This window comes from Pantherophis guttatus, chromosome 18, assembly GCF_059756535.1.
Source record: "Pantherophis guttatus breed Tessera chromosome 18, ASM5975653v1, whole genome shotgun sequence".
Lineage (NCBI taxonomy): Eukaryota > Metazoa > Chordata > Lepidosauria > Squamata > Colubridae > Pantherophis > Pantherophis guttatus.
The window spans coordinates 13,918,360-14,185,669 of NC_142080.1; the positions used below are offsets into that span (position 1 = coordinate 13,918,360).

General features: G+C 47.5%; 9 protein-coding genes and 3 long non-coding RNA genes across 21 annotated transcripts; 5 read left to right on the top strand and 7 right to left on the bottom strand.

Moving 5' to 3' along the window:
• Nucleotides 1-9,395: 9,395 nt before the first annotated feature.
• Nucleotides 9,396-19,996, bottom strand: RHBG (Rh family B glycoprotein). Its single transcript, XM_034427010.3, has 10 exons — nt 19,717-19,996; nt 17,455-17,641; nt 16,088-16,238; nt 14,858-15,005; nt 14,288-14,454; nt 13,568-13,705; nt 13,232-13,365; nt 12,977-13,098; nt 12,286-12,359; nt 9,396-11,369 (listed from the first exon to the last, which is right to left on the bottom strand). Exons 1-10 carry the CDS (start codon nt 19,904-19,906, stop codon nt 11,289-11,291), a joined length of 1,392 nt encoding a protein of 463 aa, XP_034282901.1. The 5' UTR covers nt 19,907-19,996; the 3' UTR covers nt 9,396-11,288.
• On the top strand, nt 19,585-24,155 carry LOC148111622 (uncharacterized). Its single transcript, XR_015730390.1, has 2 exons — nt 19,585-19,885; nt 22,970-24,155. It is a non-coding gene; the product is annotated as an uncharacterized LOC148111622 (long non-coding RNA).
• A 1,728-nt stretch (nt 24,156-25,883) lies between these two features.
• HAPLN2 (hyaluronan and proteoglycan link protein 2) lies at nt 25,884-32,456 on the top strand. The gene is made up of 6 exons (XM_034427009.2): nt 25,884-26,150; nt 27,972-28,092; nt 28,430-28,783; nt 29,219-29,335; nt 30,674-30,859; nt 31,667-32,456. Exons 2-6 carry the CDS (start codon nt 28,002-28,004, stop codon nt 31,948-31,950), a joined length of 1,032 nt encoding a protein of 343 aa, XP_034282900.1. The 5' UTR covers nt 25,884-26,150; nt 27,972-28,001; the 3' UTR covers nt 31,951-32,456.
• BCAN (brevican) lies at nt 32,417-60,446 on the bottom strand. 3 transcript variants are annotated; one of them, XM_034427007.3, is made up of 13 exons: nt 60,310-60,446; nt 51,918-52,087; nt 51,034-51,426; nt 49,387-49,561; nt 48,181-48,308; nt 47,535-47,828; nt 46,766-47,080; nt 43,017-43,919; nt 35,892-35,999; nt 35,336-35,494; nt 34,913-34,995; nt 34,170-34,314; nt 32,417-33,604 (listed from the first exon to the last, which is right to left on the bottom strand). In XM_034427007.3, the coding sequence occupies exons 2-13, from the start codon at nt 52,006-52,008 to the stop codon at nt 33,411-33,413; spliced, it is 2,988 nt and encodes a 995-aa protein (XP_034282898.2). In that variant the 5' UTR covers nt 52,009-52,087; nt 60,310-60,446; the 3' UTR covers nt 32,417-33,410. The 3 variants fall into 3 exon arrangements, with proteins under 3 accessions (XP_034282898.2, XP_034282899.2, XP_087737245.1); XM_034427008.3 differs by lacking the exon at nt 60,310-60,446 and adding an exon at nt 55,416-55,757; XM_087881119.1 differs by lacking the exon at nt 35,892-35,999 and having other exon boundaries at nt 60,310-60,431.
• On the top strand, nt 60,090-67,904 carry LOC148111623 (uncharacterized). The gene is made up of 3 exons (XM_087881187.1): nt 60,090-60,561; nt 61,157-61,291; nt 63,676-67,904. The coding sequence occupies exons 1-3, from the start codon at nt 60,090-60,092 to the stop codon at nt 63,963-63,965; spliced, it is 897 nt and encodes a 298-aa protein (XP_087737313.1). The 3' UTR covers nt 63,966-67,904.
• Nucleotides 67,905-70,687: 2,783 nt separating this feature from the next.
• Nucleotides 70,688-73,116, bottom strand: LOC148111624 (uncharacterized). The gene is made up of 2 exons (XM_087881120.1): nt 72,387-73,116; nt 70,688-71,357 (listed from the first exon to the last, which is right to left on the bottom strand). The coding sequence occupies exons 1-2, from the start codon at nt 72,741-72,743 to the stop codon at nt 71,256-71,258; spliced, it is 459 nt and encodes a 152-aa protein (XP_087737246.1). The 5' UTR covers nt 72,744-73,116; the 3' UTR covers nt 70,688-71,255.
• A 2,244-nt stretch (nt 73,117-75,360) lies between these two features.
• PC (pyruvate carboxylase) lies at nt 75,361-225,731 on the top strand. Of its 6 annotated transcripts, none has more exons than XM_087881274.1 (23): nt 75,644-75,745; nt 77,528-77,659; nt 85,869-85,979; nt 130,225-130,360; nt 130,620-130,804; nt 137,264-137,429; nt 144,366-144,511; nt 144,813-144,930; nt 145,431-145,582; nt 146,106-146,224; nt 156,006-156,168; nt 166,618-166,800; nt 206,187-206,331; nt 206,815-206,904; nt 215,596-215,817; nt 219,117-219,273; nt 219,665-219,905; nt 220,244-220,493; nt 221,772-222,016; nt 222,520-222,699; nt 223,104-223,349; nt 224,247-224,387; nt 224,728-225,731. In XM_087881274.1, exons 4-23 carry the CDS (start codon nt 130,225-130,227, stop codon nt 224,974-224,976), a joined length of 3,534 nt encoding a protein of 1,177 aa, XP_087737400.1. In that variant the 5' UTR covers nt 75,644-75,745; nt 77,528-77,659; nt 85,869-85,979; the 3' UTR covers nt 224,977-225,731. The 6 variants fall into 6 exon arrangements, with proteins under 6 accessions (XP_034282893.1, XP_087737400.1, XP_034282894.1 ...); XM_034427001.3 differs by lacking the exon at nt 75,644-75,745 and adding an exon at nt 75,767-75,951; XM_034427002.3 differs by lacking the exon at nt 77,528-77,659 and having other exon boundaries at nt 75,361-75,745.
• Nucleotides 151,257-153,751, top strand: LOC148111625 (uncharacterized). Its single transcript, XM_087881278.1, has one exon. It carries the CDS (start codon nt 151,591-151,593, stop codon nt 152,827-152,829), a length of 1,239 nt encoding a protein of 412 aa, XP_087737404.1. The 5' UTR covers nt 151,257-151,590; the 3' UTR covers nt 152,830-153,751.
• LRFN4 (leucine rich repeat and fibronectin type III domain containing 4) lies at nt 183,665-196,204 on the bottom strand. 3 transcript variants are annotated; one of them, XM_087881277.1, is made up of 4 exons: nt 193,736-196,204; nt 188,783-188,858; nt 186,220-187,618; nt 183,665-184,932 (listed from the first exon to the last, which is right to left on the bottom strand). In XM_087881277.1, the coding sequence occupies exons 1-4, from the start codon at nt 193,934-193,936 to the stop codon at nt 184,257-184,259; spliced, it is 2,352 nt and encodes a 783-aa protein (XP_087737403.1). In that variant the 5' UTR covers nt 193,937-196,204; the 3' UTR covers nt 183,665-184,256. The 3 variants fall into 3 exon arrangements, with proteins under 3 accessions (XP_087737403.1, XP_034282896.2, XP_087737402.1); XM_034427005.3 differs by lacking the exon at nt 188,783-188,858 and having other exon boundaries at nt 193,736-195,259; XM_087881276.1 differs by lacking the exons at nt 188,783-188,858; nt 193,736-196,204 and adding an exon at nt 191,293-191,383.
• A 2,135-nt stretch (nt 225,732-227,866) lies between the features above and the next one.
• LOC148111626 (uncharacterized) lies at nt 227,867-230,076 on the bottom strand. Its single transcript, XM_087881279.1, has 3 exons — nt 229,744-230,076; nt 228,939-229,049; nt 227,867-228,161 (listed from the first exon to the last, which is right to left on the bottom strand). Exons 1-3 carry the CDS (start codon nt 229,996-229,998, stop codon nt 228,006-228,008), a joined length of 522 nt encoding a protein of 173 aa, XP_087737405.1. The 5' UTR covers nt 229,999-230,076; the 3' UTR covers nt 227,867-228,005.
• Nucleotides 230,077-241,780: 11,704 nt separating this feature from the next.
• Nucleotides 241,781-242,253, bottom strand: LOC148111627 (uncharacterized). Its single transcript, XR_015730458.1, has 2 exons — nt 242,188-242,253; nt 241,781-242,068 (listed from the first exon to the last, which is right to left on the bottom strand). It is a non-coding gene; the product is annotated as an uncharacterized LOC148111627 (long non-coding RNA).
• Nucleotides 242,254-248,117: 5,864 nt separating this feature from the next.
• On the bottom strand, nt 248,118-253,066 carry LOC132709297 (uncharacterized). Its single transcript, XR_015730459.1, has 3 exons — nt 252,781-253,066; nt 250,656-252,210; nt 248,118-249,472 (listed from the first exon to the last, which is right to left on the bottom strand). It is a non-coding gene; the product is annotated as an uncharacterized LOC132709297 (long non-coding RNA).
• Between the last annotated feature and the right edge of the window lie 14,244 nt (nt 253,067-267,310).

A 267,310-nucleotide genomic window follows, 5' to 3' on the forward strand; every position in this document is an offset into this window, starting at 1 on the left:
GGAAATAAATAGGAGGAAAATGATCCACAGCGAACTTGGCCTGCTGAGAGAAGCCCACCTGCACCCGAGAGGCCTTCCCAAGAGCACAGAGGCCCATTGAAGCACGGTGAGCGGAGAGGCAAAACACACCTGCGAAGAACAAGGAGGCGAGCCGGTGAGCGACTGGGGCCCAGCTGTGGAGCAGGGAGGAAAACTATCCGTGGGGCAGAGAGGCAAAACAACGACCGGCAGAGAAGGAAAAGCGAGCCAGTGAGAAAGAGAGGAGCAGGGAGGAGGAGGGGAAGAACTGGCTGTGGAGAGGAGAGGAGAGGCGAGCTTGCCATGGGCCATCCGCACTAGGCCGAAGACACCAGCCTGAAGATGACGAATGAGACTTCGTCGAAATGTCGCCAAGACACTTCCAATTTTATGTGGGAGAAAACCCGAATAACCAAAGACCTACATACAAACACCCGCGAAAACCTCAGAATATATATGTGTGTGTGTGTGTGTGTGTGTGTGTGTGTCTTTTTCTTTTTCGTAGGCTTTTATGTGCATATTCTTTCTAGCCAGGTTTTACCTATGTAAGCTAAGATGTTCCACAGCCCTAGTTCTGTGAATGAGATTTATAAACAGAACACAAGAACGCCAGCCTGAAGATGACGAGTGGGACCTCATTGAAACGTTGCCAAGATACTCTCAATCTTATACGGGAAAAGACCCGAATACACCAAAACTTGCATATATATATTCTTTCTAGCCAGGTTTTACCTACGTAAGCTTTGATGTTATGCAGCCCTGGTTCTGTGAAATCTCATTCACAAGTTTCTGGGCTTTTTGTTTCTTGCTAACAGACAGCAAACTCTGCTGCCCTTTGGGAGACTCAGATAGCTATTTCTGCCTTTTAAGGCGTCATCAGTGAGCCACACCCTCTTCTCAGGTATCCTAAAGGAACAATGTTTCTTTTTCTTTCTTTTTCGTAGGCTTTTATGTGCATATTCTTTCTAGCCAGGTTTTACCTACGTAAGCTTTGATGTTATGCAGCCCTGGTTCTGTGAAATCTCATTCACAAGTTTCACAGGTGGTTGGCTTACACATTGAGGAAGCAGCTGAGTACTCGGACTATTGGTAGTATTGAGTATGGAGGGAAGGAAGTATTTCAACAAAGATTAATCAAAGAAGCCTTTCTAGATTATTATACTAAACTATATGCTAAAGATGATATACAGAATGAACTTATAAATAAATATCTAGAAGAAAAGAGAGTTATAAACCAGACTCAAGAGACTTATGCATGGGAGTGGAAGAAATGGATAGATTATGTGCAGAATAAATATCAAACTAGGAAGTACCAGATAGCTTTTAGCTGAATGTTGTGTAGAAATGTATAGTATATAGGGGGTAAAATAGCTTATTGTTATGTAGAAATGTATAGTACACAGGGGGGAGAATAGAAGGGTGGTAAAGTATGATATAATATAATGTGGACGGATTTCACCTTGGGGAAGTCATGGGAGGAGGGGAGGGTTAGGGAGGGTTAGGGAGGGAAGGGGGGGAAATGGGAAAATTTGTATTTGTAAAACTGTTTCAATTAAAAAAAAAAAGCTTACGTAGGTAAAACCTGGCTAGAAAGAATATGCACATAAAAGCCTACGAAAAAGATATATATATATATGTAGGTCTTTGGTTATTCGGGTTTCCTCCCACATAAAATTGGAAGTGTCTTGGCGATGTTTCGACGAAGTCTCTTCACCCAAGTGCCAATCAAAGAAGCCTTGACAGCTATCCAAAACAAATATAACCCCCCCAAGCACATCCTAGATCTGACCAACCACTGCCTATCCAATGGATGTCTTAGTCTACAGGAAATCTAATGGCTCCCTAGGACACACATCTACCAGAAGAAAACACACACAAACTGCTATCTGCACACACTCTCACACACCACCCAGCACAGATCAACTCCATAGCCAAGAGTTTGGCTATGCGGGCTCCAATGAGCTTCACAAAAACCCGGACTGACGAACCATCGCCAAGGGGTCTTCAGACTGGAACCATCCTGTAGGGACGGGGGTGAATGAGAGGCACCTCGGAAGACCAAGAGGAACAGGCAAGTTCCTTGATAGTCAAAGGCAGCTCTCTATGACTTGGCGGCGGGGGCGGCAGCCATTGCAGTTGTCACGAAGCTGGGGCAACCCGACTAATCATGGAGCAGGAGCGGTGAATTGAACGGAGTTTTTGGAGCCGGGTGAGTGTTAGCCAACTCATAATAAGAATTTTTTTTAAAAAAAAAACCCTGAAGACCCCTAGTGAGAAAACGGCGGCTAATAAGCATGGGGGAAGAAAAGAGGACATTGGAGCATATCTTTAAAGAGGAAAAAAAAATCAAATAGAAAATTGATCTTTGAACAAAACGATCTGGAAAACAATGTGGAAAATCTTAAAAATGAAAGAAACTACCCAAAGACTGATTAAAGGATCGGAAAGGAATAATTAGATCCTTTTTCTCTCCTCTTTCTTGTGAACTTCAAGAAAAATAAAAAGAGAATGGATAATAAACCTTGTAACAGAAGTGCTGTACAAACAAAAAGAAAAAGGTTCGCCTGATACGCCAGTTGCGCCCCTTTCTGGATCGGGACTCCCTACGCACAGTCACTCAAGCACTCGTCACTTCTCGTCTGGACTATTGTAACGCTCTCTACATGGGGCTCCCCTTGGGGTGCACCCGGAGGCTGCAACTGGTGCAGAATGCGGCCGCGCGGGGGATTATGGGAGCGACTGGGCGCTCCCATGTGACTCCTCTCCTGCGCGAGCTGCATTGGCTTCCGGTGGACTTCCGGTGGACTTCCGGGTGCGCTTCAAGGTGTGTTCAAGGTGTTGGTGACCACCTTTAAAGCGCTCCATGGCTTAGGGCCGGGGTACTTACGGGACCGCCTTCTGCCACCAATTGCCTCCCACCGGCCAGTTCGCTCCCACAGAGAGGGCCTCCTCAGGGTGCCGTCGGCTAGACAATGCCGGCTGGCGACCCCCAGGAGGAGAGCCTTCTCTGTGGTGGCACCTACCCTTTGGAACAATCTACCCCCAGAGATACGAGTGATCTCCGACCTCCGGACCTTTCGTCGGGCCCTAAAAACTCATCTCTTTCAGTTAGCCGGTCTCTCTTGATTTTATGATTTTATGGTTGGTTTTAAATTTTGATATGGATTTTAAATTGATAAATTTTAAACTATGGGCCAAATTTAATTATTTTAAATCTATTTTTAATCGTATTTATGTATAAATGTTTTTATTTTGGCTGTTCACCGCCCTGAGTCCGAAAGGAGAAGGGCGGTATAGAAATTCGAATAATAAATAAATAAATAATAAATAATAAAAAAGGAAAAAAGAAATGAAAAGAGCTGTTTAAATTTGGACTGGACTTCAAAATTGACTTGGTATTCTTAAAATTAAAAAGAAAAAGAGAAATTGGTTAAGATTGTTAATATGGTGAAACAAAATGGATACTTGTTAGATAACCGGAAATTGTGGATTGCAAAGAGACACCATCAGGAGTAAAAAGGAACACTGGAACTTGGTTTGTGTTTTGGAAAATTGTGAACTTTACAGATAATAGCTGTGAGAACTTTTGGGGAGGACTCCTTTGTTTACAAGCGGCTTGACTTTGGGGGGGGGAAGTTTAAAATTGGAACAATATCAATTTAAAAAGAATAAAATGGCACAGTAAATTAGAGAAATGATTAAAGCAATGTATTTGTCATGGAAAATGGAAATAAGAGAAATAACTAATTCCCTTTGTAATGATACATGGGGAATCAAAATCTGAGGACATAAAAAATGAGAAAGAACATATGCAAGCTGACAAGGAAACAAAGAGGGAGAAGCGAGACACAGGCTGAAGAAAAAGAAGATAAAGAAAATGAGACCAAATGTGAAAATGTATCTGAATATGTGGATAGTGATAATATGTTGTATGTTATGTGTATGTCATCATGTGCAGTAATAAAACAATAAAGCTTTTTTTAAAAAAAGAAACCAAAGACGAAAACCTCCTAGAATGCATGTGGGTCAACATAAAAGACAAAAAGAATGACATGGCCATAGATGTATACTATAGGCCACCGAATCAAGCAGAAAAAATATATATCCTTTTTGCCAACCAACTCACAAACATATGTAGGAAACACACTACAATAGTAATGGGGGACTTCAATTACCCTGATATCAATTGGAAAACTAATTCTCCACCAAGTGAAAAATCAAATAGGTTCCTAACCAACCTAGCTGACAACTTTGTTGTCCAAAAGGTAGAGGAGAGAACTAGACGGACAGCCATACTGGACTTAATACTTACAAACAGAGAAGAAGTATTAGAGGGAGTTGAAACTGCAGAAACCTTGGGTGAGAGTGATCATGTCATACTAAAATTCAACATAACACAAACACAAGTAGTAGAACAAAATGATACCAGTGTCTTAAATAAAATAAATAAATAAATAATTTTATTTCTATACCGCCCTTCTCCCGAAGGACTCAGGGCGGTGTACAGCCAATTTAAAAACACAACACACAACAATAATTAAAAATTAAAATAATTACATAGATTTGGCCGATTTAAAACCCCAAACATTTAAAATACCCCAATTAAAATTATTAAGTTGATAGCCCTGCCTGGCGGAACAACAGGGTCTTCAGTGCGCAACGAAACACTCGGAGGTCGGAGATCTTGCGTATTTCCGGGGGCAGTTCATTCCACAGGGCTGGGGCTCCCACAGAAAAGGCCCTCGCCCTGGGTGTCGCCAGCCGACATAACTTGGCTGATGGCACCCTGAGGAGACCCTCTCTGTGGGAGCGGACTGGTCGGTGGGAGGCTATTGGTGGCAGAAGACGGTCTCGAAGGTACCCGGGTCCTATGCCATGGAGCGCTTTAAAGGTGGTAACCAACACCTTGAATCGCACCCGGAAGACCACTGGGAGCCAGTGCAGCTCGCGCAGGAGGGGTGTCACGCGGGCACAACGAGTTGCGCCCATAACCACCCGCGCGGCCGCATTCTGGACCAGTTGGAGCCTCCGAGTGCTCTTCAAGGGGAGCCCCATGTAGAGAGCATTACAATAGTCCAGCCGGGAGGTGACAAGGGCATGAGTGACCGTGCGCAAGGCGTCCCGGTCCAGAAAGGGCTGCAACTGGCGGATCAGGCGAACCTGATAAAAGGCCCCCCTGGCCACGGCCGTCATATGCTCTTCTAAAGACAGCCGTGCATCCAGGAGGACACCCAGATTGCGAGCCCTCTCTGTGGGGGGCAAAGATTCACCCCCAATAGTCAGCGATGGCACCTGCTGACTATATCGGGACGCCGGCAGCCACAGCCACTCGGTCTTGGACGGGTTGAGTCTGAGCCTGTTCCTCCCCATCCAGACCCGCACGGCCTCCAGGCAGTGAGACATCACATCAAGGGCATCGTTGGGGTGGTCTGGGGTGGAGATGTACAGCTGAGTATCATCAGCGTACAGATGACACTTCACCCCAAAACCACGGATGATCTCACCCAGTGGCTTCACATAAATGTTGAACAGAAGGGGCGAGAGGACCGACCCTTGTGGCACTCCCCATGCGAGATGCCTCGAGGTCGACCTCTGCCCCCCTGCCAACACGAACTGCGAGCGGTCGGAGAGGAAGGAGGAGAACCACCGCAGAACGGTGCCCCCTATTCCTAACCCTCTTAACCGCCGCAGCATGATACCATGGTCGATGGTATCAAAAGCCGCTGAGAGATCTAATAGGACTAGGACAGAGGAGCAACCCCTGTCCCGAGCCCTCCAGAGATCATCCACCAACGCGACCAATGCCGTTTCTGTGCTGTGCCCCTGCCTGAAGCCCGACTGGCACGGGTCTAGATAGATAGCTTCATCCAGGTGCCCGGGCAGTTGTCGTGCCACCACACTCTCAACAACCTTCGCCACAAAACGAAGGTTGGAGACCGGACGGTAGTTAGCTAATTCAGCCGGGTCCAGGGAAGGCTTCTTGAGGAGGGGCCTCACCACCGCCTCTTTCAAGGCGGCGGGAAAGGCACCCTCACTCAGAGAAGTCTTAGATTTTAAAAGAGCTGATTTTAATGAACTCAGAGAGAACTTGGGAAAGATTCTTTGGATAAAAATCCTAAAGGGGAAAACAACTCAAAAATCTTGGGAAACCCTGAAAAATACGATCATAAAAGCCCAGACCAGCACAATACCACTGAGAAAGAAAAACAAGAAATCCAAGAAGAAACCAGCATGGCTACACAAAGATCTCTCTGACAAATTAAAAGACAAAAAGGACAAGTACAAAAAATGGAAAGAGGTACACATAACTAAGGCAGGATATCAGCAGATAGCCAGAATCTGCAAAGACGAAGTCAGAAAAGTAAAGGCTCAGAATGAACAAAGACTTGCAACAAAAGTCAAAGATAACAAAAACAGTTTTTTCCAACACATAAATAACAAGAAAAGGTCCACTAAAGAGAGAAGACGGCAAGGAAGTAACAAGCAATAGAGAGAAAGCAGAGCTGCTTAACTTTGCACCGGTCCTCACACAAAAAGAAACTGTAGTCCAACCTACCAGAAACATAAGTGTAAAAAACAGACTGGAAATAAAAGTTAAAATAAGCAAAAAAATAGTAAGAGAACATCTGTCTGATCTTGATGAATACAAATCACCAGGACCTGATGGATTACATCCCAGAGTTCTAAAGGAGCTGGCAGATGTCATCTCAGAACCATTGCACCACATATTTCAAAAATCCTGGTACACCAGGGAACTACCAGAGGACTGGAAAAGAGCTGATGTGGTTCCCATCTTCAAAAAAGGAAAAAACAAAAAACAAACCAGATGCAGGAAACTATAGACCAATCAGCCTAACATCAACACCCAGGAAGATACTGGAAAAGATAATAAAAAAACAGATCTGCCAACACCTACACCTAGTAAAGTAATAACTAGCAGTCAGCATGGGTTTGTTAAAAACAGATCATGCCAAACCAATCTTATTTCATTCTTCAACATAGTGAAGTGAAATACTGTTGACAGTATTTCACTTAGACAGTATATACTTAGACTTCAGCAAGGCATTTGACAAAGTAGACCACAACCTACTTCTTCGTAAGCTAGAAAAAAAGTGGGATAGATAGCTTCACCACCAGATGGATTTGTAACTGGCTGACAAACCATACTCAACGAGTAGTCCTTAATGGGTGGGGTGCCACAAGGTTCTGTCTTAGGCCCAATACTCTTCAATATTTTCATAAACGACTTAGATGAGGGAATAGAAGGGGAACTCACCAAATTTGCAGATGATACTAAGCTAGCAGGAATAGCTAACACTCTAGAAGATAGGCTCAAGCTCCAGATGGATCTTGACAGACTTGAAAACCGGGGCCTATCGAACAAAATGAAATTCAATGTAGAGAAGAGTAAGACCACACCTAGAGTCCTGCATCCAGTTTTGGTCACCACACTATAACAAAGATGTTGAGACTAGAAAAAGTGCAGAGGAGAGCAACCAGGATGATGAGGGACTGGAGAACGACTACATGAACTGGGCATGGCTAGTCTAGTGAAGAGAAGGACCAGGGGAGATGAGAGTATCTTCCAATATTTGAGGGGCTGCCACAGAGAGGAAGGGGTCAAGCTATTTGCCAAAGCACCTGAAGGCCAGGAAAGGAATAATGGATGGAAACTGAACAAGGAGACCTGGAACCTGGAACCTGAACCTGGAAATAAGGAGAAATTTCCTGACAGGGAGAACAATCAACCCATGGAACAGAAGTTGCCTTTGGAAGTTGTGGGAGCTTCATCCCTGGAGGCTTTCAAGAAAAAATTGGACTGCCATTTGTCAGAAATGGTATATAGGGAATCCTGCTTGAGAGGGGGGGTGTTGGACTAGATGACCTATAAGGTCCCTTCCAACTCTGTTCATATCTATTGGAATGGAATGATGGGCAACTGCTTGCTGGGACGTCAAGAAGCAAAAAAAAAAAAAAAGCAACAAAAAAAAAGAGTTAGGGGTGGGGGGCACCGTGTTGCGGTGGTTCTCCTCCTTTCTCTCTGATCGGTCGCAGTCTGTGTTGACAGGGGGGCAGAGGTCGACCCTGAGGCCCCTTGTATGTGGGGTGCCACAGGGGTCGGTTCTCTCACCCCTTCTGTTCAACATTTATGTGAAGCCGCTGGGTGAGATCATCCGTGGTTTTGGGGTGAAGTATCATCAGTATGCTGATGATACTCAGCTATACATCTCCACCCCGGACCACCCCAATGATGCCCTTGAAGTGATGTCTCAGTGCCTGGAGGCTGTACGGATCTGGATGGGGAGGAACAGACTCAGGCTCAACCCATCCAAGACCGAGTGGCTGTGGTTTCCGACGTCCCGATACAGTCAATTGGTGCCATCACTGACTATTGGGGGTGAGTCATTGCCCCCCATGGAGAGGGTTCGCAACTTAGGCGTCCTCTTGGACTCACGGCTGTCTTTAGAAGAACACATGACGGCTGTGGCCGGGAGGTCTTTTTATCAGGTTCGCCTGATTCGCCAGTTGCGTCCCTTTCTGGATCGGGACTCGTTAAAAACGGTCACTCATGCCCTCGTCACTTCTCGCCTGGACTACTGTAATGCTCTCTACATGGGGCTCCCCTTGAGGAGCACCCGGAGGCTCCAGCTGGTCCAGAATGCGGCCGCGTGGGTAGTTAGGGGAGCAGCATGGCGCTCCCATGTGGCTCCCCTCCTGCGCGAGCTGCACTGGCTCCCTGTGGTCTTCCGGGTGCGCTTCAAGGTCTTAGTTACCACCTTTAGAGCGCTCCATGGCTTAGGACCGGGGTACTTACGAGACCGCCTTCTGCCACCAATAGCCTCTCACCGCCCAGTACGCTCCCATAGAGAGGGGCTTCTCAGGGTGCCGTCAGCCAAACAATGTCGACTGGCAGCCCCCAGGGGGAGAGCCTTTTCTGTGAGGGCACCCACCATCTGGAACGAGCTCCCCCCAGAGATACAGAAGATTCCGGATCTGCGCACTTTCCGCCGTGCCCTCAAAACATTCCTGTTTCAGCAGGCCGCCTTGGTCTAACTTTCCCTTTATATTGCTTTTTGATTTTATTTTAAACTGGGATGTCTTGAATTATCTAGGACCAGAATGTTTAGTATATTTTAATTGGTTTTTTATTATTAACGTTTGTATTACATGTATTTTTATCGTTCGCTGTTCACCGCCCTGAGTCCCTTAGGAGTAGGGCGGTATATAAATTTAATAAATAAATAAATAATAAATAACATTCCTCAAGGTGCAATTTGTCTGAGTTTGAAAGTTTGAACTACTTCTCTGGAAGGAGAAGATGCAGCAATTGAAATACTAATATTATGGATTGAAACAATTAGAAGAGATTAAAAAACTATGTTATTATAAATGGTTTAATGAAAATTTGGGAAAATACAGGAACAGATTTAAGCCTGGATTGTCATAATTGGCTGCAACATTTTAAAGTTGTAGAGTAAGATTAATCGTTGGACGCTTCATAATTTGTATAGATTTCAAGATTTGGGCGTCAATAAAACCAGAATGAAATCTTATGAGAAGATGACTCAAGAATGGACTGAAACCCCTCACTGATTCCAGCATTCACACACCAGCATGGCAGCACTTAATGAAATGCTTATTCAGGGGTCTTATTTTCATTATTATTAATTTGAATGTATTAGCCAGTGAGCCCAAGATAATAGAATAATCTTAATAGAATTCAGAATGTTTTAATACAAGAGTCTAAATATTAGAATTTAATTATAAATTATGGATAAAATTTTATTCTGAAGCTGAACAAGTTAAAGTTTGCGTGATTAAACAAATGCATAAAATGATTTGATATACAACAATGAGAATCTCAATAGTAAAGTAATATTAACTTTACTTCAAATAGCATGCTTAAAATTTTGGTTTAAATATTTTTTCATTGAGATATTATTTGATTACAATAGTTAAAATGGCTCCCAATTTTTTAAAATGTATTGGAAACACGATAAAGAATTTTTCAGCTGAAAAAAGTCAACAGTTTTGGAAAGGAAGATATCTTAAGATGCAACACTTGTCTCGCACTCCATCTACTTTATTGCCAAATTCCGTAACATTTACTGAGTTAACTTTATTTACGTTGTCAATATGTGAAATACTGAAAACTTGCAAAAAACCAAACCAGCCCAATGTTTCCCCAAAGACTGGTGGGTGGCCTTGGGGAAGCCACGCGGGCGGGTGAAAGCGCTTTCATGGGGCCAGTAGAGTTGGACAACCACTTCTTGACTGTAACATTCAGAAAAAGTCAGGGTAGGGTCTGTCTTGATTGCCTTATTATTCCCATCTGTTATTAGGTTGCTGCTGGTTGTTGCACACTCTCAGTTACACCTTCATTTACAACAGTTCATTTAGTGACCATTCAAACTTACAATAGCACTGAAAAATGTGACTTATGACCTTTTTTCACACTTACGAGCATTGCAGCATCCCCAGGGTCAGAGGACCAAAATTCAGGTGCTAGGTTCCTATTTATGACGGTTGCAGTGTCTTGAAGTCACGTGATCCCCTTTTGCGACCTTCTGACAAGCAAAGTCAATGGGGAAGCCAGATTCACTTAACAACTGTGTTACTAACATAACAAATGCAATGATTCACTTAACAACCGTGCCAAGAAAAGTTGTAAAATGGGGCAAAACTCACTTAACAAATGTTTCACTTAGCAACATAAATGTTGGGCTCAATTGTGGTGGTAACTCTGATTTGCATTATGGAATTTATGTTGAAAAGAAAATAGGATTCTAAGGGGTGGTTGTGAAAGAAAACAGGCTTACTTTAAAAAGAACATTGGCTGCTGTTGGCCTTGGGATATTTTTTAGTGGATGATGGCACAACTCTAGGACCCATGTGGAAGACGGTGCTTCTGACCAGTGGTGGGTTTCGGCCGTTCGCCCTGGTTTGGGCGAACCAGTAGTGGTGGCAGTGGGAGGCTCCACCCACCCACCCGGACATCATCACGGATGCTCTGCGCAGGTGCCGAAGCGCTTACAGTTCCGAACCGGCTGCGAAGGTAAATGGAGCCCACTGCTGCTTCTGAGCTTGTGCACCTGAGTCATTGCAAACCATCTTCCAGGCAGACTCCAATCCTGGAAGGAGCTGCTCCTCCCGTAACAGACTCCTCCTTGCTTTCTTCCATGCAACACATGATTGTTTGGACTGATTGCTTTCTCGAAGGTTGGTGGTGAGGGTGATGAGGGTGGTGTGAGCATCCGCAGGCAGCCCTGTCAGGCATGGGTGGTTTTATCTGCCTCCTCCGTGCTCAGAGCTTCCACGACCTGGAAGCCATCATGATGTTCCTCAGGCACCTATGCGAGACCAAAAGGAGAGGGACTGAGAAAAGGGCCCCCCCATTTTTTTCTGACCTCCATGCTGATGCACGATGCTCTCAGGTAGCCTGCAAGCCTTCAAGTTCTTTGGATTCCAGTTTTTGGGGGAAAGGAAGGGCCCCAAAGGAAAGGTTGCCGGAACCAGAACCAGGATGTCTTTGGCCCTCCAGAGGTTGAGCCGACCCTTCCACCTAACGTCTCAACCTCAGCAGGACCTGAGGTCTCCCACCCAGCCATTCTGCATGTCTACCATTTTTCCTTTCTCTACTAACTTGAATTGTGGGTCTGTGTTTGCACACAAATTGAGATTAAGAAAAGAATAGGTATAAGCAAAGCTTATTCACATTCTGTTCCTGCAATGAGCTCAGACTATTTTTTTAAAAAAATTTGATTTATATGCCGCCCTTCTCCGGAGACTCAGGGCGGCTTACAGTGCATTAAGCAATAGCCTTCATCCTTTTGTATATTTATACAAAGTCAGCTTATTGCCCCCACAAATTTACCTACCTTAGAAAGGATGGAAAGCTGAGTCAACCTTGAGCCTGGCGAGATTCGATCTTACTTTAATTGCAGACAGCTGGTGTTAAATTACAGTGCTTCTGTCTGTTGAGCTAAACCAGGCTCCTATGAACAGAATCACAATTTTCCCAGTCTCATTCTAGTTTAGTCTAGCATGTTGTGTGAACTGAGCTCCTGTGTTTCATTCTAGGATAGCTGGTGCTGGCTAAGCTACTTGGACTGGGATTGGGAGGGGCGTTTGTCCCTTCCACTGAGGTCCCAGAGGAAAGGCAGGCTATAAAACTCAATCAATTGGCCCCCAGTCTCAGGGGAATCCGCGACATCTGATGCGGGTTAAACGGCAGCCGGCTTTTACCCCAAGGAAGCCTTCAAATACCTCCCAATAGATTTGATCCTCGAAGCAGAGAGCATCTGGGGGCATTGCAAGGCTTCGCATCTTCAGGATGGCCCCTGAAAAAAAGAAGGAGTAGGGGATCAGCACCGCAGTTGGAGGGGAGGGGGCTTTCCTGGAAGTCCCACTTCAAAATGGGATTGGCCCACCGATTTATGCCAGCAAGGGCCAAGTGCAGACCCTGTCAGTCCAAGAACTTGGCTGGGGGGTCCAGAAGAAGAGCCTTTTCTTTTGTGGCTTCTGTCTTTTGGAACATCAGCCCACTCAAGGTGAGATGCACCCCACCCTCTCAGCCTCCCAAAATTGCCTTAAAACCTGCCTCTGATTTTGGCCCTCCCGGGAGTGAACCCTGGCTAGTGGACTCCCACCTCCATCCCATCCAGGTATTGCTTCCTACTTTACCCAATTTTTGTTAATGTTACGGGGTTTATGGTTTTTATACTCTTGTTTTTATGTTTGAAAGCTGCCCAGATGATAGTGAGATGGGTGGCATATACATTTCATGAATAAATAGAAATGTCAGGGCTGCTTCTCAAGCCCCTTGCAGAGCTTCAGGTCTGGGGCCCGCATCTCACTCCCTTCCGAGGTTGCACGAGACTCCCAAGCAGAAAAACTTCCCTGTGTGTGAAAAGAGGGGAAAGAGCTGCAGGATTGCTTGCCTTCCCCCCACACTCACCCACCAGGCTGCCACCGACCATGGCCATGCCCAGGGAGACCAGCAGGCCCAGCAACTGGAAGAGGCTCTGTCTGATGGGAGTCCGCTGCCCAGAGGCCACAAGGGGGAAGACGTCAGCCATTCTGCAGGAGCAAGACGATCCCAGTGAGCCAGCACAGCCTGGCAGATCCCAACCACCTGGGCAAAGCTTCTTTTGAGAAGACTGTCCCTCTCAGTCCTAAACCTCTGCCTCCCCCCCCCACCAGTGGCACTCACCCCTCTCCATAGGCATCCGGGGTTGCCAGAGCAGCCACCAGAGCACCAAGGAGGGCACCGAGCAATCCGGGCAACCCATGCAGGTTGTGTATTCCGCAGGTATCCTGGATTTTAAGCCTGGCAGTCAGGATGGGCTGGGCAAGAGAGAGAAAGAAGTCCCTGCACTTTGGGCATGGCCTCTGGGCCATGCTGAGAACTGGCCCTCCTTCTCGCCTGGCTGGCACCCTGCCCACCCTTCTGGACTCTGCTGCTGAATCGGCTCCTTTAGGAAGACAAGGCTCCTGCAGGAGACCCCAAGGGGCTGTAGGCAAAGCTCGACTTGGGCATTTGGCCTACCGTGAGGAACTTGAAGCCGAGGGTGGCCACCAGGCCAGCCACACACCCAGCGATCAGGGCCCCAAATGGAGTCAGCGCCATCTCGGCCGAAGTGCCAACGATCACTCCGCCAGCTAGGGTGGCATTCTGGATGTGAACCTGGAGGTGGGGGGGGAGGGGGCAGAGAGAAGAAAGTGACCCAGGAATTGGGGGCAGGAATTCCAATTTCATTTTGCATACATTTAACTTAAAATTAAATTCCATTCAATTAATGATCAAATACAGTATTAAAAAAAATAAAGTGGGAAAATAGGAGGCAGGAGTACTACAAATTCCTGTCTGGAATTTTATACATATATATAAAGGTGGAATAAAATAATGATGATGCTCCCTGTAGTTAATGGCCCCTTGCCTCAACTGGGATTTGGAGGCAACATTTGGAGGGGCTCAGAAGCCCACCCTGGGCCTGCCACAAACCTGGCCTAGGATTTCTGCAATGGCTCCATTGAGTGACCCGCAGAAAACATCAGTGAGTGTAATGGAAGAGCTCCCCCCTCCCAGCTTTTAAACCAGAGAAGCTGCTGCAGAATCTGACAAAGCGAGGCACCAAATCCTGAAGCGAGGCTTCAGTGATTTTGTAGTCCTACCTCCCAGCTTCTGGGGGTGCAAACCAGACCCTTCCTCCGGGAGCAGCAGACCCTCTCCGGAGCTGCCTGGGGACGAGAGCAGGGGCTGCCTCACCATGTCCAGCCGGCCTCCGCGGTTCACCAGGGTGGAGATGGCAAAGGCGGTGAGGGTGCTGGATGCCAGGGAGAAGTAGGTGTTCATCACCGTCCGTTGCTGGTCGTCCCCGTGGGCGGTCACCGCCGAGTTGAAGCTGGGCCAGAAGACCCACAGGAAGAGCGTGCCTGCCAGGGACACAGGGAGGCATGATTTCTGTGCCCCCCCTTTCAAAAGGAACAAAGCAGCCCTTCCGCTTAAGTCTCCTCCGGTTTCCAAGAGAGGCTCACAGGGATGGGCAGGGATGGCCGTGGGCAACCATAAGGCCTCCCTCGGATTTTTGTTGGACAATTACTAAAAATCAGCAATATTTTTTAATGGAGTCTACATAGACACTGTAACCTGACCCCCAAGCGAGGTTGAAAGATAATTCTAAGCAAAGCTAGAAAACTCCAGCCGCTTCTACCAAACCCATAAAGAGCCCCGCTTAGCCCCGCCCCCTTGGCCCCCTTGCTCCACCCTCCGGAGCCTCTCCAGATTCAGCTTCTCTCCTAAAGGCGCAAAGCCCAGCTGCCCCTTTGGGAGCCTCACCAATCATAGCAAAGAGGTCCGAGTGGTAGGCAGAGCCTTCCCGCTGCCGGCTCTTGTCCAGGTGGGGTCGGAAAAGAACACGGGACACCATCAGCCCGAAGTAAGCCCCGAAAGTATGGATGGTCATAGAGCCCCCGGCGTCCTTCACCTGAGCCACATGGGGGAAACACTGCAGGAAGGCGGCTTCTACAGCGCTGGACCACCAGATAGGTGGCTAGCATAGTTTTCAGCACCAACAACTTTGTAAAGTCTTTTAAAATCCTCTACCTCTTTCAAAGCACCTCCCAGGATTGTAATCAATCTTTATTCCCACAATTCTCTATTCGGAGATATGTTAATTCATTTATTTATTTCAATTATTTATGGAGCTGTCCATATCACAGCAATGGCTCTCAGTGCAACCCATGATCCCCTGGTTAAAAAAAAGGCACCTCAGAAACCAAAAGCCACATCCCTACAGAGCCCACCAAACCTCTTGAGCCAAATGTCTGGGCAAATGAAAAGGTCCAGGCTAAATGGCACTATTGAGGGAGCATCAGGTATGAAGACTGGAGTCTGCCTGATGCTTGGAAGGAGGCCATCCTGGGCCTCAGGCACAGGGAAATAGGTCAGAAGACACAGGAGTACCAAGAGACCCCCTGCAGCTCCGGGCCACTCCCTTTCACTGGGTAACACGGGTGGGTGGGGGAGAGGGAGATGTTCTTTGGGGCTGAGGATCATTGTCACAAGTCAAGGACAGGAAGCCAAAGCTCTGCCAATTGTGAAGCTAGGAATGGGTTCATACAACACTCAAAAGGATGATATTGCAATCAGTGGAGGGAGGGGCGGATATGGGAATCTGGAGTGTTGCACTTTATGTAACTAACTGTGATGGGATCTGGTGCTGAGTTGCAAGATGGAGGAGTAAAGAGTAACATCAGCCTTGAATCGTTCCTGTGGCGCAGAGTGGCCCTACCTAATTCTTTGTAGCATGTATCAGAGAATTACACAGAAAGTGCTTTAGTCCAGCAAGATTCTGTCTATTTATGTCAAAAAGCAGTAAAGAAACTGCTTTCAAAATTTCCTGCGTCATTCTTGGTTTCCCATGCCTGACATATTACATAACCTGGGTTCAGGGTCTAAATGGTTGTGTGAACCCAGCTTCTGTGTGACTTTGGATTACAATCTCTTGCCCTGTGCTCATCCCATCCCAAGGGGTGAGGGATAAGCCCCCCACAGGGAGCAATTCACCTGAAGGAGGCTGAGCAAGACATACTCGTTGATACCAAAGAGGGTGACTTCCAGCCCGGCCATCAGCAGCAACTGAACGGGGCTCGTCTTGCCCAGCAGCGCCCCAAAGGAAATGAGGATGGACCCGGCGCAGAAGTCCGCGTTGATCATGCTGGCAAGAAGACAGAAGTGGGGGGAGAGAAAGGGCTAGCAGGAGATTTCCCTTCTCCTCCATTCATCTCGGCTGTGTTTAAATAAGGATTTCCAAAGAGCCTGTGCTTAAAATGCTTGAAACCACCACCACCACCTACGGGGAGGTTGCAGGGTGGAGAAAGAGTGGCTCCCCCAGCCTGTCAGCTCAAAGTCTCCCTCCCTGCAGGAGAAAATGCCACCTTCCTAGGCAAAAGGTGACTCAAGGCTGCCCAGGCTAAGCTGGAGACGAAGGCAACGATAGGACAGGCTGAAGCCAGAGGCTGCCAGGGTGGGCAGTGCCAGCTTTGGGTCCTGTGGGGAGGAGCAGGACGCGGCAGGAGAATCTGAGGCTGCAGGTTTGCCTTGCTCAGCACTGGGGAAGCACAGAGAGACTGACAGATGCACAGGATCCCTCCCCACAGCCCTACTCCTGGCTGAAGCCCCTCACGCTCTTAAAGTCCAGTCGGGGGCAGCTCTGAGATCAAGATGGCAGGCAATGGGCAGGGCAAAAGGGCTTTGAATCCAACCTCTGAGTTACCATCTACTATCAACTGGAGCAGTGATGGCAAACCTTTTCGGCACCTAGTGCCCAAACTGGAAAGTGTTTGTGTGCGAACGCTGGAAACCGATCAGCTGGGTTTGGGTTTCCGGCGCGTGCCAGCAGGTCTTGGGATTTCTGGCACTCCAGCGTGCACAAAAACCAGCTGGTCGGCACGCATGTGCATGCCGGAAACCAGAAGAGCAGCTGGCAGAGGTGCACGTGCCCACAGAGAGGGCTCTGCGTGCCATCTCTGGCACACATGCTATAGGTTCGCCATCACAAAACTAGAGGTTTCAGGGAGTCCCTTCATGAGCTGCTGACTGCCTCCACATCTCTTACTAAGCTTGCTTGATTTTGATGTTGGTTGCTAGTGCCACACCTTAATTGCATTGGTGTCTGCAAGGTGGTCAGAAAAAATCAGATGTGGAGCTTTGGTGGCACACTTGATTTTTTTTTTAACCACACCCTGCAGTTACTCTGACCGCCAGTTTGTGTCTGGAGAGGGAGAGTTCTTCAAGTCAACAAGACTCGAAGGCTGAGTTGAGTGACCCAACTGCTGAGGGATGTGCCAGCCCTCACTCAGCTCCATCTTCTGCTGCCTCTGCTTAAGCTAAAGCCACCTCTTTTGGGGGCTCAGGGATGCTCGCTTGCTCACCTTTCTATTCCCACATGGATTTTGCCATTGTGAAAGGCGTGGAAAAATCCCTGGATGAGGATAGACCACTGGAGGGCAAAGGCGGCGATCAGGAAATTGAAAGCCACCCCACCGAAGCTGTAGCGTTTCAGGAAGGTCATCAGGAAGCCAAAGCCAAGGAAAACCATGACGTGGACGTCTTGGAAGCCTGCAGGAGGGGAAGGGTCAGCAGGGGACGGAAAGAAAGGCTCCAGGGTCTCCATGCTGTGGGGCTGCCAGCACTGGCTGAGCCTGGTCCGACAAGTTAAACTGCTCCCTGACTTCCAGCTAATCACCTGCTCAACTTTACCTCTTCAGCTGGGCTCCAAGGTTGAAATGGACACGGTGGCAGCTGCATAATTGGGTTCAAAAAGTGACCTCATTAGATCGGGCTGATAAGAGTGAATGTGTGTATCAGCTGTACGGCAGAGCCTGTAAATGGCTCAGCAGGTGAGGTGGTGCTGCAGCTGCTCTTGGCCGGCTGAGCACAGCCCCATCTCAGGGGTGCTGTTGCTGGAGTGGGGGGTAGTAGTTTTGGCCTATGAGATGGGACGGCTCCTCCTAGGTTGAACCCTAAACCCGGCTTACAAGCAATCAGATTTTAGAATTCCTAATACATTCAGGAATTAGCAATGGCTGAGGCCAAACTATCGATGGTCTGAAGGAAATGAGGTTTTGTTTAGGTAGAGCAGCGTTTCTCAACCTTGGGAACTTGAAGATGTGTGGACTTCAGCTCCCAGAATGCCGCAGGCAACATGGCTGGCTGGGGAATTCTGGAGCCGAAGTCCACAGATCTTGGTTGCCAAGATTAAGAAACCAGGGTGCCTCCTCACCACTTGCGTCTCTGCTGCTCAGGGCCGGACTGCCTTCCAGGGGAAGAGCTGGGTGTCCTGGAGGACAATTAGGGGAGATGGCGGTGCAGAGGGCAGCAGCTGCGGATTGAAAAGAAAAGTGCTGATGGTTGCAAAAGGGACAAATGGCCAAGAGGCTCAAGTGTGTCCTCAACAAGAAATGGACTGGGGCTCTTAAGGAATGGGAAGAAGGAAGTGGAGGAGGAGAATTCTTTTTCTGTCTCCCAAACTAGCTCTCAAACAAATGTTTGCTTAAACACCAGCTAATCAGCTCCTGGATCTTTTCCCCACAAGATCTGCTGTGGGGGCTGGTTAAATCTGTGGAAGATGTCTTGCAGGTGCAGTGTGGGGAAGGGGCAGCCTCTCTCTGGCTCTCGCTGCCCACCAGGAGAAGCAAAACCTCCCACCAGACGGACGGATGGACAGCGGAAGCTGGACCCAACAGGGCTATTTGGCATACCTGAGCACCCGGAGCCCCAGGGACAGACCCAGACCCAGAGGGGAAAAGAGTGTCGTGTCCTTCTGGGAGGGGCTGGGTAGGACCAGCTGGATTCCCAGCTAGGAAGAACGGATCCAGCTAGACCCAAGACTGGCCTAGGCATGCTGGGCTGGGACCACAAGCTCTGGGACCCCTATGGCTGTCTGCCCACTTCTGCCGAAAAAGGCAAAGGTGGGTGTGTTGGGGGGGGATCAGCTTCTCAGCCACCCATTTTGTGAGTGTGCTCGTGACCTGATCAAATCATGGCTCTGTTGGCCTCTGGGAATCTTGTTGCTCGCTAATGCTGGAGATCCTAAGGCAGCTTCTCTGTCTCAGTCTTTCCTTCCTGCAGGGCCTTTACAAAAATGGTGCAAATGAATCAAGATTTAGCTGTTTTTAAAAAAGTGCATAAACACATCCATAAACTGTGGTTTGCTAGATAGTCAGTCTTGGGAACCTCCCCCAAAGTTAAGCCAGCATATGGGTGGAGACCACCAGGTGGGACTGGGAAGTTGTGATATTCGTCTGGAGGAAATCAAAGGCAAACAAGAAGCAAACAAGGACTTAATTAGGTTCTGCACTCAAAAATACCATTCAAAAAGCATCTTGAGGAAATGGTAACTTCCACAATTGCCTGGGGCAGGAGGATAATTGATCACAGATGCTGCTTTGGACTTACAGAGAATAAGAAGGGATCTTATCCAGAAACCAAACTGAAGCAAGAAGTCTGGAAAGTATTTGGGGGAGCATTTGGGGGAGGGTCCTGGCTCATCGTAGGCAGGAGGGGCGCCATGCCACAGATTTCGGAAAGAGGGGCGTTTTCCTGGTCCCTCGTTCCTCCCGTGCTCCCAGGGGCCTCTCTGGTTGGACCTGGCACCCTGGCAGGAGGGCATCTCTTGCGCGGGAGATACTCACTTGGGTAGCGTGGGTAGAATTCGTTGTCCAGAAGGCCTTTGTTGTGCAACTGCATCTCCTCGTGCCACAGCCGGGGGCTGGTGTGGCTGTCATACTGGATGAAAAAGGCGAACAGGAGGACCGTGGCCAGCTGCAGGAGGGCACAGAGCAGGGGCAGCTTCAATCTCAGGTTGGTGGAGTGGCCTGACATGGTGGGAGAGCCGTGCAGAGGAGAACCAGCTGGGAGTGCACCAGGAAGAGCAGCCACCGAGCGAGCGAATGCCCTGCTTTCCTGGGCACTCTTTGGAGGAGGAGTGGGGGGAGGCACCCTCCACGGCTGTTTGCTCACTGCTCACCCTGGCCGGGAGCCACCTGCTGTGAGGCGGGGCTGGTTGGGGAAGTGGCAGGAGCGTCCCGCCAGGTGAGGGAAAGCTGGCTTTGGCACCGTCTGTCTGCAAAAAGGCGAAGGAAGCAGGTTGGGCTTGGCATCCCAGTCGTGCGATTGGGGGACTCCCTCTTTGAACCCAAGTGGTCAGGACTTCATCTGCAGGAAGGTTGTCCCTGCACAAAGACACCTCCCCAATCTGGATTGTGCCAATTGCTCCCCATGGCTTCCCTCTCCTGGTGGCCCTGGGTGTTTTGTCAGGGAGGAGCAGGGCAGGAGGCTGCCAAGAGAAAAGGCCTAGAGCCCTTTCCAAAAAACAGCCCCAGTTGTTCATGGGGAGAAAACAACCACAAAGGCTTCCCTTTGAGAGAAGAGGAGGGGGCTGGCCAAGGAGCCCTTCCTTCGCTGCCCCCCCCCCACCGAACAGCCACCATGCATCAGTTTCTGACATTAGTGTGGTCCCTGGTCCCCACAATGGCCTCGGTTTCACCCATGTTGCCAGGTGGGAAGGCTCCAATGAGGCTCTGCCAACCTCCCGCAGTGCCAGCCATGTCAGCCAGGGAGTCCCCCCATCCTCAGAGGGGGCAGCCAAGATTTGGGCTTTGACTGCAACAGGTGGGGCTCCTTCACGCCCCCAGCAGCCTCTCCTGCTTTGCCGAGCAGGTCAGATCCTGTGGGTCTACACATGGCAGAGGGCCCTGGGGACATTGGTCCCTTTGGCTCCCTCACCACTGATCCCCAGACCTTTTCCTTGCTCCCATAGTGGGCAGATGCCGACTTTTGCCCTAGATTGGAAAGCAAAGGGCATCCAAGTAAAAGAAACGTGTTACTCAGTTAATCATTAAGTGTGCCTCTGGGGTCTGTTTATCTTTATTCCTCATCTGTGACAGGTTGTTTCAAGGTTCTGCAATCTCTCCTTGTGGTGGGCTCTGCTCCTGGGACGCCTGAGGGCCTTAGCACCCGTCCTGAGTTCCAGCCACCAGGCCCTGGGCAGAGCCTGGCGGGGCTAAGCGGTTCCCAATGGATTCACTGCATGGGAGAAGCCAAGGGAGGGGGCAGGAAGCCCCTCTTCACAGGTATCCTACTCATGTGACATGCCAGATAGTGAAGTGGGGGTGGGGGAGGAATCTGGCAGAGGAGGCCGAGGGATCTCTCTGCATTCCTAGAGTCCACGCCAGGGTCCACTTTGCAGGGGATTCCAAGGGCCCATTATTGATCCTACATCCATGTTGGCTTAAACCTACTGCCCTTCCTGCAAATTGAGGGAAGCTTTGCTCATCCTTTAAGCCTTGAAGTGGTTGTTGAATGTTTGCATAACCCCATCTTTGCCCCCCCCAAGTCAGCGGGTCTCCAGTGGCCCGTCTCAGAGTTTTGAGCCAGAGTTTCTCAGGTCAAGAAGGTCCAATTTCATTGTGTTAGCTCTTCAGTCAAAGCAATTAATAAGCACAAAATACCAAGGTGGCACAGTGGCTAAAGTGCTGTTAAAGTGCTGCCAGCTGCCTGCAATTACTGCAAGTTCAAATCTCAGCAGGCTCAAGGTTGACTCAGCCTTCCATCCTTCCGAGGTAAGTAAAATGGGGACCCGGATTGTGGGGGCAATAAGCTGACTTTGTATAAAAAAAGAACACCGCTTAGGGGGGGCCAAAAGCCCTACTAAGCAGGTCTATACAAAAGTATGAAGGCTATTGTTTAACGCTTCTCCGAAGAAGGGCGGCATCTAAATCAAACCAATAAAGGTATCTTTTAAGAAACTGGTCCTATTTCAACAGGGATAAAAAACAGAATGAATCCCAACAACAGCAAAAAGACGAAGGTTCTCCAACTTGTTGATGCAGTCACCCCCTTCAATTTTCAGTAGGAATGATCTGTCTCCTCACCAGAGGGGGAAAAACTGAGGAGAAGTCACCTCCAAAGCTCCCGGTGAAATGCTCCCGGTTCGGACCAGATCGCCCGATCCGGTAGTGATGGCAGCGGGTGGTTCAGAGAACCAGTAGCAAAAATCCCTGCACCCGCCCCCCACCATGCCCAGCTGAGCTGCACAGAGGCTTTTTTTTTTTACTTTTAAAAGCATTTTTTCTACAACCTCTTCCAATGAAAAAAATGCTTTTAAAAGTTAAAAAAAAGGCTCTGATGATCACGTGGCTCAGCTGGGATCATCAGAGGCTTTTCAAAGCATTTTTTTCTGCAATCTCTTGGCCAAAGAGGTGGTAAAAAAAATGCTTTGAAAAGTCTCTGAGGATCCCAGCTGAGTTCCCTGATTGGCATAGAGGCATTTTTTAAAAAGCCTCTCTGACCATCCCAGCTGAGTTCCTGATCGGCAGAGAGGCTTTTCAAAGCATTAGAAAAAATGCTTTGAAAAGTTAAAAAAAAAAAAAGTTGGCCACACCCACCCAGTTACATTACCCCCCCCCCCCACCAAGCCACGCCCACAGAACCGGTAGTAACAGATTTTACATTTCACCCCTGTTCCAAAGTCCAGGAATCTTCTTTTCTCAATGGAGGAAAGGCTGACAAAACCGCTTCCAAATAAAGTATTTGCAGAGTCCCAAAGGCATGAAAAGAAAAAGTTTGTTTTGCTTCTCAAATGTGGCACACAGGTTTCTTTCCTTCCCATTTAACTTCCCAACTCTTTTTAAATATCGCTGAGATTGAAACCATTAAAAACTCCTTAATTGGAATAGTCTAAAGCTCCCTGGCCCCATTTCTGCTTGGGGGTGGCTGACGCCACATATTTGAGGCCAGAGAGTTGTATGGAACTAAGAAAGGTGACAGACACATGTAGAAATGTGGGAGAAAATTCCATCTGTGTTTACTATGATTACAATTATGCACATCAAATTCTATTTAGAAAGAGTCTGCAAAGTTTAAATTCTTCCCTACTTTCCTCAGATTCAACATTTTCAATACACCTGAGCTGAGAAAGAAGCTTAGCCTGGACCCCAGATGGGCTTCCTTTCTACATCTGGACAAGCCAGTTTCTCCAGGCAGAAGAGGAAAAATGGGAGGCTTTAACTTAGTGGAAACACCTGTAGCAGTTTAACAACTGCTTCTCATTAAGTGGACCACCTTTGCCAAACGCTGTTTAAGAATTTAGGCAGAGGACATCCAAGCAAGATATTGTGAAAAGAAACCTCCGCTCTCTGGACCGGCCTTATTAAGCTCCTCTTGAAAAAAGACGAGATTCAAAGGAAGTCCTTCCAGGGCCTTTGCAGGAAGTGGGCATAAAGACAGGGTCTTCTTTCTGCCATCGGAATGCCAGCCCTGCCTTTGCTGGCTGTGACATCTTTCCAAGAGTGTGACTGTCCCACAATCCCCACGATGGGGAAGGCCTGGCCCTCGTGCTTCTTTCAATGCTCCTGATCTCCGAGGCTCTCACCAAGGCTTCCAACCTGGGCAAGATCCAGCGGGAAGGGAGCGAGCAAAGAGCTGGCGAATAGGTTGACACAAGTGTCCTCGGAAAGTCCAGGGCAACAAGCCACCTTTTAGCCAGGTATTCCCCTGGGCAAACATGGGCCGAAGTGAGCAGGAAAGAGAGGCAGTTTCTGATCTATCGTGTGGCAGTCACTATGGAGACCATGAGGCTGCCTTTTGCAGAGCAGGAACCCATCAGATGCACAGCAGCAGATGATGGACTCTCACACAAGCAACGGTTTGTTCACACTGGAGAGAACAAAACGTCCCAGGCCTTGGTGCATCGTCACATGCAGCCAGGACTATGCAACAATGGCCCGATTCTCCTAGCTCCACATAGAGGGGGTGGCATGGAGAGTGGCATCCTTCCTGCCTTGTCCCCTTTTCAAGGGACCCTAACCCAGTATACACACTTGCTATTCCTCATGGCTTTTTCTTATCTGGAACAGTGAAGGTAGCCATGGTCTTTAGGTCCAGGAATTTTGCTACATTTCCTGCTGGAGTCCGGCCACAGAGGATGCAGCCTGGTCTGAAGGGGCATTCAGAGCCTTGAGCTGGAGCCTTGAGTCTTTCTTCTGCTGGCCACTGTCACCCCTTCAACAGACAAGGAACCAAAGAATGAATTCTATCACTACCTATATTGGATGATTAAAATACAGTAACTGAATCTTGCAAGCCTGAAAGCTTCTCTCCCTCATTTGCTTTTACCTCCCAGGAACTCTGTGTGTGTGTGTGTGTGTGTGTGTGTGTGTGTGTGTGTGTGTGTGTGTATCCCCTACCTCTCCAAGGATATTCCCCCATCTGCAAACTGCCTCTGTATTTCGGCTAGGACTGCCTGGTTGTGTGCATCAGCCAGATGTTACCCAGCAGCATCTTCTCGGCCACCACTAGAAACCAAATTCTGGATTAAGATAGGCTTTGGCTAGAGTCAGATTAGATGGTCTCCTACTGTTATCTGGCCAAAGAGGATCAGGAGGAGGGAGGGAGGAAGTTCCCTCCACTGAAAAGCAACCTATTGCTGAGTTCCAGATGCTGAGCCTCTGAGCCTCTCTCGCCTCTCAGCTCCTCTTGACAATCACACAGAAGTATTTTCCATTCAGTGAATGTTAAATGGGGATTTGTCTGTATTTATGTTTGTGGAAGAACAGCATTTTAAAAAATTGTATAGAAAAAAAATGAAAAGATTGCTATGGAACAAAGCTTAAAATATACGCAAAGTTGCAGGTGTGTCTAGTTTAATGAAAAGAAGGACTAGGGGAGACATGATAGCAGTGTTCCAATATCTCAGGGGTTGCCACAAAGAAGAGGGAGTCAAACTAATCTCCAAAGCACCTGAGGGCAGGACAAGAAGCAACAGGTGGAAACTAATCAAGGAGAGAAGCAACTTAGAACTAAGGAGAAATTTCCTGACAGTGAGAACAATTCATCCGTGGAACAACAACTTGCCTCCAGAAGTTGTGGATGCTCCAACGCTGGAAGTTTTTAAGAAGATGTTGGATAAACATTTATCTGAAGTGGTGTAGGGTTTCTTGCCTAAGCATGGGGTTGGACTAGAAGACCTCCAAGGTCCCTTCCAACTCTGTTATTCTATTCTATTCTAGGTATATTATAGAAGCTTTCTTGAGATCTGAGAAACAAATGTTCTTGACTTTGCTTTCTCACTCACAGATTGCAACTCCTGGCAATTGGCTACCTAAACAGGAAGATTTTTAAAAGGGCAGAAGTCCTGGCTGCACCAAGAGATGAGTTGGATCCACATTAGAGGAACCTTCCACTGAATTCCAGGGGTTCAAATCACCCTTGGAGTCATGCATCATTTTGAGCACCACACTTTAAAAAGGAGCAGGGATAAGCTGGCATGAGGAGACCCCCCCCAGGAGCACAAAAATAATGGAAAGCAAGCCTTGGAAGGGGGCTTCAAGGGGGTGATGGTGTGCTTGGTTTGCAAAAGGGAAGACAGAGAGGAGAGAAACCTCTAAAGGGATTTTGAATGGGCGAGCAGGAGAAGGACCAAAAGGCAGGTTTTAAACTCCCATCCAAATGATGGACACGAGCCGGCCTGGGCAATGGAGGGGTGCCAGATTCTGCGACATCAGGTGCCTGAATGTTGAGGCTCAAGGAAAATAACTTATGTAGTTGGGAGCAGAAAGTGGCTGAAGCTGGTGCATTATGGGAAACTCTCTGGTGCTTTCAGCATCCCTGCACTGGTCCTTGGTCTTGTAGACCCCCAACCCAGCACCAGAAGGGTGTTGATCGTTTGTCTGAATTATTCTTCCATAAAGGCAGGCTTGTTTGCTGGGTGTTGCCCTGTTTGCCAGGCCAAACAATGGGGAGCTGTTTCCTCTCCTTTGTTTTCGTGTCTTCTTGGAGCACAGCCGTGGTGCTGGGGGTGCAAGTGACAACACAGAGAGAGATGCAGAGGGTGGCAAGGAGAGCAAGAGCAGAAGGATGCGATTTCCCAGAAGGAAGAGAGGACCCTGCTCTTCTCGGGGTCTGAGCTCCAGTTGGTCCTGATGTGGCCCGTAGTCCTTCCTCAGAGGCACCAGCAGATCTCTCTTCCTGCGTGAAGATTTGGGCAGATTCAGAAGAATGATGGGTGGGCCACTTTAAAGTGACCGGTTCCTGTTTTGGCTGGGGATTTGTAGATGAACTGCACCAGGTACAGTTCTTATTGATTTGTTTATTAAATTTTTATGCTACCCACCTCACTATCCAAAAAGGTTCTGGTTGGCTGACAAAGGCATAAAAGCATAAATATAAAACATTAAAATTAACAGCCTTAAATAAAGACTAGAAACCAAGCGCTCGTCCTCTCAGGTCTTATCGAAGACCTGACCTGTTGCTCAGAAAATCATTTGTAAAAATCATTTGAGTTAGTACAGTGAAGCAAAAGTGTCCAGAATTTATTTGGCATATTTTTGTTTTCAAAGGAAGATGACGGAAGTGGAGATGAGGACAAACAGGATCAACCTGAGAAGGGTTCAGCAAATATTTGGGAGTGGGGAGAGGTGAATTCTGCCTTGAGGCCTCAGCTTCCATTTCACCCTCATCTTCAGTCTCCTCCCATGAGCATCCCAAAAGCTCTGCTGGTCCTCTGCGGGGGAAGAAGGACGCTGACCAAACTAGAATGGGGTGGCAGCGTGAAATGAAAACTGTCTGGCAGAGATTCAAACACAGGGCTGTCCATCGTCTCCACCTTTTGCTGGCATTCTGGCAAGAAACAGGTGGCTGGGCAATGACTGACCAAGCATAGTTCTTCTTGATTTTCATTCTTCAAAGGCCCAGAACCTACTCAGAAGCTCCACTTTTAGGGCAGATGAAGATCGTTCTCAGTCAATGAGGAAATAATCTTCTCTGTTGGTTGACAGAGTCCTCTTTGACCAAAGAGGTTATTTTAGGTACATTTCTTTCATAGGGCAGAGAGTATGAGTGACGGTGGACTTCAGACAAATGGCTGCCCAGTCTCTTCTTAAAAACCTCCAGTATTGGAGCGTCCACGATTTCTGAGGGCAACTTCTGTTCCACTGGTTAATTGTCCTCACTGTTAGGAAGTTTTTCCTTAGTTCCAGGTTGATTCTCTCTCTGATTAGTTTCCATCCATTTCTGGTGCTTTGGAGGATAGGTTGACACCCACCCACCCACCCTGTCTTCTTTGTGGCAGCCCCTCAAGTACTGCTGAATACTGCTATCATGTCACCCCTAGTTCTCCTTCAAAGAAAAGGAGACGACTAGCCAGACCCAAATCCTGCAGCTGTTCTTCCTATGTTTTTGTCTCCAGGCCTTTAATCATTTTGGTTACTCTTCTCCGAACTTTTTCCAAAGTCTCAACCTCTTTTTTGTAGTCTGGTGACCAAAACTGGTTGCAGGACTCCAGGTGTGGCCTTATCAGGGTTTTATAAAGCGGTAGTAACACTTCCTGTGACCTTGATTCTTTGCCTCTGTTTATACAACACAGGATTGCATTCGCTTTTTTGGCAGCTGCTGCACACGACTGGATAAGGGAGCCCCACTAAGATTATTCTCTGTATGGAACAAAACAGGCGCTCCAGGCTCCATTTCCCCCGGAGTCGGCAGCAGCAACCCTGCCTGTTCAGGGCAAGGCCAAGGTGCAAGACCCGTCTGGTGGCAGCAAGAATTTGCTGGGTCTTGGAGTTGGGCTCTGCCGGCCCTAACAGAAGCATCCCTCAGGGGGTCTCCGGAAGGCATCCAGCAAAGGGAGCCCCATCTTTCCAGGGGGTTGTTCCTCGTGCTGGTTTTCTGTGCGTGGGAAATGGGGGAGGGCGAAGGGTGTCTGATTTGCAGACTCCCCCCCTTTGAGTCTCTGGCACTGGGAGGCCTCTCCTGCTTGGAGGGTTCAGGAAGGCCGTCCTTCTCCCAGTCAGTCTGGGGTGGCTGAGACAGTTCAGCCCTTTCCTGCTGGGTTTTGGTGAGGTGTTGCTTCAGTGGCCCCTGGGCTGACAGGGCACCTCTCCTTTTGCAGGCACATCAGGCACCAGCTGCTGCTCAAGGCATGCCTCTGTTGCTGCTCCTGGTTTCCCTGTGTCTGTCTTCTGCTCCCGGAGTCCCTGCCATCTACCAGAGGCCGAGTGGGACTCAGCCAGGTATGCCATGAATGCCTCCTTGACCAACGCCCTTGGCAGCACCCTGGCTGTTGTTGATGCCCTCCTGGCTGCATCAACAGGGCCCATCCCTGCTTGCAATGTTGCTGGGGCCCAACCTTTCCTGAAGCCTCTCATGCCCCTTCTTGTTCCCAGCTTGTCCTGGTGCAAAGACCGTCTCCTCAGGGTCGCCCAATGGTTTGTTGCCGATGCAAACATTGGTGCCCTCTTCGCTCTCAGGGCAACCTTAATTAGATGGGTGAATTTGCAAGCAAAGAGAGTTTGCTGTTGGCCTCTGCACCTTATGGCCGTAATGAGCAGCGGTTTTTTCCCCCCACAGCAACTCCTGCCCCCTTGCAGTACTTGCTGGAGCCCCCAAACAAGATAGTGCAGGCCCGGCGGGGGGCCTCGGTCACCCTGCCATGCATCCTGTGGGTCGTGCCCCAAAACTACAAGATCAGATGGAGCAAGGTGGAGCCAACGGAGTACCTGGAAGTTGCCATCTTGATCAGCAATGGGGTCCATCACAAAACCTATGGCCCACTGGGCAGCCGGGCTCACCTGAAACGCAGCCACCGGTATGATGCATCGCTGACCATCTCCAACCTGACCTTGGACGACGAGGGCCGCTATCGCTGCCAGCTTGTCAATGGCCTAGAGGACGAAAGCGTCTCTCTTGTCTTGCAGCTAGAAGGTAGGAGGGGCTCCCAGGCAAGGCAGAGAGTCCCCCACCCACCCCACCTCATCAGCCCAGGAAGGGAGATGGAAGGAGTCTCGCACCTTTCGGCAGAGGCCACAGTAGGAGGAGGGAGACTGTTGTGCCACGTCTCCCATCCCTTGAGCAGGGCGACCGTCTGTGACACAGCCTCCTCTGCCTCCTCTGAAAGATGAGACTGTTGAAAGGGGGATCGTCACCCTGCTTTGTGGGAGGGAAGAGGGTTTCTAGGCCCTATTGCTGTAGTGCTGCAGACAAGCCGCAGACCATTACCTGGGGCACCTGCAAGCAGCCCCTGCAGGTAACGATGGCCCTGGCCTTTTGCGGTGAGGATGGAGCGTGTCTTTGCGTGGCTGCCCATCCTCTGTCCACTGCCCCCTGCCGTCCCCTCAACTTCTTGCCCTTTTGCTCCAGGGGTCGTCTTCCCCTACCAAACCAGTCAGGGGCGCTATCAGTTCAACTACTTTGAGGCCAAGAAGGCTTGCCAAGAACAAGATGCCCGGCTGGCCACCTACCAGCAGCTTTACCAAGGTAACCAGTTTGGGATGTGGGCAGGAAATGGTGGGAGACTCAGAAGGTTCTTTTATTTTACTTTTATTCCCACTCACAGCGAAAATCTGTTTATGTGGAACACCAACTTGATGGCGCATAATCAGTCAATTGCTCCCCCTCCCCAAAAGCCCTTCCAAGGCAAAGCTCAAAGGTCATGCAACTTGAACATTTGTTTTCTCACTGAGTTGTCATCTGGAAGGTGATAAGGCAGTAAAAAATAATTGACCAAGTTTCCAAACCAAAGATAAGTGTGCTTGCAATCTTCCCATCATAATTCATAATTTCATAATTCAGTGAATTATTACCATAGCAAATAAGAGTTGTAAGGATCCTTGGAGATCATGTAGTCCAGCTTTCTGCCCACTACCGAAAAATACCACTACAGCTCCCCCAGTAGATGGGCATCCAGCCTCTCAAACATGGAAGCAACGGAGGAGTTCACCACTTCCTGAGGCCCTGGGTGAGCAGGTCTTCCTATGAGGAGATGCCTCCTGATGCCCAGTCTCTTTCCTGTCCATGGATCCTGCCCCGCGTTCTATCCTTGAGCTGTTGAAGGCTGTTGGTATGGAGAAGCTACGTGGACTCTCTGTGGGCTTCTCTTCTCCATACCAAACACCACCCAACTGGAGCCCAAGCTCTGGTCATCAAGATCACTCATGCAATTAACGTCCCCCCAGGCATTTCAGTTATTTTGGTTTCCATCCTCCTTTCTATGCTCTGCAATTCTCAGGAATGAAGGGCAGCTCTGGGGTTTTTGCCTTGGTTGAACTTCAAGGATTCAGTCCAGCCTCCTTTCAGCTCTCTCCTCTCCTCTCCTCTCCTCTCCCCTCCCCCTCCCCCTCCCCTCTCTTCAGTACATCAACACTGTGGCCTCGTGCTCATGGTCAACTACTGTCCTGGAAGGGGGGAGGGAAGGGAGGAGGAGGAAGGGATGGACCTGGATGGACAGGCTTGAGAAAAGGTCAAATCAGCAGAACAGATTTGGGCAGAACGGGCAGAAGAGAAAGAATGCTTATATATGCTTCTTAACAAATTAACAGTGTAGGAGATCTTTGCACCAACTCCTTGTTTATTTCTCCAGAGAGCAGGGTGGGAGGTTGTGCTTGTTTACCCCAGGACTGGCAAATAAAATTGGGAGAGTTTATATAATCTCTCCACACCCTTTCAATTTCTTGCTAAACTTACTGTCTCTCTGTGGCTCCTGTATCTCTAATGGCAAATTAAAAGCAAATCCACGGTGGCCATCGCCACCCAAATGTCTGTCCGAAGCATCCCAGGGCAGAAGCCAAGGTCTCCCCCTCTCTGCTCCTCTCCTAGCGTGGACAGAAGGACTGGACTGGTGCAGTGCCGGCTGGGTCATGGAGGGGAGTGTGCACTACCCCATCCGCAACTCCCGCAAGCCCTGCGGAGGCCTTCTTCTTCGGCCCGGAGTACGAACCTATGGCCCCAAGGACAAGCTGAGAGATCGCTTTGATGCCTTCTGCTTCACTTCAAGCGTGCAAGGTAGGTGGAGACCGGCCAAGGGACCCCACCAGTAAGGCCCGTTGCCGAGGCCCAGATTGGGTGCAGCTTCTTTTCCCACATTCTGGAAGCGACCCAGTAGAAACCAGTTTCTCGGACCTCTCCTTGGAAGGATAGCTGTGTTATGGATGGGTCAAACCTATTTGGCAACTTCTAGACTTGCAACTGATGCAGCTCATGAAGCAGAGATGCCAATGGGCAGAGTGAGGCAGGCCCACACCACTTCATCCTGAACGGGACGAAGTTTCCAGGTGGTCCTCAAGGGAAGCCCTATTGTAGAGCATGTTTCAGTAGTCAAACCACAAGATGACCAGGGTGTAATTGTCCAAAAGGCTGCCTGATATACCAGATGAAGCTGTGCAAAGGCTTCCTGTAGGGCTGCCACCTGCTCTTTGAGTGGCAGCGGTGACTCCAGGAAGACCTCCAGCTTCTGGCCCCTCATGAATGGGGAAGGGCTACCCTACCTGAGGGTAGAGATGGTGCATCGCCCCAGATCAGATTGCTAAAAATTATCCTACCCCGAATGAACCCAAGCCCTTCCTTCTTGCCTGTCCCCCGTCCTCTTGTCTTCCCTCGTCTTGCTATGTGGAAAGGTTTCATCAAATGTGCAAAGCTTCAGCTGACAGCAGCTGGGTTTTGGTATCTGGGCCTTGTAGCTTCATCACCCAACTTTTTTTGTGGGAACACACCCTATTACTGCTAATCTCACTCCATTCTGATTTGGAGTCTTCCCAACTCTGGCTCTCGTGTAGTCACCCTCTCTTTTGCCTCCCCCCACCTCTCGCCCAGGCCGTGTCTATTTCATCAGGGGCCACTTTAACTTCAAAGAGGGCACGCAGGCCTGCCGCAACGACGGAGCTACCGTGGCCAAGGTTGGGCAGCTCTATGCGGCCTGGAGATTCTCCCAGCTAGACCGTTGCAATGGAGGCTGGCTGGAAGACGGTAGCGTGCGCTTCCCCATCACTGCTCCCCGCCCGCATTGCGGGGGGCTTCCAGACCCGGGTGTCCGCAGCTTCGGCTTCCCCAGCAAGCTCCGGAAGAAGTATGGCATCTACTGTTTCTCTGTGAAGTAGCAGGGGCAAAAGCCCCAGGCAGAGGCGGCCATGGCTGAAGGCAACGACCCAACCCAAGGAGGCCAACAGATGCCATTCTTCTCTGCTCAAAATTCATCTGGACCCCTTGATGGGGACTTTCCTCCATCCCTTCCTGGAGTCAGAGTTGGTCTTGATGGTCCAGGCTATGGTGGCTTTGACCAAACACCTGTCAGGCTGAGTACATAGTACGGGAATGGCTTTGTAAAGACCTCTGTCCCCTCTGATACCCTGGGAAATTACTGCAGTAATTGAGGTCTTAGTAGTAAAATTCTTCCCCCCTTTGCTTTTGTTCCACACTGCAATCCTTTAATATAAGAAATGCTGCCTGGACATTGCCAAGAAAAAAAGGACAAGGCAAAGGTACAGAGCAACGTGTATACTTCAATGCCCTTAACAGACTAGGTTACCAGCTCCAGTTTCTCCATTGAAATAGGGAACTTCTTGGTTTCACTGACATAATTTAATTAAAAAAGTTATAATAGAAATATTTTAATGTGTTATTTTGTCCTCTGCATTACACTTTTTGTGGACATTCTGTTTGCAAATGTGATAAAGGATACAACATGGGGAAATAAATTGTCTATGATGCAACAAGATATAAACAATTATTAAAAATAATCCACAAGATATATAGCCCGAGGGCTATAGTTTGGTAACTGGCTAAAATATTCAGAAACCCAGCATTCAGTGGATTGCAGAGGGTGAAGAGGGAATCCCCCGAACTCAGTGGCCATGAATGAATCCGGTGGTCTTGAGCCAGTCCCCAGTCCCTGCTTGGTGGGTGGGAGGCATCCCAGGGACAGAGTCCCATCAGATGGGCAGCCGGAGAAGCAGGATGCTCCCCATCACTCACTCTCTTTGAGGGGTGAAGGGCTCTTGGGGAGAGTTGTGTGTTCAAATATTTAGCTATAAGATGAGAAGGGCAGCCCCCAAGTGGGGTGGGAGAAAGAAGGACACCCTTTAAAAAATATGTTTAAAGAACCATTTAGTTATTAGATTATCTTTATATGTACACATACAATATGTAAAAAAATGAATAAGAGCAAAAGGCACCAAATTCTCCTCCCTCTGTACTAGATCATGAATCTTAAAAGCCTCTTTTAGTTTGCCCTCTGGCTTTTTTTTGGAGGGGGGAGTGGGCTAATAGCAGGAGAATGAGGAAGAGGAGAGCAAAGCACCCCCTGACATACATGTCCCCCTTTCTCATGTTCTCAGTAGAAAGAGGCTTGCCCCTCCCTTCCTGCTGCCCAAGGAAGCCCTCCCCTATCTTGGACTTGGAGAACCTCTCAGTTCCCATGGCAATGAGTGTCTGCACTCGGGAGCCCCTTCCCCCAATGCCTCTGGCCCACCCTGCTCTGGCACCCAGGGCCCCATCCCCCCCAGAGATGTCCCCAGCGGCCCAAAGTTCCCCGGGGCACTTGGGCAGGGGCAGCCGGCCTCTAGGACTCTGGGGGGCTGCAGGCAAATTGTGGCTGCTGCCACTGGCCATTCTCCTGGCAGCGAATGAGGGGCCAGCGGTGCTGAACGAAGCCTTCTGGGCACCAGTACCGGAGGACGGAATTGACTTCGTAACGCTGCTTTGCTTTGCCAAATATCTGCGCATCGGCCACTTTGGGAGGGGAGCTGCATGAGACTGGGGAGAAAAGTCCAAGGTCAGTTGTGTCCCCTGCTCAACAGCTGGGAGGGGGGAATGCCCAGCACGGTGTATTTGGGGGCAGCTGAGGGGTGTGTGTGTGTGCTGGCATTGGACCACAAGACCCAAATTGCCCTGGTGTCCAAAGCAGCCTCAGCCAGAGGGGGAAGACGAGGCCCAGCATATCTGAAGGGCCCCCTCCAGCACAGCCCCAGGGCCTCTGGCCACGAGCAGGAGATCCTGGGTTTCTTCCAGACAGACACTGTCCAGCTTCCAGTGGCCAAAGGATCGGTCAGGGGCCCTTCTTGGCTGGTCCTAGGGTCTGGACCAGGGACACCCCCACCCCCCCGATCTTCCTTGCCAGGCAAGCAAAGGTAGGTCACACCCAAAGCCTCTTCAGGCCTGTGGAAAAGCATAAGCTTAGATGCCCAGCCTGAATTCTTGGGTGCCATTCTTTTGCTGACTCGTTGCTTTGCCTTTAGCTTAGTTTCTTAAAGGGTCCTGGAGAGGAAACCAGGAGCGGGTCTCACTTTGGGAAAGAGGGTTTCTCCCCTTGGATACTCACTCAGCCCCATTTTGCAGGTGAAGGGCAGATGGTAGCCACAGGGCACGTCACTCCACTTCCCATCCTTTCGCCAAGACAGGCCCACACAGTTCTCCCCGTAGAGGAAGTGGCTGTCAGGCTGCCCGTCATGCCAGTTCTCGTACAGCTTCCAGAGCAGGCAGAGAAAGAGAGAGGTCAACCACTCAGGCCTGGGCAAGGCTGGCAAAGGGGCGAGGGTTGCCCAGGATGCTCAGCTCAAGCAGGGAGGGAGGGAGGGCGGGAGGGACTTTTCTTATTTCCAGCCTCGAATAGCTGGGCTGCTATGCGACATCATGCCCTGTGGGGGAAGCCATTTTTCTTCAAATCGGCTCCTTTCTACCCTGACTCGCCTGATAACTACAGCCAGCTTCAGTGGACAAGGCAGCTGTAGGAGTCTGGCTTTTTGCTTGGTCTGCTAATAAACGTGAAGGATAAGCCCACTTAGGATGGGACACAACAGGCAGAAACCTCAGGGGGGCCAAGAACCCCCTCCAGCTCAGACCACACAAAGAGGCATCACAGGCACAGAGATGAAGACCCCCCCCCCACTTGGGAGACCCCACCTATGTGGGTTTTTTTCCATCCTAAAGGCCTCCTTTCCGAGGGCTCCCAAGGTCTCTCCAGAAGCTGGCAGGTGCTTCTTTGCCAGGACTGAGTTCTACGGAGTCGCCCCTTTTCCAGAGCTCAGGGTCTTCAGCTCAGGGAACTTTCTGAGCTCCACTTACCAGAGGACTCCCGTCAGACCACTGGAAGTCCCCTTCGATCGTGCGGTCATTCAGGCCAATCCACTGGTATTCTTTGTACTGATCTGGAATCGAGGAAGGGACCCTTCAGGAATGGGGAAAGTGCCCTTCAGCCACCCTGCTCTGGCCCAGACAAGGGAAGGGCACAATAAGAGCAACCAAAGCAACGAAAGCTTACTTCCCTCCTGGGGACCCCTGGATCTCCCACCCTTTCCCACTGGACAGGTGGAGAGACCAATAGGCCAGGAAGGTGAGGAAGAAGAATGGAGCCCTGGAACCCTCCGTGAAGGGGACACGCCCAATGCCTGCCAGGGCTGATGGCACAGGTTTGCTCAGGCAGCCACGAGAGCTGGACATTCCCAACAGCCCTGAAGCTCCAAACTGATCCAAGACCCAGACCCCTACTGTTGATGAAGCTCTGCTCCTCTGGAGACATGATGTTGGCCAAGTGCCCCCCGTGCTCCCTGCATCGGGTCTCGGCATCCTCCCAGCTCCTCCGGGCAGAAAAGTGCTTGTAGCAGAATCCTTCGAAGGCATCCCAGCTGGGCTGGCACTTCCTCAGGCCTGGAGAGAGAAACAGAAGCCAAGATGAATCCTGCGGCCTCCGATTTTGGTGGAAGGACGTTTGCTTGAAAGGAGGAGGAACAGCCAGGGTTGCCATGAACTGGGCACAGAATAGCATCCTCTGCCCCACAGGATTCAGCCCTCTTGCACAGCATCCCCAGGATATGGATGGGGATGGCAAGTGGAAAAAGAGAGGCTACTGCCGGTTGGAGATCTGACATGACCCCCAGGAGGTTTCCTTTCTGGACGTCTCCCCTCCCTGTTGGCTCAATTAGGGGCATCAGCTGCTGCTGCTCAACCATGAGAGAAGCCCTGTCTCTGGACTCCCTGGCAGACTTTTGGCCAGCTCCCCTGTGGTCCTGGCCCTGATAAGGCACCCTGTGCCCCATTTACTCACTGACGTCGCAGGTGTCCCCTCCGTATCCTGGCAGACAGAGGCAGCCTGGGCGGCCACTTTCTTCTGTGCAAGTCCCTCCGTTCCTACAGGGGTTTGACATGCAGTTGTCTGAAAGTAGATGGGTGAAGGAGTAGGGTCACCCTGGAACGTTTTGAGAGATGCCCCAATCCTCATCCTTTCCTTTGCCCAGCAGACGAAGCTCAATCTCATGCCCCAGTTGGACCGGCTGGATGCACTGGGACTTGGGGGTGGGGAAAGCAGCGGATCAGGAGGTGATCAGGAGGGGCAGAGAAACAGTCCAGATAGAATTACTACCATATAAGATGGTTGGGTTCACACAACCCCCACCCTTCTACATCAAGGAACAATGGGCTGTGAAATATCCAGGTATCAAATAAAGCAAGTCCCACTTTTGTGTGATGGCCGTGTTCAAACGACTGCTGGTTACTGAAGGGATCCGTTTTCTGAGCTTGAGCAATTGAACGGAACCATGAATTAAGGCTTCCTGCAATACTTTAAGCCACAACAAACCTAAGCCAAACTTAAAGCTGAACCAGCTTCACGCCTGACTGCTAAAACAAAGACTGGGGGATGGCATTTGATCCTGGGCAAATGCATGGTGTAAATGCAGCCATGTTGCCTTGCATGTTTTTGTGCTAGATGAAATGGAAACCCAGTTTGCCAAACAATTGCAATTGATTAGCCAAGAAGAAGGTGGAAGGCCACCCCCGGGAGGTCCCAGGGGGAGGGAGAGCAGTGGCCCGGCTGCCTCAGGGGACTCACCTTGATCAGCTACAGCTCAGGTGTCTCCAGCGTGGCTGAGCTGAGCCAGAGTCTTTGGGCCTCTCCAGTCTTTGGGGCTCTTTGCTTCCCTTTGCAGACTTTTCCCACCCTCCTCCTTGCCTTGGCCCCCCCCAGTCAGCAAGGGTGGGCAGGAAACTCAGCAAGAGGCTGACAGGGACAGGCAGGGGGGTGGGGGATGCTGCAAAGATGCTTCCATCAGCCTGGGATCCGGGGGCGGAGGGCTGTTGGGCAGTGTTGAGCTGGTCCAAGTGTCGGAAATGCCTGCAAAGCCCTCCCTCCCTTTCATCTCTCAGAGGATTTTGTTCCCTTTCCCCCTCTCCCTCCCCCCCTCCCTCCCTCTCTCCCAGATGACTCCATCTCCCTAGAACGAGCACCATGCAGAGAGGCTAAAGTTAAAAAGGGAGGAACAGCCTCACAGCAACTTCTGGAGCTGGAGCTGGTCACAGTCCAAGAAATGCAAAAGCCCCAGGGGCTCCGTCTCTCCCCTTGGCTGCCCTGACACTCCATATCTGGTTCTGCCCTGCACAGGCAGGCTGCCTTGGACCGTCAAGGGGACCCGGCCCGGCAGACCAGATTAAGAGACCTAAAAGGTCTTGCAACACCTCAGCCGAGCCTGCCTCCTAAGGCATCCCAAGGGCATCCCTTTGGCTCGCTGGAAGGAAAGCATACACAAAATGAAACAGGGGTGGGGTTAGTTCAACAAAACGAGACCTCCAGAAAGACTAAAGCGCTGAGGAAGATTGCCCTACATGCAAAATCTCCCTGGCATTATAATTGCGGCTAATAGGCGTGGGAAAGGACGGAAGAAGAAGAGTAAGGCGGAGGTTACAAAGTAACAGAACCCGACTAGAAATTTGTTTGTTAACAAATGTAAATAAAATACTTGGAGAACCTTAAAAAAAACAACAACCAAGAACCCGAAAAGATTCTTTTTCAATTTGGAAACTTTAAAGGGAGTTTAAAAAAAAGAAGAAGAAGAAAAGGATTGGTTAATGACTCTAAATTGGAACCTAATTGGATTGTAACGTGGAATTTGGACTATATAAATCTGGACTGAATTTTAAATTGACTTGGTGTAAGTAAAAACTGTTAAAACAGACTGGAACCAAAATGGATGCCTTTTAAGCTTGCCAATTGTAAACATGGATTGTAGAGAGACATCTTCAGGAGGGAAAAAAAAATCATTATAGCACTGAACTTTTTAAAAAGAACAAAATGGTTTTCCTTTAAAAAGGAAATGGTGATAACGATGTACCTATCACTGAAAATGGAAATAAGGGAAGACAAAGACAAAGAGATTGATTATGGAAAATTAAATGATTGTTACGTTGGGTTTAACAATGGAAAAAATGGAAAAAGGGGAAAGAAAAGAAAAGAAGAGAGGATGGAATAGAAAGGATATAAAAAACTTAAATAATTACACTGGGGGTTATCAGTGAGAAAATAAGAAAAAGGGAAAAGGGATGGAAAATAATGGGAAAGACATAGCAAAATAGAAGAGTTTATTATCTTAAAAAACAAAATGACTATATTGGGATTAGGGAAAAGAGAGATCAGGACTTTAAAATACAAAAAAGAAGAAGGGATAAGAAAAAGAAAGTAAAATATAAAGATAGAAAAGGAGAAAGAAATGGAAGGAGAATATGGGGTAAAGAAAATGAATAAAAGATGAAATTGTATTCCTAAAGAAGTGATTTTAAAACTATATGGGTGTATGAATATTTGGAATATTTTTAATTAATGAAGGGGATTGTAATAAACGAAATACCCTTAATTGGATTATGAATTAATTAGATATTCTTAACTGGTCTTTATAAAAATGATATAAAAATGTTATAAAAATGTTGAAGCTTATTAGTTGGAACAGTTGACAAAGAAAAAATTATTTGAGATTGGAACTAAAGAATTTAAGAAAATGATTGGGAATTGTATTATGCTTTATGAATCTAAATGTAGAGGTATTGGAGTAAGATTGATATTTAATTGATTTTTTATTGAATGTGTTTAATTGTTGCAATGTATTATTTGGAATAGTTGATAAAAGAATCACTGGTGATTGGAATAGGAGAATTTAAGGTAATAATGGGGGATGGTATTATGTTATATGAATTTAAATTTAGGAGTTCAAATTTTAAGGAGGGAAAAGAAAAAATGAACTATATTAGGATGGGAAGTTAAGATGAAGGGTAATATTGTTTTTTTAGAATTAGAGAGAATAATGATATGAGAAAATTTATATATAAAATTGTGTTAAAATTGTGTTAAAGATGAACAAAAATCTGTATAAATCTAAAACCGGGCCAATATTCTGTTCAGAAAAGATGGACTGTATGTTTGTTTTGTGTGTTTTAAAAAATAAAAAAACTTTATTAAAAAAAAAATAGAAAGTCATCACAGCAACCAGAGTGGAGCAGACCTTCCCAAGCCTGATGTCGAGTGTCAAACAACCCCTCGACACAATATCCTGGGGAATATGAAACACCTGAACATGAGCATCTGTGCAGATCCAGAATGAGATGGAACAGACCCGGAAGAACACACACGGTGTGTGGGGGGGTGTTATAGCGTGTAGGATGGCACGGTGATATTAGGTGATGGACGGTATAAGGGAAAAGGGGGGGGGAATAAATCCATCAACGTCAAACAGATCCCAGTGACAGGAGAAGATAGTAAAAACCCGGAAGTAAGGGCAACCTGTACGTAGCCAGAATGGGATAAGCAGCGCGGTTACTTTAAATTTGTAGTAGAGCAAAGGAGGAGCGCTTGAAGGGCGTTCTATAAAGCCGGAGGCACGGGAGAAACAGCCGTCTCCGACTTTGCTTCTCACCAAAGAACTTCAGCGCTTACTGTTTGACCATCGTGTAAGCTATGATTAAACCGGATAGATTCCTCTTCTGAGCGTGAGCCTGTGTCTTTATCCGGTGCAGCACAGGTGGTTCCAAGTGGGTCTGACACCTGACTGATTGGTCTTACCACCAAGCCAAGCCTAACAGACTTGAAAGAGAGGACCCTGAGATGGAGACTAAAGACTCATTTCAATCCCCAGAAGACAGCTGGAAAGACAACGGGGGAGGGTGGAAATTACCTGTAAGATTTTCTTTCTTGTCTCATTTACGTTGTAATCGGTTAAGTGGATTCATGTAGGGATGGCATTTGAGAGTGGTTGAAACAGCAAATTCTGAACACCTTAGATTTCTATCTGGTGGAAGGGAAATTTGTCCAGAATTTCTGTGTTGCCTGTATTTTAGAAGTAGCTGCATACACAAGCACACACACACAGACACCCCATTCAGAATTAGACTGAGGTTATCCCTTTCACCTACCTGGACACAAAGCTGCTCCTAGCTTCCTTTTGTTGTTGTTGTTGTTTTTTGCTCTGTGGCACTAAGGCCCAAGCAGTCATATCTCCCTGCTAATTCCATGAGAGAGGGGGCATCCCCCTCAGGCAATTCCCTCACTGAAGCAGAAAAGAGTGATAGCACTGATAGCAGAAAAGAGATCTCCAAAACCCAAGTCCTGATTGTGACTCACAAATGATGCTGCCCAGTTGCCCAGTAAAGCAGGATATGTTGAACTGATGGTTTCATGAGTAGGAGTTCCAGGGCTCATTGTGTGTAATTTTAAAAATACTAAATAGCCTGGATTGCACAATAGCTAACCTCAATTTGGCCTCACAAAACTAAGAGCTAGTGCACATTTAGTAAACAACTCTTAAAATGGGCAGCCTGTAGTTATTTAAAGGCAAAACCATGCCTGTGAAGAATTTTGGGGCTTGTGCTTGCTTGAAACCTGACAGGAAGCTCACAGAACCTGATATCTAACCTCTGAAAATAATTGGCATGGAAAACTGGATACTTTAAATTACTTTCCAGAACTTTTCTCTGGATGCTAGACCTTCATGGTTGAAAGCTCTCCCTTTGGGAGTCACTGAATGAATCCTTTTCTGCTGTCTCTATCAATGCCTTCCCCTCTGCATCAGAAAAATTAAACGCACTCATTAAACTCCCTGATCTGATCAATTTTTAATCTTTTGCCAATAACGTGTGTTCCACCCACATATTTTGGCAAAAAGGGGGGATTGTAGGAAGTTGGCACCCACCCCTCTTCTAGAAGAATGAAATATTCTAGGAAATATTAAAAAGGCAGAATATTATAACTTCCTGGATGAGAAAAGGAGAAACATACTCTTGGACCTTTGTTAATAACCCCAGAAAGGCTGGTGCCAACCTAGCTACAAGACAAAAGGCTGGGCCATCTTATCTACAGAACAAAAGACCTTCACCCTCAGGACATGATAGGATTAGCCCTCACTCAAGATCCAAACCAGGACAAAGCCATTAAGCCATAATAGGAATTGCCCAAAGCCCCTTCATTACATCACCCAGCAAGATTCAACCAAGCCTGGGACTCAAGACAACCTACAAAGTTACTTCTGCATGGCCCCATGGGAGTCTGACAACCAATCAGAATACATTTCTTTCATAGAAACAGGAACCAAGTTCAAAGCCCAAGAGAGGTTATAAATCTCTCTCACCCATGTGCTCATTTGCCCAGGACCCAAAAAAAACCCCCATGTGGTTCTGTCCACCATTAAAGCATCTTTCCAAACAGCCTCCATGTTTCCGTATCTTTCTTCCCACTTGGAATTGAATCCAGATGGACATTTCTTCCAACACTACTTTTCTATTGCCAGGGGGATTCGCCATGGAGCTGCTTTAATCTGTGTCACTGCTGCCCTTCTGTGGGGTGGCCTCCTGGGCTGGCTGCCAGCCCTGCTGCTGGTCCCACCACTGCAGCAGCTGCAGCACCCAAATTTCTCATATTTCTCCTGTGGAAACTGCACTGTGTTGTTTTCCAGACTCCTATAGCTGGGAACTGGATAGCCCAATGCAATCTTTCTCTCATCAGCCAATTTCTTTTGCGTTTAATTGCCAAGCATTTCGAAATTTCTTTGAGTGGGAAGGAAGAAAGGAAGGAAGGAAGGAAGGAAGGAAGGAAGGAAGGAAGGAAGGAAGGAAGGAAGGAAGGAATCGGGCATCCCTGACTATTGCCATGGACTTTGGCATGGCAGAGGCTGATGGAGAATACAGTATGTTTTTGGCGAGGAGCTCATCCTTCTAATGTTGGGCTGGGGGCAGTTGTGAAAAGTGATGGAGGGAGGGCACCAAGGCTGTCCTGAGAGGCTCCTGGCTTCCATCTCTGCTCTGCCATCAAGCCGAATGGCTTCTTTGGCTACGGATACGCCTGGTTTCCTAGTTGCCTTGGAAGAGAGGCAAGATAAAAAGGTAGCTAAATAAAAAAATGGGCAGCCCATTTCCCGTGGCTGGTGCTGCAACCATTTTGCCAAAGGGAGCGAGAGAAAGCGATGCCAGGCGACAGGACAGGAGTGGATGGCAGTGACCCGGGAGGGCTCCTTCAGATACAGCCCTGGGATCTGAAAACATCTTCAGCCTCTGAAACTTCCCAAATTTCTCTCCACACTTCGTATCTTTTGGTCACAAAACAAAACAAAGTATTTAAAGACCCAATTTTGAAGGAGCTCAGTTGAAAACCCCAGCTTTTCTGGTCTCCTAGTGCTACATTCCAAGGCACGGGGCCTATTTCAACATCTCGTGGAAGTGAAAAATGTCTGGCCAAATAGTTTCGATCAGTGCAATGATTTCCCCAGCCACACAAAGGGGAAGTCAGAGGCTCTTTTCCCAGATCCCAGGGGACGCTGCAGGCCTCCCCTCCCCAACTGGATTCTGAACCCTGGCCATATTTCTTCCTTCATTTGATAGAGAAGAGAAGCTACTTGGATCCAGGTGCTGAGCAGAGGGTGGACCTGATGACCTCAGTGCCCCTTTTAGCTCTAACGGGGCTCCAGCGATTCCCTGAACTCAAAAAGGGAAAGTTCATTAATGCAGGAAAGATAAGAAGGAACAGGAGGGAAAGTAAAGAAAGAGACAGGTACAGACATCCAGACAGTTTTCTTCTCGAAAGCTTTTAATTTCTTATTTCTCTTTCAAATTAGTCTCCTTCCTGGTCCGTTTTTTTATGGAAACCATGGTTAAAACACTTCATAGAAGTAGCAGAGACTTAAAGAGCACGCACTCTCTAGGGTGGTTTGTGTCTGTGGGTAACACGTGTGCTTCTCTGGTTCCTTTGCCTTCCCCAGTCCTAGAAATGAGCAGGAAGGAAGAGGAGGAGGAGGAGGAGGAGAAGGAGAGACATAGGAAAGCACAGCCTGAAAGGAGACGCTGAGCCAGGGATGGGTTTAGTGTGGCAGGACAGCCAAAATAGTGGCCAAGGATGCCAAAGCCATAGAGCCAAAAGGATTACCTGACACGCTGCCAGATGCTCCAAGGCTGGCACTTTCAGTGGGCAGAATTGGCCGAGAGTGGGTAGTAGTCAAGGAGCCCTCCAGGAATGGGGTGCTGAAGAAGTCCAAGCCCAAAGGGCCTCCAGAGGGGACAGCCTCTGGGTGCCCTTCTTTATCTGCAGCTGGCACCGTTGTCCTCAGAGCCGGTCCCTGCTCCTCCTCCGATGCTTCAGCCCAGGGCTCCTCCTTGGTCGCATCAAGCTCCTCTCCGAGGCCAGAAAAAACCTTCAGGACAGCCGCGGCCTCGTCTGGAGGACTGGAGATGGCGACTGGGGAGACCCAGGTTGGTGGTGGCCAGGAGGAACCCGAGTGGTCCCCACTTTCTTCAGGCGAGCCGGCTGGTGTCATGCTTAGGGACGGGAGCAGCACAGGAACCCAGGGGGTCACTGGGAAAGCGGCTGTCCCTGAAGGCTCAGCTCCTGCCTTTCGGGGAGGATCGGGGCGGCGAGTGCCTGCCGGCCCAGAAATGAGGCTGCTTTCGACTCGCCTGGCAGAAGAAGTTCCTGCACCAGCTTCTTCGGGTGGACTGGAAGCATGGCTGGCATCGTGGGTCCTTTCGGTGACTGTCTCTGAGGGAGACACGGAAGGATCTTCGTGGACTTTGCCCACTGTCTGCCACTCTGGGCTGTCGGAGAAGCTGGCTGCAGTCTCTGGGGAGGGCTCCACAGGGCTGTGGACACTGTGGGGCTCCTTCTCATCCCTGGGCTGGCTCCCCACTACCTCTCCATCCTCAGCCTCCTCTTCCTGGGGAGCTGCCTCCAAAATCTCTGGCTCGCCTTCCTCCCTCTGTTGCCTTTGGTCCAGGACGTGGGCCTCCTGAGTGCTGGGTACCTCCTCCAGGCTGGGCTCCACCAGCTCTCGCTCTGAAAAGCCAAAGGAAATGGGTGAGGGAGAGAAGACGTCCAGGGAGGAGCCCCAGCCACTCCCTTGGCATCCACAAAGCACATGGACACTCCAGCAACAGAGCTTCGTCTCACGCAACACGCTGCTTCTGCCCTCTGTTTTTGTACAGGTGGGCATGATCAAACATTCATGACTCTTGTCACTTTGTGTCAAATTCTAATCAATTTGCAATTAATTGATCCAACATCAACCATCAGATATTAATCAGCAGCTCCTATCAAATCTGCTCTCAAATATCCAGGCAAAACTATTAGGGGAATCTGGTGGCCATGCAGTTTCTTGATCAAGGACCATAAAGTCTATTTTCACACTCCCCCCCCCCAAATACATCCCATGCCCCATCAGGCACTGGGAAGTCCATCTCTTGCAAGGCCTCAGCAGCTGCTGGCCCCCAACTGCCCCCACTGCCTGCGCCCCTCCCTCCCATCGGCTGACAGGGTTGCCTATCCAGACCATCAGGAGATGGCCACAGAAACAGAGCCCATGGCCACGCAAGGCCCTTCTCCCACTGCACTGTCACTGTTGAGTAGAGCCAGACCATTAGGGACTAGGACGATTGGCTGCAACTACCTCACCCCACCCTCCCTGCCCCAGCCAACCCACCATGGCTGCCCCTCCCCAGCCTCCTCGCCCTGAGCAATTCACCACAAGACAATTTGCCCGGCCAATTCATCATGTGGGACAACTAGCCTTGTCAAATGCCAGAGATGAGGGAAAACGTCACATCCATGCTCCTCTCCGCCCATCTGTCCCACCCTCCCTCCATGATCTGGCTTACTTCTCCCACCAATATCCCTCGAACTCCGTGCTCCCTTCCTCATTGCACAAGCAGCACAACCTGGGTGTTTGAATTAAAGGCTCCGCCCCACCCATTCATTGACGGCTGTGAAGAATTGACTGTAAAATGAATGATGCCACATTGCCCTGTGCCAAAAACTTTCTCTCTGGCCCTTTCTTGTTAGCAACAGGGTGTTGGTACTGGAAGAGGCTGTGTGTGGCAAAGAACTCCAGGAACAGGCCTGGGATGCAGGTGGAGAAGAAGACCCAGCCATGCTCCTCTGCACTGTTGCCAGCCCTCAGCCTGTGCACAGGGTGGCTTCACTACTGCCTGGGCAGGTGCCTGATTAGGCTTCCTCGCTCTGTTCTCCAAAATACATGAGTGCACAGTAAACATGTGCAACATGAGGTGGCTGGGGAGGGAGGGTCAGCTGGGGTCAGAGGCCAGGGGAGGCAACTGGGGGGAAGCAGCTGGGGCTAATTGTCCCATTCCAAACAGTTATGCCTCTCCACATGTCTCTTTTCTGACTAAAGAGGGCATCCCTCTGATCATTGTCTCAAATGCAGACTATGGGATATTCCCACATGCAGACGTGAACCTCCAGGGCTTCTTGGGGGTATCTCACTGCTGTGGATTGTTCTGATTTTGGGAAGAACTGAACATGGTACATCCAAGATGGTTTGAAAGAAAACAGACAAAGAAGATGAACCTAAAACCTACAAAAATTGCTTGCACCCCCTCAACCCCCACAGGACAGAGGGATTGGAGAAAAATAGATCTCAATGCTCTAAGCTGTTTGTGCGGTGTGTTCATGGCTCTTAGCTCGGGGCTGCTGGTACAGTCCCATTGCTTTCAATGTGTAGAAGAGCACACAGCTTACTCTCTTGCACTCCCTTTCTCCAATCTCTCTTCTCTGAAAGGGAAGAAAGAAACAAAGAAAAATACACAGGTTAGGCACAGTTCAATGTACTGACTGTAATGGAGATCACGTGGCTGAGGAATGTGACAAAGGTAATAAATGGTTGTAAATTGGTATAAAGTTATTTTTTCAGCACCATTGCAACTTTGAGTGGTTGCTGAATAAATGGTTGGTAAGTGAGGACTACCTGCCTAGAAATCGGCCACTGGAGGGAGCCAAAGTTCCAGGCAGCAAAAAGGAAGTGAAATCTACAAAATGGCAAACAAGAGTATGGCACTTGAGGCATTTCAAAGAATTTTTGAAGAACTGGGAGAGAAACGTATAACAAATTTGGCAGCAATAACTTCTGCATCTGTAAATGTCTTTTTTGAAAAAGAGAAGAAATAAAAAATATGATAGACAACAATACGGAAGAGTTTATGGATAGACAGGATGAAGAGAGGATACAAATTGTAGCTGATGGGGAAATATGGGAAAATAAAGAAATTGCGGATTACAAAATAGCGAAGACAATCAGAGTAGAAATACAAATGACAAATCAAGAGATGAAAAAAGACCTGGGCTGGGACTTCTTTTTGGACTTATTTATTTATTTATTTATTTATTTATTTTGTCGCATTTCTATGCTGCCCAAATCCCAAGGGACTCTTACAAAGGAGGGTTTTTAAAATCCTAAGAAATCTTTGAGATGGGAGAAAGTAAATGTGAATGGAAATTCAGTCCTACTATAGCAATCTCATGAATCAAAGATGAACATTGTTAGAAGCAAAAGAAAGGAATATAAAGTTGACTTGTTTAACCAAAGCTAAAGTAAGAAACCCTTTATAGACTTTTTCCTGACATTTGAACAGAAATGAGGATTTTTGGATTTGTGAATGGCCAAGGGGGAGGATTATGGGAAGAAATGAATCATGTATGTAATCCATTGGGGGCGGGGATTTATTAATTTGCCAGTATTTGTTGCAAAGAGTATTGGGAATTGCTTCTTTAAATATTCTTTTCCCCCCTGAAATTAGGAAATTTGTTTCCTAATTTCAGTTTGTGTTATCTTTTAACTCGTCTTTTAGTATTTTTTTTAAAAAAGATGCCCCTTCTCTCCCACCACCTACCAGGCTCATGTCGCCTGGCACAGCTGCCACCACTTTCCTCCCCTTCTTCTCCTCCGCTCTGCCTGTCACAACCGCCTGGGCCAGCCTCCTCGGGCTCTGTGGTGGCTGCTTCCTCAAAGGCTTTGCTTGGCTCCTCTGGCACCCCAAGGGGGTCCTGGAAGAGGGGCACAGAGTAAATGGCCCCCCTGGACTCCTTGGCCCCCTCGGGCTCTCTCTCGGACAGCTGCAGCTCCTCCATCTTCTGAGTCACCGTTGTTATCTCCTTGCTGCTCTCGGCCTCAGGGACGGGAGATTCCAGGGAGGGGCTGGTCTCCTCTGCAGCAGAAAGAGAAGCGGGGTTACTGCCCAAGCCTTCTTCTGGGACCCTAAAAGCCATCTGGGCTGGGTAGGGGCCTGGCTGCTTGCTTGGGAATTGAAAGCTACTCCTTGAGATGCAGAAGCTGGCCAAGGTAGTACCCCTGTACTACCTCAAGAGCCTTGGTAGTACAGAGGTTTAAGGCACCCTGTTATTAAGCTGGTTATTAAGACCAGCTGCCTGCAATTACTGCAGGGTTCAAATCTCGCCAAGGCTCAAGGTTGACTCAGCCTTCCATCCTTTCTAAGGTAGGTGAAATGAGGACCCAGTTTGTGGGGGCAATAAGCTGACTTTGTATAAATATACAAAAGGATGAAGGCTATTGCTGAGCACATTGTAAGCCGCCCTGAGTCTCCGGAGAAGGGCGGCATATAAATCAAATTTTTTTTAAAAAAAAGGAAGATCCCTGCTTACCTTTGAAGCAGAAAACATCGAACTTGTTCTGAGGATCTGGGAATCCCGTCTGATTGCGGAAGAGGAAGAGGGTTTTGACTCCAGGCATGTTCCCTCCGCACTTCTCACGGGGCGTCACAATCGGGTAGCGCACGCTGCCGTCTGCCAGCCAGCCGGGGTTGCAGTGGTCCAGTCCTTGGTTCCAGGCCGCATAGAGCTGGCCAGTCGTGGCCATCTCCACCCCCCGAGCTTCACACTCGGCTTTGGCCTCCTCCCAGGTGAATTTCCTCAGGGAACTCACCACAAACAGGTCCCCTGAAGGCAGAAATGCAGCAGCTCATAAGGCTTTAAAAAGAAAAGCACCAGCATGTTTTATTTATTGAAATACTGACAGAAGTTCTTTGGAATCAGTTTGACTTTAAAAAAAATCAGAAAATGAGTGTTTTCCTCCTTAGGCTTAACCTACTTCCATGAAGCTAAAAACAATAAAACAAGATATTGAGTTGGCTATCTGGTTATCGAGTGCCCCATTTGAATGTTGGAGTGGATCTCATGCTAGGCTCTTCCCACCCCCTGCCAGAAGACAACCCACCAGCCCTGGTCCCAGAAGAAGACTGAATGGGATGGAAGCCACGTGGGGCAAAAGGCTTCTGGCAACTAAACTGACCGTAAAGTTCTTCAGCATAGCAGTAGACATCGTACGTGTCATCTGGATCGACCACGCCATAATTGCGGATTCCCGGAAAGCCGTTCATGTCTCCATAGCAGGCTTCGCGAGGGGTATGGATAGGGTACCTAGAGGTGATCATAGTGTGGTTACGTGATAAGACAAGTCAGGACTGGCTGCCTGATGTGAGGGTCGAAAAGAACCCAAGTAATAGAAATAAACAGGAGCTGAACCAACCAGCTTGTGAGAGAAAATGAAAAATGAAAGGGAAAAGATTCAGCCTGGAGCTCAGCTCTGGTGGCTCCCCTGGCTTCTCTTCCTGGCTCCCCTGAGCCACTTCCTGCCTTGAAGAAGAGAAGCCAAGTGGCCAGAGGCTTCCTAGTGGACCAGGCAGGATGTCAGCAGGGGCACTGGTGGGCCTGCGTCCCCTATCTTCAATGCGCCCAGTTATGGATGAACTGTGCAACTTTCCCCCCTAAGCTCTGAGAGATACAGTGTCTGCTTGAAGAAAAATTTGGATTGAGGAAAAATCCATAAAGGACATTTATGACCATGCAAATCATTCAATTCAGCAAACTAGAAATTTGTTTATTTTGCTGGTCTATGTTAAGAAGCAAATGTATCTTTGTAACAGTAAAATCTAAAATATTTTTTTTTTTGAAAAGTACCATAGTTCCAGGTCAGAATGCATTAATATTTGGGTTCTGCTTGTTTTTCTCCATGCATACATAAAAATGGGTTTCTAGGTAAAGAATATAGAGGTATTTCCTAGGCATGGATGCTGAACAGAATTATAACTAAGAAGCCAACTAGACTTTGTTAATGTCTGCAGACCAGCAAGTTAAGAACTGAAAACAAAACTTTAAGACAACTAAGAAAAAATGAAATAAAAGCACATACAAACACATACATTTCAAAAGTACAAATGTTTTAAGCATCCATGTTGAATATTTCTGTCCAGACAAGGGAAAGCGTTGCAGCCTATTCCAGGAAATGTGTTTTTGCTGCAGGATTTTCAAAACGTTTTTGCGTTAAAATAAAATTCACACCAATACAGACGGTTCATTTAAAGGTGCCTTTTACTTTCCCAACAAACCTGGTACCTAACTCATTCCGCATCAGTCCCCTGGCTTCCGGACCGAGGCCTGATTCACTGGGAAGGATGGCCAGCCGACCACCCCCCACTCCCCGCCGCGGCCCCTTTACCTGACGGTCTGGTCCGCCAGCCAGCCGGCGTCGCATTGCTCGTAGCCGCTGCGATAGGCGGCGTGGAGCTGCTCCGGGGTGGCGATGGCCGCTCCGATCCGGGCGCAGGCCGCCTGGGCCTGGGGAAAAGTGTAGGCGTAGCGGGAAGACCCTCCTCGGTAATGGAAGACCACCCCTGCAAGAGGAGAGGAGAGGCTGCAGCCCTCGGGGGTCCCTCCAACGCTCTGGCCACCCCGCCCTCCTTCTGCCTGACCTCTCCCGGGGCTTCTCTCCCAGGGGTTCGGCTCTCCCGCTCTCTCGGAGCCCGGCCGGGCGGGGAAGGCGAAGTGAGCGCCTTTCCCTCGGAGGGGGCCGCAAGCGTCGCTAGTAACTCCCAGGACCATTGCAATTGCCAGGCTACCCCCCGCCCTCAGCTGTCCAGGTAGCGTCCCCGCAGGGCTTCCCCCACCTAAAAAGAGGCTCCCTGGGAGGCTGGCTCTGAGCTCTCTGTCTCCTGGGGTGGGACTTTTTCACAGGATCTGCCTCACAGCTCCGAAGAGGGCGGGCACGCTGGAAGGCTCAAGAAGGCTGCCTTCTCTTGAGGTGGCCTTTGTAGGATCTTAACTTTATTAAGGCTTCTGCTACCCTCTAAGTTTGCTTTGCTTTATCAACTAATATTGAAGGTTTCCTTGGCAGTGTTGGCTTGTATGGGGAAAGCTGTTAGGATCTTCATTGAGAGAAATAGAGGTTTCTATCCTAAAATACATCATTTTTAATACTCTTCATGAAAATTTTGCTTCATGGAAGGAAAGAAAGGAACATAGAACATACAATAATAGAGTTGGAAGGGACCTTGGAGGTCTTCTAGTCCAACCCTCTGCTCAAGCAGGAGAACCTCTACCATTCTGAACAAATGGCTGTCCAATCTCTTCTTGAAAATCTCCAGTGTTGGAACACTCACAACTTTTGGAGGAAAGCTATTCATTCCACTGGTTGTTTGCTCTCAGCATTAGGAAATTCCTCCTTAGTTCTAGGTTGCTTCTCTCCTTGGTTAGTTTCCAACCATTGTTTTTTGTCCTGCCTTTTGGTGCTTTGGAAAATAGTTTGACCCCCCTCGTCTTTGTAGGAGCCCCTCAAATATTGGAAGACTGCTACCAGGTCACCCCTAGTCAATTCTTTTCTTTTCTAGACTAGACATACCCAATATCTCTAGCCACATTTCATGTTTTAGCCTCCAGACCCCTAATCGTCTTTGTTGCTCTTTTCTTCAAGGAAATGGTTGCTAATGCTTACTAGTCCACCACTCAGAATATGGGGGTCATAAATTGAATAAAACAGAAATAAATAATGTAAATACATAGTAGATACATACTGGTAGTAGTTTGAGAAAAACTGCTTTGGAAGCGGCCAAATGAGAGATTTTAAGAACTTCAAGGAGAGCCGCATGAAAGAATTTAAGCCACAAATGTGAAGCTACTGCTGAGAAATCCATTAAATGATTTCAATATTGCAGATTATGGATTACATTACACATAAAAGAAGCCAATTCCTAACTGAATTGGCAGTGAAAATTCGCCTAGCATTTTGAACCCTCATCAGGAATGAAGCCAGGCATGGAATTCAGCCTCGGGGAGAGACCTGGGTGAGCTTGGGCTGGGAACCTCTTACCCTTCACCTTCACCTCCAGGAAATCCTGCCCATCCTCAATCCCGTGTTGAGCATCACAGCGATACAGTCCAGAGTCGTTGGAGCGCAGCTCACTCAGGACCAGGGTGGCATCCGTGGGTGAGTCAGGATAGAAGGGCAGAAAGACTCGGTCACGGTAGATTTCGCTGACTTTGACCTTCAGGCCCCGGGCCACCAGAATCTCGGTTTCTTTGCCGTCGGCAAGGAAGGTCCATTTTACTCGGAGGGTGCCCCGAACCCCATGGCGACTGGCCGTTTCAGCAGTGGGCAGTGGCCGCAGGTAGGTGATGTGGCAGGGAATGGTGAGGCTGCCAGACAGGACAGCGCGCACGGGCGGATACTTGGCAATTGAGACGCGAAGAGCTTTGAGGTCATCTGGGGGGAGAAAAGGGGGGGGCAAGCCTTGAGAAGCCTGGTGGGGGGGGCACCTGCAGAACTGTCAGAATGGATCTTTTGGGAGGGCAGTCCTTTCCCCTTGTGGCTGCTCTTCCACCCCTTTCTTCAACTTGAAAACTGAGGCAATGACTGACAGTGGCATCTCGGGAGGGTCAAGGGCTGCATCCTGGCCCTGGATGGCCTCCCCCCTCCACCAGTTTTGGGAGACAGACAATGTTGTATTTTGCCCGTTCCATCCATTATCACCAGCATAATCTGGAGGAGCTCCAGAGAGGCCCAAGGGGCACAGGGAAGTCATGGCGATCATTACCCACTTCCCCCTTTTACCAGAAGGGCAAAAGGCTGAAGCCTCTGGGCCTGACTGCTATGCTTGCCTTCTGCAAACCCCTCCTCCATCTCTAGGGACAAAGAGGAGCGCTTGGCCCATCCTGCCCAGCCACTGCTTCTGCCCTGCCACGTGGCTGCATTACCTGTGCTTTCCCTGACAAAGTGGAAGGATGCCCCCAGAGACACCAGCTGGACCAAGGCAGTGCAGAGCAAGAGATCTCGGCAGTAGGCCATCCTGGTCCTGCTTGGGGGGAGACTGGAAGCTGGGTTTAGAGGGAAGGAAAGCTTAAGCAATGGTCTTTTCCCAAGTTCACTAGAAGGAAAAAAAAGAAAAAGAGGGAACATTTACATAACTGAACTATAACCGAATGCCCAAGAGGCCAAAATGTTGTAATGGCTTTGTTTGTTTGGCAGTCAGACAAGTTACCGGGTCTTTTCTCCACCTGATTGTTATGCATAAAGACCTGGATGATACCCCACCACCACCCATATAGCAGCCAGCTGGAGACTGACCTAGAACTTGAGGTACACCCCACACACGCCGCACCCCAGGGAAAGGAAGTTTTCAAAGTGGACCCATTCCGTCCGCTTTGCAGTCTCGGCCCAAAACGCCTCCAGCTTCTCTGGCTCCATGGCACAAAGAAAAACGTTTCTAAAGGCAGGAGGAGAAGCGCCTTGGGGAGCCCACAGAAAGAAGGTGCTTTTCCTTGGGGGCCGCTGGATGGCCAGACTAGGAAAAAGAAGCTCCCGGAGAGCACAATGTGGAAAGTGCGAGAGCGCCACCTGCTGGCCTTTAATGGAAATGAAAAAGTAGAAAAAAAATCCCAGCGGGAGGAATTCAGACCCAACTGGCTTTGAGGAAGAAAACCTTGCTAGCTATACAATAGCATGTAGTAGGTATTGGTCACCGCGAAAGTATACTACTATAAGTGTACTGTAGACAGGAAGCTTGTCGGACTCTGCCAGGGAGGAAGAAGAGTCGCGTAATGCTAGCAACCTTCACCCAGGGAACCACAGTCCGACCTCTGCCTTGTATCGCCAAATAAAACATCTCCCAGCCCTCGTAGGGAGGTATAAAGAAACCAGCTACCGGAGACCAGTGCTTCTGTCTCTGCCCCTCTCCCCCCCACTTTCCCTCTCTTCTACCCTTCTCTCCCCCTCGTCCCCTCCCTCCGCTCTTTCTCCCCCTCCCCCCTCTCCATCTTTCCTTCTCCCCTCCCCCTCCTCCCCCCTCTCTCCTTCTCTCCCTCCCTCCCCATCCCTCGCTCTCCACCCCCTCTCCCTCTCTCCTGCCCCTCCCTCTCTCCTTCTCTCCCTCCCCCTTCCTTTCTCCCCCTCCCCCTCCCTCCCTCTCTCCTGGGTCCATCTACCTGGGTTTGGTTTGGAAAGAATGGGTGAGATAGGCTGCAAGAGACTTTCGCAACTCTCCTGTATTACCAAGGTCCAACCGGTCCAGAACGATAGAGACGCATCTCTTTATTGAAGAATTGGTTATAAACTTTTGACAGCTACTTTGGCAAGAGAAAAAAAATCAACTCCGGGCAGATATAAAATGCTGATCAGGTGAGCTTTGTTCCAAAGAGATCGAGGAAAGATAATCTGACATAACTGTGGATGAAGAAGGGCAGCAATGCCCTTTCTCGGTGTAGAAGAAGCTTTTCGTCCTTTGGAAGAGTCCTTTCTGTTTTGGATAAGAGAGGGGACTCTCAGCCCTTTTATTGTGGATTCAAAGAATTGAATTTGAGCGGAAATGAAATCATACTGAATTCCTTCACAATGAAAATGGTAGTTAACTTCGGGAATACACATCAATGTCTAAAAGAACTCCACACTTGGTCAACAGAATGTGGGTTCGGGATTTCTCGCTTGCTCCAGAGGGGGAAAGACTGGACAAGGGGATGAAACTTGAAGGAGGAGGAGAGAGGAGAGCATAGAATCCTAGGGCTGGGAGGGACCTGCTCAGGGCAGGAAAATCTGGTGAAAGAAAGGAATCAAAAATAGGAAGAACAGCGTGACAGCTGTCAGTCAGGAGACTGGAAGGATCTGGGTTTGAAGGATCAAACAGAGGCTGAAACTGGGGCGGATCCTGCAGTCCGGGCGGCCTTAGACCCGATGACCTGTTAGGCCACTTCCAGCTCTGCCGTCCTATCCGAGGGACTTCTTGGACGTGAGTTCTGCCGAAGGCCTCCTGCCAAAGCGGGCCTTGGGAAGCCGCCAGTAGGTGCCTCCTCAGCCTTCCCCTTGGCTGTGGGTGGCACCGGGCCCGGGCTCTGTGGCGGCGCCAGGCGGCAGCTGTCAAGATGCAAGACGAGGAAGACATTTGCCCGCCCTTCTTTCCAAGGGGCTGCTGCCCTTTCTTGGCGACTCCTCGCCTCATTTAACCGTCTCCTCCAGAATTTATCGAGGCGGCTTTGGTCTGGCTCCTCGCAGGGCTGCCTTTGCCATCTGCCGAGCGCCAGCGGGGCGGGGGAGGCTTTGACCCTCAGAAGCCACCCAGCCAGGCCCTCGCGTGCAGCCATCCCAGGGATTCGAGCGACCGCCCGGCCTTTGCTTCTCAGCTCTCCCTCCACCATCTCGGGGTGGCCGCAGCAGCCGCGGACGGATCTTCAGCTCTCCTGGGCAGGCGCGCAGTGTCGATCCTCGTGGGCGAGGATCGGGGCACCGCGCGCGGCGTCCCAGTCCAGTCCCCAAGGCGCGCGAGAAGCGGAGAGCCCAGACGCCCTAAGAGGACGCGCTCGCTTCGGGAAGGGCTCCGCTGCCGGCAGCCCGCAGCCCTCAAGCGGGCTTGGGCAGAGCTCGACGTCTCCCTCCCTCCCTCCCTCCGGCTTTGTGGAGGTGCACGGAGCCCGTCCAGCCAGGCGCAGCTCAGCCCGCGAGTGGCGCTTGCAAGCCCCGCCGGGACGCCTCTCAGCCCAGGGGCCGGCGACCCTTTTCGCCCCCAAAGGTTTTGCCTGCCTGCCACGGAGTTTGGCGAACCGAGCGATGACGGCCGCAGGGAGAAAAACCTTTCGGGAGGTGGAATTGGGAGCCTTCGCTCTAGTGGCAAAAAGGGGGAAGGAGCTGCGTCCCTCCCGGCTTCTTCTAGGCAACGGCTGGGCGCCTTGAGAGGGAGAAGCGAGGCTCTGCGCCCAGCCGCCCTGAGCCCCCCCCCGCCAGCCCTCCGGCTCGGCCTCTGAGAGGGAGGCTGGTAGCTCCGGCCTCGCGTCTCCTCGCCCCGCGCCCCGGGCATCGCTGCCCGCTTTGCAAGAGACTGGAAGAGAGCGGAAAGAGCGAGTAGAAAGCGCATCTCCGCATTGGGCGGGAACCAAACTTTTTGCACCTGCAGCGTCTGCCGAAGGTTTTGACCTTTTTCTGGGGACGTTGCCGGAGTCCTGCTTGTTCGCTCACTCTGGCGCTCGCTCTCTCACACACACAATACTACAGTTGTGTGCAGTGGTGAGGAAATGTGGGAAAAGACCCGGATCGGCTGGGGAAGTAACCAGTTTCTAAAGACGAAGAATAAGTGGTAAAACGAGTAAGGCTGCCCGCCTCGCCAATCAACCCCCCCCCCAGCCCAACCGAACACATTCCTTGAAAGGAACCCCCAATCTTGGAGCGGGTGGCTCCGTGCCCAGCTGCACTTTAAGAAGTCTTTTTCTAACCTTCAGTTGAAATTCTTCCAGGTTCTGGAACACCACTGAATAATTATGATTAGTTTTTTTCTTCCTGAAGTTCAGCTTCCCTTTATATACCATTTCCAGCTTCTCTGGGGCAATTTAAGTTGGCCTAAGGTGCCGCCGCGGATATTCCCCAGCCTGGCACCGGGATCCGGTGATATACAGCATTCCTAAGCTTCTCCCAGAGGGATCGTTTCTCTCTGCAAGCGTTGTCTGCTCAGCTGACAAAGGTGAGCTGTCAAAGGGGAGGAAGGAGCACCCCTCACTCTCCCCCCTCCCTTGCAGTTTCCTAGGCTTTGGCAGCTGCAGCGCTAGTAACTGGCCAGGGCAGAGGAAGAGGGGGGACTAAAGGCAGAGACAAGGCAGGAAAAACAAGCCGTCCCACCCAGTGATGCAGGAGTGGCATCAGGATCTGTTTCCAGCATCCCCCAGTTTTAGACAAGCTCATACTGAGTGGGATCTTTTCTGTTTTTCTTTGGCATCTTTTCCTGCTTCAGCTTTTGGGGCGGAGGGGGGGGGCGCCATCAGTTCTATGTCCAAATACATCTGGGGGTCCTCAAGGACTTTTGAGCCAGGCAGCTATTTGTCCAGTCCCCTTCCTCAAGGCCTGCTCTGGCCTTGGCCTTTGCAAAGCAGCTGGGTGACGCCCTCAACCCCTCCTCTACTCTTAGGTGCTGTGTGACTTGATGGGCTTGACTAGTTAACCCCTTTGGCTTATCTACAAGGTAAAGATGGTTGCCCTGCTGGGAACTTTCCAGTGCAGCAATAGCCTGCCTGTTTCACCAGAGACCCCCAAACCGAGCTCAGGGCTGCTGCTGTGGCAAATGCCAGCCTTGAGCAGAAGATTGGAGTAGATGATCTCCAAAGCACCTTTGGCTCTTATAGTCTTCCTATGTGAAAACTACCCAGCAAATGCAAAGTCATTTAAAGAAAAGATGCTACCTTCAACCTCTGGGGCCCTAAAAGGCTTGTGACTGTGGTATTTGTGGACAATGTTTGTAGACTGCCCCAATTACATGGGAAAAACCACTGAACTAACATAACCCAACCCAACCCAAACCAAACCAAACCAAGACAATGATTTACCTCATTATGAATCAACCAAGGCCAAAGGCTGGCAGGAAATGGTCTCAATGAACTTGTGAAATGCAAAGAGTGACAGGCCAAACCAGGGAAATGGTCCTCTAAGAATGGCAGGTCTTGTATGGTCCCCCATGTCTTTGAAGGACCTCCTCGTCTTTGGAGGATTTTCTCCAGGGGCCTCCCTTGCTTTGCTGAGTGGCTACCACTTGCATTTAATGATAAATGCAATGTTTCCTTGGCAGGAACACAGGTGAAATCAGGGAAGCAAGTGTTTCTCTCTACTCTGCCCTCTAGGTAGAGACTCATCAGCCAGAAGAGCCCTGCTTAGGAGAAACTTGGTCTTTTCATCACCTGAACTACTTCTTGTGAAAATGCTGCTCCTTTGTAATCTAGACTGGCCGACAAGTTTGTTAGGATGCTTGGGCCCATGGACTATGGTCTGAATGAACGGGCACAGAAAATAACAAGAAGTGCATCAAATGGGCTCCCATTTGAGGAACAGTGGAAGCTCGGAAGATTCATGGCTGATGGAAACATTCACCTAGATGCCACATGTACTGCCCACGGTACAGAACTCCCATGCTTTCTGAAGAGCACTTCTGCTGGTAGCAAAACCATCCACCATGGAGCTGCAGAGACCAACATGGAGATTAAATACCCCAGTGGGGATGTATAAATCTTCGGATCTAACCTTAGAAAGGGGGTGGGTGGAGGGGGGGTTGGCTGCTTTTCAGGAACAGACACAGATGGACCCAGCCTCAGAAAAAGTGGAGGTGGGTGAGCTCTTGAATGGGGGTGGTGGTATATAAGGGGCATCCTGTTTTCTGGTGGGAAAAGCTGAACATGCCTGGAGGGTCATGTGTGTGTGTGTGTGTGTGTGTGTGTGTGTGTGTGTGTGAACACACATATCTGTCCCTCACACACACATATCCCTTGTTGGTATGCATTCCCTGTATTTCTTCTTGCTTCCACAAATGGAGAAGCATTTGAAGAGAATCCATTCACAGCGCCCAATGGGCCACTCCAGGCCAGCAGCCAGGAAAGCTGGATCTTTGCCCAGGGTCTTTTCAAGCCTCTGGGAAGCCCCTGGGCTGGATTCACACCCCTCCCTCTTTTTCTGCCACCTGCCACCCTGCTGCTGCTGCTGCTGCTGCTGCTCTCACAGGAGTGTTGAGGGAGCTCCGGGCAGCAGCCTGTGGGCATAGTTTGGGCTCACTTTCCTGGGCATCCTGGGCCTTAATGGGCAAGTTTACCCATGGACTCCAAGGGGGAGTGTGCACTCCCCAAACACGCCAAGGTTGTTTGGGATTAGCCTGGAATGTCTTCTCATCCTTGGAAGTTGCTGAAACCGATTTGAAAGTTGCTTGGTGCAAAATGGAGCAGTTTGGGGGTTTCACCCACAGTTTACAGTTCCTTAAACCTGGCAGATATTGAAGAGTTTGCAGGGATCAGAAACAAAATCATGCATTAGCAGCTGCCACCAAGTTGGGGCAGGAGATCAGGAAGCCCTTTCCAGACAAGTCTTGCCATGTGCCCCAGTGGCTCTCAGGGCAGGTGGTTCCTTGGAGGGGGGCCATCTCCTTGGGATTCAGCAAGAACCCCAAGAAGGTCATCCCCAGATGATCTGGCCACAATTTTAGCCTAAAAGTGGAGTAGAATATGGAGGTATGAAAAGCCAGCAGCACTACTCAATCCAACACCCCAGGGAAGAGTCCTACAGAATTCTCCTCCTAATGTTTCCACTTGCCCCCAATCAGCAAGGGTCCCAGCTGGCCTTTGCTGACTCTCCCTCGTTTTCCACTTGGTGACTCCGACTTTAGGTAGCCTCCTTCAGATCTTGTAGGTTCTAATCTGCTCCAGTGGGCAATGCCCACCATCAAAAGAAAACGTCTTCCCAGCATCCTTGGTGCCATTGAACTGGGGGGACCATAATGAGTTATTTCCAGGCAACAGCAGCAGAGAGGCTGCTTGGCCTGCTTGAAAGAATTTGGGGACTGAAAGGCTCCTGGGAAGGGGGATGAGAAGCAGTCTTTTGTGAAGAGGGCTCCTTCCTGCGAAGGACTTTGTCCTGCCAGCAGTGACATCCAGCACCCCCTGCAGAAAGTCCTTGGCTGGCCTGCAAGACCAATATCACTACACTCTCTCTAGAGAGCTGGCAGAGCTCTTTTGGGGCAGTGGGGGGGGGGGCTCCTCCTGGCTGCAGGATTCTTTCTGCTACAAATGGCCCTGTCTGCTCTCTACCTCTCCAAGGAGCTCAGCAGTGGAGAGTCTGCAGATTGGCCCTGGCAGAGGCTTCTCCTCTCTATCACTGCTGGAGGCAGGCAGCAACAGCAGTCTTCTTCTGAAAGAAGCTCAGGCTTTGAGAGATCAGGCCCATGATCAGGCTCCATCACATGAAGACAAGATTCATGTGATGGAGGTGTGGGAAGGTCTATAATAGTTCTAGACTTTGGCAGTGACAAAGGCTGCTCTTAGGAAGAAGGGCAGATAGCCTTTCCCTGGGACACAGTGACCAGTTTCTGGGGGGCCTTCTCCAAAACCCTTCAGCCACAGGAGAAGCACACTGCTGCTGGTCAAAGAGTCTTGTCTGCTGAGAAGTTACCGAAGGGAGGAAGCCACCAAGTTTTCATGAGGAAAGGAAGCTGGCTGAGTTGGTGCTTCAGGCTCATCTACAACAGTGCTAATCTTCATGTCAATTTCAGAGCCTCTGTTTCAGTCATCTACACAATAGTGAAAATTCCATTACTTAGAGAGGCAAAGCAGGTCCAATCCAGTCTGGAAGCCCACAGCAGCCAAGGTGTGATTTCCAGAGGAAACCTAGGTGGTTCTCTGGAGCTGCTTCCCACTCCTGGTCCTGACACTGAGCTGGAGAGCCTTATTCTGAGGCAGCCCTGGACTGGAACACTGCATGAAGTTGCCATGCTCCCAACGAAAGCGCAGGGAGACCCACTTGGAGAGATCTATGGGATCTTCTAGTCCAGAAACCCAACGGTGACCCTATTGTCCCCGGCTCATACTACTAGCAACCAGTAAGATATTTTCTTTACAAACAAGCCAATCAAAATAAAAATCAGAAAGGAGGCAGAGATAACATCTTCTGAAATGCATCTTGCTTGTAGAAAGAACCAAATCCCTTCCTAAAATGAAAAGCCCACCAATAAAATACTACAGAAACCGCCATGCTCAAACTTCCTCAAGAAAATGAAAAAAATATGTATGCCACGAAAGATGCTGGACAATTAGAAACCTTTGCCTGTTTAATGAAGGGGGAAGTACCTGATTCCCCCTCCTCCCCTTCTTGATAGATTAGCGGAGCCTGAGTTTTAAAGTATGAGCTCCTAATCCTCCTCCTTTATTGGAGAAGCTTTGAATGCCCGGCAGGTAGCAAATAAACAGCCATCTTCAGAGGGAGGCTGGCTCTGGATACCTTACTCCTGGCCCCGGAAAGTAGAAGCCGCCACCCCCGTTTCCCGAAGAAGTCGACGCTGGCCCGTTTCCTTCTCTCTCTCTTGGGCTGCCGAGGCCAGAAGAGAAGGGAGCGGAGAGGGTCCCCCGGACTCCAGCTGCTCCCCAAGAATGCCAACGCCCTCCCCCCGGGTCACGCCACGAAGTCCGGACCGCAGCCCGCAAATCCGCCGCGGCCAGTCTCGCCGCCTTGGGCCGGGCGGCGGTGCGGAAGATGCTCCGCACTTGGGCCGGCCCGACCTGCCGTTCCGCCCGAGCCCGACTGACCGCCACCGCCTCCGCGACGGGAGCCCCGCTGGGCGCGGAGAAGCGCGGCGCGTTCGGGACTCACCAGCTCCGGCGCGGAGAAGCAGCCCGCGCGCCCCCGGGAGAACGGCCCTGGCGCTGCGGTGGCCACTGCGGTGCAGAACTGCGGCGCTGGAAGGCCGGCCGGGCAGGAGGAGCGGCGGGACGGCCGGGAGGGCAGGGCGCCCCGCCTCCCCTCTCCTCGCCCCGCCCCCTCGAGCAGCGCCCTGGCCCTTGGGCTGCGCCGGAGCGCAGGTGCCGGAACCCCCCTCCCCCGGCTCGGCCCGCTGCGGACCAGGTTCAAGTTAGGGGTGCGGCGGAAGGGGGGGCAGGTCGAAAGCCGCCGCACAGAGGGGGCGGCGGTGGAAGGGCGCCCACCCGCGAGGAGCGCCTGCAAGCAACCCAAAGGGAGTGCGGGGGCCCGAGCCGAGGTCTCTCGGGATGGGCGGCGGTTCTGGAGGGTCCAGCAGCTGCTGCATAGGGGTGCTGGCCAAGCAGGGCTCAGGGTTTGACGGCTGCAGAAACGCCTCGGCGCGCGACCAAGCGTGGTGGGGCGGTGGGGCGGGGAGATCATCAACCTTTCTTAGGAAGCGTTGCCTCTTTGCTCCCCCCCTCCCCCCCCGCACTTTGGTTCAGTTCACGGCAGCTTAAAAGTCTAGGCCAAATTCTGCACTCCTGATATCCTGGAGCGCCACTAAATCAGCATTTTGGGGGGAATGCGAACGGGGCGGAGAGGGGCAGAGGAACCCGGGTAGCTCTTGCGGATCGCGGGCAATTGCGGTAGCCCGGAGTCTCTTCCCACTGCAGGCTTATTATCCCACCCCCCCCCCCCGCTCTCCCCGCGGTCTTTCCCTTGCCTGGCCCGCCTAGCGTTCCCCCTCTTCTCCCGACAGGTCTGGGACGCCTCGCGAAGGATGCGAGTGACGAGGCGGCCGACGCCGAGTGGACTCTTCAGCCGCGCCCTCCCCCTCCCGCCCCGGATGGTTCCGGAGCCTTTCCCTTCGGGCAGCGGGAAGCCCTTGCGAAAGGTGAGCTCTGAGGGGCCGGAGGCCAATGGTTGAAGACCCGAGGGGTAACTTCCTTCCCGCTTCTCTTGCTTGCTTGCCCGTCCCTGGCAGCTGATCCCAAGTGAGCAGGGAGCCACCCGTGGGCCACCAGGGTGGGGGGCAGGAGCAGCTCTCCCTTCCTGGAAGTGACCGCACGCCTCGTGGATCGGGGCCCAGCCATCTGTCAAAAATCACCACCTCCTGGGCTCCCACCACATGTTCCGAGTGGGAGCCATTGGTGCTGCCTCTCCTCCCAAAGCAGGAAATCCAAAACCTTCCCTTAATTCATCCCATACGGACCCGGGTGCTGGCTCTTTCTGCGGACTTGAAGATGGGACAAATGTCACCCCTTTCTTGGACCTTGAGGGGCCAACTCCAAGTTCTGGAGGACACGGGTAGAGAAAGGAAACAGCAGGACACACACGTGTGAATCTAGGCAGGGCGCACGCAGCTTTGACAATGAACATACCGACAGATCTGCCCTGTTTTCTCTTGTCCGGAGCCTTCCCTCAGGAAGATCCCGGGGCTTCTGCAGCAGCTGCCTGTGAGATGTAGGTTGCTAACAACTTTCAACCAGGGGTGAAATGCTCCCGATTCGGACCGGATCTCCCGATCCGGTAGCGATGGCGGTGGGTGGTTCGGAGAACCGGTAACAAAAATCCCTGTCCCGCTCCCCCCACCATGCCCAGCTGAGCCACACGATCATCAGAGGCTTTTTTTTTTACTTTTAAAAGCATTTTTTCTACAACCTCTTCCGATGAAAAAAATGCTTTTAAAAGTAAAAAGAAAAAAGCCTCTGATGATCGCGCGGCTCAGCTGGGATCCTCAGAGGCTTTTCAAAACATTTTTTTCTGCAACCTCTTGGCCGAAGAGGTGGTAAAAAAATGCTTTGAAAAGTCTCTGACGATCCCAGCTGAGTTCCTGATCGGCAGAGAGGCTTTTTTCAAAGCATTAGAAAAAATGCTTTGAAAAGTAAAAAAAAAAAAAAAGTTGGCCACGCCCACCCAGTTACATTACCCCCCACCAAGCCACGCCCACAGAACCGGTAGTAACTGATTTTACATTTCACCCCTGCTTTAAACCCATAAACCTTAGCATTCAAATAGTAGCTCAGAAAAGAAGCTTTTCTGCAGAAGCAGGGAGATAGACCCCCACTTTCTGACTTGGATTCTCTTTTGGATCGATTTAGTCAGCTTATACCATTTTATTAGAAAAGTAACCGATGGCTTCCAATGCAGCATCTTGAATTCTGCTGGATCTTCTGGGGATCTCCAGACAACAAAACCACCAGAAATAGAGCAGAAGTGAAGTTATACTCTGACTGGACACTCACCAGAGCACAGAATTGTACAAGAGAGACCAGCAAAGCTTTTCAGCCATTCTGAGATGCTCTTTTGGAGCCCTCAAGTTACTCTGCAGGGCACTTTGGAAGTAGACTTGGCCTCTTTCTTGCCAGCTTGCACTCTGCTTGTGTACATGCCGAAGTGTCCAATTCTTTGGCATGGCTTTTAGTATTCGTGGATGGGAACTTGACAGCTCTCTGACCTACAAAGCCAGGTATCTTGGCTTATTCAACTTAGCCAAAGGGGAATGTCTGTAGATGCACCTCTTTGTGGCAACCCCCCCCCCAGTCTTTAAAGAGGTAAAGACTAGAAATCATCCCAAGAGCTCAGAAATATCCTTTAGACCTGGTCTGGAAATTGAACCAACCTTGTTTGCTCCTTTTAAATGAGCTCCTGCTCGAAAGAGGCAGAGGGAAGTGACTGATTGATCCTGCTAGATCGCTCAGCAGCTTCCTATAGCATTGACTAACAGCCTTCTTGGTCTGGGGATGACGAGAAAGAGGCCCCTCTTTCTTCAAGAGATGAGTTTAGAGAAGAACATGTCCAAAAGCTCCCTCTCCCCACCCTCAGTGTCCATTTCCCAGGGAGAAATGGTCACCAGGAATGGTATCAGCTCTGCTTCTCCATACCATCTGTCTGGATGGAGGGATGCGTTGAAGCCTGAGGAGTCTTCCCTGAAGGCATTAGGGTTTATACACCCCCAAAGGAGTAGAGAGCTTGCTTGGGGTGTTCCCAGAAGGAGCCCCGGTCGAGGGGCCCAGCCATTCCTGGCCAAGGTGACCTGAACCACACCATGAACCACGATTGAGAGCTGGAACGGAAAGACTCTTTGTTCTGGGTGAGAACATTGAGCAATTGTGGGTGTGGGTGTGCGCGTGCGTGCGTGTGCAATAGAGGGTGGTTCACAATGATGCCATAGTGAATGGCAGGGGATCAGGACCCCAGCCTGGCTTGGGATACAAGCTTCTCTTAGGGATGTTTTACTGTTGTTCTTCCTGACCTCTGTCTTTGTCCTCACACAAGAAACTATCAGAGAGACCCTGGAACTGAAAGTTTTGAGAGAAAAGATCAAGAGAAGCCAGCCTCAGAAGACATTCTTCCCGACCACACTCAGAACTGCTAATGAAGCCAGAATTATGAGGTTAATTTTATGTCTTCCTAAGACTTCCTTTCCAATACATTGTGCAACTCTAGAGACTTGCCCAGAAGGTTCCTCCAGCAGCAGCAGCAGGACTGGGCTGGCCCTTTCAGTTCTTCTCCCGGTCCTTCGATGCTTTGGCTGGGAGTCAGAAGATCCAGATAACTTTGGTTAAGAATGAGTTTTTCTTAGAAGGCCGTGACTTCTTCAAAATGTCCACCTGGTTTCACCAATTAGCTCTGGGGGCTCAGGAATGTCAGCTTTCCTCTTAGCTTTTCAATATTGCTCTCTCTCATGTGAGAAATAACAAAACACAGAATCTTTTTTAATATCAACCCCACAAGAAAAGTTTATGTAATCATGAGACTGGGGTCTCTGAGAACTGCTTGAGCCTCTTGGTCCCAGAACGCCAGACCAAGGAGCATTTGGGGGAGAGGTCAAAAAAAGGCAAGATGGCGGGATCAAGGTCCCACTGGTCTTGCATGTGTGTTGACAAAGCACCCACATATGTTCTGCCCCACCTACGGACCCCTAAGAATGCAACACACACAAAGTCTGTACAAACCTTAGTTTACTAATTTAGGACTACTAATGAGCTTTCTTAGTAGTTGTTCGAACACAGTTTAAATCAGTCTTTTCTGAACAAAGGCTTTTAATTTAACTTCATTAACAGCTGACAAGAATCCAAAGAATAATAACTCAAATCTGAGGCACAATATTTCAGATAACCATAATCTTACTGTGGTTGGCAGAATGCCCAGAAGCAATTTGTAGAAAAACTGACAAGAGAAAAACAAGAGCTAACTCAAACGTTTCTGGAATCAAGACACGAAGGAATGTGAACAAAGTTGTTTCCTGCAAATTGCATCAGTCGGCATCCTTCCTTAAATAGGCTAGGGGAGTGGCGAATTAGCCCTAAGCCTGACTCTCAAGGAGACCTCCTCCTGAGGAGCCACTCCTGACTTTTAACAGCTCTACGTGCTCGTGCAGCGAGAAGAGGCTCCTCCTCTTCTTCCTCTTCACTTATGGGAGCTTCTGGAGGTTCTGAAGGCCCTGACTGAATCCCCGCCTCTGGCACCACATCTTCTCCAGCCTCCTCATTGTCTGACTCGAGTGCCAGCTGCACAGGCTGCTGGCGCAGCACCACACCAGCCTCCTCGTTGTCGGAATCAGCTACTAAACGGATCAGCACAGGCCGCTGACGGGCCACAACAACATACATCAGGGACAAGGATGGCTGTTTTCTTTCTCCACCTGGCTTTTTTTGACCCCTAACTCATGCCATCTGATCTCCAGGTGAGGCTGATCCAGGAATGTGTGTCTGCTCAGAAAAGAGAGTGGAGAGTTCAGAAGACCAACCTCTCCGTAGCTGGAAGGGGTCCTTTCCCGTTGCTGCTTCAGATCACCAGCAGCGCCCACATGGGTACAAGGACTCCCAGCCTGGGTGGCACAGGAATTGGTGGCAGATGAGCACTAATGGCAGTCTAATGCAGAATTGCCCACCCCCAAAGTGAGTGGGGGCATGGAGCACTGTCCCATTTTGAGCTGGCAGGGAGGAGATCCAGGAGTGCTATAGTACCTATAGGTGTGAACAGGGCATTTCAGCTGCAGCCCATTGAAATCACTGGGGGGAGGGGAGCAAGAATGTTTTGGTGTGCACAGCCATAAACCTCCCTCCTCCTCCTCCTCAAGTTGAAAGGGCTTCAGAAAGTATCCTCCGGTCTAAGGATATGGGTGCAAGGGCTGAACTTGGAAAGAAGTTCAGGAGTGAGGAGGGCTCAGAGCAGATGGGATCCCCATTCAAGCACTGGGTAGGCGCCTGTCATGGGTGAAATGGTTGAAGTCCAGGGGCCTTAACCTGGCTCCATTGCTAGAGCTTGCAGGAGCTTTCTAGGCAACTGCAACAAAAGCAGCTGATCCAAAGGAGCCATGACCACGTCTCCTCTGCTAGCTGCTGGAGTTCCCGAGGGTGGAGAGATCTCTTTCGGTTCCCTGGGCAAAATCCTGAGGTGGGCAGAGGACTCCTCCTCCCCTCAAGCAATGGATTTCTCCTTGGGGCAGACTGGCTGAGTCTCCAGACCCCTCAGAGGGAGGGGTCTGCTCAGAGTCGATGCGGAGGGGGCAAAAGAAAGGAGAGCAGAGGGGACGATGGCTGGCTTTGCTGTCCGAAGGAGGAAGGAGGCAGAAGCCACAGCCCAGAGCCAGGCATGGCCCCAAACCCACAGCAGGGCTTGGCTGTTTTCCCGCTGGTGCCCAGATCTTTCCATTTGGGAGGAGGGAGCCAGTCTCACTGGAGGAGCAGCTGCAGCTCATTACCCTACCCCCTCCCCCTCCCCCTCCTGTTTCCACTTACCAATGGAGTCCAAAGGCAGCTGATCTGGGGAAAAGTTTGCTGCCCTTCACAGCACAGTCCTAGATGGAAAATGTGCCATTTTCTCCTGAGAAATGGTGACAGCTTCCTGTCAGGATGCCATGGTTGTTGCTTCATCCCTGTGGCCTTCAGGTCTTCCAAAAGGAGGGAGGGGTTGGCCATTGTGGAGGATGCCCCCCCTCCCCAGAGCCATTGACTGCAAGGAGCTTTCGGCCTGTCTTGGGGATGGCTGGAGCTGACGGAGGCTAAGCAAAGGGAGCCACGGGAGATGCTGACCTGACCCTCTGCTTCTCCAGAGGAGCGCCTGAGAATTGCATGTGCAGCCATGGCTTGCTTGCCTGAGTCAGCACTTCTAAAGAGGAGAAGGAGGACAGGCAGTTGCACAGCCCAGCGCAGGAGCAGGCAGGAACCGGGGAGTTTGGGGACCAGAGCACTAAGCGGAATTCATTCCCCCCCCCCGGAGAGTGGGAGTTTACCAGAAGGGTCTGCTCATTGTACTGATGCTGCAGTCTCGTCTCTCCCACTTAAGTCTGTGTGGTTTGTGTGCATGTGTGTGTGTGTGTGTGTGCCTTCACGCACATCATGTTGACTCCTGGCCACCACCTGAACAGGTCCCTGAAGTTTCCTTGGTGGTTTGTCACTGCCTCCTTCCCAGAGCTGAGAGACAAGGATTGGCCCACCAGCTGGTTTTGGGCCTCAGGCAGGAATAGAATTCAGGCTCTCCAGGTTGGTAAAGAAAAAGAGGGATCTCCCCATTTCCTTGGGCTTCCTCCTGGACCCCTTGACTTCTGCTGGGGAGAGACTCCACAGCCCCCTCCTGCAGGCTGCCCAGAGGAGGGCCCATCACGGTTCCTTCTTGCTCTCTTCCTCCAGCCTCAGGTGAGCCTGAAAGTTCCCTGGGACTCTTTGCAATGTCCTTCCATCTCCTGTCCTGTCCCTTTGCCTGGTGCTGCTGCTGCTTTGTATGGCTTTGAAAGGGAGAAATTTCCTGGCTGTGGATGTTGAGCAGGAGGAAGAGGAGAGGGGGGGCAGCCTCCCTCCCAGATGGTGGCTCCATCCTAGGAGGCTGCGAGCAAAGGATGCACAGACCGGGGGTGAAATGTAAAATTTGTTACTACCGGTTCTGTGGGCGTGGCTTGGTGGGGGGGGGGCTAATGTGACTGGGTGGGCGTGGCCAACTTTTCTTTTTCTTTTTAACTTTTCAAAGCATTTTTTCTGCAAATGCAAAAAAATGCTTTGAAAAGCCTCTGCCGATCAGGAACACAGCTGGGATCATCAGAGCCTTTTCAAAGCATTTTTTTAACCACCTCTTCCCTGGAAGAGGTTGCAGAAAAAAATGTTTTGAAAAGCCTCTGACATCCCAGCTGAGCCGCGGGATCATCAGAGGCTTTTTTTTACTTTTAAAAGCATTTTTTTGGCGGAAGAAGTTGTAGAAAAAATCTTTAAAAGAAAAAAAAAACCCTCTGATGATCGTGCAGCTCAGCTGGGCATGGTGAGGGGGGGGGGCGCAGGGATTTTTGCTACCAGTTCTCTGAACCACCCGCTGCCATCACTACCGGATCGGGTGATCCAGTCCGAACCCGGAGCATTTCACCCCTGGCACAGGCACAGCCCTCGATCTGGGGTGATCTGAAGATCCCTGCTCAGAATATGGGGTTAAACTTTCAGCCTTATGATTCTAAACAACAAAAGCATCATATAAGTGTTATCATTGCTCTGTGACTAAAGAATATCATTTAAAGTTGGAAATTCTGACTTTGTGGTTTAGAGAGATGCAGAACTCGGTTGCAAAAGTGGTGGAAAAGACCAGGGCTGATGTGGATGTGGCATCCTCCTCCTCCTCCTCCTCCTCCCCAATGTCTATCCTGGCTCTCCATGGCAACCTGGAGGCATCCCAAGCCATCCCCAGGCTGGTTTAGGCGCTTCCGCACATGAGATCATTTGTACCGGAGAGTGAGACGCCTGGAGCTGCAGACTCAGCAAGGAACACCAAAACCACTGCAGCTGGCCGGCCAGCTGGCCTGGGGACTGGGGTGCTGAGTGAATGATGATGCCCCAGCCTCAAGCCAGCAGTGCAACCTCTGGGCTCGCCAGGCGTGTCCCATGCGCAAAACCGTGCACACCTCTGCCAGTGCACTTGGTTGGTCAGCTTGGGCTGAGCCAAGAGAGGTCAGGCTGGGGACTGAGCATGGCTCCTGCAGCCACTGTGGCTGGCTTGAGCAGGCAGCAAAATGTAGCAGAGTTAAGTGCAAAAGAAACCCCACCCACCCCCTTCTGCTCAAGACTTGCTTGGAAGTCTGGAAAGGATAGGCTAAATCCAGGAAGGGGGTCCTACTCTGGGTTCCAGGATTTTCATTGCAGCTGCAAAGACTCCTAGATCTGCCACTAGGGGTGGGTGGGATGGCTGTCCTGGTGGGGTCACACTAAGGATGCCTATGGGTCAGCTGAGCCCAGAAGTTATCTATCTCCTCTGAAAGGGGTGGGTGGGTCTGAGAGCAGCAGTCACAGGAAATCCCCCCCAGGCGTGATGCCTCTCTGTGCCTCTCAAGGACCTCTCTCTGGAATGAGAAGGGCCGGCTGGAAAGTTAGACTCTAAGGGTCCCTGTTTTGTCTTGGCCACCAAGCAGTCAGATTGGCTGCCCCGGACGGATTGAGAGACCAAAGGGGGAGAGGCCTCTTGTGTACCATAAGATATTCCCACCCTGCAAAAGATGCGGCCAGAGTAGCCTCTCTTCAGCCCCCTTTCCCCTGATCCTGCTTCTCTTGCTGGGGGGGGGGAGGGCAGCACTTCAGCCAGCAGCCCACCCCACCTCCAGAGCCCCCCTCCCCGTCACACCAGCAGCAGTGGGCACATTTCTCTCCCAATCCTGATCCTCCAAATGCCCCCCAAAACATGACAACCAGTGCCCTGCCCCCCCCTCCCCAAGCTGGGATGATGATTCTCCCTGAAATCGGAGACATCAGCCTGGATTCGATCCCGTCTGACAGAGCTTGGAACTGCCCTTCAATGTGGTTTTGGGGGGCAGGGGGACAATGAAGTGGAAGCAGGTTGGTGCTCAGAAACGGGCTGCTTTCCAGATGGGGCACTTTCCCAATTATAACCACTGCCGAGCAGGGAAGCCTCAGGGTTCAGAGTCTACCTGAAGTATCTGGCCATATGATGGGAACTGCTCAGCTCTGGATCTTGGCTTTTTTCATGGGAGGCCCTTGTAATGCTTTAAAATGTGGGAAGGAATTATCCTGCCGTGTCAGGACCTCAGTACTTGGACTCTGCCATGAGGTCTCTATCTGGCTGCCCCCCCAAAGGGTCTCTGTCCTGTGTCTCGGGGTGCCTCCCCGAAGGAGACCCTCTACCCCACCCAGCCATCAAGAGGCATCTGTGGCCACTGCTTTTTGCTCCGTTCTGCTTTCCTCCTTTCAGCCGGCTGGCCGCTGTGAAGAGACAAGCTTCTGTGCCTTGATTAACTTTTATGTTGCCATACACTTTAACTATGGGTGCCCTTTTGTCCTCAGTACATTTTAGCACATTTCTGTGTGAAGGTGAACTGCGCTAAATTCACAGCCAAGTCTGTGACTCCTAAGTCTGTCCTGCTCTGTCACTTGCTTCCAGGTGGGTCCAGCTCTTGGCCCAGCTTTGTCCTCCCGCCTTTGGCATCTTTCCTTGCAGCTCTCAACCTAGAGGAGCCTGGTGACATTTGAGTAGGGCTGAACATGCAGAACCCACAGCTGTCTGGCCAGAGTGGCCTTGGCTCCCTCTCTTGGGCTCTTTGGCAACTGGTCCTGGGGGGAGCAAGCTGGTTTGGCCCCCAAATGCTTTTTAAATTGGATTTCTTTGATTGGTTTATATAATGCCCAGCAAAACTCTTTTGTCCTTCCTCAGGCAGGGTAGATAAATCCTGAAGACAGTGAGGTGGCCTGTGGAGGGCAGCTGCATTTTCAGGTCACCTTGGCCACTAACTTTGGTTGCAAATCTTCAACCAAAGCCAAAGAAGGCGGGTTACAGTCCACCTTCACATAACACCCCATATCCCACATCAGTCAGTGTGAAAGAACCCTTCACCCAACTGGTTACACAGGCAATGGACTTCTACTCATACTGAAACGCAATGAACTAAGCCAGTTTGGACATCGTCTGGCCTTAAGTGAGAAATGCCAGGACCAAGATTCCTGCCACCCTTAAAGAGCCAGAGACAAGAAAGAGGGACTGGCATGGAGAACAGACTGGTGGTCAGCTCTGGGCTCACCGTACTTGGGGGATCTCTGGGGATAAAATAGGAACCCCCCCAAATCAGCCTTGCCAAAGCATTCTGGAGTCTTTTGCAGCTCCGAACACTGATAGATCAACAAATGGATACCAAGGAAACCATTGGAAATCCACTGGTCCCTTTCCTTGTGTAAATCTCATGTGTTATACAAATCATGGCCGCTGATTGCTGATCCTTGGTTGCCCTGTATGTGTGTGTGCGCATGGGGGTGGGGGGGAGGGCTTTCAATGGTCCCTGCAATTCTAGAATGTAGAGCAAATCTCTGGTTTCCTTCTTTTATTGACGGCACTTGAGGGGCAGAAGGCCCCCTCCCCCTTTCTCTTTTCCCCTCAACATCACACATCCCAACATCACAGTCCTGGGAGATCCCTGAGGATCTGGCCAAGATGCCTGCAGCTGGCCAAGTGCCAAAGATGTGGGCAGATGGGGGGAGGATTGATCAGTATGAGGAGGACTCTTTGCAGAAGAGAGAGGCCGTTGCTCTTCACAAGCCTGCTTGAGGTGAGTTGTCCATATGGCTGCCCAACCCTCTCTTATCAACAGGTGAGAACCAGGGTCCACGAATCAGAGTGCATGCAAGTGTCCTGAATCTCCTTGCCTTCTGGGTGCTCCTCCAGGCCACCCGGGGACAGGAGAAGGCCTGAGGCAGTTCCCACTGGAGGAGGAGGGCAGCAGCTGTTCTCCACTCTGACAGGGAAGCCCTCCCTGTGAGAAATTGTCCTCCATCCTTGCTGGGGCCGTTGGTGGGTGACCTGTCCAAGAGACTGTCCCGTGGCTCTCTGGGGTCTGCTCTGCTCCTTCCAGGGAGCTGCTTCCAGGAACAGGACCATCACCATCGGCGGGTGGGCAGGGAGGCCGAGTGCATCAGCGTCAGTCTGTGCACGTTGTCGAGGAAGCTCTGCCAGGCCCTCTGGAGGGTACGATTGACCTGCTGGGGGCAAGCAGAGTTAGGCACAACCCCTGAGGTTCATCCTGGGCTATTTTGTGTGTGTATGTGTTGTCTACATGGAGCAATTATTTGGACCCAAGTAAGAGGATAACAATGGGGACCTCTTCTCCCCAGCCCGAAGTGGGGGAAGTGGGATTGACCTAGGTCTGGCTCAGCTGCAGAAAACTATGTGGGTCCTTGTCCCCAGAGGTTGAAAAGGATGGGAAAGAAGCGCAGAGTCTGGGGTCCCTGGTGAACCTCACGGAGGCCTCTGGGGGCCTTTCAGAAACCGCCTTGGCTGAGCAGTGCTGGGACGTAAAATCTGCCAGTCAAGATAGTAAGGAGTGGAAGAAGAGAAGAGGCTCCCCTCCAGCTTGTTTTTGCCTTCCTCATGGGAAGGTAGAAAATACCACCAAGTCTCACATGCTCCGCGGCCCAGATGGACACCCAGAGAAAAAGTCACAGACCTTCGGAAAAGATGAAAGGGGGCGGAGGAGTTGTGTCCAAGCAGGTAGGTGATCAGGCCATCCTATGGGAGGAACACAGCAGGAAAAGGTGTGTGTGTGTCCCTTGCTTGCCAGAATGGCAGCCAGCTAAGCCTCAAATCAGCTTTAGCAGCTCCAGAGCAGCTTCCATACCTGTGCAAAGCGAGGCCACAAAACTAAGATGGAAGGACGGGGACCCTCTCTCAAAGTGATCAGTTCCAGGGATGATTGGAACTTGTGCAAAGTGGGGAGCCCTCCTGCTTCTGTGGGGAGGCAGAAGGGAGAGGGTCTTGTTCCTTGCCACTGCGTGGCAACTCTGAGGCGCAACAAGAGAGGCCTTTGGGCTGCAGCAGATTTTTCTGTCCTGCATTACCTGGTCCGCTCATCTGGCAAGCCAATGATGGACGGGGTTACCAGCTTTCTAGCAGGCATGGTGAGGCTCTCTTGGGAGCTCAGTCTTGTCCTGGCTGAAAAATCTCTGGGGAGGGCAGACTCCTTTTGGCAGCAACCTGCCTCCCCCCAAGTGGCTGAACTCTCCTCCCCTTACCTTTTGGCATCGCTTCACCCTGTTGCTGGCTTGGGCTTTGCCATGAGCCTGTCCAATGAGCAGCTGCCCGTCACTGGCTTCACCTGCCGGGGGGGCCTCTTCGTCCTTCATGTCCTGCCCCTTCAGGCTCAGGGCTTGGTGTCTGCAGCTGCCCTTCTTCCTGGCTCCTTCCTGGGAAGCCCCTTCCTGGCTGTGGCCCAGGCTGCCCTCCGCCCTCCAAGGAGCCTCCTCGGCTTCCCAGGGGAGAGGAGCCTCCTCCAAGGAGCCGTAGGAGCTTCCATGGACACGATCCAGCAGCCCTGCGGCCTTGGGCACCCTCAGCGAGCAGGCCCTCCGGAAGCCTGTGTGCTTGGTCATGGGGGTTTGGGGCCTGGCTGGCTGCAGGACGAAGAGTCAAGTCGCTCTGCTCAGCCAGAGCTTTTTCCTCCCCTTATGTTGCATGATTCGTTGAGGTGGGGAAGAGGAGTGACTTTTGCAGACTTGAACTCTTTGGACTTTCTCAACAGCCCTTTTATCAGCTGCCCCTCAGACGGGGTAGAAAGGTCAAGACAGGCCCTACAGACACGTCCCCAGGCAGGGAGCAAAGGGCTTGGGGGCCTCTCCCTGCTTCCCACGGCAGATACCGCACCCTTCTTCAGGAAGGGGATGATGGATCTTAGGAAGCCCGGTAGAATTTGGCCTCAGCGGGGTGGTGACTCTCTGGAGCAGAGCCTTAAGGCCAAAGCTGCTCCTGCAGGCTGGAGGCAAAGGAGGGGGTGGATGAGTCCAAAGGACACCTGTCCGCGCTCGGCACAGCCAGAGGGACGCTGGGTTAACCTCCCGGAGGCCGAGGCCCAACGGCTACTCGGAGAAGAGGGGGCCCGCTCACCCCTCACCCCAGTCAGAGGGGGAAAGCAGCGTGGGCGGCGGGACTAGGGCAGGCCAGGCGGCCGAGGAAGCGATGAGTCCCCGGTCTAAGTGAGCGGCACAGGGCGGCCTGAGTCCCTGCGGTGACTGGGAGGAGGAGCGGTGCGCTTGGGTTGCGGAGCCCTTTCCCCCCCCCGAGACTCCGCATCTCCGGCTCCTTCCTCCACTGGCCTCTGAAATGCTCCAGTGGCCGTTTCATTTGTCCCGCTCAGGCCTCCCTTAGTCTTTCCAGTCTGGCGGCTGCAGCGGCCGGGAGCGGCTATGCAGGCTTCAGCTGGGGATCGCTCCCCGCGGAGACTGGGGAGAGGGCGGGGGGGGCGGGCAGGCAGGCGGCACCCGCGCGACTCTGGCGTCCCCTGGTGGAAGCCCCGCGTTTGTCTGTGGGAAAGCCGCGGCCGGGCTCTGGGAGGGACCAGTTGGGGTCGTGGGCTAATGGTCCCGGCCGGCGGGGTTTTTTATGTTTAAGCTGCGAGCCATTATGAACAGAAAGGCATCAAAATAGTAGTTTGACGAGGCAATTTGGTGTATGGTCAAGGCAGGGGTGAAATGCTCCCGGTTCGCATGGGATCGCCCGATCCTGTAGCGATGGCGGTGGATGGTTCGGAGAATTGGTAGCAAAAATCCCTGCGTGCCCCACCCCCACCATGCCCAGCTGAGCCACCCGATCATCAGAGGCTTTTTTTTTTTTTACTTTTCAAAGCATTTTTTCTACAACCTCTTCCGATGAAAAAATGCTTTTAAAAGTAAAAAAAAAAAGCGTCTGATGATCGTGTGGCTCAGCTGGGATCTTCAGAGGCTTTTCAAAGCATTTTTTTCTGCAACTTCTTGGCCGAAGAGGTGATAAAAAAAATGCTTTGAAAAGTCTCTGACGATCCCAGCTGAGTTCCCTGATCGGCAGAGAGGCTTTTCAAAGCATTAGAAAAAATGTTTTGAAAAGTTAAAAAAAAAAAAGTTGGCCACGCCCACCCAGTTACATTACCCCCCCTACCAAGCCACGCCCACAGAACCGGTAGTAACAGATTTTACATTTCACCCCTGGGTCAAGGAGAAACCAGGAGATGGTGAGTTCTAGTTCCGCCTTAGGCATGGAAGCCACCTGGGAGATTTTGGGCCAGGGCCTCTTTCTCAGTCCCCAACCCACCTCGCCAGTTCTTGAGAAAATAGGAGGAGGAAGGAGCATTGTGTATGTTTGCCACTTGAGTTATTTATAACGTAGTAAAGATGGGATAAAAATGTAATGAACAATAAAATAGTAATAAAAGGAGAAAAGGCAACTTCAAACGTTATTCAGAAATCTTTAAAAAACATTTGTGTAAGCAGATTAGGCGTGTCGTAATTGACTCGAAAGGCTGGAGAATATCTTCCTAAAGGTTAAGGGATTTCGTTGCTTTTTTGGCAGCATTCCAAAAATGGCTCCCTTGGCCGCCGCCTGGCATGGGATTTTCTCATGGTCTCCCATCCAAGCATGAACTAAGTCAATCAGAGATAAGGAGAATCCAAGACCTCAGTGCCTTCCCCCGTGCCCTTAAAACCCACTTTTTCCAGCAAGACGGGCTGGCTTAAGAAGAAATTTTTAAATTTTTAAAATGTTTTAATTGGTTTGTGATTTTTAAATTTTTGGGCCAAATTTATATATATATTAATTGTTCTTAATATTTGTACTTCATGTTCTTAATTCTGGCTGTGCACCGCCCTGAGTCCTTAGGGAGAAGGGCGGTATATAAATTGAAAAATAAAATAAAATAAATGAAATAAAATCGAATTTATTCTTCTTCTTATTTCTCTGGCTGGCTCCTGAGCCGGTGGCCAAATACTTTCAGAATGAATAGAGAGATCAGCCAAGATGGGCTCAAGGCCGCCCCCTCCGTCCAGTGGCTCAGCGGCGCTTCTGAACCGGCCAGCAGGGCAGGACCGTCCGAGCCGCTCGGCGGCAGAAACAGCAACGGGAGGCGGGCGGGCGGCCAGCTGTGCGCCACGTGCAGGAGCCTCCTAGGGAACGCCCCCTCCCACCAGCAGCCAATCAGAGACCGGGAGATTTTTTCCGTCTCCCTTCTGCGCGGGGCGGAACAAACCAACCTTTGAGAAACGATTCAATAGAAGCGACGAGGTGGGACCGCCCGGCCAATGGCTGCGGCTAGAGAGCTGGGTGTGAGGACTGGCGTAAAGAGAAACCACTAGGAGCTTACACCCGGCGAGACAAGCAGCCAACGAGAAGACGTAATTCCGAAAGGTGGGCGGAGCGATCGGCTGGAAGGCGCCAGGCTTGAAAGTGTGGCTGAGTGACAGGGGAGAGGCGGAGGCGGGGAGGCGTGGCCACAGAGGAAAGAAAAGGGGCGTCTTCCGCGGAGGCCAGTGAGAAGCGGGAGGGTCGCGGGAGCGGCCAATCGGGAGCGAGCAGGGTCCGGCTGCGAGGAAGCGGAGCTGGCGGCGCGAGGGACCGGAGCCGAGCCGAGGTGAGCGGCGCGAGCGTCCCTGCTGACGTCACCGTGGCCGGCCGAAGCGTCACGCCCCGCCGTTCCTTCATGAGGTCTCTCGCCTTGCCCGGTTCGCGCGGCCCGAGAAGTCAGCTCCGTCCGCTCTGCCGCGGGCCGGCCGGCTTCCCTCTCGCCAGGGAGAGCCCGGGACGCGCGTCGGCGGAGCGGGGAAGGCCGCGGGCCCGGTGAGTGAGGAGGGAGCGGCCCCGCCTCGTCCTGGGCTCCGAATGTCCCGAGAGCGGAGCCGGGCGAGGCTGAGGGGCTCCCCGGGCCTGTCCCGGCCTCGACCCCCCCCAGCCCCCCACCGGCTGTGGCCCCGCCGCCCGGGAGCCCCCCAACCCCCCCCGGGAAGGCAGGAGGGCGGCGGCCGGAGAGGAGGCAGCCCGGGGGTCCAGCCGGTGCCGCTGGCCGAGAGACGCCGGGAGGGACGTGGAGCCCAGCGCGAGGAGCCCCGTCAGAAGCCCCCCGAGGGATGGGAGGGTCCGGGGGGGGCGTGGGGGGAGGGCTTCAGTGCAGAAGACCCAGGAGGACCGGCGGGGGGGGCGGGGGGGCTTCTCCCTCTCCGGGACCCCTGGAGGCCTCTGGGGCCCCCTCGCCCCCCGCCAGCACTTTCCCCCCGCCCCACTGGGGTCTCCTGGGGCTGCTGACGGTCCTCCCGGCGATTCTGCTGTTTCCAGACCGGCCTTTCCTCTGGGCCTCCTCTGCATGCTAAGTGGCTCCAGAGCTCTTGCCACCTTGGCCAATAAGTGGGCAGAGGGGTGGGGGGGGGACTCTTCCCAACGGATTGCGTGCAAAGGGTCCAAAATCCAAAATCTGAAGCCAAAGGGGGGGGAGGGGCACTGGGATTTCAGGAGCCTCTTCTGCATCCAGCCAGTACATCTGGCCCTTTTCATTCCGCCTCTCCTTTAAGTCTGAATGGCAAATGAACATTGTTTTGCTACCCTGTGCTATATAGAGTTGTTTAGTGGTTTGGGATATTTTTTTTAGCGCTGTACATTTTAGATGATGGATTTTAAATTCAGTGCTAACAAATCGTTTTAACTGCCTTATCATGAAGTGGTTCAGCTGGTATTTCTCAACTACAACTTTGTCATTAGCAGTATTTTCTAAGGCCCACTTCACTGTTTAACTGGATCTGTTTTGGTGATGCAACCTTTGTACCTATCATTGATTTTTTGCAGACTTCTTCTGTACGGTATATTTAGATTCTCTGTTGGGTTTTGCTTTCTGCCTCCCTTTTAGTGGACAGCTGTTTCACTTGGCTTTCTTTATTTCATCATATTTTTGTTTGCCTCATCTTAATAGCATCATGAATTTCATGCATGAGATCTTCAGGCACTCTATAACATCTATTAAACCTTTATCATTGCTGTGTAATTCTAATGGAATATTGTTTTGGGAGGCCGGGGATGCAGAACCAGCTCCTGTTTTTGTTAACGATTTCTCCATCTTAGTTGGTGGAGTATACTTGATGTTATCTATCTGTTGATGTCCATGTGCAGAATCTTCTTTTAGGTTGCTGCAAGAAAATTTTTGCAATAAATGTTGAATTTCCTTGATATTAGCCGACTTCCTGTGTTGTTTCAAACATCAAGATCTAATTTTCCTGCTATTTCAGATCCTTTTATTTCCAACTGCTATAATTAGGATGGTGGTTTTTTGGGGTGCTGTTGGGTTGACAAGGGGTTAGGTGTTACCGGTTCTTGGAGCAGAAAGAGGGGATCTTTTTTGTCAGTTTGCACCTGGTTTTCCCTGCTGCAGGGCATTGTGGTGCAGAACCTCCTCCCACCTCCACAGGAAATTCCTTCACAGACTCCCTCAAGTCTCTGCACGAAGCCTGTTAACCAGACTTCTGAGAGGATCCTTCTCTTCCTGGCTTCCAAGCCCAAACTGGTGAGAAAACGGCATTTCCAGGGGAAGGTGGGGAGCTGAGTTTGGGTCCTCCCCAAGGACCGTCCAGGAGAGGGTGTGCAGTGCGGGGCAACACAGCCTCCTCCTGGGTTACTCAACAGGCTGAAGAATAAAGGAGAAAAAACCTCCTGCACGATCTTGCCCGTGCAGGAGTGTGTGCAGGATGTGTCCGAAGGAGGGCAAAGCAAGTGTGGGCTTGCATCTCTTAGAGTGATAGGATGCTACAGTTCTGCTTCTTGAGGATTGTTACAAATAATGTTACAAGCTTGCATGCTTTTCTTTCTGCTGACCACTGAAAGACTCAAAGAAGAGGCAGGTAGGTACCTGTGTTTCTCATCAGCACGGTGAATGTTTCCAGTCTAATGTTATCCAATTGAAAATCTCCTGGAGAACTCTGGCTCCTCGGCTGCCTCATTCTTTCCCTCCATTGCTGTGAAGGGTTAATTGTCCCTCTTGGCCTCGATTTTTGACAATCAAAAGAATGGGGGACCTTTGCCAGAGTCTCAGCATAAGGAGGGTTTGCCATGGGAGAGTTTTCATTCTTTGCTAAGAATGCCCCATAGCCAACCAAGAGGTGTGGGTCCTCCCCCCTCCCATCGTAAAGGGCAACATTTCTGCCAACCTCTCATTGAGTCTCAATAGGAGTCCTCGGGTGGCACCCCTTCCCTCAGTCTCTGGCTGCCAGTTTGTTGATTGCTTGCCAGGGATTTAGCCCTGACTATTGAAACAAGAGGACTTTCAAAGGGAGCATGTGATGCTTGTTGGAACAAGATTTGGGTGTGCGTGTGTAGGGGATCTTGGGGAAAGTGGCACCACAATTCTTCATTGTTTTAGGTGGGGATCAAAGTTCAGCTCAGCTGGCTGATGGGTGTTTGAAGGAAGGGACCTGGAGGTATTTTAGGCCAAGTCATGAAATGAGATGAGGGTTAGGAAGGCAAAACAGAGCATGGCTGATCCAGTTGGATCTCATTGGGAACATATAGATTGGACTGGCCACAGCGCACTGCAGGAAAAGGCATATTCTGACTTCTTGCATTTGCTTGCAATGTAGCCTGTGGCTGGCTGAGTAGGAGATGCAGCTGCATTTTTTAAAAAATAGTTTTTATTGAACAGTTTTCTTCATTTTATATCACAATTTCAATCTTTACAGCTCTCTGGTATCAGTATATCTCCTAAGTATATGCAAATTATTTTCATTATTCTTCCTTTCCTTTTGTGTACATATCTATTCTATACAATGCATTAATATTGCAATTACATACCTATATATATATATAACCCTTTTATTGTCACATCTTAATTTACTTTTACATTTATTCTTTTTTGCTTCTATTCTCTAACCAATTATACCATGTGTCCCAAATCAAATAGTATTCTGTTTCATCTCTTTATTTCCATTGTTAGCCTGTCCATCTCTGCACATTCTAACACTTTTTTTATCACCATTTCATCAGAGGGAGTACTATCGTTTTTCCACTATTGTGCGTAGATGATTCTAGCTGCTGTTATGTGTAATATGATATACTGAGTTTTTAAATTATAATTTCCCCTTAATATGTCTAATAAGAATAGTTCTGGTATTAGATCTATTTGTTCGTTGATAATTTTTTTTTATTTTTTTAAAACAAAAAAAGTAAATAAAAATAGGACACATCTTTTCAAAACGAAGCTTTTGCTCCGGTCACAAATTGAAACAAATCATTAACAAATCTTATTTTCAATTAACACAACTCAATATTTTAAACAGATATTTCCCTCAAATCTATCTATATAACTATACCATTAACCCCCAAAACCCGTTACTTAAATCTTAAATTCTATCCAGTTAACAATTCATTTTTCTCTTTCATTTGCTTAGATGGATATTTTGACAATATAAATCATACAATTATATTGGAGAAATTGAACATTCATTAATTATTTAATTATTATTAAATCTAACTTATACATTTTATCTTAACTATCACTCTCAACATGCACCTCCTTGTTTTGATCTCCTACCTCTTTTTATTATCTTTGATGTTAAACCAATCATTTCTATTTCTTGACTGTTAATCACAGCATAAACCTTTGTTTTAGCTATTAAATATAGCATATTTTTATTTTTTGGCCATTACCCAGCATGCCCTCTGTTTGGCTGTTGGACACAGCATCTCTATTTTTGTTTTTTGTCCAAGAAAACAAAAACCGAAACCAGCCCAGCACCCCGCCCAAGGGCCCTCCAAGGTTTCATTCCAGGCGAGGGAGCTGATCTGGCTGCTGACTGAGCCGAGCCTTGCTTGCATCTGGGAGGCCACTGCTCCCTTCCTCTCCTAAATGTGCATTAGCCTCCTCACACATACTTGAGAGGATCAATTAGGTAAGAATAGGTAAAAATAGGTTTGCCTAGTATCTCAGCTCAATTTGTCTGACTAACCTGGATCCTCTTTCTTCCTCTGGGAGGACAGGGACATCACTTGCCTGTCAGCATTTCAACGCTGGCACAGAGAGAGCAGAGGAGAGCGAGAGATAAACTCTGAAACTTTTGCCTGCTAAATCCCTTTGAAGCCCGGTTGTGGTGGAAATGAGGGGAGGGGGCACATTCCTGGGAAATGACGAGGAAAAGAAGTCTGAAGAATGACTTGGAAGACAGCCAATGAGAAGCAGAGATTTGGCGATCGGAAAGGGAGGGATTGGGAGGCAAAAGGTCAGTCTTGTCCTGATCCGGTGGCTGAGCTCAATTAAAGAAAGATTTCCTTAAAGATTGGCAGTTTGGAAATTCATTTAATTTTGAGATAGCACCGCAGTCTGACATTGCCCTTCTCCCATCCTTTGCTGCTCTGGTCACAGTAAGGCAACCAACAAAGCAGGCAGGTGGGCAGGCCCTCCTGTTTAGCCAGGCCCCTAATGTCTGGGGCATTCCTCAATTGCTTCCAAACAATTAGCTTCTTACCTCCTTGGTGAGGTTATAAAAAAAGATGTTGAGACCTTTAGAAAGAGTGCGGAGAAGAGCAACAAAGACTAGGCTGTTAGGGGGCTGGAGGCTAAAACGTATAAAGAATGTTTGCTGGAACGTCTAGTGAAAAGGACAAGGGGTGACATGATAGCCGCCTTCCAATATTTGAGGGGCTGCCACAAAGAAGCGGGGGTCAACCCAGTAGTGGGTTCCACTTATCTTCGGTACTGCTTTGGAACTGTGAGCGCATGTGTGCTTGCTTCGCTCACGCGTGGCGCTTCTACGAATGCACAGAACCTTCTGTGCGTGCGCAGAATGTCCGTGTTGACCTCCGTGCGGGTGGGCGGAGCTGCCCACCACTGCCACTACTGGTTCACCCAAATCTGGGCGAACCGGTAGAAACCCACCACTGGGTCAACCTATTTTCCAAAGCCCCTGAAGGTAAGACAAGACGCAATGGATGGAAACTAATCAAGGAAAGAAGCAACCTGGAATTAAGGAAAAACTTCCTAACAGGGAGGACAATTAACCAGTGGAACTGATTGCCACCAGAAGTTGTGGATGCTTCATCACTGGAGGTTTTTAAGAAGAGATTGGATAGTCACTTGTCTGGAATAGGAAAGGGACTCCTGCTTGAGCAGGGGGCTGGACTAGAAGACCTCCAAGGTCCCTTCTTGCTTTGTTATTCTGTTCTGATCGCCCCTCTCTTCATTTCAGCCCCATTTGCCTCAGCTCAGTTGAAAGCTTCCAGGCCATCCACAATGGCTCCCTAGTTCCCCACCACCACCCTTTTCTCAATAGAATGGAGCGCAATGGTCCTTATTCAGTCATTCGTGGGCTAATGCGATTTATCCCCTGCGTTTCTTTCAGGAGCTTTTTTTAGAGACGCTCCTGATGGTTACGCAGAGACTGTCCAGCTTGAAAAATAGGTGTTCGGTTTATGCTGCCCTAGAATGTGGGGATTCTTGAGCTGGTGGTTGTGTGTGTGTGTGTGTGTGTGTGTGTGTGTGTGTGTGTGTGTGTGTGCGCGCGCGTGCCTTGCAGCTGGCGATTCCGAAGTCTCCGAGAGCAGCTGTCTCGAATAGGCACCGAAGGAGGAAGAGAGCTTGTTAGGGAGCTGCCTCTGGAGGCCACAAGTTGGGAGTCTGAAGCACCTTTGAGTCACAACTTTTATTAAAAAGCAGGATGTTTTGTGAGCTTGAGCGAAGGGCCTGAGAACGGATTTACTGTTTGTGCTGTTAACAACTGTTACTTGTGATTTAAAAGGGTGTTGTAGAAGAATCTTTAATTTGAAGGACAGCATTTAATACTGGTGTATTTTACTTATTGTGCACCCATCTCTTTCAATTTCAGGCTTATTTCTAGGTTGGAAGTAGTTTGGATCAATGGGAGATACAGTAAGTGGGGTGGGGTGGACGTCCTTCTTTGCATCACCGCTGAGGTGCTGGCAACAGACACCCACCCACCCCCCCCCGGCTCCTACTCGGGGATCAGTTATTTTGGGAGCCTTTGTTGGGGATTTGGGTGCCTCCTTCCTTCCAAGATCAGGAGGGAGACTGAGCTGAAGGGCAGAGACAGGCCCTGATTCTGAATGGGGTGTTGCAGTGGGGCAGCTTCCCCTCGAGGGGAGTGACTCCCTCACCCGCCATCCGGGAGGAGCTGGGGCTGCTTGGGAGCACTTACTCTTTTTCTTCACCTGCCTGGAGTCCCTGGGAGTTGGATGGCCTACAAAAGGGTGTCAGTAAATAACAGGCTGTCTCCCTTATGGGCCACTGCTGGCTCAGTTGATCTTCAGGGCAGCCTCCTGGCTCTTTTCCTTTCCCACTCGTGGAGCACAGCTGGCTGCTCCCTTCGGAAAGTTGAGTAAGATTGGCAGGACCTGGAGGCCAGAATTTCTGTTATTAATTGACAGCTGTTAAATGAGCCACACCCGATTTTCTGTTTTTTGCCACAGTTATTAAGCCAATCATTGCAGTCATTAAATGAATCCAGCTTCCCCCATTGACTTGGCTTGCTGGAAGCTGGCTGGGAAGGTTGCCAAGCACCCAAATTTTGATCTGGTGACCACAAAGATGCTGTGTTGGTTGTAAGCGCGAGGACCAGTCGTAAGTTACTTTAGTGCGTTTGTAACTTTGGTCACTAAATGAGTGGTTGTAAGTCAAGAACTACCTGTATTTCTGGGCATTTTATAGCATTTTGAGCCTCCTGTACCAGATGGACAAGCTTTCCATTTGGTAAGTAAATATGTGCCTAACTCGGGGCCCCTTTTTGTTTCTTTTGTGTCCCGTGAATTCCCTCCTCCCTGAGCCCAACCAAGGAGAAGACGGGCAGAGGGAGTTACAGCTTTGATTTGGCTGGGCAGCTGATAACCGAAACCTTGCAAGGGAGAAAGTCTGTTGGGAGGGAAGCTGAGCGCCCAGAGGAGCCTTTGTGTGCTCCTGCTGATAAGAGGGAACATGGCAGCCCCCTGTGTGTGTGTGTGTGTGTGTGCGTGTGCGTGTGCGTGCGTATGTGTAAGATTAGAGGGTGAGCCTGAACAGAAGGGAAAGGGAGGGGGCTCCCTCTGACTGAGCCAGAAAACTCCCAACGGGCACCTGCTTGCAGTATGAAGCAGAAAAAGTAGCACTGCCCTCTGCCCCCCAGTCAAGCTCCCCCGTCTTCTTCAGACCCAGCTTGAGTCCAGCTGTGCCCCCCCCTCCCGGTCAGAGCCATCCCTGTTTTTAACAGCCAGTGCTGGTCATCTCCTTTGTTGTCTTCTGGGGTGTCTTTTGATCAGTGCTTCAGGTTCTCCTCCAAAGACAGAAGAAAGTGCCCGATGCTCCTTGGTCTCCAGGCCCACCCAGGCCCCCCTGGTGATCCCTCTGGGTCCCCCTTGTTCTTGCCAGAACTGCTATGGGCCCCGATTGCTTCTTCCTGTGCCTAGTGGGGGCTCCCATTTGCAGATTGCTAGAGTGGAAAGAGGCCACCTGGGCCCTCAGGCCAGCCTGTTGGCAGGAATCCCAATGTAACCCCCCCAGGCAGATGGCCCTCTGCTTTTTACTTTGTGGCCACCTCCGGTCTCTGTGCATGCAAGAGCTGATCTGGGGAGTGGTGGTGGGGCTGTAACTTCTTTCCCCTTGAAGACTGAAGTCATTGACTCAACTCAACAAATGGTGAACCTGGAACATTTTAGCAAGGATGAAATGCAAAGTGACCGGTGTAGATTCATGGAGAGAAATTCTGAAGGAGGTGGCCATGCAGTGGCTTTGTTCATATGTGGGGCAAGCTTTGAAGAAGAGGGGAAGAGGTGTGGGGTTGGGAGGAAAGTAGTTTTGCAGTCTCCAGGGTCAGAGGCATTTTGTGTACCTGGCTTTGCTGGGTAGAAGCCCCCTCTGCCCTGGTCAGCTGGTCAGGCGGATGTAGGAGAGGACCACCCCGATATCCCCCTTCTGCTGCGGGGGCTTTGGCTCCGTTATAACCAGCCACGAAGTTGGGATTGGGGTCTTTGCCGGTGATGCGCTGCTGGTTGCCTGAAACGGGAACACGGCACCCTTGGCCCTTTTCAAGGAGGTTTGCCCTGGTTCCAGTTACCAACTTGCTTTTCAAGTTTCTTTGGCAAAGGAAGGGAACCGATTTAGCTCTCTTCTCCCCCCTCTCCCCCCTTTGTTTACTTAGCAGGTTTCTTCCTTTGTTTGCCTTCTGAAGGATATTTTTTGGTCCGCAGAATATTTACAGATCCTGGCTTGGCTTCCCTTCGGCACTCACCCGGTACTCAGAATGCCGGCTAAAGGGTTTCTCGGAGCATGGTTTGCTTTGGGGGAGATGATGCTCCAGGGAAACCACCTCCACCCCCTTCTTGGCCCTCTGCGTGGCCCCTAGGAAATGCTGTAAGGATGACCTGGGTCTCTCGAGCCCAAAGCCACCCCCTCGCTCCCACAAGTTGCTGGCCCTCGGAGGCAGCATAACCGTCTTGTGCCCAGGGGAGTCCCCACGGAGATCTCTGACCGCAGCTCCCCCCTTTCTCTTGGGTGGCAGGAGGTGGGGGAGCAGACGCTGACCTGCTGGTTGCTCAGCAGCACCCCACTCAGTTCAAGGTGTCCAGGCCTGGCCTGGTGTCCCAGTTCCTCAAGATCCTCCGGAATCTTGACTTGGTTGCCTGCAAATGTGATTGTCACGTTTTGTTTCTATTCTTACTGATACTCCCCCACCTACCCCCCCCCCGTCACCTTTTATTGTGGCCTCCTTTCCAAGCCCAAGTTCCTTTTGAGCTTTGAGTTTCTTTTTAACTTTCTGTAGCTTTTAGTACTTGCCAGTGCATCTCTTAGTAATTGAAGGTAGCTCCTGTTTTTGTACATCTCCCCATTTAACTTTTACCGATTCTTCCGCTATGTTACCACTGAGCACTTCCAACTGTCTTGTGATTAACATGGGGATTTCTGTCCTCCTCCCCCCCCCACCCAATGAGGCCAAAACTGGCTAAAGGCTCCCACTTTCTTTACCTGTCAACCAGCTTGTTCCAGTTACGCAGCATCAGCTCATCTGGAAAATGAAATGGAGAGCAAGACCGAGGAGGGCTTTGCAGTTTCGGCTGAATTGATTTTTGTGGCAGGCTCCAAAAACCAAGAGAAACACAGTTATTTCTGAAGCCCCCCTTCGTTTATTGTTCCTCACATTTCACAACCCTTGCCAAACTAAAGCAGCTACTTGCGTTGTTAAAGTTGCCCAACGTCTAGGGAGGAGCCATCTGGACCCTCTTTCAATGATTAGATCCAACGCTATAAACCTCTCTTGGTCCTCTGGAGTGCAGCCCCTCCTTCCTGGGACTCCAGTCCACATCCCACCCTGACCCTTTCTGTGTTTGCCAGTGACGCCTGTTCCCCAAAAGCTTGTAGTTCAGGAGAGTACAACTTCTTCCAATCTATTCTTGCTTTTGGGGTAAGGTGCTGGAGAATGTCACATGTAAATTCAATTGGAATTGGGTTTTCTTAGGAAATAGTCAACTGGTATTTTGAATCCTCAATTGTGCCCCTCTGCTCTGAGATGAGACGGTGCTGAAAAGGCAGTGGGCCTTCCAAGTCTTGGGATGAGTGTCAGTTCTCAAGCTGAAGAAAGACCTGTAAACTTCACCTTCAGGCTTGTCCCCAGCTGAATTGGGAGACAGGATTTGCCCCAGAGGATGTGTGGCTGCTGGGAACCGCCCCCTTTAGCAGCTCCTTTCAGAAGAGTTTGGAAGGAGGATGGATGACCAATTGTCCCTTTTCCCCTTTCCCTCTACAGGCCACATTCCTGCTTCTTTGAGACTGGATCATTTGGCTGCCTTGCAGAGAACCCTGGGGTTCGGGCCCCTTTGCTGAGTGTGCCAGAAGAGGAACGCTTCCTGGAAGAAAGGTGTGTCCTTGGGGGCATTGCAGGGAGAGGGGAGCGATGGGCAACATCACAGGCAGGATGGAGGCATTGGTGCCAAGGCATCCCGCCCCAAATGGCCCTCAGGCTTCATTGGGTGCTTGCAGCTGCTCTTCTGTTAGAGGGCCTGCAGAGTAGAAGAACAGTTAAAAGTCGGCTTTAGAACTGAAGGCTATTTTGTTCTCTTCCAAAATGTCCAATGTTGACTCTCGTGTTTTCAACACGGGCAAGTCCACATGACATCCTAAACCATGCTGTGGTTCCAGTTGCCTTGCCCAAACTGACAATGATAAGACAGAATCCATCTGAAAACATGGCTTGTTTTAATTTCATTTATTTAAAGCATAAGTCATTGGTTTGGCTGACTTTTGGGGTTACATGGGGCGACAAACCTGTGGTTAATTTTAGAATAGAATAGAATAGAATTCTTTATTGGCCAAGTGTGATTGGACACACACGGAATTTTTCTTTGATGCATATGCTCTCAGTGTACATAAAGAAAAATAAAATACATTCATCAAGAATCATAAGATACAACACTTAGTCATAGGTTACTAATAATCAAATCGTACTGGGAAACAAATAATATAAATTGTAAAGATACAAGCAACATGGTTATAGTCATAAGTGGGAAGAGATAGGTACTAGGAAGGATGAGAAGAATAATAGTATTACACAGTAAATAATTTGACAGTGTTGTGGGAATTAGTTGTTTAGCAGAGTGATGGCATTTGGGAAAAAACTGTCCTTGTGTCTAGCTGTTCTGGTGTGCAGTGCCCTATAGCATTGTTTTGAGGGTAGAAGTTGAAACAATTTATAAGACAAACCCGTGGTTAATTTTCTGGCCGGTGTCAGGAGTAGCGGCCAGAAAGAGCCACTTCTACCTCAACAACTCCATCTGCTGCTTTGCCTCCCCCCCCCATTTCCTATCCTGTCCTCCCTGCCCCCCAGGTCTGGAGGAAGAATCTCAGCTGGAAGAAAAAAGAACCGGAGGGGAGGGGGCCACAGAGGCATGGCTGAAGGGCTGGCGTACTCCAGGCCACCTGCAGTCCATCGGGCGACGGACTTCTCTCAGCCTGAGTTAATATTAAGTGCCCTGCTGGATCTTATCAGTGTTGCACAAGTGTTGGGCTGATCCATTTGTAGCTCCTTTACTCATTGTGTACTTTGGAAACACACGCAAAACAAATACCTTCCTTCTCCTCCTGCGTTCCTTAAGTCCTTGACCCACAGTGTCCCAGTAGTGACCGTTCTAAGTTACAGTGGGACTGAAAAAAGTGACATGGCCATTTCCATCACCTATGACTGTTGCAGCATCCCCAGGATCAATGATCAAAATTGGCACTGATAAGTATGACGGTCGCAGTGTCCTGGGATCATGGGATCCCCTTTTGTGATTTTCTGGCAAGCAGAGTCAATGGGGAAGCTAACAACCATGTTACTAACTTAACAACTACAGTAATTCACTTAACAACCGTGTTAGGAAAGGTTGTAAAATGGAGCAAAATTCACTTAACAAATGTCTCACTTAGCAACAGAAATTTTAGACTTTATTGTGGCCATAATTCAAGGACTATCTATAGTTAAGAATCGGCAGTAGCTCAATGTAGATTTGTGGTATTCTCAAATATGCTTTAAATGACCTTCTTGGTTGATCCAAGTGCTGTTGGATTTAGGGATCTCCTCTTAATGCATGGGGGATGGAGGAAGATCCATCAGGCTGTTTCTTGGAATCTGACTTTGACACAAGTATAACACACCTGTAAATCACAGGAGATGCACATGAATCCGAGCATGTTGGATTCATGGAGACTGTGACATACGTGATGGAGTTAAAATGTGTTAGTTGCTTTTCTCTCAGAAAGAAAGCCTCAGGAGAAGAGAGGCAGAGGCCGGATTACAGCTCTAGCTACCTATATCTGCTTCTACCTATATCTACTTCGGTCATAGTGGATTCTTACAATTGCCCATTTTTCTAAATTAAGATTTAGAATAAATGTAAGTAATAACCCTGAAGTAAATCAATAAAAAAAGAAACTAAAAAATAGGAACAGCACACTCAGTGTGCCAGACATTAAAACAGCTTTCTTCTTCAGAGGGAACAATTTCCAGTGCCTGTGGCCTGGTGGAAGGGCCACAATTTGATGGACTTCTGAAGTGAAGAAGGTGGAGCCATTCAGTTGTCTGGAGCAAGCTATTTGGGGTGAGGGGCATTCCTGAAAAGATTCCCTTTGAGAATCTCTGTGGATGGTAGCCCTTGACAGAAGTGGTGTGGAGGGAGCCCACCCTATTGGATCTTCTCAGGCCGGCCAATGTTGATGGGAGAAGGTTGTCCCGAGGGAAGTGAAGATGTCAGAAGGCAACACACTGATTTTGTTTTTAAGCCAGAGAGCTTTTAGCTGGTATAGTTTGGCAACTTTTCCCCCTTCCGGCTCAATATCTCCTTTTCCAATTTCCTGGTCTGCCGGGGTGGGATCTAAGCCTCTCGGCTCAACCCTGATGATGGTTGACAAATCACTTTAGTTGTTCTGCGTCTCTTCCAAGCAAATTGGTTCCAGTCCCTTGCAAAGCCAGTTCTTCAAGTCCCTGCAGGAATTATGCCCTCCTGGTTGTGTTTTTTCCCCGTTCTTACCACATTGATGGCTGATTTATGTATTCCTCCTTTGGGGCTGCCCCATTATTGTTACTCAGTTGAACAACAAGGCAACCCTTTTAATATTTTAAGGCTGCCTGAGTTGAGTTGGGCTCGGAAATTTAGCAGGTTCAGGTTGGTTAGTCCTTGGATGGGCAACTTCCACAGAGATCTGGTGAGATTCCAGAAGACAGGAAGAGACTAAATGTAGTCCTTGTCTTCCAAAGAGGGAAGGGAAGGCCTCACTCTGGCCCCTCTCCTGCTCCAAGCTCTTCCACACAGATTAACTGGACATTTGTGACTGTTTGGCTAGGAATGCGTCAATCAGTCCATGAGAGCCAGAATGAGTTTGTCATGAACAAGTCTTGAAATATTAACCGTGGGAATAACAGGCACCAGGAAAACATTCCACAAAGCTCTTCTATAATAAAATGTTAATATTCAGGTGATGCTACTGTTAGATGTGCTCACTGTCGGTTGAATGGTGGTCATTAAAGGCTCTGCTTCAGCTTTAAAAGTAGGATAGAAAAGTAGAAAAGTAGGATAGAGTGGAGGCCCAGAGGGCTTTTTCTGAGGCCCTGTAAAACATGTTCTTTCACACTAAAAAGGCAGGTTTGGTATGTCCTAACAAAGCAGAGTCTGGGTTGCAGTAAATATTTGTTCCTTTGCCTGGGACATTGAGCAGCCAGAGCAAGCTCATAGATGGGCTTCTAGAGCATGAAGAAGTCAGGTCCTCTGAGAAGCAGGAATGGAACTGCCTTCGGAAGAGAAGGCTTGAGGGGAGATACGATGGCAGCCATCAGGGGCCTGAAAGTGGGGTGGGGGGGTGGGAAACATATTCTCTGTTGATCCAGAGGGCAGGTCCAGAACTAAGAGGCTGAATCTGCAGTGCAGGAGATATTAGGAGAAATTTCCTGAGCTGCCTTGTGAGTAGAGTGTTGTCTTCACCGGAGGTCTTCTGAGACTTTCATAGATCCTGTGTTGAGCAAGAGGTTGGACTCTGTAACCTTTGAAGTCACTTCCAATTTTATGATCCTGTGATTCTTGTTTGTGTCCTTAGGATGAAAAGGAAATCAGATCTTTGTGTGACACACCTTAAAATGCTTGAAAGGGGCTCTCTTCATCTTATCTTAGTTATCTTTACTGAAGGCTAACTTCCCTTTATCTCTTCTGATCATCCTCATTTTTCTCCTCTGAAACCCTCTGAAGTTTCTCTGAACCTAAATAACAGTGTGATAACCTAAACTGGCCAGGTATGAATCTAATGAGATGATGATGAATGAAACGTTTATGTTTGGGGAATTACTTCACACTTCAGCTTGTTCTCATTTATCATCCTAATGGTCTTTTCATACACGCCAATTCCCTTTCCCCAGACCTGTGCATTCGACTTTTTTTCCTAAATGAAGAATTTTGTATTATTTCCATTTATCCTATTTCAATTTGATGTGGAGCCATTCTGTAGTTTTAAAGCCAGCCATGGATCTCAATCTGTTTATGACCTGTGGTAGATCTGCAGTTTCCCGGTTTTCTTTCTCACCCACTTTTGAAGAGGAGAACAAAACTTGTTCCCCTTTGATCCATTCTTTGTGATTTCTCAAAAGTGGTTGACAAATTCCTTTACTGTTTTGGAATGCAATGCATTTATCTCTGCCTTTTTAAACTCAAAGGAGAGTTATGTTCCGTGACCAGGCTTAAATCCTGCCCCTTCCTCCTGCTCTATGCGGAAGAGATTGGTGGAACAGGGTTCCTCTTTTCTGGAGGAAACGGAGCTAAATCCAGCATGGAGGGGTCTGCCTTGTCTTTTAGCAGCAGATGCCATTGCTTTGATTTTGGCTGCATCTGAGGAAGCTCTTTGGTCTGTAGCTGGGATCCTTTCCCCAACTCGGCTCATTCCAAGCTCTGCTTTCCCTCATGAGATGGGCGCTCTTGGTTGGGCAGCCACAGACCTGCAGTTGACTTTCATTTTCCCCTCGTTGGAACAGTTGTGCCAATTGTACCATTGCGCCCACACCCACACCCGGTTTTGAGTTGCTTTTCCCAGTAGATCTCCTGCCTTGGAAACCCCCCACCCCCCCAACTTGGATTTTTAAAAATTCTACTTTCTTGAGGTCTGGGGACTGTTCCTGCCATGTACGTGTAATCGGCCACGTTCCCCATTGCAGGGATTCTGAGCGATTTGGGCAGGTGAACCAGAGCTCTTACTGCGGAGTCCTTGGCACACTCTGAGGAGTCTCTGGTTCCTCTCTAACTGTGGAAACATTACCGTCTTCCCTCTGACAGTTTTGCTTAGGTAGAATTCCTAAGTAGAGACACACACCCCGTCCCCACCTGCTGGTCACCCCAAGGCCAGTTGAGTCTCTGATGGCTTTTCTTGCAATGGAAAGAAGAGATGAGTCCAGACGGGCACTTTCAGGGGAGCTTGGGTAGTTTGGCAGATGCGTCCTGGTGGCTTGGAGTGATACTGCACTCCATGGCACTTTCAGGGCAGAAAAGAGCAGCGGAAGCCAACTGCCTGGGAAAGCCTTAGGAGGAGGGGCATTTACTCCTCAGGAAGGCTGGGCAGATGAACAGATGGCAGGGACCTACACCTGCGTGTTGCTGTGTGCAGAATTTCTTTGATGTGTTCCTAACTCTCCACAAGGAGGCTACGCAACTAGCATTGGCTCTGTTTGGAAAGGCGGAGCTGAGACTGAATGGGATTTTCACAGCTACTCTTCTGGGTAAGCCTCTCTGCAGAGGAGAAGGGCCCAGGCTGGGCCCTCGAGGGACAGGCAATTGCTGCTTGGAGGACTTTCTCTGGGGCGCCTCTTTTCTAGGATCAGGGCCCCTTTTCCAGTTGGCACAGGTCCAGGAGCCCATCTTTGTTTTGGTTGTATGGCTGGTGTTGGAGATGATGGCCATGGCCTTCAGCCTCCTTCCTTATCAGAAAATCCACTTTTTAGTTTATGCAAATAATTGCAAAATATCCCCTGGGATCACTGGGTGAGAAGTCAGTTCGTTCTTCTCGTTTGCTTGTATGCCAAAAGCCTGGATTTAATGACAGTCAATAATGTCCCCCTGGGCCTGAGAGCATCTTTAGGAAGGCTGGTGGCAGCTCAGGGGGCCGGGTGATGGGGCAAACCCCCCCCCCCTTTGAACTGCAGAGCTCCGGCAGTAAATGGATGTTTGCAATCTGCCCAGCAGCCAAAGAAAGGTTGGAGGCCATGATTGTCTGCCACAGTACAGTTTCTACTCTTCAATAAGCTGTGGTTTGGGTACTCTGCTGAGGTGGGTTGCCTGAACTGGCCTCTGTTTTGACTCTGCTCTTGAGATGGAGGAACAGCAGCCCAAAAGGACGGCATGCTGTCTTTAAAATGCTGCCTTTGCTGTGGAAATTTCCTTTGGGACGCTCCCATCTCTAGATACGGTGGCTTCCAGAGGTGGTGAGGTAGGTTTCTTACTTCCTGCACAGGAAGGGGATGGTCTGAAAAGACGCTAGAGTGGTATTAGAAATATTTGCAGAATTTAGTTTTTCTGCTGTGCATGGCTTGACTCCCCCAGATGGAGACCCTCAGATTTATCTGCGTATTTTCTGCAGAAAAGGGCTTGGAGGCTGCTGGCACGAGAGCAGCTGCCTGGGTTCTTGGCAGCAACTGGCAGTTCTGCTTTGGAGACTTTGGCCCCTGGCACACTGGACTCCACAGGCTGGACAGAGACGGGAGAGAGGTACCCTCTGTTGGTTTACTGCTTTCATTTTTGTAGCCTGCTGTCTGCCAGTGTAACTCTGGGTAGTAAACAAAAGATAAGGCATAATACATGATATATTAAAAGCACCCAACTGAGACTGCTGTAGAAACACTGTCTGGTGCCAACCTGTTGCATGGCCTTCACTCCCCGGGCCTCATCGCTTGGGTGTCCCCATTAGCTGCCTGTGAAAAAACCTTCTGGCCAGTGACTCCAGCCGGCTGAGCTAGTCGGGTTCCCCTCTGCTGCTTGCGCATTTCTCCCTTCGATGGGTGAATTTCCTGGAGGCTGAAGTGGGCATTCCCTCCAGCCACCTGCTTTGGGAGGAGCAGAAGCAGCCCAGCCAAAGGGTGGTGGGTGCCAAGAGCAGGGCAATATCCCTCCCCCCCAACAGAAGTAGCCTCCTTCTGCTCCTCTCCCATCACGACAAGCTCAGGTTTGGCCTCCTGAAACAGCTGGTGAGCCAACCTCCCTGGCATCTCCCTCCATTCCAGAGGGCAGAGAAGAGGGAAGCCTTGAACTGGGTGGCTGGGGGATGTATTACCGAGCATGGTGTTCAGTGTCGCTGTGGGAGGGGGGAACAGCAGGTGGTGATATCTGGGACTGTGCAGAAGGGCAGGCGGAGCAAGGAGGCCTCCAGTTGCTGAGGCTGCTGGGCTGGCCTTTGGGGATTCCCTTTGCTACTGAGGTGGCTCCAGGCCCAGATTTGGGGGGTGGGGGGAAACCACCTCCCCCTTTCCTGAGGAGCAGACATGCAGCTCTAGTGGCCCCTGCCCGTCTCCAGAGGCTGCTCTGCCTGTGGGCGTCTGTCCGCTGATTTGGGCTTTTGTTTGGAAAGGAAGAGGCGCTGCTGGTGACCTGATGGGGCAGCTCTGCCCCCCCGCCCCCCCTTGTGGTTATGGAAAAGGGACCCAAAGCCAAGTGCCATAGCCTACAAAGTATTGGGCCAGGTGGGGAATGGGTGCGTGTGTGAAAGCCTTTCCTGCAAGCAAGCTTTTAGCCAAGCCCAAAAAATGCTCTAAGGGCTGAAAGCTCTTTACCCATCTGACTCTCCTCTCTGTCCCTGCCTGTCTCTGGCAGCAATGGCCTCCCCACCTTGGTGATAAGGCTGTAATATATGTATATAAATTGTGATATATATATACAATTTAAAAAGCAACAGTCTTTAAATATTAAACACGGACCTAATTTGGTCTAGTGGGCGGAGGTACCAGGCTCGAAGCCAGGAGGCTGTGAGTTCTAGTTCTGCCTTAGGCCTGAAAGGCAGCTGGGTGACTTTCGGCCGATCACTTCCTCTCAGCACAACCCTCCTCGCAGGGCTGTTGTGATGTGGAAAATGGGAGGAAGGAGTGTTGGATATGTTGGCTGCCTAGAGTTGTTTGTAGAAATAATGAAGGCAGGATACAAACAAACAAGCAGGAACAGAGGGAGACCCTCAGCTGAGCCAATTCCTGGAGCGATTGTGAGCTGTTCGGCTTGACAAAGGTCTCCTAAGAGCTCCCTGCCCCTCTCTGGGAGAGATGTGGGCTGTGGCTTTGGTCAAAAAATAAACGGATGACAAAATGAATGAGCAATACGGGCTGCATGTATATTTGTGATATTTAAAAGTGTGTAGACTGTGTGTGTGTGTGTGTAGTTCAGGCTGTTCAGGCCATAAAACCATCTCCTCAAATAGTAAGCTAGAAACCCAGAAGAAGGAAATGCCGGAGCACCTCTGCCCCCCCCTTTTCCTTCCAATTTTCCTCCCAGATGTAGCAAGGGACCCCGGTGGTCCTCAAACAGCCCCACGCTGACAGTGTTGGGGTTGATCCCCCTCCTCTCCCTTTCTGGCCAATGTTGGTGGGCAGATCCTGCTGCTCAGCTAATAGCCAGGGGCCTCGGTCCCTTGGGGATCCGGAGCAGGTAATAGGAAAGGGGCAGGGCCAGCTGAGAAGAGTGCCTGCTGCTGGGGCAGAGAATTTGGCAAGGCCATCCCGGCCTCCTCTGCTCCCCGAAGTGGCTGAGGCCCCAGAACGGCTTCTTTTTCCTCCAGCTTTCACCAAAGTGTTTCCTCTATTTATAAGCTCTGAACCCTTAAGGCAAACCAAATACAAGTGGTCCTCGCTTAATGACCAGTTGCTTAGCAAGTGTTCAAATTTACGACTGACCTACCCAGAGCTACTTGACCTGTTTTTGAAGTTTTGACAGCTGTGCACACACACACATACACATTTATGACCAGTTACAACATCCCACACAGTCATGTGACTGAGGTTTTCTATGTTTTTTGCCAGTTTCCAACAATTCCTTCTGGTTTCCGTTTAAAAATGCCCATTGGGGAAAATTGACTTGTTTAACAACCACGGTGTTCGCTTAATGACCACAAAGTTCACTTAACGATCATGGTGTTTGCCTAACTCAGGGGTCTGCAACCTTAAACACTCAAAGAGCCATTTTTCTATTTTCTTTTAAACAGGTATCTCTCTCTCTGTCTTTCTCTTTTCTCCCTCTCTCCCGCTCCTCTCTCTTTCTCCCTCCCTCTCTCATCTCTTTCTCCCTCTCTCTCTCTGTCATCTCCTCTCTCTTTTTCTCTCTCATCTTTCTCATCTCTTTCTCTTTCTCCCTCCCTCTCTCTGTTTCTCATCTCTCCCTCTCTCTCCCTCTCTCTCATCTCCTCTCCCTCATCTCTCTCTCTTGTCTCTTGCTCTCTCTGTATGTGTGTCTTGTCTCTCTCTTTCCCCCCCTCTCTTGTCTCTCTTTCCCTCCTTCCCTCCCTCTCTCTCTGTCCATGGGGGGGGAGGGGAAAGGAACCTCTGAACTGGTTCTGGGTGGTGGGAATCTGACATCCGAGTCAGGTACTAAAGACCAGATGGGGGCAATCCCGCAGTCTCCCCAAAATAACAGACGTCTTGTCGTTTGCGAGCGCTTCTGGTGAGGTGGAAGAGAAGCACGGTGGGAGGAGGCTTGGCAGGTGTCAGAGGGGCACCTCTGGAGCTTCGCGGCTCCTAAGGGAGGTCGAGCCTCCCTGCTCACAACATCTTCACCTGAGGGCATTGCTGGCAGACACTTCCTGGGTCAGGAGGTCCGTGCTCTTCTTGCTGCTGCTCGGCCTCCTTGATGCGTGGAGGCAGGAGGCGGCAGTTTCTTTCGTTTACTTGTGAGCATGGTGCTCACGAGTAAACTGCAGATTAGAGGCAGCCAGCAAATCGCTGTCTTACTCGCTCTGCTGCCTGCAGCTTGCAGGCGGTGAAAGAAACCACCACCTCCTGCCTCCGCGCATCGAGGAGGCCGAGCAGCAGTGAGAAGAGTATGGACCTCCTGACACAGGAAGCTGCTGCCAGTTTTGCCCTCAGGTGAAGATGTTGTGAGCGGGGAGGCTCAAACCCCCTTAGGAGCTTCAGTTTACTCGTGAGCACCATTGGCCTTTCTCCCTGCCTCTCCTGGCCAATGGTGCTCACGAGTAAACTGCAGCTAGGATCTCCTCGCAGGCCAGGCTGGCTTGGGGAAACACACGGGAGGAGCTCCAGTACCACGATCTCCCGCACACTCCCCTTTCTTCCCACGCACATAGGTCCACCAGCTGCTGCTATCACCCCTCTGCCATCTTTCCCTCCCTCCTCCGCCCACCCACCGGCCATGCCCTCCACCCTTACCTTTGCCAGCAGCAGTGAGCAGAAGTACGCAGCTAGATTCTGCAAGTAGTGGCTGGGTGGGGCGGGGCAGGGTGGGCAGGCAGGGCGAGTGTCGAGTGGGCGGGCGGGCAGGGTGAGTGAGTGGGGACTGGGCGACCGGTTCAGGGGCGTGGCTAGCTAGAGGTTGCGACCGGTTCAGCGAACCACGCCAAATTTCCGCTAACGTTTCGTCCGAACTGGTGCGAACCGGCTGAATACCACCTCTGACCCTGGGTTACCTAGAGTGCCTCCACCCCCTCGGGAGCTGCAGGGCTTTCTTGGTGAAATTCTTTTTAGGGCTTGCGTTCCCCTAACGTTCTTCTGATGTCAGGTTAATCCATTCCCTTTTTGCACAGAGCTGGGCATTGCTGACAGGTCACAGGGTGAGTGAGTGCGCAGTTGGGCCCCTCTGGCTTTCTGCCTCCGCATCACATGGCTTGCCTTGAAAGACAGTCAGGGGCTAGGCCTGTGCCCAAGGATGCGTCCCTTCCCAACAGGAGGCTGCGAGAAAGCCTCTCCTGCCTTGCGTTTTGCTTTCTCTTGCTGTCCCTGCAGAGCGATGGGTTTGGGGAAGGGCCAGAACAGCTGGTGGGGGAGAATCTGGCTCTCAATCAGTGGTGCCCCACGTGCTGCCACAAGAGGGCAGGAGAGAGCCAGACTAGAGCCCTGATGTAGAAAAGGCTTCTGAAGTCGGTGCCTACCTGGGCAGGAATAAGGGGAGCGTGTTGAATTTACTGCAGTATTATTTCTTCCATGTTTGTAGGGAACACGATGGTTTTGATTTCTTCCTGGCCAGGGAATAATTTGAGATTTAAAAATCAGAAAACATGGAAGCGGTCTTTGATATCGCACCATTGTCTTTCTGGCTTCCTTCAAGACCCGTCACTTTATTTTCTTTTTTCAAAGGCATTGTTCATTTGGAGCAGTTTCAGAAAGGAAGTTCCAGCTTCCCTCAGGCAAAGTTTTTCTTGCACAGTGTTAATGGGGTTCTGGGTTGATGTGAAATTTGTCAAGTACAAGTCTTGGCAGATTAAGTTGAACTAAGAGAATGCTGCAGCCACAATATATTTTGTCTTCAGAAAAGTGTTTGACAAAGCACCCTGGGACAAAGATGATATCCTCCCAGTGTTAATTCCCATTTACCTTGGGGTGTTCAGCTTTTAATTAAAAAGTTTCAGTAAAGGTTTCAGACAGCATACCCTGTCTGATTTGTACCTACACATTGTTGGAAAAGTAAAAACTGACCTCAAAAATGAGGGTACGATTATGAAAAATGTATTTGAAATGCTCATGCAGGTCAAGACTACTTACTGGTGTGTATGTGTGTGTGTACTTTTTATATATATAAAATGTTATTTAGATATGATTGATTGCTTAATCTTATCAGCCACATGGATAGATTTTCCCCACTGTATCTGTGCCCAGCCTGGCCTTTTATTTATTTATTTATTTATTTATTTATTTATTTATTTATTTATTTATTTATTTATTTATTTATTTTTCATATTTGTATACCGCCCTACTCCCGAAGGACTCAGGGCGGTGAACAGCCATAATAAATACAAATACATATAGAAGTTAAAAACTATTAAGAAACAGATTAAGTAATTTAGGCTCAAAGATTAAAAAACATCCAAATTTATCTAAAGAGGTTTAAAACCCAATTTAAAAGCCAGTTTAAAAGCCAATTAAAAAGGGAGAGTTAGGCCAGACCAGCTTGTTGGAATAGAAATGTTTTCAGGGCACGGCGGAATATGCGTAAGTCTTGGATGTTTCGTAACTCCGGGGGAAGCCCATTCCAGATGGTAGGTGCCCCCACAGAAAAGGCTCTCCCCTTGGGGGCCGTCAGTCGACATTGTTTGGCCGACGGCACCCTGAGGAGTCCCTCTCTATGGGAGCGAACTGGTCGGTGAGAGGCTATTGGTGGCAGGAGGCGGTCTCGTAAGTACCCTGGTCCTGAGCCATGGAGCACTCTAAAGATAGTAACCAAAACCTTGAAGCGCACCCGGAAGACCACTGGGAGCCAGTGCAGCTCGCGCAGGAGGGGGGTTACATGAGAGCGCCACATTGCTCCCATTACCACCCGCGCGGCCGCATTCTGGACCAGTTGGAGCCTTCGGGTGCTTCTCAAGGGGAGCCCCATGTAGAGAGCATTACAATAATCCAGGCGTGAGGTGACAAGGGCGTGAGTGACCATGCGTAACGAGTCCCAATCCAGAAAGGGATGCAACTGGCGAATCAGGCGAACCTGATAAAAAGTCCTCCTGGCTACGGCCGTCATATGCTCTTCAAAAGACAGCCGTGAGTCCAGGAGGATGCCCAAGATGCGAACCCCATCTGTGGGGGCCAACGACTCGCCCCCAATAGTCAGAGATGGCGCCAACTGACTATATCGGGACGACGGAAACCACAGCCACTCAGTCTTGGATGGGTTGAGTCTGAGTTTGTTCCTCCCCATCCAGATCCGTACGGCCTCCAGGCATCGGGACATCACCTCAAGGGCATCATTGGGGTGGTCTGGGGTGGAGATGTACAGCTGGGTGTCATCAGTGTACTGATGGTACTTCACCCCAAAACCACGGATGATCTCACCCAGCGGCTTCACATAAATGTTGAATAGAAGGGGCGAGAGGACCGATCCTTGTGGCACCCCACATAGGTCTTTTAGGTCTTCCATGGTCCCCGTGCTGAATCTGTCCATCCTGCAGTTGCTCATTCTCTTCTTCCTCCCACCTTCTCAGCACTCGGCCTTCACAGAGGGCATCTAAAGTGGAGATCCCTTGAGCCTGGTCATTTATGCCCAGAGTGACAACTCTAGGATGATTTGTACACTTAGATATGACACAACAACTAAAACACTGTTTGATAGGATGGATGCAAAATTTTAAAGAAACAGTCACAATACAACAGTGAGAAAAACTATGGAATAAATCTATAAAATTTACTGCAAATTACAACTTGAGAGAAAACTGGTATAAAATGCTTACATTGATGGTACAACAATCTGTCAATAATCAAAAGATAAACAAACCATATAGTCATAAATATTGGAAATGCCTTAAGACTATTTTACCGTATCTATGAACATGTAAAAAGCCACAAAAGTACTGAAAAGAAATATATCACATTATTCAGAGAATGTTAGAAGCCAAATCTGAAATGAATCTGGTTTTTTAACCAGGCATAATTCCAAGACATATTAATAACACAAAAATGTCACAATGGATTTATTAAGATACAGTAGATGTTCATTGCTTCCAGGGCAAATCTAGTACAATGCTGAAAAAAAAAAGCATTATATCACTCTGGGAATTTGAACTTGGTGTGTGTAGTCATTGCAAAATTAACACATATATCCACAACTGGTTTAAGTATATTTAAGCAATATTACATATTATACAACAAGGCAAATTAATCACCTGGAGTAAGGAAGAAGGAAAAGTATTTGAACTTTCTAATGTCAATAGTTCTAGTTTTTAATTTTTGTAATTCTTAAACACAGATAGTCCTCAATTTAAGACCATAATGAAGACTCCCCATCATGGTTGTAAGGTATGAAGGTCATAAAATGCATCAGCCATGTGACCGATCCTATTTTATGACTATTTTTGTGGCAGTCGTTAAGTGAATCACCACAGTGATTAAGCAACCTCCATGCTCTTTAAGTGGCCTGGTTTTGCAGAAATAAGTGCCAGTTTTTGGCAAACGCATCATTAAAAAATGGCCCCATAACTATGGGATGCCGTGTGGCTCAGTGCCTGAAGCTCGGTTGTTGTGTGACCACGCTGGCACTTGGCATCTGGGTCACAGGTAGTGCCAAGGGAAGTCCATTGTGACTTCAAACAGTGGAGGACTGCCTGTGGCAAAATAGGGAAGACTTTGGCATGTAGCTTAAGAGATCCAAAACGATCCATAAAATCTTTCATATCATCAAAAGTAATTAAGTCTGGTTTTGTATGACTGATTTTCCATGAACAGTGTAATAAAACACTCAAGGTACAAGCTCCATAATTCCTTTATTCATGCACTTTTTTTTTCTTCTTTCATTATTTTTCTTTTTTTTCTTTAAAACAATGAAGTTCAGAAATAATGATATACGCCCTCTTTATTAAATGACCCTAAGATATGGCTGACCCCCTCCCCAGTCCCTGGGCTGTGCTGAGGCAGCGGGAGCTTCCTCCTGTCCTGAAACAGAGTAATTCAAGCTGGGGACCGGGGTCCCTGCTGCCAGCGTGGCCTGCCTTTTCCTGGTTGGAAGAGGATGGCCCAATGTAGGCACCCAGTCTTCCCGCCAGCTCCAGTCCCAGGTGAATGGAGGGCCTGAGGGGACTGGTAGGGGAGCTTCCATCCCTTCTGGCTTCTGGTGGGGGGCTCTGCATCAGCCAACGTCTGTCGGCAGAACTGCTTTCTCGAGAAGGAAGGGCGGCCTTTGCTTTGCTTTTCAAACAGGCCAAGATGGGCTTAGAAAGAGGTCCTTCCCTTGCAGATTGCCCTCTGCACACAGCCCCCAAGTTACAGCTGCGAAGGAAACGGCTTTGGTTGTGCAACCTGGGAGATGACGACGCAGAGCAACTGTTGCTGCAGCCTTTGGGCGAAAAGAAAAGACCCTGGGACTGACTGGGCAGGAAGAGAGTCTGGACACCCTTCAAGTCCTGAAGGTGTTTCCCTTTAGCACCTGGGGAGGGTTTGCTCTTTGAAAGAGGAAAGAGCAGCTCAGCAACCAGCAGAACTTGGCTCTGGTATGGGGTTGGCTTAGAAGAGGGGAGTCGAATAGAGGAGATCCCACGAGAGCCCTTCCTAGAGATCCTGCCAGGGACAGAAGCACTGCCGTCCGAACTCTCCTTCGATCTGGCTCAGCAGAGTCTCTCTGAGTCAGGATCTGTCCGACTTCCCTTGTTTTCCACCTGGGAAGCAGAGTCCCTGCTCCCCTGCAGTTACCCACTGTGCATATGGAGGCAGCCTCTCTGGTCCGGGTCAATGGGGCTCGGGGTGAGCCTGCTAAGTCTTTGATGGGGCCGGCCTTGAACCTCCTTGGTGAAAGGCTGGATTCCAGCTAGAGTCACCCTGCAAACACTGGTAGATCATTAAGCCAAAGTCGGTAGAAAGGAAAAGGGAAGCCCCCACCCACCCACCCAATTCCTGATTTGTGAAGGGCAGGGATCAACCTGGGCTGCGAGGCAATTTGTCTGCCCCGTGGATGGAAGCAAGGTTGGCTGGCTCTTGTCACTCCATCCTTTCAGCTGCTTTTCCTGCTGAGGCTGCACCCAGCAAACACAGCCGTGTCAGTAGTTTGCCACTTGTCTATTCTTAGAAAAATCCTGCAGCCAGCTTCCTAGGTAGATTGTGCAAAGCATTGGGTAAAATTCTTAGCAGCAAAGTCATCAAAAAAAAATTGCTGTGTTTTTTCAACTGAGCTATTTTTGTATTTTCCTTGCTCTCTCCTAGGCCAGCCAGGTTCTCTAGTTGCAGCTGGGAGGGAGGAGGATAGGATCTTCCCCAGTAGTAGTTTATTACACATACACACAGAGACATGCATGCACACACACCCTGTGGGGCACCGTCCTTCCCTCCACTATCCTCTGGACTGGGAGAGGCCCCCCAGGTGATGATGGTGGAGCAATTAAGGAAAATGCTATTTTCCTTGACTTGGGTGATGCCCCCCTCCAAAAAGGCCCCCTTCCTTGGGTGATTCTGAGGTGGGCAGCTTCTTTGTGATGCCTTCTTTGCCTTGTGATTTTGACTTGGTCTTGCTCTCCGAGGCAAGTGGAGGGGGAAGGCAATTGCCAGGCTCCCTTTGGGCCTGAGCCCACCAGTGGGAAGAGGCTTCTTGTAGGGACAGGGGTCATGGAAAGGGGTTAGGAGCCTGAGGGGCATTGGTCAGGCCTGGAGAAGGGCAAGGACAAAAAAAGGGGAAACAGAGAGGCAGGCAGAAGTTCTTCAGGCCCTCCTGGGCAAGGGGCACAGAGGGGCTCTGTTTGCAGATCTCTCTCCTTAGCTGGGTTTTGGAAATGGCTTCCTCTGAAGGTAGCTTCTCTAGTGCCGGTTGCGGGTGCTTCAGGAGCAAGGAGATGGCATTCACACAGCACGTCTAACCAGGCCAGAGCTGCATTTGCATCCCAAACTCAAGCGAAAGTGAGAAGCTGGAATCTGCCTGGTGCCACCCAGCTCTCTGACACCTCAGCCTGCTTTCCAGAATGACAGAGAATAGGTCTTGACCTGCTGCAGATTTCTGCACAAGCAACATCAGTAATGACCGCAAAGTCACTTGTTTTCTCCTTGCTGTCTCGGCCTCTGATAGCCAATCACACACTGTTGTGGCTGCTTTTTACTGCCCGGATCGCCATCTTGCTGTATCTGTGACTGTTGCTACTTTGGCCTAAGAAAAGAATTTTCGGTTGGTCTTATCAAATTCCACTCCGCCCTTTTCAGCTGCTTACATTGGAGTCAAATGATTTTGTTTCATTTACAGGTTGGACAAGTGTTTCCTCTGCAAGCAATAGGATGAAGCTTCACTGGTGTCTCCCTCTGGCTGAATGACGCTCAGGGAGAAAGTGTTCTGAAGCCTGAGAGAGAGGGAACCCGTGTGTGCGTCTCTCCTTTGGAGATGGTTGCATAGTTGTTGCATTTATACTTCTGCAAATGTTAACGTTAATGAAGGGGCACTCAAGCAACAAAGCACAGAAAACATGGTGGGATCAGCCAGTCAGCAGGCAGAGCACCATCTCCACCTAATGTGCAGTTGAGATTTGGCAGGTATGTGCATGGGCTGGTCTGCAGCCTTTGCAGTGTAGGGGTGCATCGACTCCTAAGTGCAGCTGCGGACAAGCCTAAACAAAGGTTTAAGGAGCAGCTTTTGAACCAACTGTGGAGCCACTAGGCCATACTGTCATAATTTGGCTGCTGAAGTTCTTTGTGGAAATTAAGGTACAGCATTCCCACAATCCTAGAAACTAGTTATTTGATGAAAAAGCCAAAAACCAGATGAAAATTTACTTTGGCTAGGATTGTTTTCAACAAATTAATAATTCTGTTATTTCCAAGGGGCTTTCAGATCTTTCTCTTGAATCAAAGTGCTCTAGAATAATTCCCCTTCTCAGATTGCCTCTCTGTTACTTGACAGATCCTTGTTTGCTCTCCTCCAATGCTCTGGCCTTTCTCCAGTTCTTCAGGCTGTCTCAGAGATCATACTAAAAGCTTTGGTCAGACCATCAAAGGGCTATTCTTGCTGCTCCTGTTTCGCTGATTCTTTTTCTAGGTCTCTAACCACCACTGAGGGAAATTGCAACCAATTTTTACAAGCCTTATTGCATGTTTGTCGGTAGCTCTGAATTGAGACCAGGCTCTGGTCTGGTCTGTTAGCAGGCTCTTTCAGAAGGAATTACTGAGGGTTTGGCACCCAAGGTGGATCTGGAATGGATCCACCAAAAAGAGAGTCACCCAGAGAAAGGAAGAGTTGGAAGAGTTAACAGAAGCACTTTTGTTAGGGAAAGAGGCTCCCAAAAATTCTAAATTGCCGGAGTAGCTTGAAAAGGAATCAGTTAACAGGAATTTGGAGCACAGGACATTTTCCCTATCAGAGGAAAATGATGGTCTGGAAGCTCCTTTGCCAGAAAAGCACAGGAATAAGAGCAAGAACCGTGAATTGGTCATCAGAAGGGTGGGCCACTAAGAAGAAACATCCATCCATTAACATTGAACCCCAAAGAGTTGAAAGGGAAGCTAAGCCGAGGACTTCCGGAGGTGACGTCATCGTGCCAGGAACGAGGGGAACAGAGCCCTGTCCCCGTAGTTCCAATATTCCCGATTGGAAGCCTTTTTAGGCACTATTGACCACGGAGAGGTCGATAGACAAAAGAGGGAATCTCAAGGACCTTGGAGGGACAGCAATCACCCCAAAGGTTCAGAGGAATCCTCCTAAATCCAACCGGGAAAAAACCAGCCATCTTGGCTGGCCTGAGCGTTGACAACTGATTAGTGTGGAAGCGAAGATCAAATAAAGAAGACATCGGTAAGAATTAAAATAAATAACAAGAATAAGAAAGGTATAACTACAAAGAAACAAAAAGAAGCAGGTGATAGTGAGACTCCAAAAACCGGCAGCTTTACTGCCAGACAAGCGGCGAGGGAAGAGAGATTGGAGCGGAAATTCAAAGCTGAAAGTGACAGTGCAATTTTGACAGGCGGCGGAGGCGAGTGAAAACGAAGAAACATTGCGAAAAGGTGGTGGATTACAAACTTACAAAATAAATTGGCTTCGAAGAGGAAAGTGTGTAAAATTAGAACTGTGATCGTGCCGAGAGACAACAGGGAAGCGAGACCCAGGGAAAAAACGTGGACTGAGAGATAAGTGTAGAGCGGAAACCTTAATGAATGGTGGATAAAAGATTTGAAGAAGAGAGACTTTCGCTTTACAATTAGAGACGGCGGCGAGGTGAACCACAGATACGAGACATTGTAACTAGATACCAGAAGGATACACTGAATCCCTCTGAAAAAAGACACAAACGAGAGACTCTTTTCTACTGAAGAATCGGAAGATACTGACTTATTTAAAGCAAATTTCTTTAAAACTTTTAAAACTGGAGTGATAGAAGACGGACTGAAGAAGGAAGATCATGGAAGTAAAATCCAACTGTGTAAATGTGATATAGTGGATAAACTATTATATATTTAATAATATATGTAATTAGTTACTCTCATTTACTTTATATATTCAAACTTAGAGTTTACCCAATTTTGATCAAGTAAGTAACATACATAAACAAGAATTATTATAAATTATATATATTCATAAATAATCTTAGATATTGAACGATTGATACAATACTAGTAATAAGTGCCATATCTTTTTAGATAGTTAATTAGAGACTTTAGGTATTGATGTTGTCTAACAATTAGAACTTATATTGCATATTAACTATATTGATTAGTATTATCTTTTCCTACTTTTTCCCCTTTTCTGTGAGTAACTTGATAGATTTCTATAGAGATATATCGATTAATTGAAACTGTTTTGATTATAACTATATACATTTATTATATAGATATTGCCTAGATATAGTAATTTCTATAGTAATTCTGTCTTAAATAAGCTGGTTGATGATCTTAGACTACACACAAAAATCATTGATAATTAATTAGAATAAAAAGTGTGATTTATTAATATTATTACTTGATATATAAATATTATAGTTAAGAGGAATAAGAATAATGAATTGCTGAACTACTGTACTTTCTCCCTACTCCTCAACTGACCTACCTAACCCTTATATAATGATATTATTAGAAATTATTAGAAATACATACACTAGTGATTATACAACAGAAAAGTTAGAAAACAGATAAGATATCTCACATACTGACTCCTTTCCTCAATCATACACATCGAACAAATCTAATACTAATATTAATACAGAAATAAAAATACATCAACTCTATAAGAACCATAGTGTATGAAAATTTGGGAAATAGTAAAACAAAAAATAAAGATGACAACAACAGGTCCATCAATAACAACCAAGACAGGTAAAAAATTAATATCAAACCAGACAGCTACAATATCCTCACCAGCATAACAAAAAACAATCAATACAATGCTATCCTGAGACAAAGAAAAAGCCTCCACTACATTCAACATACAAAACATCCAATCGGTCTTAGCCATGATCCAGGAGGGCATGAATAAGACGCAAGAATCGATAGCGAACAACCACGAGGAAATGAGACGGAACCATGAAGAATTGAAATTAGATGTAGGAGAAATAAATGACAATATTAAAAAAATAGATGACAAGATTGAGAAAATACAACAAAATATTGTAAAAAATGAACAACGGATCCAAAATATGGAAGTAAAAATGGACCAAGCAGACAAAAAAATTGACAATATGGAACAAAACCAAACAGCACTAAATAAAGAATTGGAAGACTCGATTACCTATTTAGAAATGGAGAAAGCATCCTTTTACCTACGGTTCCAAAACATCGCGGAAAATAGAGAAGAAGACTTAAGAGATTTGATGACAGGAATATTAGCGGAAGCCACCCAGAAGGAGAAAGAAGAAATCAGTAGGGAAATAGATGAAATTTACAGAGCGCATACAAACTACGCCCGCAGGAATAAATTACCCAAAGAGATCCATATTAGATTTGCACGCAAAACAGTGAAGGAAGAGATTTATAAATTAATGAGAGAAGAAACAATTAGTTATAAGGGGAAGGAAATAATAACCTTAAAACAGATTTTGAGATGAATAAGAGAACAAAGAAAGAATTATAGCTTTCTAACAACACAATTGAATAAACATAATGTTTCGCTGGTTGGTGCCAGAAGGAATCCTGGTATCCTGGGAAGATAAGAAACATAAAATTGACAAACTAGAGAGAGCACAAGAATTTTTCGATCATCATTTCATATTAGAAGAAGAGCAGGAAATCAGACAGGATCCAGAAAACAAAAACCAAGAACATTCTACAGAGGAAATGGAAACAGAACAAGAAGTAAAAAGATGAACTGAAAGGGAGAAGATGGAACGAGAAAGAGCAAGGGGGAAAACACAAATGATAACAAGGAATACAAGAAAACTTAGGCTAACAAACAGATAAGTAAGAAGAATGGGACAAGAAATAAGGCTAATCTCAATTAACATAAACGGACTAAATTTACCAACCAAAAGATCACACACATTTAAAAAAATTACAAAAATTAAACATGGATGTCATAAATCTACAAGAAGTGCATATCCAAAGGCAATACCAAAAGTTATTAGAAAATAGAAGATTAGGAACACTATTCACCTCATTAACAGAACAAAAAAAAAGAGGAATCGCAGTATATATCAAAAATCATATACAAGCAAAACAAATTTATGCAGATGGAGAAGGCAGGATCCTGATGACTGATATTAAGATTAAAAATATATTACTAATATCAATTTACGCACCGAACGGAAATCAAAAAGAATATTTTTAAAAAATACATAATATAATTAAAGACTTAGACTATGAACATATATGTATTATAGGGGACTAAAATGCAATTGTAGATATAGAAAAGGATTACCAAAGCAGCAAAAAGAATAAATTTAGGAAAAAGACACTTCCAGATACCTTCAAAGATATGGCCCAAGAACTACAATTACAGGACGCATGGAGAGAACTGAACAAAACCAAGAAACAATACACATTTTATTCGAATCCGCACCAATCATGGTCCAGGATAGATATGGCCTGGATGACCACGGAGTTAAGGAAGGACATAAAAGAAATTGAAATTGCACCGAATGTATGGGCAGATCATAATCCAATAATAGTAATTTGGAAAGGCCAAAAAAACAAAAAAGATGGATGATGGATAAAGAGATTATAAATGATAAGGAATACATAGAAGTGATTAAGAAAGAAATGAACATATTTTTTCAAATAAATACGAGAGAACAAACATCATTGCAAAATTTATGGGACACCACTAAAGCGTATATAAGAGGTTTAACAATTTCTTACAAAGCGAAGAAAAATAGAGACAAACAGCAAAGGAAAGATAATCAGAACTTGGAAAATACGAAGTGGAACTACAGAAAGAACCACACAGTAAAATGATTAAAGAAAAAATAAATCTAAATAAAATAAATATAATAAAATAAATTTAATAACAACAACAGAAATAGTGAGGAAAATTAAAATGGCAAAACAAAACCAATTTGAATATGCAAATAAAACAGGGCGTTGGCTGGCCTACAAATTAAAAAAAGAAAAGGAAAAAAGAACAATATACCAACTACAGGATGAACAAGGACAAATGTACCACAGGAATGAGGGGAAAAAAAGAATTGCAAAGAACTTTTTCCAGAACCTATATGCACAGGAAGAAATTCAAGAAGAGATTAAAGATTATTTAAGTAAAACCAATATTCAAGAAATAAATGAAATCCAAAGAGAACTATTGAATAGACCAATTTCGATGTTTGAATTAATGGAGGCAAGAAAAAAACAGAAAAACAATAAAACCCCAGGTCCGGACGGTATACCATCGGAATTCTATAAAATCGGACATCAGTCAATAGATAATATCTTATTGCAGGCCTTTAATGAAGCACTCTCAGAAGCCAAAATCCCTCAATCATGGACAGAGACAACCATTACACTGATACCAAAAGAAGATTCGGACCCTACTCAAATTAAAAACTATAGACCTATATCGCTCCTGAACTTGGACTATAAACTATTCACTCTAATTATTTTGCAGAGAATGAAAAATATTATCGCTGATTCCATTCACCCAGACCAAAACGGATTTATCCCAAAAAGACAAATTAAAAATAATACAAGAACGATAATTAATATTCTCGAATATTATGAACAGAAACCGGACGAACAAATGGCACTAATTTTCCTAGACACGCACAAAAGGCGTTTGACAATCTCAATTGGACATTTTTAATATCACAACTAGAAAAAATGAGAGCAGGCGATAAATTCCTAAACATGATCAAGATCCACTCATATCCACTCCAACCAAACGGCGAGAATATGGATAAATGGAGAGACAACGGATTAGTTTGAAATATCTAAAGGGGTGAGACAGGGCTGTCTCCTATCCTCCCTACTATTCATACTAGCATTAGAAATATTATTGAATGAAATTAGGAAAGACAAGGAGATAAAAGGATTGAAAATAAAGAATCAGGAATGTAAATTACAAGCGTTCGCTGACGATGTATTTATTTTAGAACGACCAAAACAATCGGGAATGAAATTATTAGAAAAAATAGAACAATACAGAAAAGTAGCAGGATCGAAAATTAATAAACAAAAAACAAAACTATTAACGAAAAATTTGACGAAAACTCAGGAGAAAGAATTGGAAGACATATTAGAAATACAGACAACAACAAAAATAAAAAACTTAGGAATCTGGCTTACCAAAAAAGTATCAACACTCAAAGAAGACAACAATAATAAATTGGCCAAACAAATTCAAAAGGACCTAGATATATGGAGTAAACTACGATTATCACTCTTAGGTAAAATTGCTTCCATAAAAATGAATATCTTGCCGAAAATATTGTACCTATTTCAAGTAATACCAATAAATCCAGGAAAAACATACTTCAAAGACCTCGATAAAATGATATCAAAATACATCTGGCAAGGAAAAAGGGCAAGAATCAAATTGAAACATCTTCAAAACACCAGAGAGAGTGGTGGTCTAGGATTACCGGACTGGCAAATTTATTATAAAGCAGCATCACTTACATGGATAAAAGATTGGATAACACTAAAAAACAAACGCATGTTGGCACTAGAGGGATTCAATCTGAAAGGATGGCATGCATTCTTATGGGAGGAGAAATTTAGACAACATGAACATTTTAGAAGACACCATCAGAGAGGCACTAGCAAAAACTTGGACAGAAATAAGAATCACTACAACAAAATTCCAAGGCTCTCAACCATGGAGGCCCAAATATATCAAAACGCAATGGACATAGATAAGATGAGAACATACAATGAACTGTTGAATAATGAAGGAGAAGTGAAGACAAGAGAAGAACTGAAAGAACAGGGTACAGATATTGATTGGTGGCCGTATTTACAAATAAAATCAAGACATAAGATGGACATGAAAAAATTTGGAATCCAAAAAGAACAGAACGAATTGGACAAAATTCTATTGGGATCAGATGATAAATTAATAACTAAAATTTATAACTATTTACTAAAATACAAATTGGAGGAAGAAGTGGAGAAAGAGAATATGATTACATGGGCGAAAAATTTCGGATACAATATTGAACTCGATAAATAGGAAAAAACATGGAAAGTAAATACCAAACTGACAATGTCTGTACCCTATAAGGAAAATACTTATAAAATGTTCTACAGGTGGCATCTCCCCCCCACACGTTTGGCAAAGATGTTCCCTAACACCACGCAGGACTGTTGGAAGTGCAGATCACACAAAGAGACGTACTACCACATGTGGTCATGCCAAAAGGCAAAAAAATTTTGGAAAATGATCCAAAAACAACTGGAAGAAATGACCACTCAGAGAGTGCCATTAAAACCAGAAACATACCTATTAGGAATACTAACAAATCACTATGAAAAAGAAATACAATATTTGATAATCCATATTCTGACAGCAGCAAGAATCACATTCGCACAAATGTGGAAATTAGAAGATACGCCATTGGAGGATAAAATAATACAAAAAGTAATGGAATGTGCAGAGATGGACAGGCTTACCAAAGAAATACAAGAAAAGGAAGACACAGAGTACTATCTGATTTGGCAACGATGGTACGATTGGTTAGAGGAAAGGAAACCGAAATAAAAAATAATCAGTAGGATAGAAAGGGAATACCAACTAAGGAAACAAAAATTAAGAAATAATCTCAAAATATCGTTATATAATGAATGTATAGTTTGTTTATGTTGTGTATTGTATGTATGTATGTTTTTGTTTGTTTATCTTTAATAAAATAAAATTTTAAAAAAAGAAAAAAAAGAAAGGGAAGCTAAGCCAAGTAACAATGTAAGAAGGAATAAAATCACTAAAGATGTAAAGAAAAACATCTACATCTTTTCCTCAGCTAGAGACCTTAATTAGTCTTTCATATTCCTTTAATTCAGGGTTGAAATGCTCCCAGTTCGGACCGGATCGCCTGATCCGGTAGCGATGGCGGGTGGTTTGGAGAACCGGTAGCAAAAATACCTGCTCCCCCCCCCATGACCCCCTATCGCCCGGTTGCCTGCTTGCCCCTTCTTTTCAAAAATGCTTTTAAAAGGTAAAAAAAAGGCTCTGTCGATCCTAGCTGAGCTGTGCGATCGTCAGAGCTTTTTTTGTTTTTAACTTTCAAAAGCATTTTTTTTACAACCTATTCGGCCGCATAGTAAAATAGTAAAAGTAAAAAAAAAAAGATTGAGTGCCACAACTGATCACCCCACCCCCCCGCACGCTGTTCTACTTACCCCATGCCTCCTTTTGGCGTGCACTGTGCGCACGCACACCTCACAATTGGTGCGCATGCGCAGCCAGCGAACCGGTAGTAAACTGGTTCAGATTTCACCACAGCTTTAATTCCTGTTTTGTTTTATAACCCATGAGTTTTTTTCTGCAGTTTCAGCTAATGTCAGCCCTCCCAGATAAACCGGATGGGGAAATCAGACCAGATGAGCTAATGTTGCTTTATTACCAGGCTACATTAACAGAATCTTCCAAATCTGAAAATATAACTCTCCCGCCATCACTTTTAACAGTCTGAAACATTAGGGCGGATCCTCTTTGGCCACTCCCCCTTGTATCTTTCCCTAGGCAGCCTCATTTCTCAAGCTCAAAGGACCCCTACTTCCCTGCTTGGACAGCCAATGGTGGAGAGGGAAGAAGCACCTGGGGAAGGACAGCCAGGAGAGAGTAGCCTTTTCCCAGGGCTCAAATCTCCAGGCCATGTTAACCAAGAAAATAATTTTGAGAGAGGGAGAACACTGGTGTTTTGAGAAGTGGGGAGGGCATGAAACTAGGACATTATTCAGGCAGATTAGGGGCTTCTGGTCTAATTTGACTGGAGGAGTGCAGTGAGTAGTAGTTAGGGGGCCCACCTAGACTAGGAATGGTCCTGGGGATGCCGATAGACTTTGGTCTATTGGCATCTTTCTGGAAGATCTGGTGGGAAGGCCTGATTTTATCCTGCTCAAGAAATCCTGCTCACTGGAAGGGATGCTGACATGTTGCTTGTGGAGTGCAGAATTAGGTCTGTGGGTGGTTAAAGAATTGCTGGGAGGGCCGAGTGAATGGGGCACCTTTCCTTGCGGTGAGTATTTGTGTAGATGTTTCTGTGTATTTGTATTTGGCTCCTTTTGATCTAGCTTTGATGTGCTCCGTGTGATTCACCTTTTCTTGTGCCCAGATACATTTGTAAATTCCACTGGTGATGTGATCTCAATGTTAGATGCTCAAGGCAAGCTGAGGAATTTCATTGGCAAATGTAGTATTTGTTGTAAAAAGGAGCATACTGTTACATAAGATGTGTGAACACAAAGTGGTCATTTGGGGTAAGAGAGGAGTCCTATATAAATCTTGCACAATAAGGATATGCAGTGGAGTGAGAAAATGCTTCCTGGGAGTGACCGGTCTTCCACGAGAAAGTGTCTTTGTCCTTTTCACCCAGAGGTGTCTGCAGTCCCCAAGCCCTTGAATTGATCCAGGCTTCTTTTAAAGCATCAATTCTGCAGTTCTGGGACTGCCTGTCTCTGCTCTGCCTGCCTGACCTGTGCACATTGGCTTCATCTGTCCTCTTTTTAAGATATCACTGGTATTCTTTATCATTGTCTTTTGGGGGAGCGTATAGAAGGGTGCTCGGATAATTCAACAATCAAGTTAAACAAGTTGGAGGATCACAGCAACATAATGCCAGGACTCTGCTCCCCTACTGTTTTTTTAGTTGATAGTATTTTTATGCCCCTGGCCTCGCCCTGAGGTTTTGGAAAACATTTTATTTATTGTGCACTTAAGATATTCTTAGCCTTGCACGGAGGATTGTAGTTCAAGCTCTGTGGCAAGGAAAGGCAGATTCTCTGTCATAAATAAATTATCCAAATAGTGCTAATTTGCATACTTTCTCTATTTCATAGTTTAGCAGTAACACTTAAGACTTATATACTGCTTCACATGCCCTCTCTAAGCATTTTTCAGAGTCAGCCTATTGCCCCCAGCAGTCTGGGTCTTCATTTTACCGACCTTGGAAGAATGGAAGTCTGAGTCAACCTCTAGCCAGTCAGGATTGAACTCCAGACTCTGGGCAGAGTCAGCCTGCAACACTGCATTCTAATCACTTCCACCATCAGGGCTCCTGAATTGAATAGTTTACACCAATCTTTTATTTTATTTTATTTTATTTTATTTTATTTATATGCCGCCCTTCTCCAGCGACTCAGGGCGGCTTACAATGCGTTAAGCAATAGCCTTCATCCTTTTGTATATTTATACAAAGTCATCTTATTGCCCCCATAATCTGGGTCCTCATTTTACCTCCTTAAAAAGGATGGAAGGCTGAGTCAACCTTGAGCCTGGTGAGATTTGAACTTGCAGTAATTGCAGGCAGCTGATGTTAATAACAGCACTGTGAATGTTTTATACAATTTTATTTTTTTAAAATCTAATAAACTTTGTTTTTTAAAACACACACACAAAAAAAACAGCACTGTTAATAACAGTGCTTTAGTCTGCCGCGCCACCAGGCTCTTTTTTGAATCTTGATAATTGGGAAAGAGGCAGAGACTTGCAAAGCAGCACCAATCAACTCCTCTCTGGTTTTGGAGGCCTCCCTTGTTGCACAGCATAGAGACTGGAGTTGCTGTCCAGCAGGGAGGCTGGGGAAGCCCTGCCTCACCTTCTGGTCTGAGACAGTTGGCTGAGTGGAACCTGGTCTTAAACAGCCTCTCCAGCTCTTTATCTGCTCCAGACTGGTCTGCTTTATCTGACATTTTCCTCAAAGGTTGCTGGACTCTCTACCGGACCACAGCCCCACACAACTATCCAGAAGTTAACTTGAAAATTTGATTTTTATTGTTTTTTTGCCATCAGAATGTCTCCAGGCAACTGATTTGCCTGGTGGCATTGCAGGAGTCCATCCAAGCCTAGGAAGCAGCGAGTGGTGCCCTTCAGTTGCGAGGGGCTGATTCCCAAAGCGGAGAGGCTGGCAGCCTCCCTTCCTGGGTTTGAATTCAGCAGGTTGCATTCAGATAACATTTCCCTGTTGTGGAGCCCTAGCAAAGGGGAATGTTATTTTTTAGAAAAGGGGGGTCCTCTTAAGTGGAACAGGAAGCAAAGAAGAGCTCTTGAGGTTAGAAGCCAGTCATTGGGCAAGGAATAGCCTCCAGTCATGGGGCAGTTTCTGCTTTTCCCAGGCAATTCAGCCAGATGCCCAAATCCAGCCTGAAGGTGTTGGCGGTGCTACTATGATGGTGCTGCATGAGAGTTGCAAGGAAGAGTCACACCGTACTTATTTGTGAAATGCATGTCTTCTTCAATTTATACCATTTTCCATGCCCCAGTGAAAGATTTCAAATCATCTCAGTATTGTGCAAAGAAAATGGAAGAATGTAGGGAAAGGTCCAGAGACTGAAGAAGTTCTAAAGAGATCATTTCTTTCTGTTGGCTCAGAAGATGTCACTGTGGAAGGAGATGAAAGGAGACGTCCTGCGTGGTCTTTCGGTTTCCTTCCCTTGATCTGCATCAACATTTTATAGGTCTGGACAACACCTTGGAAAAAGGCTGGACCTCTTGATCCTGATTAGCCAGTATTATTTGAGTCCTTGGTTATTCCTTGAGTTGGAGTGCAGATCCCAATGGAAGTTGACAAAGGATGGTTCTTCAGAGCCTTGTCACTTGACATGGTCCATCACTTCATAAATTTGGGCCTTAGAGCAGAGGTGGGCGTCACATAATTTAATAACCGGTTCGCCCAGAATTGAAAATGTGAGCCTGCGCCCATGCATGCTGCATCAAAAATACAAAAATAGGACAGGATAGCTTTGCTCACATGTGTGCTCTGCGCACATGCGCACTGCGTCAAAACCATGGTGATTGTATCAGATGGGATAACCCTGGGGCGGGGGGGTGGGGTGGGGACAGCAGCTGGCCGTAACTGCTGGTTAGCCTGAACCAGTCCGAACTGGCTGGATCCCACCCCTGCCTTAGAGTCTTAACCTTGATGTGATTGTTGTAGGTATAAAATGGTTAGTTCTATATCATTGGGAAAGCTACAAATTTACTTTGATCTAAGTGTATATATGCCCTTAGCAACATTATTGTTGTGTTTTATATAGTAACCTTGTTCTTTAAGAGTTGTGATTCTAATCCCCCCTTTGTCTTTGAATTATATGATATATATTCTACTCTAGCTTTCTTCAATTGACTGATTCTGTGGCATTGGATCCGTGTTGACTCTTAGGTCAATGTAGTTTTTCTCCAAGAGGGTTCTGACCCAACCTGACCCTTCAGCCACTGTAATTGAGTCCATCCAGCTTTCTGCTGATTGTCCTCTTCTCTCCTTGTACTTTTCCCAGGATTTATAGGTTTTCAAGAGTGCATCAGGCGCCGAAGGAGGGTAATTGGAGCCTGGCCAGTCTTACCTAAAGTGAGAACTCTGGGTTGATTTGTTCAATGATCCATTTGTACTCTTGGTATTCTCAGGAGTCTTCTTCAACACCAAAGTTGTAAAGCATCAGTCATCTTTACAGTAGGCATTCATGCTCCCACCTGTTAGTTTTATCAGTTAAGACAGGAGTTCTTGTGGGTATAGGGAGTGGGCCAGGAATCCTCTGTGGGGCTGCTCTGGAAGAGAGGGCTGGGTTGTGCTGTGAAGTGACGTGACCTGGCTGCAGAGCTCCTGGTTTTATCCCCTTAGGTCTTAGACTTAAGGGGTCTAAGGGATCCCTCCTCAGGGATCCTTAAGTCTGGGGTTTTTCGAGATTTTTTAAATCTGTACCTGCTGGCTGCTGTATCTTTCAGATCTGGAGGAGGCCTTCTGTGTGTCTTGCCTGAGGTGGCAAAGAGCCCCCCTAGATTATGGAGGCTTCACTCACTTTGCTGGTCCTGCCCCACCTGGCAGTCTTGGAGACCCTGCTCTTTCACTACCAATCTGGTGGTTATTTTTTTTTTTATATTTGATTTATATGCCACCCTTCTCCGGAGACTCAGGGCAGCTTACAATGCGTTAAGCAATAGCCTTCATACTTTTGTATATTTATACAAAGTCATCTTATTGCCCCCATAATCTGGGTCCTCATTTTACCTACCTTAGAAAGGATGGAAGGCTGAGTCAACCTTGAGCCTGGTGAGATTTGAACTTGCAGTAATTGCAGGCAGCAGATGTAAGTGGATGTTAATAACAGTGCTTTAGTCTGCTGAGCCACCAGAGCTCAGCAGAGGATTACATTATGAGGATTACAATATTATATTATTATACTGTAATTTTGTTATGAAATGATGACTTCTAACTTTGTAAGACGCCTTGGATAAATGTACACATTAAAGAAGAAGTACATTTAACTAAAATTAATGCAATGAATAAGAGTCGGAGAAGCTCTAAAAGCCTTTTGTAGCAGCACAATGGAAGGAAGGCCTGGCCAAACCCTCTGAGAGAGCTGCCAATCCTGGTTCTCAAGGCAGGGGCATGCCAGTCCTGTTGGCACCCATCCCAGGCAAAGATTAACCATCACGAGACTTGGAGGGGTTTTTCCATGGGACACCCCCCTCCACCCAGTTCTTTTTCAGCAAATGGGACCCAGACTCTTTCAGACGTTTAGGGAATTGCCAATGCTTTCCTTTAACACTTTGCAAGTGAGTCTGGAACCTTTATGCGCTATCACCCTGGCTCCCGAGCATGAAAGGCACTTTGGCTGAGAGCCTGAGAGACTTTCCATGGTTGGCTTAGGATGGGCAGGAAAGGGCAGCGCATTACAAGACCCTTACACATTTTCTGGGGCGGGCTCCATAAAGGGGACAAACATGTGATGCTTATCTTGAATCTCCCAAGGCTTGGAGGGTGGGAGATGTAGGTTGGATGAGTAGGAGTTGCTTACCCATCTCCCCTGACAGCCCGATTCCCCATTTCTTCTTGGGCTTTCCCTTTTGACTGGCTGAGGCTGACCCCCTCCTGCAGGAATCAGCATCTATTTCTCTATTGGGCAACAGCTTCCAAAGTTCAGGCACCTCCAGCCTTTCTGAAAGGGCTCTGAAAGGAGTGATAGGCTGAAGCGAAAGCCAGATTTCCCGGAGCTTTTGCCTTGAAAATGTTTCATTTGTCATCCAAGAAACTTCTTCAGTTCTCTAAAAAACCTGAATTGAAGAAGCTTCTTGGATGAGAAGCAAACATTAAAAAAACAACCCCAAGAAAGTCCAGTTGCCTTTTGGAAAAGCACCTTTGGGACAACCATGACCTGGACGATGGAGAATCTCCGTAGATAATTACCGTATTTTTCGGAGTATAAGATGCTTCAGACTTCCGGTTGGCGATCCGCGGCGATATGGCGTTGTGAGAGTGATTGCTACTCTCCAACACCGTTAACCGCCGTGCTTTGGGGATCCATTTCGGAGCGTGAAGCCCGGAGAGCTTTGCGGACAATAGAGAGAGTCTGGCGTGCGAGAAAGCGAGGAGCAAGTGCCCATCGCACGACCGGATGTCTCTGTCGAACCAGCACGCGTGTGTCTGTCATCTAATGGCGGACCCGAGGCCGTGGTAGCCAGCAAAGAGACGGGAAGTGAGAAAGATTGGAGAAAGCAGTGTTAGAAGAGGATTCTTTTTCTTTTTCCCTGAACACCTTGGAGAGCGGCATCAGAGGAACGAGGTTGGCGGAGTCGGATGTGAAAGATTCGGAGAAAGGAAATAAGCGGCGATTGAAAGAAAAGAGCAGACTGGAATATTATAGCACGCCGACAAGCCGGCAAGGAAGACTAAAGAGATTGCTGTGACAGATCGTAGGCACAAACGGAAGATCGGTGGGATACGGCAAGCAACAATAAAATAGGAGAACTCTTGTGTTGTTGTTTTTTAAATTTGATTTATATGCTGCCCTTCTCCGGAGACTCAGGGCCGCTACAATGTGTTAAGCAATAGCCTTCATACTTTTGTATATTTATACAAAGTCAGCTTATTGTCCCCATAATCTGGGTCCTTATTTTACCTACCTTAGAAAGGATGGAAGGTTGAGTCAATCTTGAGCCTGGTGAGATTTGAACTTGCAATAATTGCAGGCAGCAGATGTAAGTGGATGTTAATAACAGTGCTTTAGTCTGCTGAGCCACCAGATTGGATAATAAATTAGAAGGACGGTGACTTGGTGGTAACTGAGAGGGGGAAACAGGAAGTGCAGCCGTCATTAAGAGCTGATGGTGCGATAGCTGAAGAGTGGTTATAGAGACTAACTGAGGAAGGCGTACTGGAATTCATTTTTAGATCGGCCGGCATTGGAAAGAGGAGGACTCTGAAATCACTGGTGATTGGACAGTAACATCTCCCCCGAATTAACAACAGGAGAAGAACTTTTGACGGATATAGTAACCTAATTATTTCTTGATATCTTGATATTTTTATACTTTGACATCTTTATATATTTATATACTCTTATCTACTCGTTTACATATCTCTAGATCAATTTATATATATTTATACAACTCAGATAAACTTATATATATTTTAAAATTCATATAGTATATAGTGTATATAGTATATATAGCCTTAATCTAAATATGTGATATTCTTTGCATTAATTTTTTGCTTGGTAGCTGATTTAAGATAAGTAATATACTAGAACTGTGATATAATATGGGAAATAGAACTTGACAACTACTGCATTTAATTATCTGTGAATATATCCAAATTAACTATAAATTAACTTCAAATTAATTAGTATCATCATAAATTAAGCATGTTTAGACATAGATATTGATTGATTGATAGATTGAGTAGTTATCTAATATTTGAAGGGTATACATTTATATATATATATATATGTATGTATGTATGTATGTATGTATGTATGTATGTATATATATATCATGAGCACCTTTAGTAATATTAAGAAACAAAATTATATTGGATAAAGAGAAGAGGTAGTCAGTGAATGATAATTTGGAGGAATATTGAAAGAATAGTAAGAGACCAAAAAAACGGTCTTGAGAGACATGACAAGCCTTTCATCAACGGTATTAAAAACAGGAAAGAAGACTACCTCCAATCCTATGATAACTATGACTTCACCAGCAATGCAGAGATCGACAGAAGGGCTGTCTAAAACAGAAAAATCTATGGTGATACTGACTATGCAAGCCATGCAATCGACCCTGACAATAATCCAAGACACCATTCTGAAGATGCAAGAAAAGATGACCAACAACCACAAAGAGCTAAAGACGGATATCCAAGCCCTAGACCACAAGATGAATGAGATACAAGAATCAATACACAGCAATGAACAAAGGATAAAAAAGGTGGAAACCAGGGTGGAACAAAATGAGAAGAATTTGGATTCAGTAGACCAGAAATTGATGGCACAGAATAGAGAGCTAGAGGACTCGATAATCCAGTTAGAGATGGATAGAGCGTCCTTTTACCTACGTTTTCAAAATATAGTAGAAGATAAAGAGGAAGACCTGGGGCAAGTGATGGCCGAATTGATTGCAGAAATATTACAACAGGACAAGCAGGAGATAATCAAAGAATTGGATGAAGTTTATAGAGTACAGACCAATTATGCTAGAAGGAATAGGCTACCCAGGGAAGTCCATGTCAGATTCGCGAGGAAAAAAGTGAAGGATATATTGTACAACATGGCGATGTGTGAGTGATGTATAGAGGGAAAGAGGTGATAATTTTGAAACAGGTTCCCAGGAGGGTGAAGGAAGTGAGAAGGGATTATCGATTTTTAGCCATACAATTAAGTAAAAGGAGCATCCTGTTCAGATGGATACTGCAGAAAGGCATGTTAATTACCTGGCAGGGGAAGAAAATCAAAATAGACAGTCTGATAGTAGCACAAGACTTCCTTGACCAATTGAGAGGAACGGAGGAGGAACAAAGCAGGAAGGAAGAAATAGAAGCAATAGCACTAGAAGAGGAAACCCTCCACCAACGGAACTCTAAAGAATGTACCCTGGAGAAGAAGGAAATAGAAGAAAAGGAAAGTAAAGAAACAAAAGGGAAGAAACTAAGACCTCAAAGAACTACACGAGCAAACAGGAACTAAAGCCGGACAAGAAAATCAGAAATGAACGACTGGAAACTAATATCAATTAATGTTAATGGACTAAATGATAGTAGAAAGAGAAAACAAATACTTACAAAATTAGCTAAGCAGAATGCAGACATAATATGCCTTCAGGAAATCCATATAAGAAAAGATGATGAAAAGTGCTTAGAATACAAGAAATTTGGAAAAACTTTTACCTCATTGGCGGTAAAAAAAAAAGGAGGGGAGTAGTAATATATGTTAAAAAAGGGATTATAGCGGAGTTAAAATATAATGATACTAAGGGGAGAACACTAATGATTGAAATAATGAGAGGGAACTCTCCAATATTATTTGTAGTTATATATGCCCCAAACAAAAAGCAGGGGGAATATTTCAGAAAACTCCATGAGCAAATAAGTAAACTGGAGTACAGTAATATCTGTATAACAGGAGATTTTAATGGGATAGTAGACTCTGATAAGGACCATAAGAGTGGCAAAGACAAAAAAAAAGGGATAAATTACCAAGAACTTTTTTCGATTTAACGGACGAATTGAACTTAGTAGATATCTGGCGGACTTTACACCCCAATAATAGACAATATACCTTTTACTTGAATCCCCCAAAATTGTGGTCGAGAATTGATATGACATGGGTTAGTAGGAATATGGGAATGGAAATAGAATCTACAGAAATAACACCAAATATATGGGCAGACCATAATCCTTTAGAAATAAGGTGGAAAAATCTACAGAGGGAGAAATCGAAGAGATGGAGGTTAAATACGCAACTCTTGAGGGATAAAGAATATATAGAAAAAGTTAAGGGAGAATTAAGATTATTTTTTAAAGAGAATGAAAATCAAGAAACGTCGTGAGTAATTATATGGGACACAATGAAGGCATATTTAAAAGGGTTGGCCATATCATATAGTGCACATAAAAACAAAGAAAAAAGGAAGGCACAGAAGGAACCTCTAGAGAAATTGGGGGAGGCAGAAAGAAAATTGCAGCAAAATCCGGGGGACAAGGTGGCAAAAGAAAACTGGATGATGGCAAGACATAAATTGAATATTTTAGAGCAGGAAGAATTGGCATTCAAAATAAAATGATCAAAACAATACTATTTCAAAAACATTAACAAACCGGGCAGATGGCTGTCTTATAAACTAAAGAAGGAGAACGAAAAAGGGACCATTTATCAACTGGAGGACACGAAGGGAAACGTATTAAATAAAGAAGAGGATAAGCTTGACATTCCCCGGGAATAATATGCAGCACTATATAAAGAGGAAGAAGTACCAAGAGAGAAAATCAAACAATACCTGGCAAACGAAGAACTCCCATTGATAGGAAAGGAAGAGAGGGAAATGTTGAACAGAGAGGTTACAATAGAGGAACTGAAGACAGCAATTTCAAAACTTAAAAATAATAAGTCACCAGGTCCGGATGGTTTCCCAGGAGAATTGTATAAATGTCTGGAGGAAATACTGTTACCCAAATTATTAGAAATTTGCAATGAGGCGCTGATGGGCTCCAAAATTCCAGATTCGTGGAGGGAAGCACATATAACATTATTACCAAAAGAAGGTACCGATCCAAACAAATACAAAATTATAGGCCAATTTCCCTTTTAAATTCGGATTACAAAATTTTTATGAGCGTAATGGTAGAAAGAATAAAGAAAATATTAAATACCTTGATACATACGGATCAAAATGGATTCCTCCCTGGAAGGCAAATAAGAAATAATATAAGAATAGTGATTGACACCTTAGAATACCATGAAGCACACTCGGACAAGCAGATGGCACTAGTCTTCTTAGACACCCAGAAAGCGTTCAATAATTTAAATTGGGAATTTATGGTCAAACAAATCAAGAAAATGGAATTTGGAGAAAATTTTGGGAGAATGATAAGAACAATCTATGATAAACAAAGGGCGAGTATATTAGTGAATGGGGACAGGACCAACATATTTCAGATTAGGAAGGGGATAAGACAAGGATGCCCTTTGTTGCCATTACTGTTTATATTGGCTTTAGAAACCCTGCTAAAAAGAATTAGGAATAACGATGAAATAAAGGGACTGAAGATTAGGAGAGAGGTATAAAAAACACAGGCATTTGCTGACGATGTGGTTCTGATCATGGAGGAACCACTAGAAACAGGACAAAAAACTCTGGAGGAATTAGGTAGATATGGAGAAGTATCTGGATTTAAATTAAACAAAACTAAAACTAAAGTGCTGGTCAAAAATGTGACAGAAGAGCAAAAGAAAGAAATAGAAAAAACGCTGGGCTTGCAAATTGTCAAAAAAATAAAATACCTAGGAATCTGGATAACACCAAGATGCTCAGCCTTAAAAGAGGATAATTATGTGCCCTTGATTAAAAAAATTAAGCAAGATTTAGAGAGATGGGGGAAACTGCAATTGTTACTCTTAGGTAGAATAGCTTCAATAAAAATGAGTATCCTGCCCAAGATGTTATATTTGTTTCAAACTACACTGGTTAACTTGGATAAAAAATTTTTCTTGGAATTGAATAAATCTATTAGGAAATTTATCGGGGGGGGGGCAGAATTTCATTGAGAATATTACAGGATAAAAGGAGTAGGGTGGGGGGTTGGACTCCCAGCTTGGGAAATATATTATAAGGCAGCTAATTTAGTGTGGATAAGGGAATGGGTCACCCTAGAAAACAAAAGGATTTTAACGTTGGAAGGGCATGACCTGCAGAGAGGGTGGCACGTGTATTCATGGGATAAAGATAGGAAAAAGAAAACATATTTTCATAGACATAAAATAAGGGACACATTAATACAGACTTGGACGGAGAGCAGGCAAAAGCAATACATGAGAGTCCCGAAGTGGCTTTCTATAATGGAAGACATGATATATCCCAACATGTTAGAAATTGAAAAAATGTTTAGATATAAGGATATCCTGGATAGCGGCGGAAACCTTAAATCAAATGATACATGGAGAACAAGGTATTAATATCGACTGGTGGCCAAACCTACAAATCAAGTCTCGATACCAAAAAGACAAGGAAGAATTCGGTATAGTGATGGGACCAAATGGATTCGATAAGGTATTGATAGGATCGGAGAAAAAAATATTGGCTAAATTATACGATTATTTATTAGAATATGATAGGGCAGAGGAGATAGTTAAAGATCAGATGATTGCGTGGGCAAAGAACATTGGACATAGTATAAATTTGAATGATTGGGAAATAATTTGGAATAAGAACTATAAATTGACGACAGCAGTAGTGTACAAAGAAAATCAATACAAAATGTTATACAGGTGGCATCTAGCCCCCACAAGGTTAGCAAAAATCTACCCCAATACAAAACCAAATTGTTGGAAATGTGGCCATCATCAGGGTACCTTCTTCCATATGTGGTGGACATGCCCCGAAGTGACGAAATACTGGAAAAAAATTCGAACATGGATACAAGAAATAATTGAGGAAAATATGGATATGATACCTGAAACATTTCTCTTGGGAATACTAAAAAGGACATATGAGAGAAAAAAGAGATACCTAATCATACGTATTATCACGGCTGCCAGATTAATATATGCACAATATTGGAAACAAAAGGGATTACCACCAGAAGAGCGTATAATTAGAAAAATATTTGACCAGACCTATGGTCAGAGGGGATTTCAACCTGCCATCCGTGGGTGAGACGTCTGAGGTGGCTCGGGAGTTCATGGATTCCATGACGGCCATGGACCTGACCCAACTAATTCATGGCCCTACGCACACTGGGGGAAACACACTGGACTTGGTTTTTGTCTCTGGACAGTGGTTGAGTGATCTCGAGATAGGGGATATAGTCATCGAGCCCTTATCATGGTCAGATCACTCGCTCCTTCGCCTTGACCTTCGAACCGCGGCACCCCGCTGCAGGGAGGTGGAACCGATAAGATGGTACCGCCCCAGGCGCCTGATGGAACCTGATAGGTTCCAGATGGAGCTTGGGCCAATCCCGGAGGTTCTGGCTCACGCCTCGTCTGGTGACCTAGTGGCTGCCTGGGATAGGGCGGCTGCTGGAGCCCTGGACTGAGTCGTGCCTTTGCGGCCTCTGACCCGGCGCCGATCTCGCCTGGCTCCTTGGTTTACCGAGGAGCTGAGGGAGATGAAGCCCCGGAAAAGACGCCTAGAGAGCTGTTGGAGAGCTAGTCTTTCTGAATCCGACCGAACACTGGTAAGATCTCATATTAGGAGTTACCTAGTGGCGATAAAAGCAGCAAAATGCACTCATTTTGCTGCTCTTATTGCGTCATCAGATAATCGCCCGGCCGCCCTGTTTAGGGTGACCTGCTCCCTGCTCCCACCAGGAAGCGCGGGAGGACCCCTTGGAGGGAAGAGCCGAGGATTTTGTTCAGTATCTGCATGACAAAATCACTCAGATTCGGGCAGGTTTGGACTCTGACTGGATAGATCCAGCGAGGGTGACGGAGGCAGGTCTTGAGACTGTTATCTGGGATGAGTTTGATCCTGTGACCCCAGATGACGTGGACAGGATTCTGGGTAGATTGAACGTGACCACATGTTTGTTGGACCCGTGCCCCTCCTGGTTAGTGCTGGCTTCCCGGGAGGTGACGCGAGGCTGGCTCCAGGGGATTATAAATGCTTCGTTGGGTGAGGGTGTCTTCCCCGCTGCCCTGAAAGAGGCGGTGGTAAGGCCCCTCCTCAAGAAGCCTTCCCTGGACCCGGCAGTATTGGCTAATTATCGTCCAGTCTCCAACCTTTGCTTCGTTGCGAAGGTTGTTGAGAGTGTGGTTGCGCGACAGCTTCCCCAGTACCTGGATGAAGCGTCGTATCTGGATCCGTTCCAGTCGGGCTTCATGCCTGGGTACAGCACGGAAACGGCATTGGTCGCGTTGGTTGATGATCTCTGGAGGGCTCGGGACAGGGGTTGTTCCTCTGTCCTGGTCCTGTTAGATCTCTCAGCGGCTTTTGATACCGTCGACCATGGTATCATGCTGTACCGGCTGGAAGGGTTGGGGGTGGGAGGCACCGTTTTACGGTGGTTCTCCTCCTTTCTCTCTGACCGGTCGCAGTCTGTGTTGACAGGGGGACAGAGATCGACCCCGAGGCCCCTTATATGTGGGGTGCCGCAGGGATCGGTTCTCTCACCCCTTTTGTTCAACATTTATGTGAAGCCGCTGGGTGAGATCATCCGTGGTTTCGGGGTGAAGTACCATCAGTACGCTGACGACACCCAGCTGTACATCTCCACCCTGGACCACCCCAACGATGCCCTTGAAGTGATGTCCCAGTGCCTGGAGGCCGTACGGATCTGGATGGGGAGAAATGGGCTCAGGCTCAACCCATCCAAGACCGAGTGGCTGTGGTTTCCGACGTCCCGATATAGTCAGCTGGCTCCATCGCTGGCTATTGGGGGCGAATCATTGGCCCCCACGGAAAGGGCTCGTAACTTGGGCGTCCTCCTGGATTCATGGCTGTCTTTAGAAGAGCACTTGACGGCTGTGACCAGGAGGATTTTTCATCAGGTTCGCCTGATTCGCCAGCTGCGTCCCTTTCTAGATCGGGACTCGCTACGCACAGTCACTCATGCCCTCGTCACCTCTCGTCTGGACTATTGTAACACTCTCTACATGGGGCTCCCCTTGAGGTGCACCTGGAGGCTCCAACTGGCGCAGAGTGCGGCCGCGCAGGTGGTTATGGGAGCGGCGTGGAGCTCCCATGTAACACCTCTCCTGCGCGAGCTGCACTGGCTCCCGGTGGTCTTCCGGGTGTGCTTCAAGGTTCTGGTTATCATCTTTAAAGCGCTCCATAGCTTAGGACCTGGTTACTTACGGGACCGCCTACTACCATCAATAGCCTCCCACCGACCAGTACGCTCCCACAGAGAGGGCCTCCTCCAGGTGCCGTCGGCCAAACAATGTCGGCTGTCGGCCCCTAGGGGGAGAGCCTTCTCTGTGGGGGCGCCGACGATCTGGAACGAGCTCCCCCCAGAGATACGGAGGATTCCGGATCTGCACACCTTCCGCCGTGAGCTGAAGACTTTTATTTTATCAAGCTGGCCTCACCTAAATTTTTCTCCCTTTTAAGTGCAAATTTTAAATTTTAATGTGTTTTAAAATATGGGTATTTTAAATTATGGGTATTAATTCAGCCAAATTTATTTAATTCATTTTATTCGATTTTAAATTTTGTATATGTATGTGTTTTATTTCATGGCTGTTCACCGCCCTGAGTCCTTCGGGAGTAGGGTGGTATAGAAATTCAATAAAATAAATAAATAAATAAAATTTGAGTGTGCAAGATGAGTAAATTAACATATGAGATTAATGATGATGATAATTCGGAATATTATACGGTGTGGGAAAGGTGGTATAAATGGAGGGAAGATAAAATAAAAGAAGGAATAAATAGTGCAACTACTAAAAGGAATAAGTAACTTAAGAGACATCATATATGTAACCTGTATATATGTACGTTTGAACACTGCTTAACCGATATAAGTTGAGTTGTAAAACTATGTAACTCAATAAAAAATTGGAAAAAAAAAAGATGCTTTGGAGTATAAGACGCACCTTAGTTTTGGGGGAGGAAAATAAGAAAAAAACACTCTGCCTCTGCCTACCAGCATCCATCGGTATTCATCTGGCTAGCATCCTGTTAGTGTGTGTGAGAGTTGAGGGCTGTTTGGAAACTTCCTTGTTGCTGTGTGAGCAACAAGGAAGGAGACAGCAAGGAGCCTGGCCATGGCTTAGCTCTGCAGCTCTGAGTCTGTGCTGAGCTCTAAACTAGTCTGCTGCTCAAAATTGAAACTGAAATGCCTCTCCTCTGCTTGTATTTTGCTTGTATTTACTACCACGTTGGAAAACCTGCTTTTGGTATTGTATATTTACTTCATGTTTAGGGTTAGGGTTCTGTCCTCCCTTGTCCTCTTTGCCCATGTGGACATCAGTTGGCTGCTCAGGTAATGGCCATCCTTGTTGCTAGTCTGATTTTGGTGAGCCTAGGTGATTCCGGTCCAGGTGTGTTTGCACCTTGGCATCCCAGCAGAGCCAACAGCCCCCCTTGTCCTGCTCTTTGTGCTCCCAACTGACCTTTGGAGGAGTCATGGAGTGGAGGGAACTCGTTCCCTGCATTTCCGGCATTCAGAGCAGAGTTTTCCTCTTTAGGTAGCCAGGATGGCAGTTTCCAACCACACCAGGTAGTGCCCAGCCACTTTGGCAGAGCTCCAGGGCCTTGGAGGTAAAGAAGACAAGGCAGACTCAGCAGTGGGTTGGCTAGAAAGGGGCAGACTTGGGAACTGGGTGGTTTCTCCAAAGATGATTGGAGAACTCTGGCGCAAAGATAAATACACCTCTATCTTGGCGGTTAACCTTTCAGATGCTACTTTTTAATGCTCCGGCTTGATCAGGAGCCCTCATGTCCTGGTCACGTCATGGCTTTATTGCAAGATGCTCTACGTGGGTCTGCCCTTGAAGACTACCCAGAAATTCCCACCAGAACGCAGCGGTACAACATGGATTGCACTGTTGGCAGTTTGTTTCCGGGTGCAATTCAAGGTCGTTACCTGTGAAACCTTCCTGGCATAGGGCCTGCTGGTCCAATCTGGCCAGGTTGGCATGCTCCAGGTTCCTCCAATTAAACACAGCCGTGGAAGCTTGCCTTCTTTGCCACAGGGCCTGGCTTCTCCAACGAGGCTTCCCCTGAGATGGGGTGCGCCCTCCCCCCTGCTGTTGTGTTATAGGCATTCGAAGACCCTCCTAGGCCTTTAGCAAGAGTGAGCAAAGCCCCTTTGGATTGTGAGTTTCTGTCTCTCTTTCTCATTCCTGCCAAGTTTCTGTTAGAGCCACCCAGGTAGTTAAGAGTGGGGTGGCCTACACACTTTTAAAAAGATTTGCGATGGAGTCAGTATGCTTGTGCAGGATGATTCAACGCTGGAGGAGTAATTGTTAACAGCTCTACAGAAGTGGGGATTTCGGGAGGGGTGATCAAGCGAGATTTAGAGCAAGAAAAGACTCTTTGAAGAAGCCCCTGCGCCCATTGGCTGCAACGTCCTGCTGGGTGCAAGAACCTCTCCCCCACCTTTTTTTTCCTCTGATGGTAGGGGCTGCATTTCATCCAGGGGTGCTGCATTTGCCCAGCCAGGCATGGCCACGTCAGTCTCTTGTTTCAAAAAGCAGGGGCTGCCTCCATGGAGCATTCCATGAAGAGGACCCGCTGTGTCCGTCTGGCATCCCGTAGCCTCAGAGGGCAGGGAACCTGCCACAGGGCCTCTCTTGGCGACCAGGCTGGTGAAGCAGCTTTGCGATGCTTAGGGAGGCTTGATTGGCAGTTTGATTGCCTAGAGCAGCCAAAGATGATACAACACGGCCCCAAATTGTTTCTAAGGGTGACTGAGACAATCCTAAACCAAGTTCTACTCATTTAACGTACAATCAGTTGTGATTATCCTGACTCCCTTCCCTTCTGTGGCCTAGTTGAAATTTCACTCTATTATGTTCGGCCTATTTGTCTTTCAAGCTGTTAGAAGATCAACAGCATTTCTTTTCTTCCTCCAGTCACCCAGTATTTCTCCACTTTCTCAGACAATACTTAACGGTCTCAACCAGAGCATCAAGAGGCCGCCTTTGCTCAGTCTCATTCCTTCTTCTGCCTTTCTGCTCGGTCTTTTGGGAGAAAAAGGCTGAACTGAAATAGGAGTGGAGGAGTTGCTCTTTTTCCTCCCTGCTGGCCAGAATTTGGCCACATCCACCGAGCAACTGGTCCAGGGCTCTTGATCTTTCATCCTGGGCTTTCTAGACCCAGGAAACTATTTGTGTCCTTTGCATCCGTGGCTGCCTTCTGACCACTTTGCTTTTGCTTTCAGGTTGTTGGTAAACCCTTCGTGTCACTTCCTTAGATTCCTTCCTCCCAACTGTCTGCAAGCCTCCTTTGAGCCATCTCCTTTTTTAGCTGCTCAGACTATTTCCCAAAAGCTACTCCTGGTGGTGGTTGTTATTGTTTTTGTTGTTGTTACTGTTCTTACCATTGTAGCATTTTCTGTGAATTCCTATTGGATAGTTTATAGTTGAGTGTATAGAAAAATGTAAACAATTCAGCACTCAAATGAGTTGGAGGATTGCAGAATGCCAGGCATCTGCTCCCCCTCTTGTTTTTGAAGCTGATAGTATTTTTATGCCCCATCCACAAGTTCTAGAAAACATATTATTTATTTTGCACTTAAGATATTCTTAGCCTTGCCTCAATTCAAGCTCTGTGCCAAGGAAAGGCAGATTTTGTGTCATGAAATAAATTATCCAAATTGTGCTAATCTGCATACTTTCTTTCCTGCATAGTTTAATCTTGCTAATTGGGAAGAGGCAGAGGCTTGCAAAGCAGCACCAATCGACCCTTCCCTGGTTTTGGAGCCCCCCCCCCTCCACAGCCCCCCTTCATGCGGAATAGGGAAGGGAAGGCGTAGGGGCCTTGGCAAGTTCTTGGCTGGGTCAGTCACTTGGCCCAGAGCAGGAATTTGAGAGACTCCTCAACAAAAAAAGTTGAAAATCTGAACAGACTATAAACTGATATTGATTTATTTCCTCTGGTATGGAATTACTGAGCTAACCAAATCTGTATTTAAATACACTTACATACTGTACATACCGTCAAATAAAGCATAATGCGCTAATGCAACTCTAAGGAGTGTATTTGTTGAAACACATGGGTGTCCTAAAAAAATGAGTTTCTTTAGCCCCCTCCCCCATTTCATAGATTCTTGTAGCATTGCAACTTTTAATTGGAAGTTCAAGAGCACTTTTCACCCATTTGTACCCAACCCCTTGGTATCCCTAACTCTCCTGTCTCCAGAATGGGGTGATATGATTTTCTGCCATTTTGAGGGAGGAGACATGAAAACTGTAGCACAAACATTACAATGTTGGAGGCCAGCCTTGGGCTTCAAACAAAGGGTGTGTGTGGTCTGTTGAAAGGAACTGGGGGGTGGGGAACTATGAGATAAGCCCCTCCCACACTGGGCTGCCTAGTGGTGTCCAGAGGTCCAGAGAGGTCCCTGGAGACCAGGGCGCCTGGTCAGGACGCCCAACATCTGATGCTGGGAAAAGCCTGAAGTGGGATCCCCCCCTTCAACAGGCCAAGGGACCCCCCTCTTTGCTTGAAGCCCGAGTTGGTTATTACAGCCCTGGAAGCAGCAAAGAGAACCCAAAAAGAGTCAATCAAGGACCAGCAGCACCTGCTTCCTCTGCCTCACATTTTCTGCCTGGGAACCGGAGAGGCTTTGTTGCTCTTGAAGCTGTGACGGGGGACGAGCATTTAATGATTTACTTACCTGAAAAGAGGAGAGGACTTACTTTAAAGCTCCTCACCTAGTGCTCCCCTGCTCCTTGAGCCCCCCCCTCCCCCCTCCCCCGGCAGTTGCATCTTGGAATGGGCTGCAACGGAAGGCCTAGCAGCAGCACCGGCTGATCTCCCTCTCTTTGCCTACAGATGCTGCAGCTGCCTTGTGCCAAGGGCAGGATGCCCTTCTTGGCCCTCTGGCACCTCTTCCGCCACCCCGCTGCCTTCCTGAGCACCCCACGGGTAGAATACAAGCCAATCCAGAAGGTGATGGTAGCTAACCGAGGTGAGCAGGGCTTGGGAAGTGGGATAACTGGGAGCTGCTTCTGCCCCCCCACCCAACTGCTTGGCCGGGCTGTTTTTTCAGAGGCATTTTTAGAAGGAGCCATTTTATCGGCCTGGAACCAATGGTAGACAAACACTGTTAAATAATCTGAGTGGCCAATTTGGGTTTCTTTGACCCTGATCCCAAATGCTTTCCTAAAAACCGATAGCATGTCATCCTGACATTGTGCTCTTGTGATCTTAACGCTTATGAATTCCAGGGGAGATCGCAATCCGGGTCTTCCGAGCCTGCACGGAGCTGGGCATCCGGACAGTGGCGGTTTATTCTGAGCAGGACACGGGGCAGATGCATCGACAGAAGGCGGATGAGGCGTATCTGATTGGTCGCGGCCTCCCCCCAGTTCAGGCCTATCTGCACATTCCAGACATCATCAAAGTCGCCAAGGTGAGAAGGCAAAAAGGCCCCTTTGCTCTGACCTGGGTGGCCAAAGACAAGCAGGTATTCCCATAGCATACCCACAAAGACCAAAGCAGTCAGGGGAAGCCGTCCTTCGCTTTGGGGTCAGCGTGCTGAAATCATAGATTGGTATGATAGTTATTTGTATGTCTTGACCTCAGACTGGCAAAGCGATGCCTGGATCAATCCTTGCAAGACTTCCTGGATCTTCTTTCGGGGAGACTTCCGAGATTTGGTCCGAGATGGGGTTGCACTTCCTTATTTGGGGCTGCTGCGCATCCAGAGCTCTCCTGGACTCTCCGCTACTCCTTGAGGGGCAGGTGGCAGCTGCAGCCAGGAAGGCCTTTGCAGAGATCAATTCTGTGTGGTCAGTTCTGCCTGATACTGCACTGGATCTCTCACACCTCAGTCACCTTGCATTTAGACTATTGCAGTGATACGGGGCTACCCTTGAAGGCTACACCAAAGGTGTTGTTGGTCCAGAACATGGCAGGGTGATCAGTTCTGGGCAGGTCTCATCATGGCCTCTGCTTCCCAAGGTTGGCTCCCAAAAGCTTCTGGGTGCAGTTCCAAATATTGCTTATCAGCCACCAACACCTACCTGGCTCAGGGCCTCGTTATCTGAGGAAGCGCCAAATTCTTAATAAACAAAGGGCAAAGATCCAAACGCCACTAACATCTTGAAGTCTTGTTGACCTAGAGTCAAGTTGGAAGGGATCTTGGAGATCATATAGTCCAATCTCTTTCCCTCCATCTTCAAACTGCTTGGAAGCTTCTCGGTAGAGAACCTATCAGTGGTGGGTTGCCCCTGGTTCGCAACAGTTCTATAGAACCATTAGTAAAACCGGCAGGAGGCTCCGCCCACTGACCCCAACGTCATCAGAACGCTTCTGCGCATGCGAGAAGTGAGCGCGTGAGCGTGGCCCCATTGTGAACCGGTAGTAAAGGTAAGTAGAACCCACCCCTGGAACCTATGAATTGTTGGCCAAGGTGCCAACGAGGCCCAATGTTTCTGTGTCTACTGATTTTGATGGCAAAGGATTGTAGCCATTTATTCCTTGTAAAAAGGGAGTTATGTGGATGTAAAAGATTTATACGAGAAGCAGTCCTCTTGTCACTGCAGATTTCTGCTAACATGAAGGAATTTAACTCAAGTTAAAAAAAAAGATAAGAGACAGGCAAGCAGTATAGAAACATATATATATCAAAACAGATAGCAAATTATAGGCCGATTTCTTTGTTAAATTCAGATTACAAATTATTTACAAGTATAATTGCGGAAAGATTAAAAAAAATTCTAAATGGCTGGATTCACAATGATCAGAAAGGATTCCTCCCAGGGAGTCAAATGAGGGATAACGTGAGGACTGTAATAAATGTCATAGAATATTATGAACAGCACCTGGAAAAACAGCTGGCGTTAGTGTTCTTGGACGCCCAAAAGGCGTTCAACAACTTAAATTGGAAATTTATGATCAACCAAATTGATTTAATGGGATTTGGGACAAATTTTAGAAAGATGATTGAAAATATTTACCATAAACAGAGGGCAAGCATTTTAATAAATGGGGACAAGACGCGGATATTTTGGATACAAAAGGGAGTTAGACAGGGATGCCCCCTGTCCCCTCTACTCTTTATAATAGCGCTGGAAATCCTACTCAGAAAGATCAGAGATAACAAAGAAATCAAAGGACTACAAATTAAGAAAGAAATTTTAAAAACACAAGCCTTTGCAGATGACGTGGCCTTAATAATGGAAGATCCCTTGAAATCTGGCCCCAAATTACTCCAGGAAGTACAACAGTATGGAGAAGCCGCTGGCTTCAAGCTTAACAAAACTAAAACTAAAATTTTAGCAAGAAATATGACAGAGACAAACAAGAAAGAGCTAGAAAAATCCTTAGAACTTCAGATAGCAAAGAAAATAAAATATTTGGGAATATGGATTACTGCAAGATATTCCTCTTTAAAGGAGGATAACTACAGTCCACTACTACAAAAAATAAAGCAGGATATAGACAGATGGAAGAAGTTAAAACTGTCCTTTACAGGTAAGATCTCAGCAATTAAAATGAATATTCTCCCCAAGATTATATTTTTATTTCAAATTATTCCAGTGAACATTGATAAAAAATATTTCCTAGATCTGGAAAAGAAGGTGCGAGAATTTTTGTGGGAAGGGAAGAAGGCAAGGATTGCATATAAAACACTGCAAGGGAAAAGAAGCATGGGTGGCTTCGGATTACCCGATTGGGAAGCATATCAGAAGGCGGCCAAATTAGTATGGATCAAAGAATGGGTTACATTACAAAACAAGAGAATTTTGACGTTAGAAGGCCACGATCTACAGGCAGGCTGGCACGCTTATTTATGGGGCCTAAAGAATAAAAAGAACTCATATTTCCACAAACACAAATTAAGGGAGACCCTGATTCAAACATGGGAAGAAATTAGACAAAGATTTTACACGAAAGTACCGATCTGGCTCTCAATTATGGAGGCTTTGACTGCCTCTAATAAAAGGGATATCTTGAAATTCGGCATGTACAAAAGATATATTAGATGATAATGGTATTCTTAAATCACGAGAAATATTAAGTAATCAAGATTTCAACTTAGATTGGTGGAGCTACCTGCAGATAAGCTCTAGATATCAAAAAGATAGGGATCAATTTGGTATAGAGACGAAGTACAACAATTTGGATAAAATTATGTTGGGGATTGAAAAGAAAATGCTAGCGAGATTTTACAACCTCTTATTAGGCGAGGACAGAGCAGAAGGAATAGCTAGGAATCAACTAAGCATTTGGGAAAAAAATATTGGCTATAGACTAAATTTCAATGACTGGGAGGAGACTTGGAATAGGAATTATAATCTGACTAAATCAGCAATTTACAGGGAGAACCACTATAAAATATTTTATAGATGGTATCTAGCCTAAGGTGACCAGATTTTAACATTGGTAAAGAGGGACATTGTGGGCGTGGCTTATTTTGTGGGCGTGGCTAGCTGGTCATGTGACGGTGGGCGTGGCTAGCTGGTCATGTGACCGGGTGGCCATGGCTATGTCTATAGGGTAAGGTGAACAGATTTTAACATTGGTAAGAAGGACACCATTGTGGGCGTGGCTTATTGTGTGGGCGTGGCTTGGAGGCCATGTGACTGGGTGGGCGTGGCTACCTGGTCATGTGACCGGGTGGCCATGGCTATGTGTATAGGGACTACTCAGAGGGCTGAAAAGTCATTTCTGACAGGTCCTCACACTTTTGACTGGTCCTCACACTTATGACCATCCTCACATTTATGCCCGTGCAGCATTCTTAACAACCATGTCACTCATTTCACAACTGCTTCTCTTCAACAAGGTGACAAGATAGGGCAAAAATGTAAAATGTGAGGACAGTCGTAAGTTCGAGGACTGGTCAAAAGTGTGAGGACCAGTCAAAAATAACTTTTTCAGCCCTCTGAGTAGTCCATATGCACAAAAGGACTAACCAGAGGGCTGAAAAAAGTCATTTCTGACAGGTCCTCGCACTTTTGACTGGTCCTCACACTTATGACCATCCTCACATTTATGCCCGTGCAGCATTCTTAACAACCATGTCACTCATTTCACAACTGCTTCTCTTCAACATGGTGACAAGATAGCGCAAAAAACGTAAAATGTGAGGACAGTCGTAAGTTCGAGGACTGGTCAAAAGTGCGAGGACCAGTCAAAAATAACTTTTTCAGCCCTCTGAGTAGTCCATATGCATAAAAGGATACAGCAATAGAGAGGGATGAAGGAATGGAAATTAGAGTAGGAGTGAGGGTAAGAGAGGGAGGAAGAGAGGAGGAGAAGGAGAAAGAAAGAGGAAGTAGGGAGGAGAAAAAGAGGGTGGGGGGAAGAGAAAGTAAGAAGGAAAGAAAAGAGAGAGGTGGTAGGTTTGAGGAGAAAGATTGCTGTACAATAAAAAAGATGAAAGGGAAAAAAGCCAACCCCAAGCAAATATAAAGATATTAAGATAAAGAATGAATTGTTAAACTTTAAAGAATAAAAGAGAACAAATATGAATAAATAGCAATAATTAGAAACACACATACAAACATACAATGTATTTTCTTTGAACAGAATATTTGGCTGGTTCACAAATTTAAACAGCGTTTAGTCATTTCAATTAAATTTACAATTTCTATATTTCCTTTTTGCCATATTTATTCCTCATCTATTTTTTAAAAAAACCAATATTACCCTTCATCCTCATCTCTAATCTTAATCAAATTCAATTTTTCCCTTCTATTCTATATAATACCCCTTCCCATTGTCATCTATTTTTATATCCATCCTCACATTGTTTAATTATGTAATTATGTAATACAGTTGTTTAATACAAATTCAACATTTTAATATAAATCAATTAGTTATAAAACTATCTTTTTTGTATATTAATCAATATGAACATGAATATTCCAATTATTTCCATGCAATCCAATTTCTTACAAATCAATTAATTATATTTACCAATAATAATAAACCAAATAATTTCTCCCATATATTCCTCCGAACCACAACTTAACCATTTCTGCTTTCAACACAATATACAATTAATAGTATCTCAATTATTACAATTCCCTAGTTAAATACAGCTTTTTTTCCTTTGTGTTTTAAAATCTTGAACTCTCCTCCTAAATTTCCCATTGTTTGCAGTTTTTCACCTACCTTTTTTGGGGAGGAAAAATAAAAATAAAAATAAATCTCTCTCTGCCTCATTTTGTCACGCTGCACCAAAGACCCTGGTTTCGGTTTCGTTTCTGAAGCTTAGCTAGGGGGAAAAAAAACTGCTTTACACTGATTGCCTGTAGGGCGGCCCTTTGAAGCCCCGGGCAAGAGTTTAAACAGTTTTTTTTTCTTCTAGCCATCAGCTGGGGCTCAAGAAAAATCAGGACTTTTTTGAAACGCCGCGGGACGCGGGACAAATTGCTCAAAAGCGGGACTGTCCCGCCAAAAGCGGGACGTCTGGTCACCTTAATCTAGCCCCAGCTAGACTAGCAAAAATATTTCCCAGTGCCTCAGCGATATGTTGGAAGTGTGGAAAGGAGGTTGGCACCTTCTTTCATATGTGGTGGTCCTGCCCGGAGACAAAAAAGTTTTGGACAAAAATATGAATTTGGCTACGAGAAATAGTGGAAGAAGATATAAAAATTTCCCCCGAAATCTTCCTATTAGGAAGATTAGGAAGATTAGAAATCTTCCTATTAGGAAGATTTGCAAAATACTGGAAGGACAAACAAACCCCTCCAGAGATGACAATAATTAATAAAATCTTAGAATGTGCAGAAATGGCAAAATTAACAAGTGTTCTTAAAGACGATGAGAATTCAAAATTTAAGGCAGTATGGGAAAGGTGGTACAAATGGTGGAATAATAGAACGAGACTATAAGGATATGTCTATTTCTAATAATGGTAGATTTGAAGATACTTGATATGTACATAATGTAAATATGTAACCGCACGACACCTCAGATGTTAATGGAGATTTGATGTTTTCTTTTTCAAAAATTTTTTTTAAAATCAATAAAGTATTATTAAAAAAAAAAAAGAGAGACAGGCAAGCAGTAGGCCTATTTGGGATTAAAGGCTGAGCTAAAATTGACCAATCAAATTTATCCCACGTGTCCAAACGTGAGCGCCCACTGACTACACTTTCCCTGTACCTAACTGTTTCTGCAGGTCACAGTGGGTCACAGTGGGAATCGGATGCAAAGGATCTTGCTCGCCCTTAAAAAGACAAGCTGCTTTCCAGATTATTTTCTCTCGTTCTGTTACAGGCTGACTACTGGGAGAAACATTTCTAATCCAGTTGGCCTCGGTCTCCTCCCCAAACAGCTCATTTTGCATCTCGTGGGTGCAAACGGACCAGTTTCGTTGCCCAACAGCTGCACAGGCAGGAGGGAGCTCCGGCTCCTTGGGGGTTTCTCAAGGGACTGTCTGTCTCTTCTAGAAAAAGCCTGAGCAGACTTTGCTTTTCCACTCCACCGATGGCTTTTGGTGGAGCGTTTGGTCTGTATTTGGGACAGACCGATGTCCTCCTTCTAAATCCTCTCTGGAGAATTGGGGGCCATTCTGGGATGGGCTGGAGCGGGGGGGGGGTCTGCAAAGGGAAAGAGTGAGCCCTGTTGCGCAAGCAGACACAGTTGACACAAAAGATCTTGGATTTAAGATGTTGAAAATTTTAAATATGTGGCTCTGCACAAAGATTTTCAGCATAAAGTTAAGTTTTAATTCCGCAAATGTTTAAGCCAGTGTTGCAGGTGGTGTTTTTGTATATATTTTTGATCTGTTAGACACATTTGCAGGAGACAAATAGCATATGGGCTTTCTAAACAGCCTGTCCAGTTTAGAAACCTCAGGGATGCTTTGCCTGAGAGAGCAAAGATTTTCAATGTTTCCTGCTTTTTTCAGGAGAATGCAGTGGATGCGATCCATCCCGGCTACGGCTTCCTCTCTGAGCGAGCTGATTTCGCCAAGGCCTGCCTGGAAGCTGGGGTGTGCTTCATTGGGCCCTCTCCTGAAGTGGTGCGCAAGATGGGGGACAAGGTGGAGGCCCGCGCCATTGCTATTTCTGCTGGTAAGAACGTTTGCCTCACAAGCACACCGTTCTATGGTGATCGAACTCTGCTTGGCCAGCTCCCCAAGAGGCCCAGAGAGATGGCTTATTGCAGTCCATCGGATAAGACAGTAAAACGGTTGCTTGTTTCAGTTTCAGCCCTGGGAAACGGCTTCTCCTGTTCAGAAGTCCAGGAGCCCTTTCCAAATAATCAAGAATTCTACTTTGCCTGCTCAAGAGAGAAAAGCCTCTTTCCCTTTGGATTGAACCACTGCGGAAACAAAACAGAATTTTCCTGCCTTCTTACATGCAACTTAAGCTTCTTTCTTACTTGGTGTTCTGAGGGACCAGCTTTATAGTCCAGGTGGATACAAGAGAGCTTCAACAAGCAGGCAGATACTGATATTAGCTAATTCTTTATGTTCCATGAAACTTGCAGTCTTAAATCCTAGAAATTAATGATTGGAAGGGACCAAGAGATGTAGGAACCCACTCAGTCTCTGTTCAATGCCTCCAGTAAGGGCATTCCAGCAATTCCTCTGAGGCATCTGTTGCACTTTGCTTGTATATATTTTTGTTTCCTGGTCTGTTCTTCAGAGCAAGGATTCTGCCCTGTGTTGTACATGACAGACCTGTAGATCCTCAAAGGCAGCTGTCGCTTCTCCAGTCCCCTCCTCATCTTGGTTTCTTTCTTCCAGACCTGTCTTTCCTGAACAGCTGGATGCATTGTGGCCTGAGATACTCAGAACAGAGGGTGGGGGGATGATTGTGCTATCCACCCATTGTTGCTGCCTCATCAACAAATTTTCCTTTCCACCCCCTCATTCCAGTCATGTATAAATATCTTGAACTGCACAGGGCCAAGGAAGGACCCCTGCGGGATTCCCCTTGGGAATTTTGACACAGAGGCTGAAGGACAATCTATGTCTTGTCACCTTCTCTGAATCTTGCAGGGAACTTTGCAGTTGCTTTGGGAGAATCAGGTTAATGATGCACTTTTATTTCCATGGTCAGCGATACTAGTTGCCCTATTAAAACGGAACTCAGGTTGTTTTGACATGGTTTACTCTTGATGCACCCAAAATAAGGAACAAAGGGGGCCATAGGGGGCCAGAAATACGTTGAAATTTTATCCCCTTTCCAGAAGAACGCTGGGGTGGTGGTGGTGGTGGTGGTGGTGGGGAGAGTATTCCCTGAAGTGGGGGCTATTGATGAGCCGTGGTGGCGCAGTGGTTTGAATGCAGTACTGCAGGCTAATTTTGCTGACTGCCGACAGTTCAATTCTCCTCGCTTCTGAGGTTGACTCAGCCTTCAATCCTTCTGAGGCCAGTAAAATGAGGACCCACATTGTTGGGGGCAACAGTCTGACTCTGTAAACCTTTTAGAGAGGGCTGTAAAGCCTTGTGGAGTGGTATATAAGTCTGAGCACGATTGCTATTGCTATTGCAGTGCTCTGCAGCACTGGAACATACAGCCATGCCTCCTTTTTGAAATATCTGCAACCTGCCTGCTGCATTATCCGACTTTTGCCCAGTATCAACCTCAAGCTGATCGTCTTGCAGACAACTGTCTGTCTGTCTGCTTATATGGGAGGCTAAAGCCAATATTGCAGCAAGGTCACAGTCCTGACCGGCTTTCAGGTGTAATTGGTCTCAAACATGAAATAATCTCCCTTTAAAAACTGAAACAGGTGCTCTAGCTATTCAGGTCACCTACCATCTTCTAGCCATCTCTCTTCTTATCCACCTTTCCTGGTAGCCTCTTCTACCTGTCTACCTTACTTTTGTTGGCTATTAACTTTTTTTTTTGAAAAATATTTTTTTAATTTTTAAAAACATAAACATAAAATACATCTTTTAAGAACGAAGTCTTGACCCGGTCATGAATAGGTACATTTGCTTAAAACTCTTTAACAACTCTTTGCTGAATTTCCTCAATTACATCTTTTAACATAAAAATAAAAAACATAAAATTTTTAACAAATATTCTAACATCTTAATCTAAGTATTTACCTTATTATTTTATCACCACAAATCTTAATTTTCAAATAAACACAACTCTATTTTTATTTCCATTTATAAATCAAATTTCTATCTATCCTCTTTCATCCCTAGACCCATTAACTCTATTAACTTACACCTAATTTTCTTAAATTTATCATCTATTACACTTTTCATTTTACACAGAATCATTTCATACTCATCTCGCTTCATTATTAATTATCTTCCAGCATATTCCTCTTCACCCCATATCTATTATTTTAACTAATTTCCAGCATTTTCATATTTAAACTAATTTCCAGTATTTTCTCCTCCACACCTCCGTCTATTATTTTGGCTGATTTGCAGCATATTTCATTTCAGCATATTCTCCTCCATACCTCCAACTATTGTTTGGCTGATTCCCAGCATATTCTCCTCCATACTTCCAACTATTGTTTAGCTGATTCCCAGCATAGTACCTTGTTTTGGCTGTTTTCCAGCATATTCTTCTCCATATCTCCAACTATTGTTTGGCTAATTTTCAACATATTTCACTGTTTCCCAACATATTCTTCCTGGGTGATTCCCAGCATATTTCTAAATATTAACCATTTCCAATATACATTAAACTCAATCTTTACTACTTAAGTCTGTGTATCTTATTTTACCATCCAACAATACATTAAACATTCATATTTAATCATATTTACCATTCTCTGTTTTGTTTACAATTTAACATTGAGACATGTTGCATCTAACATACTTATGTATATTCTCCACATATTCTCCTATAAGCTAATAAATTCTCTTAGGTTTTTCTTGTATTTGTGTATGCTCTTATTCTTCTTTAAAAATATCATTTTTATCCACCTTTGCATTAATTTTCTATTTTAATTACCTTGTTTTATTCTCCATCTTTGTTATTCTATAAGTACCTCCTGTTTAAATTCAAAATTTATTTAAACATAACATTTTCATTTTCAATCAATCTGTTTTATATTCTAATTTCACAACCAAGTATATTTTATTTCTTCATTTCCTTATCTGTCCATAGATATTCCATTTCAAATTCAGTATTGCCTAATTTAAAACTCTAAATGTCATTTTAATTCGTTAGTTACTTCTATTCCATGCAAAATCTGCCAGTTTTCCTTCTTTTGTTCCTGCACCATTTGTCTTCTTTTGTTCCTACGCCAATGCTTCAATTTTTATAGTTCCTCTATATTTCTTCTTTCTTTCCACCAATAAAACCACCCGTAGACTGAATAGGAACCTCCAGAACCAAAAGCCCTTGGTTATTTTCAAAATAATCCAGGATACATGGTAAATCACATTGTTTCTTTTTCAAACAGAAGGTGACTCTCCAGTCAACACTTTCCCTTAGTCACGGCAATCTCCATTTTGTTACAGTTACATAGCCATCCATTTGTCTCTCCTCTTCTAAATTTTAAAGGTGTTGAATCCCTATTTGTCCCTTTTTTTCCCCTTTCTCAAAACATCAAGTCAGTTCCAATTTAGAAACATTTCCCCCAGTTTTTCTAGCAAGTCTCAATGTTCAATTATTCCAAATGGTCTGTATTAAAATAAATTCCTTAATGGGTCTTTGCCTCCTGTAATTGCTTTACTAATTCTTCTTGCCCCACAAATCCACAGCCGCTGTTTAAGGCTAGGGGTCTTACTTATAAAAGTCCATGCTTTATCGTTGTTTCTTGCTAGGGTTGGTGTCACTCACCTGGCTTCAAAGCACCTCGTTCTTTTCTTCTTTCCTCCTGCACATTTCTTTTTTCGGTTTGTCACGGCTTCGTGTCAGCTGCCATGGCTGCCGCCTCCCGCCACCGACTCACAGAGGGTTCCCTCCGACCTCCGAGGAACTTGCCTGTTCCTCTCGGTCATCCAAGGAGCCCCTCTTCTTCCCCCATCCCTGCAAGACGTGTTTGGTCCAAAGACCCATCAGCGGCGGTTCGGCAGCCGGGGTTTTCGTGGGACTCATCAGAGCCCGCTATTTCTCCGACTGTCTTGCTGTGATGCCAAACCGGAAGTTATTAACTTTGTTGTTAGTTGCGAAGTCATATCCGACTCATCACGACCCCATGGACAACTTTCCTCCAGGCCTTCCTGTCCTCTACCATCCCCGGAGACTATTTAAGCTCACGCCTACTACTTCAGTGACTCCATCCAGCCACCTCGTTCTCTGTCGTCCCCTTCTTCTTTTGCCCTCAATCGTTCCCAGCATTAGGCTCTTCTCTAGTGAGTCCTCCCTTCTCATTAGGTGGCCAAAGTATTTGAGTTTCATCTTTAGGATCTGGCCTTCTAAAGATCAGTCAGGATTGATCTCCTCTAGGAGATGGACTGGTTTGATCGCCTTGCAGTCTAAGGTACTTGCAGGAGTCTTCTCCAGCACCATAGTTCAAAGACCTCAATTCTTTGATGCTCAGCCTGCCTTATGGTCCAACTTTCACAACCATACATTGCAACTGAGAAAACCATAGCCTTGACTATACGCACTTTTTTTTGGCAGGGTGATATCTCTGCTTTTTAGCATGCTGTCTAACTTTGCCATAGCTTTCCTCCCCAGGAGCAAGCGTCTTTTAATTTTTTGGCTGCAGTCCCCATCTGCAGTGATCTTGGAGCCCAGGAAAATAAAATCTGTCACTGCCTCCATTTCTTCCCCATCTATTTGCCAGGAATTGAGAGGGCCGGATGCCATGATCTTAGTTTTCTTAATGTTGAGTTTCAAGCCAACTTTTGCACTCTCCTCCTTCACCCGCATGAAGAGGCTCTTTAGTTCCTCTTCACTTTCTGTCATTAGAGTGGTATCATCTGCATATCTGAGGTTGTTGATATTTCTCCCGGCAAACTTAATTCCAACTTTTGATTCATCTAGTCCCGCCTTTCTCATGATATGCTCTGCATATAAATTAAATAGGCAGGGCGACAGTATACAGCTGTGCCGGACTCCTTTCCCAATTTTGAACAAATCAGTGGTTCCAGGTCCAGTTCTCACTGTTGCTTCTTGACCTGCATATTGGTTTCTCAAGAGACAAATAAAATGGTTTGGTACTGTCATATCTTTGAGAACTTGCCACAATTTGTTGTGATCCACACAATCAAAGGCTTTAGCATAGTCAATGAAGCAGAAGTAGATGTTTTTCTGGGACTCCCTAGCTTTCTCCATGATCCAGCGTATGTTGGCAATTTGATCTCTAGTTCCTCTGCCTCTTTGAAATCCTGCCTGCGCTTCTGGTAGTTCTCAGTCCACATACTGCTGGAGCCTAGCTTGTAGGATTTTGAGCATAACTTTACTAGCATGTGAAATGAGTGCAATGGTGCTGTAGTTTGAGCATTCTTTGGCATTGCCTTTCTTTGGAATTGGAATGTAAACTGACCTTTTGCAATCCTGTGGCCACTGTTGAGTTTTCCAAATTTGCTGGCATATTGAATGTAGCGCTTTTACTGCATCGTCTTTTAAGATTTTGAATAGCTCAGCTGGAATACTGTCACCTCCACTAGCTTTGCTGTTGCTCAGACTTCCTAAGGCCCACTTGACTTCGCATTCCAGGATGTCTGGCTTGAGGTCACCCCATGGTTATCAGGGATGTTAAGCACTTTCTTGTATAGTTCTTCTGTGTAATTTTTCCCCCTCTTCTTAATCTCTTCTGCTTCTGTTAGGCCCCTGCCATTTTGGTCCTTTATCATGCCCATCTTTGCATGAAACGTTCCCTTCATATCTCCAGTTTTCTTGAAGAGATCTCTGGTCCTCCCTATTCTATTGTTTTCTTCTATTTCTCTTGTACAAAGGGTAGTGTGCTGCTGTTTGTAGAGTCTGGTTGCTTATTTCCCTCCCTGCCAATACTTCATTTTCCCTCACCGTATCCATTTAATGGCTTCTAACCTAACTCTCCTATGCAACCAAAATACAACTTTGATGACATCTGTTAATGTTTGCCGATTTGGCACCTTGCAAACTGTTTCTGTTTTAACCTACATTAGCTGAAGATCACAACATTTTCATCCATGATAGTTTCTTAAGCTCCCTTTCATTCATGTTGCTCTTGTTCAAATGGTGATGTGCAACTGTACTTCTAGTATCTTATGTTCATTTGGAGTCTGGAGCTTGGATTTAAACATCACTGTTCAAAAAGGACAGTGCTGTAACAAATTGGAGCAAGTTCAGAGGAGGTCTCCCGAGATGATGAAAGATCTGCATGAGGAATGGTTAAAGGTATTAGCCTACAGTAAAGATGACTCAGGGCAGGCAGCAGCCTTGAAACCGCTCCTTGTTGTCCCTTTTGTTCCAAGTTTGCTAATTTCTGGTAGGAGGTCATCATCTTGTTGGAGCTGAGTTTTTTTAGACCCAGGGCAATACAATTCAGAGAACGGGAACCATATGAGTCCCCATTTTGGTAGACCATGGCAGGACCTGGACAGGATCCTTTTCATTCTGAGATCTCAGAAGCTTTTTATAGAGGTGATTGCTTTTTTGGACTGCTGATGAGTTGGAATCTTTCAGTACTTCAGCCAATAGTTGTAGATCCTAACCTTGGAAAAGGTACATGAGAGCTGTTAAGGGAGCCTTGGATGACGGCAGTTTTGAGAAAGAAACTCATCATAATCTCACCTTAGTTTGGTTTAACATAAGAGAGGAAAGGGAGGAATTTGGAAAAGAGGCTTTCAGGGTTCTGCTAATTTTCCTTAGTAAGGATGCCAATCTTGTAGGTGATTTTGAGTTTTTCTTACACCTTCCTCAAGATCAGCTCCATGTTCCCTTACTACTCCTGCTCCTTCTAAGGGACAGTTCCAGGAGATGGGTGGACAAGACAGAGCAATAGAACTGGAGGCGGCCTGGGCAGAGGCCTTGAGGACAGGTGTTCCTTAATCCTCTCCCAACAGACACTCCTAATCAGGGCTCCCAGTCTGGCATTCTGACACAGTCCAGCCGCTGTCGGGCTCAGTGGGACTCCTCTTTGCTCCTCAGGAGTGCCTGTGGTCCCTGGGACAGATGCCCCCATCTCCTCTCTGAGTGAGGCACAGGAGTTCTCGCAGGCGTACGGCTTTCCCATCATCTTCAAGGCTGCTTATGGCGGAGGAGGACGGGGCATGAGAGTTGTGCGCAGCTATGAGGTAAGGCATGTGGCTCGGCATGCGGGGCCTTGAACTTGGGGAAGAAGCTGTGCCCGGGCAAGCTGTGACAGGGGAGCCCATCCAAAGCTAATTGAAGGGTGGTTCTCGGTTGAAAGGATTTGTCAGTGACAAAACCGTTGTCGGGGGACACCAGATTGCCCCCCAAAATGCAATCTTTGAGGAGGGTCCTTTCTTGTCCCCTGGTGGGGCAGAAATGTTGGGGGTCATCCCCAGCTGGGGACAGGAGGGCCTTGGTTGAGGACGGGGTGTCAAGCCGGGGTATCCCCTTTTCTCTGGGCAGGAGCTGGAAGAGAACTACACCCGGGCGTTCTCTGAGGCCCTTTCTGCTTTTGGCAATGGTGCTCTCTTTGTGGAGAAATTCGTGGAGAAGCCAAGACACATCGAAGTCCAGATTTTGGGTATGGAACAAAATAGTTGTGCGTCCTTTCTTTCTCTGGAGGGTAGCAGTGAAAGATGATTTCTTAATCTGAGAAAGATGGATTGAAAAATAAATATTTTATTAGAAGAAATAAAATAGAAAAGAAGATTAATTTTTCTGAAATCAAAAGAAACATAATATGTTTATTATGGTCATTGACTAGAAAAGTAAATAACTTAATTATACCAAGCAACTATTCTGACTACAGAAATACACTGGCGAGATAATCTATGAGTTTAATAATTTGAGTGATTAAGTCGCAGCTTTTGAGAAAAAGAACAGGATGTGGGGTTTGGCAGGGAATTCCTCCTTCGATACAAACCATTGCCGTGTGCAAGTCAGGAGGGCCCACCCTGCCAAGGAAGCATTTCCAGTGCAGAGAGGCTGCCTGCTTAGCAGAGCTGGCTTGTCCCACCCCAGAGAGGGAGGGAACCTCCCCCTTGGCCCAGCTTCATCTTTGGCCCGGTTTCTCCTTGGCAGGTGACCAGCATGGGAATGTATTGCATCTGTACGAGAGGGACTGTTCCATCCAGCGACGGCACCAGAAAGTGGTGGAAATCGCCCCGGCTGCGCACCTTGACTCTCAGCTGCGCTCTAAACTCACTACTGATGCCGTCCGCCTGGCCAAGCAGGTGAGGGACCACAAGCAGCCCAGCCATTTGGGAAGTGGGGGCCCCGGTGGGGTCAGCGAGTGAGGTCCCCAGCTAGAGGCCACAGTGCCTCTGAGCAAAGATGGGATTCCCCAGTCTTTGTATTGCTCAGCCTGGCCTTTTCGGACAGGGAGCAGGAGATCAGCGTTCCTGGGTCAGTTTGGCAAAAGCTGCCCAGAGGCTTGAGATGGTCATGGAAGAATCTCCAAGGCCTGCTCGGACCCAGCTCCTTTTTGTGCAAATTGCTCTCAGCAAGCTGCAGCCCTGCTTTTTTCCTCCTTTCCTCCCCATCTGCCAATATTATTCTGAGCTGCTGGAGGCCAGCTAGAAAAAGAGAAAAATTCCACTTCATAGAATTCAGCTCAGCCTGGATCACAGATTTCTCTTAGAACTTCTTCCTCTAGTGTAACATTCTCTTCAGCCTTGAACGTGGAGTGTTGTCCGTATTCATATATGAAGTTTCTGTATGTGCTACTGAGTTCCACTTACTGTATTCTTTTTGCAGGTTGGATATGAAAATGCTGGCACGGTGGAGTTCTTGTTGGACAAACATGGCAAGCATTACTTCATTGAGGTCAATTCCCGGCTTCAAGTTGAGCACACAGTGACAGAAGAGATCACAGAGTAAGCGGCTTCTCCCCCCCCCCCCCCCGAGGTTTTGTTGTTAACCAGTGTTTAAGATTCTGAGGTGCTTTCTGGAGATCTGGAGTGGCCTGGCTGCCCTTCATTTGGGGGACTCGGAGCAGTCAGGCCCAGTGTAGAAGGTGAAAAGGGAGCAGAAGAAAACATTCTTCTCCTGCTGGTATTTTAAGAAGGAAAAATGAAGATGACAATGGAGGAAGCATTTGCAGACATGCCCTGCAGTACTTATGGCATCTTTTCACCTGAGAACAAGAAGACCTGCCAGGGAGAAGGCCATGATGGTGCCTCCTGAGTGGCCACAGAGCGTTTTAAGAAGGCAGGGGGGAAGGAAATGAAAGGGAACACGGTTTGACTGGAGCTCCAGGCTTTGGGAAGCATGATGGCTTCTAAAAGAAAAGATTATGGAGGTGCCAAACAACTTTCAGTTCAGTGAGGCTAAACAGGTACATCAAATCACCACAGGTGGTATTGGAAGGAAACTCAACTTCTTGTAGTGGGAAACTCTTCCATTTGCACAGAAGGGAACTGGAGAGGCAAAGTAGAAGTCTGTGGATCAAGGCTGGCTTTGTAAGTGGCACCCAGAGCAGCAATTTGGGGTCAAACTTTGAGTAATATGGATGATGGCCTGCTAGCACGAGATGGGCTCCCCCTCACAGAGTTTGGAACAGGAGGACTGTGGTAATTGGTGCATTCAATCTTTATCTGGTGGCATAAGGTTTTGTAGTGGCTTTTAAAGTTAGCTACGTAGCCAATTTTGTTTTAACGCCAAAGAGATTTTTTTTGACAGGCAACAAAGAAGTTAACATGTTGGGGAGATGACTTATACAAGGTTTCTGTGTGTGGAAAATAAGATTTGTTTTAGGAAATTCCCTTGCCAAGAAAGAAACAAGTAGAAAGACGTTTCTGCAGAAGCTGGGGTTTGTGTTCCTGCACTGAGTAGGAGTTCTGAGTGGAATAAGATTTGGACTAAAATACAAAACACGATTCACTAAGCCCCATGTTGAAAATTTAGCTCTCAAATCAAAATTTAACCAAAACTAATGTATAAAATATATGCATAATTTTGAAGAAAAGTCTCCCAACATTTGGAATTTCCACAAGTAATCGCAGTCCGATACAAAGAGGTCTAATTCACAAAATTAGAACATAAAACCATAGAGCTGGAAGGGACCCAGGAGGTCTTCTAGTCCAAGGCAGGAGACCTTACACCATCGTGGACAAATTGATGTCCAGTCGTTTCCCCGTTGATGCAGCCTAGGACTGCATTAACTCTCTTGGCACCTGCTGGCTCCTACTTAAGAGGGGATCTTATAGGGCTCCCAGATCCCTTTCACAGTTAGTCCTGTTGAGCCAGGTGCTGCCTACACTACACCTGTGCTTTTGGTTTTTCCTGCCTAAGTGCTGAATGATCACGTTAGACAAGATTCTTCTAAATCGTGAGTCTCTCTTCCAAAGTGTGAACAGTTCTTCCCAGCTTGGTGTTAGTCTGCAATTGTGATGAGTTCCCCTTCTGCCCCTCATCTAGATCCCCGAAGATCCCCACTGACTTCAGAATAAAGATAATCTGAGACCTATTGCAGGCCTTAATTGATAGGTGGTTGGGTTTTTTTTCAACCTGGAATTTTGTACCAGTATTCAGGAATCACAAAAGCGCTAACAACTGAACTCAGAAATTGTTTTGAACATTCGGAGCGCAAAGACTAAATTTAGAAACAGAGATGGTCCAGGATTATCTCATTCTTGAAAACAAATGGGCCAAATATCCATCATGATTCATTGACATCACCTTGCCCAAAGGGTAAATTGGGATTCTTTTCTCTCAGCTTTTCTTCCTAGCAGCTCCGTGTTGGACTTACCTGGGTTTCTTTGGGTGGATTCTGGCCAGGGCTGTCTGGCCAAGGAGGGCAGTGCCAGCCCTGGTTTCTGGGGAATGGCCATTTGAGGAAGGGGTTTCTCTTGTGATGAGGGACCCAAGGCCAAAGAGGTAGCCATGGCTTTTACAGCCCCACACAAATATGAAGCCATTAAAAAAAATCCATCTGTAGTTAGATGCTTTTATATGTGAGAGCAGGAGTCAATTTTATATGTGATATCTGTTATATCAACCTCTGGTTAAAAATAGCTGTGCGCTCAGCAATCCAGCCCCTCTCTGTGAAGGCAGGCCCCCTTTGCCTGTGGGGCTGGTGGGGGTGGGGGGGAGCACGGCTGTTTCCAGGCTGAGGCCCCTTGGAGAAGGGGCATTGGGGGGCTGAGCAGAGAAGGGTGCCCAGGAGCCAGGACCTCTGTGGCCAGCTTCTCACTGACCCAGCTTGGGGGTGATTTGCAGCATGCTAACTCTGCCCCTCTGGGATCGGTTCTTCCAGAGCCAGGTCTCCTAACCTGCAGAAGAGGAGGAAGGGCAAAGGATTGTCCTGTGCATCAAAGGGACAGGCAGAGGATGGAGCAAGAACCCCTGGGTGGACAGGGGAGATCTTGGGTGAGGAATATCTTGGTGGTCATCTCCTAGAAGTAGTGGCAGGAGTGAATGGGGTTGATGGGCCACTGAATCCTTCAGCTCCCACCAGAAAGGAAAAGGAGTCTGTGCTCTGCATAAATGATCTCTTTCCAGTCCAAAACCAGAAGCGAGGATCCATCTGCACAAAAACCAGAGTTTGAATGGTGCCAGTCAGGAGACTCTACTTATTTTAAATGTAGGACAGCTCAAGCAGCCTCAGTCCCCAGCCTTCCACCAGAGTACTCCCAGCTCATGTGTGTGTGTCTGTTTATTTTTAATTTTTTTCTTCAGAAAAAGGTTCCCCCCCTTATGTTGATCCATCCCCCAATAAGCAGCAAGAATCTCCCTATTTATGTAAATTGAAAGAGGGACATATAACTAAAACAGATTACCAGCAAATAGCCTGAATCTACAAGGACAAAGTCAGGAAAGCTAAGCCTCATGATGAATTAAGACTTAAACAAATGCCAAAAATAATTTTAAAAGGTTTCTTTCAGAAACAAGGGGGGAAAAATCAAGGAAACAATTGATCCACAAGTGGGGGGGGGGGAAATTGCAAGGAGGAGATGGGTAGCAGATAGAAAATGGAACAGTTTACCATAATTTTCGGTGTATAAGACGCACCTTTTTACCCCCCAAAAGGGGGTGAAAATCTGGGTGCGTCCTATACGCTGAATGTAGCCCCGCCAACCCGCCAGCCCCCACCCTTCGGCCATTTTCGGCCAGTTCCAGGCGGCAGGGATCTGGGTCGGGGCACAGCCTGAGGAACAACCCTCCCTCTTCGGGACAGTGGGGGGGGGGGAAATCTGCCCAGCAGCTTTGGGGAACAAGGTGGGTGCCACGATTTGCGGCTGGTCACCCCTCTGGCTGCGCTGACTTCACTCCCCAGCAATGTGAGGAGCCACTGCCGCCGCTGCCTAACCCTCTCTGCGCCCAGGAGCCAAGCCGAGTTGAATGGGAGCCCCTAAAGGGAAACGTTCCTCCTTTCCAGCCATCGCTGCCCGGATTCCAAAATGCAAACCTCAAGAGTTGCACTTCAGGTGGCGGCCAGTTCAGCGCGGAACTGTGCAGCGGGGAACTGGGAACTGCTTTGTATTCGGGGAGGAGATTGTAGCGCTGACGCCTAAAAGTGTTTTTCTGCACATTGCAGAGCCGCGCGCCCCTGTCCTCCTTCTCAGCAGACTCTTCTCTTTCCTCCTGGCCAGATCTGCCACCTGAAACACGGTACACTTTTTTTTGTCTCTGCACACACCCCATGTTTGGAATCGGGAAGGGGATCGCGGGTCGAACATTGCAGGGGAACTGGCCGCCACCTGAAGCGCAACTCTTGAGGTTTGCATTGCCAGGACCAGAAGGATTACAGCCCAAGGTTGTGAAGGAGTTGGAAGATATGAAGTTGAAATCACTGAAGAAAATCTTTCAAAACTCCTGGAACGTACCAGAGGACTGGAAAAAAGTTGATGTGGCGCCAATCTACAAAAAGGGGAAAAAAATACAGATCAGTGAGCCTGACCTCAATACCTGGGAAAATCCTGGAAAAGATAATCAAGCAATGCATTTGTGAGCACATAGAAATGAATAAGACAATTATTAGAAGCCAGCATGGGTTTCTCAAAAACAGATCATGCCAGACAAACCTTATTGCTTTTTGTTTTTCGGACAAAGTGACTAAGTTAGTGGATAAGGGAAATGCTGTAGATATAGTTTACTTATGGTAGATTTCAGTAAGACACTAAGTAGACCACAGACTACTTAGATTACCAAGACGATTACTTGATAAGATAGAACTGTGTGGGGTAGACAGTATCACCGTCAGATAGATTCACAATTGACTGTCCAATCACACTCAGTGGGTTGTCCTCGAGGGAACTACATCAGTGGTGGGATTCAGCCAGTACACACCACGTCGGGAGAACCGGTTGTTAACTTTCTGAGCAGTTTGGCAAACTGGTTGTTGGAAGAAATCCTTAGGGCAGAGAACCTGTTGTTAAATTACTTGAATCCCACCACTGAACTACATCTACATGGAGGGAAACATGCAGTGGGGCACCCCAGATTTAGTCTTCAGCCTCTTTAATATCTTCCTAAATGATCTGGATGAGGGGAACAAAGGAGAACTCCTCATATTTGCAGACAACACCAAGCTGGTGGAGAAAGCTAACACTTTAGATGATGGACTCAAGATTCAGAAGGACCTTGACAGATTTGAACCCTCGACCTTATACAACAAAATGCAAGTCGATGGTGACAAAAGTAAGGTCCTACACCGGTAGCACTGCAGGCGCTGGCAGACGTTCCTTTTGGATCGTCAGCACCGCGATCTTGTTAAAACCGCTAAAACAGCACAAATCAGCTGTCTGGTGGTTTGGAAACCTTCCTCTCGGGAGAAGAGAGGAAGGCGAGCAGCCGGATGTAGGTAGAGCTCCCCAAAAGCCCTAGGAACAATTCTGGGGCTTGAAGGGTGAGAGCTCCCTGTTAGCCCGACTGAGAAAAGTCCAGGACTTTTCTTCTTTAAGCAGAACAAGACGCCGCGACCACCCCTACAATCAACATTTAGCTTCAAATTAATCTCAAAGCAGGCAGAACAAAAAGATCATCAAAAAGGAAAGGAAAAATGGCGCCTGAATTGTAACAGGGCGTGGAAAAAGTGAAAGTTATAGTGAAAGTGATTGTTAACATCGTTAGCGCTTTTAAGGCTGTTCAAGATTATTGGATTCTATATTAAAGAAAGAAAGATTTAAAGTGGAAAGATTACAGTTTGGACTTTAAATAAACTACAATACTTACAAAAGATTTAAAACCAATTGAACTTACTGATTTGGTTGCTGTAAGAAATATAAACTGAAAGTTAAAAATGGCTTCTAAGCAAATAAAATCTGGCTTTAAAAGTGCTGGAGGATCGCCAGCACAACCATCAAAACTACAATCTTTGTCTACTTCAAACCCACAAATATTGGCTTCGGAAGCTCTACAAGAGTCTTTACAGGAGGCTTTTAAGCAGCAAACCTCTGTTTTAGAGGGGAAAATTAAGGGAGTGTCTGATGAGATGGCTGAAATTAAGGAGGTTATCCAAACTCAGAATAAGGAAATAAGAGAAGATATAGTAATGGCATTTCAGGGTCTGGCAAAACACATTGAATTGTTGGATGAAAGAGTAGAAGAAATTAATCAGTCTAATGTGATTTTGGAAAATAAAATGGATGAAGTTCAGACCAAGATGGACAGGGCAGATGATGAAGTGGTGATGTTACAATATAGAGCGATGGAGTTTGCCCTGAGAGTAAGAGGTCTGAGAGAGCACAATCAAGAGAATTTGAGAGAGATCTTTGCAGAGGCCTTTGCAAAGATAACTGGAGAGCAACAAGCAGATCTCTCATTGCAAATTGACAAAATATATCATGTTAATTCCTGGTTTGCCAGACAGAACCAATTGCCAAGAGATATTGTGATTTATTTTACAACGAGGAGGATCCAAAATGAAATTTTACAAGCCTTCTATAAAAATAAACTTCAACTGGCAGGACAAGAGGTTTTAGTACTGAAAGAAATTCCCCCAAAAATGTTGAGAAGCAGAAAGGAGTTTGCTTTTTTGGTGGATGAACTTAGAAATCGACAGATTCAGTTTAGATGGGTTGTTCCAGCTGGACTGGTGGTGAATTACATGGGAGAAAGGCATCGCCTTAACACAATTTGGAAGGCAAAAGATTTTTATACTAATGTATTAAAGACTGGATGCCCATCATCTCCGGAAATGAGGAGAAGAAAAGAAGAGCTGGCAATACAGGGACAGAAGGAAAGTAAACAGCCACAAGCTGTAGGAGAGACTTCGCTTATTGAAGAAGATTTATTGCAGCTTTTTGGTACTGTTCAACCTTTGGAAGTAGCAGAAAAAAGAGAAGAACCAAAAGATCAAAGACAGACTCGAGCTGCAGCTAAACGAAGAGAACAAGACTTAAAGATACAGCAAACCCAAATGAAAGCTCAAGAAGCTACAAAAACAGAAGCAGTGGGAGGAGCAAGGCCGAAGAGAAAGGTGCAGGAGGATCTTCAGCTGGCGCTCCAGAAGCTTCAAGGCGCCAAGAATGGCAACTAAATTTTTGACCTGGAATGTCAATGGTTTAAATTCACCGCAAAAGAGAAAGAAAATATTTCACTATTTGAAACAGTTTAAAAACGATGTAATTTGTGTACAAGAAACACATATTAGAGTGACAGACCAAAAATATTTGATAAATTCAAGATTGGGAACACATTTTGTTGCATCTGCTCCAGAGAAGAAAAATGGTATAGTTATATACCTAAAGACAGATTTAACAGCTAAACTAATTGAGGCAGATGTCCAAGGAAGATACATTGCAGTTGAATTTTTAATAGAAGGGAAGAAAACACTCTTAATTGGAGTATATGCTCCCAACCAACAGCAAGAAAAAATTTGTAAGCTTTTGCACACCAAAATAATACAATGGGATTATAAATCGTGTATATTAATGGGTGATTGGAATGGAGTACTGGATACTCAAAAGGACAAAAAAGGATTATTTCAAAATACCCAAAATCGTGCAAGTTTGCCTAAATCTTTTTTTGACATGATGGATGATACGGAGCTGAGAGATATCTGGCAAGAACAAAATGTTGAAGAAAAGGATTTTACTTTTTTTTCTGATAGACACCAATTTTTTTCTAGGATTGATTTCATACTAATCACTAATGATTTTTTTTCTACGGTGAAGAAGACGAAGATATGTTCAAGAACTTCAACTGATCATAGCCCGGTGTGGATGGAATTAGAGCAGGAAAAGGGAGCTAGAAGGTCTTGGAGGATAAATGAAAATTTGTTTAGATATGAGGAAAATGTGAAAGAATGTAAAAAACAAATGAAAGAATTTTTTGTTATGAATATGCACAAGGGTACACCTATGGAAATGGTTTGGGATGCAAGTAAAGCATATATGAGAGGAATCTTAATACATTTGAATAATAAATATAGACATAGACAAGAAAAGAAATGGAGGGACTTAGAAGAGGAAATAAAAAAGAAAGAGCAGGCACTTATATTGAATCCAACAGATAAGAAAATAAAGGAAACAATAAATTTGTTGCGAGGGCAGTTCGACATGTTGATGGCAGACCAAGTGGCAACTAATTTACAATATGCTAAACATAATACTTTCTGTAATGCGAATAAACCAGGTAGATGGTTAGCTTATTTGTTAAGGAAAAAACAAAAGCCACGTACCATAGAAAAAAATAGAATACAAAGGTAAAGGGGTATATCAACAAAATATGATTAAAAAAGCTTTTTTAGAATTTTATACAAAGTTATATGCTAGTGATACAATTCAAGGTAAAGATATAGATAGATATTTACAGGAGGAGAATATTCCTGTAGTTACATCAGAGCAAAGGGAAGGACTGAACCAACCAATAACTTCGGAGGAAATGTTTTATAGATGGCATTTAGATCCTAAAAAGTTAGCTTGTATGTATCTGAATTTGCAATCTAAGTGTTGGAGATGTGATTGTGATGATGCCACTTATTATCATATATGGTGGACTTGTAAAAAAGTTAAAGCATTTTGGATTAAAATATGGTGGGTTATCCAAAATATTCTTAAAAAGAAGATAAAGTTTACTCCACAGTTGTTTTTGTTGGGTATAATCACAGATTGTACGGTTATAGAGACTAAATTGATCTTAAATTTAATAACTGCAGCTAGACTTTTGGTGGCGCAATATTGGAAGAAGGAAGATTTGCCTACTATTGAAGAATGGACATTAAAAGTAGCGAATTTAGCAGAAATGGCGAAAATTTCAGCTTATTTGAAAGATCACTCACAAGAAAGATATATATCGGAATGGAGAAGATGGATTAATTATATTCAAAACAAATATCGGACTAAAAAGTATCAAATAGCTTATGAATGAATAGAAAAATTAAGAGCATTCATATTTAGTTAAGTAAAAGGGGAGTTAAAGTGTGAAGGGGGGGATAGGAATCCATAGATAGTTAGCTTAGTTTACTATATGATTGTTAATTGTTATACCCTGTATTTTGTTCTGGGAAGTTCGAGGGCGGGGGATTGGGGGGGGTAAGGAAGGGAGGGGGGATGGGGAAATATTTGTAAAAAAAATTTTTTTTTGTAAAACTCTTTAATTAAAAAAAATTAAAAAAAAAAAGTAAGGTCCTACACATAGGCAAGAAAAATCAAATGCACAGATATAGCTATATAGGTACCTGGCTCAACAATAGCAACTAGGTGTCCTGGTAGATCACCACTTAAGTAGGAGCTAGAAATGTGCTGCAGCTGCCAATTAATGCAGTCCTAGATACAACATCAGCAGAGAAGTAGTTTCAATATCACATGAAGTGGTAGTACCACTGCACTAATGAGATCATACTTGGAACTCTGCATACAGCTTTGGTCACTACAATACAAGAAAGATGTTGAGACTCTAGAAATAGTGCAGAGTAGAGCAACAAAGATGATAAGTGGTCAAGAGGCTAAACCATATGATGAACGATTGATGGAACTGGGTATAACTAATCTTATGAAGAGAAGGACTAGCAGTGACGTAATAGCAGTCTTCCAGTACTTAAGGGGGTTAACAGATTAACTAATTCAACCCCTGCCAAAGCAGGAGACCCTACACCATTTTTGACAGACAGTCCAGTCTCTTCTTGAAAGCTTCCAGTGATGAAATTCCTACAACTTCCGAAGGCAACTTCTGTTCCATGGGTTGATTGCTCTCACAGTCAGAAAATTTCTCCTTATTTCCAGGTTGAATCTCTCCTTGATCAGTTTCCATCCATTATTCCTTGTCTGGCCTTCGGGTACTTTGAAAAATAGCTTGACACCCTCCTCTCTGTGGCAGCCCCTCAAATATTGGAAGACTGCTATCCTGTCTCCCCTGGTCCTTCTCTTCACTAGCCTAGCCATGCCCAGTTCCTGTAACCATTCTTCATATGTTTTAGTCTCCAGTCCCCTAATCATCTTGGTTGCTCTTCTCTGCACTTTTTTCTAGAGTCTCAACATCTTTTTTATAGTGTGGTCACCATAACTGGATGCAGACCTCCAGGATCCCTTCCAACCCTATTATTCTATGTTCGATGGTCATCTTCAGATGCATAGTTTTGCCTCACTGGAGCAGGCTACAGTCCTCCTAAAGCCAAGCTTGTTGAGCTCCCTGTGCCCACTTAAGATGGTGTCCTGTGTTCTCCAGCCATCCAGCCATAGGTTGGTCTCAACTACTCTCTCATATGCTTTGCAGTGTGGATCTTGTCCATGCCCAAATCCACATCGCTGAGGGGAAGAGCCTGCCAGAGCTGGGCCTGAAGCAGGAGAATGTGCGCATCAATGGCTGTGCCATCCAGTGCCGTGTGACAACCGAGGATCCTGCTCGTGGGTTCCAGCCAGACACGGGCCGGATTGAGGTAGGAGGAGGCTGCAGTATGAGTTTTCTGTCCCAAAAATCTGTGGCATGGAGAAGATAACAGGTGGACAGAAGGGCCCCAGGCATCGTAAAGAGGTTTCCATCACTCATTCAGATCGGTATTTCTGCCTTTCATTTGATTGAGCTACAATTTTAATAGTTAATAAAAATGCAGACTTGCAGGCATAAAATCTACCCTCATAATGAGGATGGGAAGAATAATATAAATGGGCTCGACATAGTACAAGCTGTAAACTTTCCAATATCATTGGCCAATCAAAGATGAGTTTGCAAAAATCCCAGTCCGGCTGTGCTCACCTGCCCTGCCCTAGAGAATGTCCACTCCTGCCCAGTTGCCGGGTGCTTCCTGGGTGACAGATTCTGCCAGTCTGGCTCAGCCCAGAGCGCCTGGCAGCACCATTCGTCCTGTCTGCCAGCTTTTAAACTGCACCGTCGGAAGAGAGTGTGACTGCTGTGCCAGGATTTTATTTTTGAGATGTTCCCAACTCCCTGCACTTCCTTTGACTGCAGACTATCAGAAAATTATAAATAAAATTAATTTCTTCCTGCACAGCTCGAAAGAAGGAATGGAAGACTGAGGGATTCACATTTGTACAGAGCGGTAAAACATTAGATTTATGGAACATAGAAAAATAAACCAAGCATCTACCTAAGTCTCTGAGCAAATTTGTATCTGCAGAATTTTCTGAAGCAAATGTTCATTCATGTGCTCTCTCCTTCAAATTTCTGGAACGCATAAATTTGAATCTGAGACTATTTGGGGGAATGGCAAATTCCTCCTTTCTCAGCCTCTGTTCACAGTTGTTTGTCCAGTCACCTTTTAAAAGATTGCTGGGGCAGTTCTGCATTTGAGGGAGACCCTCTAACTGGAGAGGGGCGCAATTAAACCAAGTCCTGGATGGCATCAATCAGCTCTTGGCTGCTCATGAACGGGGAGTTTCTGGCCTCCCAACAGTCGCCCTGGTTCTCCTCCCAATTGTATTCAGTCATTTCTGTGTTTCTAGCTTTTTTTGATCTCTTGGCCCAGCAAGATCACACGGGAGGGCTTGTGACAGCCACTTCGGGTGCTCCTCTTCCAGGAGTCGCCAGCGCCTCGTCTCTGCCCCCTGCAAGCGCAGCAGCCTGTTCTCTGAAGCCTGTGGTGCCCTGCAGAGAGAATGGTAGAGGGTCTGCAGGGCCTCCCGTAGATGGTGGGGCTGAGGGAGGGCTTCTTGTCCTCCTTCCCCTCCAGCTCAGCACCCCCTCTCGTTTTCCTGAAGGGCAGTGGGGGTTTGGGCACTGGGGGATGAATCCCGGCAGTGCTGTCTCCGGCAATGGAAATAGAAACCGTTTGCTTTGTGCCTGTGTGTCCGGTGCTGCCTGCCCCTCATCAACCACCAGCTGCTGCCTGCTCTTTTGTTGTTGTTGGGGAGTATTTATTCAAGCCACTCACTACCCCAAAGCTCAGCTCTGTCTGCCCTGGCTGCTTTGCCCAGCATGGCGTTTTGCAGAGTCTGGACAAAACCACTTACGGGGTTTCCTAGTGCTTTGCAGGTCATCTATCTCAGTTGCCCCTATCATGGTTGACTTCCAGCCTCTGGGACAGCTGACTCACTCTGCACCGCAGGGACTTTCTATGGGGCAGGCGGAGACAGAGTTGGGTCAGGCTCTTCTGCCAGACCTGAAGGCTTCCCTGTCTTTGCCCTTCCCCTTGAGAGGGGGGTGGCACCATCAGAACAGTTGGCTTCACTGGGCCAGTGGGGGCAGGGCAGGTGGGCATCAATGCCCAAGGTCTTTCCTGCTTCCTGGAGGCTCCGGGTCTGCCAGGCTGGGCCCTTGTCTTTCTGCCCCTCATCTTCAGCCTGCTCCTTCTCTATAGGTCTCAGGATGCCAGGCTTGGCCCGCCTCCCTCCTCTTTGTCCCACAAAGCTTTTCCTCCCTCCTTCCCTCCCATTTACTCTTCAAGTAGCTCTGCCTCCCTCCCCCCCCACCTTTGTCTCATTCTCAGGAAGAGAAGCTCGATTGCAAACAAGATCTTCTGAAGTTTATTATGCTGCCATCCCTGGAATAATTTGTTGCTCTTCTCTTCCTTTCTCCCTGCTTGCAAAACATCTTGGTCCCTCCGACAGCCATTTGGTGCATACAAAACCCAATGAAGTGGTTTATAATCCAGAAGAGCTCGTGGGATGATGTTTTTACGTAATTTTATCTTTGGGCAGAGCATACTTCCCCCTCCATTTCTTAGTATTGAAGGTAATGGAAAGGCAGCAAGGAGAGCCCTTGCCTGACTCCCTGGTGGCCAGGGGGACCCTGAGCTCTCTGGACCTTCCCAGACTCTGGAAACTCAGGGGTTTGCCTCTCCCCCCCCTCCCCAAATGGAAGTTGTCCCTGGAAGAGCCTGGGGGGCCAAGAGCCTCCTGCTCCCCACTAGTGCAGGGCCCCACTTGAGCCATAATTGTCTTATTGGGCAGATACAGTTCCAGGTTGCTTACTTCCTCCCTCCCTGCCAAGCCTCCCCTCCTTTGCCAGTCTCTCCAGCTCACTGATAACGGTCTGCAATTAAAGATAAATTTAGAATAAAGCCGTTTCTCTTTTCTGTCTTCTTGAGGTCCGAGCTCAAAGGGATGAGAGCTTGAGGAAGCGAAGAAAAGGAGCTTAGGATGCCTTTTTGCCTTTCATTATCACTGATCTTTGGGGAGGATATTGCCAGGCCTGCTCTGCTTGTTTCCTCCGGCAATGGCACCATCTGTCCGGGTGGTTCTTCCAGCAAAGAGGCTGCTGCTGTTTGAAATCCTCTCCTTCGCCTGAACCCCACTTTGGCTTTCTGCCCACCAGCCCCGGCCCTGCGCTCCAGTTCAGAGAGGACATCCGTGGCAGCCTTTGTACCCCATCTCATCTCTCCTCCCTGCCCCTCCCCCGTCTCCTGCCTTGCAAGCTAAGCAAGTTCTTCCTGGGGTTTGACACCAGCCCTCTCACCCCGCTGGCAGCCTCTCCCTTGGTCAGGACACAGGATGCGAAAGCGGCTTGCTTGCGCTCAGCTGGTGGCGTCCTAGGCCCCAGGTGCTTCTCACCCCAATGCCACTAGGCAGGTCTCTTAGCAGAGAGGTCAACATGCCTTTGGATTTCCCTGTTCTTACTCAGAAGCAGGACTTTGCTGAGGGTTTACTGGGGGTCTGGTAAATAGAGATTTTGCCGCAGGTGTTAGCCAATCCCTCAGCTTGATATCACCCACACATTTCCTAAGCCTCCCTTGCAATCCATTCTTTGCAGAAACAAGAGCTGAAGAGAGAGAGCACACTTGGTGCCTCTGTCCAAAATGAGACACCACCTGTAGCAACGCCTCCTCTGGGCCAGAAGGATATCAGGGGAAGCTTTGTCTCCTGAGATCCAGGTGCTCGGCATCTCCATCTCTGGTTGACCGAAACCCTGTTCTCTATCATTAAATGCCTCCTTCCACCTTCTCTTTGGCACCTTGGGCTTCCTTGGCACTACTGAGCGGATTGCTGCCTCTCTTGCTGCTTTTACAAGTTCTGCCAGGCAAAAGACTTTTGGAAGGACTACAGTGCATCCCCCAAACAAGCTGTGGGTTGCTTTTTGATTCCATGGGCAGCCAAGGCTTGGCTTGGTTTATGAGGAATTGGTGTGGGGTTAGCTGTCCTCCTGCCCCTAACTCTGTCCCATCTTTCAATTTAGGGCTTCAAAGAATTTAACGTTTCTTTCTCACCCTCTCCCTTCCCACTTGAACAGTTACACGTTGGTAGCTGAAACAGAATCTGACTTTGTTTTCAATAAATCCAGATATGAAGAAATTGCTCTTCAGAACCTAGTGGTCCAGTAGTCAAGTTTTTTCTGAATGCATAATCAATCAAACAGCAGCTAACTAACAGCTTGAAAAGGAGTTAGATTAGCTGCTCTTGGAAATAGTAAAGAAGCAACTGCAAATCAGATTTCATTAAATCAGCATGCCCTCTGCAAGTTCTTGAGAGGAGACAGTTCAGTCGCAGTTTTTATCTGGCCTCCTCCTTCTGGGAGTCATGGCCCCTTGAAGGAAGGACAGTTGCCTTGGGGCTAAGGCTCAGGGATGCACAGATGGCAGGGAGCCAGAAGCCGAGGTGGGCCCCGGTGGTCCTCAGCATGGATCTGAAAAGGTCTGGGTGACCAGGAGAGCCAAATAAAAATGGGGACTTGTCACTAGGCCAGGTCTAAGGCTCCAGGCATGCTGTCCTCCATTGCGCTTGCCTTTTTCCCCCCGGGCTGCATCTACTTCTCCAAGAGACAAATTAAGATGATGCCAGGAAACTAGGACTTTGTCCCAGTCCAAAGTTACTTTCATCCTTATATTGTTAGCCTTGTCTTGGATGAGTTGGTTGGATTCACACAACCCATCAGACAAACAAGATTAATGCTTAGATCAATGTCGAAACCCAGCCCTATTTTCTCTTTGCCACAGGCCATCCTCTCCCAGCCACAACCTCTTTCTGCCTGATGCTTTCTTCTGCTTCTCCTGGTGAATGTTATGAGAAAAGAATACCAGAAATGGTTGGAGAGAGGAAAAGAAGGAAACCAGAAATTGCTAGACTGGGGGAGGGAGTAGCTAGGCAAAAAAGCCCCCTCTCCCATCCCCAAGAGGGATTGGGAGGATAGTCTCAGCTCTTCTCTGCTCTGGAACAGGCATGTTGTGGTCCGCCGGTGGCTTGCGGAACTGGCAGCAGAGTCGGACAGTGAGGAAGTTGGGGAGGAACATGGGCCAGTCCTGGAGTCTGGGGAAGGCTTGGACGATGGCTCTGCATTGGAGGCCATCTGGGAGGTATGTGCTGCCTCTGAAGCCTCCAGAGTCGGACCTCAGCGAGGCAGAGGAACAGGGGGAGCCTGTTTCCAGTGCGCGCATGCGCAGAGCTGCCAGAAGGCAAGAACAGTTAAAACAAAAGGGACAACTCAGGAGTAGGGCTTGGAGATGATTGGCCCCTCCCATAAGTCTTAAAAGAGGAGCAAAGCACATGGGCCTTTGCAGGAAGCAACGTTGTTAATTCTGTTCAGTTTACAGTCTGAAGCTCTGTTTGATTCTGGACTCTGTGTGGCTTTGCCAATTAGGTCTTTGGCAGCATGTCAAGGGAGATAAAGGTGGGTGATTATCAGCCTTCTCCCAAAGGACTCTTTACAACTATTTGGGACATCTGTGAATGAACAGAATTCACAGCCTTGAGCTTTTCAGGGTTCCTGCCCTTCTTCTTCCACAAAAAAGAGGGAAGGTCTACTGTCCATATGGCCCCTCAGTGCCAAGTCCCGTCTGGTTGCATCCTGCATGAGCAGACCCAGATGCCAAGCATGGCAGAGGGAAGAAAGACTGTCTTATGTTATTGTTGAGGACTTCGTCATTTTCTCCCAGTTCTTCTGACTCTGGACGTTAAAGAGGCAGAACTGGACCCAGGCCTGGCCCCCAGCCCTTCAAGGTCAGGAAACTGATTTCACAAGAACTCCCGGAGTTCCATTTTATTACTGTCACATACAATATAATGACATCCTGAAAGTTTGAAAGAATCAAGGCAGGTTTTTCTTGAATTTCTTTCTCATTCTCTCTCCTTTCCGAGAGCTAAATTGAGTTAGGTTTACACAACTGTTCTTGCCTTCCTCCTTCAAGGTTACTGCCATGTTCCTCCCTAACTGCAGACCAGTTTGCTGCTTTTCTTTTGTCCTTTATGTTATGAGATTATTATGAGATTCTTTATGTTATTGTGTGCTTCTCCATTGCCAAAACTTTAATGAAAATTTCGGCAGAATTAGAACACTTTCCCAGTTTAGTGACACTTTGATTGATGTTATTAACACATTTCGGCTTGGGTTTCCTCTTCCTGGAATGGAGCAAAGGGCGGGACCAGATTGCAGCCAGTGGTTAAAGCTGTACCTCTTTGGTGCCTTGTCAGGAAGCAAATGAGGCAGGAGGGAGGAGAACAGGAAGAGGGAAGCCAGGTGCTTTAGGCCAAGAAACTGGGCCATGTCTTCTGCTGGTTGGGAAAGAACACAAGGGCCACCTCTCCGGGCCTTGGGAACCATGGCTTCCAGCTTGGCATTCTGGTCAGAGGTGCAGGAGAGCAGCCGACCCAAAATGCTTTGGATGCTGCGCTCAGGAAGATTCCTGAATTTTGCTTGCAGAGGGCAGAAGACCTGTTTCCTAGATTAAGCTCAGCAAGAGACTCTCTGCCCAGCTTGCTGAGCACTGTGGTGCCAGCCCTGGAATGCCAGCTGATGGGCGTGGTTTAAGATGTGTCTCTGCAGCTAGAGACCTCTTCTGGCGCAGGTCCATTGCAGATGCTGGTCCTGTCGGGGGAGAGGTTACCGCTCAGGACCCAGGCAGCTTCTGCCAAGGAGACCTGAGGGCTCTGCTCTGCAATAGGTGGTCATGCAGAGGCACAGCCTTGCTCCCACAATTTCACAAAGGATTTTCTTTCATGGGCAAGAAAAGAAGCGGGGAGGGTAAGAGACGTGCTGTTGTGCTTCAGGGACTTGTCATCCCTAATTTGGAGGGGAGGCTGTAACTGATCTCCTTCCTCCCCTCCTCTCTGCAGCCTGCAGGATTTGTGCTCGAGTGACCTTCCTACCTGTCCTCTGCACCCAGCACCACGTTCTCCTGGCCTCTTAGAAGCAGAAAATCTGAGCTATTTCATTCCTGTCCGTGGTGAGGTGGGAATTAAGGCTTTACAGCTGCAGTGCATCCATCAACCACCTTGATTTCGGAATTGTCTCATTTTTCAAGTTTGCACAACGTGTGCAATGATAAGCTAAGAAAATGGCTGGGTTCACAGAACATGCTAAGCCACGTGAGTGAAGATTAATGCTAACCAGGCTGAGCTTGGTGTGAGAATGTAGGTGCTAGGCTAGTTAAGCCTTCTGTCTGAACCCAGCCTGGAGCATCTGGCTGAATTGCCTTTATCTGTGCTGTGGGGAAAAGTGGGGCAGGGGGTTCCTCTGCCTGCATGCTTCAAACATGCCCCTTCTAATTCCCCAGGCTCAGCTTAGTCCCGAGGCTTGCAGAAAAAAGCCAAGCCACGAGCCAAGCAGAATTTTGAGAGCCTCTCTGGCTCTTCCTATCAGTTAGGAAGAGAGAGTGTTGAGTTCTCAGGGGACGGAGCTTGCTGGCAGAAAGCTAGCATCTCAAGGGAAGAATTCCACTCTTGACGCTCACATACACACCTATGACTCACCAATGAAGGCAAACCCACGTGTCCCAGGATAATGTTGAGGATCCCATCTGGGTCGGTCACCAGGACCAGAGGTTCAGTCTTCTGAGCTTTTGGACTCGTGCTGGAGCCCACCCTCAGGGAAATTCTCTCTGGCAGAGCTCAGAAGACTAAACCTCCACTCCCTGTGACCGACCCAGACTGGATCCTGCAACATGTATGACTGTTCATCTCAGCCCTTTCTGGTTGTGTGAAATGTGCAGTTCAGACATAGTTTACAAGCCCTGGAAGCCTGGATGTGGTCTCACCCTCCACAGGAGGAGAGAGTGAAAGAATACAAGGTCAATAGAATTAATCCACGAAGATGCTGGGGAGAATAATTGGCCTGTCGGGCAGGGGGCTCAGCTGAGCCTCTCTATGCAGAGATGATGTGGCTGGGAGCACGTGGAGCCCTTCAAACCCCAAAGCACTTTGTGTGTGTGTGTGTGTGTGTGTGTGTGTGCTTTTGCTTCTCATCGACAATGGATGTGTTAACTTGGAGGCTTTTGGAAGCACAGGTATTGCAGCCACTTTCCATCATCCAGTCAGCTCATTTTGGGGATGTAGCTCAGGAGCCATAGCCGTTTTCCACCACTGGGCAATTTTAGCTCGACTTTACCGTTATGTCATGGATGGACATTTTTCCTTCCAACCGCAGGTAGAAAAACAAAAGGCACAAATTTTGGCTGGAGCAAAGCTGGTTTGATAGTGGAGGTGCTTGTCAAAGGGATCTGGATGCCCTTGTTGCCCCTGAGTTAAATGTGAGCCAGCCGGGCGCTATAGCTTCCTTGGGGAGCAGGTCCCAGGAGGTGCTTGTTCCCCTCTTGTCCTGGTCAGGGGTCAGATGGAGCACCCTGCCCAGTTCCAGGGGGATGGAGACAAACGGGAGGAGATCTGAGGAAGCTCCCGGGATGGTGAAGTTTAGCTTCCAGAGTAGAGGAGCGGGAGGCGCTTCTGACCACAGGAGCTGTGAGCCATTGGCAAAGTCAGCTGTGCGATGGGTGGGATTCTCTTTGCTGGAGTCTTCAGAGACGCTGATGCTGCAGCAATAGCTGATCAGCTGCTCGAGCAAATCCTGCACAGAGCAGAAGGCTGGACTACATGGCCTCTAAATTACCTGCTAGGTCTTTGATCTCATGCCGCTTGGAAATCAGGACCTCCTTTGCTATCTCCAGCAAAGAGCATCTGTAGCGGATGCAGAGAAAGGACGTAACCTGTATTGCTCCTGATTTTTGATGTAATCCAATTAGAGTTGCCATTTAGGGCTGGAAATTTCTTTAGCAGAAGCCCTCTACTCTGCTTTCCCAAATTGGTTTGGGATACTTTTCATTTTATTTAAATTGTAAGTCCTGCCTAATTGATTAAAACCTAATTGTCTGCCTGGTTTACAACATCTAAATCAAAATGTTATTGTAGCAGTTAAAGCACGGAAGACTCAGAGCAGCTGTCACAAGTAGCCTGAACAGCGAAGGAGGAGCAGCAGCCAGGAAGGCAGCCCAGCTGCACTTGGCTCTGTACCCACTGAGCCCCTCCCTCCCTCCCCTGGGGACCCTGGGTGAGGCCCTGGCCTGAGGACCAGAGACCTGAACTCCCCACACATCCCGCCTCTTCCAAGCCAGCCGGGCCTTCCAGAAGAGTCCGAGCTTTGGACGTCTCTTCCACAAAGCCTTGACCAATTTCAGCCACTGACTGCTTCCTTGGATGGCATCGTCCCATCCAGGTCATGGCGGTAGGCAGGGGCCTCTTTTCCTCCCTCCTTTGGCCTTTCTCCCCAAGTGATCCAAGTCCAGGCAACTATTTCTGGCTGTCCGGAGTGGGTCTCATGGCTGCCATCCTTCCAAACACACCACGTCTGCGGCACTCTTAAGCAGCAAAGTGCAGATGCAGCTCAATGAAGTATAGAGGAACAGCTGGCGAAGTACCAAAAAGCAGAAGGCAGGAAGCTTTTGCGTGTGTGTGTGTGAAGCCCCAGGGCTTTCTTAAAACTTCACCCTGTGCCAAAGCTGGTTTCCATTTGTGGCATTGCAGGCAGGTGAGATAGCAATAGCAATAGCCCTTAGACTTATATGCCGCTTAACAATGCTTTTACAGTCCTCTCTAAGCGGTTTACACAGTCAGCCTATTTGCCCCCGACAATCTGGCTCCTCATTTTACCCACCTCGTAAGGGTGGAAGGCTGAGTCAATCTTGAGCCTGGTGAGATTTGATCTGCCAAATAGAGATGCCAGCCCTGGGCCAGGCAAAGCAGCTCCAGAGGTTGAGACTGACTGAGATGCCCTCAGACGTTGGTAGGAATAGGGTCCCTGCAGTGCCGGACATCAACCGCATCTGAGCCTGGCCATGGGTGTCATTGGTGGTGTATACACAAAGATATGCTCACACCCACAAGGTCAGATGTGTTTTCTTTTTCTCGGCCACTGCTGATCATCCTTCTCTGAGGCTTATTCCAGGAAAAAGCCAGCTGACCTCTGACCTTGCAGGTAGTGCCTTAGATGCTAGGGAGGGGGAGAGCTGGAGGATGCCAGAGCCCCCCCCCCCAGTCCCTTTAGAGGGTGAGCTGGCAACCTTGTGTCCAGCACTGCTGCAGAGCCCAACCTACAAGACTGGCACCAGCCTCTGCGCTCTGCCCTTTGGCTACCAAAGAAGAGCAGAAGGCCCTGATCCCCCAGGTAAAGCTATCGTGGATCTTGCTGGGGTGCTACAGTTGTTTGCAAAGCGATGTGCAGGAGGAGCTCTGCGGACTGTCCTCCTTTAGGGTTGGTCCACTCAGCGAAAGCTGCTCTGGCTTCATGGAAACCCTGCGTGTGCCAGGCTGCTCCCCTTCAGGTGTGAATTGGCTGTTCCCTGCCGCTGGCACCATTGGCAATCTAACCAGGGAAGAAGCTGTAGGGCTAGGTGGGGCTTCTTCCTTTGGGGCCTGGACACTTGGCCCCCTTTTCTGAAAAGCTGTTTTAAAAAAATGGTCGATACAGAAAAAGAAAGTAAAACAGAAACAGAACGCCAAAGAAAAAGAAAGAAAACATTAGTGAAAGTCGGGATGCACATCCGGAGGACAGAATCAAAGTTTAAGGCAAAGAGCGCAATTTTCCCTCTGCTGCAGCCCCACAGCCCAAATTCAGGGAGGGAGGGGAAAGAGGGGCTCCAGTCTCTGCTGTTGGATGGGTCTGCCTCTTCCCAGGTGCAGGAAGTCCATGGTGATTCCTGGACAGGTCTTGACCTCTGCCCCCTCTCTTCCAGGTCTTCCGGAGTGGCGAGGGGATGGGCATCCGCCTGGACAGCGCCTCTGCCTTCCAGGGAGCTATCATCTCCCCCCACTACGACTCGCTCCTGGTGAAAGTCATCGCCCATGGCAAAGACCACCCCACAGCAGCCTCCAAGATGAGCCGGGCTCTGGCCGAGTTCCGCATCCGGGGGGTCAAGGTAGGACGGGGGCTGTTTGGGGCTGCAGGCTGTCCTTTGCCTCATTGGGGTGGGTGGGTGGGTGGGGCTCGGAGGGCCTCTGCTGTTGAGGGCAGTGGGGCCCAAGTCCTGCCTTTGGCCTCAGTGTAACTATCAGAGCCGTTACCGGTCCCTTGAGTGGCCCCTGTGAGGCTAAAGTGGCACAAGGTGCAGGAGGGAATCCTGTCAAACTGTGAAGCCATATTTTGGGCACCTGGTGGGGCAGAGCCTGCTTGGGGAACGCTGCCGTTGCCTTTTATTAAGCCAGGTATGGATTTCCTTTTATTCTCTGCTCTTTATCTGCTGAAATTGCACCTCCCCCACTTTCAGCAAACAACAACTAGATGCTCCATGTAGAGAGAAGCAGCATTGAAAGGCCTCTGGGGACTTTGGCTGCAGTGGAACCAGCTTCAGTGGGGGGATCCAACTCTGGCTAGCAGGCTGGTCCTCCCTGGAGTGGGTTTCCCTCCCTGTGTCGGGAGCTGCTGCGGGGGGGGGGGGGGGGAGGAAACTTTGCCGGCTCCTCTGGGCAGAGTGAGGATCTGGCCTACGTCCCTCCCTGCCCTCCCTCCCTCCCTCCCTATCGAGGGGTGGGGTGAAGATGGATGGGGGGAGGTTATTGGCAAATCCAATGACTGAGCAGGGCATGCTGGGCAGGGAGTGAGGGAAGGCCAGGGGGAGCCTCGGAAGGGAATTCAGGGCTGGGAGGGGGCAGAGAGTGGCCTGCAGATGCCCCGCACTTTGAGTGGGGTGTGGAGGGGGCTCCCAAAGAGGGCACAGCTGGCTGAGTGAGTGTGTAGGGGGCCGCTTCTTAGAGGGAGAGGGAGATTGTGCTTTTCTTTCGTTATTGCCTTGATTTGTACAGCTCTTGCTCAGCTCACGTCTCAGGGCAGCATCAGCAATGAAATCCATATAAAAATCACATGGTAAACAAATAATGAAAACAAAGCAGACCAGCCTGAGGGGAGAGTACAGTGCTGGGGGAGCTGTTTCAAAGGGTGGGGGGGACACGGCCTGGATCTTGCTAGGCAACATAGTAACGGGACCCGAGTGTGCGGACCCTTTCGGACCTTATCAAAGGGGCGAAATAAAGGAGACAGGCCTGGCCCCGTTATATACAGGCAATCCTCGCTGACTGCCTTGTGTAGTGGCCATTTGAAGTTACGATGGTGCAAAAAACTAACTTTGCAATCTGTTCTTGCCTTTGCGACCAGCATCTCAGTCACGTGGGTCGCTGTTTGTGTACGTCGCAATTGGCTTGTGACAAATAGAATTAAAACTGTACAGTATGGAAAGCTGAAGCAAGATTGTAAATTGCAGTTGTGTGATTTTTCAGTTAGTGACTTCCTTACTTAAGAACCAGAGGAGTTGCAAAGTTGTAAGCCCAGTTGTATTCATAATTTTCTGCTTAACCAGTTGCTGGTCCAATTGTGGTCGCTAAGTGAGGACTACCTGTGTTTACTGATTAGAGTTCTGTTCACAATCATTGGGTGGATGGGGCTGTTGGATCAGTGCTGCGGCCCTTGGAGCAGCGTGGCAGGAAGAAAGAGAGGCGGGGGGCAGAAGGGGGACGGGTGCCCTGCCCATCCAGAGGTCTTTGCCAGGGCTGCCTCTCTCTCTGGAAGGGCATGGGTCAGGATCACGCCCTTGTCTGTGCCAAAAGGGCCTTGGGCAGCTGGCTGTGAGTTTGGGGCTCGCTCTTTTATCTTGCCCCCCCTCCCCCCGCAGATGCCCCATTTCAACAGCCCAGCCAGGCTCAGCTCAGGGCCACCTGCCATGTTGCCCCTGGCTGCCTCTGCAGGCTGACCCCCTCCCCCAAGCCGGAGGGGCCCTGAGCTGCCAAACGCATCCGGACTCTGGTCATCCTGCCAGGAAGAGAGGCAAGGCCCCGGGGTCAGCCAGGGAGGCTCCTGCCCCGCCTGTCTGGGGGTGTCCTGGATGCTTCAGCCTTCTGCAGTGGCAGGAATTGAGGAGGCCGTCAAAGGAATGGCTGACCTTTGCAGCTGCTCACCTGGTCTTGTTGCCTAGTGGAATAAATGTGGATGAGTCTCTCCAGCCTCCTCCTCCTCCTCCTCCTCAGCTCCCACCCTGCTCATCCAGCTCTCTGCCTTCAGATGTTCTCATCCCACGAGAACAGGGAGAAATCAGACCTAGCAGATCATAGCATTCATACAAGCAGCTCCCTCTGTGCCCACCTATTCTGCAGGTTCAAACAGCAGCAATTCTCCTGCTTTTCCCACCTCTGGCTTCGTTTGCTTCCAGGAACAAAGAAACCAGGATAGCGCAATGGCCTTTTTGCAGGCCTGGAGTGGAAACAGAGTTTATCCGGATGATCTGTAAAATGGCTCCTTTCTCCACTGTTTCCTCTGCCTCTCGTAAGCTAGTTAGGCTAGAATTGGATCTTTTTGGGTAAAGCTGTTGTGACGGAGGCAGAAAGAAGAGACTGAGCTGCGGTCTTGGTTTCTTCTCTAACGGAAGGAAACTCTGTACAAAATGTAATGAAGACACAAGCATGTCTTTTTCAAAAGGGCAGGCAAAGGATATGTAGGAGAAGGGTAACATTGCCACCGAGTGTTGCCATGCCCATTTTGTACCCCCAAAAAAGAGTCTTGCCTGGAAGAATGGCAGGTCAGTTGTCATTACTTGGAATCTCACATCAGCTCACATCCTTGGCTGACAAGGCAGGCTGTAACACCTGGTCTTTTAATACTGAAAAAATGTATCTCCTAGAAATGGGGAGGTTCTTCTTGGTTATTTAGCCCCCTTCCCTGTTTCTTGTAGAACAGTCCACAGGTATCATATCCCCAAGGAGTTTCTGTTCAGTCTCTGGCTAAACCTCAGCAGCAAAGGGCCTTAAGAAGTTTCTCCAAGCTGAAATCTATCCAACCAAGGAGCACATTTGGCTTTCTCTGAGGTCATGTCTCATGCATGTAAGAAAGCTGTAATATCTGTCCCGTCCTGCTATCCCCCATATTCTCCCAAATGCACTTACTGGTCTCAGAAACCCAGAGTCTGTATGTTGCTATGTATCTTATAAACTTGAAATTGTAGGAAGCATTCCCTGGACTGTGTCATGCTTGCACTGTTTCTGGTTAGCATGTAGAGTGAACACAGTTTATTTGGTTAGTTATGACTCCATAGAATTATAAAATCGGCCAGTGCTACTTAATTTTAGCATGTCCAAATCCTACTTATTGCAGGAATTGAGACAACTTTCCTTTGAAATGAACCTTGTGTCAACCCACTCAGCGTCTCACTCCAGTTTAATGAAAAATCATTGCTGAGCAGTCTTGAGTTCAGTCTTCAATCAACTAGGTATCTACTTAATTGTGTCAACAGTGCCCAATTATCAAACTGTTTGATTATCATGGGATACTTTGTCAAGTGCTTTAATAAACTCAAAATAAATTATGTCTATGACATTCCCCTCTCTACTAAGGAAGTAGACATAATTTATCTTGATTTCATTAAAGCACTTGACAAAGTATCTTCCTTAGTAGCATACTAAGTTATACAGTCAGTGTTAAGGATATTGGTGTTGTGTTACCAACCAGCAGAGTAAATGCACAAGGAAACGTTGCTGAGAGCAATGAGTAAGAGATATGCAAACTGGTTTATCAAAAGCTTACTTTATAGTAGAAAAACAGTCTCATAATCTTTAAACAAATTCCAAGTCTTTGCCAGTTAAATCAGTCCAGTAGTTACAGAATCTTCTTACCCAACAAACAGTAGTTGGTTAGAATAACAAACTCACTCTGGTTCACAAACCACGATGGTAGCAGATAGCAACTCCTCACTATGGCAGCAAAGCATACTCTGGTAGCATATCACATCAGCTTCATACACAATGGCAGCATATCATAGCAGCAACTGAACACGTTACAATACCTTGCTTAAATACTCTCACAACCAGTGATTACCTAATTACAGCATGACTCAGCATTACAATGAAAGCCTTCAAAGTAACATAATACATTTTCAGATTAAAGTCACAGAACACATATATTGCCTGGACAACTTGTTAGGCTCAAACCATATCCTAACAGTCAGGAAATGAAATAAGCCTGGTTTGATAAGCCACCTTCTTGACAAATCCATGCTGACTGCTAATAATTACTGCATTTCTTTCAAGATGCTTTCAGATAGTTGTCTTCATGATCTGTTAATATTCCCAAGAACTGATGTCCGACTAATTTTGTGTCTCCTTTCCCCCTGCTTGAAGATGGGTATTTTCTTTCGTTCACCTCTTAGTTGTTCTCTAGTATTCCTCAGAGACAACAGTTCTTCCAGGTTGGACTTCGGCACATAATTCATCCATGATTCAAGGTATTTTTTTAGTCTGGTTCCTCCTCCCAAAGTGTTTGTTAGCAGTTAGGACTTTGCTGTCTTCAGGAAAAGGGTTCCTCTTTCTCTTCCTTTTCTTTTAAATATATCTGAAGAAACTTTCTCCCATATTTGTTCTCAGGTCTTCACCAAGCTTTCCATGTTTCGCACTGGGTTCCTTTGCCATCTTCTTCTAGGAAAAGCTCAAGACCAAACTGGGGAAGAGAGCTCTTCCTGCTCCCTGAGCCCTTCCCCCACTGCCCTGACTAAGGTGCAACTAAGACCCACCTACACCTTCCATTTCCACCCAGAGCATTTTTTGCTTCAGTCATGAATTTATTTTATTCAGTGGCCAAAGTAAAAAACCAAACAGCAACCCGAAATGTAATAATTAACAATGAGGCAAGTAGCCTGGCAAATGAATGGGCATGTTTTATTCATTACTGCTTCATTATTCATTATTGAATAAAACATTTTGGTAATTCCTTTTCTAGTCATTCAAAACAAACAATAAAGGAAGAAATATGTGTAATAGTTCATAACCTCCTCCCGAGTTCAAGGCAAAATTTACTGCTGGCAGATTTAAATGAAAAATGTGTGTTGCTGTGCAGTTCCCAAGGCAAGTGGAGAAAGGGATCCAGTGCTCTTTGTGTTGTCAGAGGCTTCCTTGTGGAAGGGACAACCCCACACCCGGGAACCCAGCAGATGCTCCGTGGGGAGGGGCCCCGGTGGAGAGAGCATGAGCAGATGGCTTCCTCTGCCTGTGGCCCCAGAAGCCCTTGGACTGAGCTACGGGGCCTAGAGTTCTCCTTGTGTCTCCTGCCTGGGCTCCAAAGCTCTGCGCATGAGGTCTTCCCTGCCAGATGAGCTGGGCTGGCTGGCTGGCTGAACCGCAGAATTGATAGCCCAGAATTGGATTCGGAGCCCAGGTCTGGTGGAGTACAATTTTCTCAACTTGCTTTTCCCCCGGGATCATGACAAAAAACGGCCAACGCGACATGCAGCCATAGGAGAGGAATGCAAACCGTATGGGAAGACACATGGGTAGCACGAAAGTTTTGCAGAAACAGGAACAAGGTCACCTTAATGCACAGTCCAGGTAGACCGTAAGTGAAGTGGTGCAAGAGATATGCCCAGCAGAGCCAATTTGGCATCTTCCAAACAAGTCAGGATCACCTCCTGCCCAAACGCCAGTCAAATCTGCCTTTAAAAAGCCCTCCCCCTGTTAAGGATATCGTCGTTGTGTTACCAACCAGCAGAGTGTAGAGCATAGAGAAACGTTGCTGAGAGCAATGAATAAGAGATGTGCAAACTGGTTTATCAAAAGTTTACTTTATAGCGAAAAGACAATCTCATAGTCTTTAAATCAATCCAAGTCTTTGCCAGTTAAATCAGTCCAGTGATACAAAAACTCTTCTTACCACACAAACAGTAGTTGGTTAGAATAACAAACTCACTCTGGTAATAAACCACGATGGTAGCAGATCCATCCAACCGATGATAGCACAATGGTTTATTTATTTATTTATTATATTTCTATACCGCCTTTCTCCCGTAGGATTCAAGGCGGTGTACAGTCAAGAAAAATATAGATACACAAACATCATAAAATTGCTAATTAAAATTATTACTTAGTTTGGTCAATTAAATAAAACCCAGAATTAGATAACATTTAAAAAATCATTCTCATGTTTGTATGTTTAGCCCCGCCTATTGGAACATCAGGGTCTTGAGGGCACGGCGGAAAGCACGGAGATCAGGGATATTCCGTATCTCCGGGGGCAGTTCATTCCAAAGGGTTGGAGCCCCCACAGAGAAGGCCCTCCCCCTGGGAGTCGCCAGTCGGCATAATTTGACAGACGGTACCCTGAGTAGTCCCTCCCTGTGAGAACGAACTGGTCGGTGGGAGGCTATTGGTGGCAAAAGATGGTCTCGTAGGTACCCAGGTCCTAAGCCATGGAGCGCTTTAAAGGTGATAAGTAACACCTTGAATCGCACCCGGAAGACCACCGGGAGCCAGTGCAGCTCGCGTAGGAGAGGTGTTACATGGGCGCAACGAGCTGCACCCATAATCACCCGCGCGGCTACGTTCTGGACCAGTTGGAGCCTCCGGGTGCTTTTCAAGGGGAGCCCCATGTAGAGAGCATTACAGTAGTCCATACGGGAGGTAACTAGGGCATGAATGACTGTGCGCAAGGCGTCCCGATCCAGAAAGGGACGCAACTGGCGGATCAGGAGAACCTGATAAAAGGCACCCCTGGCCACGGCCGTCAAATGATCTTCTAAAGATAGCCGTGAATCCAGGATGACACCCAAGTTGCGGGCCCTCTCTGTGGGGAGCAAGATCTCATCCCCAATTGTCAGTGATAGTACCAGCTGACTATACCGGGACGCCGGAAGCCACAGCCACTCGGTCTTGGAGGGTTTGAGTCTGAGCTTGTTTCTCCCCATCCAGATCTGCACGGCCTCCAGGCAACGGGACATCACAGCAAGGGCATCATTGGGGTGGTCTGGGGTGGAGATGTATAGCTGTGTGTCATCAGCATACTGATGAACACTCACCCCGAAACCACGGATGATCTCGCCTAGCGGTTTTACATAAATGTTGAACAGAAGAGGTGAGAGGACTGACTCTTGCGGCATTTATTTTTATTTATTTTATTTTTGAATTTGTATACCGCCCTTCTCCCTGAGGACTCAGGGCGGTGAACAGCCAAATAAAAACATCAAATACAAATATTAAAATACAGTTAAAAAAAATATATAAATTTGGCCCCATTAATTAAAACAATAAACAAAACAATTAAAAACACTTAAAAAGAATTAGGCCAGCCCGGCTTGTTGGAAAAGGAAGGTTTTAAGGGCACGGCGGAAGGCACTGAGATCATGGATTCTCCTTATCTCTGGGGGCAACTGATTCCAGAGGGTGGGAGCCCCCACAGAGAAGGCCCTCCCCCTGGGGGTCACCAGCCTGCATTGTTTGGCTGATGGCACCCCGAGGAGGCCCTCTCTGTGGGAGCACACGGGTCGATGGGAGGTCGTCGGTGGCAGCAGGCGGTCTCGGAGATAGCTAGGCCCTATGCCATGGAGCGCTTTAAAGGTGATAACCAACACCTTGAAGCGCACCCGGAAGACCACTGGGAGCCAGTGCAGCTCACACAGGAGCGGTGTTACATGGGAGCGCCATGCTGCTCCTGTCACTACCCGTGCTGCTGCGTTCTGGACCAGTTGGAGCCTCCGGGTGCTCTTCAAGGGGAGCCCCATGTAGAGAGCGTTACAGTAATCAAGGCGAGAGGTCACAAGGGCATGAGTGACTGTGCACAGGGAATCCCGATCAAGAAAGGGCCGCAACTGGCGGATCAGGCAAACCTGATAAAAGGTCCCCCTGGTTACAGCCGTCAGATGTTCCTCCAAGGACAGCTGCGTATCCAGGAGGACTCCCAGATTGTGAGCCCTCTCTGTGGGGGCCAAAGACTCGCCCCCAATAGTCAGTGATGGAGTCAACTGACTATATCGGGATGCCGGGAACCACAGCCACTCAGTCTTGGAAGGGTTGAGCTTGAGCCTGTTCCTCCCCATCCAGATCCATACAGCCTCCAGGCACTGGGACATCACTTCAAGGGCATCATTGGGGTGGCCTGGGGTGGAGATGTACAGCTGAGTATCATCAGCGTACTGATGGTATCTCACCCCAAAGCCACGGATGATCTCGCCCAGCGGCTTCACATAAATGTTGAACAGGAGGGGCGAGAGGACCGACCCCTGAGGCACTCCACATATAAGAGGCCTCGAGGTCGACCTCTGCCCCCCTGCCAACACGAACTGCGACCGGTCAGAGAGAAAGGAGGAGAACCACCGTAACACGGTGCCCCCCATCCCCAACTCTTCCAACTGGTGCAGCATGATACCATGGTCGATGGTATCAAAAGCCGCTGAGAGGTCTAACAGGACCAGAACAGAGGAGCAACCCCTGTCCTGAGCCCTCCAGAGATCATCAACCAACGCGACCAATGCCGTTTCCGTGCTGTGCCCAGGCCTGAAACCAGACTGGAACGGATCCAGATAGGATGTTTCCTCCAGGAATTGCGGAAACTGTCGCGCGACCACACTCTCAACAACCTTCGCCAGAAAGCGAAGGTTGGAGACAGGACGATAGTTAGCCAATATTGCCGGATCCAGGGACGGCTTCTTGAGGAGAGGCCTCATCACCGCCTCTTTCAAGGCCGCGGGGAAGTGACCCTCACTCAATGAAGTGTTGATAACACCCTGGAGCCAGCCTCGTGTAACCTCCCGGGAGGCCAGTACCAACCAGGAGGGACACGGGTCCAGTAAACATGTGGCCGCACTAAGTCTCCCCATGCCACAAATAAGGTGCCTCGAGGTCGACCTCTGCCCCCCTGCCAACACAAACTGCGAACGGTCAGAGAGGAAGGAGGAGAACCACCGAAGCACGGTGCCCCCTATTCCTAACCCCTCCAGCCGGTGTAGTAAGATACCATGGTCGATGGGATCAAAAGCCGCTGAGAGATCTAATAGGACCAGGATAGAGAGCAACCTCTGTCCCGAGCCCTCCAGAGATCATCAACCAATGCGACCAATGCTGTTTCCGTGCTGTGCCCAGACCTGAAGCCCGACTGGAACGGATCCAGATAGACAACTTCATCCAGGTATCGGGGTAGTTGTCGTGCCACCACACTCTCAACAATCTTCGCAACAAAGCGAAGATTGGAGACTGGACGATAATTTGATAATATAGGTCCAGGGAAGGCTTCTTGAGGAGGGGCTTCACAACCGCCTCTTTCAAGGCGGTGGGAAAGACACCCTCACTCAGGTTGCAACTCCACACACAATGGTAGCTTATCATCAACTGAATACGTTACAGAACCTTTCTTAAATACGTTGACAACCAATTACAGCATGACTCAGCATTACAATGAATCAGCAGGAAAACTTTATAAGTCACACAATACATATTCATATTAAAGTTACAGAACACATATATTGCCTGGAGAACTTGTTAGGCTCAAACCACATCCTAACACCCCCCTTCCTGGCTCACTCTGGGGGAGCAGAAGCCAAATCCGGAACGAAGCCAGAAAGAAGTCTGTCCTCAGTGCTCAGTGAGCTCCGTTGTTCCTGCAGTTGCCCAGCTTAGATGACGAGGAACTCTGGTGGACAGGCATCCATTGCCCAGCCAGGTGGGAGGGAGGGGTCTGCTTGCCTGCTTATGTGCAGCCCCTTGCCCTGCCAGTTTCCTCCTCGATGGTTCCTTGTATTCTGCCTGATGTCTGGTGCCCATCTTTGTTTCTTTGCTTGTTGCCTACTGGATAGTTTTGTATTTCCTTCTTTGGAGTCAAAAAGACAGATATTGCCCAGTTGTTACCTGCGCTTCTCTTGCCAGAAGGTGAAAGTACTGTAGTGCAGATTTTTCCCACCCTGTTCCTGTGTCTCAGGTTAGAGCATTGGTTCTCAACCTGTGGGTCGGGACCCCTTTGGGGGTCAAACGACCCTTTCACAGGGGCCACCTAAGATCATCGGAAAACACATATTTTCAATGCTTTTTAGGAATAATTTTATGGTTGAGGGTCACCAGAACATGAGGAATTGTATTAAAGGCTCACGGCATTAGGAAGGTTGAGAAGCACTGGGTTAGAGGATCTGAAGGAGAAAAGGGTGGCAGAGCAGCATCCTTTGTGAACGCCGGTTCTTAAAAAACCTTTCAAATAAATAAGCCGCTAATGCAGCTGGGTCCCATGTCTAAGAGGCCTGCCTCCTTTGCCCTTTGCAAGTAGGACTCTTCGAAGAATTATTGCCATGATTGATGAGGTGGGTTTTATGATTTGTGGTTGCTTGGAAATGCCTGAACACCCCCCACTCCAGATTTTCTATCAATAAACAGGGAACCTCCCCCACCACCCCTGAGTTTGAGGAAGGAGGACGGCTGAAAAAGAGCTGGAAAGCTTTGAGTTATTTTATTTAGGGAGATTTTCAGGTAATAATGCTTTATCCATCGTAGAAATATAAAAGAAATGAACATCAACATTATTTAAAGCCTCACAAAATAAAAGTGTTTTCAACTATACTTTCTAATTACAACTAGGAAAGAGTCAAGAGACCAGAATTACATGAAAGGTAATTAATTATCAGGTCAAATAACATATAATCCCCAATGGCCTAATTACATGCAATCAGAGGGAATGGCCTTATTTCTGCTGCTGAGGGAAGGTGGAAATGGTGGGGGCCTCTCACAATCCAGGCACCACAGCAGCTCTCATTCAGGAAGCATCTCAAGATGGTGACCACCCTCTTGAAATCCCCTTCTCCCCCCCCTCTCCATGGGGCACCACAAAGCATGTCAGAATAGACCCTCCCTGTCTTCCCGGCAGCTCGTCCTCATGATGGATTCAGTTGCACCATTTCCATTTGCGCTTCCTTTTCAAGCTAGATGTTTGCATCCCAAAAGATCTGGAATCTCGTTTGGTCATTTCTAGCTTGAATTAGAAAACTGGTTTCCAGGGAGAGCACTCCAAAACTTTTAATAGGCCAGTAAAGTGAAAAAAATGAAATATAATAAGAATAATTTTAATGTAATTTAATATATTTAGGAGTGGTTTCCAACATTTTCTTCACCATAGGTTCTCTTTAAATACCTTTTGTGGCCACAGACCATGGCCAAGGAACCCCAAGACTTAACTCAAGATTTAAATCATAATATTTCTCCAAGCCTTCACGGACCTCCAGGGGTCCATGGAGAACCACTGTATTTAACATTAATTACATGCAAATGGGAACGGCATGAAACGAACATTGGTCTTTGCCTTGGCTTGGGAGTGCAGCCATTGTCCGGGTGGGGCTCCTGGCTTGGCCACCCTCCTCCCAGCAGGCAGGAAGGAGAGGATCTTAATGGGCTTCTTTTTAGGCTACTGAAGAGGAAGCCAACCCCAGCATCGTCTCCTCCTCTTCTGGAGAGGGTTAGGGTTAGGGCCTTGGCTACTGCAGTCTGACCCACCTTGAACCTGCCTCTTTTGTCCCCCCCCCCTCTCTCTCTCACACACACACTGTAATGTATCATCCTTCCTCTGTCCAAATGCATGGACTTCCAATACTTCAACATCCTCCCTAACAGAGTCCATTCTGGAATGTAAATCCTGTTCTCTGTTTCCTTATTGGCTGGCACACTGACCAGGGAGGCGTCCCTCCTCTTCAAACTCCTATTGCCCATTGATACCCCTCTGGTATCTAGATAGCCCTCTGGTATCTTAGCTGTCAGGCGGAGTTGAAGTCCTCCTTGAACTGGCTGACTTTCCCTTCAGTTGTCACTGGATCCTGGCTTTCCATCTCGGGTCTCCGATTCCCCTCGTTTTGACAAGGGCGATCTGACCTTTAGTGATGGGAAAACTTTCCCAGGTGCGCACTCCCCTTCGGACGTCCCCAGCTGCCAGTGGTGGAATGGATATAAATCCCGGATGAGCCCCCAAAGCTGTTATGTGCTCCTAGCTACTTTCCTTCACAACCAGAGGCAAAGTTGCCTGACCAATGACCAGGCAAGACACAGTGAAGATCTTTTGTTTCATTTATTGCAGTAAGCGGGGAGAAGCTATCAAAACCAGGTTCTCTCCAAACATCTTGATACGTTCCCTGCACTGGCTGCCCATCTCTCCTCGTTCCCCATTGGCTGACTACTATGAGGTTACATTCTCTTTGACCACCTTCTACACATTTCCCGCTACCCTCCGCAAACATACATTGCATGTGCATTTAAATGAGCGGACAATATATGCAAGGTGTGTCAGATAATATTCAATAGTCTTACTGAGCATGCTCTTTCAGATTGTTTTCGAGTTTCTGGGTATTTTAGGGATACTTAGAACAATAGGTTCTTTCCTATTACTCAGTTCTTTGAGTTTCATCTTCCCTGTTTTTTCAATTTGTTTTGTTTTATCTTTAAGCTATCTATTTCTTATTGCAGCTACTTCCTCTTACAATTTTAATTTAATTTAATTTAATTTAATTTAATTTAATTTAATTTAATTTAATTTAATTTAATTTAATTTAATTTAATTTAATTTAATTTAATTTAATTATTTAATTTCCAATTTATATACCGCCCTTCTCCCTGAGGACTCAGGGCGGTGTACAGCCAAGATAAAAAACATAGAATACAAATATTAAAACATTTAAAAATATATATAAATTTGGCCCGAAAGTTAAGAATCACAGACTAATTAAAAGAATTTCAAAATTTTAAATTTTGAAGACCTTTCACTTACTCCTATCACGACTGAACCCCAAGCCGACCCTAGCTCAGCCGAAGTGTCCTTGCAGAGGAAGGTCAGGCATGCAACCCAAGCTCCCTGCTGTGATGATGGACTTTATGAGCTGCTTTGACTAAAGAGCCTCTAAGCAGGGTCCCTGGAACTCGAAAGAGCCCCAGAGCCACGGGGGTGGTGGAGATTCTGGTGCTATGGCCATTGTGCCCTTCCATGCCTTTCTCTGCTGGGTGTAAGCAAACGTTTCTCGCCACCCTTGGTCCCAGATGGGGCTTGCTCTTATATTTAAGACACTTATGCAGATCTGTCTCCACTATCAAAATAATGTTTAAAAATTAAAAATAAGAGTTTAACTGAGTTCAGGCAATGGCACAACACATAATGTGTGTGCCAAATAAATCAAAAGGTGTCCCAGACGTCTCAAGCCAATAACTTCGGCCACTAGTGTGTGCACATTTTGGTCACAATCACATACCGTGACTGACACCACAGCAGACAAAACCTAGGCAGAAACAGATCTGAGGGCAATTAATTGTTAATCACGGTTGACCCATATGCCAGTTTCCCGCTAGCATCACAGAGTCTTTCTCTTGGCAATCAAGGCTCCCCGTAGGTAAAGCAGCCAGGCCGGCTGTTAGCAGACCCTCCCTCTGTCCCCAGAAGGGCCCACAGGAGCAAGAGCAAGAGACCTATGGGCACTGTCCTTTGGTCCATTTCTGGTGCCTACATGACAGCCGCCACTCACATGCAGCCACCTGGTCCGTGGAGCTTGTGGAAGCGATTCTCACTTTGGATGGGCTTTTTTAACTTAAAAAGTAGCATTTCATCTGTATTGAAAGAGGCCTTTGCAAGAGACTTTGAGGGCAGGTTTTGGTTTGAGGCCAGGGCTTTAGAAGACGAGAAAGAAAAGCTTCATGACCTCATGTGCCTGATCCGGCTCAAATTCGCGTTTGGCTTCTGCAGGAAAACCAGCTGTGTGGTGTGAACTAGGCCACGGCACTAAGCTGCCTTGGGGCTGATTGGTTTGGGCATTGCGTGTCATCCGATGCCAGCAATTGTCACAATTTAATTTGGATTAGAGAATTAAATACGCGGTATCTCTAAGGAAAAGGCCTTTGCTTCTACCAGCTGTATCATACACGGGAAGCTTTCTGGAAAAAAGCTAACAGCCTGCTTGATGAGAGGCCGCCCACGTTCCTTTGTCTGGCATCTGGTGACATGAATCAATAAAAGCAGGAAAGGGCCATAAAATGTTGGTGTTAAAGTCAAAAATTCATTGTGTGCTGTTCAGCTGGCCAGGGCCCCAGAAAGCTACGGTGGGCTGTAAAATGCTGCCTGGATATTTCTGGGGAATGGAGGCTTGAGAATTGCCCGATCTAAGGCTGTTTTACTATTGAGAAGCAAAAGTGGTATTATCAGGTAATAAATTTTGGTCAGGCTAGAGTCATATATTACTCAGGATACAATTAGACCCATCACTTCTCTGAGAAGGGAAAGGTTTCTTCTGAACCATTTATTGTGTGCCTTTACAAGTTATTAGTGTGGCTCTGTGAATGGTGTGCCATGTTAGATTAACTCTCTCATCTTTCCTTCTTCTCCTTGTTTGTTTTACTGTGTTAGCAATTTTTGTGTTAGTAAAAAAAGTGGGGATTTTTTTTTGCCCCTGAAGGTATTTAAGACCTCAACAGGCTAGTCTCACAGTGTGGTGTTTGCTCCAAAGATTCAAAGTGGCCCATCCTCTTTTGCCTCTCTCCAGTCCAAGGCTTCATGTGGAGCCCAGGAAGACAAAAAGGGAACCGCCAGGAGACCTCAAAAGCTGTCCCCTCCTGTCATGCCTTCCAGGTTACTCCTGAGACCCCTTTTGCTTCCCCCACCCCCCCAGCATGCTCTCCAAACCCTTTGGCATTTCTCCTCCAGCCAGTGGTTTCTGCTGCAGGCAATGGGCATGATGAGTGGCTTAAGGAGATTCGGGGCCTCTCGGGGACCCTGCCATCGCCCCCGCAGCTTCTCCCCAAGTGGCACACAGACGAGCTTTCTTCTCCTGCTTTGGAGTCCTCAGTGAGCCTCTGTGGGAGGGGGAAGTTGGGGAAATGACCTAGAGAGAGAGAGAGAGAGGTGTGTGTGTGGGGGGGGGCGGGGGGGAGAGCCCCAGTGGAGAAGTGACAACTCAGTCCACAGAAGGAATAAGGGGTGGGGCTGGGGGGTTGGCCAGGGAGGGAAAACGTCCTTTCAGACTTGCCAGTTTCTGTTAGTGAAGCCTTACAGCAGAGTTGGGTGGGCATCGGGCCTGGACTATCCCCCTAAGGCCTTCTGCCAGTCCATGTCGGTGAGGGCCAGCCTTCTCCAGAGGCGCCTCACTACCTAGAAGGAAGGTGGGATAAAGGAGCGGAAACTGCCTCATCAGGCCCACCCGCCAAGCCTTGTTCTCTCTTTTCTAGCCCTGGGACTGCAGCCTCTGCCTTGCCTCTCCAGGCTCTCAGTCAGTCTCACGGTGAGCCCTGGAGGCCTTGAGGACTAGCCTCGCCCGGAGCTGAGCTTGCTCGGCCTCATCTCTTGCTCTGGTCTCCAGGCTGTCCTCCTGCCAGAGGTGCTTCCTGCTGGGCCCAGAGGTTTTGAATGATGCAGCTTGGCTTGTGGCCAAGTCGATCCTGCCATGGCTCGAAAGTGAACTGTCTTTGCCCAGCTCAGCCACAGAGACGGCCCCTCCAGGGTGGGGCTGGGCTCTGTGCATGCCCACCTGCTACCCTCCCCCCTCTTCCAAAGGGGGCAGCTGGATGCCTGAAAGGCCAGGGTTCCCAGCCTTCTCCTGATGGACAGAGTCTTGTGGGATGTCCCTGTGCCAGAAGGAGCCCAGTCCACCTTCTGGAGAGCTGTGTCCCATGCCTACCACTGGGGCTCTTCTTCCCCACAGCTTGTGGCCGACTCAAGTAGATGTTTGGTGGGGGAGGGTCTCTGGCTCTGCTTGGGCTCCTGGACAGCCGCATTTCTCAAGGATCTCAAGTCTCCTCTGATTTGCTTAATTGTGCATTGGCTGACTGAGCTCTGGGGTGAAGATAAACAGGGAATGCAAGTCTTCCTTGTTCAAAGGATCAAGATGGAGGACCCTCCCCCATCTCCTATCACTTCTTTCATCTGCCCACCTTTCAGCCCCCCCCCCCCAAGCATTCCCTCTGGCCTGCTTGTCATCCGGACAGGATAGAGAGGGAGGTAGACTGTTTAACTGTTTAAGAGCCTCTTAAACAGTGGTTAGAGTGCAGTATGCAGGCTACTTCTGCTGATCACCGGCTGCCAGCAGTTTGGCAGATCAAATCTCACCAGGCTCAAGGTTGACTTAGCCTTCCATCCTTCCGAGGTCAGTAAAATGAGGACCCAGATTGTTGGGGGCAAGGGGCTGACTCTGCAAACTGCTTAAAGAGGGATGGAAAGCACTATGAAGCGGTATATAAGTCTAAGTGCTATTGCCCTTCTGAAGTAAAGTTCCTCTGGCTTGCCCATTTGGTCATCCCCACAGGACAGGGGCTTTGTTCTGGGGCTTGTTCTGGGGCTGCCACTAATCCCTGCCCTCCCTTAGTCCAGATTCCCTTGGTGGGGGCAGTCTGGAAGGACCAGAAGGGCATTTTATTGGCCTCATTCCTGAGCCTGTTGCTCTCGGAGAAGGCAGCGCCTTTGAAAGGGACAAGAAAGTTATCCAGTGTAGAGAGCTGACCTAGTTTGAAATCTTCCACTTCTCTAGGCAAACTTTGAGAGGCCAGGTCACCGAGAGAGTGAGAACCTCACCAGGCAGTAAAAATCTGCACCCAAGGTAGGATTTCACATTTCAGGAAAAATGCAAATTCCTTTTTAAAAGTTACTTGTAGGCTGAGCTGAAGGGAGGGCAGAGTCAAGCAAGTCATCAGTCTTGAGTCCCTTTGAGAACGAAGTCCTGCTCACTATGAGTTCACCAGTTTGCTTTGACCGTTAGCTGGCCAGATTCTTGTTGAGAGCTTGAGCTAGAAATCAATCTTTACAGCCATTTGAACTGCCTGGATCTTCTGATTTTTCTGGTGCTTGGCATTACTTCAATTAATGGGATTGCAAAGGTAGACTTAGCATTTTTTGCCTTCTTTGTGAACCAGAGTTGGGGTTTGTGGGCGGGGGGGGGGAGGGCGGGGGCTCAGCTGTCTGTCTTCCTTCTTTCCCTCCCTCCGTTTTCTACAGTGAGTTTAGTGGGGAGAACCCCCTCCCCATTGCACAGCAGGAGTTATGCCAAAAGAGACACACATATGGACATTTATAGAGGTCATTAAATGCCACGTACAGAATTTGCCTTTAACATGAATTTTGAATTCCCCGCCCTCAACCCCCAGCCTTCACATCTCTGTTTTAACACAGGTAACAGCCAATCTTGCCTGAAGGCTTCATTCCTGTATTAACTCTCTTGTCTTTGAATCCTTGATGACTTAGACTTATTGAATAGCATGTTCTTGCTCTCTTTTGGCAACGGTTTTCTTTTCCCTTTAAAAGCTGTCTTCTTTCCTCTTCAAAATAATGGATTATTCTTGAATCCAGGTCACTATTTGCACCTCAATTAGTCAGCTGCAAAATGCACAGGAAAAAGCTGTTTCCAAGCCTCTCCTCCCCTTTCTCTCTCTCTCTGTTCCTGCCCTCTCCCCCTCCCCAGCTTGCAGGTGGTCTCACCCTGAGCCTGGCTGGCTTGGGGGCTCTGCGCAAGGCTTGGCCTGGTCAGCAGGGCTGGTCTCTATGTGGGAGGCTTGGCTCAACCAGCTGAAGCAAGGCCAGCCTCCCCATTGGGAGTTGCTGTCCCAGATGCTTTAGGGGTAGGACACCGGTCCTCCCCCATGAGGGCTATACCACACTTTCCTCCAATTTATCCACGTTGAGGAAGGGCCCAGGCCCGGGGCTGCTGCTGTCTTCAAGGGGAGTGCCCTGTGCCAGCCTCCCGTGGACTGACTGGCTGCGCTTGGCCCACATGAAGCTCAGGCGCTTGGCGTAGCTGTAGCAGGTGCTGGAGGAGGCGTCTCCCATGTCCAGGGAGCTGCTGCGCCTGGCTTTGGCCGAGCCCAGGGTTCCCCAGCCAGCGCCTCCCATCCGGCGCTCTGCACCCTTGGCTGCCCCTGCCTTGGCCTGCCCCTGCTGGTGCTCTGCAGGGGGTGTCCGCTGGGGCAGCAGGCCGTTTGGGTGCCCACCATTGGTCTGTGAGTGCACATTGCTGACCCTGGGCAGGCTCCCGTGGACGCTGCCACAGACTTTGTACTTCACCATCATGACTCCTGTGAAGACTAGCAAGGAAGCCACGATGATGCCTCCCACGGTCACTGTCAGGGCGCCCCCCAGGAAGTGGACGTGCAGCGAATGGCAGTCTGGGTAGGCTTCCTGCGTGGTAAACTGGGCACAGCCTAGCAGGTGGGTGGCTGCCAGCGAAGTGGCCAGGTCATCAAAGATGGCTAAGACGCACAGGTCGTAATCCATGCTGGGCACGAGGTGTTTAAGAAGGAAGTCCTGGCTGCTGGCGGGGATGATCCTGCAGGCAAGAAAAACGGGAAGATTAAGCATCCACGGCCTCCACCCCTTCCCTCCTCTGATTGGGGGGGGTCCTTTCTCTAGGGACAGAACAGAAGCCCTCATTCCTGGGCAGGGGCCTCTCCCTCCACCCTACCTTCTCTTAAGTAGGCAGCTTCTCTGCACATTAATGGTTTATTATTCTCTACCCCAGTGAATCTTGTGGCCCAGTTATTGGTGCAGAAGGAAAGAAAAGGTAACCGTAGCTGGAAACAGCAAGAGCTGCTGTCCCACCCTGCAGGTCTCTCAGGCCTTCTTGAGAAGCCAGCGGAGTTTCATCTGGTTCTTGAACACTGTCCCTCCCTTGATTAAAGATCCTGAAGAGGGGGGCCTTTCCCCCCCTCCCCCCTTCAGCATTTTGTTTGGGTCCGAGGGCTGAACCCCTGAGAGATGGTTGATGAGGGACCCTGCTGGATGTGACACCAGGGAGGGGGACCTCTGCCTCAGATGGGCGAGAGAGCTGCCGCTTCTCTGCCCAGACCCACCTGCCCAGGAGGACCGAGGGGCAGAGGCTGCCTGCCAACCCGAGCTGCCTCTGGGAAGGAGAGATGATTTCTTTAGAACCATGGCTTGTTTGGGCTGCCCAGTGGCATGAAATGGATCAGAGTGATCCATGTATTCTGTGGTTTTGAGTTTTAAGGTTAGAAATACCTACAAAATGGAGCCATTAGGAAAGAGATTCGTTCTTGCCTGGGTTTGCTGTTCATATTGTGCTGAAGGATTCCATTCATAGAGAATGAATCCTGCAGTCAGAAACCTCTGACTTGCCCTATGCTTGTTCCCTGCTGAAGGAACTGGGCCTGGCTCTTGACCAAGTGGAGCCAAGGCCTACGTCAGTTTCCTTGGGTGACTCTCTGTTTCAGGGGAGCAAGGCCAGAGCTTTTTGGTATGCTGCATGACCTACTGCATCCCCAATCCCCAATCTCGTCCCGCACAGCCAGCTGTCTCACTGGTACATGGTTCAGGTCTTGTGGGAACAGAGGAAAGGGATGAACCGAGGAAGGCAACTCTGTGCCTGTTGTGCAGTCCAACACTTTATACAGAGGGAGAGCCCTCCGGCTGAATGAGCAGCAGAGATGTAATCAGGGAGAGGTCCGTTTGTAATCTGAGAAATCTGAATGGTACCAAAGCGGCCAGGGACCTTCACTGCCAGGACTTCTCCAGGAAGGAGAAGCTGAAATGCAGAGCCCTTTGCCTGTCCCTCCGTCTTGAGAGCAGGCCCCATTCCCCACACTGCAGCCCCCCTTACCTATAAACAAGGGCATCGTCCGCAGTGCAGTTGTACTGGATCTGATACATCCAGGCCATGTAGGTCGACTTATCTGCCAGCCAGCGCACCAGGGCTGATGTGGCAGTCACCCCCAGTACCTCCACTCTTTTCTCGGAAGCCTCCTGGGTGGCGTTGGCAGAGCTCTTGGCCGAGGTGGCGATGTCGGAGGAGCCTGGATCCTGCTGCAGCACCGTGATGCTGCCGTTCCCTCGATGAGGCAAGGGGATGATTTTGAGGTCCACGGTGGCTGTCGACTCCCCAGCAGCATTGATGGCAATGCAGGTGTAGGCCCCGTCATCGCGGATGGTGGTCACCAAAAGATCAAGGGTGCCGTTGCGGAATGATACGGCCCTGGAGGAGTTGGCGATGATTTTGTCATCGGGGGAGACCCAGTGGATGACCGGCTCGGGGTCTCCGAGGGCTCTGCACCTCAGGGTGGCCCTTTGGCCTTCCAAGATCCAGAGTTTGTGGGTGTGCCGGGTGATGAGAGGGGGCTCGCAGGTGAAGTCCTCCTCTGGCACAGACCAGAAATACCGGCCAGCCACGTGTTGGGGGGAAGCACAGGTCTCCATGTCATCCTCTCGCGCCAAACGCCGCAGCCACAGCAACTCACAGTTGCAGTGCAAGGGATTTCCTCCAAAGCTGAGCACAATGGTGGCCATGTAAGGGGTTGGGCTGATGGCTCCAATCTGGGAGCGGGCAAAAAGTGGGTCAGGGGGCAGTGTGGAAAGACGATTGGAGGTCATGTCCAGCCGGGAGAGTTTATAGAGTTCATCAAAGGTTCCTTCCATAATGAAGTCAATTAGGTTATGATCCAGGTTCAGGGTGTGCAGGCAAAGCATGCCTTGGATGCCTTCCCAAGGGATGCTGCGCAGGTTGTTATAGGACAGATCCAGGTCTTCCAGAGTCGAGAGAAAGTCATCAAAAGCAGCCCCAGAGATATTGACCAGCTGGTTGTTACTCAGGATGAGATGCTGGAGGTTCAGCATTCCCCGCAAAGCCTCCTCCCTGATCTCTGTCAGCCGGTTGCTGTCCAGGTGGAGCGAGCGGAGGCTCTCCAGGTCCCCAAATGCAAAGGGCCGGAGGGTGTCGATGGTGTTCCGTGAGAGGGTGAGATCCACGAGGCCCGTCATGTTCAGAAAGTCCGGGGCTTCCACCACCCGGATGAAGTTGTCAGCCAGGCGTAGTTCCACCGTCCGCCGGTCAATGTTGACTGGAATGAAGAGGAGCCCCTTGTTGGCACAGAGGGTGCTAAGCGAGTCGGAGAGATTTTGGCAGACGCAGTGAAAGGGGCAGGACTCCACCTGAGCTAAGGTGCTCCCCACCATCAGAAGCTGGATCAGGAGCAGCCTTTCCATGGTAGTCGCCTTGACAGGCCCTGGAGGAGAGAAAAACAGGTCAGTGGGCATATAGGGGCTTTGGTAACTTTTTGTCCTTTTCAAAGGTAACTTTTGGCCCTTTCCCTCTTTCTTGGGACCTGGTGCATATTTACTTGAGTTCCCTTCCTGCCTACTAGTCCGCTAGTAGTCCCCTCTTACCGCTGGACCACCTCTGCTCCAGGGATCCACTGCTTTTGAACTCAGGGAGTCCACCTCCTTCTTTGTAATTTTAATCTAGCAGTTCTGGCCATGCAATACACAGTAAGTCCATTTTCTCTTCTGTGTGGCATTTGAAGGCTGCTCTTGTATTGCAGTCATCTGTTCTGTAGGCCAAACAGGCCCTGATCTTTTAACTGAATCTCCTCAGGCTTAGCAGCCCACCCCTGAACTCCGGCTCTCCACTGTCCCTTCTGATGCCCACAATTGGACCCACAATGCTCTCCCTGGGGTCTGGCCTCGGCGCGGGGGGGGGGGGGGGATTGCTTTCTGCGCTCCAGCTGAGACACTGCAAGATTGCATTTGCCCTTTTGGCAGCTGCCTCAGATCCCTTTCCTTCCGTCTCCTGCCAAACCAAGTTTCCCCACCTCTTGTGCCTTTCTTTTTCCTACCCATGTGCAGAATTTCTGCTGTTAAATTTTGTCCTCTTTATTTCAGCCCAGCCTTTGAGGCTGCCCAGATCTTTTTGAATCTTCTGTCATTCCTAATATTAGCGCCTTCTTGCAGCTTTGTGTCATCTGTGGCAACCCCATGTTGGCTTCTCTTAATTGAAGGATACGGTTACAAATGATTTATCAGACATACATTTTTCCATCTTATTTCAGCACAGAGCTTTGCCACTTTTACTTAAAAATCCTTCAGATTAGGAATTTTAGTACTCTTTTGATCACCTGATCGACACCTCTGGGCCCAATATGTACAATTACGAGCCAGATGAAAATCTGAACAAATTAGTGTTCAGTTCACATGAGAAGAGAAGAGAAAGGTGGAAGGCTAAAAGGCGTTTGGTGAAGAAGAACCTGATGCTTCTAGAGGCTTCTGCTGCATGTTGAGATTCATTGCCATCCTTGATTTTAGTTTTCATCCTCTCCTCTCCAGAAAATTTCTGTTTCTGGATGGAATGTTAGCGAGGAGCAAATGGGCTCTCAGGATCAGATTTCGTTAACCTGGTTGGCTTGAGCTCCCTGCTTCCATTTGGAGAGTCCTCCGGGAATCCACTTGGCAGCTCCCGGAGTTCCTGGACTTCAAGGGGGAAGAGAAGAATCAGCTTCTCAGGATCAGTTTTTCACAAGTTGCTCTCTCACCCCCAGGAATTCTTCTAAAATTTGCTGCCACAGAGATACTTAATGTGGCTGAAGGGCAAAATGTAGATAATAACCCTATGATTGTGTTTAATTAATTAAACCAAATTTAAAGTAAATTAAATGAATGTTGGTATTTGTCTTAGCAATACCTTGTTTGTTGAGTGAACATAATTCTAATTAACATTAAATTAAAACTGCATTAGCTTTATTGAGGCTGCACTCAATTTGTTGAGTAAGTCACAGCACACTGCTCAAAATTTAGTGTTGGCCCAAAAGAAGATGGCAGACCATGTCAGGTTCCAAAAACCCACTCCAAGGGACTGGAGCTTAGCCTCTGCTCAGCATAGTGTGTGTGAAATTAGGGCACGGTGCACGCGACTCGTAAAGCCATAATGGAGCCTAGTTAGTTGTATCACAGTTCTGAATTTGGGCAGCAGCATCCAAGGGTCTGAATGCTGCAGTCTGTCTGCTGTGCTGCACATGTGGTCTGTGTGTTGCCCAGCCCATTTTATGGGTAGCCTCTTGTGTGATCCAGACCACTTGACTTGTACAACAAATCATAGTTGTTGTACACCGCTTGGGGGGGGGGCAAAAGCCCCACTAAGCAGGTATATACAAAAGTATGAAGGCTATTGCTTAACGCATTGTAAGCCGCCCTGAGTCTCCGGAGAAGGGCGGCATATAAATCGAACCAATAAATAAATAAAATAAATAAATAGTTAAACAAACCATGGCTTAGTATAGTGTTGTGTGTAAGAACGTGCTGCCATGGATACCCCCACCTCTTCATTGAATTTTACTGGCAGCTATCTGAGGTTAAGGAGGAGGCATTAGATGTGATGACTTGATTTCAAAAATGTCCAAGGGCTTGCAAAGCCAGGGGGTCCTTCTCTGGGTAGATCCAAAAGAAAAGCTGCTGCTGTTCTGTTTCAGCCTTTGTGAGATGCTGTGTTGTCATTTGGGGAGGCTCAGTTACTTCCGTGGCCCTGGAGGTTCATCCTTAGAACAGGAGATGGTATAAAAAATGGCGGGACAGCTAAGAGGCAAGTAGGCCAGAGCAAGAGAGTGCTGGCACCTGCTGCTTCATGGAGCCTTTTGTGGGGATGTCCTGAGAAGGGGGCAGGTGGCCTCAACGGTGAGACGGGGCCCCGCAGATCTCAGGTCAGGCAGAGCTATTCCGTAAATCTTCTCAAGGAGACTAGGAGCTCTGTGGCCAAATCTCTTGCCTTGTCAAGTTGAGGGAAAATGGCCTCCTGCCTTGTGAACCCCTGGAGCAGAGACCCACATGGGGAGGGCTCCGTTCCCATCCGGTCGTGGGCAGATCTTCTTCTGTGTTGCTGTGGCTTCTCTGCCATGCCTGCCATCAAGCATCTTAGCTGGCTGAGTGGCATCTGTGAGCAACTGCTGTATGGAAGTTTCTGTGAAATGGGCTCAAAACATCTGAAGGGGCTGGGCCGGCCGGGTCTCTGATCATGGTGGTTGGAAGGGAAAGAAGCTGTGCCGAGGATTCAAAGGTAGCCTCATCAGTTCCTAAGGGTTGGACCAAGTAGCTGGGATGGCTGCTCAGCATTTTCTTTGAAGGGAAAGGAGGGCAAGATGCACCTGGGCCCGTAGGTCCTTTGTGCCTTGGATTTGGATTATAAGTATTTATTTATTAAATTTATGTGTTGCCCCATCTCACTCTGAAACTCTGGGGATTCTTCTAGGGAAATTTCAATTTTTCCATTTGTTGCTTGGCCAAATGCTGTATACAATAATTTCTTTTAATAAATAGCCACTCTTTTGTTTATAAAAGACTTCTTTTCAAAATCTTTAACGCAAGCTTTTGAAGACTAGAATGGTGTAGCTTTATGTTAAAAAAACAGACTTTGAGAGGAGAAATTGGTAATCTAGACATGGCCTCCTAACAGTCAAAACAGTCATCTATAACTAGAATAGATAAATCTGTAATTCTGCATCCAAGAAAGCAAAGGAAAAATTAATTAATTAAAAACCAACACTAGTGAAGCCCTTCTGCTCAATAGGGCGCAATAGGGTATTGTTGTAAACAGAAGAACGTTGAAACATGAAACAACCTTTGTGGGTTGACACCCTGAAACTCTCTCTCGTGGGGAGAAGCTCTGACTGGATAAAACGATCTACAAAGGAAGGGAGGAAGCTTTTGAATGCCAGGCCCTGATTTTAACGGGTGACCAGAACAGGGGCCAGATGGAAAGGGAAGAGCCGAGAGGAATGGATGATTAAAGCCATGAGAAAGACCATTTTTAAAGAATTCTTCAGAGTGAGGTAGGCAAGACTGGTGACAATGTCTAATTTTTTTGAGTGGTTAATATAAAAAGAGTCTCTGCCCTTACCCCAACCAGAACAGGTACCTCTATTGGAGAAGCTGGCAATTATGGGGAGCCTGGATCACTCTCAGTCAAGGGTCAGGCCTGGGCCTGAGACTGGCACCGCATTGGTCACTGTTGGTCAGCTGGATGGGGGGGTGTCTTCAGTACGAGCAACTGTGGTGGTCTAAGCTGCCTGCAGTGGTTGGAGTCAGCTATTCCCCCCCCCCCCCCCAAAAAAAAAATCTGAGTGAAGCCACTGGAGAGGTCATCTGTCAGCATGAATCTCTGCCCTGGAACAGAGATGGGGAGGAAGTTTTGATCGTGCCTGGATGGGGAGAAACATGGAATGGAAGGCCTTCCAGATTCCTCCAGAAGGAGGTGGCCCTCCACCTGGGTATACTAAGACATAGGAGGGCAGACATCCAAGGAGCCTTCAGGAATCAGTCCTTTGCTTTGGCTGTGCTGTGTTTTTATCATTTTTTTAAAAAAAATTAATAATTGTGGTTAGCTGATGGAACTAGTGACCCAAGGGCGTTGGGAAGGTTTTTCATCTGATGCTGGTCTCCCCTTCTTGATGAACTTCCTCCTCCCAGGAAGATGTGGCCTCTCCCAGGAACCCTTGCCCTCTTGGCACTGGCAAAGCCTGCAGCTGTGAAAGTTGTGGGACTGGAATGAACCTAGACCTGGAGCAGCTCCTGTCTGTCCTTTTCTTGGTCTCCCTCCTACTGGCACTCTTCCACCTGTCACAGAACATAGAATAATAACGTTGGAAGGGAACCTGGACGTTTTTGAGATCCAACCCCCTGCTCAAGAAGGAGAGCTATAGCATCCTGGACAAATGTCTTCTTAAAAACCTCCAGTGATGGAGCAGCCACAACTTCTGGAGGCGAGTAGTTCCACTGATCATTCTCACCATCATCTCCTTATTTCTAAGTTGGATCTCACTTGAATGGTCTTTCACCCCGTCTTGCCCTCAGGTGCTTTGGAGAATAGGTTGACCCCTTCTCTATGGCTGCCCCTCAAATATTGGAAGACTGGTATCATGACACCCCTAGTCCTTCTCTTCGTTAGACTAGACACACCCAGTTCCTTAGCCTCTTGACTCCTGATCATCTTTGTGGCTCTTCTCTGCACTCTTTCTAGGGTCTCAGCATCTTTTTCATATTGTGATGACCAGAACTGGATACACTATTCCAAGTATGGCCTCACTAGTGTCGTATAAAGTGGGACTATTACTTTATGTGATTTTGAAACTACCCCTTTGTAGATCTAAAGGTCCTCTAGGGTTCAGAAGCATCCAGGCTTTCCCTATAAGTCCAACCCCCATTGAATAAATGCTCTTGTGATTCGTTCATCTCCCTCAATCATCTTCCACTCTGGCTCTCTGCTGGCGTGGCAGCATTGGCACATGGCCTGCATCAGGGTGGTGATAGACCCAGATCATAAGTATTCCTCGGCCCCCTTGGGCTGCAGATGTCCAGCTGGGCTAGGCTATATATTTGGTAGGTATATTCTGTGTGCATAGAAAGGGGAGGGCATGCACTGGGGCGGTGGGGGGGGGGAGTTGTGTGTATGTGGGGTGATCTTAGTTGTTCAGCACTTTTCTGATTCAGACACTGGGGGCTTCAATTTTAACCACTCTCTGTCCAGGCATGGACCTAAGTGGAGAGGAAGCAGATTCACGGAGGCAGCTTTAATAGGACCATATAACATGCTCCCCCCCCCCCGCTCCAGATACTGGTTGCTGATGGGGAGGGGGCAGCTATCCCTCAAGAGCATCCAGGAGGGCAGCAGGTGCCTCAGGGCAGGGAGAGCCCCTGCCAGCTCAGGGACTCCTGAGGCAATTTTGATTTGGGGGTATATTTGGGGTTGGGGCTGGGGTGGGGAGTGAGGCTGAAGGGTGGAACCAACTTAAAGCAATCCAGGGTTGTAACCAAAGTGACAAACATTTGGGGGATTCTGGGGGATTGGAAGGTTCCAATCTCAAGGCAGACAGCAGTCCTTCACCAAGGCTCCCCCTCCCTGTTCTAAGTGGGAGATGCTGGGCTGTGGAAGAGGACCACGGATGGCAACAGGCTCCCCAGTTCTCAGGGGCACCTCAAGTTGCCCTTTCCCTTCCTTTTTCCTTCTCAAGACCAGGATGAACCCTGGTCGCACTGCCTGGGATACAATGGCTGGGGGGGGGGGGGGGAGAGTGGAGTAAGTGGGAATGTCTGGGAGGCAGGAAGGATGATTTGGCATGGATCCAGCCTTACAGATCTGGATCCAGGATAGAGAGAAAGGTCAAGGAGCAAGCAGTGGGGGCACATGTAGGGGAGACCCTGCTGTGTCTGTCATAGCACAAATTTCCTACAGCTGTTGGGGTGGGGGTGGAAGGCTTACGATATATGTTGCAGCAGCACTGGTCGTTCTGCAGCCCCCCCCCACTTCGAAGACCCCCAGTCCTCACGTGTATCTGTCCCTCTCCTGCCCAACACAGCTTTACCTTCTCCTTGGCCTCTGGGCTCCCCAGAGATGAGCTGTGGCCGTCCAGCTGCTCCCCACACGGAGTCACCTGTCCCTGTGCCTCCTTCTCAGCGTCTCCTGAGCAGGCTGTGGCCCCAGGGCTCCTGTCGGCTCTTGGGGTGCCATGGGGAGGTGCCCAGCTGCCTTGGCAGAAGAGGCTCGGGGTGGCCGAGGGCAGCATCCAGCCTGCAGGCAGAGGAGCATCCTCGATCCCCTCCCCCAGCCAGAGAAAAGAGAAATGCTGCAGCTTCAGGCAGGCGGAGTGGCGGCAGCCATGCCAAGCTCTTCAAGCCCCAGTGCTGATGAGGGAGAGGCGCCACTCTCTGGATACCCTGGCTCATCCGGTCCTTCGCACCTTGGCCCATCAGGTTCTGGCTACCCCAGCCTTCTCAGGCCTTGGGGTTCCTGATGGTCCCAAGGGGGATGGGGTGCCCAGGTGTGTCCGGTCCATTCTCAGCCTTTCAGCCCTCAGGACTCCCGGTAGATTCCATGGGGTATCAACTGGAGCTCTCTCTCGGAGGGGAGTGGGGGACTAGTTCTTCTGGCAGCCTTAAATTCTGAATCTCCAGCCCAGGCCCATTCCAGGGGCCCCACAGCTGGGTGTCTGTCTTTCAGCTCTGGAAAAACCCCGGCTGCTGCAGTTCCCCCATCTCCTCTCTTCTGGATGCTGCCAGCCTTCTTTCCTTCCGGAGACCCAGTGGCTGCTCTTCCATCCTCCTGCCCCCTTAGACCAGTTGTAGATGGTTCTTCTTGGGTCTCAGTCCTTCCTCTGTGCCGGTGGGGCTGAACGTCTCTGGACCGTTGCCATCTGGATTCCTGGCACTCCTCCTCCACCCTCCTTCAGGCACCGGAAAGTCTTGAGGGATCGGGCAGTCGCAGCTTTCCCAGAATGGTTTCTTCGACAGCCCCCCTTCCTGCAGCCCCTCTTTGTTTCTGCCAGCCTTTCTGCTGCTGCTGCTTCAGTGCGCAGGAGGGGTGACGTGAGGAGGAGCAGCCTGCCCGCAACCCGTGCTCTCCCGGCTCCCGCCTGCTTTGGCCCCCTCCCACCCCGCTGCCTCCTCAAGCTGCTCCTGTTCCAGCTGGGGGAGGGCTGAGTGGACAGAGGCTGGGCTGCTGCTCTTCTTCCAGGGGACGGCCCTGGACGCCTCGCCACATCCTCCTCCTTGAGCTCTGATTGGGGGGAGGAAGATGGAGGAGCCGAAAAGGCCCTCCCTCTCTCCCTCCTTCCCAGCCTTCCTGGGGAAGAGAGTCTGATGGAGCAGCTGCTCAAGAGGAAAATTCTCTTCTCTTCCAGGAATCTGGGGCACCAGCCAAGGCCCTTGTGTTACGAAAGGGAGTTTATATTCTGAAATTGAACATTACGTTTGTACCCTTGTCTTTTTAAGATGCGCTGGCTGGACGCTCTCTCTGATCTGGGAGGTTTTCAAGTATTTATACACCTTTCCCCTGACTCCTCCTCCTCAGAATTGTAGAAGGAGAGAGAGCAGCCAGGTTATCTTCATCCTGTTGCCCTGGGTGATGGTTGCTAGGAGGCGGGCTTCCCTTAAGGGGAGAGGCATCCTGGACCAGCCCAGGCTCTTCTGGCCCTCGGACCTCAGAGAGGGGAGGTGGGGCAGCAGGGGAAGAGGAACATTGGACCCCCAAAATGGCGATTACAATTTCCTGCTTCAAGTATTCAGACTTGTACCTCAGTATTGACCCTCTGAAACAATCAAGTCCTGAGATAGTTCTGCACTTCAGGGAAGGCTGCTCCTAAAATGAGCATGAAAGTCATCTTTATTCAAAAATGTGTAAGTTTCTCTCTCAGGCTCATATAGGTGAACTCCAGTTTCAGTTTTAGAGCTAGGTTGAGGTACTTGAGGAAGGTTCGCAGAAAGATTTGGTGGGCCAGAAGGGAGCCTGAGTGATGATGTCTCACCGGCACGGTGGCAAACCCTCCTGAGAAACAGGGTTGAAGCAGCTTGCAAAGGACAAGCAGACAAGTAACCAGCCAGAGCTTGGGGGCCACCAGACGTCCTATGGGCAGATGCTGTGGATGTGAAATGGGCTCCTGGGCGTTTGGGAGCCAAAAAGCCCCAGAGGGAGGTCTTGGGGCAGGTAGTCATGTCCACTCTGAATACGAGGTTCCTTGGCAGCCCTGAAGAATTACAATGTTGGACCAGACGAATCACTCCAAGAAGAACCTCTTGGAAGATGCTTGAAGGTCCATTGAAGGTGGGCCAACTGCAGATGACTTAGTGGAATGGAAGTTAACGTCTTCAGGAAATCAGTAAAGTCAATAGGTCAATAAATAAATACATTCGTCACCATCGCAAAGGTCAATAAATAGCCTGGTGTCTTAGCTTGTTTATTGAAGTATCTTTTTTCCCTCAGCTGGCCTGGTCTGCTTCTGTTGTGCTCTCATGCGCTTGTTCTTGGGCAAAGTGTTTTGGAGAACTCTAGAGAAAATTCCCAATTATTTCAACTTTGGGGCTTCCAGGAAGGGTCTGCACCTGTCTATGACCTCATCCTTTAGTGGGGACTCAGGGAGTGGCCGTTCCATTGGCTTGTGCATCAAAAGTGTTGTGTTCCTTGAGCAAATGTGCTTTTGTGGATGGGTCTGCATCCAGGGACAGATGCCACTGTGGGGGCCTTGAAATATCTTTGTGGAGGGGTCACAGAGTAAGTGTAACTTGGTGTAAATTATAACTGCAGTAATGGAATGCCTCTGGAAGGCTACCTGCCCTTCCTAGGCAAAGTTGGTGTTTTGTTTCTGTCCCAGAAGCTTTTCTGCTCCAATGAATCTGCTATGTGAGTTGAGTGATCTTTTGCGTCATTCTGTCTATCAGACCAGATTCCAGCAACTCCTGAAAAGATGGCAGCGTTCTGTGCCATTGTTTTTATGAGGCAACAGTGAGAAGTCAAGCCAATCAATCAGCCTAGTTATTTTGTTTACTGAATTCTTTCCTGAGTTGGGATTGTCTCTCTTCTGCCTGTTTCTTGTGCTGGCTCAGGACCTTGCAATGAGGGTGGTTCGTGTTGAGGTCTCCTAGTCTTGGGGCGAGTCGGCAGCCCCAGCGATAGAAGAAGAAATAGTTTTGGGGTTCAAGAGGCCCAATTTGTTTTCTTGCCCGACACGCGGTTGAAAGCCAAAGCCACCAAAAGGACCGTTTTTCCATAGAGCAATAAGAGGATGGTATCCACGGGAGAGGTTGGGATTTGTGGCGCACCAGCACTTCTTTGTGGGCAGGACAGGCAGATACAAAAGGGATGGACTCTACCTGACTATCAGAGTCCTGCCCTGATGGCATTAAATATCAAAAAGGTGGGAAGCAATGGTTAAGAAGGTGAACCCATTCTGGGCTCTGAGCACATCTGGTTGGGGACCACTGGCAGAGCAGAGGTTCCTAAACTTTGTAATGTACGCTCCTGTGCTAAAAATCCAAACATCCAAATGGACACTAATGAACCATGAAAAGAATACAGTGAAACTTTGGGAAAGGGGGACTTATTGTAACTAAAAAGTTCTTCACGGGGGACCCCTGGGGACCCCAAGGGAGGAATGTCTCAGTTGGGACCCTGCCCTGCATGAGGAAAGGGAAGGCAATTCTAGTGTTGAAATTGGGATTGGTGGGTTGGGAAAGGCCGTGTGGCCACCACGTAAAGTGTGGTGATACGCAGTGACAGGGCTTCTGAGTGACAACCTCCAAAGATATTTAGGAGGACTGAAAGGACTTGCAACTGTTTCCCCTGTTCCAGGGGTGAAATCTAAAATTTTTCCCTACCAGTTCTGTGGGTATGGTTTGGTGTCTCTTTCTGGGCACATGGCTTCTGCCTGTTGGGCCAGCCGCTTTGCTTTTCCCCTCTTTTTCCTCATGGGAGCAGAAACGTGGTGGCTCCAGCAGAAGCGCTGCGGGGAAGTGGCCCAACAAGAAGAAGCGCTGCACCCAGAAAGAGAAGGGCAAGAGGGGCCAGTGGGCTGCAGAGGCGAAGACAAGCTCTGGGGCAGCAGTGGCGCTCCGGGAGAGAGGATGGATGTCCCGGGGCTGCACATGCAGTGCCACCACCGCCAGCTCTCTTGGCCCCAGCGCATGCGCAAGAGGCTCAAAAAACCAGGTTACTTCCTGGTTAAAACCAGGAAGTAATGACTTCTGGGTGGGTGGGCGGAGCCTCCAGCTGCCATGGCTACCGGTTCTCCGAGCTACCGGCCATCATCGCTACCGGATCTGCCGATCCGGTCCGATCCATGAGCATTTCACCCCTGCCCTGTTCCCCCTCTCAAGCTCATCTTTCAGTGGAAAAGGCCATTTCCCAGGGTCCTCAGGGTCTGGCCTTAAACACAGGTATTTGGTGCATCCATAGAGTGGCAGGGTGGGGGAACCCCAAAGTCTACTTATTATATTAATTGGGACTAAACTAAAAAGGACAAATGAGGATTCATGTTGAATTACAGGAAAATGTCAGCACGGTGCTAAATTCCATCCTCCGAATTTTTAGGAAAAGAATGAAAACACGAAGCCTCCAACGTAAAAACATCCTGATATAAATCTGTCGCTTGAAATACTGTGTACATGCCTTATCACCACACCTCAGAATCCATGTTTAGGGCTGGAAAAGATGCAGAAGGGAAGCCAGAATGATGAAGGGGGGAAATTTGCTTTCAGCTCAGAGAAAAAGCAGGTGAGGGAAAATCTCTAAGAGGGACATCTTAACCTGGTATGGTTACAAGAAGCCTTTTTCTCCTTCCTTCAGCATTAATACCTTTTACTCAGTGTGAATATTCAGGAGTTTTTACCCAAAGCAGAAATAATTAATTCTTGCTTTAATGGAATTTCATTGTTGTTGTTTGCTACTATTTCAATAGTTTTAAGGTGTTGGTTGTTTGGGATTATTTTAATTTTGGATGCCATATTTATTATTTTAATGTTAATATTTATGATCTTAATATTTTAATATTTTACCTTGTTTTTATACTGTAAGCTGCCTAGAGTCGCTTTCAGGTGGCTTAACAACAACGTAAAACATTAAAACATTAAGATCATCAATATTAACAAAATTGGCAAGGTAGGGGGCAAAGCACAAATAGGTTGGAGAGAGAATCTTTCCTTAAATTGATCAGTGGAGCGACTTTCCTCCAGGGATTGTGGGGGCTCCAGCACTGGAGGTTTTTGAGAGGAGATTGGACAGCCATTTGTAGGGAATGGTCTCCTGCTTGTTCAGGACGTTGGACTAGAAGACCTCCAAGGTCCCTTCCAACCCTGTTATTCTGTTATATAAATGAATATGAGTGGCGTGGCATACAGTGGAATGGAACAGAACCTCTCATGTGCTTCTCTTAGGGCACTGACTCTCCTGACCACCATCTCACCTTGCTGGATGGCTTGTGTTCAGCCTGTCAGAGACAACACCAACTCTTTCTTCACCTTGTAGGTGTGCCCCACGCTTTTCCTTTCCAAATGCAATCTTCTGCTGGAAGAGCCCTTGTTTCTTTCCACCTATCTTCTAGCCACTCTGGATGAGAATACACTCTTGCTCCGTAGACCTTCCAATTTTGTGTCCGTGGATTTCTTGTATCTTGGATCCTATCAAGGCCCCTATCAGCCACAAATGACAGAGGAAGCTCGATTCTCATAGAATTTCATTCCTTAGGTTTGATATCAGCTAGGTAAGGGAATTCTGGAAACTAGATAAAAATGCTCCAGCCTCATTTCTTAAGTGACAGACTTTCCAATGGAAGGATTGATGACTTGCTGAGGCACCCTCCATAAGATCTCCCCATTTGAGGGGCCCTTCGTCTTCCTCTTCTGTTGGCCTCTTTTCTTGCTGGACTTTCCCCAGTGGTCAGCCTTAGCTCACTTTCTAAATGCTATGGCTACGTCATGTCACACTTTAGGACCACATTGATTAGCAACAACAAGCTAGCCACTCCCAGTTGTCATCGTAACCTGAGGACTGCCTTTACGCAGACAGTCTTATGGGAAAACAATAAGAAATCAGGGTCTAAAAAGAAAAACACTGCAGGAGACAGGCAAGAATTCACAGTTGTCAGATGCAAAGCTTGTGGCATATTTAAGTGTCTGGCGGTATTAGCCCCAAAGTGCCAGCTGGAAGAAAAACCAAGTGCTGTTGATACAGAACAGTAACACTTTTTTATTATTTTTCCCCACAGTTTTGCAACTCATGAATAATTGCTTGTTTATTGTTCTGTTGAATTGGATATATTTTCCTTCTACGAATCATATTTATATTAGTATGGATTAATATACATTATAATAATCATGCAGATGTGAACATAGCCTGCCTGTGGCTGTGTTTGGACAAGGTAGGGAAAGTGATCAGGAGCTGAGTATCTGCACCATAATACTAGTCACTAATTCTGAAACATTTTTTGGCCTTCAAGTCTGTTTTGACCCTCAGTGGCTACCTGAAATGGGATGACCCTGGGGAAGGAGGGCAAGAGATGCTGCCTGGGAAACCCTCGGGCAAGGGGGGGGGGCAGAGACTGAAGGATCAAGCAGTGAAAAATGAGGGCAAAGAGGAGGTTTTTACTTTCAGACTTGCAAAAGTCTGTTAATGTCTCTGTACAATGCAGGTAGTCCTCAACTTACGAGCACAATTGATCCCAAAATTTCAATTGGTAAGCAAGATAGTTCTTAAGTGAGTCACGTCCCACTTTACTACCTTTTTGCCACTGTTGTTAAGTGAATCATAGGGTCGATATGCCAATCTGGCTTCCGCCATTACTTGGCTTATGAGAAGCCAGTTGGGAAGGTTACAGATGGTGATCCCGTGACCCCCGGATGCTGCAACCCTCTTAAATACATGCTCGAATTCTGATCATGTGACCATGGGGTGCTGCAGTGGTCATAAAGTGCCCATTTGTTCAGTGCCATTGTAACTTTGAACAGTCAGTAAATAAATGGCTGTGAATCGAGAACTACCTGTCAAGCGATATTGGCTCATCTGCTTGTGTTTTCTGTCTGGTTTACTGGAAGGGCTGACACTACCTGAACCTGAAGTCTCTGCACATTTCTTGCCAACGTTTTGCAGAAGCAACTTGCCTTTGCCTCCTTCCTGGGGCTGAGATACCTCAAAGTCACCCAGCTGGCACGGGGTCTACAGGAGGCAGGAATCGTTTCTAATCCACTGCCTTTTAAGCACTACCCCAGACTGGCTCTTGCTGAGCAGTAATGCTAACTAATAACTTGGAATTGGGGGAGAAAGGAGGCTGGGTGGGGATTGGGGAGTTGGGGGTGGCCTTGTGGTAAATTGCAAAGGAATAAAGGTCTTCCAGGAAAGTGAAAAAAATCTTCAAAGTTAAACATAGTTTCTGTTCTTCAAATACTGAACAGATGCTGCCCCCCAGTGGAAAAGAAAAGAAAGAAAATACTGTACAGTATATTCACTCGCATCATCTCTCTGCCTCTGCCTCTGCCTCTCTCTGTCTTGTCCCATGCAAGTCATATGCATGAATCTGGTCCATTAATTGCACATTGTAAGCCGCCCTGAGTCTCCGGAGAAGGGCGGCATATAAATCAAATAATAAAAAAAAAATGATCAGTGCAAATCGGTGCCAGATCAGAGTCAACAGACTTCAAGGGGGGCTGGACTTAGGTCTCTTTTGGGACTCCAGACGGATGATGTGCTTTGCTCCACCCTCGGGCTCAACCTGGTCATCATCTATGGGGGGTGGGGGTGGGGGAAAGAAATCTAAGTTCGACATTGATCCATTTTCTGAGTTTATACAAGGCATAAAGGCTAGCCCAGCAGCCTCGGCTCTCACAGCAGAGGAAGCGAGCCAAGAGATGGGCGTTCTAGCACACCGGACAGGAGGGGACAGTGGTGGGTATGGCTGCCTGGAATCCACTGCCCAAGCGCATCTGTGGGGAGTCTCAATCCCAGCTTTGAGGCGCATTGTTGCCGGGGGGCAGAGCTGCAGCAGCAGCAGATCTGCTGGACCGTCCTGGGGCAAAGCTGGTTTCAGGAAGCACAAGCGGAAGGTGCCCTCAGGACAGCGCAGACTTCTGGGCCCTCAAAAGGGCTGCTCCGGGACGGCTCTGTTGCTGGTCTGGCTCTTGCTGAACCTTGGAGCCTGGCTGGCGGATCCGATGGCGCTACCTCCCCTTGCAATCGCACCTCTTCAGCCAGGTCTTCAAGTAAATATTAAATCTGACTCCAGGAGTTCTGGGTGGCTGCCTGTTTTTATTCATTTTTTAAAATTCTATTTATACCTCCACCAATGACCACTGAGGATCCCACTTTGCCTCAAGGAGAAAATAATGTGGTAGAATTACTCACAGGATACCTCAGCATCACTTGCTGTCCCAGGAGAACTGACCTGCCTGAAATCAGGTGTAAGAATGATGCCCATTTAGCTTGCCTTTGAAATGGAAACCAATGGTGAAAGCGCTCCCCCCCCCCCTAGAATCCAAGAGTGTCTCTGCAGCTTCTTCCTGCCGTTCTGCCTGGGGCCGCAGCTGATGCAGATTCAGCTTGGGAGAGGCTGCACAGACACTCCCATTTTGTGAGTAGGTTGGAGAAGGGGGCCTCGAACCTGATGGGTTTAGGATTGCTTTACCAGAGGACTTCATCTTCCCTGCTGCTCACATGGCCGGGTGGGTGGGTGGGTGGGTGGGTGGGGGCAGCTTTTGACAGAAATGGAACACCATCCTGGCTGTCCTGTGGAAAACACCTCTCCGTTGCTTAAGACTTCCTTCATTCAGAACATATCAATCTTTATCACTACCATTAAGTTCACAGCTTGCTTTTAAAATTATTTTTAACTGTGCATGTTACTGCATAGAAGAAATAATGAATTCACGGAGGGCTAAGAATGAAGAAACAGTGTTTGGGACCAGGCCACCCCAACGATGCCCTTGGAGTGATGTCTCAGTGCCTGGAGGCTGTGCGGATCTGGATGGGGAGGAACAGACTCAGGCTCAACCCTTCCAAGACTGAGTGGCTGTGGTTCCCAGCATCCCGATATAGTCAGCTGACTCCATTGCTGACTATTGGGGGCGAGTCTTTCGCCCCCTCGGAGAGGGCTCTGGGAGTCCTCCTGGATACGCAGCTGTCCTTGGAGGAACATCTGACGGCTGTAGCCAGGGGGACCTTTTGTCAGGTTCACCTGATTCGCTGGTTGCAACCCTTTCTTGATCGGGATTCCATGTGCACAGTCACTCATGTCCTCGTCACCTCTCACCTTGACTACTGCAACGCTCTCTACATGGGGCTCCCCTTGAAGAGCACCCAGAGGCTCCAACTGGTCCAGAATGCGGCCGCGCGGGTAATTACGGGAGCTGCATGGCGCTCCCATGTAACACCGCTCCTGCGCGAGCTGCACTGGCTCCCAGTGGTCTTCCGGGTGCGCTTCAAGATGTTGGTTACCACCTTTAAAGTGCTCCATGGCATAGGGCCTAGCTATCTTCGAGACCGCCTGCTGCTACCGACAACCTCCCATCGACCAGTGCGCTCCCACAGAGAGGGCCTCCTCAGGGTGCCATCAGCCAAACAATGTAGGCTGGTGATCCCCAGGGGGAGGGCCTTCTCTGTGGGGGCTCCCACCCTCTGGAACCAGCTGCCCCCTGAGATAAGGAGAATCCAAGACCTCAGTGCCTTCCGCCGTGCCCTTAAAACTTTCTTTTTTCATCAAGCCAGGCTGGCTTAACATATTTTTAAATTTTTAATTTTTAATTGGTTTGTCATTTTAAACTGGGGCCAAATTAATATATATTCTTTTAATTGTTCTTAATGTTTGTATTGTATGTTTTTATCTGGCTGTACACCGCCCTGAGTCCCTTGGGAGAAGGTGCGGTATATAAATTTGAAATTAAAAAAAAAAAATCCATTTCCCAGTCAGGCACTGAGACCATAGATTTAGGCAAGAACAGCCCAAACGACCTTCCTGCTCCCCGGCATAGGAACCTTTGATGCAAAAGACGTGATGGATTGATTGCTTCCGTGCCATCGTGCCATTATTGACCCTCAGCAACAACAGAGACCGATTTATTTTCCCCATGATGATCGCTAGTCTCTCAGGCCAAGTGTGTCCTCTCTGCTGCTGGTTGTCTTCTTTCCCTCTCTTCTTCCACTTTCCTCTGCAGAGAGCTGGTTATGTGTCTGAAGAAGGATCATTTGAGCCTGGCCATTTGTGCCTCAAGTGGGCTGATTTGTTCAATGATCCATTGATTTGTTTTCTTGGCTGTCCTCAATATTCTCAGCGGTCTTTTCCAAAATCAGAGTTCAGAACATCAAAGTTCTGATGTTAGCGCTCTTCATCACCTGCTTCTTCAGAGTCCAGCTTTCATAGCCATACAGTGTTGGAGGCAATCCTCCAGCTTGCAAGGTTCTGATCTTTGTGGGCCTAGACGTAGCATGGGCATTGACTCTCAAGGGGCTGCTCTGCCCAAGCTACGTCTGCAGCAGGTTTCTTGCTGTGCCTTTCTTGTCGGTGGTTGATCCTGAAAGGCAGAAGCTCGTTGCCCTTTGTATACCTTCATTGTCAATTCTAAGGTGCATTGTTCTACTTGTCTCCTTTAAATTTAGCAGAAAAAGTCGCTCTGTTAAAAGATGATACGATTATCTTAAAATTGTATTGGAAATGTATTGGCTTGAAGATGGGGCCAGACAAGAGATTTGTAGAGTGTAGATGCAGTTTGGGGGTCCTTTTGCGTTTCCGTCAATAGAGCCGGAGCATGTGGGGTGAAATCCCCAGAAGCCCCAAAGGAAGCAGGATGAGCGCAGAGTCTCATCTGAGCTTTGTATTGACAAATCTTCCTCCAGATCATAACTTTGCTCACAAACGTATCCTTTCCATCACCCAAGGCAGGACACAAATGGAGTGGTTCCTAGGTAGTTTGGGGTATTTGCTTATTTCAGTCCCATCTGTTTTAAAGCCATCGATGAATGCCGGTATCCAAGTTAGACCAATCCAAGTGGAGAAGTGATGGGAGAAGCTTCAGGACTGTCAGCTGAGTGGAGCTTCCTTGTGCTTCCCTCTGGATTTCTGCTGCTAGAAGCAAAGGGCTGCCATGGGCAGCTGCTTTCCTGCCCTGTGTGTGGCTGGCTGTAAAGTTGATCAGGCTCCCTGCAGAGTGCCTGCAGAGAGCCCTTCGGTGGCCACTTCACACGGCTGCTGCTCCCTCCCTCCTTTTGTAGGCCTTTAAAGACAAGACTCCGTCTCTTTTGACCCTGGATGCCTGGCCCTCGTCCAGTGGTGGGATTCAAATAATTTAACAACTGATTCTCTGCCCTAATGACCGGCTGGGTGGGCGTGGCCATGGTGGGCGTGGCCAGGGGGTGTGACAGCCAAGACTTGGCCTCTTGCATCCCCCTGGGAGGAAAAATGGGCCACGGGTGTGTGTGTGTGGATGTTGCCCCCCACCCCCGTGCCCTGTTTTGGGCCTAGGAGGCCTCTCTGAAGCCTCCTGGCAGTTGCACACAACACACCCCATTTTGGGCCTCATAGGCCTCCCTGCCTGCGTGGGAGCCAAAATGGGGCACGTGGAGACTCCTGGAAAGGACAGGGAGGGGAGGGGCCAGCCAGCAATTTAACTACCGGTTTGCCCGAACCGGCCCGAACCAACTGAATCCCACCATTGCCCTCGTCCCATTTGCTATTAATTATTGCACAGAAACATAATTCATGGAGGAAGAGAAGTCTGCTCTAGCAGCTATTATGCGAACAGCAAAGGTGCTACAGGTGTTGAGACTCTAGAAAAAGTGCAGAGGAGAGCAACCAGGATGATGAGGGGACTGGAGACTAAAACATATGCAGAACGGTTACAGGAACTGGGCATGGCTAGTCTAGTGAAGAGAAGGACCAGGGGAGACATGATAGCAGTCTTCCAATATTTGAGGGGCTGCCACAGACAGGAGGGGGTCAAGTTATTTTCCAAAGCACCTGAAGGCCAGACAAGGAATAATGGATGGAAACTGACCAAGGAGAGATTCAAGCTAGAAATGAGGAGAAATTTCCTGACAGTGAGAATAATCAACCCATGGAACAGAAGTTGCCTTCGGAAGTTATGGGAGCTTCATCACTTGAGACTTTCAAGAAAAGATTGGACTGCCATTTGTCAGAAATGGTGTAGGGTTTCCTGCTTGAGCGGGGGGTTGGACTAGATGACCTATAAGGTCCCTTCCAAATCTGTTAATCTGAGTATCTGAGGTACTCAGAAGGGCTGTAATCAGTGGCTCTGCCCCTCTGGACCAGATGCTGGGCCTGCTACCTTCGTTTGGGGGGGATTTAGCTGGCTTTGGCCAGAAAAGGTGAGTCAGGCTTCCAGTCTCATCCAGCAACGGGCTATCCAAAAGCTCTCTGGCTAGCCAAAACCAGAGAGCCAATGCAGAGTTCAGAAGAGCCTCCTCATGCTGTTGAGGGATGCAGAAACGGAGCCATCCGTAGTGCCTCTCCTTAGCATCCCCTCCCTCTGCTCTCCCTTCCCTTTCAGACCAACATCCCTTTCCTGCAGAATGTGCTCAGTAATGATCAGTTTCTCCATGGCACTGTGGACACCCAGTTCATTGATGAAAACCCAGACCTCTTCCATCTGCGGCCTGGCCAGAACAGAGCTCAGAAGTTGCTCCACTACCTGGGTAGGTTTAGAATCCTGCCCTCAAAAAGGCCCCCAGACTGCGTCCCCACCCCCCCACCCCCAATGCTCAAGGAAGGAACCCAAACCCTTCATGACCAACAGTTACCTCTTTTTTGCATCCAGCAGAGGGGGACCCACCACCACTGCTGTTACTATTAAGAATCCCCCCCCCCCTTTAACCAGAATCTGCTTTCCTGTCGCTTAAACCCTTGTTCCACACCCTCCCCTTAGAGTGGCAGAGAGCTTGGTTTGCTTCTGTGTTCCCTCCCTTCAGGTCCTCGATGGGTTCACACATTGGGTTTTGACTGGGCAGGGAGGGAGAAAGGAAGCCAAATAAATTTGAATCATCATCTTTGGCACTTCCTAGAAATGGAAGTGCAGAACCAAGTTAGGGGATGGGCAAAGCCTTTCTCTCATGCTGCAAGCATCCAGGAGCATCTGCAGGCAGTCCTGTCCATTGACTTCTCCTCCTTTTCCTTTCCAGGACACGTCATGGTAAATGGCCCCACCACGCCCATCCCTGTGAAAGCCCAACCTTCGCCCATTGACCCAGTGGTGCCTGCGGTTCCCTTAGGTGAGTTGCTCCCTGAAGCCGTCTTGTTTTCCAGAAGAACTGGGGCAGCCTCCTCCAAGCCATCTGGCTGCAGCAAAGAAAACGCTTGGCTGGACATTCCTCTCTGCTGGCCACCATGATTGACTAGTGCTGGCCTTCAGGAAACCACTGCTGCCGCTGCCCTGAGTCACAGAAGCACTTATTTTATTTATTTTATTTTATTTTATTTGTATACCGCCCTTCTCCCGAAGGACTCAGGCGGTGAACAGCCAACAATAAAATACATACATACAAAATTTAAAAAACAGAACTAAAATCGAATTAAATAATTTGGCCCAGACAGATTAAAACCCCAATCAATTTAAAACAGATTTAAACTTTGAAAATTAAAAGATATTGAAAATATTAAAATATTAAAATTGTTTAAAAAGAGGGAGAAAGTTAGGCCAGGCCCGCCTGGTGAAATAAAAAGGTCTTTAGAGCACGACGGAAGGTGCGCAGATCCGGGATCCTCTGTATCTCCGGGGGGAGCTCATTCCAGATAGTAGGTGCCCCCACAGAGAAGGCTCTCCCTCTGGGGGCCGCTAGTTGACATTGTTTGGCTGACGGCACCCGGAGGAGTCCCTCTCTATGAGAGCGTACTGGCCAGTGGGAGGCTATTGGTGGTAGTAGGCGGTCCCGTAGATAACGAGGTCCTGAGCCATGGAGCGCTTTAAAGGTGGTAACCAAAACCTTGAAGTGCACCCGGAAGACCACTGGGAGCCAGTGCAGCTCGCGCAGGAGGGGTGTTACATGGGAGCGCCATGTTGCTCCCATTACAACCCGCGCGGCCGCACTCTGCGCCAGTTGGAGCCTCCGGATGCTCCTCAAGGGGAGCCCCATGTAGAGAGTGTTACAATAGTCCAGGCGGGAGGCCAAGGGGACCATTTACGGCCAAGGATGGTTAATTGCTTGCTGACCTGGTGGGACTCATAAACTACCCAAATCTCGGGCGACTCTCTGCAGCCTCCATTCCAATGTACAGGGTTAAAAACAGAATTCAAACACAGCAGCACATAATCCCAACCACATGCAATAATCTTTTGATTGATTTGATTTGATTGGTAGAGTCACCCATCTTGCCAGAGTGGCTCTGGGAAGCTCCCAGCATTGAGAAAACATCAACCAAATGGAAGCGGATTAAAACAGAAATACAAGCATATAAAATCCATCAATAAAACCTCATTAAGAGCCAAGGTGGTGCAGTGGTTAGAGTGCAGTACTGCAGGCTACTTCAGTTGACTGCTAGCTGCAGTTCAAATTCCACCAGGCTCAAGGTTGACTCAGCCTTCCATCCTTCCGAGGTGGGTAAAATGAAGACCCAGATTGTTTGGGGCAATATGCTTACTCTGTAAACTGCTTAGAGAGAAAGCACTATGAAGTCTAAGTGCTATTGCTATTGCTATTAAAATGAAGTAATAATCCATTCTCCAAAACTGCATAATTCTTCTGGAGAAGTCAAGCCTTAATGGCCTTTGAGGGAACAGAGACTCGACGTCATCCATATAAACCTGTTGAGGGAATGGAAGGAAAGGTAGCTGAGAGAATTAACTTGATCGAGAGACCTAGTCCTTCCCTCTCTCCCCTGGAGAGGAAGGAGCCCCCTTGCCTCATCTCATCTGTTCTTGGGCATCCAGAGTTCCCTGGCTTTGCTCAAATCCTCCAGGAGAAGAAAAGATTTATGCCGCATGTGCTCAGCCCTTAAATTATTTAAATAGCAATTTTATTAAATATTACAATAAAAAGATAAAAACTAAAACATACTAAAAATGAAGTAATATAAAGAAAAATAATGCAGAAAAGAAGGAAAAAAGAAAAATAAGAATAGACTAAATAAAAAGAAAAAATATAAACGATTTCTCCCCTAATAACAGTATAAACAATTTTAGTAAGCTATCACTTTCTCTTAAAATACAATAAATATCTCTTCTCATATCTTGTCTCTTACCATAAATGAATATAAAGAGCTGTGTTGTTCACTCCTGCTCAGCAAAAGTCCATTAAGGGTTACTGGAGATAACAACATCTCTATTTTAACTTTGGTTGAATAAATCTAACTTATATTCCTTTCCAGGGATGGTGGACGGCAGGGGTGTCAAACTCGATTTCATTAGGGGCCGCATCAGGGTTGTGTTTGACCTTGAGGGGGCCAGGGTGGGTGTGACTAGCTTGCGGTCACTCGTATCGGGGGCACCTGTGGTGGCGCTGGGGGGATCCATTGTCTCCATCAGAGGAAGGTGAGACCAGGGAGAGCACCAAACCCTTGTCCTCCAGAGGAGCCTCGCTGTCCCTCTCAGGCCACACGGAGGACCAGCAGACTGTCCAGAGCCCTAGGCAGCAGAGGGCAAGTGTCCAGGGCACCGGGACCCCCCAGCTCAGCCCAGCCCCACTTCCCCAAGGGGGTGCCCGGCTGCGCTTATCTCCTCCTCGAGGCTGCTGCTGTAGTTCTCACTCTCCTTGGCCAGGTTGCTCATGGTGTGCGTGGGAGGGCAAAGTGTGTGGGTCAGAGGGAGACCCATCCCTCTCCACGCAAGGAGACCTGACTTTGTAACCAAATAATCTTCAGTGATAAGATGGGAGACCACCAGGAGAGGTCAGGAGGAGGAGACAAGGGATTGTGAAAGGGAAGAAGGGGTGCTGGTGGCCACGTGCTAAACCTACCTTCCTTCCTTCCTTCCTTCCTTCCTTCCTTCCTTCCTTCCTTCCTTCCTTCCTTCCTTCCTTCCTTCCTTTTTCCTTCCCTCTTCATTCTTCTTCCTTCCTCTTTTCCCCTCTTTCCTTCCTTTTCTTTGTCTTTCCTCTTTCCCTTTCTCCTTTCCTGTCCCTTCTTGGATGTTCAAATGCAAAAGGGGAAACATTTCTCCATTTCTATTGCTTTGCTTTTAGTTTGTTTTGCCAGCCCACTGCCAGCGAAAACGGAGCTCGGGGGGCTGTGTGTGGCTCGCCCGGCCCTATTTTCATCCGTGATAGCCTCCTGTAGCCCTCTGCCAGCGAAAACGGAGCGCTCCATTTTTGCTGGCAGAGAGCTGCAGAAGGCCGTCACAGCTGAAAACAGAGCCTGGGAGGGCCGCCTGCAGCCCTTCTGCACTCCCTTTTTGTTGACAGAGGCACTGTGCGCCAGTCCTTCACTGTTTCCAGGATGACCCCGTGGGCCAGATCCGGTTTGACACCCCTGCTGTAATACAACTACATTCCTTCAGTGCAGCAGGCAGATTCTCCCAACTGAAGGATTTAAATTATATATTTCTCAAATTAAGATGCCTACCAGTGAATCGTTAAAATAGCACAGGGTGATGGACTACTCAAAAGTGTTCATCAGGAATGAACTAGAAAATTAATGCAGAAGAAGCCAAGAACAGGTCTGTTGCCATACTGATGGTTGTGACTGGGCTAAAAGCCACTCCTTGTGGAACCCAGCATCTCCTTCCGGAAAGGTCCATAGTCCACTCCATCACAAGGCTGCAAGACGTTGCTGGCCTTTTTCCCCAAAGGCCCAGAGCGTCCTCTGGTCACTGCAAGTCCGAGAGAGGAGGCCTTCTCCGTGGCCTGGTCTGGTCCGTCTAGTAGATGAGGTCAGCTGGTTGGGGGAAGACTGGGTGCAATTATTTCAACTCTGCCCCTGACTGGCTCCATTCTGAGCCAAAGTTTGAGCCCTGTTGGGGTTGGGAGACTATCAGGTATGCCTTTGGGATGAACCTCACATTAAAATACAGGGAGCCCTCACTACACGTTGTAAGCCACATAGTCATAAAGCGTGACATGCTGACTTATCATGGCAGTTGCGTCAGTTAAGTCAGGGGTCCCCAACCTTTTGGACCTCAGGGACCACTAAATTCATAATTTTAAATCCCACGGACCACTAATATGATCTGCCTGAAGACCAGCTGGGTGGGTGTGGCTAGGTGGTCATGTGACTGGGTGGGCATGGCCAATTCGATGGCCAACTCGATGTCACTCACATCGAGGGGCGCCTCGCCGACCTCTCACCCCTCACCTGCCAGCCACTCCTCGCCTTTCCGCCTGGGCTCCTTAGGGCCCCAACAGGAAGCAGTTGTTGGAGCTAAGCGGCCGTCAAGGGAAAGAGTTGGCAAAACAGCTGGCTCGGTTCAAATTGGATCTGACCGAGAAGGAGGCTCAGTAGAAGCACCTCACTCGTGGTGACTAGGAGCATAGGCTTTCCAAGCAGAGGGAAGACCTGCGGGAGTGCAAGGCCAGGTACCGGCGCCTGGAGGCTCAGCGGGCTGTGATGGTCAGCCAGTACCAGACCATGAGGCAGTCCCACTGGAACGAGGCCCTCCGGCTTCTTCCCCACCAGTGGTACTTCCCTCCAGCCTTCGCCCAAAGCCCCACACCAGGAGGCCGAAGCAGACCCCAAGTCGGAATTTCTGCCCCCCTCCAACCCACAAGAAGAACCCGAAGGGGGAGACTCCCTGCAGTAATACAAACGTTCATTGCACGTATCCGGCCCAGGGGCCGTAGTTTGAAGACCCCTGATTTAGTGCAATATAAAAAAATGCAAATAATTTTTCTGCGGACCACCACCAAAATTTTCTTGCGGACCACCAGTGGTCCACGGACCACCAGTTGGTGACCACTGAGTTAAGTGGATTCCACATAGTCATTTTGCACCTTGCTGTAAACTTCCACTTTGTCTTTGCTTGTTGGAAGCCAGCAGTGAAGGGCTCAAGTGGGGATCATGGGACCCCCGTTGTAATTGCAAGCTGATTGCCAGGTACCCGAATCCTGATCACTTGGCTACAGGGACTCTGACATCTCCTCATTCTGCATCCATTGTAATGTCAGACTGTCACTAAACAGCCTGAACAATAACATGGGGTGGATTTTGCTTTTGGTTTTTCATTTTTTCGGTTGCCCTCTTTTTTCTCTAAGTAATTAAATGCCGTTTTCTTCTTCTTCTTCATTATCTAATAGTTCTTTTTAAAAAAGAATATTGTTGCTGTTGTTAGTTGAGAAGTCATGTCCGACCCATCGCAACCCCATGGACAACGTTCCTCCAGGCCTTCCTGTCCTCTACCATCCTCTGGAGTCCATTTAAGCTCATGCCTACTGCTTCAGTGACTCCACCCAGCCACCTCATTCTCTGTCGTCCCATTCTCCTTTTGCCCTGTCTTTCCCAGCATTAGGCTCTTCTCCAGTGAATCCTTCCTTCTCATTAGGTGGCCAAAATATTTGAGTTTCATCTTCAGGATCTGGCCTTCTAAAGAGCAGTCAGGGTTGATCTCCTCTAGGACTGACCAGTTTGATCACCTTGCAGTCCAAGGGACTGGTTTATCCTGCACTCTTCTTGGCAGGGTGATATCTCTGCTTTTTAGCATGCTGTCTAGATTTGCCATAGCTTTCCTCCCCAGGAGCAAGCGTCTTTTAATTTTTTGGCTGCAATCCCCATCTGCAGTGATCTTGGAGCCCAGGAAAATAAAATCTGTCACTACCTCCATTTCTTCCCCATCTATTTGCCAGGAATTGAGAGGGCCGGATGCCATGATCTTAGTTTTCTTAATGTTGAGTTTCAAGCCAACTTTTGCACTCTCCTCCTTCACCCGCATGAAGAGGCTCTTTAGTTCCTCTTCACTTTCTGTCATTAGAGTGGTATCATCTGCATATCTGAGGTTGTTGATATTTCTCCCGGCAAACTTAATTCCAACTTTTGATTCATCTAGTCCCGCCTTTCTCATGATATGCTCTGCATATAAATTAAATAGGCAGGGCGACAGTATACAGCTGTGCCGGACTCCTTTCCCAATTTTGAACAAATCAGTGGTTCCAGGTCCAGTTCTCACTGTTGCTTCTTGACCTGCATATTGGTTTCTCAAGAGACAAATAAAATGGTTTGGTACTGTCATATCTTTGAGAACTTGCCACAATTTGTTGTGATCCACACAATCAAAGGCTTTAGCATAGTCAATGAAGCAGAAGTAGATGTTTTTCTGGGACTCCCTAGCTTTCTCCATGATCCAGCGTATGTTGGCAATTTGATCTCTAGTTCCTCTGCCTCTTTGAAATCCTGCCTGCGCTTCTGGTAGTTCTCAGTCCACATACTGCTGGAGCCTAGCTTGTAGGATTTTGAGCATAACTTTACTAGCATGTGAAATGAGTGCAATGGTGCTGTAGTTTGAGCATTCTTTGGCATTGCCTTTCTTTGGAATTGGAATGTAAACTGACCTTTTGCAATCCTGTGGCCACTGTTGAGTTTTCCAAATTTGCTGGCATATTGAATGTAGCGCTTTTACTGCATCGTCTTTTAAGATTTTGAATAGCTCAGCTGGAATACTGTCACCTCCACTAGCTTTGCTGTTGCTCAGACTTCCTAAGGCCCACTTGACTTCGCATTCCAGGATGTCTGGCTTGAGGTCACCCCATGGTTATCAGGGATGTTAAGCACTTTCTTGTATAGTTCTTCTGTGTAATTTTTCCCCCTCTTCTTAATCTCTTCTGCTTCTGTTAGGCCCCTGCCATTTTGGTCCTTTATCATGCCCATCTTTGCATGAAACGTTCCCTTCATTTTCTTGAAGAGATCTCTGGTCCTCCCTATTCTATTGTTTTCTTCTATTTCTTTGCACTGTTCATTTAAGAAGTCATTCTTATCTCTTCTAGCTATTCTCTGGAATTCTGCATTTAATTGGGTGTATCTTTCTCTTCTCCCTTGACTTTCGCTTCCCTTCTTTCCTCAGCTATTTGTAAGGCTTCCTCAGACAGCCATTTTGCTTTCTTGCATTTCTTTTTCTTTGGGATGGTTTTAGCTGCTACCTCTTGTACAGTGTTGCGAACCTCGGTCCATAGATCTAATTTCTTAAATCTATTTTGTCACCTCTACTGTATATTCATCAGAGATATGATTTAGTTCATACCTGAGTGGCCTAGTGCTTTTTCCTACTTTCCTCAATTTAATGGTCTAAGTTTTGCCATGAGAAGCTCATGATCTGAGCCACAGTCAGCTCCTGGTCTTGTTTCTACTGACTGTTTAGAGCTTCTCCATCTTTGGCTGCAGAGCACATAGTCAATCTGATTTCTGTGTTGACCATCTGGTGATGTCCATGTGTAGAGATGTCTCTTGGGTTGTTGGAAAAGTGTGTTTGCTATGACCATCGTATTCTCTTGACAAAATTCTACCATCTGTCTTTTTTAATTGTTTCCGTTGTTTGGGTGGAGGACTGGTATTTAGCAATAGCACTTAGACTTATATACTGCTCCATAGTGCTTTTACAGCCCTCTCTAAGCGGTTTACAAAGTTAGCATATTGCCCCCAACAGCCTTTCCCTTTACTTGGAAAGCATTAATTTCCTAGGAGGTTGATGTTTGATAGAAGAGAATATTTGTGGCTCAGGATTGAACTGGGGGTTCGATCCCAGTGCCGGGTCTCTCTTGCGGGCAAGGGCAGAGCAGATCCCTACCCCCAACCAGCCTCTTCACAAAACACTTAAGCTTCCTGGAGAGCCCATTCAGCAGCTCAAGGGTCTTAGGGATGGGATGGGATGGCAATGACGTCTTGAGGATACTGTAGATCAGTTCAAACATTTAGAAAAGATATTTCTGAGTGTGGGAAGTTACTGTATTTTTCAGACTATAAGACGCACCGGTGTATAAGACACAAAGATTTCGAAGAGGTAAGCAAGAAAAAAAAAAGGTTTTGCCCTCCCCAGCCCACAGGAGCACTCTACAGGCCTCCCAAACCCTCTGCATGCCCCGTTTTTGCTCTCCCCAGCTCCCTCTGGAAAGGAGGTTCCCCCAGCTCCCTCTGGAAAGGAGTGACAACAGTGACAACAGCATGGATTTCTGGGGGCAGCTGGCGAACTGAGGTTGTGAGTTAGTGAGTTTTTATATATTTCTGGGTTGTTTTTTATTAATGTGTTGATATTTATATGAAAATGTGTTTTTTCTATGTTCTTTAGACTGGATATAGTATTTAAATTGTCATTGTGAGATTGTCTTTTGTGGCAAGTAGAGTCATGACTGGCCCTAAAGGAAAAGGGGAAATGTAAATCCTAAGTGTTTTGTTTTCCTAATTTGACCTCAGCCTGCACAATCAATTTAGCCAAATCCAGTTTTACAATGTGTGCATTATTTTATGAATGCAGGTTGAAGTGCTGACAGAAACTTAGTTTCCTTAAACTTTGCCTGCAGGCTGTTTTAGCGGAGGAAAGACGGGGGCGATTTTTCTCCTCTTCCCCTTTAGGGGAAATATTTTATTTTGCTTCTTTTCTTGTTCTGTGGAATAGTTTGTTCTGGGGAGGGGGCCCTTCTACATGAGGATGAGCCCTTCTCAGCCCACCAACCAAGCAACAGAGGTTTGGTTAACCTTTAATAAGCCATTTTGCAAGTGGCTGCTGATCCTAATTGGAATGGTGGTCACTTCTGCTTGCAGCACAAGGGCATCTGAGGAAGGTCCCTGCAGGGGCAAAAACTGCTGTTTCATGAGCCTGAGAGTCTCTCTCAAGAGGCCCTGAGTTTGAGGCTATTTGCTGGGTTGGCTGCAACAGGCTCTGGAATGCTAATGACATGGACTCCAGTTGCACACCAGCACGAGAAGAGGCGAGGAGTTCGTTTGCCAGTTATAAAATTCTTAGTCCACTGGGCTCCCTGTTCTTGGGAAAGGAGTGAGATTTTCATTACCGCTTTCTGTGCTTTGCATATAATGCAATTCTTTTTCTGCAACAGGGCAGCCCCCCACCGGCTTCCGGGATGTCCTTCTCAGTGAGGGCCCTGTGGGCTTCGCCAAGGCCATTCGCCAGCACCAGGGCCTGCTTTTAATGGACACCACCTTCCGAGATGCTCACCAGTCACTGCTGGCCACTCGTGTTCGCACCCACGACCTGAAGAAGATCGCCCCCTTCGTAGCTCACAACTTCAGTAGGCTCTTCAGCATCGAGAACTGGGGAGGTGAGATAATAATAATAATAATAATAATAATAATAATAATAATAATAATAATAATAATAATAATTTTATTTCTATACCACCCTTCTCCCGAAGGACTCAGGGCGGTGTACAGCCTATTAAAAACACAGAACAAAAACAACAATTAAAATTTAAAATCATTAAATAATTAGGCTCCAATTAAAATCCCAGAAATTTAAAATACCCCAATTTAAAATCGTTATGTTAATAGCCCGGCCTGGCGGAACAACAGGGTCTTGAGTGCGCAGTGGAACACCCGGAGGTCGGAGATCTTACGTATTTCCGGGGGCAGTTCATTCCACAGGGCTGGGGCTCCCACAGAGAAGGCCCTCCCCCTGGGTGTCGCCAGCCGACATAACTTGGCCGATGGCACCCTGAGGAGAGCCTCTCTGTGGGAACGGACTGGTCGGTGGGAGGCTATTGGTGGCAGAAGACGGTCTCGAAGGTACCCAGGTCCTATGCCATGGAGCGCTTTAAAGGTGGTGACCAACACCTTGAATCGCACTCGGAAGACCACTGGGAGCCAGGGCAGCTCGCACAGGAGGGGTGTCACGTGGGCATAACGGGTTGCGCCCATAACCACCCGCGCGGCTGCGTTCTGGACCAGCTGGAGCCTCCGAGTGCTTTTCAAGGGGAGCCCCATGTAGAGAGCATTACAATAGTCCAGGCGGGAGGTGACAAGGGCATGAGTGACCGTGCGCAAGGCGTCCCGATCCAGAAAGGGCTGCAACTGGCGAATCAGGTGAACCTGATAAAAGGTCCCCCTGGCCACAGCCGTCATGTGCTCTTCTAAAGACAGCCGTGTGTCCAGAAGGACACCCAGATTGCGAGCCCTCTCTGGGGGGGGCAAAGATTCACCCCCAATAGTCAGCGATGGCATCTGCTGACTATATCGGGACGCCGGCAGCCACAGCCACTCGGTCTTGGACGGGTTGAGTCTGAGCCTGTTCCTCCCCATCCAGACCCGCACGGCCTCCAGGCAGCGAGACATCACATCAAGGGCATCGTTGGGGTGGTCTGGGGTGGAGATGTACAGCTGAGTATCGTCAGCGTACAGATGACACTTCACACATTCACTCTTCAGAGAATGGCTGGGGTCCCCAGGGCCCCCCAGGAAGCCTGAGAGCTCCTGTGAGGAAGCTTGTGAGGAAGTTTCTGCTGCCAGGTTGATGGCTGGTTGAGATGGGGCTGCCCACGTTAGTTCTGAGAGGGCTTTTGCAGCCAAGGGCTCACGATGAAGCTAGCAATTCAGGTCTGAAATAAATGGACAGGTTTATCCTGCCTGCAAATAATCACCACAGACAAGTAATAGAACTGTGAGCCTGAAGGAAGACAAAGCAAGCTTAGTATAATACATGGTCAAAGACAGCAAGTCAGAAGGGTAAATAAAACAACAAAATTACCCAAAAAGCTTAAGAATGGCATAAAAGGGATATCTTAAGCGAGGATTTGGCTTTTTGTTACCTTGCCACAGCCTTCTGACAGGATTATACAAACGTTACAATTCCCAAGCCAAGTCAGCAGAATAAAGGGCCCCATTTTCTCTAATCAGAGCCTGGGAGGGCAGAGTTGCAGCAGCAGCAGCAGAAAAAATAGGTGGTAAAAGTAGTAATAAAGCCTCCCTGACAGTGGTGGGTTGCTCCTGGTTCACACCGGTTCACAAGAACCGGTAGTAAAAATTGGTAGTAGTTTGGAGAACCGGTAATAACATTGGCTGGCCAAACCCCTGAACCGGTCCCCGGTCCGGTCGCCGCTCGGTTACCCCACCTACCTCATCAGAGGCTTTTTTTTTTTTACTTTTAAAAGCATTTTTTTCTACAATCTCTTCAGCCAAAAAAATGCTTTTAAAAGTAAAAAAAAAAAAAAGTTGGCCATGCCCACCCAGTCACATTACCCCCCCACCAAGCCACGCCCACAAAATAAGCCACGCCCAAAGAACTGGTAGTAAATAATTGTAGAACCCACCCCTGCTCCCTGATTGGTCAGTGAAGCAGCAGGAAGCATTGATTAAACACAGCAGCCAATCATTGTGGCGGTGGGCGGGGGTGAGAGTTCTGTGGTGCCAGACCTACAAGGGAGTAATATAATGGAAAGGGATTCAGCCAGTCCCTAGTCCTGAGCTACATGTGTTCTCTCCTATTAGAATGTATAACTGTGTATGACCATTTTTCTGATGGGACTTAATTCCTCACCCAGGAACTCTCAGGTAGAACTGAGTGGGGAGGGTGCATTGTCAGACCTTTTGCCTGGAGCTGGTTTTGGGAAAAGGTCAATCACCACAACTTAACTTCCTCACTTCCAACCCCCGGAGTTGGAACCATCTTCTCAACAACCTTCCCTAAAATACCCATTGGAGTATAGCTTGGTGACCAAATAAAAATTGTTTCTTGAGGCGTCATCCCTCGAGGATGCATCACTACCAGGGGGATCCTACCACACATCATCTTGGGATAGTTTTTGTACAATCATAAGCAACATGGACCTTTTAAATGAACCCACCTGCAACCTTGAGGATCCTCCCCAGTTCAACTCTTTTCGGATGACCAAGCAGTCAACTCCATGGGACGTTTACAGTGAGGCCCAACTGGAGCAGATCTCTTCTGAACGACTTTATCCAACAGATGAGCCCTTTTGTCCAGGAGAGACTGGGTCACCTTGAACGAGCTGCTAGCCCAGTTACTGGCAGATGGAAATGTTGCCCTTTTTGCAATAAAATTCCAACTCATATAATGACCCACATGTGGTCCCCTCATCCTTATTAAATCTGCATCTTCAGTCTCTTGCATGTTCACCTCAAACCCAGATTGTTTTCATCCAGATCCTTTCCTGATGGCTCTGATTCTTTTCCTAGGTCTGTGATCTAGCTGAAAGACTTGAGGAGAGGCTGTTTTGAAATGTGTGAGCTGCAGATCTGCCTACTGTGTTGACCCTTGAATTTGGCCATAAGTTCGGCTCCCGTAGGCCTGAGGCTCTGTGGCGTATAGAACTGGTGGAATTAAGGGCCTTAAGCAGGGATGTTGCTGTGAAGATGGCAATGCTGGTGGACAAGAAAGTTGAACTTGGCTCAGACCACTTGACCAAGGACCAGTTATCAAACTTGCTGCTGTGCCAGCTGAAAACCTTTTGGGTTTTGGAGTTGCTATAAAAAAAACCAGGCTCTGTGTTCCCTTGTGTATTTTTCTTTCTGATAATCAAGGGAGGGAGCTCCCAAGGAACCCAACTCCAGGATTTCAGATGAGTGCAGGAGACTTCTCGCTGATACTCCTCTCCCTCCCTTCCAGGTGCCACCTTTGATGTTGCCATGCGCTTCCTGTATGAGTGCCCCTGGCGCCGGCTACAGGAGCTGCGCGAGCTCATCCCCAACGTCCCATTCCAGATGCTGCTGAGGGGGGCAAATGCGGTGGGCTACACCAATTACCCAGATAACTCCGTCTTCAAGTAAGTGGTGCGCGGCTTCACCTGGGCTGTTTCCATGTGCTTGAACAAAGGGTTGCCCCACTTGCCTTCTTCACGTTTTTCTCAGAACTGGTCCTGCCTTTCTGAGGTTTATTTTGGCAGTTATACATTTTATGCTCAAAAAGCTCAGCTTTTGTTTTTGCATGTTTAAATCCTCTCTATTCCTTTGGTCCCTCCTGGAAGTTCAGTCACTTTGGAGGAAAAGCCCAATTGTGGCTTTCCACATTAACCCGACATCCTTGCTAGACTGTATCTGCCTTCAGATAGCCTCCTCCCTCCCTCCCTCCCTCGCAGGCCGTGAAGTAGAGCGTGGGTTTGGCGCAGGGGCAGCTGGCCGGCCTTGGCTCAGGGCTCCTCTCCGTCCCCATTGCAGGTTCTGCCAGATGGCCAAAGAGAATGGGATGGACATCTTCCGCGTCTTTGACTCTCTCAATTACCTCCCTAACATGCTGCTGGGGATGGAGGCAGCTGGGCAGGCCGGGGGCGTGGTGGAGGCCGCCATCTCCTACACGGGGGATGTGGCTGATCCCAGCCGGACCAAGTACACCTTGGATTACTATGTTAGCCTTGCGGAGGAGCTGATCAAAGCCGGGACTCACATCTTGGCCATCAAGGTAGGCAGGGAGGGAGGACGGGGAAGGCTTTGCCTCCATACTTCCACTCTCCCCTGCCCCAGGGGTGGGGGCACGACACACCCGTTTCCATTCTTCCTCATGGCATTCCAACCAGGAGGTTTGGAGCTGAAATGAGAGTCCGAAGGAGTCGGTTATTATCCTCCTCCTCCTGGCCTGACTCCAGAAGGGAAGCTGATGCCCACCCCTCGACTTCAGGGGATCCGTCTCATCTGCAGCTGCACCTCCCTCCCTCCCTCCCTCCCTCCCTCCCTCCCTCCCTCCCTCCCTCCCTCCTCCTCCTCCTCCACGCCTGCAGCCTCTGCCCTTCTCTCTTGCAGGACATGGCTGGAGTCTTGAAGCCGCAGGCCTCCTCCATGCTGGTGGGGGTGCTGCGCAAGCACTTCCCCGATGTCCCGCTTCACATTCACACCCACGACACTTCGGGTGCTGGCGTGGCTTCCATGTTGGCTTGTGCTGCTGCTGGAGCTGACATTGTTGACGTTGCGGTGGATGCCATGTCGGGCATGACTTCCCAACCGAGCATGGGCGCGATGGTGGCTTGTACCCGTGGCACAGAGCACGACACAGGTCTGAAGCAGGAGCAGAAGGGGTTCTCGTCTGCCCCACAAAGGGCAGCCCAGGCCAGTCTGCAGCCAGGATTTGGCCCCCTCCCATCTGGCCTGGGGGTTGCAGCAAGAGAATGAATGCCAGGTCCTTGAGCTGCTTTAAGCGATTATAAAATCGTAATTCCACAAAGAAATTAAAAAATCTATATATTTAAGGAATAGCGGCCAGTCAGTCCAAGTGAACCCACAGCAACTTACACCAACCTTTAAAATTAGAATGATAGAAGAGCCCACAAAAACAGAAGCAGAAGAAGGTGTGTGTGTGTGTGTGTGTGTGTGTGTACGTGTGAAACAATTGGCGTCTGGCCAGGGCCAGGGAATTCCAGCCAGGGCTGTCCCTGCCCTCGGAAGGCTTGGGGATCAGCCAGCCGTGGCTTCCAGCCTGCCAGCCCTTGAGGCCTGAGAAGCGAATGGAAAAGAAGCCATGGGCAGACATCTGGCTTCCTATTAAGGTGTGTGTGTGTGGGGGGGGCGCTCCAGTTCTATGATTCTCTTGTGGAGCCGTTCTTCTCCATGCCTGTCTGGCACAAGGAGTTTCCTTGCAGGTGGCCTTTGGGGCAACCTAAAGTCCTCAGTCCTGATAGTTTTATTCCTCGTACTTGTTTACTTCCAGAGGGACGTTATTTCTTCCCGGAGGAGCTTTCTGGCTGTTTGCTGAACTGCCTGGATGTCTTCTGGATCTTTGGCGAACTGGGCTCCCCTTGGGGAATCAGGGGGCTCCCTAGACATCAGATTGGAGATCCTCCCCTATTTTATCCTCACAACCGCCCTGTGGGGCAGGTTGAGCAGAGAGAGCAAGGGACTAGCCCGGGGTCCCCAAGGCAATTCAGGAGGGGGTTCTGCAGCTGGGTCAATCCGGCCCTTGTTCAAGAGCAAGGCACCAGCCAGGCTGAGAGCATCGGCCCCTGGCGCCCTCTGGCAGGGAGGACAGAAAGGGAGCAGCCGAGTGACCCTCTGTCACCAGGGTCCAGCCACCTGCAGCTCCTTAGAGAAAGGGGAAAGGGAGAATCCTGAAGGTTGTGGTTGCTGCACTGTGTTTCTGAAGACTCAACGCTGACTCAGATCTGTCCATATTCAACCTTGAAAGAAGGTTTATTCATTTGGTTAGCTGGTTGGCTCTGTCCAGAAATGGAGCTGGGCTCAGGTCTGCCCTCCAACCGCAGTCTGAGCAGAAAGTGGGTGGCAGGGCTGCCCCCTGCTCTGGGCTGATGGGAAGGATTCTCCCCCTCCCTCTCCCCAGGCATCCAGATGGAGAAAGTCTTTGACTACAGCGAATACTGGGAGGTGGCTCGGGGCCTCTACGCGGCCTTCGACTGCACGGCCACCATGAAATCTGGCAACGCGGACGTCTACGAGAACGAGATCCCCGGCGGCCAGTACACCAACCTGCACTTCCAGGCCCACAGCATGGGGTTGGGCCACAAGTTCAAGGAGGTGAAGAAAGCCTATGTGGAGGCCAACAAGCTGCTTGGCGACCTCATCAAGGTCAGTTTGCCCACCCTGGTCCTCTCCCTTCCCAGGAGGGCAGGGTGGATCTCACAAGCTCAGGCGGGCAAAGAAACTCTCAAAAAGTTTCCAGGTCTTTGCGTAATTATCTGTTTAGCCAGCGGCGTCACTGGCTGAGATTTGCCAAAGGGCTCCAGGCCTCCTCAAGGGTTGCCGGTCTCTAGTTCAAAGGTTCCTAAAGGCCAGAGGCAGCTCAGACCAATGTCCTTGAGAGAGGGGCTTTCATGGCCAAAGCCTGTCCTTACATAAAGCCAAAGCTTGCCAGAGCCCGATCTGATTTTTCTGAGCACACAGTTTGTCCCAGGAAAAGGCAGTAGCAGCTGTGACCATTGGATTCTTTGCCTCCAGCTTGGCCCTTGACAAGATGGCCTCACCCTGCCTGCTGAAGGTGCCCTTGCCCTGTCTGGCTTTGTGCCTCAATGGCTGTTGGCTGCACCTGGTGCTGCTCCTCTCAGTGTGTTCCCCCTTGCTGCCCTGTGCAGGTGACACCCTCTTCGAAGATTGTGGGCGACCTGGCTCAGTTCATGGTCCAGAACAACTTGACGAAGGAAGATGTGGAAGCTCAGGCAGACGAGCTCTCCTTCCCCCAGTCCGTGGTGGAGTTCCTGCAAGGCTACATTGGCATCCCCTACGGGGGCTTCCCAGAGCCCTTCCGCTCCAAGGTAGGAAGGGGGGGCCTGCTTTGCCCCCAAGGAGCCCAGAGAAATTGTGGGGAGGGAAGTAAACCCACAGCCTTCGTGTCTCAACTTCAGACCGAGGATTTGGTATGAGGGCGTCTGTTCTTTGCATTTTGGGGTGCCTGCCCATCAGAGACACGGAGCAGATTACCCATTCTTGGAGAGAAAAGCTGCTACAGGGCCTTCTGGCCTTCTGCCAACCTAAGAAAACCGAGGTTTTCAGACACCCTCTGCCCCTCCTCCCCACACCTTGATTCCTGCTTTGGGAGAGTTGAGTGGAAGGCCGGGCAAGTCAGAAGGAGGAGGAAGAGGTCATGCCAACTTTGCTCTTCCTTGTATAGGGCTGCTTCTGTGGGGCTTCCACCCCAAAGCTCATGGTCCTTTCCTAGGTGCTGAAAGATCTGCCCCGTGTGGAGGGCCGCCCTGGGGCCTCCCTACCTCCTCTGGACTTCACAAAATTGGAGCAGGAATTGTGCGAAAAGCATGAAGAGATCACCCCAGAAGACGTCCTGTCTGCTGCCATGTACCCCAAGGTCTTCAGTGACTTCAAGGACTTCACAGCCTCCTTTGGGCCTGTCGAATGTCTCAATACTCGGCTCTTCCTGGAGGGGCCCAAGATAGCCGAGGAGTTTGAGGTGAGATCCAGAGCGCAGGAAGCATCAAACATTTGGTTAAAATGCCAGGAGTTGGACCCTCCAGGAATGAGCAAAGTGGGAGGCCGGTCAGTGTAGGGTTAGTCTGCCCTAGAAGGAACACCCAACATGGCATTTTATTCCTTCCTTCATAAAATGCATACAACCTTCACTGCCCCATCTCACCCATGCGACTCACGATGCCCCACAGATCCAGGTCTGGCCTCCTTGTGGGGATGCCACTTAGGTGGAGGTGAAGCCTAAACTTGCTACTGGTTGTGCGCTGCTCACTGTCTTGTGGTGCCTCCATCTTTACCTTTTTTTTCTGGAGTTGCACTTGGCAGCTCATGCGACCCGTTTCCTTATTGCGGACACTTTAAAAAAACGAAAAAGATTGAAACTTCTTCAGTGATAGGATTATAAATGCAGATAATAGGAGACGGCCCTTGAAACAGCAGGGTGAGATCTAGGAGGAAACGCACTTTTTCAAAGCTCTCTAATATCACAGTTGAGGATAAAGTGGAAACCAGCAAGTGGTGAGGTGACGCAGAAGCTGCAGAATCCCTTTCACAGATTGCCAGGGCCAGAGGGTGGGAAAGAAGCAGAGCCTTTGCAGAGCCCCCGGCTGTCATGGAAAGCGGCATTGAATCGCCCCGCAGCCCCAGACTGCCATGGAGTCTTCCCGTTGGTTAACCCCGGGAGCACAGCAGAGGGGCTCTTGGGAGGCCTGGGGGCTCTCTGAGCTTGGTGGTTTCCTTGCGCACGTTTCGTCACCCAAACTAGGCAGCAGCAGCCCCTCGCACAAGACTCGGTCACCCAGGACCACAGTGGTGCTGCCTTTGAGTGAAGGGCTGCAAAGGACCCACCTCTCACTCTCTTCCCTCCCCGGTGCCCTCGCAGGTGGAGCTGGAACGGGGGAAGACGCTGCACATCAAGGCCTTAGCCCTGGGAGACCTCAACCGGGCTGGCCAGAGGGAAGTCTTCTTTGAACTGAACGGGCAGCTGCGCTCCATCCTGGTCAAGGACGCCAAGGCTATGAAGGTAACAAAACAGGCAGGCAGAGAGGCAGGGCAGGGTTGGAGTCCTAACGAATTCAATCCCGGTAGATTGGATTTTGCTCTACAGAGTTATCTGTCTTCTTTAAAATCAGTGGCATTTAAAATATATCTTTTATTCATAAATGGTATTTAGGTTAATTACTAATGCCACTAGCCACAGCATGTTCTATTATTGTCACCCAATTTAGCATTTAATTTCCAATGAGCCCCCCTCCCTCCCCTGTCTCCTCCCATCTCTTGGCACTCTGTCTTGGGCAGGAAGCAATGGAAGGAAGCCATGGCTGTCCTCCCCCCTCCCCTCACTCTTAACTTTGCCTTGCCAGGAGATGCACTTCCACCCCAAAGCCCTGAAGGATGTCAAAGGCCAGGTGGGGGCTCCCATGCCTGGGAAAGTCATCGACATCAAAGTGAAGGAAGGCGGGCAGATTGAGAAGGGACACCCGCTCTGCGTCCTGAGCGCCATGAAAATGGAGACCGTGGTCAATTCACCCATGACAGGCACGGTTAAGAAAATTTATGTCAAGCCTGAGATGAGCTTAGAAGGGGATGATCTGATCCTGGAGATTGAGTAGCCATCTCGTCCCAGGGACCTCAAATCAACTTTCCCAGCTTTCATCACTGGACCTCCCTTTCCCTTCCCTCCACTCCTCTAGGGGAGGAGCAGGGCTGGGTTTCAGGAGGGCAGGGGACTCATTGCTTCCCCCCTCCCTCCGTGAGCATGGTGGCACTCGTTGTTGCCTTCCTCCTCCTGGCAGAGAGAAAAGGAGCCGAGTGAGAAGGAATTGCTGTGGCCATGTGCACATGTCCCCCAGCCCATCTCTCTTCGGCCCCCTTTTCCTGGAGGCCGTGAGCCTGTTTGGCAGTAGAAGGGGCCGCTTCTGTCCCAGGCGGGAGGGTAGGGGGTCCTCCTCTCTAGCTGCTGCTTCTGCTTCCCTCCTTTCTCCTACCTTTGTGGAGGATAATTTTTGCCCCAATATCAGCCTTTTTCCCCTCCCTTTATCCATCTGCCTAGTCCCTTCTGTTTCAGTTGCCAAACCGAGGAAGATTGGCCATGCCCAAGTTTGAACTCTGGGCTGCCGCTTTGTGATGTAAAAGCCAGCTAAGCCGAGACTCCAGGGCTGCTTTGGAGGGGGTGGAGGGGCTGCCATTCCTCTTTCCACCACTGGAAGAGGCAGCGCAACCAAATCATGATTTTCCTGGGTTGCCAATTATTGGACCAATCATCTGGGCTGGGCCTGAGAATCGTGGATGGACACTTGGGTAAAACAAGGGAAGGGCAAAACTTTTAGTGGAAGCCCTTGAAAGAAATAAAACGAAACGCTATGGCTCTGTGTGTTTCTATGCATTCCTTGACGTGTGTTTCCTCTGCTACTTCAGCCTTGGCTAACTTTTGGAAGAGCTTCCTTTTATAAACGGTGTCAGAAGAACAGCAGGAAACATTAGGAACAGGACTAGGGGGCCCTGGCTTAACCTGTGTTTGTTCAGCAACTGTTCAAAATTACCAGGGCACTGAACAAGGAGACATCCAACTGGCATAGCAGAAACAAAGCAGACCGTGGATCGCCTTTGGCCATCTGGGTGTCCACTGTAGGCCAGGAGGGATGGCTAGGGAGGAGGCTGTGGGGTTTGGCCCTCAGAGACGCTCAGTAAAAGACATATTTATAATTTACTTTCAATGCTTGAGCTCTGCCGGGTTCGCTTTCTCCTTGACCCTCTTTCTAGTTGCTAGAAACCCCCTCCCATCCCTCCCCCCACCTTTTCTTTTCCCTCCTTGAGGGCATCTCACTGTTTCGGCTGAGCCAGCAGCACCAAGCAGCCACAGGACAAGTCATTTGCTGGGCTGGTAGTCTAAGAGAATGCCGCTCTTTGTTTTGGTGCCACACAAGGGCAGACGCAGGGCTGCTGCTGCTGCTGGAGGGAGTGCGGGCCAGGACGAGGTAACGATCACAGCCACCCTGAGCCAGGGAGGGAGGGAGATCCTGGGCTGGGTGAAGAGTCCATGGGCAAGGATCAGGCCAGATTCCCCAAACGGGATCCCTCAGAGTTCCAGCAGCCTTTTGTTCAGTGGACAAAATCATGGGTGCTGCTGCCAAGCCAGGCTTCTCTCCCCCCCCCCTTCCTGGTTTTATGCCTTCCTGTTTCCTATCTAAATGCAGAGCTGGGCCTTCCTTCCTGGAACCTGCTGTCCATTTTGGCCCTTTTGGCCCCTGCTCAGGCCTGCCCAGATCTTTCTGACTCTTCTCTTTCTCACCTAAAATCCTAGCCATCTCTCCCAGCTCTGTGTCGTCTGCAGACTGGATAAACGTCTCATGCAAGTCATTGGTGCAGTGTGGAAGACCCCAGCCCAGGACAGGGTCCTCCGCGGCCCACTTGAGAGCTCCAGTCTAGTCTGCCTTTTGCCATTTTATTAAGGAGCGCAGGAGAGTTTTGCTGAGCTGGAGGATCTTCTAAGCTAGGAAAGGTAAGGTTAGTGATCTGCAACCGACCTATGTTGGATTTTTGACACCAATTCCTCCTATCAGAGTGCTGACCAACAAACTGTCAAACATGGCTTGAGGATTTTGTACAGGATTGGTACAAAGCCCTTTGTTGTCGTCTGCTGTTTTTTGAAGATAAGCTCCTCCAGGACTTCTCAAGATAATGTTCTATGCTCACCCCTGCTGGTTCCTTCCGGATCTTGGGATGTGACCTGCCTGGCCCTGGAGACCTGGATTTGTTTAAACCGGCTCTCTTACCTCCTCTCTGTCTACCTGAGCCGCTGCCCCCTCCTTCCTCAGGGACGGAAGATATGGCCTCCTGACACAAATACGGAAAATAGGAGCTCTGCATTCTTACCATTTTCTCCTTGCAAAGTTCTACAATCTCTTTGCCGCCCCCCCCCCCATTTTTTCCCCTTCTAATGAGCTGCCAAACATTTTTTGTCGTTGTTTCTGATGTTATTACAAGTCTTAGCACATTTCAGCTGTAACCTTCCTTCCTGATGTGGGTCCTACAGCTTCTGGAGATGGCCTTGCATTCTTTGGTTCTGCCCCTTTCCTCTGTTTCTGCCGAACCTCCCTTTCCCCCTGTTACGTGTACTGTATTGGCCTCTTCAGGTTTCTCCTTCTTGCGGCTTTATGCCAGTGTGGTGGAATCGCTGGCTGAAGGGGGGGAGTAAAGGGGACATGACAGCGTAGAGTCGATTGGGGGGGATGGACCCTGAGGTCGAACCCCCAGGCATTTCCCAAGGGAAGGCAGGCAGTCTGGCCAGATTCTTGCAATGTAGGTGATCAACAGTAAATATCTACTTTGGCCTATTCATGTGGGGTTCAGGCAGGATTTGGAAACCAGTTTTGTTTACCAGTGAGGAACGCCAAGTTTAAAAAAAGGGTACTTTTTTAAGGAAGCCTCCATGACGGGAGGTTTTGTGCCATCTGGAACTGGATGTAATAAGCAAAGCATGAATAAGAACCAAGAAGAGCATTTTGCCACTCATGAGATTTAGGATTATTCCATTTTTGTTACAGAATTTTCATTTCATGGGCACCAATGTGGGGGGAGGGATCTCTGGGCTGGGGATCCACTGCGTGGCCATAAAGGAGAAGGCAGGAAGCCGCTCTCTTCACATGTACGGAGTGCCCTCTTCTTTTTCGGGTTCTTCTCCAGGTGGGACCACAGGAGGACTCGGAGTGGCCCGGTACTCCTCACAACTTTTTACTCTTACTTTATGGATGTTGAAAGCAGGGAAGGTTGCCAACTCCAAGTAGCACAAATATTTCTACAGGCATAAAAGAAATAAAACAGACAAGACTTTGCAGAGCTCTTGCATGGAGGTTGGTCTTTACGTTTTCCAAAATCTTTACCTCCCCCCTCCCCTCCTTTCCTGCATTTCCATTATATCCGAAGGAAGCTGTGTCAGTTGCTCTGCATTTTATGGGCAGTTGGCTGTGCAAACAGCACCCCTCAGAGGTTCCCAGTTTCTCATCCTGGTGCCCATGATGGGGCCGCAGCAGCCAAAGGTGGCTAAAGGGCTGATGGCGTGTGTCAGATAGAGGCAGCCCCTCCTCCACAGAGCGATAATCCTGGAGAAAGGAGTGGGGCTTCAGGGGCAGCACGGACCCCCCAGGTGGGGGGAGGGCAGGAGCGACTTGCATCGGGAGCACCCCTTTCCCTTTCCTCCCCTGGAGTTCCAAGGCAACGCCTCTTCAAAGAAGAGTTTGACCTCCTCTGACCAAAGGGAAAAACAACTCAGTGGCTTTGGCACCTCTGCCCAGCTGAAAACTGTCAGCAGGCAGTGGGGGATGAAATCCTGGGGGCGGGAGCCCCACTCACCTTTCTATTCAGGGTGTCTGCACGAACAGTAACAGGTGGGGTTGCATTGGCTGGTGGTCACAAAGGCCCTAATCCCACTCCAGCTTTCTTCCTCCCACCCCCCCCACCCCATGCACACCCCACTGGGCTACCTCCAGCCCACCCAGATTTCAGCTGTGCTAACAGCTAGGAGTGACTACATGAACCCCATCCTAAAAAACGGCATTAAAAACCCTTTCCTCACCGGTGATCCAGGAACAATCTGACAGTTCTTGTGATTTGGTCTTTTCTCCCCCGGAGGACATGTGACCTTCACCAGGATGGTTCTGAAGTGGTAAATTTTCCCGTGCATACTCTGAAATACAGCCAGCAAAATTCTCAGGTGAGCTCCCTCTTGTCTCCCCCTCCCCCCTACATGTCCCTGATTTCCCTTCAGAGGATTGGCAGCAAGTCCTCACCACCTTGAGGGTAGACCTGAGGGAGTCCGGGAAAAAGACCAGCAAGTCTTCTGAGTGTTACAGAATTTGCCCCAGAATTTTCAAAGTAACAGGCATAGCAGTTTAACTTGCCTTTTAAAAATTGAGTTAGATAAAGAATAGTTTCCTGGAATGAAGAGGCGGCAACAGAATACTTTAAAAAACCCCAACTATTTCTTTATGACAGTAGCAGTTCTAAGGAGGGAAAAGGGGCATTGAGCAAGGAAGATTTTACTGAAAGGGAGGAAAACAGACCAGGGAGAGCCGCTTCCGTCCCGTGGCCAGTGAGTGAAGCCAGTGAGCAAAGGACACGACTCTCTTTCCCTGCCACTGAAGAGGAATTCTTTAAAATGATAAAAAGTATTTCGAAGACCAAATCTGTTCAAAAGATAAACTCTTAGACATTAAAGTACTGCTACTGAATTTTAGAAGAGGGAAACTGAAGAGTACAGTGTTTATGTGTGTGCAATAAAAAGCATGAGCAAAATCAGAAAGTGTGCCCTTGTAGCTTTGCAAGTGAACATGAATAGAATGAGAACAACCTGAAACTTCATCCCACCCCTTTCCCCTTACCATCAATTGGACGTGGACCTTTTCTTCGGGGGCTGAGAGGTAAGTGCAGTTGTGCTCCTTGTTCAAGTGCCCCACGGCCTGGTGGTACATGAGGGTAGCTTGGTAGATGATTGCATCGTCCCTCATCTTGTTCCAGAAGCCAGAAAAGTCATTGGACTCTGAGAAAGGCCACGGCTGCCGATGTCCAAGGCTCGGCTGTCCCAGGAGAAGGGCCAAAAGGCAACATAACCCAGAGAAAGACACCACCTTTGCCATTGTGGTTGTTGGGATCTGAAGTGCCCGTGGAGGGTGACACTGCTCTAAGTAGGAGAGCCACTGCTCAAGAGCCTCCTCTCTTGGCTGGGTGACCAATGCTCAATCGAGGGATTATCTCCCAGAGAGGGATGTGTGGCTGCCTCAAGGGCTGGGCCAGAAGAAGGTCGGGAGGAAATGCCTGGTAGGAATCCTTTTCCTGCATAGGAGACATAGACCCGGGGCACAATTCTCAGTCTTGCCTGAAGTTTATTGGCAGTTTCCAGGAATTCTGAGTGCCTACTGGAAAGTGTAATTGGATGAAGCACAGTGAGATGGATGAGGACTGGCTGCAAACTGGATCCTGTGGACACCAGAAGGAAAAACCTGAAGGAAGGAAGGAATTTTGACAAACGCTTGCCTGGGGCAGAAGGATGGGATGGAAAGGGCATTGTAATCCCCACCCCACCCCAGAGGGGAAAAATGTGGAAGAATATCAAGATAGACAGGTGGTAATAAGCAAGGGTAGACATAGTTCTAAACAGACAAATATTTATCAAATTTATATTCCACTCCAATTGGAAAGAGTCTCAGAAGCTGATAAAAAGCAATAACATAATATCTATCTATCTATCTATCTATCTATCTATCTATCTATCTATCTATCTATCTATCAGTGGTACAATCCAAATTTTTTTACTACTGGCTCTGTGAGCGTGGCTTGGTGGGCATGGCAGAGGAAGGATTCTGCAAAATCTCCATTCTCTCCCCACTCCAGGGGAAGTATATTGCAAAATCTCCATTCCCACCCTAACCAGAGGTGGTATTTGCTAGTTCTCCGAACTGCTCAAACTTTCCACTACCGGTTCTCCAGAACCTGTCAGAACCTGTTGGATTTCACCCCTGATATATATGCTAAATAAGAATACATAAACTCACATACTGGTATTCTCAAGAAGCTCAATATTTGGGGCTTTTGTCAAGCGGGCCTCTCTCCTCCTGTGATTTGTAGAGAAACAGACAGATGCCCTCGAGGGGTGATCCAAGTTCCCTTGAGTTGTCAAAAGCCAAGATTTCTTAAAGTCTCTTAAATGCTAGTCTGGGAATAGAAAGATTTAAGCAAGTATTTTGTTGGATGAACAAGCAGAAAAAAATGTTTGATCAAGGTGGTATTATTTTAATAGCAGATATTCCATTTCCCCACCCACAGGAATGCTTCATGTTGCATTTCTTGATCCCAGATCGGGGTGTGGGGCTATAGTGGCCACTTCTGCAGGACAGCGGATGCTCCTAATTAAGGAATATTTCTGACAAGAATTAAACAAATTGGAGTTTATGGACAAATCTTTTCTAGAGCCAAATCTCAAAACAGCTTGAGTGGAAATGAATCTTCAACTGAAATCTAAGCAGTGCAGATTCCTGTAGGGTTGGTCTTCGTTCTGCTTCCCAGAAACAGCAATGTGATTTGGCATTTCCCTTTGTCTTCCTCTCCATTTCTAGATTAAATTCCTTATTGCTGAGCCCCATCAGTTCTCAGTCCTTAAAGCATAAAACCATTTCAGAGACATAGTCTTGTGTTCTGGAGCTCAGACTGTGCTTATTTTTTGATATTTCTTATCAAGTTATTTTCACTTTAATTTCGAGAAACCTGCAAAATAGGCCACCATTAAAAATACCTACATGGTGGTTGTAAAATAAGATTCTTCTGGTTGATTAGAAGATTCACCAAGTACCAACAGCAGCTGCCAGAAGCTGCTTGAGAGTAGAGGGAGATTTTCCACATCCTTATTGCCTGACTGCCCCACCTGATATATAGGCAACCCTTGGATTACAAATATCATACATTTTGCTGATCCTAGATTGGAAATGAACTTTTGGACCATTGATCTTAAAGAACTGGATTAATTGGCAGGCTGGTTGCAAAACAATTTGTGTTCTGTTCTGCTTTCTGGGACTTTTCATGGAGCAAGCAGCTCACCCTTTAGTTTTTTCCTGTTCCCTGTTTTCTCAAAGCTTATCCCCCTTTTGAAGTCACAGATTAGGGGTTGAATTCTAAGGAGTCAAAATCTCTCCTAGGAAGCCCCAGTCTTCCCCAGCACTTCCTTGGGTGGGGCGTAGGAGAAGAGCTGTTGTCCTGGATCCCCCTTCGGAGGTCAACACTCTCTTTGTCCGAGGGGGTGCAATTAGAGGTCATCTGGCAACTTTTTAAATTCCTTGCATAGGTTCAGTGATTTCTGAAAGCAAGGGGTCCCATTAAGTGACCATGTTTAATGTTTTTCTAGAAACATTGTTTTTATAAGATTGTCCTGGTGTTACACATTGTTGGTAGCTTAGACCGGTTCCTAAAAATCAATATGTTCTTTTTAAAAAGCTGGCAAACATATTGTTATTTTAGAATTTCACTCATTGTGACATGAATGATCTGTTGTTCTCTTTTCTATTTTTTTTGGCCCTTTGCTTCTCCCCAGAGATAGCTTCAGATTTTGCAGACGGGGACTTTAAAACAAGGTCTTCCAACAACTCTTATGGTATAGGAACAGCTTTTTGATCTAGTGGGAGATGCCCATTTTATTTTGCACATTTCCTTTTCCCTTCCCTTCCTCTTTTCTTTTCTCCACCCATGAGTATCGGAATATCTATTCTATTGTGGAGGGATTATTATTCTTTAAAAAGGTCCAGTATATAAACAGGAACAATGTCCCATGAAATTGCAGAAAATCCCATTCTACGAATTGAAATGAAAATGCATCTTGGGTTAGCAGGAAAAAAAAAACAAACCAGGCCTTTATCGGTGTGGATGATTTGTGATCATTCTGAGAAAATTGTTGTGCCAGGGAGGTCATGTCATTTGACCTGCTCAGTCCAGCTTCTGTCAGACCAGTCTCTCTCAGAAACTCCAATGAAGAGAAGCCTCCTGGATGTCAAGAGTCATGTCAGGCTCTGGCTGATAGCTTATGCAGCGAGGAAATTCCTTTTGGCATCTAACCTGAACCTCTTTCAAGAAAGATCTGGGGTTGGTTTGGTTTTTTTGTTTACCTGAGAGTTAGGTACTAATACTGTGTCAATTATGTCCATTCTTATTTCTCCCATAACCAACGTTGATTTGATCCATTCTCTTGGTAAGTCTCCTGAAAGGGGGTGTGTGGATTGGTACTGGCGTAATGCATTAATGAACCTTGAATGGGGGGAGGGTGGCTCACCTGCTTCTTAAGAAGTCCTAGCTAGATCCCACCCTAATGGGCCATTTGTCCTGTCTCCAGAAGAAGCTGGTCATGCTGCAGCTCCAGAGGGTCCTGGAGGAAACGGGTTCCTCCCTTTCAGTTGGGATTCAGGTCTGGATATGGGGTGGAAACAGCATTGGATGTTCTCTGATGGGAGCAGATAGAACATCCTTGACCTCTCAGTGGCTTTCAATAGCATGGTACCCTTCTGGAGCACCTTAGGGGGCTGAGAGTGAGGGGCACAGAGTTTATCCCCTTCCTCTGAAGCCGTTTCCAGCTGATCCAGAGCGAGAGGTCTGATCCTTGGCTCCTGCTCTGCGGTTTTCTCTCCATTCCTTTGTAACCTCTACATGCAGCCTCTGGAGGACACTGTCCATCAACGGGGGTGTGATGTCCTCAGTATGTTGACCCTGCCCTACATCTCTGCATGTGGAGAGCTGAGCAATGCCACAATTGTTTCTCTGACACCTGGAGGCTCTGGCACTTAGAGGTCTGGATGGGAGCAACAGGTTCAAACCCTGGTAAGAAGGGTATGGGCTCTTTGTCTCTTGGGGAATTGCCATCTTTGGATGGGATGGCATTGCCCCAGACAGACCCAGTGTGTAATCTGGGAGTTCTCCTGGACCTGTGACTCATACTTAGGAGCAGGTGGCAATTGTAGCCAGGAGGGTCTATGCAAAACTGTTCCTAGGCCTACAGGCCTTACTTACACCCTAGTCTACTCCTGTTTCCACTATTGTAAAGCACTCTACATGAGGCTGCCCTTGGAGAGTATCTGGAAGCTTCAGTTGGCCCAAAATAAAGTAGACCACAATAGTTCTGGGCAAACCCAAATTTCCAAATATGTCGTCTTTTTTGAGTCTGATTCTCAGAGGCTTCCTGGGCAAGCCCCTGCAGTTTTTTTGCAAGGTTTTTCAAAGGTGCTTCATCATTGCCTCCTTCCAAGGACTGAGAGAGTGTGGCTGGCCCAAGGTCACATAGCTGGCTTGGTGTCTAAGGCAGGACTAGAATTCTGCATCTCCCAGTTCACAGCCTCAAACTGGCTCTCACCACTGAGTGCAATTCTGGAAGAGAAGGCTAACAGATTCATAATCCATGACAAAATTGGCTTCCCATCCCAGGATCATCCAAAACAAATACAGATCTTTGCAGTTGACATTTTCCAAAAGGTCAATCTCGAGTTCAGAAGTCAATAAATGACTATCAAAATTCCTTGTTTATTTCATTGACCACATCTGACAACACTGTACACATTCAGTCGGCTGATCTGACTCACACATGCCAAGAACCACGATTAATGCAAAGGTTAAAAGAAGAATGGACAGAGAGCACTTTCAGTCTGATAAGTTAAAATAAATTAAAGCAAGTAAAGTGGAAGAAAGGCTGGGCTGGAGACTCTGAAAGGCTGCTGGGAGGAAGAAATGTGATTGCAGTTTTTAGATAACACAAGATAGTATAGATAATTAAGGCAAATTAATTTCTGTTGCTTCGTCTGAATTAGTAGCCTTCCATTTTCAACAGAAATAAAGACTCCGTGGGCTTCAGTTTAGGGATAGTGATAATGATAAATATCTTACACTTTAGGGAAATAGCATGTTACATATGGAAATGCCAGCTATGCAAAGGGCAGCCTAGCCCTCCTGTGGCTCAGGTTGGCATTGCAGCTGGGAAGCTCAAAGATAAAAAGCTATTCAGAAGGGCGCTCCCTTGCACAGGAGGAAGCAGGTTCTCCCACTCATAACTTTTTGAGAAGCTGTTTAATTTTGTTTTCTCCAGGGCAGTTGCTATCCGAAGGCAGAGGGTCCTGAGAGGCTGTTTTTGTTCCAGTCTGGGCAGGCAAAATCTATTGCTCACCAAGCACAGTAGGCAGGATAGGGGCGGTGGGATGGTGCTGCTTGAATGGCAGTGGGCAGGTTGCCTTCAGCCCTCTAGTCCCCTCTTCAACTTCTGAGCTGCTGCCATCTCTGAAAGCCAGGCTGGAAACAACACCTGTGTCAAGAGGAAGGGAGCAAAGCAAGTGAAGGGATCTTGGAGTCTTGCTGCACAACCAATTAAATATGAGCCAACAGTGTGTGGTGGCAGCCAAAAAAGCCAATGCAGTCCTAAATTGCATTAACAGAGGGATACAATCAAGATCAAGGGAGGCCCTAATACCACTCTATAAAGCCTTAGTAACAGCACACCTAGAATACTGCATTCAGCTTTGGTCACCACACTGTAAAAAAGATGTTGAGACTCTAGGAATAGTGCAGAGAAGACCAACCAGGATGATTAGGGGACTGGAGGCTAAAACATACGATGAACAGTTGCAGGAATTGGGCATGGCAGGCTTCCAATATCTCAGGGTTTGCCACAAATGAGGGAGTCAAGCTATTTTCCAAAGCACTTGAGGGCTAGACAAAGAATAATAGATGGAAAATCCCCAGGGTCCGAAAAGTCCAAAACACACTCAATTTTCAGAACGAAGCTTTCCCTGAGGAGATAGACCAAGCTGTATCTCAGAATTGGCAGTAGGACTCAATTCAGCCAGAAAACGTCACTTAACACAGAGCTCAGATTTAAAAGGAAACACATATTTTTTGTTCCCCAGGGTCTGGAACGTCCAAAACACACTCAATATTCAGATCCGGTCTTTCCCTGAGGAGTCAGACCAAGCCGTATCTCAGAATTGGCAGTAGGTCTCAATTCAACCAGAAAACGTCACTCTTGTCACAGAGCTCAGATTTGGAAAACAAATATTCTTGTTCCCAAGGGTCTGGAAACCCCAAAACACACTCAATATTCGGATTTGAGCTTTCCCTGAGGTTATACCAAGCTGGATCACAGAATTGGCAGTAGGACAATTCAGCCAGAAAACTTCACTTTTAACACAGATTTAAAAGGAAACACATATTCATGTCCCCAGGGTGTAGAAAGTCCAAAACACACTCAATTTTCAGATTCGAGATTTCCCTCAGGAGTTAGACCTTTATCAGAATAGGCGGCAGGGCTCAATTCAAGGTGTTGGTTACCATCTTTAGAGCGCTCCATGGCTTAGGACCTGGGTACTTACGAGATTGCCTTCTGCTACCGATAGCCTCCCACTGGCAAGTGTGCTCCCACAGAGACGGACTCCTCAGGGTACCGTCGGTCAAACAATGTCAATTGGCGACACCCAGGGGGAGAGCCTTCTCTGTGGGGGCACTTGCCCTCTGGAATGAATTGCCCCCGGAGATACGGACGATCCCTGACCTGAGCACCTTTCGCTGTGCCATCAAGACGTTATTGTTCCAACAAGCTGGGCTGGCCTAAACATTAATTTTAATGGGTTGTTTTTGTTTTAATGATGTCGGGGCCAAATTATTTAATATGTTTTTAAATTGTTTTTAAATTTTATATATGTGCTTGTTTTATCTTTGGCTGTGCACCGCCCTGAGTCCTTCGGGAGAAGGGCAGTATAAAAATTAGATTAAATAAAATAAATAAATAAATAAATTCAGCCAGAAAACTTCACTTTTGACACAGAGCTCAGATTTCCAAAATAAACACGTATTTATGTCGCCCAAGGTATTGAAAGTCCAAACCACACTCAATTTTCAGATTCGAGCTTTCCCTCAGGAGTTAGACCAACCTTTATCTCAGAATAGGCGGTAGGACTCAATTCAGCCAGAAAACTTCACTGTGAACACAGAGCTCAGATTGAAAAAGAAACACATATTCATGTCCCAAGGTGTAGAAAGTCCAAAACACAATGTTCAGATACGAGCTTTCCCTCAAGAGATAGACCAACCTTTATCTCAGAATAGGCGGTAGGGCTTAATTCAGCCACAAAACTTAACTTTTGACACAGGTAATGAAACACATCCTGGTGTCCGTTTTTGCATTAGGTTTAAAGAAAAAAATTGACTTCAAAAAACATTTTGCTTCCTGGGCAGCATTTTTCTGACCGCAGAGTCACACGTTTTCTAACCCAGGCACCAAAAAGGCTCGATTTTTAAAAAGTGGAAGCAACACCATTTTTAGACATGGAATTTCATCCTGATACTCATCCTGGGGTCTGATTTTGCATTTGGTTTAAAAAAACAAATTTGGCTTCAAAAAACATTTTTTTCCTGGGCAGCATTTTCCTGACCGCGGAGTCACGCGTTTTCTTCCCAGGCACCAAAAAGGCTCGATTTTTAAAAAGTGGAAGCAACACCATTTTTAGACATGGAATTTTGTTAGGATATGGTTTGAGCCTAACTAATTGTCCAGGCAATATGTATGTACTGTAACTTTAATCTGTAAATGTATCATGTTACCTTAAAGGTATTCATTGTAATGCTGAATCATGCTGTAATTAGGTAATCACTGGTTGTGAGAGTATTTAAGCAAGATATTGTAACGTATTCAGTTTGATGATGAAGCTGCTATGAAATAATAATAATAATAATAATAATAATAATAATAATAATAATAATAATAATTTTATTTCTATACCGCCCTTCTCCCGAAGGACTCAGGGCGGTGTACAGCCAATTTAAAAAGCACAGGACACAACAATGATTAAAAATGAAAATAATTAAATAAATTTGGCCGGATTAAAACCCCAAAAATTTAAAATACCCCAATTAAAATTATTATGTTGATAGGCCGGCCTGATGGAACAACAGGGTCTTCAATGCGCAACGAAACACCCGGAGGTCGGAGATCTTCCGTATTTCTGGGGGCAGTTCATTCCACAGGGCTTTAAAGGTGATAACCAACACCTTGAATCGCACCCGGAAGACCACTGGGAGCCAGTGCAGCTCGTTTTGGTAAAACTCTCCAATGATATAAAAGCTGCAGTTGAAAACAAAGTTTTTGTGAAAAAACCAAAGAGTTTTTTTTTAAAAAAAAAAAAAGGTAAAAGGGACAATTGCAGAGTCGAAAGGAGAGGAAGCTCCTTCGGCCCACCAACCCCTCCATGGCTTGCAGGGTCCCCTTGGGCCCCCAGATAGCTGGCAGAGTTGAGTCTTCATGCTTTTGGGGAAGGTCAGGAGGTTGGGGGCCTGCCTCGTCTCTGGGGCTGGGCTACCTAGACGTACAGCCACAATTCAGCTCAAGAGGCTTGGCAACTGGCATGTACTTATGACGGTTGCAGTGTCCCGAGGTCACATGACCCCCTTTTCTGACTTTCTGAACAGCAAAGACGATGAGGAAGCCAGATTCAGTTCCCAACCTTGTGACTAACTTATAGGATAGGATAGGATAGGATAGGATAGGATAGGATAGAACAGAACAGAACAGAACAGAACAGAACAGAACAGAACAGAACAGAACAGAACAGAACAGAATAGAATGAGCTGGAAGGGATCTTGGAGGTCTTCTGTTCCAGCCCCCTGTTCAAGCAGGAGAACCTATAGCATTTCGGATAAGTGGCTGTCTAGTTTCCACTCTAGGGATTCACTTAACAACGGTGGCAAGAAAGGTTGTAAAATGGGGCAAAACTCACTTAAGGACCGTCTCGCTTAGCAACCTCAATTTTGGCCTAGATTGTGATGGCAAGTCAAGGGTTGCCTGCGTTTTCAGTTTCCTTGCAGACCATCCAGAATCTCTTCCTTTGTGAGATGGACAATCCTTTCACTTAGATGAAGAAAGAAAGAAAGTTTGTTTTGAAGGGGGGGGGGCGATTTTGGTGATTCAATGCAGCTTCTGGTTTCAGAGCTGAGTTTGCTCCAGTTGCTTTAAACACCGGCAGCTCTTTAAATTTCGAGTTTCTTGGCCTCTTCAGCTTTGAACAACCTTCATGGCATCAGATCTCCCTACCGTCAGTTTTGCACCTAACCATTCCTTCTTTCTCACGGGGTTACACGGCACATCAAGGTGTCTGCACTTTCTCCAGAGATTTGAGCTGCCATTCACTTGCTGAACGTTTTCTGGATTGGACACAAATAGTTTCATTACTGGAAGAGACTTTAGACATGAAATAAACGCTAATAAGTCAAACAACAATATGAGAGCGTGTTATGTTCAGGGTCCCAGCGTCTGTGAGAAATATACCCTATTAATAATGTCTTTGTGTATTTTGAATGCCTTCACTGAACATAACTATCTGCTGTTTCCACGAGTCACAGCTATTGTCTTAATCAGTTGAACTTTGAACTGAGTAGAATTCTCCAATTATTTCAGAATAAGAGAGTTGGAAGGGACCTTGGAGGTCTTCTAGTCCAACCCCTAGCTCAGGCAGGTGACCCTATAATCATCTCAGACCAATCTCTTCTGAAAAGCTTCCAGTGATGGAGTTTCAACTTCAGCTTCAACTTCTGGAGGCAAGTTGTCCCACTGGGTGAATGTTCTAACGGTCAGGAAATCTCTCCTTAGTTCTCGGTTGCTTCTCTCCTTGATGATAAGGAGAGACCAGACAGTCAGTTATCGGAAATGGTGTAGGTTCTCCTGCGCTTGACCAACGGGCTGGACTAGAAGACCTCCAAGGTCCCTTCCAGTCAATTGGAGGGCTGATTTACCACCAGCTTATCAGGTACTTAGGAGCCGAGGGCTTGGCAACAGCCAATCGCCGGCCATCATCACACCACTCAATAGGAAGGCACCACATAAAAATGAAGCATAGAATTGCCCATATTCCGGTAGGGAGAAGTTACTGAAGATGGATTCCAGCACAGGTCCAAAAACTCAGAAGACGGAACCAGATCGGACCTTGCAACATTATCCTGGGACTCCCAAAGGGGTTTTTTCCAGAGGCAACCGGACTTTGTTTTTCCTTTGAAGACATTTCGCTTCTCATCCAAGAAGCTTCTTCAGCTCTCTTGGATGAGAAGCAAAACGCCTTCCAAGAAAAACCGAGAGTGTCCAGTTGCCTCTTGAAAAGGCACCTTTGGGACAACCGTGACTTGGATGACTGAGAGTCTCCATAGACATTATCCTGGGACGCATAGATTGGCCTTCATTCAATCAACATTAACCTTTCACTTCCTTCTCTTTGTCTTTCGTTAGCACCGACAGAGAAGGAATTAGGGAGAAATTGAAGGCACGCTTCCTATTATGTCTCCTAAACTGATGTCGGAATTCTCCTAGGAGGCACTCCCAACATTCCTCTTCCGAGCAGTTTTTCTGAAATATAATTTGGTTTCCAAGTGGTCTCTTTTTCAGCAGATGGCAGCACCCATCTGCCTTTTTCTGGCCTTCTAAAATCACAGCCTGGTCAGGAAGTCTTCAGGGGCTGAGAGACCAACAACCAGGAAGTAGGGAAAGAGGTCGATTTTAAAAAAGAAAGAAAGAAATCTGGAAGGAGGCGAAGAAAAACCGATCATGCTGAGAAACTGACCGGGAAATGTTCAGAAAGTCCAAACAAGGTATGCCGTATATATCGGGAAATTCCAACATTGCAAAATCAAATTCTGGTTAGTATTTTTTTACAGAACTTGGCTGAGGGAAGACTCGTAAGATTATGCCACCATCTGCTGGAAGAATTTGGAAAGACTTGGCAGAAAGTGGAGAACGAAAAGAAAGGAAACGGAAAGTGGAGAACGAAAAGAAAGGAAAGCCTTGGGGTAAGGTAGTCCTCGATTTACAACAGTTCATTTAGTGACCATTCAAAGTTACAATGGCACTGAAAAAAGTGAGTTAGGACCGTTTTCCACTGCATTTCCCAAGGTCACACAATCCAGATCCAGACACTTGGCCACTGATTCACATTTACGACGGTTGCAGTGTCCCGGGGTCACATGATCCCCTTTTGCGACTGTCTGACCAGCAAAGCCAATTCACTTAACAACCTTGTTGCTGATTTAACAACTGCAGAGATTCACCTAACAATGGTGGCAAGAATGGTTCATAAAATGGGACAAAACTCACTTAAAAATGTCTCACTTAGCAACAGAAACTTTGGCCTCAATTGTGGTCGCAAGTTGAGGACCAACATGTTTCAACGGTCATCAGTGTGAAAAAGGGATGTGAAACACTTTCTTCAGTGCTATTGTAGCTTCGAACGGACACTAAATGACCGGTTATAAGTTGAGAACTACCTGTCCTGATATTTCTATGCCTTTTTGGTCTGCCTTTCTCCACTTTGGGGCATCTACCATAATTAGACGCTATTCTTTTCTAAAGAAAAGAAGAATTAGGGGCGACATGATAGCAGTTTCGCAGTATTTGAGGGGCTACCCCAAAGAAGAGGGGGTCCAATTATTCTCCAAAGCACTGACATTAAATTGTTCTGTCTATCTCCAGGGCCTGTTTCCACAATCTCCCTGCCAGGTCTTGTTTCTGCGACGTTCCTTCGTGGTCCTTCGCGATGTAAGAATTATCTTCATGCTTCCTCGCTTTCCCCAAAGACCAGCTGGAAGGCAGGTGCCCAGAGGGTCATGGGTTGCCCCTTCCCCACTTTGGAAGAGCTTTATAGCTCCCGCTGGCTTTAGAAAGTTCAAAGCATCCTTAAGGATCCATTTCACCCTGGGCCCCCCTCTTTTTGAACTATTACCATCTGGCAGACGGTACAGGACAATAAAAACAAGGACAAGTAGGCTGAAAAACAGCTTCTATCCCAGAGCAGTAACTATACAATTCTACGTACAGTGCAATATGAATACAATACGAGGGTTTTTTAATTCAATTGCATACAATGTGAAGGAGGTGTGTTTTTGTTTTATTTTTATAGGGTTTTTAAAAAGTATAATATACAGTGAGGATGGCACTTAATTTCATTCTATGAGGTGCCATGACAATAATGGAAACTATGAAACTATGAAACTATTATTGCTTGGTCTCGGAGATCCTCCTGATGCCTTTGGAGGGGAGTTGACTACTAACAAGACCCGGCTTGATCAGATGGCCACACTGCCGAAAGATTTCTTGCATTGAGTCAGCTGCAGCCTGAGCCACTGAGGCTTCGGAATCGCCTTGCAGATCCTGGAGACCTGAAACAAATCCAAAAAACAAAGGATTTCCGGGATCAACCGTGAGAACCAACCCTGATCAGCGACAGAGCTTCTGGAGAAAAACTCCTTGTTTCAAGCGAGGGAACTTTGAAACTCACCCAGGAAAACTTCTTTCATTTGTTTTGAAGTCATCACTTCCCGTTGCATGTATTGCGCGCAGCAGCCTGGGCACGTAAAAAGAAAACGTTGGTGGGGTTAACAGAGACGGCTAAATCGACTGATTCAGGAAAAAAACGCGCCATTCATTGGTTTCCACTTGGAAGAGTCGCTTTGGGACTTTACGGGATGGTTCCAGGGATTGGGTCTGTCTAATAATAAGAAGGACGAGGGGTAGCCGTTCTTCCTCTGTTTTTGTCTCCAGGCCTCACTGGAGGCTTTCAAGAAGAGATTAACGAAGAGATTGGACAGCCACTGGTCTGAAATGGAATCGGGTCTCCTGCTTTAGCAGGGGGTTGGACTAGAAGACCTCTAAGGTCCCTTCCAACTCTATTACTTTATGTTCTAGGACTGTGCAAACAACCATCATCTTGGAAAAAAATCTAAGCAGCCTTGAATCCAGTTAATACTAGAATGGGAGGCCAGCTGGAAATATTTCCAGAGAAAAAGCCACGGCTGTGGGTTTGCCTATACAAGAGAGAGGGATACAGGCCAGGTAGTCCTCGACTTCTAACAGTTCATTTAGTGACCATTCAAAGTTACAATGGCACTGAAAAAAGGAACTTACGACTGCTTTTCACACTTGGAAGCATTGCCACATCAAGATCAAAATCCGGATGCTTGGCAAACCGACTCGTATTTATGACGCTTACAGTGTCTTGGGGGTCAAAGATCACTTTTTGCGATCTTCGGCTGAGCCAAATCCGGGAGGAAGCCAGATTCACTTAACAACCATGTGGCTAACTTAACAACGGCAGCGATACCCTTAAGAAAGAGGGCAGGAACTGCCTGAGAAACTGTTGCGCGATCGTAGCCGTTCCGGAGAAGCCACACGGTATAAGAGCAGCTTCCAGTCTGATTAAGCGACATGGCTTAATTCTGCATAGATCCTTTTGGTGATAAGGCCGCCCGCCTGTCGTGGGTTTTCCTGCCCTCCTTCCAGAGTTGGCATTGGTGATTACCAATTAAGAGGGCAGCTGCCTCGCGATGGGAAGAGTTCCGGCTCCTCAGGAATCCCAGCATCTGATCCAACATCGCAGGAAGGTTTTGCTTGCATTTATTCATCTGGGGAAAACAAGGCAACAAACAAGCCAATGAACTATAGAGCTTCCTTTTTTTTTTTTTAACCAAGGGGCTGCTTTCTTGGTCAAAGCCAGCTGGGTGACTTTGGGAGTTCTAGTCCCTCCTTAGTCACGATGGCCAGCTGGGTGACTTTGGTGCAGTCCCTCTCTCTCAGGGCAACCCACCTCACAGGGTTGTTGTGAAGAAAAGAAGAAGTATTAGGGATGCCCACCGTCTTGAACTATTTATCAAAATAAGAAAGGCAGGGCAAAATAAAGAAATAAACGGTTAGTATACTCTAATCTGGAAGAAAACAGGCCAGCTTGGCTCCTACTTACAACCATGTAGCAGATGTTGGAGTACATGCTATGAAGACTGGTATACATTTCATAGTCAAACAAGTTGCTGGGAAAGCCCCCCCAGTTCATAAAGGACACGCAGGAGTCGAGGGTCTTCCTGGAGACCTGGCCGAGGGAGGAAAGAGGGAGATCCTGTCACCTAGTTGGGTCAGGAAAGGTCTTCAAGGAAACAACCAAGTTCAGGGAGCACCAAGGACCCCACAACTTCAGGATTGTCTACAATGTCTTTGCATTCTCCAGAGTGTCCACGTGGTACAACCACGTTGCTCTGAGTGAAGATGGGGGTACAGAGTGGTCTCTGTGAAGGTAGCATGATCAGAGCAGGAGCTCAGCTTAGCCAGCCCTTCAACTCACCTCTTTTGTCCGATCATTTGACAGTTGTATGAGGAGGGGAATAAGGCTGTTCAGGATGTTTTCGGCCATATTACTGTTCCGTAACTCCTTCAGTCCTTTCAGGAGCATGCCAAAAATGGTGATGGAGGTATTCCTCAGTTCGATGTCGTCCTACGAAGGAAGAGAGACAGGTTAGTCCCTCCAATAGCAGAATAGCCATGCAGAAGTTTCTTGAAGTTTGCAGGAGAACACACAAGTTCAGAGCACACCTATTCCCAGTTCAATGTCCATGGAGATGGTCAATCATCCAGGTCATGGTTGCCCCAAAGATGGGGACCCCAACTCCAGTATGCTGGCTGGAGAGTTCTGGGAGTTGAAGTCCTCACCTCTTAAAGTTGCCAAGGTTGAGAAATCCTGATCTAGACCAGAGTTGTTCAATCTTAGCAGCTCCTTCTGGACTTCTCAGGCCAGAAGTGTTGAAGTCCACACATCTTAAAGTGTCTGAGATCAAGCAACACCAATCTAGATGACCAATCTAGGGCATTTTGCTAGATAGGCTGTGTGGTGTTGTAGATTTTCTAGGCAGACACCTGGTTTGGTGAAGATGAAGAGAGGGGCAACCTTCCTTCTCTTCCACCTCCTCTGGCACTTCTCCAGCTCTCTAGAAGGGCTCAAGGATCATCTGCAAGTTTACACACTGTTTCAGATCAGCACAACACCGTTGTTGCTGAACTTTCTAAACATTTTGATAAAATTAGAACTTTGTAGATAGTACCCAGGCCATCTTTATGGGAGAAAGAGAGGGGGGGGGAGAAGATAGAGAAATAGAGAGATGGAGGGAGAGAGGGAGAGGGGAGGGGAGAGAGAGAGAGAAGAGAAGGTGTGTGTGAGAGAGCAGGTGAGAGAGAGATGAGAGGGAGGGGAGAGGGAGAGAAAGAAGGAGGGAGGGAGACAAAGAAGGCGAAAGTGAGGGAGAGGAAAGGTTAGAGGGGAAGAAAGGGAGGGAAGGGAAGAGTGAAAAAGAGAGAGGGAGGGTGAGAGAGAGTGGGAGGCGAGAGGGAGGTTGAGGAATTCTCTAAATGGAGTAATTCATTGAGTAATTGAATTCACATCATGATTTCTCTAGCTTGTTTTTTTCTCCCTAACCAGCAGATCTCGTCTGAGCTCTCCATATTTGCTCTTTTGGGAATTTAGTCAGCTTCTCTAAACTGGGGCTGAAGGTGATGTTCAGAGAGGCCAACACCTACCTGCCCCGTCCCGATCTAAGAGAGAAGACCATCGGGAAGGTTTTCTTCTCGGAGGTGAGGAGACCTTGGGATGCACCCCAATATTCTGGACAGCCATTGGTCTGAGGTTGTAGAGCAGGGGTCCTCCAACGTTTTAAAGAGGGGGCCGATTCATTTTTTTTGCCTTTCTCCTTCCTAAGCCCCCGTTTAAATTGTTTTTAAAGACTTTTAATTTGAAGGAGTACTTTCCAAGCCCAGAGCTGCTTTTCCAGGCTGCACCGGCGAGATCACCCCTCAGCTGGCCCTCAGCTGGCCTTGCAGCTGGCTCGCTGGGAGATAAGGCAGTTAGGGGCGGGGCAAGGGGCGGGGCTTAATCACACCACTCCGCGGGCCGTATTCTTTGCCCGTGGGCCGTAGTTTGAGGGTGCCTGTTGTAGAGGGTCTGCTGCTTGAGCAGGGGGTCTCCAAGGTCTTCTGCTAGTCTGTTAATCAGTGGAAGGGCTTCCCTCCAGAAGTTGTTGATGGGGAAGGTGGGAGGGAGGGAGGGAGGGAGGGAGGGAGGGAGGGAGGAAGAAAGGAAGGGAGGAAGAAAGGAAGGAAGGAAGGAAGGATGGAAGGAAGGAAGGAAGCAAAGGGAGGGAGGAAGGGAGGAAGAAAGGAGGGAAGCAGAGGGAGGGAGGAAGGAAGGATGGAAAGAAGGAAGGAAGGAAGGAAGGAAGGAAGGGAGGAACAAAGGAAGGAAGGAAGGAAGGAAGGAAGCAGAGGGAGGGAGGGCGGATGAGAGGAAGGGAGGAAGGAAGACTCAATGACCCCAAATTCCTTTTACTCTTTGCATTATAGGCAGTTTTGTATTTTTACAACTGTCATTTACACTACCTTTTCCCATAGTATACTCCTCGACATATGACCGTCATAGAACCTCCAGTGGTCACTAAGTGATCGCAGCAGTCCTTAAGCCAATGCCATGGTCGAATACTTAGGATAAACAAGATCTTTCAGTGATTTCCTTCTATAGATTGTCCTCGTCTTACGACCACAACTGAACCCCAAATTTCTGCTGCTAAGCGAAACAGTTCTTCAGCAAGTTTTGCCCCACTGTACGACCTGCAGTTGTTAAGTTAGTCACGCGGTTCTTAAGTGAATCCGGTTTCCCCATTGACTTGGCCTATCAGACGGTCACTGATGGCTTGGTGGGAGAGGTGGGGAGGGGAGAGATGGGGAACTCATCAAATTTGCAGATGACACCAAGCTGGCAGGAATAGCCAACACTCCAGCAGATAGGCTCAAGATACGGAAGGATCTTGACAGATCTTGAACATTGGGCGCTATCTAACAAAATGAAATTCAAGAGTGAAAAGAGCAAGGTTCTACTTTTAGGGAAGAAAAACCAAATGCACAGGTACCGTAGATGTGGTCCCTTGCTCAATAGTGGTGACTGTGAGAGGGGTCTTGGAGTCCTAGTGGACAACCATTTAGATAGGAGCCAGCCGTGTGCAGCAGCTGCCAAAAAAGCCAACACAGTTCTGGGCTGCGTAAACAGAGGGAGAGAATCAAGAGCCCGTGAAGTCTTAATACCACTGGAGGCGAAAACATATGAAGAACGGTTGCAGGAACTGGGTAATTTAATTTAATTTAATTTAATTTAATTTAATTTAATTTAATCAATTGAATTTATATGCCGCCCCTCTCCGAAGACTCAGGGCGGCTATGTCTAGTTTGATGAAGAGAAGGACTAGGGGAGACAGGATAGCAGTCTTCCAATATCTCAGGGGCTGCCCCAAAGAAGAAGGGGAGGGAGAAGAAGCAACGGGTGGAAACTCATCAAGGAGAGAAGCAACCTAGAACTAAGGAGAGATTTCCTGACCGTTAGAACATTCACCCAGTGGGACAACTTGCCTCCAGAAGTTGAAGCTGAAGTTGAAACTCCAACCACACTGGAAGCTTTTCAGAAGAGATTGGTCTGAGATGATTGTAGGGTCACCTGCCTGAGCTAGGGGTTGGACTAGAAGACCTCCAAGGTCCCTTCCAACTCTCTTATTCTGAAATAACTGGAGAATTCTACTCAGTTCAAAGTTCAACTGATTAAGACAATAGCTGTGACTCATGGAAACAGCAGATAATTATGTTCAGTGAAGGCATTCAAAATACACAAAGACATTATTAATAGGGTATATCCCTCACAGACGCTGGCACCCTGAACGTAACCCGCTCTCATATTGTTGTTTGACTTATTAGAGTTTATTTCATGTCTAAAGTCTCTTCCAGTAAAGAAACTATTTGTGTCCAATCCAGAAAACGTTCAGCAAGTGAATGGCAGCTCAAATCTCTGGAGAAAGCGCAGACACCTTGATGTGCCGTGTAACCCCGTGAGAAAGAAGGAATGGTTAGGTGCAAAACTGACGGTAGGGAGATCTGATGCCATGAAGGTTGTTCAAAGCGGAAGAGGCCAAGAAACTCGAAATTTAAAGAGCTGCCGGTGTTTAAAGCAACTGGAGCAAACTCAGCTCTGAAACCAGAAGCTGCATTGAATCACCAAAATCGCCCCCCCCCTTCAAAACAAACTTTCTTTCTTTCTTCATCTAAGTGAAAGGATTGTCCATCTCACAAAGGAAGAGACTCTGGATGGTCTGCAAGGAAACTGAAACGCAGGCAACCCTTGACTTGCCATCACAATCTAGGCCAAAATTGAGGTTGCTAAGCGAGACGGTCCTTAAGTGAGTTTTGCCCCATTTTACAACCTTTCTTGCCACCGTTGTTAAGTGAATCCCTAGAGTGGAAACTAGACAGCCACTTATCCGAAATGCTATAGGTTCTCCTGCTTGAACAGGGGGCTGGAACAGAAGCCCTCCAAGATCCCTTCCAGCTCATTCTATTCTATTCTATTCTATTCTATTCTATTCTATTCTATTCTATTCTATTCTATTCTATTCTATTCTATTCTACTCTACTCTACTCTACTCTACTCTACTCTACTCTACTCTACTCTACTCTACTCCAGTTCCAACACTCACTCTTCACAACAGGATGGATCATAGGCTGAAAAAGCTTCCCTTCCTGAAGAAGGACAGCAAGGAGTCAGAGTTACAAATCAGCAACAATGACCTGCGTCAGTGGGACAATCAGGAAGTCCTCTTCTCTGGCTCCCACCCATCTGGTTCTTTAGCCAGTCAAAGAACCATGGAGGCCTTGCCTCTGATTGTGATGTCTTCCCTAGTTCAATTGGAGGTCAGGAAGAAGGTTCAGCCTCCAGCGCTGGTGCTACCTGATTTGGTGCGCAGGACATCTGCCAGGACCCCTCTGAAGGCTTCTCAGGGGGAGATGAAGCCTGGCCTGAAAGAGCCCCCTCCCTTTCCAAGGAGGCCCAAGAGGGAAAGGCCTCGGGGGAGTAAACGCTCACCAGACACCGTCCTGCCTTCATATCCAGGTATAGGCGCTACAGGGCTGGGCTACCTATGGAACCACCTTGTCCCATCACATCAGCCCACCCCACACTACCAATCAATCTATCTATCAGAACACAGCCAGAAGGGACCTTGAAGGTCTTCTAGTCCAACCTCCTGCTCAAGAAGGAGATGCTACACAATCCCAGACAAATGCCTATCCAGTCTCTTCTTAAAAGCCTCCAGTGATGAAGCACTCACAACTTCTGGTGGCAAGAAGTTCCACTGGTTGATTGTCCTCACTGTTAGGAAGTTTCTCCTTAATTCCAGGCTGCTTCTCTCCATGAGTAGCTTCCATCCGTTGCTTCTCTTCCTGCCTTCTGCTGCTTTGGAAAATAAGTTGACCCCCTCCGCCATATATGGAATTGGAAAAAATTCCAATTCCATATATGGAGTTCAAAGTTCCTCCTCAAGACGGTTGTCTAAGAACATGAAGATCAGGGACTCGAGAGTTATGACACGTTTGACCCTTCCCTCAGGATCAGTCTGGTCTAAGCACATTTTTTTCTCTCTTCGCTTTGAGAAGACTTGTCCCATCAAATTGCCCATCAATCTCTGTCTGTCTCTTCTTCTCAGAACTCTCTGACGAATGTTTCCAAAATTTGTGGGAGAGCAAGAAGCCGCTAAAAGGCAGACCCGTCAAGGAAGTCCTCATGAACCTCATGATTTAGCAAGGCAGTGCAAGCCATCAAAAATTTAATATTATGTGCCGGCTATCAGGAGGAGTTCAGTCAGTTGGAGAAGGTTAGATGCTGGGACATGACGGTGACTCCTGATGGTTTGTTCGAAGCCATTTTCTTCCTGGTCCTGTAAGAAATTAAAAGACAAAAGAGGTTGGCTACAAGTGGCAGCGGGTGGGAGAGGGAGGGGAGGGGAGAGGGAGAGGAAGAAGAAAAGGCAGAGAGAGAGAGAAAGCTAGAGAGAGTGGGGAGAGGGAGGGGAGGGGAGAGGGAGAGGAAGAAGGAGGGAGGGAGACACAGAAGGCGAAAGTGAGGGAGAGGAAAGGTTAGAGGGGAAGAAAGGGAGGGAAGGGAAGAGTGAAAAAGAGAGAGGGAGGGTGAGAGAGAGTGGGAGGCGAGAGGGAGGTTGAGGAATTCTCTAAATGGAGTAATTCATTGAGTAATTGAATTCAGATCATGATTTCTCTAGCTTGGTGATTTTCTTCTCCCTAACCAGCAGATCTCGTCTGAGCTCTCCATATTTGCTCTTTTGGGAACTTATTCAGCTTCTCTAAACTGGGGCTGAAGGTGATGTTCAGAGAGGCCAACACCTACCTGCCCCGTCCCGATCTAAGAGAGAAGACCATCGGGAAGCTTTTCTTCTCGGAGGTGAGGAGACCTTGGGATGCACCCCAATATTCTGGACAGCCATTGGTCTGAGGTTGTAGAGCAGGGGTCCTCCAACGTTTTAAAGAGGGGGCCGATTCATTTTTTTTGCCTTTCTCCTTCCTAAGCCCCCATTTAAATTGTTTTTAAAGACTTTTAATTTGAAGGAGTTCTTTACAAGCCCAGAGCTGCTTTTCCAGGCTGCACCGGCGAGATCACCCCTCAGCTGGCCCTCAGCTGGCCTTGCAGCTGGCTCGCTGGGAGATAAGGCAGTTAGGGGCGGGGCAAGGGGCGGGGCTTAATCACACCACTCCGCGGGCCGTATTCTTTGCCCGTGGGCCGTAGTTTGAGGGTGCCTGTTGTAGAGGGTCTGCTGCTTGAGCAGGGGGTCTCCAAGGTCTTCTGCTAGTCTGTTAATCGGTGGAAGGGCTTCCCTCCAGAAGTTGTTGGTGGGGAAGGTGGGAGGGAGGGAAAAGAAGGGAGGGAGGGAGGGAGGGAGGGAAAAGAAGGGAGGGAGGGAGGGAGGGAAAAAAAGGGAGGGAGGGAGGGAAAAGAAGGGAGGGAGGGAGGGAGGAAGGAAGGAAGGAAGACTCAATGACCACAATTTCCTTTTACTCTTTGCATTATAGGCAGTTTTGTGTTCTTACAACTATCATTTACATTACCTTTTGCCATACTGTAGTCCTCGACATATGACTGTCATAGAACCTCCAGTGGTCACTAAGTGATCGCAGCAGTCCTTAAGCCAATGCCGTGGTCGAATACTTAGGATAAACCAGATCTTTCAGTGATTTCCGTCTAAAAGTTGTCCTCGATATATGACCACAACTGAGCCCCAAATTTCTGTTGCTAAGCGAAAGTTCTTAAGCAAGTTTTGCCTCATTGTTTGACCTTCCTTGCCACAGTTGTTAAGTGAATCGCTGCAGTGCAGTTCTTACGGTGGTCAATCTGATGAATTAGTGAATCTGGTTTCCCCATTGACTTGGCCTATCAGATGGTCACAAAAGGGATCACGTAACCTCGAAACACTGCGACCGTCATAAATATGGACCCGCAAGTACCCAAATTTTGATCACATGACCATGAGGATGCTACAATGGTCATAATTCTGAAAAATGGACGTATCCCTTTTGTCAGTGCCGTTGTGACTTTCAGTGGTCACTAACCGAGGACTGTCTTTATTTTCTTTTTCTCTCCCCGTAAGGGCTGAAAGTGGCATCTTTAGTCGAGGCTCTCGGGGCAGTTCCGTTCCTTGGCTTGGCTAATGCTCCGTATCTCCACTCTTCTTCCTCAGCTGCTGTATCACCCGGAGGTTGGAGACTTCTTTATGACGCCAGACATTCTCGAGGTTCTCCTGGAATGGATGATTCAGCCGTATCCTCTTATCCAGATCTTTAGCGTGAGAGGACTGGGATATGTTCTTCAGCACCCCTTGGAGGTAAGAGATGGGGGGCAGGAAGTGAGTGGCTTCCAAGGTAGTAGCAGGTGTGGCCTCACTCTCTGGGAAGTCTTCAAGGCTGGGGAGGACAGAAGAAGGAGAAGAAGACAATCACCAGGAACAGGATGGACTCAGCTAGAGTGGTGGGTGCACCCCTGGAAGATCTGAAGGATCAAGTAGATCCTCTTGGAGAAGATCTCAAAGCAGAACAAGAGGAAACAGATGGGAACTGATGAAGGAGAGAAACAACCTGGAACTAAGGAGAAATTTCCTGACTGTGAGAACAATTCATCCTTGGAACGACTTGTCTCCAGAAGTTGTGGCTGCTCCATCACTGGAGCTTTTCAAGAAGAGACCAGGCAGCCATTTGTCCAGCAGAGTCTAGGGTCTTCTGCTTGAGCAGGGGGTTGGACTGGAAGACCTCCAAGTTCCTTTTCAACCCTCTTCTTCTATGCTCTGTGGGCTTCTCTTGTGTTTGTCATGATCGCTGCGAGACTCAGAGAACTCCAGTGACCGTGTTTGATTGCTCGTTCCTTTCCCTGCTTCCTCCAGAAGAACATCTCAGGGCCAGTTTTCATGCCGGTCATCAACTGCGCTTGTCACCCAGAGAAGAGTGTAGCGAAGGAAACTCTCCGGACCCTTCATTTCCTCCTTAGGCATCTTGCTGCGGACATCCATGCATTGAGGCGGTCCATCTAATTCCTCTCCTGTTGAAATATTTTCCTGACGAAAGTCAACCAAATCACGACAAACTGGTTTCCCCTCCTCTTTTTTAATTATTTCTGTAAGAAATAAGAAATGAATGAAGGAATCAATAAATACATGAGTGAATGGATGAATAAAGGAACGAATAAACAAAGGAATAGATGGATAAATGAATAAATAAATGACTGGATTAATGAATAGATGAACCGATGGATGAATGAATGACTGGATGGATAGATGGAAGGATGGAAGGATGGATGGATGAATATCAAAGCTGTTCTGGCGAGGAAGCCCACAGATGCCTCTACTTTCAGTGGTGCATTTTGGGGGGTGGGGGCTTATGCCAAATTTTGCTCCAATTTTTTTTTAAAAAAAATTTCTATACTGCCCTTCTCCCGAAGGACTCAGAGCGGTGAACAGCCACAAGATAAAACACATAAATACAAAAAATTTAAAACGAATTAAAAACGAATTAAATAATTTCAGCCCCCACCAGTTTGCCCACTGCCTCCCACCAACCAGGGCATGCCTGCTCTTGATGAGGAGACCCCCCGAGGCTGACTCTTCTGCTCAGCCCCTTCCCCCTTCCCTCAGGCCTGGCCCACCTCTAGATTTAAGGAAAGCAGAGCCGCGGGCTGAGGGCTTACTGCAATGGGCATGGTAGACTTGCTGTTTCTTCTCCCGATGGCTTTGGTGCTGGGGTCTTGATCCTTGATCCCCCTTGAGGAGGGGCTTCATGATCTTCAGGTTAGCATAGGGGTCTGCGGCCAGCGCCTTCCATAACTCTCTGGTGCTTCTGTGCAGGTGGAAAAATGGATTGGGGGAAAAATCAGATTCTTTCCCCATTTTCGAAGAGACGGCCAATCCAGATAGATTAAATCCCCCCCACCAACGGAAGAAAGGATTAGAAAACAGATGGCCAAATGAACCGTTTTAATACAAACAGGGTGTGTCTAACTGATGAGGACTTATAAGTCCAAAGTAGATCTATCTTAGTCTCCTTAGTCTCCCAATGGGCAGCAGAGTGTTTGCTGGCTGCCAGAAAAAAAAAAGCCTAGAAACTAGTGGATTGTGATTTCACTGAATTAGGGTTCCATAAAAATCTTGGTTTATGTAGGAAGAACCTGGCTAAAGAGAAATACACATAAAGCCTATGAAAAGGAAAGGGAAAAAAAGGGAGGATACATGGGATGAGGGTGTGGCTAACTGATGAGGACTTATAGGTCCGTGATAGATCTATCATAGTCTCCTTAGTCTCCCAATGGGCAGCAGAGTGTTTGCTGGCTGCCAGAAAAAAAAAGCCCAGCATCAGACGCTTGGCCACTGGTTCAGATTTATGACCGTTGCTGTGTCCCAAAGTCAAGCGATCACAATTTGCGACCTTCTGACAAGGAAAGTCAGTGGGGAAACCAGATTCACTTAACAACCATGTTTCTAAATTGAGAGCTGCAGTGATTCACTTAACAGATGTGACAAGAAAAGTCCTAAAATATCTTTAAAAGGTCATTCCCATATCCTCTTCCCCCTCCCTCTCCCCTCCCTCCCTTTCTTCCCTCCATCCCTCCCTCCCTTTCTTCCCTCCTTCCCTCCTTCCCTCCCTCCCTTAATTCTTTCCTTCCTTCCTTCCTTCCTTCCTTCCTTCCTTCCTTCCTTCCTTCCTTCCTTCCTTCCTTCTTTCCTCAACAACTGTTTCTAACTCAACAACTGCAGTGGTTCACTTAACAACCATGGCAAGAAAGTTCGTAAAATGGGGGGAAATCCACTTAACAACTGTCTTGCTTCAGAACAGCAGTGTTGGGCTCACTTGTGTCGTAAGTCGAGGACCGCCCATATATTCCTCTGGGTTGGTATCTCCCTGTGAAGGAGCCAGGGTTGCCAACTGATCTGATGGCAGGAAGCTTACGTTGCTCCTGGGCCTTTGCTGCTTCTTCTCTGCAGCAATGAAAGCCTTCCGAAGCACGGAAACCCTGGTCCACTCCCGAAGTTTGCTTTCCAAGGAAGCCCAGGCAGGTAAAACGTTGGCCGTTCCCCTGCCACATCTGCTGAGGAGTTGGCAAGCCACACCGCACCCTCCGTGGCTGAGAGTTCAGTGGGCCGTCCCTCACGGAGGGCCTCTGCGCCACCGGAAGTGCCAGGGACCCCAAAACTGGTCAAGGGGGGGGAGGTTTCCAGGAGCAGCGTGTCTCCAAAATTAACCCAAAGGTGCTTTTCCCAGAATGACCCAGTTGGAAGTTGGAGCAGTGGGGAAATTCAAAAATTTTCCCTACCGGTTCTGTGGGCGTGGCTTGGTGGGCAGTTGACCGGGTGGGCGTGGCTTGGTGGTTATGTGACTGGGTGGGCGTGGCTGCACAACTGACTCACACGCAATGCAAAAGCTGCTTGACTTCACACAAAATGGCCCCTGCAACAAACAGGAACCTCACAGAATCACAGAGAGCTCAAAAAGAAATTATTGCACTTTGCACAAAAATAACACAAAAGCTGCACAACTGACTCACACGCAATGCAAAAGCGGCTGAACTTCACACAAAATGGCCCCTGCAACAAGCAGGAACCTCATAGACAATCAGGCACAGCTGATTTCTCACAGCTGATTGGTAGTAAAAAAATGCTAAAAAAAAGTTTTAAAAAAGCTCCGATATTGCCTGGTTCAGCTGATTGTCATACTTTTTAAAGCATTTTTAAACTATCGGTTTGGGCAAAAGGTAGCAATTATTACTATCGGTTCGGGCTCACCTGCCCAAACTGGTAGCATTTCACCCCTGCCTTGGAGGCCTTCTACTCCAAACCACTTCTTTTTTTTTATTAAAAAGTTTTTTTTTAATTTTACACATATTTTCCCTTCCCTCCTCCCCCCTCCTGCCCAACCCTCCCACCCCCACCCCCCCGACTTCCCAGAGCAAATACAGGCTATAGCATTTAACAAACATATAAAAAAAACATAAGCTAACTATCTATAGATTTATCTCCCTTTTACACTTTAACTCCCCTTGTTCATATCTGAATATAACTATTTAAACCAATTATTGTTTGAAAATAATCAATCCAACTTCATTCTTGTCCGTTCTTCAAGAATACGCAAGTCTTCTTTCTTCCAGCATTGCACAATCAGCACCCAATTACAATTAACCATCACATCTCCAACCCTTACATATATTAACCCATTGACAAAATATTTTAACCAATCTTAAATAAACTATATTGTAAAAACCTTATTTGTACTTTTTACCCCATAAACTCATATTAATTCTTCCTGGGAACATGCCTTACTTAATAACTTTGCATAAACTTATTCATCTTATTCTCTACAAATACACTGCTTATAATCAAATAACATCTTCACTGTTGCAATATTTTCAGGATCAGACTCAATAATAATAATAAGAGTTAGAGGTTTAAATATATTTCTCTTTAATTATAATAGGCATTCTATATTCACTGAATATTCACAGATAGAAGCAAAGAAAATGGTGAAGGTGGCTCCTTATATATACAAAGGGTGGAGCCAAGAGTGGGAGTGGTGAATTATGAATACATTAAGAGACAAAGAATAAGTTAACCCCTGATATCCCATATATACATTATTTACACATTAGGGAATAAGGCATTTACATCTGACAAATCCCCCTCTAAATGCCGGTTCGCTATACAACACCAATTACATTCAGATTCAGGACAATATAAGACATACAATTTGGAAGTTAAGTATTTGTGCTGTTTAGAAGGTAAAGGCTTCGTCAATATGTCAGCTAATTGTTCAGAGGTATCACAATGCACTGCTTTGATAAATCCATCTTGAGACAATTGTCTCACATGCTTAAATTTTATATCTATATGCCTGGATCTTTGTCCAATGGCATCGGATCTAGATATTTCAATGGCTGCTTTATTGTCTTCATGCATAACAAAAGGCAAAACAGGTTTTTTCCAAACATCTGAAATTAAATCATTAAACCATACAAGGTTATTTGCAGCTTTGGATAAACAAACATATTCCGCTTCTGTGGTTGAAGTGGCTACCAGTTCTTGTTTACCAGTGTACCAGTAAACTGGACAGTCATTTAATAGAAAAATATAACCAGAAGTACTTTTTCTGCATGATATATCTCCAGCCCAATCCGCATCTGCGTAACATGTAAGTTTTGGTTCTTTATTATCACTAGGTTCTAATACTAGGCAAAAGTCTAATGTACTTTTCAGATATCTTAAAATTCTTTTGACAGCTTCCCAGTGATACATTGTTGGTTTGCTAACGTGCCTTGATAATAAATTGAGTGGTAATGCAATATCTGGCCTAGTCCAATTAGATACCGTATTTTCCGGCGTATAAGACGACTTTTTAACCCAGGAAAATCATCTCAAAAGTCGGGGGTCGTCTTATACGCCGGGTACCCGAATCTGAGTTGCTGGCGCTGACCGATGACACTTTGGGAGCGCCGGCAACATTGAGGGGAAGCTGTACTCTGAATTAGTTCCAACCTACAAGAGGTGCCAGGCAGTGCGCGGCCCACGAGAAAGGAACGCGTCCCCACTCTACCCCGGAATTCGGGTCACCTTCCTTCCTTTCCCAGCAGTCCACGGTGAAAGCGGCGGCGCGGTCGACCTGGGCCAGCGCCTTGCACACCTGGCTCTGAGTCTCCATTATGAGAAGCTCCATGCGACTTCGCATGTCTCCGCCCCAGTCGCGCAGCTCTCACAATCCGCTCACCGGAGGAGCCATGAAGTGCTCGCACCGCCTTGCCAGATCTTCCTCATCCTCCTTTCCCCACGGCTTTTCCCGTTGTGATTGCTGCTGCTGCTGCCGCCGAGGCTGCTCCTTCATCTCCGCCCACCGCACCAGACCCAGCCCGGCCAGCACCGCCGTGGCTCCCGCAGTCCAAGAAGATCGGCACCTGGGCTCGCAGGCGAAGGGTGGGAGTGCGCAGCGATCGACGCTGATCGCTGCCACCCACCATCGCCCCAACGGGAAGAACCGCCCGGCAGCGATTCCAAGGAGCCCGAAGCGAACATCCTGGAGCAGCACGGGCTGGCCCAGAGGCTTAAACCCCGGGAGCCCAGGTGCCGAACCCCGCACAGCAGAAAAGACATGACAGCCGGTGCCCAGTTCGTTCTGCAGCCGTCCGGATCAGCGTCCGGGCTCGCAGGCAAAGGGTGGGAGTGCGCAGCGCATTTTCCTGGCTTGCTTACCTTAGCTCAGTGGTTGGGGGGTCAAACAACCCTTTCACAGGGGTTCTGATGGTGGTGCAATACAGAAAAACGAGCGCAGCCCTCGCCATCCGGAATGAATGGTGCTGTTGTGGCGGTGGGGGAGGGGGCGGCAGAAGCGGGAAGAAGCGGCGTTTGCGATGGCTGGAAGCTGTGGGAGTGAAGCACAACTTTCATTTGTACGGCAGCAGCATTCCGCCTTGGTATATTTGTGTCAGGAGTGGCGCAAGGCAGCCTTTGTTTCCTGCTGCCTGGGACTCAGAGTGGTAAATGGCGTCTGATCCGGAGAGCTGCTGGATTTTGCTCTCTAATCCGGATGCCAAATCGGCCCCCTGCAAACTCTCGTCTCTCAAGGAGCGCTCCCTGAAGCGGGGCTGGAAACTTTGGTTGGACTGCTTGAGAGAGGAGAGCTTGCAGGGGGGCGATCTGGTGTCTGCAATGGAGAGCGGCATCCGGCTTTTTCTCTCCGCTGTAAGAGCGCTGTAAGAGTGGCAGCCCTCATCTCCTAATGCTTGGGACTGCAAAATCCAGCTGCTCCCTGGACCAGTCACCATTTACCGCTCCGAGTCCCAAACATTAGGAGATGAGGGCTGCCGTTCTTACAGCGCTCTTACAGCGGAGAGAAAAAGCCGGATGCCGCTCTCCATTGCAGACACCAGATCGCCCCCCTGCAAGCTCTCCTCTCAAGCAGTCCAACCAAAGTTTCCAGCCCCGCTTCAGGGAGCGCTCCTCGAGAGACGAGAGTTTGCAGGGGGCCGATTTGGCATCCGGATTAGAGAGCAAAATCCAGCAGCTCTCCGGATCAGACGCTATTTACCGCTCTGAGTCCCAAGCAGCAGGAAACAAAGGCTGCCTTGCGCCGCAAATATAGCAAGGCAGAATCCTGATGCTGCACTTTCAGCAGACAGATGAGGGCTGCCTTGGCCATCGGCTGGCGCAAATATACCAAGGCGAATGCTCATGCCGCACAAGTTCAAGTAGTGCTTCGCTCCCACACTTCTTCCGGCCCTCAGTCTCTCAGGGAGATGCTTGACTTCCTCTCAGCCCCAAGACACTGGCTGGCCCATGAGATGAGAGAGAGAGAGAATGAGAGAGAAAGAGAGAATCAGAATAAGACAGAGAGAGAAAGAGACAAAGAATGAAAGAGAGAGAAAGACAGAATGAAAGAGAATGAGAGAAAGAGACAGAGAGAATCAGAGAGAGAGAGTGAGAGAGAGAGAATGAGAGACAGAGAAAGAGACAGAATCAAAGAGAACCAAAGAATCAGAGAGAGAATGAGAGAGAGGGAGAGAAAATGAAAGAGAATCAGAGTGAGAGAATCAGAATGAGAGGGAGAGAGTGGGGAGAGAGAGAAAGAGGGGGAGAGAGAAAGAGAATGAGAGAGAAAGAGTGGGAGAGAGAGAAAGAGAAAGAGCGGGAGGGAGAAAGAGAAAGGGGGGGAGAGAAAGGGGGACAGAGAGAAAGAGAGAATGAGAGAGAGTGGGGGGGAGAGAAAGAGAGTGGGAGAAAGAGAGAGAGAAAGGGGGGAGAAAGAGAATGAGAGAGAAAGAGTGGGAGAGAGAGAGAAAGAATGAGAAAGAGGGGAGAGAAAGGGAAAGAGTGGGGGAAAGAAAGAATGAGAAAGAGAGGGGGAGAGAGAAAGAGAATGAGAGAGGGGGAGAGAGAAAGAGAGAATGAGAAAGAGTGGGAGAGAAAGAAAGAGAGGGAGAGAGAGAGAAAGCGAAAATGAGAGAGAGAGAAAGAGAGAATGAGAGAGAAAGAGTGGGAGACAGAGAGAGAGAGAGAGACAGAGAGGATGGAGAGTGCCTGAAGGACCTCATCCCGTACTGGGAGTCCAGGTGCTTCAGCAAGCGGGGCACTGGATTCGTATTAGTGGTCTGCGAAATTTAAAATTATGAAGTTGGTGGTCCCTGAGGTCCAAAAGGTTGGGGACCCCTGGCCTAAGACCATCGGAAAACACATATTTTTGATGGTTTTAGGAATAACTTTATCGTTGGGGGTCACCACAACATGAGGAACTGTATTAAAGGGTCGCGGCATTAGGAAGGTTGAGAACCACTGCCTTAGCTGCTTGCCTTGCTTCGCTTGCCTGAATCCATTCCATCAGCAAGCAACTCCCTGCCTACAACCAAGCAGGCAGGGAGTTGTGGACTTCAACTCCCAGAATTCCTCAGCCAGCAAAACAAAGCTGGCTAAGGAATTGTGGGAGTTGAAGTCTACAAGTCTTAAAGTTGCCAAGGTTGGAGACCCCTGTTCTATTGGGTACGTAAGTTTTTTTCCCCTTTGGGAGCTTTAAAAAAATAGTTAATTGGGTTTTTTTTAAGTTCTTTTTTAGACCTAGCCATTTAAAGTTTAGGAAGTTTTAAATTTAGCTTTCATATAAAAATAAAATAAAATAAAATAAAATAAAATAAAATAATATTTGTGCAGCTTTCTGAGATTTAGTGTGTTTCTGTAGTGTTTCACTCTAACTACACAAACACACAAAATCTCACAAAGCTGTATGTGGAATTTTGTGTGTGTAAAGTGTGAAAGTTGGGTTTTTGGGCTTTTTGTGGCTGTGTGAAGTTCCTGCTTGTTGCAGGGGCCATTTTGGGTCTAGCACAGCTACTTTTACATTGTGGATGAGCCAGTTGTGTTGTGTTGTGTTGTGTTGTGTGTGTGTAAAGCGTGAAAGTTGTTTTTTGGGGCTTTTTGGGGCTGTGTGAGGTTCCTGCTTGTTTCAGGGGCCATTTTGGGTCTAGCACAGCTGCTTTTACATTGTGGGTGAGCCAGTTGATGTTTTTTTAATTTTTATTTGGTGTGCGTTGGAAGAGGGATAGTCTTATACGGCGAGTATAGCCCAAACCCTATATTTTAACAGGAAAAGTAGGGGGTCGTCTTATACGCCCAGTCGTCTTATACGCCGGAAAATACGGTATATAAAGAAGTGAACCTATGACTGATCTATAAAATGTATTATCCTTGAATTCAGGGGAAGATTCATCAGTATTTCTAAGGAAATCAGTTTGCATAGGAGTGTCACAGGGTTTGGCATTGTTTAAATTGCATTTGTTTAGAAGTTCAATAATCTTATCTTTCTGAGTAAGTTTGAATCCCCTTCTAGTTTTGTTAATTTGTACACCAAGGTATTTGTTTACTTTACCTAGAGATTTCAACGAGAAATGTTCATTTAGCTTGTTTACAAAGATTTCTCTTCTCTCTTTGTGTTTTCCTATATATAAAATATCGTCTACATAAATCAATACAAATTCAATGTAATCATCACTCTTTTTGACAAAGAAACAGTTATCAGCAGTGGTAGCGTTGAAATCCATGGTCTTAAGTACTTTTACCAAGCAATCGTACCATCTTTTGCCAGATTGCTTCAATCCGTATAAACTCTTGTTCAATAGCCAAATTTCATTTTTATTAGTGTATTGACTGTGAGGTGCTCTTACATATATTTCCTTATCTAGTTTTGCGTGTAGATACGCAGTCTGTATGTCATATTGAAATACATCAAGATTGAGTGCGGATGCTACTACTAGAGCTGTTTTAACACTCTCTGTTCTTACTGTGGGAGAGTACGTGTCAGTATAGTCCTCTGGATATTTTTGTGCATAACCTTGTGCAACCAATCTAGCTTTGTATAGGGTATTGCCTCCTTCTAGGTTCTTAATTTTATAAATCCACCTGGTACCAATAATTGTTTTATCTTTAGGTGCAATCGCAGGTGTGAATACATTTAATCCTTGCAAACTTTCCATCTCTTTTTTCATAGCTAGTTCCCATTTTTCCTTTTCTTCATGAGGGAGTTTTAATACTTCCTCATATGTATTAGGTGTTATTTGTTCACCATCCATATGCATTATGTAATCTCTGTATTTATTTGGTATTTGATTTCTGTTGTTCCTAATAGCTCTTTCAGGTTTGCTATGGTAGTCATGCAAATATCTTGCTTCCTTTTTTGTTAATGTGTCTGTCTTTATTTTGTGTTGACTATTTGTCCATGTTTTGGTTTTGTTTTTATTTTTGTTGATATTTTGATTTTCTATTGTCCCTTCCTCACGAGATTTTGTATCTTTGTATTTATTTGGAAATATTTCATTAAGATGTAATTTAGACCAGTTGGCCTGTTCATGGAACACAGCTGTTCTGGAAACTATAAATTTGTTATTATTATCAATGAATCTGTACCCTTTGGTGCCAGTTTCATATCCCATAAATCTTAGTCTTCTGGATACGTTTTCTCCCTTTCTTCTCAACTGTTTAGGTATGTGTACGTCTGCAGTGACCCCAAATATGTGCATGTGTGCTAATTTTGGTTTCCTATTATACATCACCTCATATGGTGTCTTATTCACAATACTGGACCAGGTTCTATTTTGAGTGTAATTTGAATAATGTAAGGCTTCTGACCAAAATTGTTTGCCTAAACCAGCATCCTCTAATGTGCACCTAATCATGGTTTGTAATGTGGAATTCTTTCTCTCTGCAATCCCGTTCTGGAACGCAGAAAATGGACTAGACGTGTAATGTAGCATTCCTCTATCCTTTAACCATTGGGAGAATTCTTTAGACATGAATTCACATCCCCTATCTGTCATAATTTGTTTTATTCTGATATTATGTTGTGTTTCTATGCGTTTGTAAAATTCCTTAAATTTTTGAAAGGTTTCATCCTTGTGTTTTAATGTGTAAACGAAACCATAGCGACTGTAATCGTCTACTATTGTTAGGAAGTAACGTTTTCTATAAGTGATTGATGGAGTTAATGGGCCAACTAAGTCCATGTGTACTAAGTCAAAAATTTTGTTAGTTGATCTGGTGGATTTTTTTGGCCTGGGACTAGTTTTTAGTTTAGTAGATTTACATACTGAGCATTCCAAATAATTTTCACAATTTTTTATTTTGACACCTTCTGCGTGTTCAGTCATTTTTTGTACTACAGGAAAACTTGCATGTCCTAACTTCCTATGTAAGATGTGAGCACACTCGTCATGAATTGGTTTACCTAATTTTGGTTTCTTCTCATTGTGTGTATCTGTGTGATCATGAGATATTTTACATTCATCATTGTCACTGTTACTAATATTTTCATCATCTGCCTCAATACAATCTTCCATATTTGAATCAATGTTATGTAACCATCTTTCTTTTGTTATCAGATAGGGTAGGCCTCCTTTAATCATCACAGTGCCTACATTTGTTTTATTCTTCTCTAAAGTTGCTTTTCCCTTTGAGAAAACTATATTGATGTCAGAATCTCTGCTTAGTTTTATGGCACTTAGTATGTTATGAGGTATTTCTGGTATTAACAATACCCCCTCTATTTTTCCTAGACCAGGCAAGGTCACATTCCCTCTGCCTAATACTTGAACTTTTTCTTGATTAGCTACCTTTATTACAAACTTATCTTCTGTAAATGAAGATAATATATTTTTGTTATTAGTGGTGTGATTAGTTGCCCCAGAATCAATAAGCCAATTATTGTTCTCATTTTGTTGCGTTTTAGTGCTGTCTTGTTTATTTAGTCCATTCAGTGAACCAGATTTTCTCTCTTTTGAATTTTCTCTGCCCCCTCTACTTTCTCTGTAATTTGGTGGGCTTCTATATTTATGTCTATCTGTGGAAGACTGTCTATAATTGTATTTATTCCTATATTCTGACCTATGTCTTTCCTTTGAAATTTTGGGACAATCTCTTCTATTGTGTTCCCTGGACCCACAATTGTGGCATTTAAAAGTTTCATTATATTTTTCTTGGAAAGCTACCTTCCTAAAAGATTTGTGTTCTGTGTGATTGCTATAACGATTTTTTCTTGAATTGTCTTCTGCTATCAATTTGTTAGACAGACTTTCTATTGATAAATATCCTAGATTGATGGTGTCTAAGTGTGACATAAAACTATCCCATGATGAATCAAGTGAATTGATAATAACACTTTTCATTGTTTGATCTGAAATCACTTCCCCCCTCAAATGCAGCTCAGCTCTTATTTTGTTTAAAGATATTAAATGCTCACTTATGGAAACCCCTGGTTTTACTCTGGAAGAAAAGAAGTCCTTAGACATTCTTGTGGTGGTAGCTACACTATCGCTGTGAAACAAATTAAACATGCATTGAATTATTTCTGAAACAGTTAGATTTGGTTTGATGCTATGATACATTGCAGGAGACACGCTAGATATTATTAAGAAAAATGCCTTATGGTGTAAACAATCTATTTTTAAAGTCCAAGGTCTTCTTGGGGGACTAGTGATAAAAAATAGTAAATTTTCTTTCATAAAGACAACCTGGAGCTGTTGATACCATTCTTGCAAATTAATGCCATCAACCCTAAGTTTTGGGAAGTCACTGGGTAAGTTTCCCACATTATTTTGTCCATTACTTACAACCTGAGGTAGTCCGTGGTCTCGCAAATGTAGGAAATTGCAAAACGGCATGGGGATGCTCGCAACGAGTCTGCGCGGTTCTCTGGCCAGTTCAAGTCTTTCCGGACCGTCTACGTAGTTTCGCACATGCGCGTTGTTCATTTCTTCTTTGGCGTCGTCGTGGAAGGTTCTCTCCATTGTAGCTCGCTCGCTCCGCTCCTCTTCAGACGAGTCGGTCTCTGGCTCGGTCTTAGGAGTTCTGATGGCGGCGACTGTTCTTCTCTTTCTTTTGGGTGTGTTGGCACTTGCTTCGGTCTGCGGTGTAGGGCGGAATCGACATGGCTCTCTGGGCTCGGGCGTCGTCGCTCTCGAAGTCAGGATGGGAGCGTGCAGGTCTTGAAGTATCGGCTTGTTCGCTTGCTTCTTCGTTGGAAGCTTTGGAAATTTTTAATTTTGGCCCAAATGCAGCAAAAAGCGTCTTCATTGCTGACTTTACTTGGGATTTCGTTAAGTTGTCTTCACTTTCTGATTCTGGCTCTTCCGAAGAGTTTGAATCCTCCTTTTCACTTTCGTTGTCTGATAACGTTTTTCGCGCCAGAAATTTTGAACTGAGCATTTTGATTGGCTCTGCTTCGCTCACTTTGGAGGCTTGTTGAAACCAAGATGGCTGCCATTCAAAATTTCGCGCGGGATCACATTTTTTCTTTTTCATAACGACTTTCTCTGTAGTCATATCACTCACAGTTTTTTGGTCTTTGGGTTTCTCTCTAGCGATGTTTTTCTCTCTCGCTGCTCCGCTGTTCTTCAGTATTTCTTGGAGGTTCGCGATGAGGCTTTCATCATTCTTCTGGCTTTTTAATAACTTCAATATCTCTGACCTGAGTTCGTTATTTTCTATTTCGATTTCCTCCTGGCCATCATTTTCATTTATTAATTCTTCTTCTTCAGTGGTGTATTCTTCGGATTCTCTCGAAATCGCGTTTGTGGATTCGTTGATTATTTCTTGTTCAGTTCCTATTTCTTTGCTGTAGGCCCTGGTGTTGGGCCTATCTTTCTTAGACATTTTTAGGTATTTATTGAGTCAATTAACCATCCTCTGCTACCAGCTTGTTGCAATATTTTCAGGATCAGACTCAATAATAATAATAAGAGTTAGAGGTTTAAATATATTTCTCTTTAATTATAATTGGCATTCTATATTCACTGAATATTCACAGATAGAAGCAAAGAAAATGGTGAAGGTGGCTCCTTATATATACAAAGGGTGGAGCCAAGAGTGGGAGTGGTGAATTATGAATACATTAAGAGACAAAGAATAAGTTAACCCCTGATATCCCATATATACATTATTTACACATTAGGGAATAAGGCATTTACATCTGACATTCACTATTTGATATCTATAAAAAATATTGTAAAAGACCTTCCCTCAACCCTTGCACCACTTATATTTTCCTTATACCCCACAAGTTTATATTTATTCTTCAACAAAACATTCTTTATAAGCTTATACAAATTTTCAGCAAAGCATTCCTTAAAATTAACTTTAGTGTTAATATACTTCAGGACAAAAGTGACAGTTTGGTCAGTAGCCCATAACAATTCAAACGTAAGATTACTTAATATAACTTTTCAAAACAAATCATGTCCCTAAATAAAAGTCTAGTCATTCATTTTCACTACTACTATCCTCCCCAGGCAAAAAGATTGTAATTTTTCCATCTCGATTTTTTCCTGACTTTTTTGCGAATCTTCTTCTTCAGTCTTATTCCTCCATCTCATCATGTTGAGAAATTGACCGGGACATGTTCAGAAAGTTCAAACAAGGTATGCTGTATATATCGGGAAATTCCAACATTCCAAAATCAAATTCTGATTATTATTTTTTTACAGAACTTGGCTGAGGAAAGACTCGTAAGATTATGCCACCATCTGCTGGAAGAATTTGGAAAGACTTGGCAGAAAGTGGAGAACGAAAAGAAAGGAAACGGAAAGTGGAGAACGAAAAGAAAGGAAACGGAAAGTGGAGAACGAAAAGAAAGGAAACGGAAAGTGGAGAACGAAAAGAAAGGAAACGGAAAGTGGAGAACGAAAGGAAAGGAAACGGAAAGTGGAGAACGAAAGGAAAGGAAACGGAAAGTGGAGAACGAAAAGAAAGGAAACGGAAAGTGGAGAACGAAAGGAAAGGAAACGGAAAGTGGAGAACGAAAAGAAAGGAAACGGAAAGTGGAGAACGAAAGGAAAGGAAACGGAAAGTGGAGAACGAAAGGAAAGGAAACGGAAAGTGGAGAACGAAAAGAAAGGAAACGGAAAGTGGAGAACGAAAAGAAAGGAAAGCCTTGGGGTAAGGTAGTCCTTGATTTACAACAGTTCATTTAGTGACCATTCAAAGTTACAACGGCACGGAAAAAGTGACTTAGGGCTGTTTTCCACAGCATTTCCCAGGGTCACACAATCCAGATCCAGACACTAGGCCACTGATTCACATTTACGACGGTTGCAGTGTCCCGGGGTCACGTGATCCCCTTTTGCGACCGTCTGACCAGCAAAGCCAATTCACTTAACAACCTTGTTGCTGATTTAACAACTGCAGAGATTCACCTAACAATGGTGGCAAGAATGGTTCGTAAAATGGGACAAAACTCACTTAAAGATGTCTCACTTAGCAACAGAAACTTTGGGCTCAATTGTGGTCGTAAGTTGAGGACCAACCATGTTTCAACGGTCATCAGTGTGAAAAAGGGACGTAAAACACTTTCTTCAGTGCTATTGTAGCTTCGAACGGACACTAAATGACCGGTTATAAGTTGAGAACTCCCTGTCCTGATATTTCTATGCCTTTTTGGTCTGCCTTTCTCCACTTTGGGGCATCTACCATAATTAGACGCTATTCTTTTCTAAAGAAAAGAAGAATTAGGGGCGACATGATAGCAGTTTCGCAGTATTTGAGGGGCTACCCCAAAGAAGACGGGGTCCAATTATTCTCCAAAGCACCAGAAGGCAGGAGAAGAAACCACGGAAACTCATCAAGGAGAGAAGCAACCTGGAATTAAGGAGAAACTTCCTAAGAAAGAAGACAATTAACCAGTGGAACAGCCTGCCACCAGAAGTTGTGGGTGCTTCATCAGTTGAGGCTTTTAAGAAGACAAAGTTACAACCTATGAGGCTGGGCTCATTCAGGGCTGAAAGTTGAAAGGACTGCCAGGAACAGATACGAGGAGGGGACCAGTGCTCGGCCACCTTCTGGCTTAACAAACTAAGTTGAGAAACGTCGCATGCTTTCCAAAGGAGATCAGGGCCCATGGGAAGACGCCTTTGGGATCCAGAGGTTTTCCCGAAGGGTTTTATTCAATGCTCCATCTATGTGGATAATAATGAGCATCTTTTTGGAGGACATTAGATCTCCCCCCACGGAGTGTTCAGCTCTCTGCATCTGCCCTACTCTAGGCGTTCCTATTTCTGTTGGAAGACGAGCAAGAGTGGAGATGTTCCAGATATCATCGATGGTTGATGGTTGCTACCACCCTTCTCCAATAGCACCTGTGGCTCTGTGACCTTCTCGTGGAACCTTCTCCTCTCTCTGACATTTAATTGTTCTGTCTATCTCCAGGGCCTG

Excerpts from the sequence above, each read along its gene's own strand:
- RHBG (XM_034427010.3), bottom strand. The coding sequence starts at position 19,906 with ATGTCAGGCCACTCCACCAACCTGAGATTGAAGCTGCCCCTGCTCTGT. Across the intron at positions 15,006-16,087 it reads TCTTGCTCAGCCTCCTTCAG|GTGAAGGACGCCGGGGGCTC; the intron begins GTGAATTGCTCC and ends CATGTGGCTCAG. Across the intron at positions 13,706-14,287 it reads GCGGAGGCCGGCTGGACATG|GTTCACATCCAGAATGCCAC; the intron begins GTGAGGCAGCCC and ends CCCCACCTCCAG.
- HAPLN2 (XM_034427009.2), top strand. The coding sequence starts at position 28,002 with ATGCCTCTGTTGCTGCTCCTGGTTTCCCTGTGTCTGTCTTCTGCTCCC. Across the intron at positions 28,784-29,218 it reads TCTTGTCTTGCAGCTAGAAG|GGGTCGTCTTCCCCTACCAA; the intron begins GTAGGAGGGGCT and ends CTTTTGCTCCAG. Across the intron at positions 30,860-31,666 it reads CTTCACTTCAAGCGTGCAAG|GCCGTGTCTATTTCATCAGG; the intron begins GTAGGTGGAGAC and ends CCTCTCGCCCAG.
- BCAN (XM_034427007.3), bottom strand. The coding sequence starts at position 52,008 with ATGGCCTACTGCCGAGATCTCTTGCTCTGCACTGCCTTGGTCCAGCTG. Across the intron at positions 34,996-35,335 it reads GGAGCAGAGCTTCATCAACA|ATCAGTACAAAGAATACCAG; the intron begins GTAGGGGTCTGG and ends CCTCGATTCCAG. Across the intron at positions 33,605-34,169 it reads CACCTGCAAAATGGGGCTGA|TCTCATGCAGCTCCCCTCCC; the intron begins GTGAGTATCCAA and ends TTTTCTCCCCAG.
- LOC148111623 (XM_087881187.1), top strand. The coding sequence starts at position 60,090 with ATGCCAACGCCCTCCCCCCGGGTCACGCCACGAAGTCCGGACCGCAGC. Across the intron at positions 60,562-61,156 it reads CTCGGCCCGCTGCGGACCAG|GTCTGGGACGCCTCGCGAAG; the intron begins GTTCAAGTTAGG and ends TTCTCCCGACAG. Across the intron at positions 61,292-63,675 it reads GCGGGAAGCCCTTGCGAAAG|AAACTATCAGAGAGACCCTG; the intron begins GTGAGCTCTGAG and ends TCCTCACACAAG.
- LOC148111624 (XM_087881120.1), bottom strand. The coding sequence starts at position 72,743 with ATGACCAAGCACACAGGCTTCCGGAGGGCCTGCTCGCTGAGGGTGCCC. Across the intron at positions 71,358-72,386 it reads GGGTGAAGCGATGCCAAAAG|CAGGTCAATCGTACCCTCCA; the intron begins GTAAGGGGAGGA and ends GCTTGCCCCCAG.
- PC (XM_034427002.3), top strand. The coding sequence starts at position 130,225 with ATGCTGCAGCTGCCTTGTGCCAAGGGCAGGATGCCCTTCTTGGCCCTC. Across the intron at positions 144,931-145,430 it reads CATCGAAGTCCAGATTTTGG|GTGACCAGCATGGGAATGTA; the intron begins GTATGGAACAAA and ends TCTCCTTGGCAG. Across the intron at positions 206,905-215,595 it reads GGTGCCTGCGGTTCCCTTAG|GGCAGCCCCCCACCGGCTTC; the intron begins GTGAGTTGCTCC and ends TTTCTGCAACAG.
- LOC148111625 (XM_087881278.1), top strand. The coding sequence starts at position 151,591 with ATGGCTTCTAAGCAAATAAAATCTGGCTTTAAAAGTGCTGGAGGATCG.
- LRFN4 (XM_087881277.1), bottom strand. The coding sequence starts at position 193,936 with ATGCTGCCCTCGGCCACCCCGAGCCTCTTCTGCCAAGGCAGCTGGGCA. Across the intron at positions 188,859-193,735 it reads GCCCAGAGGCCAAGGAGAAG|TCCAGGAACTCCGGGAGCTG; the intron begins GTAAAGCTGTGT and ends TCCCCCTTGAAG. Across the intron at positions 184,933-186,219 it reads GACGATGCCCTTGTTTATAG|GATCATCCCCGCCAGCAGCC; the intron begins GTAAGGGGGGCT and ends TCTTGCCTGCAG.
- LOC148111626 (XM_087881279.1), bottom strand. The coding sequence starts at position 229,998 with ATGGCAAAGGTGGTGTCTTTCTCTGGGTTATGTTGCCTTTTGGCCCTT. Across the intron at positions 229,050-229,743 it reads AGGTCCACGTCCAATTGATG|AGTATGCACGGGAAAATTTA; the intron begins GTAAGGGGAAAG and ends GCTGTATTTCAG. Across the intron at positions 228,162-228,938 it reads AGATTGTTCCTGGATCACCG|AAATATTTGTGCTACTTGGA; the intron begins GTGAGGAAAGGG and ends TTATGCCTGTAG.